The following is a 227,326-nucleotide window of genomic DNA, read 5'->3' as shown; positions in this document are numbered from 1 at the left end:
GAGCCCCAACTTCCCTGGATGGGAGAACGCTCAGGAACAGGGCAGCATGTTTGGGACGTGAGGCGTTGCTAGGCACGACGCGGCCCAGAAACATCCAAGGAGTTGAGTTGGCATGCCAGCTCAGCAATGTTCGAGATGACACGTTATCGCAAGAAACCTCCGTAACTTGGAAACAGGGTTTCGCTTCATTCAAGCGGATTGCGTAGAGCGGGCTACGCGCAAGCTAGATTCGTACCTGTTTCACTAGGCCTCGCGAACCACAGCGCAGCATCAGCTAGCGGGTGTGACTGAGGCAGTCCGTCTCTAGTAAAAGCAACATCGACGATGGCTATGAGAAGATTAGCTGTATGAATCGTTTCGTCCACCGCCATGTCGAAACGAGATGTTGAAACCTCGAGATTGCGGGCATGGACATGTTTTGACTCGATGTTTGGTACCGAGTCTGATATGAGATTTGATCATCTCTCGCTCCATGGTAGCGTTTCGAGACGAGCATCGTGGAGGGTCAGTGCCGGTATCGCCGCGACAGCAGTGGAGCGTGGGGAAAAGGAGAGATCGACGCTGTAACTTCCGTCTTCAACTTCTGACAGTGTGGAGACGGGAGACCTTGCTCAGATCAAAGCTTTCGCGGTCCAGAAGCCCTCGACGAGTGGGTTTCGCAACAGATTGCCATAGACCGCTCATCCTACAGCTGTCAAGTGCATCAAGATGCGAGTGCGAATAGAGGATGCACATCTGCGTGCGACGGATAATCTGCTTCCAGCTGATCCGCTCGAGTCTGGCTCATGTGTCCGCGTTTCGCCCGAGCGGAACGAAACGTGACCGTCGTACGCGAGCTCCTGTTGTGTCCGATCGGATACATTCAAACCCCGAGCAGCCTGTCTGCCTGCGCACACTTTTCGGACGTGGGCAGAACCAAACGCCGAGTTGACCCGGCTGCTTGCGGCTGCATGCCTTGCATACACACCAGATCTTCCCAGGCAGACGCAGATGGTCACTCGGCGGTGCGTGGGGCGGTGCGATCGGTGTACGCAATCAAGCTCGCAACGCCTGCTCTGTGTATGCGGGGACACGAAGGTGATTGACCGGAAGTGCACTTTCACCAGGCAAGCGTTGCGACGACAGATCGCTCAGCCATGCAAGGCGCGCTCGGCGAAAAGCAGCCGCGTCCGCGATGCGAAGTGCCCGCCCTATGCGGGATGCATGCGAGGGGCCAGGGTCTGACGCACTGGCCAAAAGTCGGTCAACCCTAGGAATTTCCCAGCACCAAATGTGTGACTGGGCATGTTGACAGGAAACTGTAATGCGTGGGGTCTGTTGCTGTGTCGTGTGCTGTTGACAGTTCATCAGTCATGCATGGGGAGTGTACCTGTGACCTGCCAAGGGTCGATTAGCATGCAGCCTGTAGCGATAGCAGCGCATCACCTGAGAAAAGCGTGGAGATTGTTTTGTGGGTGTAATGATCATCATTGAAATTTCTAGCTATGGCGGGAGTCTCGACCACTGCCTTCGGGAGACGTCGAACCGCTCGAGACCAATATCCCAAATCCTCCTATCCCGTATCCATCCAATAATTTCTGAGTAGAGTTGTTCGTGAGATCCTGCGTGAAGATCCCGACCGCCCTGCGGTATATGCCAATAAAAGAAAACAGAGGATATAATGCTCGAAAATGCTACGCTATGCTGTAAAGGACTCGCTCGCTGAAAACGCTGGATCAAAAATCAAAAGGTCGGAACATGGTGGTGTGCTGGCCTAATAACTTGAGATGAGCGGAGCGGTGGTGTCCATGAATAGCGGATGGTCTTCGATGTTTTCTGATTGTGGTTTGGCGTCGTAGAAAGTTGTTGTGAGCATGGCTTCCTTCTCGGTGAAGTTGAAGGACGCTTGCGGGGGCGATGTGGGTGGAGACTCGTCGTCGGACTCTTCCTCGTAGGTGAGCTCGGGTGGTGATTGTAATTGCGATGGTACCCGGGTAAGAGCCAGTTCTGAGTCGTCCTCCATGTCGTCGTAGAACTCCTCCTCGTCGTCTTCATCCTCGTCCACCTCCATTGTGCTGATCTGAACCGGTGATTGAGCGATGCGGCGAGGGAGTGCGATCATGTCGAAGTCGTCCTCGTTCTCGGACTCGGAATCTGATTCGGAGTCGTCGTCCTCTTCCTCCTCAGCGATGCTGTCGGCCCATTGGATGTGGCGGGACTCTTCAGTCTTGGAGGCCTTGGCCATGGTCTGGTTGAACCATTGCTCTTGCTGGCGTTCGGCGTCTTGGAGTTCGACCATGAGGCTGTCGAGGAGGTTTGCGTGTCCAACGAGAAGGCGGAGGTTGTGGTCGGCCCTGCATGCCTCCTTGCCGAGCTTGGAGCGGGCAGAGGCAGCAATGTAGTAGGTTTGGGTGAGAGACATCTTCTGCTTCTTTTGCGGTGGTGATGAGATGAAGTGGGAGCGGGTAGTCTCAGCCGTAAAGGGCTCGAAGGAAGTTTGAATGCGGAGGTGTGATGAAGAAGGCATGTTTGGTGTGTATAAGGCAGTAGTATATGAGAGCCTAAAAATTGTGAGTCAGGTTGGTTTTATGACTGTCGAGAACGAGGGTACAAACCTTAAAGCAGCAGCCAATGGAGGGAAGGTGATCCGAGCGTAGTTAGATTCCGAGATGTGTGATGTAATGTTGATCGACTCTGATTGTCGAGTGATGTTATAATTCGCCGAGGAGTGGTGGACTGGTGTGTGAGCTGATGATGATGGAATCTGAAGCGAGGACAGGCGTGTTTCTTATGTTTCGCTGGCGCATGGAGGATGGATAACGGGTGCTCGGAATTATTGGCATGTTTCCACCGCTCTTGGCCGAGCAAGGACGGATGCGGTGAGCTAACACACTATGATTCACACCTGGGCACGACTGCAGGGGTGCTAGCGCGGCTTACGATACAGCCCGGTCGGTCGTAGAGACTTTCGCCCGCATGCACATACGGGCGTTACGAAGCGGACGCCGGACGTTGCGCGGATATACAGTCTGCCCATGCTCACATGCCACGGCGCTGGGTAATCGGGGTCTCGCTCTTGTCGGCGTTTACTAACCCACGATGCATTGCATCACTCATCGTCCGCCCACATCGCGCCGTCAGGGTTTTTTCTTTTTGGGCTCTTCGCTTTTCGCGTTTCCCCTGCTAATATCCTCGCGGTGCGTTGTTCGAGCTAGAGGGTGCTTGGGCGAACCTGCGCTGCCTGGCTGCCTGCGGTTCCAGGATGCGCTGTCGTCAGGGCTAAGCCACGGACCTCTGTACAGGCAGAGCGGTCAGCCCTGAATCTGTGCCTGTCAAACGTGTCCACCGTCTCGCCTAAGGGGTCACCAATCCCTCCATTGCGCGAGGTTGGTTTGGCTCACGACAGCAGTTCAGCCACAGGCTGACGTCCGGCACCCTTCGTACCGTCGTATAGAGTCGTCGCTTCGGCCGACGCCTTGGGACCTTGGTTTTCCGGCTGCCTAGCACATCGGCTTTTCGCTCCCTCACAGCTTTCGTCCGCGTCGTCACAAGCGACCCGTGGATGTCTAACTGGGCGGGCCACGCGGACCTGTCGCTCAGTCTGACCCCCGCGCCCAAGCAAACCATCGTGAAATGACCCAGGGTACCAATCACACCTGGGCATCAATTGCGCCATTGGTAGATCAAGCTGGCTTTGTCAGAGATGCTGAAAAATACTCTCTGACAAACCCGCTAACGACCCTGCATGAACCAGTATAATTTGATGACACGATCATGCGCTTCTCTGGAGCGTCGCTATTGCGTGCTCCGAGGCAGTCAATCTGCGACCAGCAACTTTGCACCGTCGTCATGCCTGATGGCTGAACAGTTTGATTACTTTTGCGCTCCTACAGCCCGACTGTCCAAGGTATTGAGTTTATGGCATCTGTGCGTTTATTGTCAGGCACAAACAAAAAACGGTGAACAGTGCGTTCAGAGCATCCGTCTCCGCTCCGCCCTTTTCCACTACTCCGGCTCCGGTGAGGGCGTGCTTCCAGGACGAACGATCCCAAAAGAGGAAAGTGCATCTCGTGGCGCTTTCAGCCGTCGCTACGCATACCGAATTGCGTTTACCGTCTACCTTCATCTACATACGCACAGCCCTTTGCTGCCCTTGAGTCGTCCGGTTTACATGGGCCCAATCAAGGTACGACTCGGTTCGACACGTTTCCGTCGGGTCGACTTCACCGCTGAAGCTGTACGAGGCTGATCAGGAGACCGCCAACGCCGCGAATCTGGCGGTGGCATATATGCATGCTGCGGTGCCATAGCAACGCAATGCTGCAATGCGACTCCGCGTCGACTGAGAGAGTATGAGTCGACTACGTACTAAGCCCAGCGTGCGCTATCAACAGCCTCAGCCACCACACGTCTACAATCACTATAACCCCGCGTAAGTAGCTCACTTCGCGACGCGTTGCAAACGTGTACGCCTCACGCAGACCAAAGCTTGCTCAGCCACGCTTTGTCCTCCACAATGTTTAGCTTAACGTCGACGCGGGTCTTCGCTACAACGTTACCGCTTTGGGTATACCTTCGAATGAGGCATATTCATTTAGACTCAATTGCGGCATATACCATTACACTTGCGGGAATATCGACTTCACCATCCTCTCCCCTAGCAGAATTCCGGTCCGCAAGACTTCGGAAAAGCACTCACTAAACGACGACCGCGCTGGCTCGCATGTATCAGCGCCTGCCTCGCAAGTCCGAGCCAATTCCGAGAACATCATGTCTAACTTTGCACGATATCTTTTCATATTCCCGTCATGATTCTAAGCAAATAGCCGAGTAGCTTCATGCATCAGTAAGCAGCGATGCCGCTGCTGCTGATGACCGATGTTTGCGTCTTTCTCAACATCTCTCTATGACGCGACATTCGCATGAGGAGTGCATGACAGCGCTTAGTAAGATCGAGACCAACGCTTTGATATCAACAAGACTACTTTTAAACAGATACGTAGCAATTGGTGTTATTTTCATTAGAGCATGAAGGATATATAACAAAGTGCCTCGGTTTTGATCGTTCGCTGCCATACGGCAGGCCTCTATGTAAGAAGAGATGGAAAACGACAACCCATAGATACTTTGTTAAAACTATATAGTGGTTCAACACATACAACACCAGCACCCTCGGCCTACCCTGTCACCCTGGCAGCTGCCATGAGCCTTTCCTTTCTTCCCTCTTTCCAAGCCTTATCCAGTGCCTCCAATTTTCCGCCTAGCACTTGCACATTGCCGGGCTCAAGCATGATGACGCCTCTCCTGACGTCAAAGTTCTTCAGGAGGAGTTTGACACCCATAGCCATGTTGGTATTGAGCCCGTCTATGCCTCTCAGCTCCATTGCGTAGATCTTGAGGCCTTTGGCATCTTGCAGTAGCAGCTTGAATGGCCCTTTGCTCAGCACAGGAGCCGCAGCTTCAGCAGTGCCCTCATTCTCCTGCTCTACAACGCGCACAATCTCCCTTCCTTTTGTCATCTCGCCCCGCTCCTGCGCTTCGATAGATTCGACCTGCGACCAGCGCGAGTGGCCTATATCTTCGACGTCGAGCACTTGGCAGACGACTGGACCAGGGAGGATGCGGGATTTTGTAGTACCCTTTAGCACATCGTCGGGAAATATGGAGCCTGCAGGCTGGCTTAGCGACGTGGTTATGTCGGTAGCTAGTAGGCGGAAGTGGGCTGTCTGCTTGACGGCGGGCAACGGCGTATTGGGTCGGGTTGTGGAGAGGAAGCCCTGCAGCCAGGCGGCGGTAGGGTATAGATGGCGGGCATGTAGGTGCTGCGTTAGCTCGGCTGCGAGATTAGCTGCCATGTTGGTGATCAACTGCACCCTTCTTGGGGATGCGCGGTTTTGCTTGTTCGCGAATAAGGCGGCGCGATGTGGGAGACGCGACGCGCCGAATGACGTGGGGCGCTCTTTCGCCAACGGTGGCCTCGGCCCTTCACATGAAGCTCAAGCTCCAGCACTCCAACCACCAAACCTCACAACATAGCAGATAACAGCATAGCGAACGATACCACGGCATGTCGACGATAGCCTCACCCCGCGCCAGTTCCTCGGTCCGCAGCCCCTCCTTGACTCGTACCTCAATCGACAGCAGCTCATCGCATCGCCCACCCCCAGCTGCACGCCGAAACCGCGCGGCCCTTCGCGAGTTCTATGGCCTCAAGAACGCGCCCCGCGATGCCACGCCAGATGCCAGAATATCCGAAGAATCTTCGAGAACACAGTTAGGGCCAGAAGAAGACGAGACGCTCACAGAACTCGATGCTGCCGACTTCAATGCAGAAGCCTTTGTAGAGGCATTGCTTGCCAAAGAGGGACTGAAAGGCGTATTGAAGGTCGAAGCAGATTTGGTGTCTCGTAAGCAGTCACTCGACGCATATAAGCGGACATCTTGAGTGCTGACATAGAAACAGAGATCAGAAATCTAGACAGCGACCGCAAGTCCCTCGTCTACGACAACTACTCCAAACTCCTCTCCGCAACAAGCACCATCCGACGCATGCGCGGAAACATGGACCCCCTCGCCCCCACAACCCACACCCTCGGTCCTGCCATCTCCCACATCGCCGAGACAGCTGCGTCCTTGTCATCCTCGCTACAGGACAGCCACCAGTCCAAAGAACAGGGACTGGGCATAAGCATACGGGTCGAGCAGGACGACGAAGATAAATCAGATGCGGATAAGAAGCGGAGACAGCAGGATACTGTAAGATGGGTTCTGGACACACCACGACGGCTGCAGGACATGGTAGACCAGGAACAAGACGAGAAGGCGGAGAAGGAGTGGGAAGAGGTTAGCAGGATATTGGATAAATGGAAGGGCGTTGCTGGCGTGCAGGAGCTTAGGGAGCAGTGCGAAGCTATTATGCAAGAGGAAGAGGAGGACGACTCAGAGTGAACTCGAATTCGACTCACGGAAGTTCGGACTTCTGCCTGACTGCGCCGCGTACCCTTGCCCACGAGATTGGCTGGTTAGCTGGCTGGCCCAACTTATACCGGAGACCAAGGCGCAGAAGGAATAGTATGCTGGTGTCGCCCATGGTCGCGCTTCAATGTCGAGCTTGATGCCTGCAACCATCTGGCTGTCTTGTACCTGGCCATACTGGACGAAGTAAACCCGAAGGTTGGATGAGAAGGCCACCACCTGCACACCAAGAGACGCATGTTTGTTGCGACTCCGTTGCCTAAAAGCTTGTCGACGTTACAGCAGCTCTCAAAGCCTCACAACACAGATATACGTAATATCTGTCCCACTCCTACAAAAGGATATCAGGACACTTGGGTAGACCGAGGACATTGAAGTGTAACCGTTCGAGCATCTTGGGTCATGAAATGCATGATGGAATCAGCTGTATAATTTACGATACTACTACATGCCATGAATGCAAAGCAAGCTTGATCGAGCTCAAGCCCCCGAGTCGCTGACCACACTCTCCCAAATACCCTGCCAGTCCGCTTCTCCACCCCCATACCTAGCCTCAAATGCGTTCATTGCCAGATTGCCCAAGAACGGCCTCACCAACCGATTCACCAGCTCTCCCCTGGTCATCTCCAACACCGCAGCACCTTCTTCCTTTTCAAGAGCCTCGATAAGCGGGTCTAAGAATAACGTCCTCTTGGGCTCATCCGTGTCTGACCCGTTCAGTGCAGTTACAGGAGCCGGAGGTGCTATCGATGATCTTGTGAGGACCTCGTTGATCTCATCGGTAAGAGATATGAGTGTTGGCGGGGTATCGGGCTTGTATACCGCGTCAATGGTGTCGGAGATGAAGAGCCACTCCATGAGCTGGAAGTCGTCAGGGTCTAGTACGACGAGTTCGTCTAACAGCTTGCACGTCTGAATGATGCCGGCGTTGTTGTAGTGCTCCTTGTTTGGAGCGTCTGGTAGGAGTGCAGAGAGTCCGGATGTCAACTCGCCATTGACGACGGGCCAAAGCGACGCCAGGTGGACGGGCGACGTCTTCAAGATGATGGCACGCAGTAGTACGATGACGTCTGTGCGGGTGACTGAAGACGGAGACGACGCTGGCGTGGCGGTAAGCAATTCGACGACCTTCTCCAGAACTTGTGGTATGTTTGGTGTGAAAGCATCTTCTGGACTCGCAAGGATGAGAAGGGCAATGCGACGTAAAGTAAGCTGAGTTTTGCGGTCGGCTTCCTGCCGCGCAGATGTTGCACCAACTCCGAACATGATGCCAGCCGTTGTTGGCGCGGACAGTCGTGCAAGTAGCTCGGGCAGTCGCTCCTTGTCTGATTGCGTCCATTGCGCAAGTATAGGCAGCCAAGCTTCTCTTAACAGTTGAAGCGGTGTGTTGAAGAATTTGGGGTCATTGAAAGCATCGAAGATGTCTTTCTTGAGAAGTTTATTGCCTGGCGAGATCTTGGTCAGGCCTTGGAGTAGATCCAACGTATTTCTCGATACGTTTTCAGGGAATGCTTTGGCGCGGAAGGTTGGTCCGATGACGGATGCTGATATGTCTGAGACGACCTTCGCAACACGGTCATTCTCGACGAGGATGATCGATAGTTTCGGTACGATGGTAGTCAGAATGGAAACGACATCGGTTGCTCGCTTCTGTGCGCGATTGCCATTTGTCACAGCAGCCGGCTTTTCGTTTACCGCTTGGTTCGTGTCTTGCAGATAGCCCATCGAACGTGTTGTGAAAATGGCAGTCAAGATCCTGGCAAAGATATCCTGTTCATAGTTAGTACAATTCAGTTGAACAAGCATTGCCACTCACAGCAAGCTCCCTTCTCATCTTCCGTTGCTCCCCAAAGTTGGTATTATCAACCTTCTGCCCTATGACGGCGGTAAACTCCAGCAATGTAGGCAATATCTGTCGATGAGGAAGAGGATTTGCGAGCACATCTCGCAGGAACAAAGTACAGTCTTGCCAGATCTCGTCCATGGCGTCATCTTCCAGAGAGTTCGTATACTCGACGAGGAAGGCGACCAGTTCAGCGTCAGTAAGATCAGATGTCAATGTTGATAGTCGGTTAGTGTCCAACGCCCCAGGATCCGTCCGGCTGTATACAGCGTTGAATATTGCTGGGATGGTATGCTTTGGCTTCGAGCCATTGAGGACGTTTAGAAGCCCTGTAATTGCTGCTCCTCGCACATCGTCAACTTCTGCATGCGCCCATAGAACTACTAACGTCTCCAAACACTCCAAAGCTTCCGCAGCGAAGAGGTGCTCCAACGTACGGCGAGCCCGATTGCGCATGCGTAAAGAGGTGTAAGCGAATGATGACGCTGACGTGTGATCCTGTAGTTCGAGCATATTCCCGTAGCCACCCCAAGACCATATCGCGAAGCATATGCGAACAGTGTCTTGGAAGCAAAGCAAAACCGTAAGTCTACTATTCGCAGTCGGGGTGCGAGCCTGGTTCGTATCAGAGGAAATCAGCCCAGATACCACATTGCTGAAGAAACCTTGGGGTTGTTCTGGAGACTTGTTGGCAGACACTTTTGTCTCCTGCGTAGTCAAACGCTCGTGCGCCTTGGCCAAGATCTGCTCTAATCCGTTCATGAGCGAGATCAGAGTCGACTCGGGAGAGACAGTAGGTACTGGTTGTGTCTTTGCGAACGTAACCTTGAGCTGCTCGAATGTAAGATTGATCTGCTTGCAAAGACACTCTACAAGTGGCAGGAGGTTTTGGAATATCGTATCAGGAAACATTGGTAGAACTTCAACAAGGAACTGAATCCAGTCGTCAAGGACTAGGCGACTGGTAGAGGAGGAGAATCCGAACTTCAAGCACTCAACAAGTTGTGGAGGTGGAGGAATCGGCGTAGGTGTCTGATCTTCCGAGTCTCTGTTGATCGCTAGTGAAAGGCGCGACCGATTGGCAGGATGATTCGAAGATTTTGGCTCTGCTGTTGGTTCTGGTGGACGAGTAAGGCGGAGTTTCAGTGCCGCCAACTCTGCACTTAATAAGAGACTCTGCAAGGGCGGACTCGCTGATCTTAACCTTGCCATTAGAGGTACTTCAAGCTCCAACTCTCGAAGTGGTGCAGCAAATGGACTTCGATAAATTTGCGATATCATAGAGACCGACAACCGGTGTAGCTCATGTATGTGAGGCCCTATAACTGTATCTGACGAGCCGATTTGAAGTGACAGTGTCGTCAAACATGTACGTGTGAGCCACTCCTGGATGGAGATACGCGGTGAGGAGGGTTCTGGCCAGGACAGAGTGACCTCAGCAAGAGTTACCCACGTGAAATGTGATGGCCGCTTGATGACATTAAAGACATGCCTGAGGTAGTACAGGCATTCCTTTGTGTCGTCTCTTCTGGAACGTGCTGGTGGTCCCTGGGATGTCGTATTAGGTGCCAAATTGCTTAAAGCTGCCAAACAGTTGAGTGATTGGATGTGAACTGCAAGGATCTCAAAGACTCTGTTCAAGCTTGGCGTATCTGGTAGCCAATTTTGCAAGAACGTAGAGGTTTCCGACCCTTCTTCTGCGAGAGTGTCAAGGAGCAAGAGCAGCGGCCTTGTCAAGACAGAGTGGAAGTCGCTTGCTGTTGATGAGGCTTGTAGAATGTTACCACTTGGTCGGCGAGTAATATTAACACGCTTTTCTGACTGCAGATTCAGTTCGTGCATAACATGCGTCCATAGTGTCGCAAAACGTCGGGCACAATCTGATGAGCTCCTCGAAACGGAATCTTGGCCGGTCTGCTCTACGATGATCGAAGCGATGGCACTTTCGACCATCCGACTGGCAGGTGCAATGGCGTGTAATTGTAACAGGGAACGCGCTGTTTCTACATGGTATTTGGGTGATGTTGGCGAAAGGTACCGCCAGAAGTATCGAACCAAGGGGTGGATGAGCTCAGGTAATTGGCTTGAGGCGATGTGAGGTCTTGATGGGAGTGCAGTCTGGAGTGCGAGTAAGACGGCTGTTATAGCGCCCAGGTGCGGAAATGAAGGATCTGTGTCTGTCTTGTCCGATGTCTGAAGGACATTTGCAAGCATAGTGACTAGGTCAATGTCTTCAACGGCCTTAAGACACTGTGTTTTGAAGACCAAATTGGATAGAATTTTGGAAGGCATCTCGGCAGTGATACCGGAACCGTTCGACTGCATAGATGCGGTGAACATGCAAGAGGCCTCACGAAGCGCAATCTGACCAAGCAGTGGCGGATCGAAAGGCGGGTCAGCTGCATCCAAGCTTCCTTGAGATTCTTCATAGAATGCACGTATCTTCCTGGACACTGTGGCTCGCGATGTTTTGAGAGTTGCCAACAGCTGCTGCTCCGTTGCTTGATCACGTTGAAATGACCGATCTGGGACTATCTGAACAAGCGAGTCTGTGATCTCGAGGGCAAGGCTCACAACTTGTGTGTCTTTTGATGAGCTGTCGGTCTTGCCAGAGGTCTCATTCAAAGCAACAAGTGTCGATAGTACCATTAGAGGCATGTGATGCAATAGCATGTCTTCCTCTTTGAGATTGAATCGGGCCAGAATAAATTTGGCCAGCTTCATCTTTTGTAATGCTTCGTCATCATCCGTCTGCAGGGAAGACGTTATGAGATGAATGAGCTTGCCCCAGATGAGGCCGCTATCGACGCCATCGAAGAATGCACTCGCACTTCTCATGACTTCGTCGACTTGTTCCTTGGATGCAGTTTCGCTGTACGCATATACGCTCTGTAACGCTGGCAAGAATATCTCGGGTACAATCAAACCACCTACTTCCCAACGGTCCATGAGAGATAGACAGACTCTGAAAGGACGTGCTCGCTCGGAAGGTAATGTGCTACGACGGTTGATCATCTTGAGGACGCTGTTGGTAAGCGCTTCAAGACCGTACCGCGAAAAGAAAGCAGCTTGATGTGCCGACGGATCTGCAGACACGTTGTGTCTGTCTGCTGTTGGGGATGTGGTGCTGTCGTTTACTTCAGACGCAGTGGGCTCTGGACCTAGGAACCATGCCCAGAGCCGGCGATTCAAGCTCATGTCTCTTCGCGACACAACGCCTGCAGCTGCAGCTACCAGTCGCTCCAAATCCCCCTTTCCAACGCGCTCCTGCAAGACGGGTGAGTCGAGAGGCAGATGACTGACCAAAAGATCGAGAAATCCTCGCTGGATGAGTATCTGAGGGTCCGACAGGCCTGATTCAAAGCAGCGAATGAGGAGACCTGGCTCTGGGGAAGTCGCTGCCTCGGCCTCGCCCGATAGCGCGTCAGAAGGTCTGGAGACATCTGGAGGAGAGCTGCGCCTCTCTGGCCGTCCGAATTTAGGCAATCGTCGTACGAGGAAAGCAAGTGCACCTTGCCTCCTGGATGGGTTGGTGATGGTCGCCAGGAAGAAGCACTGCCAAAAGTGAGATGAAGCACCCGCAGTCTTGGCCTCGACTATGTCGTCCGAGTTGTCCTGCACTGCGCTCCGCAACTTCTCCGTTGCCGAGACCATGCGCTCAAAATCCTCGCTTGTCTCATCTTCCAGACCAGGCAGGATTGACAGTATGATGGCCTTCAAGGCCGGGCGAAGTGCGGCTCCGTCGAGCTTTAGTATATGCTTCTCGAAGACGGAGAGGTAGAGTGGGCGGACCGAGAGCGAGGCGAAGGAAAGCACAGAGGCAAGGCCGGGGAAGTAGAGGTTGAGGTCACGAGCGAGGGCATCTTTCTGGACATGGGTCAGCTTGGCATAAGCTGGCTTGGGGGAGACGGGCATACACCGATGGTGGAGAAGATGTAGTCATAGACGTCGAGGGCTTTCTGGTGAACGCCCGAGGGCAATGTTGGATTCAAGCACTGCGCTAATCGCAGTGCGACAGTATCGCTATGTGGTATGACGGGTATCTCTGGAGGGTGCGCTTGCAGGGCCTGGAGGGTAACTTGTATAAGCGCATTGTCTCATAGTCGCGGTAGCATGGCGGGATTGACCTTCAGCAGCCGGCCCAGGAAAGATATGTAGTCGGCCCATTCCTGCTGTGCAGTGTCCCAGAGGGCGAGGGCGCGTTCGACACCGGCGGCATAGCGACGGAAGTTTTTATCTTTTTTATACAGTGCTGTTCTCCGAGTCAGTAACCTGGGATTGCATGCACAATGCGACAACATACGCTCTTGTACAGCAGTGCGCGCGGACCGTGGTACGGGACTGGAGCGGCCAGAAGCCGTTGGGGAGAAGACCTGCGGGTTAGCAGTGGGATCAGCGGACATGCTGTGGCTTGCAGAGAATAATGTGTCCGTGTATCAATGACAGCGCGCTGGACATGCTGCTCTTGGTGGTGCCCAGGTGGTGGTGTTGGGCGCTTCATTTGTTGCCTACGTTTACGAGACATGGCATTCCGACACGGAGCACTGACGGCCCGTTTCACATGCTCGCTCCGACGTGATGACGCGCGCCGCACGCGACCTCAAGTGCCCGACTGCAACACCATGAAGCCTCTACAGTTGCCCTAGATACCGCCGGGGCCAGCGCAATATGCACGACGCAGGATCGGTAAGCCATGCGTGATTGTCATGTTCTGCCTATCATGACTGACTGTGGCAGGCCTCACATGATGCGCCATCTGCCCCACCAGCCGACACGTTCGCATCTGATCTCCATCACCACCACCACCCTCACCATGATCCACGCATCCATGTGCCGCCTCCCGAACATCCCCCATATGATGAGCCTCCACCTTCCTACGACGACGCAGTTGGCCTAACGGGTGCACCCCCGGGTTATGGCACGTTCCGACCGTATAGCGATGATTCCTCGATAGCGAGCAGCGAAGTCGAATCCACCCATCGCGCACTACCAGAATGGTTCGGACAGGTATTGGTCGTGTTTGTCTTCCTATGCCTCATGTACGGATTTTGGGAATTCATCAACGCGCCTGATGTACCTTCTGAGCCGTGGCCAGGCCATGGGCGGTTCAGACCGTCAGGCACTTGACCTGAAGTCACGCAGATGAATAACAAACCTACAACCTCGTCCTCCACGATGACAACAGACTGCCGCTTTGCAGGCGTCGGTTATCCGAAGATACACATACCCATCATGCGCAACAGCTATCACGCCCTAGCACGGCCATCCAAGGAAGGAGCGAACAGGTCGTCGGGGCATATCTAAAGATACAAGGAGCCAGCGAGGTAGCAATCACTTAGGCGAAGCAGCTGTTGACCAGGCGGATGCTGGGCCGCGTATCAGGACCAGTACTCATACATGGTCCATGTAGGAGAAGGGTGCCAGTTCGAGGCCTAGTTCCTTGAAGTTGTTTCTGTCCATGGTCCTGGGAGACTCCATGTGACAGACATACCATTACATGCAGGAAATTGTTAGCTCCGTTCACATGCAATTGTAACTGCACACCCCGCAGTTACATTCCGTTGGCCTGCTTCGTCTGGCTCACCACGGACTGAAGATAGGGAGTTTAACGAGCTGAACTAGACATGCGAGGATGCATGTGAAGTGGAATCTACTCTCATGAGGGCATGAATATAGCGATTGCGAACCCGATCGTCAATCTTTTGCAAACTCGCCAACTACTCCCTTGAACCTTATCACAGACCTGCGTTCCAACCCCTCCTTTCAACACTGCGCTCGTCATGTTAGCACAGATCAAGCATACAACCTAAAGGCCATCGTTCGCGTCTGTTCACACTACTGCAATGTCGATTTCGCGATTCATCACGCATGGCTTTCTGCATCGGGCCTATATGCTTCCTAAATGCTGTTCTACAGAACCAGTGTACCAATCCCTGCGACGCTCGCTAGAAGATATAGTATATCGAAGTGAAACTTAAATCTGGCGTCGTAGTTCAAGCTACGCGTCTAGCGGGCGAGTGCGGGCGAGTTTGAGCCACACGGTCGTGATCCGAAGAAGCGAATGCCAGTGGCTCAGTCGTATATTAGCTCTACACCATAGCGGAGCGTGGCCGAGGATAGCGGCGCTCATCGCACGCCCGCCTGGTAGGTGGTTCCTGATAGTGTGGCGCCGGGAATAGTGTTGGCGTTGATGTCGCAGTTGGGTATGCCCAAGTGGTGCTGTCTGTCCGACAGAGTTATGGTTCTTGTTAGACTACATGTGTAGCGAAGAAGGTGCATGATGTTCTAGTGTGTTTTCGAGTCGATGTGGCAGATCTTGGATGACGGATTCCCATTTTGGGACCGATCCGCCGTCGAAAAGGCTACTCGTTGTCGGAGATGGTCATGTTGGACGAACTCTGAGTATCGGCGAGGTACCTAGGTACGTCTGTTGTTGAAGATATGCGTTGTGCGAATATGCGAGAGCCACTACCTGACTACGCCGTATCTCAAGGCGCCGTTCTCCGAACAGTGGACACAGCAAAGTGTGTCTCTGCTATCCACACACTGCACCAACGCAATCACAGTAAGAAGTATCCCACATGCACAAAGCAAAGCTAAATTCCTCCTGCGCAAGCAAGTCCAAGCGATACGCGACAAGCGACCCGACAACGCTCCCTCCGCCTGTGCCCGAGAAAAATCCCGACCACTTCAATCTCGCTCACACAAACCTAACTCCGGTCCCAGCCCAGTCCTGTCCATCCCGACAAAGACGATCCAAGGCGGCAACAAGCATGCGCTTCAGGATCGGAACTCACGACACGCGGGCTCCGCTTACCCCTGTACCCAGTGCAGTTCCCCATCGAGTGCGCAGGCATTATCCACTCGAGTCTAGCCTGCTCGTCAAAACCCACATGTGCACCTGGCTCGCAGCATCATACCCGTTGCGGCATTCTTCGCGGCCAGGGCACGCCAGCAGGGGTTAGCACGCCGCACGGCTCAGCTGGATTTTCTTCCAAGCAGGAAAGCTTCGGAGGCGCGTGCTGGCGCAGCTTTTGGACCCCACGCCGCGCTACACTAACCGCTAGTTCGGTGCGTGATCCGGGATCCCGACCGTTGGGTTTAACCGTAGTGTGACTTTGCTTGTGGGTATCGTGTGTATGATTCTGGAGGTGGAGGGGTTCAGCCATCTTGTGCAAACGGAGAAGACTGGATTGTGTCTAGACATCTTTGGAAAGCACCGCATGGCACACCTCGCGTGTGGTAAGTGCCGTTGCCCCTGGCGGCACATTCGCTCCAAGACCAGGTGTTCGTGAGGGTGACGAACAGGTAGTAGCTCTACTATCGCAAAGGCCTTCTTTTGTCCGTGGAACGCAGATTCGTCCACTCTAGATAGTGGTATCATACCTGATCTTGTACTGTGTCGTTCTTTTCCCCGGCTGATGAAATGGCATACTATGATCTTATGTTGCAATCGAGTGATTCCTCGATGTCGAAATATGCAAAGACGCTAACGAAGTCGTCGAGCTTGAATCCAACTTTAATCTCATCAACACGGTGACAGTGGGAAACCGCAACTTCTAGATACTGTCAAAGATCTGGATCTTATCCAAGACCAATATCGCTTCTTTGCAGACGCCCCGAGAACTTTCTCTCTTGTAAGTGCTTCGTCATGTACCACGGAATGGTTTTGAAGGGCTCATTTTCAATGACATTCAGAGAAAAGATTGTTGTACTTGGTATAGAATCTTAGGTCATTGCCATATTTGCTATGTATCAGCCATTTGAACTTTTCATGAGTTTTAGATTCAAAGCTCCATGATAAAGCCGTATCGTACATTGTACTGCAAAAACATGCTTATACCTCTCGAAGTACATGCAGAGAGGCTTCCAGATTTTACCTTCAATTGCCTCGTAGCTTCCGTCAAGGGACACACGTAGAAGCAGAAGGTACAGCTCAGGCGCCGAGACATAGTTCTCCATAGTATACGCGTTCGCAATATCACAATGGGGGCTGTCGAATTTTGCGTTTCTCCGTCGTGTTAGGGAAGCATGCTGACTCCGGCAAGATGGCATTGTTCAAAATGCCGTTGGTTGATTGGACAGAGCATGAGATGTTCATTTTGAATCGTCTTTACTTTTTTCTTTCCAATAGCATGTGAAGACACATCCAAAGGGCGTACTTGTCAGGTTGACGATCGGAAAACGCACGGCGAATTTTTGCCGTTCGATGTTGCAAGGTCCTGGCTCGTTTCGGTCCGAACAATGTACAGGGCTGATGCACGCGGCTGCATGCACCTTCGGAGGACCATTCAGAGCACTGCCTATAGCGCCCTCAAGTCGGCGACGTTGGGTTGTCATGATCGCGCGATATGCACCATTTGAGACATACGTTGCCGGGCGGAGTTGGGTGTTCCAGATCACGACTTCCTCCCCTTGCACCTTCCTTTGTAGACAAGATGCAGATGTCCGTGCCATTGTGCATCACCAAAGCGTTAGCTCGCATGTCTGCAGGCGCAGGAGACTTTCGAGGTTAGCATCCAGGAACGAGTGCGGCTATTCCGCGCTTTGCTTGCGTATGCCGCCCCTTTCCGCTTCAGACCAGCGCCACAACTTCACTACGGCCTGGTAGCGTGCGAGCGCGGAATTGCGATACTTGGGGCCGTCTGGCTGGTGCACGAGTCAATCGGGTTGTTGGATAATTCGGGTCGGCTCCTGACTCGTCTCCATTATATCCGATGGTAATAGGTGCTTTGTGATTTGAAAGATATCTGTCAGCCTGTAAAATGTGGATTCTGGTGGGTATTAGCAGTATCGACGGGGCCCTCTATTTCTCTTCTTGAGTTCCGACGTTCGATGTAGGAGGAGTACAGAAACAAAGGCAGACGGATACGTCATGAAGCATGGTGGTGTCTTACTAGGAAGCAGTGAGATTAACGCGGTTCGTCAAGTGCTGGAAGATCGCACGGTGCAACCATCGCAATGCCTTCCCAAAGCCGTTGATCATCGGCAGGGTCCGAGAGGATGCTGGGAACCCCATATTCATGCACGGTCGGTTGACTGGCCAGGCCACTCAACATGCAGATGGCCCGCGAAGGATTTGGAGCACTCGGACAATAACCTGTTGACTGGAAAGGAGCAGGCCATCAGAGAGCTGTTCAAAACAACGGTATCGCAGGCATGTGGTGTGCGCCTTGCAATTGTGACGGGACCTTGATGAAACGCGCACTAGAAAGCAAAGGTCCAGGGCTATGTGCGCGTAACGAGGAGGTTAGAACGGATCGTGGGGGCCGTGTAAGGGCGCAGAGGGAAGAAATGAGGGTTCGTTGTAGCGCGACCCAGATCGACCCTTCCCAGCAGAAAGATAAGCTACTGGAGAAGAGTGGAGCACGCTAAGCCACTGGTGGTCCACGTCCCTGTCCACAATTTTGACCGGTGGAACAGGGGAAAGCATCCAACCCGATCACCTTGAGTTGGACACCTTGACAAGGAGACAAGTACGGTAAGCTCCATGTCGAGATGGGACAGCCACCTCGTGGCGGCACAGCTAAACCCCTGGCAACAGCACCATGTCGAGCAGATCCAACTTCACGGGTCGCAATTTGTCCGAGCAACGACAGAGTGCTTGTGACTTGGACCCTTGTCTCCCATGCCGTCGCCATGCCGCGGCCATGGAAATCGCGTGGTTGGTTGCTGAACGGCCGCATCAAACGGCGCCATGTCAGGGCCGCAGGATTGCCGCTCGGAACATATGCCGTAAGCTCGCATATGTTCAGACAATAACAGGATATGCAAGCGTTACCGTAACGTCGAATCTATTGGACTTAGTCGCTCCATCGTGTTGTTTGTGCACTAGCGCGGCACGAGAAGCAGCAAAGCGTGACGCACCTTTTGTCACGAGCAACCACCATGAGTTTTTGATCGATGGATGCTCGGCGTCCGCGATGGGGTCGACCTCATCGTGCATGTGGTCCTCTGCCGTATGTAAGCTCGCGGGATGGAACCGCTTGGGCGTCCTGCCTTCCAATGCATGTGATGAAATGTGATTGGAAGCTATAGCAACAGCCTTCATCTAACGTAATGCGTCTTATTGATCCATTGACGTGCAGGTCTGACTGGAAGCATGCATGTACCAGACTCTTGAAACAGCTTGGCTTGGTGCTGAATCATGACGATAGCCACCATCGCGAATATAGGGTGCAGCCGCATAGCACCGCCATGTCATCGGGTGACATCTTCCTCGAAACTGGCTGCGAAACAGGAATGCTTGCGGCATGCCGTCGTTTGGTCCGATGTGGGGCGACCATCGCTCTCGATCGCTGAACATGCCATATTCGCATTTCGATCCTATGCTGGACGGAGCAGAACGCCCGCCAATCATCCCTGCGTACCTAAGTAGTGTGCACAGAGGTGATTCGCAGAGACATTCCAGCCACCTTGTCACAGGGTCCCGGCCCACATGAGTGGACGGCACCGCAAGTCAGCCTTGTTAAGGCCGTAAGGCCTCCCACTAGCAGGCCGGAGTCGCAGACCATTAACCCCCGACCATGTCGACATCTGGCGTGACAACCTGTGGTAGACTCGATCGCGCCAGCCATGTTGTCGAGAATGGGGGTTGGCTTTATGTATGACGTCGTGTTTAGAGAGACAATCGAAAAATTGAAGAGTTGCAAAGAATCGTATGAGCCAAATGTTGAAATCATTGTCGCTATTGACCGACACTCATTCCAAGCTAGTGTAGGCAACAGCGGCGCCATCTGCATCTATGCACACCAATTCCCAACAAGCGTTCCAACCGTACTGTATCCTCCTTGGATGAGCCAATTGACTCTGCTCAAACTTCTCTAGTTTTGAGAAACGCCATAGCAATGCGACGACGCAGGAAATGCTGCAGTGATAGATGAATAGGAACGGGAACGCAAATGCAAATGCAAAATAAGGGTATCATGAACGAAAGTGAAGGGTTTGTGGTCTTAACGGTCTGTGACCTTTTCTTGGCGAGTAAATCTCCTGTCTTTCGCCGTAGACGCTCCTAGCGAAGGTTTAAGGCGATGACTCGAACCGAAGTAAGAGGTATGGACGACGTAGGCGATGAAACAATGGTTTTGTGGGACGTGACAGTCGGTAGTCGTATCAGAAGCGCAACAACTAGGAGGACGTTGTCGAAGATTTCCTGGACGCTTTAAGATGAATCCGCTTGACATGATCTCTCTGCAAATTGTCAGTAATACTCTGCGCATGTGAAGCATGTCAAATTTACCATATTGTCCACGCGACTGAAGACCCTGTCGCATCCGTCCCAGTCACACAACACGCCCGGGTTGTGCTTGGCCTCATGTCTCGCAAGATCCTTTTTACTCGAAAAGCCTCCTCCTGTAGACTGTGGGCAGTCGCCATGGCGGCAGAAGAAGGACTTTGTATGCCTCTTATAGTGCTTCCTGAGATCGCAGCCGCGGGTGAAAACTGCTCTTGAAGTGCATCCTGGGAAAGCACAGCTCCATGTACCATTCTTGTTCGGGATACCATAGGATCGAAGATCCGGCGAGGAAGGAGAGAGCGACCGTGACAGTGCGGGTGGTGATCTTTCAGAGGGGACGTTGGACGGCATGCCATGACCTACGGACGACGATGTGGAGTGCGATCTTGACGGTCGAGACGCACCGAAAGATTGTGAGAGCAACGTCGAGTCATGCGCAAGCATCGGGGGAGATGCCATCTCGGAGAAAGATGGGTAGGAATACGACGTTACTTGAGGTAGCGGTATTGATGATGGTTGTGTCGACCAGAGTGCGTGAGGTGGGTATGGGGACTCCATGACCGGTCTGTAATCTTGAGGTGGAGTGTACATTCCTGCGTGTGCGGACATGGTCGTTTGGGGTCGATGAGCCATGTGGTGTAGTGGTGGTGAGTACATGATGCTGGGGGGTGATTGACATGTGCTAGAGGGGTAGAGGTGACCCATGCCGTCAACCGGCGCCATGAGTGCTAGTTCTGCTTCGGACGAAAAGAAAGTCATCGTGGGTGACGCCAGGTGTCGTGTTGTTCTGGAGTGGTTCGCAGGATGGTGGTGATATAACAGGAAGGGGTATCTGGTGGTCGTCAAGTGGCCGCAAGTCGAAGCCAACACGGGTTGTATATCATGCAGAGAGAAGGCCAGTGCGTCTTAAGCGGGAAGTGCAACAGATGGGTGAGAATGACCAGTCTTAAGGCACAGACCCAAACTCTAGGGATTAGGGTATGGTAAGGCTGCTAGTCCGGGGTGTACAGGATTAGCCCGGGAGCGCACTAGGGACCACTCCACAACGGTAAGGCTGGGGCGTCAGATTTGTCGAGAAAGCGTAGCGGGCAGTGGCGGTGTTGTCATATCTTGCAGTGCCTGAAACTCCACCGGGCCCTGGAGGACGGCCTGAAAGGGACCAAGTTAGAAATTGCGAACGCTGAGCGGTGGACCATGTGGCATCGACTGGTCAATGTAGATCCGGGGCGCAGACGAAGTTTGCAATGCCCAAGAGGATAGGTAGCTACGTCGGGTCAGACATCCGATAGAGGAGTAGTCGCTGCTGCTGGTCATAATGGGACGTGGGTAATTTGACTAACGCTTGCTGCGCTCGTCCCAATGAGATACCGTCCGTAGTTCATGGTCCCAGTTCAGACCGGGTGCATAATCCATTCACAATTGCGGTGGAGAGCGAGTGAGCCTCGCGGGCCGGCTAGCTAATCCTTGTGGGTGAAGGTACCGCCAACATGGCGACCGCACCGCTCTAGCGCTGGTCTGAGGAGTGGCCTACTAGGGTTAGTCCCAGGAAAGCTTCTGCCATTTCGCTCTCGCCTGTGAACGATCCTTCGAGCGATTAATGCGATACCTTGCAAACGGCCAGCAGCGCTTCGGCTACCGAGTTCTCTGCAACCTCCAGCGATGTCTCGTCTGGGCTGAGATGGTACGTACAGAGCGACCGGGCGATGTGTGCAGGGCGCAACCACAACGACAGCCACCCTTCAGACTAGTCCCACGGGCTGCGGACCAACATCAGAGGCGGTAACAGATGAGGGGCAAATGAGCGCTCCCCATGGCGTTGGAGATGATGGGCTGCCGATCGCAGCATGGTAGCAAAGCGACGAGAAGCGGCCTTGGGTGGTCGCTTACGCCGGCAAAAATTTTGGGCGTAGCGCATGGGGATTATACGCCCCGCGCTACTCTTGGGCCGGGTGCCGTGAGATATTTTTAACCCCTGCCGCCTGGAGCACAGCAACCTACATACAATCAGGAATCATAGGGCAGGGTCTGAGTAAGCGACGTTTCAAGCGGTCTGTCTGCCAGCAATTCTACAGCTTTCACCAGCATTGTCCCTCCAATAACACCAACGTCGCGCTCTAGACAAGCGAGCCGTGTTTGCCAAGACAGCTCCTGACAGCAACGGTTTGATTGCGTTTCTCGACCTGGACACCTAGCTCCACTGCGTAGCATGCAGTGAGCCTGTTGTCTTTGACGTGGCTAAAGAGCGAAGGACGAAACATGACCAACGAGCGTGATAGATGGAAAAACGGATCCACATGCTGGCCAAAGCCAACGACAGTCTTCGAAGCGCCCGTTGTTCCAAAGCGGTTAAACTTGCTTTGCAAAGACTAGTACATGGTTCTTCTTGATCGGGTTTTGCGACCATGAAGTATCTACACCGCGTTGCCTTCGGACCGCCGGACATAGACTGTTTCGTCCGAGATCTGCATCAAGACTCTTGGGCAACACGTCGAGGAGCAGGATCGGAGAAGCTTTTCCCAGATGATCAAGGAGGTCTGGATGTCAAACATCAGACGGCCCCATCACAGCACGGAAAACGCCCGTGTAATAACGGATACCCAGGCAGTACCCGGGCTGCATCGCGAGCAGCAGTCAGCATGCGCTGTCCGGCGCTTCAGACACTGCGCTATATGGACCGTATGTTCAAGCCAACACACCTGTGTATGGAGAGCGACGATTTAGAGGCTGTATATTCCTACGCACTGCCTTCTTCAAACACTGTGAAGGCCCAGGATGGCTGACAATCACCTCCGCTTCCTTACCAGTCGGAAGAACGGTCGAGTGCCAGACAACACTTGCGGTAGGTAGCGTTGACCATGTACTCGATCGGTGACTGCCAGGCGAGCAACCACTGCAAATTGACTGACAGTCAAGAATCGGGGCTTGCGTCACACTGCACACTCTCGTCACCTTCATCTTCGCTCAATTCCGTCGTTGCCTCCATAGCTCCACTGTCCAGTGACATATCCAACACGGGAGCTACCATCCGCACTGCCTGTATGGACCAACAACAGCTCACACGCTAGTTCATCCGCAGTCGCTCAGAAATAGACAGCGTCCACTAACGCACTTGATCTCAAGCTAAACAAAGCCAGTGTGTCGCAGTGATGGGGCCATGGACAATCAATCGAACGATGCTGTTAATGACAGTGCGAATGGTGGTCATCAGGCACTAAGGCAAGGCTGATTCCGCTCTGCAAAGGACAGAATGTCATCGCAAATCTAACATACAGCCGACAAAAGCCTGCACCGTGTCGACAGACAAACACTAGTCTCTATTCATCATCTGTTTCGAGGAGCCCGGCACAAGCTGTCCTTCGATGTGAAGACTAGCTGGCAATAGTCACCGTGACAGGCGATGATCTGCATACACGCAAACGAAGGATTTGAACCGCGCTCAGGCTTTCCATGACAACTTTCTTTTAAGAGTCATGCAACAGTCATATCAACATTTCTAGAACTCATGTTCAAGCATTGTAAGACTCGGCCCGAAGCCGATCATGCAATGAGACTAACCATACTGAGGATGTCATACGATTGGATGAATAAAGTGTCAGGGGTGTTTGTTGATGCCGCACCGGTATGGACCGTCTAGGCGACCACCAAGACTACCGGCTATCCCAGTATGTCAAGCATCAAGACCTAACGTCCCGTCCGAATGGCGTGTAACGGCCCTAGGAACCTTCATCCCATACTCGACAGCGGCATAAGCCGAATGTACTTACCAGGAAGCATATTCGGCCCCAACATCGCAGCTCTGGATCTGTATACTGCATCAGTCCATTTCTAGCCAGAACCCAAGACATTGTACGATGTGTGGTTAGTGGGGCCTCCAGTCTTCATCTAACTGTCGAAGAGGGCCGGCTTCTCTCATTCACACCAACCTGTTAACTTCATTCCTACCAAATCTATTATTAGGTATCGCGACTTTACAGCAAACACTTCTTTCGAAAGGCGTTGGAAATCGGAAGGAATGTCGAGGGGTGAAACGTGGCAGTGCTTGTTAACACAGCCTCAAATCGCCGACATAATCTTCAATCGCCGACCTGCAGATCCATAATCGCCGACCTACAAAATCCCCAGCATCCAGCATCGGACCCCACAGTGGCTACGACGCTAGGAATGTTTCCCACGTGGGAACGCATGTCAATGCTGGGAGTCGCAGTTGAGCCGTAGCGGTGGGTACACCGTGATAACTACCGATGATGGGACGGGATGCCTAAGATGCGAGCGGCGAAATTCTACCGCAGGATGCCTGAAACCTTCAGCCTCACATCTGTAATTAAACTTCACACAATGACGTTTAGAGGCTATGTTGATGATTCCATCCAGCACCGAGTTGACCAATTTCCCAGCATCGGCTTGATAGGCAACATCCATGACAGCAATGTGAAATATGCATAATCACAGTAGGAATCTCTATTTTTGGGCGCCAATTCCCCCCGAGACGGTCTGATGGACACCCACCGGTGCACGAGAGGCTTGGTCGAGCAAGCAGTTTTTACCCCAGATCAAAGTGCGTAGTTCTCGTGCCCTCCACCGCCATTCTCTTGATTATACACCAGCATCAGTGATGACAAGAAGCCTATGATAGAGAAACCCAGGTCTAGAAAAAAACTACTTGAGCAGCTGAGACGTGCAAAGGCCTGCTGGACTCACATCGTTGTCCACTCTGTTACCTGTCGGATATCCATAACCTTGCCTTCAGCACCATATCTCCCTTGCGCATCCCACAAATCCCTCTCGGCGCAAATCTCTGGTCGCCAACGCATCGCTTCCCTCATCTTCCCTTCACTATTGTTCTCTACTATGTCTGCAACCAGAGAGCCGATTGCAGGGCATGCCATGAAGCCGTTTCCAGATCCTCCTACCGCTACAATCAAGCCTTGGACATTAGGGTGCTTGTCGATGAGAAAGATGCGATCCACAGTATCTACGTCCCAGCATAAACGCGCGAAGCTCAAGTCTCGGGTTGCAAACTGTGGCATTGTGTCAGAGAGAAGAAGTCGCATACGTGCTTCTGCTTCTCTCGGAATCTGTTGTCGCGCAAACGGAACGGAGCGCATCTTGCCACTGTCGTTGATGACTGGATTGATGTATCCCGGGTGTTCATCGCAGAGCTTTATTTCGTGTGTCTCGGTGTCGGGTTCGATGAAGAAACCGCGATCCACGCCATACAGCACAGGTATGTTCCGGTACCGCTTCGCTTCTTCGGCTGAGAGGGGTAGATGTGCAAGTGTCCAGGCTGTGGGTCGAAGCTGACTCTCGAAGTCTAAGAGTAGGTCACTGTTCGCACCAGCGGATACAATGATGTGCTGAGCCTTGTGCTCAGAGCCGTTCCTCGTCCTCACCCCCGATACTGCGCTATTGTCCGAATTATACAGTAGCTCTTCGACACCGCCCTCTATGCTGTCGGTCAAGAATTCCACACCCAATCTCACGGCTTCTTGATGCATAGCTCTTAGAGCTCCACTAGCGAACACCCACCCTGCGCCTTTCTTTTTCCAGAAGCCCCTCCAACCTGGAAAGTCGCCCTGTAGCAACCCTCCTGGCATTGTTTGCTGGAAATCATGTTTCGTATTCAGGGCTGCTGGGAATACTTTCTCGCCTTTGGCATACTCTAGACAACGCTGGTAGGCTTCATCGCCAACAGCGGCCATGATAAAACCGGTGTCGTGGTAAAAGGGCGAGAACAGTGGATCGAATTTCCATGCATGCATTGCAAGCTGGGTCAGTCGATTCCAGAAGAAGTCTTGGAGAGAGTCAGACTCGGAGGGGTCGTTACTCCCTTCCGCGATCTTATTAAGGTCATTTCCTGCGGAGATGGGCGAGGGGAAGGAGCTGCCGTCGAGGACTTTGATGGAGGTGTAACCGCGACGAGCGAGCTCGAGGGCAATGGAGCAGCCCCATGTTCCAGCACCTACGATGAGGATATTGCTGCTCGTCGGCAACATGGTGGACGCCCAGCTTTGCGTCATCGAGAATGACATTAGCCGACGATGAAGCTTGCCAAGCCAGGACGCGTGAGCACGTGGAGATAAGCACGCTATCTCGAAGCGGCTGGGATCCCCGCGGCGAAACTTGCGCGATGGTACTTTGATGGCTGAGCGACAACCTCGCACCCCCTGATGATGCGCATACGCCCTATAATACCGCGCAATGTCTGGCGAGGAAACATATCTGTTCGCCAATGGAACCAGGCGCGCTCCGTCGCCACTGCACCTGGCGGTAAGCGGGCGCGCTCAAAGGAGCAGCACCACTACTGGACCGATGAGAAACTATCTACACCTGCCGAGTATCCCTTGAGTGCGGCCATGGCGGAAAGGATACATCCCAACAAGGAAGAAGCAGCGCCGAAGAAGAGGAGAACACGGAACGAAGGCGCGGCGATAGTAAAAGGCGGCGTTCACGTCAGAACACAGATCGTAAGTCCCGACCTATGCGGTACGTCAAGTCCCGGAACACCCATCTTCGCTGAGCGGGACTAACGCCAGATACCCTTAGATGACGTCCTCAAATACGCCGGCCATACGTTAGATAAGCACAAAGGCTGCGATATCCTCGACATCAACCCTGGCGCCGGGCTCTGGTCACAGAAGCTGCACGAATACCTCCAACCGCGCAGCCACGTGCTCCTCGAACCGCGACACGAAAAGTTTAAAGACTTTCTTGACCCTCTGATCACTGCACCCGGCTCCAGGTACTCACTCGTCGAACAAGACCCGACCGTACTCCAGACATACCGGGACATGGTTGCAAACGGTGTGTTCCCACACCAGACTGTGCTGGACGCTGAAGACCCCAAAGCACAGGAACCAAACAACACCCTGTTAGTGACTGGCTCTCTGGCATGGGATCCAAGACTTCCCGGCCTTGGTTTTGACTCAATGGCGAAACAGCTCGCCTACCACTTTGCCTCCGCTGCTTGGACAAACGATCTATTTCATGCCTATGGCATGGTTCGCACCTTACTGTGGGTACAGCACGACGACTTTAGCGGCATGATTGCCCAATCTATCAACGAAATGACCAAAACAAACCGCCTCATGCAAATGTTACAAGACACAACCCTCTTCATCCAACCAGAGCGCGCCTCGCGCAGCACGGGCCGAGCCTCTTCGGGCCGTGAACCACAGTACGAGATCGAGGCCATTGTCCGCGCTCTGAAGAAAGGGAAAGAGAATGGGATGGAGCTACCATCACATCGGCGCGACCACATCCACGACTTTGCTGAAGAAGTCGACCAGATTTCCAATGGCACAGGCGTAACCAGTTTTCAAACAATTCAAGATTACCTTCGCACGCAACAGTTGGCGGGTAGAAACCCCATTGGCCTGCTTTCACCTGGTCTCATCGAATACTACGATTTCATGAGACGTGTAATCAACGTCTTTCCACAAGTCGATCTTAACGATCCGACAGATGCAAAAGGCAAAAGAACCAAACGGCCGGTACCCCCTGACCACCCTTACAAGGACGACATACGGAAATTCTACAGAGAAAGTACTGGTATGGCGCTGACTCAGAGAAAGAAACTGTTGGCAGCATCCATAGCAGACATTGGCGAGGCTATATACAAACTCGAATGCAAGATTGTTGACATGCCAGACGGCCCTGAAAAAGCTGCTGCAATGGCCGAGCTAAGCGAGCTTGAAACCCAGTGGAAGCAGGGCCTCGACAGTCAAAATGCCAACTATGCCAAGGTACCTGCAACAGAGATCGATGACCGCCTCGCCATACGCTCGCCGCCCTCACCTCGTCTCCAATCCGACTCCCGTCCTTTCGAGCCCCTCGTCATGCGTAAAAATGAGGCTTGGCCCCAGAGCCGTCTGGCCCTCGTCTCCGCTGAGCCCTTTCCCAGGCCCGTCGGCGGATCCCCCGACTTCTACGAGTGGGCGCGAGATTTCATCTTCGGACTCTTCGCGCACCCCTCCGATGGTATCAATCATGCTCTCGACAAGCTGCAACATGGCCTCAGCGACATTATAAAAGATTGTCCCAGTTTGAAAGATCCGAAGAAAGGTGGTAGACTGCAAATGGAGCATCTCAGGGTTAGGATGCTAACATCCGAGATGATTCTAGAGCTTGTGGAAGCGTACAGGACCTGGCCGTTCAAAGAGCCAGGCAGTGATAGCAATCAGTACTTCAAGTACAAGCATGCTGGACAAACGTGGATTGGACAGTCTGCGGATCGATGAGGGATATTGAATACACATCATGTTGTCACTGCTTCTTTGAGACACAAGTACAACACGATATCGTATCGATCCTTCTGAAGTTCAGCATCACGCTACGTGTGTAACAGTGTCTCCGACAACATGGTGTGCATATTGGCAACCGATTGCAATGACAAGAGCGAGCTTACGCCTTGTTACCTCGCCCTCTCGGGTGAGCATATCTCGAGCAGCGTTGATTCCATAGAGTGAGCTTTCATACTTTCCAACTTGGAAAACTTTTGTACAAACCTTCTCCGAGTATCCTCCTATTAAAGCTCTTGTGGTCTGGAGCTTTCTCGCCAAAGCGGTGCAGCTGGGTTGCCGTTCTTGCACAAAGCCGAGGGTGCTAGCTGTCGTGTCTCTGTATGAGATCGAAGGTGTCAGAATGTTGAAGACTGTTGAAATTCCCTAGAACTAGTAGTGAGCTCCAATAGAGGCATGTCGTACTTGTTCGCATAGTCCCTTTACTTCTCGGCGGTCAGTTAGGTCGTTGGGAATCCTCCTTCGTGCTGTGCAAAGACAGCCAGAGATGGCGCAGGATCCCTATCTAGTCATCTCTGAGATCGATCCTCATTCCTATTGATAGCTCATCTCTCCAATGTAACGGAACACCCCCATATCGTACTGTCTACACGGCGGTTGAGAAGCGCAGAATAAATTGAACGTTTGGCGCAAGCCGTCGACGAGCACCCTTGAATTCGTGGACCATATAATCAGCAGGCTTGCATCTGACAGCATCTGCGATTTGAGTGGACAGGATCTGGCTTTCGTCTGACACAAGAACGACGGGATGATCAGCGATAACATGGTAGGTCGCATTGCTGCGGCAATCGATGGACAGGGTGAAGGCTTAATTAGAGGCGTCATTGAACCGCCAGACGTGCAAGGTCGCCGACATGCATCCCGGAAAGTAAAATTAGAATTGACGCCACCCGTCGAGTGTGTCTCTAGAAGACATTAGAGGGTAGACCGCGCGAGGCTGCATGCGCTGGTGAGAGCGAGGCACTTTGCAAGGTGGGTGGAGATGTCCCTTGGTACCTAGGTACCTAGGTAGCCAACGCGGGAGTAGGCGCGCTAGTGGACGAAACAAGCCTAGCCTCTTTTTTCTTCCCGTGCATCCAGATGTCGGGTGCAGGTGGCTTCGATCGAGCCTTCCAATTACCATCACATCACGCCCACCCTACAGCTTCACCCGTATAATTTGAAATGTCCGGAGCGGAGAGTAACCCGAGGAAGCGGAAAGCCGAGCCCCGCGAGCGGCACGACGGCGGCGACAAACGAGCTAAGGTGAGTTCTTTTCTTCGTACCACTGTCAAAACTCCTCCCGTACTTGCATTCTTGGCTTCCCAGTTCCATTTTCGTCATGCAGCTGCAGTGAGATTCATCAGGCTGATCCGAGACATCAGAGTAAAAGAAACTGGGATATGCCCCGCAGGGACGGCAGTCAGTCTCGAGCTATCAAACCCGGTGATGCGGGCATATGGGCAACATGCGCTATGAAGAAGGAAGCAAAATCTGTCTCTGATCTGCGGGATCTATTTCAAGAGGTTAGCGATATCTTGATGCTGCACCATCCGCGAGCGACAGTGCTGGTGATGCTGATTCATGATAGTACGCTACTACCCTGCACGGCGCCGCCGGTTCCAATGGGACGGCTGCAGAAGACAGCTCTGACTCGGAAGGAGGTGATATCGAAGCTGAGATCCAGAAAGAGCTCGCCGATATTCGTAAGCCGACTACGAAACCCTTGTTCACGTCTCTCAAACTCGACACCCAGTGCTGTGAGGATAGCCAATCACACTTCCGACCGCTCGGGCTGACCCAAGAAAGTGATATTTTTTAGGACACGCTCACCTCTAGAACCTGTCTCCTTCGTACATAAGATCTGTCAAGATATTGCAGATGGCGCTCAGCCGAAAAACTTACGCTATGTCAAGCGACTAACACCAATTACTGCGACCGACAAAGCCACGCCACAGGGTCTTGAGGCTGTTGCGAAACAAGTCCTTGCGCCTCACTTCCATGGATCAGATCAAGCGGGGAAGAAAGTGAGCATTAGCTTCTTCTATCAGATGATGTAGTGTCGTCGTGCAAAGATCTCCGCTAACGTGTGGTTACCCAAGTTTGCGATACGCCCATCGATCCGCAACAATAAGGAGTTTTTGAGAGATGGCGTCATCAATACAATCGCAGCTGCAGTTGGTCCTGGGCACAAGGTCGATCTGAAAAACTACGATCTTCTCATTCTCGTGGAAATTTACAAGGTATAGTCATACCCCACGTGGTGATCACACGTCTCACATGCACCGCATGATGAGATCTTGACAGCTGCTTACATCCGACAGAATGTCTTAGGTATGAGTGTGGTCGGTCCTGACTTCGAGCAGCTCAAACGTTTCAACATCGAGGAGCTTCGTCAGCCGTTGCCCTCCGTCAAACCTCAGGTCGATGATCAGTCAGGGAACATCGAGAATGGACGTGTCTGAGAAGGAGACGAGTGGAATCGGTGCGTGGGGCAGCCGTCGTGGTGCTAGAACGCCTCGCGCAGCAATTTCCACAAACTGAAAAAATCTCCGATCGGGACCACCGTGGCTTGCATACGTTTGCTCTTGGGATGAGGCAAACGTCTAGCGGATCATCAGAGTGAGCACAGTAGCCACCTACTCATCGACCTGACATCCGGCGTGTTGCTACTACTCGTCTCCGAACTGCCGGGTGCATACTGCGTGCGGGCTTACATAGCCGCCACAGCAATAGCCCACAGGCGTGGGATGTGTGGAGGTAGTTGACTAGCTACGTAAAACAATGGGCCGGGCGAGTTGAGGGCCCGTACAGACATAACACTGCGTTAATCACAGCGTTATTTTTTGCACTGTCAAACCTACATCCAATCGTCTCTCAGATTCCTAAGGATATGCTATCGAAACATGTCGGTCAATGGTATCCTTCAGCCGTCTGTCGGCAGAACCAATCATAATTCGCGATACGCGATATCCTCATCGGGTGCCTAGCCACTTGTGGGTATCCTTGACGAACGCTGAGAGCGCCAATCTGAACGCCTCACGCGTCCTTCTCCGCCTCTACATCCGCCTTCGCTAAACAATTCGCTTAGAATACGCCGCTTACTTACCAGTTCCGTACGCGCATGATAGACTTTTGCTTTTCGGCTGAGCAGTGCATCGGCGAGAGGATAGTCGATATGGCTCGGGGACTGGTTGGGACTTTCAGATGTGCTACTAAGTGTCGACTGTCATGCGATTCGGTATGGCCGAACCAAGGAGATGGCTTCATCAATTGAGATCTATCAAAGTCGGTCTTGCTCGGGCTGGCGTTACTATGCTTTTGTTTCCGACATTCGTCGGGACATTTTTGCGTTCAGATCGAGCATCCATGATTCTATGAGAAAAGAGCTGGCATTGACTTTGTTTGCGCAATCGTCAAAACATTCTTAATGCATAGCGATGTCCTCGACATGCAGCATTCAGTCAGCTCCAGGCCTCCACTATCGAATCACGCTAAGCTCCCCGCCGGAATCTAGGACGTCGCTGCTCGGCCCTTCATAATGCATCTTCCCCCACTGGATGTTGCAATCTTTCCCCTCACCAGTATGAGCCGTGGAACGTACGCTCTAAAGCCCGTTCGGCCCTCTTCGACCACTTCGTCTTCATCTTCGTCTTCATCAGCATCTTCGCGGACTGCTATCACAACAGTCGACTTTCCCAGCATACAAAGAGTCATCAGAGCAGTCTTTCGGTCCTCAAGAATCAATGTTCAGCAAATTGAAGTCCAGCAAGGGTGCATACACCAGGTTTATCTCGCAAGACTTCAAGATGGCAGTTGTTTGATACTCAAATGCCCACCAGCTTATAACATCCGACTCCTCCGGCATGAGAAGCACTTCCTGGAGACAGAACGCAAAGCACTCGAGACACTGCACGAGTATACACAAGTACCTGTGCCTCAAATCATCAAGTATGATAGCCATGGTGGACCGCTTGGTGCACCATTTCTTATGATGAGCCACATGCCTGGTCGCAAGCTCTCGGAAATCGCGCCATACATCTCGACCAGCGAGAGAAACTCCATCGATCACACACTAGGCACACATGTCCGCGCTCTGACTGCACTATCTGCCACCCAATTTGGTATGACACACCGTGTCTTCGTCAAAAAGGGCAGCAACTCCTGGCGCGAGGCTTTCTTTGCTCTCCTCGAAGCCGCACTACGCGATGCTGAGGATATGCTTGTTAACGCACACTCCGAAAGTATACGTTTCTGGGTTGGCAAACACGCGCACTGCCTGGAAGAAGTTACCGAACCGCGCCTTGTAGCGCTCAATCTCTGCGACCCGGAGAACGTGCTCATCGACGAACGTACCAAGCAGGTCATAGGTCTTGTCGGATTTTCGAACGTCATCTGGGGCGACCCTCTCATGAGCGGCGGTATCGCGGATGGCAATGAAGCGTTCTTCGCCGGCTTGGGAGATTACCCTGTGAAGACTGGGGGCGCGAGGGTCAGGATGCTGATGTAAGTACCAAGTGCGGGTAATTAGAAGGCCGCAATGCTGACCGTAATAGGTACAAGACTTACCGGGCCACGGTGCGGATCGTCGCACACCATTACCGGCCGCATGACGGCATTGATGAGCTCGGTGCGAGACGAGAGCTGAGCTGTGCACTCAACGACCTCGCAGCTATCTGAATCGTACTAGCGAGGCAGCTAGATTCTACGAGCGAGCTCTCGTAGCGCCTTGCTACAAGCGAATCGAGTGCCGAGCAACACATTGTGCTATAAGAATGGAGTTCCGAGCGGAAGGGTATCGTGTTTTTGGGTCTCAAGTATTGGAATTCAAGGCGTAAGGCGTTCGGGTTCTGTACTATGAAACATTGAGTATAGTGAGAAAAACGCTCGCTGTTCACGCATGACCATCGGTTAATTGCGTGCGGCTAAGTGTAGCGGGCGGTGTAACGATGTTGCTGTACCGCTTAGATCGGATGCGAAAGGGCGCGCAAAACTGAGTTCCACGGCATAGAGTCGAGCATGGCGTAAGCTTACATTATCTGATATTCCCCTCTCCCGTTTGCAATCTTCAGGACACTGTCGTCCAAGTAGTTGAGTACATGTATTTTCAGTCGTCAAAGAAGCTAGTGGCCAAAACGAGTGATAGAAATTTGAAAGAAAGCGGATGCAAATACCGTCTTGACTTCATCGTACACTTTGGCAAATGATGCGAATGTGCAGCAACCAGGGTAAGCGAACGTTGCGATCCGAAGCAACATCCTGGCGCTGTAAGTCGCCCAATCTTGAAGACACATGGATACACGAGGAATATACCATTCGCACATCAAACCCACAAATTTCGACGCGGACGTGGCTGATGTTCCGCCCTCTACGTTGATTTGTCTTTGTCGACACGTTAGCCACGTATCCAAGTACCTACGTACCTAAGGTTCTGCACATGCTATGAATCGGCTACCCTTGCGAGGGCGCCTGAGCCCACCACATGCCCGAATGCTCCTTCTCGCTCACCCCTGTTTCTGATAACGTACCTAGGTATAATGGGTAGACTGTAGAAAGGCACCCACCAATCATTCGCGTGCAGACTCGCTTGATGGCGCTGCATTGGGAGTAGCGTTCGAGAGGGGTAGGCGAAGATAGACGACGCGTTGCGGACCGATGTTCTTCGGAGTCGTAAGTTGCTGGAATCTCGCTACGCATGTAAGTGACGGGCGGCAGCGGCCTGGCGTAGACAACGGGGTAGGGGAAAGGCTGTAGGCAAGGCAGGGGTACCGAGGTATTTGTGTCGACAGGTAGTCGCACGCGGTGCACCTTGAACAGTGACTCTTGAGATATAAAAACACCTTCGACAGCCGGCTAGAAATTGGACTGAATGAAACGACATCGGTCTTTTCCATCTTGAAGATGCGCCTCTACGAATGTTCTTGGACTATAACTCTTGCTCACATCCCTGGAAGAGAGAACTTTGGAAGGTACTTAGGCATGCCTGCCTAAGCAGACACTGCTCAACCCATCTATTGAGACTTCATTATATCAGATATACAACATGCTTGTCTACACCGCGTCCTTCTCCCTCTCGGCTTTAGCGAGAGTCTAGCTTACCTAGGTAGTAGGCATTGGATCTTGTCCAGGTGGCCAAACCTCAAGCTACAATGTGTCTGGCTTCAACACCAGAACTTAATTTTTTTTCCGCATATGTAGACAAGATAAACGGGGTAATTGTTTCATGTTACAGCGCCTTCAGATTGATCACGTATGATTGGATCGATTTTGTCCCTATCACAATCGCGACGCTACGCCCGATACAGTTAGTTAGCCCCCACGTGAAGAACGGGAGCTCCCACCCGTGAGGGGAACGGAAGACGCGACGGAAGGTTCGGGGCAGGCTTTCACTTCATATGACAATCGCGCGTCTACCTGCATTCTTTTACCTGGCGTTTCGACCGGTTCTCTGTCATGCGCAACGGGGATCCCAGATCCTGCCGCCCATTCGAAGGTTTTACTGAAGATCCCTCCACCGCGGCGCGTGCTTAACGCTGAAGTATTGGCGCGAACCGCTGCAACAATCCCAATGTCCACCCGGGCGCTTAGCCAACTATGTTATTGCACGATAGCCTCAAGAACTCTGCGCATCCGCTATGTCGGTACCGGATTAAGTATGAAAGTGGAATCAGCGGTGCTGTGCCGCAATCTATCTGCGCGGACGATCGATGCAGGTACAGCTTGAACAGCAGACGAAGATGGCTTAAGTAGCCTCTATGTATGCGCTTCTCTGTGCGATAACCTTGGATACAGCCACCGAGTCGCTGTAAGTTTCCTTTCAGGCCAATCCCGTTTGAGCGCACTTGGAGCATCTGTCGTTATGGATCGAACATTAGGAGGTCATGCGCCTTCAGTCCCAGCGGACTCGTCTGCTCAGTCTACAACAGATACCATGCCTTTGGGCACAGGTTAGTAATCAATTACCTCTGAAGATCTAGGCGGCTAACAAACTTGCCAACACAAGCTCCAACGGATCGGAAAGGGAGCTGGCTGCCATTTACCTTTAGATGGTATTCTCTATTGATCCCGATAAGTGCCACCGCCATCCTGGGCATAACAATATCGCTACTTATTTGGTACTCGCAACACCACTACGGACTCGGTGCCGATGACGGATCTTCTGCAGTACTGTTTGGATGGCGCTTCACACCAACTCTGCTAGCAGTGCTGTACACACAATCCACGGTTATCCTATTTGAAGATGCCAAGAGAACGGAGCCGTTCGCTCGATTAGCTCGAGCACCTTCAGAAGGCGCCAGTGCCTACGGTACATTACTCCAGACGCCCAGGGCCTGGTGGGCTATCTTACTGGATATCGTCCTCAAGCGCAAGTCGGTCGGTAAAACCAGTTGGTGTCTCATCTGCACGGCTGTAATCAATGTGGTGGCCCTTCTCGCTATATCTCCTTTGTCATCCGCCCTTCTTACATCCGAAGAGATTGTAATCACCAAAGCGCTTGACATCAGCAGAAGCGTTCCTAGGATTGGTCTCCAACTGCCCATTGTCGCCAGTAGAGAAACCTATTTCAGAACTACGTCTGCGCTGATGAGGAATCTCTCTACTTCAGCATGGATAAAAGATACTTCTATCACCTTTCCGAATTGGCCGTCTACAGATACAGCACAACTCGGCCCCGATCTGATATCAAGCTTCAACTCCTGGACGGCAGAGACAACGACAATACATGCGAACCTAGGTTGTCGGGACATGACGCTAGAAAGCGCTGATCTTGTGCCGATGGAATACAAAGAGTACGATATCATGGGCCACGGGCCATACAAGGGCGTAGAACCCATGGTAGTCTTTGCTTTAGCATCGGACGACGGTTGCAGACACGAAATAACCGTCCACCCTGCGGTTAATCTGGCAATGCGTGGAGGCCTGACATGGTCAAACACTTCTACTTTCTACATTGAGGATGAGCTGCTGCCCCTCGGTAGAATGCCGTTTCCCAGTAACGTCTCCTCGACCAGTCCGTATGCGCGCCACTATGCCTCTCCAGAATGTGCAGACCGGGATATCATCATTCTCAACACCCCGTGGACCAAGCCCGTCAGGTTGGAGCTGAGTGAAGCGGCAGGGACAGGACTTGAGCTCAACAGGACCTATGAACGCTCGCCTGACTTTCGCATGAAGGCATTGCTTTGCAAATCTCAGTATTCTATGGAAACACACAACACTTCTACTTCAATAGGCCAAGGCAAAGAGCCGAACATTACGTCCATGGAGTCGGACCATATTCAGCCCGTGTCAATCACGAAAGATATGATAGACATCCCTAAGTTTGAAGAGATGGCACTACAAGACACTTGGAAATACTATTTTAACGCCGAAAGCATAGCGACTGATGCGGACCGTGCTCTGGGCGGCCAGCTTGGCCCTTACTCCGATCCGAACATGACGACCAACGCTCCAGAGTTCTTTGGGCTTGGTCCGCTGCTTGGCGCTCTCTATGCATTCAACGTTACCGAAATGTTGAACGACAGGGAGTTTATTTCCCGCGCAGAAAGAGTCAAAGGAAGATTCTTCACGGAGTGTCTTCGCGAGGCCTTGAACGACCCCGACGTAACACGCGTCGAAGTTACAAAAGGGAAGGCAACAGTGGTCGAAAATAGAATCATGGTACTCCAAGAGATCGGAATCGCTTTGGCTACCCTCTTCTTGGTCTCCTTCTTGCTACTCATCATGGTATTTTGGGTCTCACGACTATCATTTCGGCCGCTCGACCTCAGCATGGACCCCGGCAGTACCCTTGGACATGCTATGTTAGTTCAATCGCATCCGACACAATCATCAACATTTCGAGAAGGTCATCGTATAGCGCATCACGATTTCCGCCAAAGAATAAGGAATGACACATTTTACATGCGGGATGGTGCTATACATACTGCAAGCAGTGATTGCCTCGCAAGCACATGTAAGTCAGCAATGCCATGTAATCGAAGCTGTGAGCTGATAAATGCCTTCAATAGCTCCCACAACCACTAAATCTTCAAGCTTTTGGCAGCCGTTGGTCATCCGACTTCGTATGCTGTTTGCTCTTTCAAGCTTCCTTATCCTGATCCTGGTTGCGGTGTTAGTACTGAACGCTTTCTCTGCGAGATCTCGACTTTCTCAGCTTGCATTCGTTTACGAAGCCGATGTTTCTAAGTTGGGCTTGAGCTTCTCCACCTTTGCTCCTATCTCTATCGGACCCACAGTTGTCAGTATTGTGATCGGCTTGTGGTGGGATCAATTGGATTCAACATTCAGAATCCTCCAACCCTATTTTGCGATGTCGCAACGGCCAACACCCATCACCAATGGAGCGGGTCTTACGTACCGTTCCAAAACCTGGGCTGGTGCGGCTATCAAGGCCGCCCGCAACAAGCATTGGATGCTGTTCCTGGTCGCTACTGGAAGCGTTCTCTGCCAAATTCGTAAGATTATCATGATCGATGGTCTTCTAGCTTGCTGACTTCAATTTGCCAGTCACCGTTTCGATGTCCGCGCTCTTCGAACGACAAGCTGCGAACGTATCTCATCGAGCGATTCTTGAGAGGACGCTGGAACCTCGAGAGATACCCATTATAACTACGGTGAAGACCTACGAACAACGAATGGGTGCAGCTATTCCGGGTCTGCCTCCATTTGAAGTACTCAACGATCTTCTGCTGAATCCGCCTAAAAATTGGCTTCCCGGCGCTGCCATTCAGCTATCACTCAATGGCACTAAGCCTTCTTGGACTCAAGATGATTGGAGTTTCATACCCTTCAATCTTACCAGTATTTCCCAAGTGGATGCCAAAGAGACGATAACGTTTCCGAATAACGTAACAATCACAACATCTGCTCTACGAGCTCGGCTAGAATGCGAGCAAGTACCCGAAGTAGCGAACACATCGACATGGCTCATTCATCCCGATGAAATTGATTCCCAGGTCACACCGACGGATCTGGAGGGCCTGGAAAATTACTACTCCTTCAATCATACGATGTTTGGCGGCAGCCCGTCAAACACTTCAGCATTTGGCACCAGCGCTATGCTGTCGTGTTGCTCAAACGGAACCAAGGACGATCTGAATTCAGCAGTGATAGGATACTGGTCCCCAGTAAATGTCGAAGCGTTCCCAAACGCAGACAGTCAGTGGCCGATTCCATTCGTTACGAAATGGATCGTTGGTAAGCCTGTAACAGTTCCAGGCAGAGACGAGAACCAAGGACCAATGCTGCTTTTCAAAGATGTACCCGATTTACAAGCCGCTCGTTGCATGCCGATAGTGGAGACGTCAGATGCCAAAGTGGTCGTGGACGTGGAAACGGGCATGGTCCAATCCTATGAGATCATCAGCCCTGTCGGCCCTGCAAAATCAGCATGGTCCGAAGTGTTTGTCCGACACGCACCGACCCATGGCAACGCAACGCAGCAATACGACAAAAAATACCGAGGACCGTTGAACGTCACCACGAGTTATGGGGTCTTATTCATGGGATCCATGTTCAAGGCCGCTGACCCGAATCTCGGGCCAAAAGGGACATTATTCATGGAATCTCTTCGCGACAATGCCTTCATCATGCGCGACGCTGAAACCGGCATGAACATGGACCTGATGACATACAGCATGTATAGCCTCGCCAACAAGGATCCGCAGGCTTTGCTCGACTACGCAACACTTGTCACACACGCAAACCATACCTTCCAAACTTTCTTCCAGCACTTCATCAGCAATGGTCTATCTTTAGAGCAAGGCGGTTGGGCGTACCAAAAGATCGGCGACAACAGTACACATGCGTTAGGAGAGCCAGTGACATTGGATGGCAGGGTTCTTCCGCGACGCAAGTACGCAAGTCTCCACACCAATCGAACAGTTGAGGCACTGGTATCCCACCGAACCCAGGTTCTTCATATGAATGCAATCGCTACGTATCTGTCGGTGGCAATAATCATCTGGCTTATAGGCACTACAGCCGTAGTCAGTTCTCTACAGAGAAGATGCACGAGTCCCTTGCTTCGAGACGTGCAACTCATCGCCGACGTACTTGTACTTGTCGCAGGGAGCGATCATCTTTCGCGATTGGTAGAAGAACGAGGTGTAGCACTAAAGAACGCGAATGACGTCAAAACCATGCTAGGGTGGTTCAAAGACAGAAACGGAGAGGTGCGTTGGGGTATTGAGGTTGTTGGGGGCAGAGATGCAGCAGAGTGGGTAGACGCCCCAAAGACCGGTTGGCATGCGCAGGATGGTTCGAGGCGGGGTTGGATTCCATGGAGAAAAGCGCAATCGTAGTATTAGAGAGGAATCGTTTTTTTTTTCAACTAAGCTATGGTAGAGGCAACAAACGTGGACACCGAGCCCTAGGGAAGGTAGCGCTAGATAGTCAAGAGGTATGTATCTGCCGAGATGCCGTCTCTACGTCGACCGTGAAAGCCAGAAATAGCGAGAAGGTAGGCAACCCTAATAACTCTACAACAACATCTTTTAAGAGAATTATAAAAAGATAGAATTACTCGCAGTAGCTTACTCTATATATTAGATTTTTTAGATTTTTTATGTGTTGCGTTATTGTGCAGAGAAAAAAGATAAGGTTATATTATTCTAAATCTTACTTCTAGCTTTTATAGTTAACCTAGAGTGTTAGTTAGAATTCTATTACGTAATTTACTTACACTAGTACTAGCGTTACTCTAGTATTATTTATATAAAGCTTTCTCTCTCTTTTATAAAATAATTATATTTTTTCTTATTCTATAGGTTATAAGTCTCTACGCTACTATATATAATTTAGCTACTACTCTACTTTATATTATAGTTATATAATAAGAATTTCTTTAGCGTTACTATTATATAACTAAGTTATTACACTTTTTAGCGTACTAACTACTATAAATTTATACTTACTTCTCTCTATATTTTATATTTACTTATCTACTATAATATTTACTATTAATAGCGTTACTACTATCTTAAGTAAGAATTTTAAGAAGCTTACTAGCTCTAATAACTATTATAAGTAGACTAAGGCTTTTATTAATATTTGCTTTATTTATAAATATATAGCGTACTATAATAGTACTATTAATAACTCTAAAAAGCTTAATTTTCTTTTCTATATTACTTTTTAAGTTATATACTCTAGGTCTAATATTAACTTACGCGCTACTATACTAGTTTCTATCTTAACTAACACTATAAATAAGCTAGCTATCTATAACTATACTTTCTAGAAGTAAAAAAAGTATAATAAAACTATATACTCTACTATTATCTTTTTTTATATCTCTATTAAGCTATAGATTTAGCGTAAACTTAATAAGAAGAATACTTTTAACTCTTACTTTATATATAGTACTATTTAGCTTAATAATAAAACTTCTAAGAATATCTTAGTAGACTACACTCTAACTAAGCTTAATAATATTACTATAACTAACTTTATAGCTATTAGGCCTTTTCTTACCTAGTATAAAAGTCTATACTATAACCTTAATAATACTAGTAAAACTATATTATATAACTAGCTTATTAATAAAATTAATAGAGTTCTTTTTTACTAGTATAATTCTTTTCTAAACTATTAGAAGCTTAACTACTATAGTACTTTTATTACTACTAATATTTTTAGAACTTATAAGACTTTTCTCTTTAACTACTATAATAATAATAAGAATAAGTAGACTATTCTAAAGAATAAGCACTCTTATAAAGATTCTACTACTAACTAGCGTAATATTTACTCTATTAATAATAGCTTTAATAAGTCTAACTTACTTATATACTTATACTATAGTAATATTAGTTACTTTATTAATATCTACTATTATATAAGTAAATATAATATACCTATATATATCTTCTATAAGAAGCTAAGTTATATTAAAGCTACTTATTATAAGAAGGCTTATAAGAATACTTTATTTACCTCTACTTCTAACGTAGATCTTACTCTTATTAATAATAATAATAATATATTTTTCTCTAACTACTTTAACTATATAATTACCTCTACGTATAATCTTTTCTTACTCTAGAATACTTTTAATTTTAATTATCTTAATATTAACTATCTAAACCTTAACTATATATATACCTACTCTATACTTATAACTAGCGCTAATTTCTCTTAGAACTATAAATATCTTACTTATATAAGAGAGGCTAACTATAAAGTTAATAAATATATATTAGATTTAGATATAGTTAATAGTTCTAATATATATACGTTTATAGCTACTACTTCTCTTACTATTTCTATATTTAATTTCTAGATTCTTAATAGTAGTACTTTCTACTATATTATAAATAATTTCTTTTTATTTTCTTATTTTAAGTACTACACTAAGCATATTAGAGCCTATAAGTAAGGCTTATAACTTAAAATTACTAGAAAAGGTAATATTAAGTTTATTATTACTAATTATAATAGCTTCTATCTTATTCTTTAGCTAAGTAATATCTATTATATACCTAATATCTACTATAACTTACTTTCTATATTTTCTTTTATTAATACTAATTCTAAGTACTATATACTTACTAATTAAAAGAATAGTATACTATTATACTATAAATATAATAATAAGAAAATTACTTAGACTCTACTATACGCTAACACTAATATCTATATTCTAAGTATAACTTATTTCTCTAATCTTATTATAGCTACTACTATTAACTTTAATAATCTAGTATAGTTAGAGTATTATTACCTAGAGTATCTTTCTCTTTTATATATACGCTATTTTACTAAGATTAGTAATAGTATAGCTATTACTAATAAGTAAATTTAAGCTAAGCTTAAAGATTAGTGTCTAGTCTATACTACTACGCGCGCTCTTTATAAAATTTCTAAAAACTTTATAAACTAGTATTATAAATATATTAGTAAACTAGTTACTATTAATATCTAGAGACTATATTCTATTTTTAGTTTTAAAGGTAAACGCTATATACTTTTTCTTATTAATAACGCTACTTATTTTATATAAATTAGTTTCTTTAAAGTTAAAAGTAAGATTACTTAGCTTTTTCTAAATATCTTTTAACGCCTCTCTAATAAATATAGTTATTCTATTATATATCTTTATATAATAATAAGTTTATATAATAAGTAATTACTAACTACTATACTACTTATAGTATTACTATTAAAGCTAGTATACTCTATACTTATTATTAAGCTAGTGCTACTAAATGCTTACACTATATAGTATAGAAGCGTACTACTATAATAATTTAGAATTTTATACTTATCTTTTCTATAGTCTAGAGAATTATAAACTAAAATAAAAAGACTTTTTATAATACTATACTACCTAAAGACCTCTAGATATTTACTATAGTTAAGTTAGTTAATAAGAAGAATTAAGCTTTTTCTAAAGCTTTCTATTTTCTAAAAATACTATATAAAGTACTTTATAGTAAAAGACCTAACCTAGCTAGAGATAATACCTAGAGTACTTATATATACGTTACTTTTTTTCTAGAGCTTATAGTACTATAAACTATTACTAAGCTCTATTATCTCTATAGTTATCTTACTTACTTTTTATATACTCTAAGTAACTAGATCTATTTTATATAGTAGTCTAACACTTATAAAGTAAAGCGTATTACTATTACCTAAATTAATAACTCTACTAGCTTTAATAATATATAGTTTTATAAGCTTTATATTAATAATTATATACCTTTTATACTATCTTCTATTCTAGATATAGTCTATAACTTTAATAGTTCTTTCTACTCTAAATTATATAACGCTAATATTGTCTTTATATCTTTTAATAGTATAACTAATATATTTAGTATAGAAATTAATTAGTTAGAGTTACCTAAACTACTATAGGTATATAAGCCTATTAATAAGAATAGAGTATATAGTCTATATCTATATTCTAACTATAAGTACGTATAATTCTTTAATACTAATAATAATTTATATAAATAGTGTATTAAAAGAAATAGAAATTATAACTACTAGATCTAGTCTAACTATAACTATCTATAGCGTTAGTAGTAGAAGAATATATAATATAAAAAAAAGTAATAGTAACTTAAAGTGTCTTCGCTTAGGTAACTAGAGGTATTACCTTACTTTACTAGCGCTTTTACTTCTACTTTACTCTCTAGAAACACTTTATCTATTATACCTAGTACTTCTACTACTAGTAATAATATTATTATTCTCTTTACCTTTATTTACGCAACTAGTAATAATACTATTATTATTCTCTTTACCTCTATCTATATAACTAGTAATAAGAATATTATTATTTCTAGTACTATAATATATAGTGTAGATATTATAATTCTATTAACTTCTAATCTAGTAAACCTCTTTCTATTTATAGAATAGATACTTAGTTAGACTCTAGAGCTAGACTAGTATAGCGCTACCTAACTAGTTCTATATACTACTTATTTAACTAAGAAAGTAGTCTACTCTTTTAGTAATCTAAGTAGTAAGTATTACTTATATACTAAAACCTACTAATACTACGTCTCTAGTATAGTAGAGAAATAGTAATATATAATTACTATCTACTACTCTTATACTCTTATAGGCGTATATCTTAAATATATTTACTAGTTACTAAACGCTCTCTATAATATTTATATCTCTACTTATAGCTAACTTAACTATATTTTAGTTATTTCTATTACTATTCTAATACTTTCTTATAAGAACTAGTATATTATATACTAGAAGTTTTAATACTTCTATAGAAAGGTAAATAGTAGCTTATCTATAGTTTAGTATAATAGCGCTTACTTATATAATATATATATTAACTACTACTAAGCGTACGTCTACACTAAGAATAAGAATAATCTACTCTATATAGTGTACGTGTATAAGAGTAGAAGGTATAATCTTACTATATCTTATAGAAGATATATAAAGAACGCTTTTATTAGCGTATTTCTAAATAAATATACTAATCTATATACTTGTTTTAGTAATAATAATATAACGTAGATAGCTAAATACTTTAATAGTAACTTAAATATAATTTCTATAAATATTTATTTTCTATATAGCTATACTAGGTAGAACTATAGTAGTTTTTAGAGTTAATACCTCTATATATAGTATCTTCTAGTAAATATATAGAAATACTTCTAACGTAAGATTTACTATATATAAACTAGCTCTACTACCTACGTTATAAAGAAACTTACTATATACTTAATTAATAAAGATAATATAGATTTTATTATAACTTATAACCTAGAGTATAAAAGCTTCTATCTATCTAGAAAAACTTAATTATAGATCTCTAATAAGTTTAATAAAGGCTTATATAATAAGAATATATATAATCTTAATAGCTTTATAATATCTTCTTTATATCTACTCTAAGACTACTTTAATATTTATATTAAAAAGCGCTCTAATAATAACTATACCTATACTATTCTCTAGTATAAAAACCTACTATTAGATAATAACCTACCTACGCTATATACTTTTATCTCTACGCCTATCTTATAAAAGCTACATTTCTATAAGAAAGCTATAGCTATACTTTAAGTAAAGAATTAGTATAAAGCTACTAATACTAAGCTAGATTCTCTTCTTACTAAGAATGTCTATAAGGTTATTCTACTACCTTATAGTACTAAAGCTATTTTATCTAAATTTATTTATAAGGCTAAACTTACTTTTACTAGTAATATTATAAAGTTTAAGACTTATATAGTTACCTAAGGTTTCTAATAGTAGCTTAGTATTAATTATAATAAAAAGTTCTCTCTAATAGCTAAGTCTATATCTATTTAGATATTACTTACTTTATATATACTTCTTAAGTAGAAGATATTATAAGTAGATATTTACGTAGTATTTCTAAATACTAAGCTTAAGAAGTAAGTATACTATATACTACTTTCTTCTATAGTACTTTCTAAAAAGTATATCTAGTTACTAAGAAAGTCTCTGTATAGACTTATTTAGTCTCTCTAGATATAGTATTAGATACTTACTAAAAAGCTAATAGATATTAGTTTTTAGACTTTACTTTATAATTCTTATATCTACGTATATATTATAAATATAATTATTATTTCTATATATATTAATAATATCTATATCTATACTCTATATAATAATATTATTAATCTATTTAAGGCCTAACTTACTATAGTATTTATTATTACTTCTAAGAATTCTAACGCGCTATACTTAGAAATATATATTAAGTATACTTATAGTACTATAAAGATTTACTAAGCAAAGTATATTTATTATATACTAGATATTAAATAATAGAATTAGTTAAATACTAGATATATAATATTAGACTATAATTAGGTATATTATTCTAAAAAGACTAGAAATAAATTACTACTAAGCTATAATAGTAATTCTAAAGTATTTATACTTATAGCTAAGTTAGCTTAGGCCTTTATAAGCTAAGGCCTAATATTATTCTTTCTCTTAGAGTAGATTACTCTTAATTTAACTCTAAGTATATATAATAAGCTAAAAGAAGTAAGTAAGGCTTAGAATAGACTAGAATAGTCTATAATAGTCTATACTAGATATTTATAGGTAGAAGGCACTTATAAAAAGTAGAAATCTTAGTAGAAAAATCTAGTAATCTAAAAGATTGTAAAATTACGTATAAATACGTTTTTCTATACTAGTAGCGCTAGCGTAGAGCTATATACTTAGACTATTTTTAGCTAGTTAGATTTCTCTTTTTTATTTTCTACTTTTTAATTACTTTATAATAGTAAGTATTAGCTTTTTTTACTTATTATTTCTAGAATTTTAAAAAAGTCTAAAGTAATTTATTATAGCCTATTTTAGAGTATAATAAAGTAGTTTAGTCTAAATTAGAGGTTTTTAGTATAAATTATACTAAATTACTACTAACTAGTCTTTAGTACTCTAACTAAAACTATTAATACGCACTTTATACTAATTTACTTTTTTTCTACTTATATTTACTTATTATACTTTATATTACTTTATTCTAAGCTTTAATAGCTCTTTTTACTTTAACTTAACTATAGTTAGTAATAATTAAATTACTATAAGCTACTTCTATATATTTAGACTTTTTAAAATTAGTTATATACTATATACTAGTTACTTATAGTTATAAAAGCTTAATAAGCCTTATATATTTAACTACTATAGCTATACTTTTTTAGTTCTTACTAATAAGAAAGAGCGCGCTATTTTTACTAGTATAATTAGAAAGATTACTAGCGTACTATCTAGAGATCTTATTACTTAAACTATCTTATATAGCTAGTATTAGGTTATAAATAAGTAGTACTTTACTATAAGTACTTATTTTACTCTTTTTTAGCTACTATTACTCTCTATTAGCTTTTATAAGACTAATAAGTAGTAAATAGCTCTAAAATAAATAGTTTTAGTCTATTTTAGCTTATTTTAGGCTCTTTTATACTAATACTAACTAATATAGTCTTTAGAGAATTTTATTAACTTAGAAGCTATATTTAAAATTATTTACTAATTATTAGCTAACTATAAGCTCTTTAGTAAGAAGCCTATTATTTTATATTTTTAAGCCTTTAATAATATCTTAACGCCTACTTTACTAGCTATAGAGAACTTTAAGTATAGTAACTTACGCTATCTAAAAATAGACTTAGTAGAGAAGTATAAAAGAGTTTATAATAATATTATTAAGTAAGTTCTAATCTATATTAGCTTATTTTAGTCTAATCTAGTATTTTATAAGTCTTTCTATTTTCTCTAGAGTTAGTAGAGTTTTTATAGAATTTAAAAGAGCTAGATTAGTTTATAATAGTTTATTTTAAACTCTTTTAACTAACTTTAGTAGTAACTACTTCTTTAATTAAAAGTACTTATAATTTTATTCTAGCGTACTTTATAGTTATATTACTACTTAGTTTAGCGCGTGTTTTAATAATAAGATAAAGACTAAGGCTATAGTTACTAGCTTTACTAATAGTACTACTTATATATTTAAAAAGTAGGCTACTAAGATTACTAGTATACTTAATACTAGATTACTATTTAAGTAATTAGTAAGTTCTAAAATACTCTTTTCTAAGCTTTTATAACCTAAATTAGCTTTTTATAAGTTACTAGTAGCTACTTTACTTTCTTTTACTTTCTTTTAGCCTTTTCTAGCCTATTTTAGTCTATACTAATTTTTTTTATAGTATTTAGCCTTAAAGCCTACTAAGTAGGCTATTATTTCTAATATTAATACTTTATAAAATACTATTTAAAACCTTTAAGTAAAGCTTACTTTCTAGCCTAAAAGTAATAAAGCTACTACTAAGAAAAGCTAGCTTAAAAAGTAGATTAAAACTAAGAAAGATAAAATTAAGCGCTTTAGAGCTAGTATTATTTAAGTTACTTTTAACTAATCTTTAATAGTTCTTTATAGCTTATTTTAGCCTATTCTAGAGTAGTATAAGCTCTTCTAGTATATTTAAGTAGAGTTTAATAAAGTTTACATAGAATTAACTAGAGTTAAAAGATATTAACTAAAACTAGCTTCTTTTAGCTTTATATAGGCTATTATAGCTTAGTTTAGTCTAGATTAATATTTATAAGTAGATCTATTCTTATAAATATAAAAAGGTTTATATTTATAATTAAAGTTATTTATCTATATAAATTTATCTAAAGTATAATATTTAAATTTTTTAAAACTAATTATAAGGTCTAAAAAACTATTAATTCTTACGCTAGAAAGTAAGTTAAAGTTAGATAGTTATAAGCTATTTTAGTCTAAGATACTATTAAATACTCTAAAAAACTCTATATAAAGAAAAAAAGTAAAAGTATACTTTAGTTTATACTAGAATAGCTTATTATAGCTTAATATAACTTATTCTCTTATTACTATCTATATCTATAGTAAATATTAGAGAGAGAGTTTTATTAATTTCTATAGTTATATATAGCAAATACAAGGTATTTAGAAAATATACCTATATTAAAATTACTATATAGAGTTACTAACTACGTTTTGTTACTCTACTCTACATTAACACTTTACTATAATAACTTATTCTCTCTTTTTATAAAGCTATTTATAGTATTACTTTATAAGCTATACTTTTAAAAACTTTCTACGCTACTAGATATTTTTTTTATTCTAAAACTTTTATAGCGTATTAGCTAAAATATTTAGACTTAGTTTCTATAAGTTTTCTTTCTTTAAGTACTTAATCTATTTAATTAGATACTTCTATTAGTTATTTTTATTACGCTATCTTTTAATAATATATTCTACTTTATATATATTATTACTAAATTCTTTTAAAGTATTTTATTTAGATATCTTAGAGTATAGAATAGTACTTTTTAGATTAAAAGGCTCTAAAAGTAATATATAAAATACTAAATAAATACTATTAAGTTTTAGAAGATTAACTTAAAAAGCTAAGAGGCTAATCTAGTTTATAATCTTTCTAAGTTTAAGAAACTTTTAATCTAGCTTTTTTTTTAAGTAAGTACTTCTAATATATTAGTTAGAGACTAGAACTTAGTCTTTTACTTTAAAAAGTATTAGTAAGTAGTACTTATTAGCGTACTTTTTCTAGTAAGTATTTACTACTTTAATCTTTCTATAGTACTTTTACTATAGTTTAATTACTTATTTAGTAAAACTAGCCTTTATAAAGCTTTTTTTCTTACTAAGAGCTAAATTAAGCTAATTTACTTTATAAAAGTATTTTCTATAGTAGACTTAGAAAAGAGTAATTCTAGTAGTAAAGTATATACTATTATTATATATAAACTTTCTAATAGATATTTAGCGCGCTTAATTATTTTATTCTAAAAAGTAATAGTAGTAAAAGTACTACTCTAAAGTCTAGTTCTACTTTTTAGTCTAGCTATTAGTTTAAGAATAGAAAGCTAAAGTAAAAACTCTTTTAGTATTAAAGTAGTAAAGAAAAGTATTTTAATACTTAGAGTTTATTAAAGAGCTTTAATCTAAGATAATATACTTTAGTATACTATAAAGTTAGATAACTTTATATATCTAAGCCTATACTAGATTAGTACTATTCTAGTTAGCTTATACTAGTATATAATAAGCTATTTTAGTTAATCTATCTATAATAACTAATATAGTATTATACTTTATACTAGAAACTATACTAGGTAGTAGTTCTATAATAAAGTTTATTATTATCTTTTTCTAAAAGTAGTTAGATATTAGAAGAAGCTATAGTAGGCTATAAAGCTTATATCTTATAAAAGTAAACTTTCTATATATAAAGTAATTCTTATAGTATTACTTTATATTCTTATATATACTTTTCTAAAAGTAGCACTTTTATAGCTTTTTTAAAGTATATTTTACTTTAAAATAGTTTACTAGAGAGTTATTATAATATTTTTAGAAAGCTTATAACTTTTTTTTAGTAGTTACTAGCGTTTTTACTATATAATAGCGCGTTTTAGCTCTATTTAAGCTAGACTAGTTAGCTTTAGACTTAAACTTATTTAAAGTACTTAAAAAAGTATAATCTATTTTATTATACTTCTCTAAAGTCTAGAGCTTTAGTATAGTATATCTACTAGCCTAGTTAAAGCTCTCTAAACTCTTAGTAAAGTTTTATTATTTCTTAGTATACTTAGTAAAGCACGTTTATACTATAGCTACTAAAAGAGAAGTTCTATTACTATTAGTTATAAGATCTTTTATAGACTAGATAAAAGCTTTATTATACTTTTAGATAAATTTCTAAACTTCTACTATATAGTTAAAGTAGTAAAAAGGTTTATTTATAAAGTTAGTAGACTCTATTTTATAGTAGATATTAAAATTAAACCTAAATAGTATAATATAAAACTTAACTTATTAATAGTTAAGAGTCTTAGTCTTTATAAACTATTTTAAGTTTTAATAGTTAGTCTAGAGATTAAAGTATATACTTTTTAGATATTAGTACTAATACTCTAGGCTCTTAACTATTATAAGTAGCTTCTAGTTATATATATTATAATTATACTCTACTATAATAAGCTTATATAAAAAGAAGTTAACTAGATACTATTAGTACTTTTTAGCTCTATTTAGTATATATTAGCTTAATATACTTATAATTATACTATCTAAAGTATCTACTTTAGTCTTAGTCTTTCTATCTTACTTAAAGTAAGTTAAAATAAAAATACTTAAAAAAAAGTCTTTTAGCTTTTAAAAGACCTCTTTAGCTTTTTTATTAAGGTTAAGAGCCTAACTTTTTTTTCTTTACTAGGTATAGCTACTTTTAGCTACTTTTAGCTTCTTTTAAATTAGTTTAGTTAATAGTAGAGTAAGCTAAGAGAATTTAGTAATAAACTATCTATAGTAGTTTATAAAGCTAATAAATACCTAAATCTTATGCACTATACGTAGCTTAGACTATTTTTAGATTATCTTAATTCTATTCTTATTAATTTATATTCTTTTAGAGAAAACTATATACTTAAGATACTTAGTATACTAAGTATACTACTTATACTTTAGAAGCTTTAAAAATAGCTTTATATTATATAATCTACGTAAGACTTTTTTAATATAGTTTTTATACTTCTCTTCTATATTAAAGAAGATAAAAATATTATTTAAGTATATAATATAGGTTATATTAATTAATTCTATAAAAACTTAATAAATATAAGTCTAGAACTATATAAAAGCGTTTATAAAGCTAAAAAGTATTATAGTATACTTAAAACTACTATATCTTATATAAAAAGTAGTTTTCTACTTATTACTCTTTTTAATATATACTTTATAGTAAGCCTCTTTTATATTAAGTTTAGTATAAAATTTAGCGCTAGCTAATCTCTTTAGAGACTCTATAATAAGTAGTAAAAAGTACTAATTCTTAATAGTAACTTTATTAAGGCCTCTATAGTTAATATATAAGTATATACTACTATTTTTTTTTTTAGTAAAGAGTATAGGCGCCTCTACTAAAGACTTACTATACTTAATTTACTTTTACGCTAAGTACTTATCTAAATACTTATATAAAAGCTCTAACTTTATTTTAAAAAAGTTATATAATAGCTAATAAAGTACTATAGTTCTAGATAGTAAGTTAATAGCTAAATCTTATAGACTATAGTTAGTAAGAACTTTTAAGTTATCTTCTAACTTAAAGTATATAAACTTAGTATATTATAAAGATAAACTACTCTCTTTAGCTTCTTCTAGGCTAGACTAAAGTATTAAAGTAATAAGATAGCTATATATATTTACTATAAAATTATATATAGTTTTCTTAAACTTTTTAGCTTTTTTTAGTATAATCTTTTTATAGATAGTTTTATTCTTAGACTTAGTACTTTAAAAGAGTAGCCTTTATATAAAGTAGCTAATTTTTAGATAATATATATTTATCTAGAGTAGATTTAAGTATACCTAATACTTATAGACTTCTATAATAATATATAGAATATTCTAGATCTTTTATTTTTTATAAGAATTTACTACTTTTATAGCTACTATAGTAGTACTATAAATCTTTAATTCTTTACTATTTACTCTATTTACTAATAGCTTAAATAGAAAGTAAACTAGTAAGCTTTACTTTATAGTAAGTAACGCTAAAAAAAGGTTTAACTAAGAACTTTTATTTACTAAAGCCTTAATAGGCTCTAATTAGCTAAGTAATACCTTTACTATTAGTAGCTTTACTAGCTTTAGATAAAGCGTATTATAAAAAAGTTCTAAGTTTTAAAATACTAGGTCTAAAGTAATATAAGTAGCTAAGAAGAACTCTAGCTTTTCTATTTACTATCTTTTTCTAATTTTTAGCTAGATAAACTTTTAAAGTTTTTTTTAGACTTTAAATAGTCTTTTTAAAAGTATTTAGTTTTATTATACTTTTAATAAGTTATATTAGAGTTTTTTAGACTATTTTAGTTTAATTTAGCTAGTTATAAGTTAGATTTTACTAAATTTACTTTTTTAGCTTTTTTCTAAGTTTAAAAAGGCTTTAAAAAAGAGTTCTAGGTCTAATAGCTATAAGACTTCTTCTTATAAGCTAGATACTTAGAAAGTATAGTAGTATACTTTATCTTACTCTAATAGTAGTAAGCTAAGGTATTAAGCTTAAAGACTATATTATAGTTTTTTTAGTTTTAAAGTAAAAGTTCTTTTTAAATATTAGAAAGAAAAGTACTTATAAAGTCTATATAGTACTACTCTTTTAAGTAATTACTTAGTTTACTCTAAAGTATATTAAAATAGGCTAAAAGAGAGTTAGAATTCTAATCTAGCTTCTATTTAGTTTACTTAAGTCTATTATAAGCTATAAAGTACTATAATAACTTAGAACTAAGTATATTAAGTATAACTATTTTAAGTTTCTTCTAAATAAGTATTTAAGATATTTTAAGCTTTATATAGTTTTAGAAGTAAGTATTTTAAGTAGAGTAAGTAGTTTTATTAAGAAATTTTATAGTAAAGTTTATTTTTTAGATACTTATTAAAAAAGTAAAAAGTACTTTTTTAAAAATAGTCTTATAATTATGTACTTAGTAGTTATACTATAAGTAATTATATATAGTAAATATTTTTAGATTCTTAGAGTATAGAGCTTTTAAGTTTAACTAGAACTTACTTCTTAAAGCTAAAGTATAGTAGATAATATTTTTTTTAAAGACTAAGTAGTTATCTATAAGTACTTTATACTTTAATTTTCTAAAATAAGCTATATCTTAATAAGTATACTTTAATTATTTCTACTTATATAACTTCTTAAGTTTATAGATTAAGATAGCTTATTTATTTTTACTTTTAGTAGTAGTAGTTTATAAAAGCTTAGTTAGCTCTAAAATAAGTCTTAATAGTATATTACTATTCTTAATAATTAAGGCTAAGTTAGTAATATCTAAAGAGGCTTCTAATAAGTTTATAAGTTTCTTAGTAAGTAGTATTACTACTTTTAGAGATATAGAAGCTAATTTCTTCTAGTTATTATTTATTACGCGTAATAATAGTATAGCTTACTTACTACTATATTATATTACGCTAAAGAGATCTACTTTAGAGCTTATTATATCTAAATAGCGTATATAAAAGTATTATAAAGTAAAGTAATTTAAATATTAAATAATAGAATTAGTTAAATACTAGATATATAATATTAGACTATAATTAGATATATTATTTTAAAAAGACTAGAGATAAATTACTACTAAGCTATAATAGTAATTCTAAGGTATTTATATCTATAGCTAAGTTAGTCTAAGCTTTTATAAGCTAGAGCCTAACACTAGATTAGTATAATCTTAGTAATCTCTCTATTACTAATACTTCTTATAACTATTAGTTAAAGCTTATATACACTTCTAATAGTAATAGAGATATAGCTCTATTATTTAAGAAGCGTTATCTCTAGATATTTAGTTTACTTAACTATATACCTACTATAACTTATATTAATCTTACCTATACTACTTCTCTTTATAGACGTTATAACGTAAACTCTTTCTAGAAGTATCTTAATAGTATTACTTATACCTACTTCTATATTAAGAGAATATAAGATATTAGTATAATATATTTTAGATAGAAACTACGCCTTATTAGATATATAGATATAGACTAGATAGAATATAAAAACTTATATTACTCTACTACTAGCTATATATTTACGCTAGCTAATAGCTCTATTTTCTAAGTCTTTACTAAATAAAAAGTTATTACGTAATCTACTTATAAAGCTAAATATATTACTTTAGATAAAGCTATTAAGAAAGCTATCTAGCTTAAAAGCTTTATTAATAACCTAGGTCTTAGTATTTACTTCTTTACTATTCTAATCTATATTAATAATTAGTTTATAATTAAGCTTTCTAAGAATTCTAAGTTTTACTACTATAGTAAATATATTAATATATGCTACTACTTTCTCTAAGACTATATCTAAGATAGTACTATATTAATTAAGTAGATTAGTAGTAAGAATAATTCTACTAATATACTTATAAAGCTACTTAATATAATAAAGTTTAAAACTATTTACTAGACTTTTAGCTTTATTCTATAGTATTTTATCTAGCTTACTCTTAGTACGTTTATATATTTACTATAAACCTATATATCTAATAAGAGTAGAGATATTACTTTATAGACTATCTTTCTCTAAGACTTTTATAAGAATACTAACTATATAGATACTCTTATCTATATATAACTACTTCTACTCTATATATTTAATATTAATAAGAATATTACGTTATAGTGTTACTTTCTCTAGAATTTATATAAAGACGCTAACTATATAAAAGCTCTTATCTCTAAGTAGCTTACTATTAACTCTAGTATAACTTTAGAGTATAAGAAGGTATAGAATAAGTATATAAACTTCTATTTATACTAGATATACTAGAAGAAGCTTAAGAATTATAAAAAGAAAAAGCTTATTACTTTATTTAGTAGTATCTAGACTAACTTATATTTTAAGTATACTATATTATATAAAAGTAAAAATAGCTATATATAGTAGCTCTACTATAGTAAGTAGCTAAGTAATACTTATAACTTTAATATAAACTACTTTTACTATAGTATAATACTTTAAAGTAGTTCTATTCTTAGTAACTAGTTCTTTTTTTTTTTTTTCTCTTTTTTTTTTTATATATTTACTTTATAATAAGTTTTAGAGAGGCTATTAGTTAGAATTTTATTACGTAATTTACTTACGCTAGCACTAGTGTTACTCTAGTATTATTTATATAGGGCTTCCTCTCTCTTCTATAGAATAATTACATCTCTTCTTGTTCTACATAGAGGCCGTGTACTTCGCATGTCTGTAGGCCTGTCCCAGTCTTCGAAAGAACTGTGCAATCAGGACCAAGCGGGTGCCTTAAAGGCACCGATGGCGACCGTGGAAAGCCGTGTCGACAATCCAGAATGCTCTGGTCCACTAAGCCGGAGTTTTCTTGTACTCCAGCAACTTTGCCATTAGTCCAACCGCAGGAATAGCGAACTAGGACGGTCAAGGTGGCCCGATGGCGTCTGCGCGAGTCGTATCGAGTTGCATCTCATCGATGTGGACCATGGCATGACTACACAGCGGGGACTTTGCGTTCATGTGGACAGAGGAGTGGAGAAGCGTGACGCTGTGGAGCAGAGTAATCAACATGGAATTGTTCTAGAAGGTCGACTACTGCATAACGATGCAAAAACCTGGTGCAAATTCTGCTGAGCTTGTGCGCGATGACAGAGGAGTGAGCATGTTGAATGGCTGGACATAAGGTGGCGCGAGCATGGCTATCCAGAAGTCGGTTCGCACTTGACGCGGGGCAGTGGTTAGCCCACAATGAGATCCAAACGCTGGGATGATTGACGGCTCTCCAACGGTCGTCTTGGTGCTGCATGCTGCAAGGCACCAACAGTGTTGGGCGAACTAAAAGTTGTTCCAATGGCCAAGGAGTGACGCAATAAACATCGACTCACAGTTCGCGGACAGCGCACCTGAACGCCTAGATGCCGAAAGCCTTGGAAGTGGTAAGAGTGCTGATAGCACGTAGAATGCAACCATGGCTCGAAACGAGGCTAGGGCTGTGTGGAATGACCGGCTTTAGTCGCGCCGCTGTCAGTCACGGCAATGATCAAGGTGCGAGACAAGCGCCACGTTGTGGGAGCGCTGCACGGTGGTTCTTAAGACGAGGATTGGTTTTGCGAACACGTTTGCTCGGCACCGATGACCACAAGATCCTTCGATACAAAAGCTCGATGGACATAACGCCCAGAACAGGCTCTAGCCTGCGTGATACTACAGCGGGACGTAAGGTGATCGCATGGTCAAAACGCGCCAGGAGGCGGCGCAGTCGAATAAGCATGCAACAATGTTTCAAGACTTTGACTTCACATCACGACTCAGCTTGAAACTGGTCTTGCTCGGCTGCTGCGACACCAAAAGTAAACAACTCCACCGAGCAATCTGCGCCAATGCTTGTGGGCATGCTGTGCCAAGTTCAAGGTAATGATTAGTTTCACGCAATTTAGATACGCGTGTAGACAGATCACATGCGATAAAGCTGAATCGATCAGAGAGCAAGTACAAGATGATAGCGAATTAATCTATTATCAGGCTAGGAACAGGATCGGCAAGCCAGGACGTCTGCGCATACAACCCCACGCCCGTGTTAAACAGAAAAGGAAACAAATGTCCTTGACGAAGCGAATGACTGAAACAAGTATAGCCCGCCAAGGGGCATGGATTCCCGAATGGTATCCGATGTCGTGACTTCGTAAGAAAGAACGTGCAACCAAAAAGCACAGGCGCCAACGTCCAAAATAGCCAAGTACCGCACCCATGGTGTCGTTTAGGAAGTTTGGAAGGTGAGAGGCGAGAGCAAAGATGGCGAGATCAAGCAGACAGGTGCGCGTCGAGAACGTAGTGAAGAAATGAATAGATTGGGCCTGCGACGCTGTCTACCTCTGGCATTACTCGAGTGATATCAACTCTGATCTCCTCTTCCTGATCTCCCCTGGGTATAATGCGAGATTGGTATCCTGAATTATTGACTGGTAGAATGTAGAACCAAGTAATCCTTAGGCACCAATGCCACAGTAAACAAGTATTCGAGTGGCTTATGCGTGGAAAGGCTGGTGACGACGGGCATGGTCGTGAGCGTGAGCGTGCCTCTTTGCGTTGACATACTCGACCGCGGTGACGTAGACAGTCTTGGTAAGCTTGTGGTAAGGCTTGGGGTCCTGCTTCTCGGGCGCAGGTGTGACAGCGGCAGCAGCCACTTCGATGTCGGCAGTGTAGGAGTCTTCGTAGGAAGCAGAGGAGGAAGTAGGCTTGGCAGCGGAGTACTCTGCCAGCTTGCTGGAGCTGGTGGAAGGCTCTGCAGAAGACTCAGGCTCGCTAGGAGACGAGCCGTAGTCGCCAGAGGGCGCCTCTCCACCGCACATGTAGAAGTCCACGCTTTGGTCGAGGTGGCAGGTCTTGGTCTGAACGTCGTCGGGAAGGACGTAAGAAACCTGGTCGCAAGAAGCCTCATCGTGGCAAGCCAGGATAGGACAGAAGGTGTTGGAAGAAGAGGCGATGTTTATTCCGTCCTGGCTACCGGCCTTGAGGTAGTATCCGTCCTTCCTTGCAGGGCAGTCGCCACCAAGACAATCAACATATGAAACATCGAGGAAGTTGTATTGGAAGTTGGGCTTAGAAGTTTCCAGATAGTACTCCAACTGGGTAATGTCGACGCCTTTGCATTCTTTCGTCTTCGAGATCTTAATGGACACACCAACGTCGTCCTTGGGAGGAGTGTAGTTCTCATTGTAGATCTCGCCAGTCTTCAACGTGACCATGCCATCTTCGGGGCAGCCATCACCCTTGTAAACAGACCAAAGGTGAACGTCGTAGTCGCAACGGTTGATGACGCGTGCGTAGGGCTTGGCGGTGTCGCATTCCTTGTTCAGATTAACAGCGCTTCTGAGGTTGGTCGCGGAAGTGGTCGCAACCATGGCCGAGGCCGCCGAAAGGAGGGTAATGAGCTGCATTATCGTCGAGTTGGACCGGTATAGTACTTGGCGCAAAGGTGAAGACTCGAAAGAAGCGATCGAAAGAATGTCGGCTGAACACCTAAAAGAGTGAAGTTATTCAGCGAATGAACGTGGGTGACGAAGTCTTTCCTGAGCGGTAGAGAAGGAGTTTGGGACCTGGGGGATGCGCAAGTAAATAAGATGGCTGCATCCTAGTCCACGCAGCCCAGGCCCACTTCGAAGCCCGTCCGCCATGGAACTAATCGTCGCCACGGCGTGGACTTGTTTGGGACGGAGCCAAACGTCGTGGCTAGTCCGGAGAACAGGCACGGGCAGCATGCTAGCCGCGATCAGATAGGTTCTTGACAAGAAGGGCAAGGGGCGATCCAATCGGACGAGTGCGGTGCCTGATCGTCAGGGCAATGGTCGTAACTTTGGCCATCTCATGTCGGGTAAAGTACGAAAGCAGAGTAAATAACAACAGGGATGTCGCCGATCGGCATTGTCTTCCTTCTGGCCAGCATTGGTTGCAGAGATTTCCGACTGGGAATGAAGCAACTTCCTGGGCGCGTGCTACTCTGCTTACAACAAAGATGCGAAGTTGTTATTTGACTGCACCAATGAAGCTGGACGCCTCTCCTTCATCGCAGCATAGAACTTGTGAGCCTCAGGTTGGTGGTGCAGAAACCCGAGATGAGTCCGCTTGGCGAGCCTGGCCATTGTCTTAAGCGATCCCCTTCACAAGGCTCGAATAGGGGCTGTGTCCAGGCCTCGTCACCTCTTCCAGAGCACGATCACCTGCGACGAGCTGTTGGATCGTTGGTTCACAGTCAGACATGCTGCGAGGACAAGTCGTAAGACAGCTGTCACGATTCCGTTGGGCCCGTCCATTTGCGCCATCCTTGTGATGATGACCGGTCGAGCATGTGTAGCAGGAACATGCATCGACAAGTGCGAGGTCCAGGCCGGTGCGCTGTCGCAATGTTGCAGAAAGCCGGTAGTTCGAACCATTTAGCAAGGGCTCCTTTCCACATTTAATTTCCCACACTCGCCAACCGGAAATCTCCCATGACGGCCAGCGTAGGATGAGATCAATTCCGCCACAAGTGTCAGCTCTCTGTTCTTTGTTGCGCTTGTTTGCGGTCACCCCAAGCAAATACAGTCGCTGACTTGGCTGGCTTGGAGGTGCAGCGTAGCGCAGTGAAGCGTGCGGCGGATGTCGTGGCACCATAACTGGACCATCTCAGCGACGCGATTCATGTGCAGAGCAATCTGCCAGCGAGTCGTCCCTGGTTGTGCGCCAGTTGTGCATCTTGTCGAGAAGCGTTCCAGATCACAGACACTTTGGTTGAGCGGAATCTGGGCACGAGCGAATCTTTAGTGGGGCTCTCCTGGCCACCACGTGACACAAACACCTGTCAAACGCCGCTCTTCGGTCATGAGATGTCTCTACTTACCAGACAAACTGAAGACCTCGAAAGGCTGATAGAGTTATTATTGGAGGCTGGCGCATACTTCCTGGGTGGATTCTGCAACAAGCCATCCGACCTGCATCGTCTCTCGGCTTTGCATCCACTCGAAAGTCTCTACAGTACAGTCTCAGTCATGGTGGTTCACACGGACGCGCAGCAAGTCACATCGTCCTCTCGTTTCTCGATTTTATGCCGCGCAACCCAAGGTGAACCGCTCGCATGCTGAAAACTATGCGGGCGATGTCTTAGCGACTGCCATGTGAAGCACGACCTATATCACGACGTCGGAATAAGAACCAGACCTGTGCTATACGACTTGCACCTACACGGGTTGGCACACGTGGAGCTAAATACCTTCTTTGGTCTCGACGCGTGTCTTGCCCGACCATGCCTGATGCGAGGAGTAACGTTCCGCAGCCTACTCGAGCCGCTGTGCAACACCACTACTAAGCTTGCCGGATTGACAATGCATAGAGCCCTCGCAGTACGTCTTCTCTGGCGGCGGGCATCTTCGCATCTGCATGATGTGAGGTGCACGCAGGATTCACTCTTCGTGATGTAGCCGTCTACGCTTTTCTCGGCACGTTTGATACTACATCTTCTCGGGAAGACAGACGTACTACAATAGTGTATTAGTAGCAATACTAATACGCAAATCGGAGCACAAAATCCGCGCAAGTGTGGTTGATCTGGAGAGGGCTAGCTTTCTGGCATTAAGTCGAAGGCTTTCGATACGGGAGTTGCTTTCCCGTGAGCCTGGTCACTGACACTCATCCTCGATCCGTCACTCGGCCCAGATCTAATGCCACGGGATCGCAGTAATGCGGGCGCTGTATCCGCTCATGCTCAGCTGTTCAAGTAACGATGTCTCCAACATTCCGTGGCACTACATCGACCGGTCTGCTGACATGCTTCCGGGTCCGTTCAGCGACGCCAACCAGATCTCACCAGCTGTCAGATATCGACTGCACTAAACGTACGTTGCGTTGTTGCCTGACAGGCTGGTGTTATCTCCTGGCGTCAGTCGAGATTGATGATTGCAAGATCTCACTGTAAGATATCGGTTTCATCCCCATTCAGGGAGGCTTTGGCTAATTATCTTGGTCACAACAAAGGCTCTTCAGACGCAAAGAGTCTGGGCCACTTTGCATCACCATAAGAAGCTGACGCATGTCCAGGTTGTGTAAAGGACATGACTGCAGATGTTTAAGCAGACCATATGCTCACCCATTTTGAAACAAGAGAAGTAAGTACTTATCGTCCGAAGGCAGGTCGTTTTCTCTTCGTTGTCTGGATCCTTATCTTGTTCTTATATCTCCGCGGAACGGGTGGAAAGGGCGGCAGTATGCCAGCGCAATCTCATAACTCTACTTTCAAGGGGTGGTGTATTTGATCACTAGTAGAGGTTCCTACCCTTCAACTCTTGCTGGGTGGAGATGTGATGCTCGAGCAAGAGCGGTAGTCTCTACCGCCATTGATGATGGGAGGCGGCCTTGATAGCATTCTGCAACTTCTGCGCTTGGCTCCAGACACGTATATGTGGTTCTCATCCTCACGTATTACTTTGCGTATCGCGACCCAGCGGTGCGGCTCAAGAACTCACTTGGTGCGTCGAACGGTGAGCTGCATACACCTGGAGGTACGCGCCAGCTTCTTACTGGATGGAATAACCGGTAACAATGGCAAATCAGCCGGCGCTGCCAGCCGTGATATCCAATTGGAAAGCGAGTTGGGCCGCAATAACCAGCGTACAGATTCGCGGCAGTTTGAAGGACCACACTACTATAACGATAGGTACGCCCGAAGCGCATGGTCGAGAACCCGATTGTAGTGAAAGAGATCTTCCGGAGACAACGCACGTATACAAACCTTGCGCTGTGCATGGTGTTGGATTGGAGCAGCCTGGATTTCACATCTTCAACCGATCTTGGAACTGATCACAACAGCCGCGACCCAGTTCTGTCTGTTCATCCACCGGCCATCGCTGATATAACCCAATGATTTCGGCTGCTGGCGGAGCAAGGATAAGACGAGCTCTTTCTATGGTACCCTATGCATGTTTCCTCCATGCACGCAATTGCACATCCCATTGCATCACTCCGCTCTATCTGCAGCGGTTCTGGGATCGATGATGATCCTAGGTATGCGTTGTGTCCAGGCTTTTTTGCATTCCATGGTCGTTGATCGCATAGAGTTGCTTTCAAGAACTGGGTATGATGGCTTCCAGCATCCTGGAGCAGTAAGTACGTGATGAACTCACGTGCAAGCTTAACTTGCTGACACGCTTCCAAGGTTGCGTGCGTTGACCCTGTCACAGCCCGCACCATAACCGTGCCACGCACGTGAACGAACGTTTGATGCAGGCTCATGCCTGACGCAGCTGCACGGGACCGACGCCACATGCATACGACACATCCCACGTGCAGTCGTCTTGCTCACGACCGTTGGCCTGGCCGAAAATCTTGTTTACGGGTATGTCTAGTGTAGGGGGGCGTACCGGCATTCGGTGCGCACGGGAGCGTCCAAGGGTGGGTCGAACGGCCACGGCCCGTAATCGGTAGGCTTTAGGTACGGTCTTCGAGGTTTTGCCATGAAATACAAGGCTTTTGAGGAAAGTTGACATTTGCTTCCTGATCCGTTGTTGCGTGCGCCGGCTGTATGCGATGCAACATGGTTGGTGACTTGTCGATAACCCATGTCATCACGGAATTTAGGAAATACGAATCGAGATTAGAAGACAAGCTCTAGATCCTAAGCATGTACAAGGCCCGTTGCGGGTAGAGATTCAGTCCCTTGAGGCAAATGCGTTATCTCAGTAGGCCAAACAGGAGGCGCCCTCCGTGGGATGTCTTTCGGTTAGAAATAATGTGGCAGCTTTCCCCCACTTGTGGCGGGCAACGGTAGAGTTTGAGGGTGTGTGGTTCCCGCGATAGTCGAGTCCGACACTGAAGTGTCAAGGTTCCGGTAACACCATACCATATCTGCCGGATTAAGCGTAAGCCGCCACTGCCGCCAGCCAACGAGAGAATTGCCATCTGAGTCATGCTGCTGATTTTCGGCATACCGAAAGATGACCCTTTCTAGAATCGGCATTGCTACCCAGTGAGGTTGAAGGAAGGCATATCGGTGTGCGGCTTAAATACCAGCTCGTGCCGTGTGGGTGTACAGCCGACCATTATCCCGCGTCGAGGCGAACCACTGGTTTGGGCCACTACATGACTATCAACCACTCGGTACGATTACTTCGGTAGGATACTGGAAGTTCATTTGGAGACGATGATTGGAGATCGGAAGATTTCTACCATGAGAGAGGAAGCTCGCTTTTGATTAACGGGTATATGGATCGAACCAACATGCAAGATTACCACGAGTCGCTTCCTGCACCGGAAGAGGTTACCAGAAGCAATGAGCGGTGTGACTCGCAGTATCAGAAAAGAAATGCGAAATTCTGGGAGCTGCAGCAAGGTAACGCGCGTGGAAGGGCATAGTACATTAGACACGAAACTTGAGCGTCTTTCGACTCCTCCACCCGAACAGCTGTGATTGAAATGAGTCTGCTGTTCCCTTATACCTCTACCAAGCGCCAAACTCCAAAGGATCAAATAAAACAAAAGCTCCTGCGTGGACTCCTACAGTAAGGATGGTCGATGAAAGGGCGTAAACCACGCAACAAGCGCTAATGTTGAGTCCAAATGAGACGTTTCCTGTTCTCGTATGTGCTGGCCTCGATCACGAATCTACTAGCGCGACGAATGGCTGGATGGACAGGTGGTCGGGTAGTAACGGGGTATATGTCGACCAACGTGGCCAGCGGGTGGCGCGATGATGTGTGCCGAATTTCAGGCGTCCTCTGCTTTCTTCCCATTGATGGCTTTGAGCTCGACATCGCTGCCATCGCGTTAGCATTCCGCTTTGCAGCCTGTGCACTGATCCCGCGATAACAAGGTGAAAGGAACAGCATGTGAGCTGTGCGCTGTGTGGAGGAACAACACACACACTTGTAACACATAAATGAGGCGTCGCAAGCGCGCTGTAGTGTCCCAAATGACGAAGAAAATGAAGTTGGGCACCTACAAGATCAATTTGGCATTGGCCGGGATGTGTCCAGGAAAGCCACTGTTGTCCACATGGTCAGCACTTGCACCTCATGGTCTGATCAGATCGTCGAAGTGCAAAGATGCGGCGATGCCAATAGGCTGCAGACATTCGTGTTGTACAAGATTGGCGGTTGCTGCGGCATGGACGTCCAGGAGCGCGGGAGATTCGAAGAAGCATGGCTCAAACGATCTTCGGAACGTCGTCAGCCGTACTAAGTCTTGGCTCCGTCGGGCGTTCGTGTTCACGGTGGCGTGTGTACTTCCAAGGTTCGGTAACGTCCCGTCTTACTTGTTCCCGTCCCGACCATGGAATGTGCAAATTGTAAAGTCGAACTTACCGAGTGCCATATGCATAATCACTGCATCGCACGTATCATTAGTATAGTACACTCACGCGGAAGGATACGTCGTGGGGATTACGTACGATGTTATGATTAAAGTCGCCTTCTCTCCCAGCGTCATTGGAGAAGCCTCTGCGGAGCCTAAAATGCCCTCATCCCAGCCTGTGCATGAGCTTTAGCCAAATGCGCGTTCAGAATCGTAGAATGCATATGCACCAAGCACAGAGCGGGTTGGGTTGGGCATACCTTTGATGACCCGGCCGGCACCGATGGGGGTGATCAGGTCACCGCGACCTACGGAAGTATCGAATCTGAAGAACGATCAATACAGCGCTCTATTCGATGTCCAAGGCATGAACGCTGCCGGTTCGCTTACTGTCCGCCCTTGTGGTCCGGGGCATCATCGTCAAATAGCCATCCTGTTGTCGTTGTTAGATGTTGATCTCCGGTGAGGAATCAAGTAACTAATCTCACCAGTGTATTCCATAGATACCTCGTCATGCTTCTTCGGGAAGTCTATGCCATTGCCAGGTCTGATCACGAGCTTTTCAACGCCCATATTGAAGGGAACGAGCATGGATAGCGTCTAGGGCGGGTTTGGGAAAGGTGAAGCTTGAAGCAGGTGGCAGGTAGTGTATATAGAGTATCCACTTCCTTTGGTACTGATTAAAGATAGCGTGTCGTTTTGAAAATCCGAAATCTGCAAAGATGGGGAAGTACGTTAGAAAGTGGGTGGACCCTAGAGTTTAATAGTGGTGCCGATGTGTAGGACCAGGAGTAGGAAACTCCGTAGATGCTCTGACTGGAGCTCAGACTTTCATGGCTTTTACTTTGACCAAAAGCATACCAGGGTTTTGCCGCGAAGCTGTGCAACAGATTGGTCTGTTCAGATGCGTCAAGCATACTTTTTAGCCTCTTCGCATACGCACACGTTCCACCTCTTTGGCTCCAAGGTAATTGCGGGCTACGTATGGTACGACCCACAGCCGTCAGAACGTGTCTCCCGGGGAATCCTGCCCGAAGCTCAGGCCGTTTTGAAATGTCAGAAGTAAGGTTGGTCTAGCCCTTCCAAACCATTCTTCATCTGCAGCATCCCAGCTGACACGCGATGGGGGATCCACAATTGACATGGTGGAAGGTTGTACCCGTACTACAGTTTCCCGCGACTACCGAGCGGCCTGCCAACTTCGATGCGGATCTTTGTTTTGTGATAACACGGGTATAATCATGTCCGATAGTGGCTTAGCTCTCTTATCGACGGTAATAGGATGACACAAGGGTTGATTTGTAGCCGCTTTAATTGAAAGGAAGCAGGGCGGTGGCGCGCAAGAGAGTGCGGTCAAGCTTGAAGTGCGGTGACGGTCACCACGATCATGAGCCATCTAGCACCAATGTGCGCATGGCGCTGGCGCCAGAACCTTAACCTCATCCAAGGAAGCGGAAGGCGCAAATGAGCCGGCCGTGGCCCCTACCTCATTTGGAGTCGCACGATGGAAGCAAAAAGGAAAAGCGCCTCTGACGCAGCAATGTTCGGTCTTGTCGAATAACACACGGCCGCCGCATTCCTCCATGACAAAGGGCGATGCGTAAACTTTGGTACCGCAATGCATAAGGACCTGCATGACCTAGCTTTTACGCTGCTTGTGTAGGGCGCAAAAGGATCTCCTTGTAGGATACTCTTCCAGCTCCGTGGAGGCAGGTGGCGGTCATACAGATTTGAATATGGATATGGACAGGGGTGACGTGCATACGCAACACCGTTCTCGAAAAGCAATGTTCGGTCCTTCATGGTAGATGTACCCCGCGGTTTCAAATTTCCAATCACTAATCGGCATTCTGCTCTTCCACACCTAATCGTCTCCTTCATGCTACCGCTATATCCGCATCCCTAATATACGACCAGGAGACTATCGTACCTCGTAGTCTTCACTTCCCCTGCGTCTCACGCCGGCCCAAGAACCTAGCTGTGTTTCTGCTTTCGAGTCTGTTATAGTTTGCCAATCACACACGCGTCGGATACACACCCGGCTGCCGTACGGAGCTAGACCCACCCGAAGAACAACCGTATTTCGAGCGGTTCGTCGAGATAACCATATGCGGAACTGCTGGCTATCGTGCTTCTCGCGGCAAACGAATAATTCATTTGAACTAGAGGGACAAAGCACAAGCACAAGGGGTGCGGGGCTAAAGAGTAAATCCGATGGCCATTACACGTGGTCTTTCAACCGTGCTCCAGCCATCCCTTCTCAGATCGCGAGCCCTGTGCGCTGAGTCGGGAGCCCAACAGCGTGGTCTGGGAGCATCGTACGCTTTGCATTGGCTAGATAGAGTGCGCTTGCAGCGGCAGCTGAGTCGTGGAGAAGAGGAGCCCCCACGCATCTGGAGTGCAGTATCGTGATAGACAGCATGAGCCACAGTCGACTAGTGATGTCGACTCGCAAGTTGCATGTCACCGAACCGTCGGATGCGTTCGCTTCTATTAAATATCCGAAGGCCATGGGCACTGCATGTAGGCACCCTACCAACCGTTGACAGAAGGTGCTTGATAGTGTGGCCCCGGCATTCGGGCCCGAAACTCTCCTTGCTGAGAGTTTCAGTGGCGCTTCTAACTACCGAAGGGCTATCCATCGCGACGAGTATATCACCCTATCTTGGCCCAGAAGGGTAATTGCGCCAGGTCGGTTACAGCAATGCTAGAGAAGCCCGCGTTGGGGAAGCGGCTGTCTTTGCGCTCACCGGCCCGGTCAGCAAAATGTATCCGGTCTATCCCTGCCTTCTGTACGAAAGCCAATAGTCGCGCATAGTTTGTACCTATCTGGTCAATCCCATGACTGTCATCAGACATGACGAAACCACCTCCCATGCTTAAGAACATCTATGACATAGGTTAGTAAGTTGACGCCGAGACCGGGCACATGGCGGTGTGACTGACCTGACATATGGGCAAGCACGGATACGGCTCGGCCAAACCTTTCCGCAACCCTGATGAGTTCAGCTCCAGTAGAGCGCCATAAGAGGCTACGTATTCCAGATTGCGTTTGATCTTTTCCCAAACACCAGTCATGCCCTTGAAATCAACATCGCGATGATCGCTAAGTAGGCGAATGAGATCGAAGTGCCCGACCACTGGTGGCCGCAGCTCTTGAAGCATTTCGTACTGAGAGTCGAAGTAATCTTCAAAGAGCCGCTCGTCCGTCCCGCCTGCCTTTTCCCGAGCTTGTTCGTACATGGCACGGTCGTAGTCGATGGGTATGGTGTGCGTATGGTGGACAGAGCCCATGAAGAAGTCGAAAGTATACTTGTCGAAGATGCTTCGGATGAGTTGCAGTGTCGATGGACGAATCCATTCCGTCTCGAAACCGATGAGGATCTGCATCTGGTCTGAGTACGCGTCTCTAAGTCTGTGGGCTTCGACGATAAAGGCGTCGAACAGTTTCGCGAGGCTCTCTGCGGTGTGCGATTCGGATTCTTCGGGGTAGAAGTCTTCGAGAGGTCTAGGTATATGCTCCGTCAGCGCAAAGGTATGGAAACCTTTGGCTATCGCTGCCTGGGTAACTTCCTCGAGTGTGTTTTGCGCATGTCCGCAGAACTGGCCAGAGTGGCTGTGATGCGAGTACGGCATTTTCGAGTAGCCGGCACACGTTCGATCTGGTACAGTGTATATGGGTAGCGTTGTGCAGTAGATAGGCAGTACAGGCTGCGAAAGTCTGTAGTGAATTAGCGACGAGGTGCAATACCCCGTCAACTGGTGAAGTCGCGAAACTGTGAACTGTGAACTGTGTAATGACTGTAAGAGTCAGCTGTACGTTTAAGAAAATGGTCGCGCAGAGGATTCTGCGAGCTTTGTATCGGTTCTTTCCAAAATTTGGGTCATGTCATCCATCCATGGTTCCATCCGTTGAGCCTCGGAACTGTGCCTAAGCGGGCCTAGTTCACCACCGTTCTGAACCAACCGTAGACGCACACCTCAGCCTTGAAGGCCAATTGAACCCAACGCGAAGTAAGCTATCATTTTTCCAACACTCGATACAAGGGCAGTTTTGGATAGCTCAAGTCTGCCGCACAGTATATCCCACACATCATCCAAATCTATAGCCATCAAGAACGATCCCACTACCATCAACGACCCTAAAGGCCATCAATATAGCTCAACATGGCGAACACCCAGCTCCCCATCACATCACAAACCTCACCCACAATCTACTTCGGCTACGGTTCCAACCTCTGGCTCCACCAAATGAGCACCCGCTGCCCAACATCCAAATACCTAGGCGTCGCCCGCCTGCCCAACTACCATTGGATCATCAACGACCGCGGCTACGCGAACGTCGTCGAATCCTCCAAGCAAAACTCGTCCTCCAATTCGTACTCTGATGTAGTATTCGGCCTCGTCTATTCGCTCTTACCAGAAGACGAAAAGAGACTGGATAAAAACGAGGGCGTACCGGTCGCATACACAAAAGAGATGCTCACGTGCGATTTCTGGCCTTCAGACACAGAGCACAAGGTTGATACTAGCAAGCATCCGGAGAAAAAAGAGTCAATGCTCGTTTATATTGATCGGAATCGTGTTACGCCGGATAAGCCGCGGGACGAGTATGTTTACAGGATGAATCAAGGGATCGCTGATGCAGTCAAGTTGGGGGTACCAGAGGGCTATGTGAGAGACGTGATGAGGCAGTACATTCCGGCTGAAGAGGATGAGGAGGGGAAGGAGGGGGAAAGGGAGAGGATGGCGGAGTTTGCCAGAGGGCAGGCGGCAGAGTTTAGGGATGAGAGTGGTGTGATGCAATAACATGTCGGTTTGGTCATCACGTCGCACGCCAGGTATAGAATAGAGAAGGTATTGAATGAGTTAACAGACTAGACCACCCGGATATGAAGCAAGACATGCATCACGCGACGATACACAATGCAACGAAGCTCATGGCAGTCCACGTCCAAGCAATGAAGCGGCACCAAGCTAATCACTGCCTTGGACCTCTTCTGTCGCTCGGGCTTGTGCGTCAGAGTCGTCCTACAACTCCTCACGGGCCCTGCGGTAGCTGGCCTATGAATGCAATGCATCAGTTGGGTCCTCTGCAAAGAAGTCTAGTAGTCGGAAGACTGATGTCTACGCACCTCCTGTTCCACCTGCAGCTGCTCGACGACGGGAGCCAGCTCGGACAAGATGTCGTAGGCCTTCTTGTGGTATTCGAGTTGGGCGGCGATGAGTTCGGCGAGGTTGCGGAGAGGCTCGGGGGTGTCGAGGACCTAGTCGGAGGTTAGCGGGGGTGCCAGCACATGGTGGTGTAGGGTGAGGGGTATAGTCGTACATTCTTCATGACGCCGACAGCCTCCTCAGTCTGACCGACGAACTCGTCCTCGGCCTGCTCGATCTTGGCTCTGGCGTCTTCGCTGATGTCGTCGTCCATGACGTCTTTCTTGGGAGCCTGGCCCGGCAGGGAGAAGGCAGGGCCCTTGGCATTGGCCTTGGTGGCATCGAGGCTCAACCTGGAGTTCTCGACGGCCTTGCGCGCACGTGTGGCGAACTGGATGTTGGTGTTGAGCGTGGTGCTCCAGCCGGCCAGGAAGCGGCTCTGGATCTGGGCGTCCTGCGCCAATCGCGCCTCGCCGACCTTCTCGCTGGCGATGGCGTACTTCTCGAGCGCCGTGGCCAGGGGGTCCTCGCTCGAGCTTGTTTGCTCCGACGTGAGCATGTGCGAGGCGTTGAGGGCGGCGCGGGCAACGGCATGGCTGAACGTCTTGGGCTGGGGCTTCGCAGAGGGAGGGGCAGTGAGGGCTGCCTGGGCCTCGGCGGGCGACGTGGCGCTGGAGAGCAGGTTGACCTTCTCCGAGACGGTGCGGCCCAGGTCGTTGAAGGACTCGCGGATGTTGGCTGGGTAGTCGTAGGCTTCGTTGGCGTATTGCGAGCTAGACAGTCAGACCAGGCACAGCGACGGGGATCGGGTGTCGTACGTGACCTGCAGCATCGTCGTGTGCACCTTCTTCAGCGCATCCACGCGCTTCTCCAGCTCGATGTAGTCCGGGGGGAGTTGGGTCTGCCATGTCCGTGTCAGCACTGCGCCGGCGACGCTCACAGGGCCGGCCGTACCTTGTCCTCGACATTGCCGACCTGCTCCTTGACATACTGCTGCGTCCTGGCAGCCCACGGTGTGAAGGAGGCGCTGCAAAAGCAATGTCAGCATATCGCGGGCTTCCACCTAGCAGTCGCTGCGGGACCAGGCATACGAGATGTTCTTTCCAAACGCCGAGATCTTGCCGAGGTTATCCATGGTGGGTGGTTCGTGTGGTAGCTGTCACGGGCTTGTCTGTGTCTCGTGGCGGGGCGTCGTGGTAGTGGTCGAGGTGCGCTCTCCTCTGCCGACTTTCATGTGTTCCGCTGCCCGCTGTCAGGGTCGCGCCTTATCCCTGCAACGCTAGCTAGGCCCGTTTCGATCATCTCCAACGCTCCACATGCACACTCCACAGCGCTTCAACAGGCATCTCATCGCCTTCGCTCATCCATTCTAGAGCGGTTCTAGGATTTGCAACCTCTTCAAAAATTCAATCCTTTGCAGGCACGCCGAAATCGCACCAACGAGGCACGTGCGGAGCAACTCGATATTTGCATCGCATTCACAGCCATCACATGCCAATTTGTCAGACCTGCCCAGGTGATCTCCAACCACATCAGTGGTATCCTATCCTTTGATTCTAGTATCACAAAAGTCGCATAGAACCGCCACGCGCTATCGTGACCGCATGTGTGCCTGCTTTGTCTCCATCCACGTGCCTCACATCGAGTCCACATAACAGTTGCGTCCCCTCATCTCTCGTGAACAAGCTTTCCATCAAGTGCATCTTGTCAAACTCCACTCCCCTGAATATCCATCGATAGGGCTATGGAAACCCAATCTATATGCGACGTCACATCTGACATACGGTCCAGCAGCTGACAGACGTCACACCACATGACATGCCGTGTCTGTTCTGTCGCTCATTTCTTCCTCTTTGGCTACAGCCCACTTCGCTCTCTGTGGCCCAAGATGCAATGTTGTGTGTCACGGCAGCACTGCCTTCAGGCAAGCCAAACCTCTTCTGTCCTCAACCTAGCACTAAACCGCCTCTCGGAAGGCCATCTCGGCGATCGACGCTCGTCCTACAGGGCTGATAGAGCGTTTCCGACAGACACACTCTATTGCAATGCATCCAGCCGTCATCTAGGGCAACGTGGGCGTAGGCACTACCGACGTGGCATTGCATCTGACCGACACAACAATTTACGTCTTATCGCAGCCGTGCTGAGGGATTCGAATACTTCTTGCGCCCAAAACATTCTACTGCACAGCGTACTGTTGATGTGACCCCGGTGGACAAGCCTCTGCGTTTGACGACTTGCGGTCGCTTCCGTAGCCCGGAGATTGCCAATCTGGAGAATTGTACGTTGAAGCCACGCCGTCGGCGCTCGTCACCGTCATGTTGTCCGAGGGCGGCGAATCGGAAATTGTCAGGGAGCTGAAGATGCCTCGCATCTCTCGTAAATCGTCCGAGACCTGGTCCTTGGGTGCCTGTGTGCGGTCTTTGATAAAGTCTTTGATGGACCGGATGATAGGCGGGCAGCTTTCGTCGTTGGGAAGCCACCAGTCCGATGGGCCAACCCCCATGCCTTCGAGCATACGATTGCGAAGAATGTCAGAATAAATGTATCTGCCCCTCGTGTTAGTCGACTTGTCGAAAACTTCTCATGTACCTGGTCTGCATAGAGGAAAGCATATTGCACTCATCCAGCTTCGTACAAGCAAGAGATTCCACTTACCCTGATGCTTCAATCCTGGCAAATGTCTGTCGAACCCACTGCACAGTCTTCTGATCTTTCGGCAGGAACAGAGTCGCGATGGCGAAACTGACTTGTGCCTCCAGTACCGCGCCCGGCGGAGCTTCCGGATATGCGCATATAGCCTCGAAGACTTGTATCGCTTTGTATGCTTCTTTAGTGACTTCTGGATCAAGAGGCTGCTTCAACGCCATAGAAGACGAGATCGTAAACATGAACATGATACCCCACGTGTCCAGCTGCAGGAAGTTCGATGTCCAAAGCGGTCCGCCCCATAGGACATCCGGCTCGTAAGGGTTGACAATGTCCTCTGGCTTTGGCGTTCCCAGGATCTGGTGGACCTTGTGATTGGGATCCGTCAAGTCTGTACCCATGTTCCTTTGTAGCGATTCCACTCTCTCCCTGAGTATCGGTAACTGGGCCATGAAATCTTGGGGACTGACAAGACCTTTGGCTGTTCTCGCAAACAGATCGTTCGAGTCTTTCGCCACCAGTCTTGAATGCGCAAAACGCTCTTCGTATTTCATTCCAATGTCTCCTGGCATGTCGCGTACTTTCTGCACGTAGCATCCATGTACAGCCTCGTACCACTCCCGACCCAGCACTGCTTCGCCGCCAGACTGAAAGCCAACAAACAGATCAAACCGGACATACCACAGTAGTACTTTGCAGAGAAAATCTGACTTGGTGATAGTCTCCGGCGTGAACAGGCGGGTGAGCATTTCGAACGCAGCTTTCTGATGACCCATGAGGTTGACCCAGTCACCAAGCATCTCCTGCAGTAGACGTCAGCATAGGAATCGTGGGCTACAGCAAGGCTACATACCTCGATACTGGCAAGCTGTAGTATAGTCAGAAACGTTGCGAGCCCCTGTTTCTTATTTTTGGTGATGGCTATCCTCAGCCGCGAAACAGACTCGTTGTAGAACTGAAGAAAGCTGTTCATGCGGCCATCTGGCTGCTCAAGTGTGTGGAAGTACGCCGCGTACCCGGCTACAGCGTACTTCAAAGGCTCAAATTTCATCGCCCAACTCAAGAAGTCGCCTTTGAGGAAGCCGTGCGTGTCGCGTTTCAGCGAGTAGTGATGCACACTCATATGGTCCCGGAAGTAGTTCAGATAAAACTGAAGATCTCGGGCCATAGCGGAGGTGCCCTTGGTCACAGGACCCGGTTTGGTGGTTTGCGCACTGCCTTTCCGAGACAGGGACGGTCGTATCGTAGGCGGGGCGGTTGATGACGCTTCGGTAGATGGCGACGTACTTTGATCGAGGAGCGACCCGGGTGTATGTGACGAATCTCGGGCATCTTGACTCTTTGACATATCGTCGTCGTCGTCGTCATACTCGATGTAGTCGTCATCCTCGTCTTCATCCATGATCGCGGGAAGACGCTCCTTGTTCTCCCCATCATGGGTTTCGGGCGAGGAATGATCATCCGCGAACGCCGACTTGCCCGACTTGGACCCATTCCGGGTCGCCTTTTGACTGGACTGTGAGTCTGGATAGATGCACTCGCGGCTCCCCTTGCGACAACCTAACAAACTTCGTCAGACTTTACGAACTTCAGACTTGTCAAGCAAGTGCAGGTACTCACGTTCGCAGACGGGATGATTTTCGTCGCACTGTTACCAATCAGCCAAGCCTGACACCTGAAAGTTGATGCGCATACCTTGACTCTTCGTTGCCTGCATGTGAAACAACCGCTCCGAGTTCTGCGGTGCTTGACCTGCTCGCCAGGTGCTGGCCTTCTTCGCGCGCGACCATTCCCACCATGCGCTGAGCCCATGGGGCCGGACATATCCTCATACTGATCAACGTAACTTGGTTGACCAATGTTCTCGTATTGTACAAAAGGTCCCGTCACGCCAGGCTGAAATGGGTTGTCTGGCAGGGTGGGTGCATACGAGCCATGTGAGATGATGGTTGGTGGGGCATGTTGAATGTTGGAATTGGGTATCGCATTAGAATCGAGGTTGTAGTATTGAGGCGGAATGTTGTGCCCTGGGGGAGGATAGTATCCAGACATGCCTGAGAGAGATGGGAAAGACTGGAGAGCGATGGAGTGTAGGTTGTTTGTATTGGTAAATGTTGGTGAGCCGTGGACGGTAAGCTTGCCGTAAAAGGATCAACGTCATTCAGTTGCAAGGGTCCGAGGTCGATCGCCGTGTCCACGGGTGTGACAATGGCTCGGGCGCCAGGTACGGGATTTTGAAGGGATATACTTGTAGAATCACGCTTGCAGGATCGAAGCCGTGATTTAGTCCAATGCACGCTGATTTGGGCGCGCGGGTGTTGGCCCCAGCAAGCACTAGGACCAAGCCGTCTTAAATAGACCAGAATTTTGTCCGCAAAGGAACAAGCCGATCTAATGCAACACAATCGCTGACGATGGAAGCATGTGCAGTACCAGTCTGAGACTGAAACTGGACAACGTCGAGGAGGAGAGCACAGCAGGCGCAGGCAGAGGTCGTGTGAGAGCCGGGCCGTGACAGGAGGCTTGTGTTTAGTTCGGCCAAAGAAGCAATGTCCAATACCAGGAACGGATAGTTTCAATGTTCATCAAACGTCTGCATCTAAAGCCGGGGTGCAGCGAAGGGGAAAAAGCAAGCCGCAAGCCGCTGAGTTGTCTCCCAGGCCGCTGTGCTATGGCCGTGCACCTAAACGCTTCCGCCTTCCGCGCACCCATGGATTAGCTCGGTGCAAGATGCGCTCTGCGATCCCAGGTTTGATCGCTCTTGATCCCCGTGCGAACTGGTCCACTCGCCAGCATCCACATTGGATGGATTCTGGGGAGAGCAGAAGGGTCTGCCCGGAACAATCGCTCCAAAATGCCGTATAAGGCGATATTTGACACATCCCCGCCGTTGATCCCGCCTGTCAACTACTGTTAGGCGTGCTGCCACAGCGATTATAGACTCGAGTACGCTACGGCTTGAGCGAGGTCGCGGATCGCCTTTGCAGCAGACGGACCAAGCCTAGCAGAAGGCGAGCACAAAGCCGGACATGATATGCATCGGCCCCGATTTCACCAAGGTGGTGAGGCATGTGGGGCGTTCAACGAAGCCATGGGCTAGGTCAATCGTCAGCGAATGGCGCCTGGACTTGAAGCTGCGCTGGAAGCGGCTGTCAAAGTTAGTGCACACACATACTCGAGTGCCCTTACTCGGGACTGCGTGATGGGCGTCGTTGAGTATAGGGCAGGGCCGGTATATCCATGGACTTTTCCGTGAACTCCACTCTCCTGAAGTGGCGAGTGCGCCGATGCAATGCAGTGCAATTGCCCGGTGGCAGCCTTTAGACTTTCAAGCCTCATCAATGTGCCTGTTAGGAAGAATATCAATTTGATATTTCATCTCACAAACGCGGCTAGCGACGTCGGGCTCAAATTAGCCAGCCGTGCAACGCCACCGGCTCCTTCGCACTGAGTCAACGAGGCCGTTGACGGGAGAATAAAGCCTGCTTCGAGAAGATGGCGGCACTGCCTGCTAACCAGTACAAGCACCGTCGAGCTCAGCCCCGGGTCCCTGTCCCGTGACAATGGTAGCTCTTGGATGCCTGCGTCTCCCCAGGGCATGGAGGCGCCACGGCTGTCTGCATGTTGACGATGCTGCTGGCATGCCGCGGGAAGATTGGCGCCAAAGTGCGAGCTAAGTGGCATGAGCAGGATCGCCTCATCTGCACACCGTCGCCCCAGCGGCGCAAGGCGGCAGCGGCACTTGGATCAAACGGTACAGAGACAGCGGACATGGCCTTTGCGGTCAGACTGGCTCCTTTGGAGGCACTATGAGGTAACTGTCTCTGTGTCGTGCCATGCAGGAGTGGCCAACGGGACTGGAGCGGGGCAGGACTGATATCGTCATGGGCCCTGACAGATAGTGAGACCGACCTTACAGAGGTTGATGTCGTGTTCTGCCCTATACCAGCATGGTAGATGGCGGATGCTGTAATCGCGAATCCGGCTGCAGCTGACTGGTGGAGCTTTGAGCGAGCGAAAGAGCGGGACGCGACCGCGACCGCGACCGTGCAGTTGCTGTGCGTCATGCACGCGGCGCGTCTTTTGGGTGGATCTCTAGATGATTGACGCCGCGTCTCATTTGCCTTGCAGCGACGGAGGCCCATATGCTGACGAGGTCTAGATACGCTGTGCAACAACGCCTGGCGGAACCCAACCTTGGAACTTCGTTCTCGCAAGCCTGGCCGCAGCTCAGCGCAGTCCAGGTGCATGCCAAACGCGGCCTGCGTGTGCCGGTGGCTTGCGTGTTGCATGCCGCGAATGACGGGCTGGATGCTACGGCAGAAGATGAGGTAGTGTGTGGGGTGACGGTCGAGCTTTTTCTGCCGTCGTCGAGAGGAAGGTCAGATTCAGATTGGACGACTCATCACGCAGGCAGGTGCGAGTCCGAGGTACGCTATTCCACGGCAATGGACCCACGTGTAGCAGGCAGGGTTACGCCCGTTTCTACCACGGCGACCCACAGCCAGATATTCAGCTTGAAACAATTAGACCGACTGCAAGACGCTCCGCAACCTCTCGCCCGCAGAGCGCGACGTCAATCTTACGCTTTCTGGCACGCTGACGACATTGCCAATGGCTGGCGACTGCCTTCCTGCGAAGCAACGACTACTGCTGACACGAAGCAAGGCCTGAATCCACTCTCACACGCGACTGCAGTGGAGTCCCTGCGAGATCCTAGAGTGCCATGTTCTCTGTCTCAACGTCATTCCCATCTCCCATGGGCACTATTGAATCATCTCCACATCTCTCTGTCATGTGAAGCGCGACCTAGGCTACGGAATATCCCATTCGTAGTCATGGGCGGCAGTCCGCGAGATTCAGAGAAATCATGGGCTACCATAAATCCTTCCGTATTGACCGGAAGACACTGTTCCTGCCCGAAACGGTAACCTCATCTCCGAGTCGAACGAGTGGACCAGTAACCCTGGACTTGCAACTGGTCGAGGGTTGGCAACCAGATCGCACTTACTGGGATGCGAGCCTGCGAACATTCTACATGACCGGTAGCTGAGATGGATCGGGAGTTGAAGTGGGATCTGGACACGACATCACGCAACGGTCCGCCTTTCTTTCGTATTGGCTAGGATCTGGATTTGCTGTAGGAACAAGCCGGTACCCTGGCTCCTGAGACTCCATCCCAGATTGCGCGGTGGTCTTGAATCATCAAACACAATCTTGCATGATCCTTACGGCTGCACAAGAATCCTTCTTGAACAGCTCATCGGATTGTGTCAATTAATCTATCGTGGTCAGCTACAGCAACCAAGCAACTTGTGTGAGAGAGTTCATATGACATCACGCACGCGAAAGCTAGACGTCTATGTTCCTGATGGAACGCAACGGTCGTCTGATAGATCGCCCGCCCAGCTTGTATACAACCATACTCCACGATATGCAGGGTCTGTGACTCCGCGCGACCAATAACAAATCCATACACACGTTCGTCCGCATTCCGAGTTGTAGCCTATTTATCCAGTATGATCAGCAACGTGTCCCTCCGTCCCGAAAGCAGGCGCACGCCATTCCGGTATCTGCACTTATCCCGTCCTCACGCAGGCTATATCAAGCTACAGCAGACCAAGCCGTTCATCCATCAGCAACTCCTTCTGCGCTCCGCGGAAGCATCAACAAGGGGACTATCACCAGTCTACGCCCCATTCAGAAATACCCGGACGCTATTGATCGAGGGTTCGGCGGCTGGCTGTGAAAATGTCAAAAGGTGTGTGTGCACTGATATGCGCGTGTGTGGACCTGGTTCTGGTCCATCCACAAGCATCGTATGATAACTACGGTTGTGGCGGCCGCCCGCCCCGGCAATGATTACTCCTACGACGCTATCGGGTCAGCACTACAAGTTCCAGAACGGAAAACTCGCCCTGTGCGTCTTCGCCGTTTACCAAAGTCGTTCCACCGTATAGCTATACGCTGCCTAGTACACTTCCTCTCCTGTTCGACCGCAAGGAGAAAAGGTTCGGGCATTTCGGGGTACTAAGACCGAATAATGGCCGGCACGACACGTCCCGTAACATGTGGGTGACTCGTCGCACTTGGGCGGATGACGAGCATCTATATCAGCTCTGCTAATCCGCCATGGTACGTGATGCATGACATGAAGCAGGCTTATGTGAGCAGATATGCATCCCCTCTCTCCATGTATCACTCCTTCAATGCGATCCCGAGAAGTTACATGCCGAAAGAACGCTCCTTGTCATTATTACTGCTGGCAGGCAGGCCTTCAGCACAAGCGTAGCAGTTGGTCATGTCTGCTTAATAATGTAGCTTTAGAGCTAAATCACTTCTCCTGTCTTATCCTACCGCCTGTACAAAGAGAGATTCGTAGCAAGTCGTTGAGATGCTGCCCGCCGAAAAACAGTCCAACCCCCATCCCTTTTCCCTGGGATGCCGTGATGCCAAATATGCCAAGATTCAAGTGGTAGATTGTGGACGCCATGAACGCTCCAGTTTGCAAGAAATACAGAAAACAGCCTGATACGATAATCCTTCGTATCCAATAAACCGGGTGGAGCAGCCAATCATATAAGAAAGGGGTATATGTGAAGAACGAGCGGAGCCGGAAGAGCAGAGCCTGGTCTGCTGCAGATGAGAATCGTTCAAGCGGCTGCTTGCGGCGCGGCAGGCGCAGCGGCATCGGGAGTGGCATCGGCTTCTTTGACCGTTTCGTGCACGCCCTCACCTCTACAGAGCGGACACGAGTTGCGTCCTGTTGTCAGCCACTAGAATAGGTTAGCATATGCAACTCCTCGAACACAAGAGACCAACTCACCTGATCAATGCAAATCTTGTGGAACATGTGTTCGCACCTGACCAGCTTCCGCGCCTCCTCATCCACCTCGAAGTCGCATAGGCAGACGAGGCAGCGCGCACCCGGAACGAGACTGATGGTCTCCTCGCCCTCAACAGCCTCGGCCACAAGAGTACCAACACGATCTTGTATCCTGAAGAGACCCGGAGCCGAAGCCACATCCTCTTCGCTCGCAACTGGCGGTTTGGCGGGCCCGAGTATAGAAGAAAGCAACATCATGTCTTCGTAAGTTGGTGAATCAGTGAAGAGACTTGGGGTAGTAAGAATAGGGTGGTTCTCTGGGTAGCTCCCTCCCAGGACGTATATGATCCAGCTCCTCGAACCCTCCCCAGGATTGTTGTCGGGCTCCACGACACCTCTTCTACGGGGTGCACCCGACCCATACCTTGTGAAATCCGACTCGCTCAAGCGTCGTGGGCGAGCATTGCGGGTGTGCGTTTGTGGCTCTTCTGCAGTGGGCTCGAGAGTCGAGCCGGCAGCTCTACGGACGAAGCTGTTCCGCCGTGAAGGTGCCGAGGACTGTATGGTCGGCGAGGGAGGAGAGGTGGAAGTCGCTGGTGTAGTGGCGCCTGATGGGCCGGCTGAGAAGTTGAGCGTCGTCGCGGGCGTGGAGGGTGGGGGGAGAGGCCCCGGGGGAGAGTCAGTAACGGATGACCATGGCCGAGGGTGCTCTTGTGGCGTGCCGCGGTGATGCCTTTGACTGTCGTAATTGGAAGGAAAGTTGAAGCCGCCCATCGAGGCTCGCCGCCTATGGCTGAAGCGTGTCCCGTTCTGTGGTGGTTGTAGGATGTTTGCATTGGCATCGCCTGGTGACGTCGGTGGTGTGGGGAAGCTCGAGAGGGCATCAAGGAAGGGCGGTATGCTGGCATCCTCCTGTCCAGTGCCACTTCCGGGTTGTATGGATCTGATGCCCACAATGATTATCGGCACCATCCTGCCCTCCCCATCCTCGTCGCCTTCTGCTCCGCTATTCCCTGATGCACTGCCACCGCGCCCACTACTATCGTTCCGCCCGTTGTCGGTGCCGGTGCCAAATCTGAACATTCTGAAGAAATTGAGGGGCGCCTGGGCGGCTCCCGGAGTGTCGCCACCTTGTCCGTCCTCGTTGCCTCGGAGCGCCGATGCTATGCTGCCATTCTGCAGCGACTGCAAGAAGGTATCGAATGTGCCGTCTCGGGTTGCTGCTTGGTTGTCGTCGCCCACCAGTGAGGCTGCCGTGGCTGCGGCGGCCAGCGATAGCAGTCTCGACAGCACGTCGGCCTGGTCCTCGCCCTGCCGCAGCTGCTGCACGTTGTCCATGTTCTCTCCTTCCTGCCATAGTGACCGTCTCCTCCGCGGGTGTCCTATCATGTTGCGAAGTCGCCGCTGAGACGGAATAATGCCGAGCGCCCGCCCATCCCGGCGCAGCGGGCTCAGAGGAACCAGCGGGCGCGGTCGATGTGCGTCCGGCCGCTCGCCCTGCGAGTTGCTCCGCAGCAGCTGGTCAAAGTCGAGCCCCAGCTCCGGCACCTGCACACGGGGAAGGAAGGGCCCTCGGTCGCTTGCTGCGTGTCTCAGAGCGGAGCGGCTTGGCGTGCTGGTACTGGGTATGCTGGCTGCAGCGACGCCGGGCGTGGGTTCCGTGTTGCGGGAAGCCATGGGCGGCCGCCTGGACAGCAGGCCCGTCATGGAGCTGAGCGAAGAGCGCGCCCGGTTCAGCCGCGATCGCGAGCGACTGGGCAGCGGAGCATCTCCGGGCGCTGACGGGCCAGCATCGTGGCGCCCGAAATGAGAAGAGAGGCGGTTGGAGAGTCTGGTGGTGCTCGTTCGCGGTCGTGAGGGCGTGTCCGGCGCTCTCTGCAGCAGCTCTGGCACCGTGTCGCTGTCGGGCTGGGACGAGGCCAGCAAGCCAGGCGCCCATGACTGCGGCCGCGAGCGCCGCCGTGTTTGCGCGTCCGCAGCGCCCGTGGAATTTGCCTGGCCCATGTTGTGAGGCCGTCCGGCGAGGAAGGCGCGCCTCGAGAATAGAAACGGTCGGAGAGGGTGTCGTCGGTCGATGTGTCTTGGGTCAGAGCGACGAGGTCCAGCGGCGGCAGGCGGTGATGTATGGCGCAGCCGAGCCTTCCCAATTCGTCACGCCGCTAACGCCATGGGGCTACCGCCGTCGATTGCTCTTGCCCAGGTGCCTCGAGTCTATTACTGAAACCACTCGCCGCACCTTTATTCTACAGACTCAATTTCCCTTCCCTCCCCTCAGTGTGTGTGCGTGGCCGCTATCCTGCATAGCCTCACCGCCGCACCCCGGCCTTCTGAGCAGGGGCCGTTGCAGCGCAGAAGCCGCATGAGCCTGCAGTCCTGCCTCATCAGCAGCCATGCAGCACTTCACCACGCAGCTGCGCCATGAACAGAACAGGACACGCTCGTTGCGCGCGAGTCAGTACCACAGGGCAAGAAGAAATAAAGATAAAAGGAAGGAAGATGAATCACTTGCGGATCTAGAGGCCGACGACGAAACGCAGCCAGACGCCATAGCCCAATCGTACGCCTCGTCCACTGCGCCTGGAATAGCTCAGCTGCGTGTCGCAGGCCTATTGCCCAGTCAAGAGGACAAAGTCCCTCCACCACCCTTCCCCCATGCATCTGCGAGCGTGTCCAAACAACACAATGGCCCCGCTAAAGTCCAAGAGGAAATGGCCAGACCGCCTTCACGCCTCTACGCCGTCCACGCCTCTTCAAAAGGTGGTGCCGTCCAAGGCCATCCAGAGGCTCAGAAGAGGGCTCATCTCGATTCTCTGTCGACGCTGATGCATTGCTGTCTGCTCAAGGGAGATTACGAGCGTGCGGGGAGAGCGTGGGGCATGATTTTACGGACGCAGGTTGCTGGTGGGCGCCCTGTAGATCCCCGTAACCACGGACGCTGGGGCATCGGTGCTGAAATAGCGCTGCGTCGAACGCCACAGACGCTGATGGAGCACAGATTCTCTCCAGAAGGCTTTGAGCTTGCTCGTGAATATTATAATCGTCTCATTATCCAACACCCAACCCGGAAATTGCAACCCCATGCTGTTGACGAGAGGACATTTTACCCACCCATGTTCTCGTTGTGGATCTACGAAGTCCGCGAAAAGAGCAAGCGTGCAAGACAGCAGCTGCACGACGACGTTGCAAACCAATCGCGCTCCTCTCGAAGCACGTCAGTCGACAGTAACATCAGTGAGACTCCGGACAACTCTTCCGCAAAAGAGGCGACAATTCAAGCGGAGGAACTTAATCAGGCTCTGGAGATTGCAGAGCGCCTCGACCAAGTCATATCATCTCCGCCATTTGATAAGCAGGCAAGTCTCCTGGAACTCCGTGGCCACATTTCTTTATGGGTTAGTGATCTCACAATGGGAGATATGGACACCCATGCGGACTGGGCTATGGATCCATCTACGCACTCAAGTCCAGCTCCAGAACAGCTCAAACGACTTGCAAAAGCTCATCATGAAGTGCTAGCAGCGCAGGCGTTTCTCGAAAGAGCTGTTGCGAATGGGGCTGAGAGCCAGGCAGCAACTTTGTCAAGTATCAACATCAAGCGTCGGAGTCTGGTCAAAACTATGGAGCAGTTGCGTACTGCCAGGTGAGGCAAGCACCTCACGGATGAACAAACTTTGATTTCCGCGTTATACCCAACCTCTTCTTACAAGACTATTACAATTTGAGACCATGCACCAAGGTCCCGATACGTGAGTATCCGCTTCTCACATCTCTCTTCTCGTATATGTCAACCCGCCTCCAGCAGTATCTGACTGAGGTCCGACCCCTGCAAGCAGCGCAAGTCTAGGCGTAGGAGGCGGCGAGGACAAGACAAAAAGCAAAGTCAGCCACCTCCCAATCATACACAATCCCGCACAACAGCCTCGTATGTGGAACGATAAATATGGCTCCGAGCTCAAACCTAGAAGGCGGCGCAATTTGCGATCGAGCGTGTCGAGTCGCATTAACATGACCAACGATGTCACATGAGCTTGACATAACATAATCGCACGCCAACAAGAGGAGAGGCAACGTTGAACTCGAATCTTCATTTGGGCAGTAGAGTCTTCGCCCGGGTATCCTAATGACTGAGAAAGAAAAGCTAGTAAGAAAGCCAGACCCGTTTAAACGCCAAAACACCCCCGTGAGAAGCCAAAGTCATCCATACCCTTCCCGCCAACACTACATCAATCAAAGGAAGCCACCAAAGACAATCCCACGGGTTTGACATGCTAGCTCAAGCCATCTAGCACTGAGGCGAGTTGCAGATCTTACGCACGTTCTGGGGTACGAAGGTCTGGGGTCCACCAGTGCAGACGCGCTTGTCGCCTTCAGTGTGGCAATTAAGCGGGTCGATCTTGACTGCGGTACCTGAGATCCACTGGTTGCTGGTCTACTGTTAGTGGTCGTATGTGAAGGAATGTAGTAGTGGACTCACCCTGAGCAGGTCCAGGAGTGGCTGATCTGGTAGTAGGCCTGATCTTGAGGTCCACGGAGATCGAAGAGAAGACGGCGGTCAGCGACCTGGCACTCGTTGTTGTTGGGGACAGATGCACCGGAACCGCCGCAGTGAACGCCGTTCTGGACGGGGTCGTCGTTGCCGCCTCCGGAGAAGGAAGACTTGAAGGTGAAGTCAACGCTACCGGAGGTAGCAGAGGTGACGAGCTTGTAGTCGGAGATGGTGTAAGAGACCGGGATACAGCCTTCATCGCCGCGGACAGCAAGGCTGGCGGGAGCAGCTACGGCAACAGCGGCAAAGGCCATCGCGAGGGTGTAGGAGGAGCGCATCTTGAGGGGATGTAGCTTTGGTAAGAGATGGAAACTTGGTAGCAGAGTGAGTTGAGGGGCTGCGTGAGTTGAAGAGTTGATACTTTTGTGAGTGCGATGATGAGAAGGAAACTATGTTGGAGGAGATTTTTGGAGTTATTATACTGGCAGGAGCGTTCGCTATGGCGCAATTCGGGGCCGCTACCGGCAGGGGCGACGGGCCAGATGCGTACGAGAAAGTGACTGGAAGGCGAAAAATCGGGTTTGGGTCCGTTCGTAGGTCGCAAGACGAGCAAGATGAGCAAGTTATTTGGGGCTGTACGAAGAAGAGCTAGCGGGTTCTCGAGGTTCAGCAAGGAGATCTTGCGGCTGAAGGTGCAATTGGGCAGGTCTCAGTATAAGCTTACGCGCAGCTGTTGGGTTGTACTACCAGCAGCTGAGCTACATACTAAGGTAACTACCAATAGCTGAGCCATATGATGGGGGACTAGATTAAGGACAAAGCGACGTTTGCGAAACGAGCGTTGGAGGTTCCTAAGGGTAGCACGCCATATGGAAACCGACAAAGGCAAAGACGAGTGGCAGATGATCATGGTCAGACATATCCGTAAGAGATGTGGAAGTAGGACATCCTTGCCCGTCAGTCAACAGTAGGACACACTATGGTGAATGCAAGACCCAGAAGTAGGAACTAGAACAACAGCAATTTTTGCCACCACTTCACTCTGTAATGTAGTAATGAGAAAACTCAAAGGAAAGAGAAGTAATATATCACTAGAAACAAGCGTTGTTCTTTCATTTCTTAACCAAGGGCATTGTTGTGTTGTTGTAACATTCGAAGATTCACCTGTTCTAACTTCCGCGTTCTTGCGAGAGGATGTATGTAGCTTTGCAGGTGCTCAGAAAACAAAGAGCAAGCCCGGTGTAGTGGAGGAGACAGTACCTTGTAGGGCGATGGTGCGTCATTGGCCCAGAAGCGAAAGACCAGCATGGCACTCCCGCGGGGAGCATCGTCATTTCACATGAGCAAGTTGGCTGCCCAGACGCACTCCAACACAATGGACATCACACCAGTATTCAACCAGATACTCGCCAAACACGATGCGCGCCCGATCGAGCCTCATGTATTCCGTGTCGAGGCCCTAGATGATTTTGTGAAGGAGGCATACCGCATTGTAGGCCACGTTGCGCGCCTGGACTTGAGGGGAGGTGAAAGCTAACTGTCGCAGCGAGGTCACATTGCGAAGCTCCACACGGACCTGAAGTCGATACGGCAAAGTTATCTCTCGACGGCGCATCCTTCCCGCCGGAAGCAGTACACGCGAACCAACGGCTCCGCGACGTCGGCAGACAAAGATGCAAAGTACCTCAGCGACACGCAGCGCAACGAGATTGACGCCCAAGCGAAAGAATCGATACACGGGCTGAACGATGCTATCAAAAGGCTGGGCATTGCTGAGCAGACACGGCAGGAAACGCAGACGCAGGTTGCTTTGAAGAAGCGCGCAAAGCAGGGCCTAGGTGCGCTTGGACGATGGGCAGCAGGCGGGGCAATCACAGCAAAGAGCGTCGAGGAGGAGATCCAGGAGGCGAAGGCAAATACGATCAAGGCGCATCGAGAGGGCATAATATGGTCGCTGCAGAAGCAGCTGGAGCAGTGCGGCCAATTCCAGAGCGACATGATGGAGATACGGCTCATGCGCGAGGTGGAGAAGAGCAAGAGCGTGCTGTACAAGACGAGGACCACGGGACCAACGAGCAGCGACTACAGCGGCATGAATGGCAGCAGTGCAGGCAACGAGTCTGCAGGCTATCGCGCGAAGCCGACGTACAACCCCGACGAGTCGAGCGCGGTGATCGAGAATCAGCTCGACCCCGAGCAGCTCCAGCTATTTGCGCAGGAGAATCAGGACATGCTCAAGCAGTATGAGGACCAACTCGACAAAGTTCGGTACGTACTCGAACGTGCGCATGATGAACAACCACTGACACAGCCAGCGCAACCGAAAAGTCCCTCACCGAGATCTCGGAACTACAGTCGACGCTCGCGTCCAACCTCAGCATGCAGGCGGCGCACATTGACCAGCTCATTGAAGACTCGTTCAACACGACGGAGAATGTAGGGAGCGGGAACAAGGAGCTCAAGCGTGCGACGGAGCGGGGCAGCACGGCGCAGAAGCTGTTCTGGGCGACAAGTATCTTCTGCACGACACTTGTCTTGTGGGACTTGTTCATCTGAAGCGTGCAGGAAGACAGGCTGGTGTTGTTAGTAAACAGTCTACATGTGAATCAATCGCGACCTCGCCGTTAGTATCCGCTGCGCTCTGAGTGGACCAGATTCCCAGAAGCAGGAAAATCAGCCCATGTGGGGTGGGCAGACATGAACCAAGTGCAACGCAGACCCACAACGGTTCATGGCAAGAAATGGTCGTGGTGATGCCCTGCATGTGAGACGGCCTGTCTGGCTGACATGATGGCGCGGCAACTTGTGCCTCGGCTTGCCTGCTCACACGACGCTGCGGCAGACCTTCCGAGCGTCAACTCTATATAACGAGCTGGCCGAGAGCCGTCGCCATGTCTGCATCTCTTGCTCATCGTCTCGCGCCGGCCCTCCCGGTTCTCCGCATCTCGTCTCCAAAAGCAAACTGCGGGGTTTAGCGTGGGCGGACGCGGCTTCCCTTTCCTAGGCAGCGGCAGCGGCAGCGGTGAAACGTAAACGTGGGAGCGCTCCTACGCCGTAATCATGCCAGACTCACATACCTCCTCCTCCTCCTCCTCCACCCCTCCCCAGACCTCGTCCAAGACACGCCTCTCCCAGATCTCCTCCCACATCGAACCCATGGCTGCCACCGCTTTCGACGCGAATGTCGTCCCCCAGGCGCCCGAAGACCCGCTCTTCGGCCTCATGGCTGCCTTCCGTCGCGACGAGGACCCCAACAAGGTCGACCTGGGCATTGGCGCTTACCGCGACGACAATGCAAAGCCCTGGATTCTGCCCGTCGTCAAGAAGGTACGCCATCGCGCCTTCCTCATGTCCACACCACACAGGCTAACAGTACACGTCCCCAGGCCGACGACAGACTGCGCGACGACCCCGACCTCAACCACGAGTACCTCCCCATCGCCGGTCTTGCCGAGTTCACAACCGCCTCCCAGAAGCTCGTGCTCGGTGGTGACAGCCCCGCCATCAAGGAGAAGCGGGTGCGGACACCCCTCCATCACGTCATGACTTGAGCTCACACCACACAGGTCACCAGCTTGCAGACCATCTCTGGCACCGGCGCCGTCCACTTGGGCGCCCTCTTCCTCGCCAAGTTCTACAAGACCCAGAGCCAGCGGACCGCCTACTTCTCCGACCCGACATGGGCCAACCACTTCCAGATCTTCTCCAACGTCGGCCTCGAATACAAGACATACCCCTACTTCTCCAAGAAGACCAAGGGCCTCGACTTCGATGGCATGATCAGTGCCCTGCAAGATGCGGCAGAGGGCAGCATCATCGTACTGCACGCGTGTGCTCACAACCCCACCGGCGTCGACGCTACACAGGAGCAGTGGAAGAAGATTGCCGAGGTGATCAAGTCAAAGAAGCACTTCCCTTTCTTCGACACCGCATACCAGGGCTTTGCTTCCGGTGACCTTGCAACTGACGGCTGGGCGATCCGCTACTTTGTCGAGCAGGGCTTCGAGCTCTGCATTGCCCAGTCCTACGCAAAGAACTTTGGTCTGTACGGCGAGCGAGCAGGCTGCTTCCACTTCGTCACCTCGCCCTCATCCGATGCCGAGTCCACCATCAAGCGCATCGCCTCACAGCTCGCCATCCTCCAGCGCTCCGAGATCTCAAATCCTCCTGCCTACGGTGCCCGCATCGCCTCGACCGTCCTCAACGACCCCCAGCTCTTCGCTGAATGGGAAGACAACCTCCGCACAATGTCTGGTCGTATAAAGGAGATGCGCAAGGCGCTTCGTAGCAAGCTCGAGGACATGGGCACACCCGGCACATGGAACCACATCACAGAGCAGATCGGCATGTTCAGCTTCACCGGCTTGACAGAGCAGCAGGTTCTGAAAATCCGGGAAGACTCCCATGTGTACATGACCAAGAACGGTCGTATCTCCATGGCTGGCCTGAACACACACAACGTCGACTACTTTGCGAAGGCTGTCGACAAGGTTGTGAGGGAGACCCAGTAGGGTGGAGGCATAGCACCTTGTAGAGGTTTTCAGGAGTCTTGCTAGCCACGACTGGCCGAAGCTGGAATGTGTTACGATTATACGAGACGGCGACCAAGCCGTACTGTTGGGATGGAGAATCTATCATAGACCAGTCCTCCCCTCATCTAGACTATTAAAGTCCGCTATTGAACATCCGGATGTGATGCCATTTCCCCCCTCTGGTCTAACACTTAAAAGACTGTACAAATACATCGCTTCGGCAGACACAACGAATAAAGGGTCTCTGGACAGTCACATTCATGAGACTCGGTGTGGCATACATGATAGCAGACAAAAGAATGATATGTTCAAATCAACACATAGGGTATACAGCTCCAGCGGTCCACCTGACGACAAAGGAATAAACACCCATACAAGCAGTGAGACGAACAGTAGCCGTCCGGCACATCTTCAACTTCCTCATCATACGCACCATATTCATCATTATCGCAAACTAATGCGTCTACTTAACCCCTTTGCTATGCGTAAACCTCGCAATACTGCCAATACTCCAGCTTTTGCCCTTTCTCTCCTTTTCCCGATGCTTCTTCTCCTCACGTTCCCGTACCTCGTCACTCGATTCCAGGAGACTGTCTCCACTGAGCCGCTTCAACATGTCGAGAGTCGAAGATGTTTTACGCAGACGGCTCTTCTTCGGGGGCGGTGGCGGGACAAGATCGTCGAACGTTGGTGTGCGCCATCGTAGGACGTTCGTGTCTACGGGTAGAGGCGGGAGAGGGGCATTGTTTCGCTGTATCGTAACGAACCTATCCTCCATGGGTGGGAGAAGCATGGAAGATGCGACGGGCGATAGTATGTGTTCTTCTATGTCATCGCTGTTGTTGCTACCGTAGCTCCATGACGACTCATTCGTTCCTTGGATGGGCAAGCTTATCGCGCTACTGCTGTTTGACGAGTAAGCCGAGTACTGGTATGGGTGCGGTAGTGGTGCTGAATGAGGTGGTTCATAGTCGTCGGGTCTAGGCTCAGGTCTACTCGCGTCCACAAGGAGGGAATCTGATTGCGCACGCTCTTTGGGTAGAAAGGGATTGTCTCGGAAAGCCGGATGGTCAGACAGTGCTGGTGGCGGATATGTTGGTGCTCTCCACACTGACATTGGTGGCCTGGGTTGTCGCTGAACGTGTTGGGATGACCTGGCTGATGTGTCTGCGGAGTGTGGACGCGTCGTCATGGTTGGTACAGTCAGACTTGTTTGCGACACGGTTCTGGACAGTGGAGACAGGAGCCGTGGTGAAGCGGATCGCGCGCGCGACTCGGAGGCGGTCTTTCGTAGAGTATGTGACTCAGTAGGGGCCGGTGGCTCTGCTATCGGAAGTGGCTTGGAGAATGCCTTCTCTTGTGCCTTCAACCAATCCGGGGTTGCGCATGCTGATATCGCTGACGCATCGTAATTCAGACTGGAAGGATCCGCTTCGCCCGTGGTGAGTAGTTTCTCGATTGCTTCACGCAGGTCCTGCGGATCGACGTTGTCAGAAGCTCGCGTAACGGCCCACTGCGGGTGGTTGACTTTTATGGATAGCTGCCTTGAACGAGACCCTTCCGACGATACGGTGGAGGTGTCTGAGAGACCAGGTGGGTCGCCATGGGAGTGACTTCCGTTATCCGTACGGCACTCCTCTGACACCGGTTGCACCTGAAATACCTGAGAGGACTTCGTCGCTAGTGGGCGGATACATGGCCACGAAAGTGACTCTTGCATGAGGTCGTGGATGTCCGGTTCTGTTGACAGTGTGTCCAACTCCTCCAACTTCTTCGCTACCCCCGGGTTCTGCGTACATCGCAGCTTAGAGAGGTACGCGCTGCATGCTTGTGTGTTGGAGAGTGGATGACCGTAGTCGATCAGATCTTCCAGTACCGTCGTGAATTCAGTGTTGAAGTCCTGGATGCTTGCGTACTGGTCGATGTGTAGGTTTAGGAAGTGGCAGAATGCGTGGTGGTATCCAGAAAAGCTGAAGACACCGAAACTATCGTCCAATGCTTGCAGCATTTCTTGCGAAGTGTGGTTGATGGGAGGTAGGGGTGGCCCGACTTCGAAGACTTCCTGCATCACTTCCTCTGCCACGGAAAGAAACATGTCCAGCTTGACCTCGCGATCTTGTCGAACCCATGCTCTTCGCTCCTCGAGCAGACTCGGCTCTACGTCTTTCGTTTCCTCTGAGGAGATGTCTGGAAATGGCCGTGCCTTTGGCATAGGCATGGGTAGAGCGCCATTGCAGTATTTCCAAGTATCTTTCGATTCCAGCGCGAACTGGAGACTGCGTCGCCAGCGAGAGTACTCCGGCCCGCTGGAGTCTAGTTTTAGGATGGGGACGCCGGGTAGGCGTGGAGAGGTTTGTGGCTGCATTGGTCCTGGTTCCGCAGGCGTAGCTGCACTTCTGAACGGTGCAGTTGATGGAAGGAGCTCGTAGGAGAATAATCACCGAGGAGACCAAGCACATTTGAACATCACCGCATAACACCACAGCCCATCAGCATCGTCTCACCAGAATATGGCCGCATGCACATCAGCCCTGGCACCCTAGCTCTTTGTTCCAAGGCCGGACTTCCACAAAGGCGAGCCAACCGTAGCTTGAAGCATACAGCCATGCACAACCACCATGATCCCAGATTAGGTCTCGCACGCACCAGGACCCCTTACCTACACAATCATTGAATTGGGTTTGGGCCGTTTTCATCGAGTACCAAGACTGACGTGTAGCAGACTTCTGGCCGTTGACCGTACTCCGCGTCGGGTAGTAATGGGTGCGCAAGCGAATCAAAGCTATGGAACGCGTGGCGGTATGAGGATTATTGGTCGTCGGAATCCGGTGGCTGCGGGGAGTTTCTCTGTTCCCGCCTCATCTTCATGTCCGAAACGCAACGTTGCGGCTCTTCGCGGGATCAGGCGAACAATCGAAACTTTTTGACATCGGCCCTTTTGCCGCCCATGACGGTGTCAACGTCAACTATGATGACTTGGCTCGAGCAGGATTGAGCTCTCGGTCTGCGAAGAACGGTAAGCGGGCGGGGTCGTTCGGGATTACGAGTGTCTGGGTGGAGGTGTGGAGGCACCAGGCTCCTAGATGCCACCCCACCACATCGACGCACCGTCCCAATCTTCATCAACTGATATATAATGATATTGAATTCGCATTCTTTCATCGAAGCAGCAATAGCAGCAAAAACGGGGGCGTTGTGGCGGAGTGGTTATCGCGCAAGACTAGAAATCTTGTTCCTTCGGGAGCGTCAGTTCGAATCTGGCCAACGTCGATCTTTTTGCGCATGCAGGGCAGTAGGTCTCTCTGGCTGAAGCCCTACTTTTTGCGCTATTCTACGTGACAACGTTGTGTTGACTGACAAGCCCATCTTGGCGTGTACACACTCCCCAGTCCGGACAGCTGCTATCTAACTTCCCATGCCACCGCGACCCTTTCCGTTTCCCTTCCGCGTGGGCACCGATATTTGCAATGTCCCAAGAGTGCGATCCATCATCACGCCCCGTGCCGGCAGCGAAGGCGAGCCTCTGCGCCCTCTGCGTCACTACCTGAAGCGAGTGTTTACCGAGCACGAGCGCCAGTATTTCTGGAATCGCTTTGGGCCCGAAGAATCCGTATTGGAGAAGGCAGATGTAATCTCTAACTTTCTCGCTGGCAGGTGAGTATTCGCATAAGCTTAATCTCTCAACTACCAGCTTACGTGATACAAGGTTCGCAGCGAAAGAAGCTTGCCGCAAAGCAATTCAACACCTCGACATTGTTCAAAGAGGGTTCAAGCATATCATGATCCTCCCTGTTACCGCGGTTGATCGCAGTAAGCACCAATCGCTACGGCCCCAGGGCTTGATTTTGGATATGGTCTACGAAGATTTCGAGCCAACATGGGTGAAGCCCGACGGCAAAATCGGAGTGATCGATATGAGCGAGCTCGATGGGCAGCTGTGCGAAATTAGCATCAGCCATGATGGAGACTATGCGACCGCTGTGGCTATAGTGCCGATGGCGGAGAAGTGGGAACATTGATTCGGATGGTTCTGGTGCGGAAGCTCTCGTTTGTCATGTTTTGCTGAACCAATCCATGGATGCTGGTACCAAAGATCTTTGTCAATCATGAAATCTCCATCCCCAATTCGACATAACCACGACCATCACATATGGCTTTATCCATTCTGTTGCTGCCCAGAAAATGCGTCTAGCTGCTTACACGAACGAACTTCCGTAGCGACTTGAACTACACATTACATCACAACATGACAACCACATATACAAGGTCTACGTTTGGCAAGTCCAACATGTTCGCGCCCGCGCTGCCATCAGCATGGCAGCGTATACAGCAGGATCCAATACTCTTCATCGCACAGTGGTTATATGCTCACCGACCGCTTTCGACAATATCACAGCCCGCGTCCACAACATCGAAGTCCGCTTCTACGATCCGTGTTAGGGTTATCTGCATCTCCGATACGCACAATGAGCAGCCGCATGTACCGAACGGCGACATCTTGATCCACGCCGGCGATCTGACAGTCAACGGCACATTTGAAGAGCTGCAGTTACAGCTCGACTGGTTGAACAGTCTGCCACACCAACACAAGATCGTCATAGCAGGGAATCACGATTTGCTTCTCGATCAGTCCTTCTTTCGCCGCAACCCACGACTTGCAAGCCGAGAGAATGATGAACGCAGACTGCGAGATCTCAGATGGGGAAGTGTAGTATACCTCGAGAACGAGCTGAGGGTGCTCAACGTTCGGGACAGGGACGTCAAGGTCTATGGAAGTCCCATGACGCCGAAATACGGCAACTGGGCGTTCCAATACCAAGCAAAAGACATGTGGTCAAACACTGTCCCGGAGGCGACGGACATACTCGTCACGCATGGCCCTGCCAAAGGCCACCTCGACTCGTCATCCGCGAACCCATCTTACTTGCAGGGCTGTGCTCATCTTCAGCGGGAACTTTGGCGCGTGAAGCCGCGACTCCATGTCTGCGGGCATATTCACTCAGGAAGGGGCGTCGAGTGTAGTGACTGGGGATGGCTACAGTGGGACTATGACGCTGTATGTTGTGGCGAAGAAGGACGCGTCGTCGTCCTGAGGATGCTGGCTTGCTGGGTCTGGCTGTGGGTACTCTGCATGTTGGGAAGAGCAGCGAATGGACGGACTATGACGAGTGTTAATGCAGCAGTTGTTGGTGAAGGGCTCGCAGAAGGCGAGCAAACTCTTCTCGTAGATCTTCGGTAACTTGCAACGATTGCCACGTCATGAGACACCTCTCCTCGTTGTACACGTAACATGTACTGTTTGTATGCCTCAACACGATGTCAAGGTTTACGTGCTGTCTCTTCATCCCCAGTGGCACTCCACAAACAGCAGACGGAGACACATATCGTGCAAACCATATACAGAAGTCCAATGGGTGGCTTCTGGAAGTCGGTAATGCCCAGTTTACAAGAGTGCTTGGCCACCAAAGTGGAGATGAAGATTCTAGGTTCATGCGTGCCGTCATGCCCCACCGATCCTCGTGGAAGCGACACAGAACGCGTTTCGGGAGACAAGATCCATAAACAACGACCCTGCGAGAGGCTGCGGCATGTGGATCTGACAGGAAACAACAGTGGAAGCCGAACATAAGGTGAAATGCAGCCTCAGCCTCAGCCTTGTGTACTCCGGAGCAGTTGAAGCCTGCATAGAGTATAGGACCAGAAATATAGCATGAAAATGACGATCGCAACCGTGCCCAATGCAGAGGCGGGGCCTGGGGCTATATGTTCAGATCGTTAAGCAATGTTCTTCTTCTAGTCGGCAGGAATGGTTTCGAAACGTTCAAGCGCATGCCGGCAAGGGTGGTCTCACGGTGTTGGAATGTCACCCAGCACAGCACAGCACAGCAAAGCGCGTGCATGCTGTTCAGGTCTAAAAGATCAGCTTCAATCGCCATGTTTAACCGTGGCGGCGGAAGTCTCCTTGCGATGCTTTGAATTACGGGTATGTTGGCCTCGACCAAATGGTAAAGCCAAGCGACAGAAAGGGGAATCCCAGGAAACGAGGAGACAGCCCGATGCCGCGGTGCATTGGCTGGACCATTGGATCGGCTCAGACCTGTGGGTTGGATTCGCACCTTCCTCGTACAGTGCTACGCAGGAGCTTGAAACGAGTCACAGTACCCGATGACAAGGCGAGCCTCGGCACCCGCCAGGTGGAATGTTTGTAGAACGTCGACAGACAACCAAATATAGCTGTGGCAGGCGTTCATAGTCGCAGACCGAGAGATATGAAACGTTAGAGCACGGAATGCGCATCTGAGGCGCTGATGGAATGGCGTCAGTCAAGGCCATGCTGACTTGAGAGATGAAGGACAGTCCAGTCAGAAAGTACCGGTACCAGGAGCCGACGTCGAGGCTGCAGTCCAGGTGAAGGCTAGCCACGGACAGGGGCTGCCTCGAACCTAGGGCGCTGTAAAGTTCATGTCGTTCGCTGGGGCGCAGGCGTGGAGGCGGCGAGCAGAAGTCGAAACCAGCCGTCTGCCCTAGGACGAACTTTGGCGAGTCGTCGAGAGGACAGTCCTGGACGATGCAGGCAAAGCGCACATGGCTGTCAAAAAACGATAGCGTGGTACGGTAGTAGTTGGTCGCACTTCGGAATGACTGTGGACACAGGCCGGCAAAATGGCTTGCTCAGCGAAGGAATTGGGTGGCTGCAGGCGATACGCAGCCCTGCAGTTTCCTACAGTCAGCCGGTAGAGACGTTGGAATAACAGTGTGCAGGGCCCAGGAAGGTGCCGCGATATTGCTTCTGAGCGAACAATCAAAGCATGTCCACGGGGTTGGGTGCAGCATGAGGCGGCGTGGTGAGCGATCATCATCATTCGCATGCGAGCGGGACCCGTGTCATGCCGAAATGAAGGGCTCGGCAAGGGCAAGGGCAAGGGCTGCGCCTTCTCTTATTGGCCGCCTGATGGCCGTTCCTTCCTCAGCAGCGTGCGCATCGAACGGTGGGGAGCAAGGCGCTGGAGATGGACATCAACACTGCGCAGGCGGCCGCCTCCAAATTCCTCGAAATTGAGGGTTCAGTCGCCGTGTCGTAGGCAAGGGATACTCCATGTCTTGGGCTATACGGTAGCACAGCCGGGGTATATATGTATTACCCTTGGCTAGTGCGGTTTGAGCTCACAGCCGTCTGCACGACCAGGGCCTCGCGGCCAGATGCAAATTAATCCACAGGCGCACCGTGGCGGCATGCGCAATCTGCTGCTGATGGAGACACAATGTCCGCTTCGCCTTTTCGTCGTCGCAGCCTCTGAAGTCTTGCTGTCTCCTGTCACATAACCTTCCCATCGTATCCACCCGCGACGTCAACAGCGAACTACTCCCCTCTGCAGCAAGCGCCGTTCTATTTTGCGACTATCGAATGCAGAGGCCCGCCGCGCGAAACCCTGGCTTTCCCCGTCCTGGACACTGGCACTAGTGGTGGGCAGTTGGTTCTCCTGCAGGGAGCAGCAGCCCACGGCGCTTTCCCTCTTCCGCCCCTCGCCCCTGCCTGCCGCCGTTTTGGCCTGGACACCTGGGCGACTGCTGCTGCTGCTGACCGGCGCCCTGTCTCTTCTTCTTCTTCACTACCCGTCGCCCACGCCCCAAGCCGACCTCTTCTCCACCACCCGCCGACAACCCCCAAACGGGCGCATTCATATATCGACTCTGCGCATCTCCCGCCCGTGGCTCCCCGTGGCTCTCTCCTCCGACCGTCAAGCACCGCTCTCCACGTCGCCCAGGCCTCACGCTCCCTTGCACGATTCTCCGAATCACGACCACTCCTTCAAAAGCAATTCCGCTCCGTCGCCGCAATTACTAGTAATCTGACCGTTGCCTATCAACGTCGTCGCCGCTCGTTTTAGCACCGCACCGTCCACGAAAACGCGTCCCAGCCCCGCTGACCACTTACGACACGCACGGCCACCCGCTGCTCAGGAACAAAGAAAACGCAATCGCTGCGAATCGTGCTTAGAGTGCCTCGACCACTCCTACGATTCTTTGTCGCCTGCCTGCCCGCTCGCTGTCATCCACGTGCGTACCAGTCTCTGATCGGCCCTGGTTCGGTACCGCGTGCTTCTAGACCCACGCGACGACTATTCTCCGGTACCTGTCAGTGTCAAACATGACAGCATAGTCCCGCAACCAACCCGAGAACATCGCGACGACGCAGCAATCGCTTCGCCTGTGCAACCATCTATTCCTAGCTGCATCGACAGTCTAGTGAGTCACCCAGTTCAGCGACGCGCTTTCTCCATGGAGACTAACATGCGACAGGTCCATTCTTTACCATCATTGACATTCGTCAAGTACACTCGTTTACCATAGCCCTGACAGTATGTTGTGCTACTGACACTGCAAACGCCATGGCTAATAACAGCAGGCTTCCACGTACATTGCCTTCGAGACTCTCGAGATATCTAATTCTACATAACAAGGCATCATAATCGTAACAATGCCTCGCTCAACGACAGTATGGGCAGCCGCCCTGGTTCTGGCCAGTCTCTCTGGCTCTGGCCCGCTCCTTACGACAGCAGAGGCCATGCCTGCACCGGGACCACAACAAACCCAAGGCCGTCCCCGATACTACTTCGCTAGGCACGTAAAGCGACAAATCGTTACCAATGCGACGACCCCTGCGGCTACCCCAGAGCCATCAACCAGCTACTCGTCCAGCAGCACTACTGAGCAACTCTCGTCCCGCCAGATGGACTTCCCGTCCTTCATTGAATCGCTGTTCCGCGGTAGTTCCGATTCATCGGCTCTTGCCTCATCCTCAGATGTGCTTGTCAGCACCAGCGACGTAGACACCACTGGCACCTTGTCCTCCGCTTTGGCAGAGAGCTCCTCTACCGCACCTCTCTCAGAAAGCAGTGTCTTTTCACCGCCACCACCTGCGGCATCGAGCTCTGCAGTCGAATCGTCGAGCCCCATCGTTAGCTCATCAAGCCAAATTCAGGAATCAGTCACTGCGCCATCGTCTACAGCTGCTCCTACGTCCACTTCCGAAGCAGCGCAAAGCGAGAAGCCTGTTGAGACCACCACATCCGAGCCTATCACCGAACCTCAGCCCACAACCGCTGTTTCTCCAACGGCCGAGATTGGCACTACCAGTGGTCTCCCCGAGACTATTGTGCAGCCTACATCAACCGCCCAAAGCAGCGCCGCATCTTCTTCTACCAAGGCTGACAGCCCTATTCTCGGTCCTATCCTCGGCTCCACTGGCCTCCTACCTGAGATCATCGTTCCACCAACTTCCACTGTCCAAAGCTCAGCTGCGGCCTCTTCGACCGCCGTTGAAGACACCCCAGCTTCTTCGATCGCCCAGAGCTCAGCGGCCGCCCCAACCGGAGGACTGCCTGACGTGATTGTACAACCGTCATCCTCCGCTGTCGACAGCAAGCCAGCGCCTTCTACCGGTAGCATTCCCGAGACCATCGTGCAGCCCACTTCAGCTATCGCACAGCCAACCTCGACGCCTCCTGGTGTTGAGAACACCCCTGCCTCGACAGGTGGACTACCGGATGTTATTGTGCAGCCATCGTCGTCAGCCGTTGACACACCTACTGCAACAACGACTTCTGCTGGTCTCGTTGGTGGACTTCTCTCAACGCTTCTTAACCCAATCATTGGATCTACTGGCGGTGTACCCACATCTGTTGTCCAACCTACCCAGGTAGTCTCATCGACTGCTCCCCAGTCATCTCAGCAAGCTGTCGGCTCCACTGGAGGCATCCCAGAGACTATCGTGACACCCACTGCGTCTCTTGTTTCTTCTGCACCAAGCTCTCCTGCCGCATCCAGCTTCCAGGGACCTTTCATCGTCCCTGGATCCACAGGTGGTGTTCCTGAGTCGATTGTGCAGCCTACCTCATCCGGCGGCTTGGTTGGTGGTCTGCTTTCAACGCTACTCGGACCCACCCCTACTTCTGAGGTCGGCTCCACTGGTGGTATTCCTGAGACAATTGTTCAGCCTACCTCTTCCGGTGGCCTTCTTGGTGGTATCTTGTCGTCAATCCTTCCACCCGTGCCTACTTCTGAAGTTGGCTCGACTGGAGGCATTCCTGAGACCATCGTTCAGCCCACTTCGTCTGGGGACCTTCTTGGCGGGCTACTGTCGTCGATTCTGCCACCTGCCGCCACTTCCGAGGTTGGCACCACAGGAGGTATTCCTGAGACTGTTGTGCAGCCAACCTCATCCGGTGGCCTAGTCGGTGGACTGTTGTCTTCGCTCCTCCCATCAGAAGTCCCGACAGCCACCTCTCAGGTTGCTTCAACTGGCGCACCCCTCTTGCCATCATCCGGCATTGTCATCGGCATCACTACGGCTTTGGGCACTGGTGATTCTGCTGCTTCGACTGCGACACCGACTTCTCTCTTGAGCTCTGGAGCCATTCCTACTTCGGAAACCGTAGCTACCAGCTCACCGATCCTCGACCTACCGGGACTTGTATCTTCGGTCATATCTGGTGTCCTGCCTACCGGTAGCGGCGTTGCATCTACTGCACCCACCTCAGTAGCTTCTGCTAGCGCGTCCGGCATTCTTCCTCCGGCACTCTCCTCGCTGTTGTCTTCAGCTGTCTCGGATCTCCCTGTCTCAGTGGTGCCCAGTGCTATATCAAGCATCCTGTCTGATCTGAACTCGGCCCTGCCCACCGGCACTGGTCCTATTATCATCCCGACTGTCTTGCCCTCAAGCTTGCTGTCTTCCGGAGTTCTCCCGTCGTCTGGCTTGCCAATCTCGTCAGGTATCCTACCATCGTCTGGCGTCCTTCCTTCTTCAGGACTCTTGCCATCCGGCGCTGTGCCTACCCCTACCTCTGAAGCTGTGTCTTCGTCTGGCGTGCCTGCCTCTGAGGCTCTCTCCTCTAGCGTTGGGCCTACAGCCTCCGAGACTGCAAGCATCACACCTTCAGCATCTTCAGGAACTGCCCTGCCCTCAGGCTCCGCAAGCTTGGGTATCACTCCTTCTGGTACAGGTTCTATCGGCACATCTGCATCACCGGTTCCAACTTCGTCGGGTAGCCAATCTCTCACTGTCCCGGCTTCAGAAGGACCTTCGTCAGCTTCTTCGACTGCCGCCACTACTCTGAACCCTTCAAGTGCTGGTAACGCCACCCTCAGCGATGCTCCCACTTCGTTCTTCAGCACCGGCTCTGTTGCTCCGTCATCCGTCGTTGTGTCCACCCCACCACCCACTTCAGAGACGCCCAAGCCTACATCCACGAAGGGCTCTGCTTCAATCACTATTCCAGCCCTGCCGACCACCACTAGCAAGGCACCGCCGGTCTTTTCCCTTACGCCAACCGCTACCGATAGCGCAACTTCGCTCATTGTTGGTACTAGCATCATCGTTGAGGCTTCGACTATGCCAACCCCCAGCCCCACCGTCAGCAGCATCCCCTCGAGTCTACCACAGATGATTGCGCCGCCTGGAGGAGTTCCTCCTGAGAGGCCGGACAACAGCTTCATGGGCCAAGTGTGTTTCAAGTGGCCGCTGAACTACCCGTTCGTGTCTGCAAACGATGGTGGGCAGCAAATTTTCCACTACCTGCCAATTGCTATCGCAGACGGTTTGAACATCTCAACCTCCGAGGTCAAGAACTTCGGTCTGAAGCCTCTTAACACCATGGAGTACCAGGGTTTCATCACCACTCTTGCCTTGTTCACCATTCCGCAGGATCTGCAGACGAAGCTCGCAGCGCAGCTCCGCAACCCCGCCGATGCTTTCTGGCATAACAAGAACTCCACAGTGAACGACCTCACGACCTTGATCAACACCGCGTGCCCTCTCCCCGCAGGCAAGCTTCCGGGTGACAACAGCCCTGCCAATGCGGCTGCCGAACCAGGTGCTGAGTCCACAGGTGGTTCCGGCGATGGCGGTGCTATGGGAGGCGACATCGGCGCCAGCCGCACTGTCAACAAGACTAGCGCCATCGTCGCTAGCAGTGCCATTGTCGGTGCTATCGCCTACGGTGCAGCCATGTTCTTTGTTGCTCGCCGATACAGGAACAAGCGCATGGCCCACCAGCGCTCGAGCTCTGTCCCCAGCACCAGCCGCATGACCTACGGTTCAATTCCAGGTGGCGCTGCTGCTTGGATGCATGGCGCTCGGAATGGTCGAATGACGCCTGGTAGTCGCGGCAGCCAAGGCAGCAGTACCACTCAGGGTCGCAGTGTCCGAACACAGCAGATCTCGGCTCCGGTCATGGCTGAGAACTCTCTTGGCTGGAACTAAAGCATCACTGCCCTTTCCCTCCCCTACAAAGTCTGCGCCGTTGTACCACAGACCGGATGTGGATGGCTTCGCCTCGTGACTACCAATACACCTCCGCCCCAGCGACCGGCTTTGTCCCATATCAACAACAAGTTGTCGCACCGACCTCATCCAAGCTGGTGTTCAGGATCCAGCCGCGAAGCAAATCTCTCATCACTACCGTTCGGACACGTTCGCTTAACCCAACATAAACTTACACTCTATACTTTAACATATATTCTCCTTTCACTGTATTTCACTTCTAAGATACCAGTCTACGCTTGGTCAAGCTAGACCGTTTTTTCCTCTCGTCATTTTGTTGATATATGAAATGGCCATTTCATGCCATGGGTGGAGGGTTTGGGGTTGCTGTCGATATATTCGTTATGCGTTGTACATGCATGAGCGGCAGCGCGCAGGGGCTACTTGTGGGGAGGCTGTCGTTCCGAGTACATAGTTGTAGGGTCGGAATTGAAGAAGAATTCACTTACTTGTTGAGCACAATAAATGCACTTGCGTGATTTGGGGTACGCAGGCGCAAAGCCACAAGGTCCCACATGAGCAGCCACAATGTCCAAAGACTGCTCGCATCGTGCATAGATGAGATGATGTGTTGAACGTAATTCCCTTGTGGACACGGCGTAGGATCTACAGCCCCGTGCAGCTAGCGGAGGCGGTAATGTTGCGCATTTCGTCTGCTATCGACGGTTTTTCGAACCTGCCGCAGTGGGAAATAGCTGCGTGAACCCTGTCGCTGTCTTGGCGCAGCTCCGCCGAACATCGAACACATTGCGGAGGACACCAAGCAGTAACACCCCAGCGAATCCCGTGACTGGCTTTCTCCCTCTCTGGACTTCCATACCATCGATACCCGTTCACGTTTCCTTGCCTCTCTCCGCGACTGCCTGCGCACCTGTGGACTGGCTACTAAAGCCACGTTCCCATAATCCACCCCTCCGCAATACACAGTTGAGCTATAACAATGCGTCTCGACGTCAAGGTACGCGACAATGCGCCGCTGCATACGTGAGTAGCAAAGAGCAATTCTAACCCGGCTATGAATATAGAGGCAGCTTTTCGCGCGGTCGGAGCGTGTCAAAGGTGAGTAGCCTCAATGGACACTTATCAAGACGTACACTAACATGTTACAGGCATTGGTAAGAACAGCAGCTCTGCTAGACATGCTCGCCGCTAAACATCCCCAAAGACTTTCACCCGACCGAGCCATGGATCCTTACGACGTTATACAGCGGTATGCACCGCTGGTCCTCCCGCCACAGGCAAAGTGCTGACAGAGGCAGGACACGTCCACATCTGGTCGTATATATCACAATCGATTGTCAAAACCTTCGAGCTTACCGACGTACCCGTACGCGCTGGTCGCTTCATTGCGAGGAAGAACTGGATAGTCGCTGGTAAAGCCCAAGCAAACCGAAACTATTGGAAAAGAAGTTGACATGCACATTCAGGTTCCGATGACTTCCAGTTGCGCGTCTACAACTACAACACCTCCGAGAAGGTCACATCTTTCGAGGCACACCCCGATTACATCCGCGCAATCGCTGTCCACCCAACACAACCTTTCGTCCTTACCGCCAGTGTGGGTAACAAATCTGAACAACGCAGAAGCGAAGCTGATGTGGCTTTAGGATGACATGACTATAAAGCTTTGGGACTGGGACAAGTCGTGGAAGTGTATGTGGAGTGGTCATACCAAAAGACATGGCATATGCTGACAGATAGCAGGCGTACAAGAGTTCGCTGGCCACCAACACTACGTTATGGGCATCGCGATAAATCCCAAAGACCCCAACACATTCGCCTCCGCGTGTCTCGACCGTACCGTCAAGATATGGTCCCTCGGCAGCTCTACACCCAACTTTACGCTCGAGGCGCACGAGACCAAGGGTGTCAACTTCATCGACTACTACCCCCAGTCGGACAAGCCATATCTCCTTACAACCTCCGATGATCGGACAGTCAAGGTTTGGGACTACACAACAAAAGCGCTGATTGCGACACTCGAAGGTCATACTTCTAACGTCAGTTTCGCCGTATACCACCCCGAGCTCCCCGTCATCATCTCTGGATCGGAAGACGGCACAATCAAAATCTGGCACTCGTCGACCTACCGGTTGGAACAATCCTTGAACTATGGGTTGGAGCGCGCATGGTGTGTATCGTACCAAAAGGGAAGAAATGGCGTGGCACTGGGATTCGACGACGGAGCTGTTGTCATCACCATGGGACGTGAAGAGCCAGCTGTCAGCATGGACGGTAGCGGAAAGTTACTCTGGGCGAAGAACAACGACATTCTCACTTCGGTGATCAAAGGCAGCGACCAGCTCAAGGATGCAGAGAGACTCTCGCTCCCTAGTAAGGATCTTGGTTCAACCGAGCTGTACCCACAGTCATTGCTGCACTCGCCCAACGGACGTTTCGTAGCAGTTTGTGGTGATGGTGAATACATCATCTACACTGCGCTTGCTCTTCGTAACCAAGCTTTCGGCAGCGCTCTCGACTTCTGCTGGGCCTCGAAAGAACACGACAAGGACTACGCCATCCGGGAATCCTCTACCAGCGTCAAGATCTTCCGCAACTTCAAGGAGCGGAGTGTACTGAATGTTGGCTTCTCGGCTGACGGCTTGAGTGGCGGCGTGCTTCTGGGAGTGAAGGGTCAAGGCGGTATCGGCCTATTCGACTGGGACTCTGGCGCCTTGGTTCGACGGATAGAGGTCGAGCCCAAGAGCGTCTACTGGTCTGAGAGCGGGGAACTCGTGACGCTTGCCACGGAAGACACATTCTATGTCCTTCGCTACTCTAGGGAGAACTACCTGGAAGCCGTGCAAAACGGTGAAGTGGACGAGGACGGTGCCGAGTCTGCATTCGAAGTTGTGTGCGACATCAACGAGAGGTACGTTGTAAGAAGCCATTACTGAATCCACAAGCTAATGACAAACAGCGTTCGTACCGGTACCTGGGTTGGAGATTGCTTCATCTACACAAACAGCACAAATCGCCTGAACTACCTTGTCGGCGATCAAACGTACACCATTTCCCACTTCGACTCGCCTCACTACGTCCTTGGATATCTACCTCGTGATTCCAGAATCTATGTCGCTGATAAGGATGTCAATGTGGTCTCCTTCGCGCTGTCTCTGGCTGTCGTTGAGTACCAGACACTTATCCTCCGAGGTGATTTTGAAGCCGCCGAGGAGACCCTTCCCTCTGTGCCCAAGGATCAGAATAACAAGATTGCTCGATTCTTGGAAGGTCAGGGCCAGAAGGAAATGGCGCTCAAGGTTGCCACCGATCCCGAACACCGATTCGATCTCGCTTTGTCCCTTGGAGATCTGGAACAGGCTGTTACAATTGCTCGTGAGCAGGACACGGAGCATAAGTGGAAGACTGTCGGTGATGCTGCTCTCACAAACTGGGATGTCAAGCTCGCGCAAGAATGCTTCGTCAAGGCCAAGGACCTTGGTTCCCTTCTCCTCCTCTACAGCGCAACTTCGGATGCCGCTGGCCTCCGGGAACTCGCTTCCCTAGCCGAGAATGCCACCGCAAACAATGTGGCCTTCTCTGCGCTCTGGCAAATCGGTGATGTCCAGGCGTGTATCGACCTGCTCGTCAAGACCAACCGCCTCGCCGAGGCTGTTCTCTTCTCACAAACGTACAAGCCAAGCGCTACCGCTGGACTTGTCAAGCAATGGAAGGAGTCCCTGGAGAAGGAGAACAAGACCAAGGTTGCTAGACTCCTTGGCACGCCGCCTCAGGACGGTGAGGGAGATGCAGAGATGTTCCCCGAATGGGATGAGTACCTGCGGTTGGAGAAAGAAGGCGGAACGGTGGAGGACCTTTTGATCCAGGAAGACGAAGTAGAGGCGGATGATGCCGATGAGGAGATTGCAGCCGATGCTGAAGAAGATGACGAGGAAGAAGACGAAGACGAGGAAGAGAGCGAGGAAAGTGAGGAGGAGAAGTAGGCGTCTGCATCAAGCGTTGTTTTGCTTGGCGGATCCGTTGTAGCTGCAGTTTGACTTTGGATGTGTGGCTGCTCCACGTAGCGTAGGTACGGTAACGGAAAACGATACAATGATACAGATGTTTCAAATATGTGTTATCCAAAGTTGTGATTTGATATATTGTAGCATGATGTGACGTTATATCACGTCCCTTCGTTAAATCTATGCCTAGCCCACAGAAACGCCACCCATATGTACGTTTGTCTTGTCTTCGTGATATTCCAACATATACAAACATTTTACAAGGCCATACTGATATTCAATGGCAGCGTTGTCATTACTGTACGACAGCCTCGTTGGTCGCGCCCTGGTATGCCGAGTCGCGGAATCTCTCCTCACCACTAGCTGTGCTGTCGCTGCTGCTCGCTTCCTCCGACTCTTCGGAAGTGGTGTGAACTCGACTTCGTACGCGCGCATTCATCTCCTCACGTGTATCGTCCACCGTCTCCATCTCGCGCAGCCCCTTTCCCCGACCGAAGAAGTCTTCTGTCCTCAGTCCACGGACATCGCCCTGTGCCATCCCTTTACTGCTCCTCAGCGTGCCGTCTGCCTTCTTTCTCCTGATGTACTCCCGCACTGGCCCCATGGCCGCATCTCTACACGCCTCCTTGATGTCCGAACCGCTCATGCCAGCCGAGACGCGGACTAGGTAGTTTAGATCAAAGTTCTGGTGGTCGATTTTGGTGCCGCGTAGGATTAGAGAGAAGATGTTGTGACGCTGTGTGGCTGAAGGGAGTGCGACGGGGAACTTCTTGGGCATGCGGCGGAGAATGGCTTCGTCGATATCTTGGATGCGGTTCGTGGCGCCGAGGATGCATATTCTCTGGGGGGTCGATGTGCCGGAGGAGGTGCTGGATGCGAGGCCGTCCCAGTGGGTCATAAACCTAGGAATTATTAGTCCTAATTTCGTCGCAAGTGAGGTGAGATGGTATTGTGACGTACTCAGCTTTCACCATTCCGCTGGCCTCGTGTTCTCCGCTTCTTCTCTGTCCCAAGACTGCGTCAATCTCGTCGATGAAGACGATACTTGGTTGTAGCTTCCTCGCCAGACTGAAGACGGCGTTGACGAGCTTGTTGCTGTCGCCGTACCATTTCTCCGTTAACGTCGAGATGTGTAGGTTGATGAAGCAGGCGCCGGATTCGTGTGCGAGGGCTTTTGCGAGCATAGTCTTTCCGCAGCCAGGAGGGCCATAGAGGAGGACACCGCTGGGTGCGCTGAGGAGCGAGGAAGAGTGCGAATAGAGGTGGGGCATGGTCAGAGGATAGATGACGGATTCTTTGAGCTCCTCAATAATAGAGTCAAGGCCGCCAATGTCTGGAATATGTCAGCTTTACATTGCGACGCAGGTTTCCAGTAGGCCAATTCGCGCGCACTCATGCGCATAATTCCACAGCCCACGGCTCAAGCCCGGACGAGTTTATGACGTACCCTCGAAGCTCACGGGAATCTCCTCGGGCGCAACCACCTCCATGGCAATCGTCTGCTCGTAGGTATTCAAATTGAGATCCTGTATCCTGGGCCGTCTGTGCCTCGATTCTGTGTCTTCCTCATCTTCACTGTCGTATTCGCCGTAGCTTTTCCGCCGCTTGCTTGTAAGGATGGCGTCGAGTTTACGTGTGGCGGCTGAGGCTTTGGCGCGGGCCTCTTCTTTCTGTTGAGCTTCCGGGTCGAGGCGTGTGAGGAGGTTGCGAATTACGAAGTAGGCTATTAGTGGCTACGGGGATATGAGCATGTAGTCGGCAAGGCAGTGAGGGGCACAGTGGGTGTGGGGAGACTGTGGCGCGTTCGTGGGTATAGACGTACTGCTGCAGCTGCCATGAGGATATCTGGGAGATAGCCCGTAAGGCTGCTCTTCTTATTTGCGCTCATGCTCGCTGGGCTGCACTTTCACCAGTGCGCTCGTGTCTGCAGATAGCGTGGGCTTGTGCTCAAAGAGCGAGTGCTGGGTCGGGAGGTTGATAGAGCGTGCGGTGTCGATGCCAAAAGTAGGGACCGATGCAGGAACCGGGCCGCGGCTGCGTCGACCTCAAGCCCGGCGTCACACGAGCTCCGCTCCGCATCCTTGGATCGCATCACATCGCATGCCTTCAACGTCACTCTTCACTCGCACGCAAAGTCACAATGGCCGCCGCATACAAGCCTACTGAAGCGATCGCGCTCATTCGACCAACCTTCGTCTTACCGCGCATCCGGGCCTCAAATCGCAGAGCGCACATCGGGCGCATCGCCTTCTCCACCACCCACCATGCACAAGCCACACATACGTCGACGAGCAGTCCGACGCCAAAACCGCAAAGGAAGTCGATTTCTTTGACCGGCGACACTGGCCAAGTCCGATGGTCTGATCTGTCACCGGGCGAAAAGGCAGTGCGGACCACGCAGCAGAGCTTCAACTTTGTAGTGGTCCTGGTGGGCATAGTAGCAACTGTACAGCTTCCCCTCACCAGTCTACTTTTGGAAGCGGCGACTAACATCTGTATTAGGGCGGTGTCGGCTACTTCCTCTTCTCCGATGTCTTCAGTCCCTCCTCCAAGACTGCCTACTTCAACCGCGCAACGACACTTATACGTCAGGACCCCCGATGTCAAAAACTACTGGGTCCAGGCGCCGAAATCGCTGCTTTTGGTGAAGGCTCTTGGTCGCGATGGGCGCGCAATCGCTACCTCAGCAGTACCGAAGAGACTGACAAGTGGGGCACTGAGCATCTGCGCTTCAGATTCTTTGTCGAGGGGCCGTTGGGACAGGGCGTGGTACATGTACATTTGACCAAGAGACCAAGTCAAAATGACTACGACTACGAGACGCTTGCTGTGGATGTAAAGGGTCATCAGAGGATTGATCTGATTTCCGAGAACAAGAAGGACAAGGTTGCGCCCAAGATTTTTGGCGCGCGGTGGTGGTGAAGACAAATCTCACAGCTCTTCGCAATGGGCTCTGGTGGTCGAGTAGCCATACATCCCTCCAATCAAACCTTTAAATTCTCGCTGCTGAACAGGCAGTTCGTGTCAGCCAACATGCAATTTGTTTTTCCATCCTCAAACGGGCCTTCCCGATGCGCACAGATATGAGAACAGAGCAGGGGCAAGGTAGAAACCTGTATGCTAGCGCACCACGGACTACACACGACTCTCTTCCCCTGCCCGGGCAAACTTGGTCAGCAAGATTGGGCCAAACCACTGCATTTTGTTTGTGCTTGCTCTAATTGTTTTGCTTCTAGATCCATCAAAATACGTCACACGAGGCTGACAAAAACCATGTGACCCCTCCAGCCTCAGCCATCAAATCCAACTTGACCACGTTCACATATGCACGCTACGACCTTGTGCATCGCCCCCCCTAAACCCTGACCTAGAAGCATCGTTTCTTGAGCCCAAACATCAACCACAATGCCCGTGTCCATATCCCCAGCCCAGCCCAAAGATGCAGTCGACATCGCCGCCCTACATGTCCAAGCGTTCAGCTCCAACGCCCTCATGCGAGCCATCTACCCCACCCCTGCTATATGGGCAGCACTTCAGGGCTGCGTCGAAGAAAAAATCTTAGCTGACATGAAGGAGCCCAAAATTACAGTCCTAGTCGCCAAACACACGGACGAGGCTGAAGTGAGGGAAGAGCAAGGTAAGACTGTAGGCTATGCCGTGTGGTGCCATCCGATCAAGGCCGAAGAGCAGGACTGGAAACTACCAACTTGGAAGTTGCCGGAGGGCACTGATTGGAATGTGTTGAAGCCTTGGTTAGCGGCCGCTGGAAAGACTGTGGAGGAAGTCATTGGGCATACGCCGCATTATGGTAGGTGGTGTTACGTGCTTCTGCATGACCTGAGATGCGGACTAATTGGAGGTCTAGATCTTATGTGGCTCGCTGTATCACCTGATTATTCTCGAATGGGTATTGGTACCTTGCTACTGCGCTGGGGCATGGACTTGTGCGAGAAGGAAGGGGTGCCTGTGTACTTGGACAGTACCGTTGAAGCTGCGCAGACGTTTTATCAGAAAGCGGGCTTCATAGAGAGGGGTAGAATCAGGTTGGTAGTTAATGGGGAGATGTACGAGGAGGTCGCTTTTGTGTACGAGCCCAAGCGATAGACGATACCAGAAATAATAATCGCCGAATTGCTATGAAGATGAATGGTCCTACCCGCTTGTTTCCAGCCTACGTCCAGGTCTCGTGTGCTCAGGCCGCATTTCCAGACCGTTCAAAATGAGTGACCCAGTTCCCTTCTCGCAAGCATACTCACGATCTCTTTGGTTAGCATCGTCGTCATGGCCAGGTCAGGATCATGATCTGGATTGGCCTCTGCGATGGACAGTCCAACGACATTGGTGCTAGCCATGAGTACTGTCAGGGCTTGCATCATCGTCTGAAATGCCACACCTGTAAAGTTTGGGACATTTGCCAGCGGGAATTCGCCTGGATCAATGGAGTCAATATCAAGGTGGACCCAGATAGCCTCAACCTTGTTCTGCTCAAGGTGCTCCAATGCTTCGTTTGCACGTCCTTCCGGATGGTTTGCCACCGCTTCTGACGAGATAACTTTGAAGTGCTCGTCGTTCAGATATGCTAGGTGCTTCGGCTTGTTCCCCGAGTGGGGAAGGTTTGTGCCAAAGAAAACTGTATTGTTACTGTCGCAGAGCTTCTCACGAGCGAGTACAGGGTCCAGTGTGCCTTCCGATTCGTCACTAATTGCTCCGGGCCGCGCCATGAGCTGCGTCATCGTCTGCAGATGAAGTGTACGAAGTCAGTGTTTGGCTCACGTTCCTCTTGCGTCTGAAGTTTGCTCACCATGCTTGCAAAGTAGCCCTTCCAATCGTCGTCCAAAGGTGAGTGCAGATCAGTGTCCGCGTCGATATAGATGAGACCGATAGTAGAGTCTTGGTACTCTTGCTTGACAGAGGAAAGAATGGCTGGCAGCATGCAGCACTCGCCCCCAAGAACTAGCTGGAATGATCTGGGCTCCGCCTGGAAGTTCACGGTCATCTTCTTTCGCACTCTGCGAAGGAGCTCCAGATTACCCGTCCTGTTGCGGATATTGCCTGGTACGAAGGGGCTGGGCTTGTAGGTCACCTCTCCGTCGAGCACGTCCGGTCCTGGGGCCGGGCCATCGCTGTCGGGGAATTGACTTGGGTCGATGTCAATAACGTTTACGCCCGCTTCGACCAGTCTGCGGTAGATGTCGACCGTTTTGAAAGCCGCAGCCGCCCTGGACTTCCCTGGTATGATGGAGCCGCAGTCGGCAGCCACGTACGTTACGCATGTCTTTCGCGACTGGTCCATTGTCGTGCTTTGTTATGCAACTGAGATCGAAAAAGCGTGATTGGAGTATTTACACAAATGTAATGACTGGTCTTCACTGTAGGCGGGGAAGGATGAATCTACACTGACATGTTGCTCATAGGGCGTGCATGCTGGAGTCTGACTACTCTGGCAGCGACATGACCGCAACCAGCTCAGCTATTCTCACATTCCACTGTGAGTTGATTCGTTCCCTCAGTCAACATGTCACCTAGGCCTTGGCGTAAGCTGGCGTGAGTTTGCTTCCAATGATGCCTGGCGACGCCGGTGCCACCTTGCAAAGGCGCGGTGACTGTATGCTACAAGCAAGCTTCTTGCGTCGGCTCAGCGGGAGAGCGAGTGACGATGTTAATGTATCCCTGGAAGGTACAAAGGAAGTGTCATGGATGGTCGCGGCTGATGAACCCGACACGCGTCATGGTGGGAACTTGATGAGAGACAGCGGGTACTTGCTTGTGAAGATTGCAAACGAGGAGTATGCCAGCACATGAAGGTGTATACCGGATGGTGCTGCTAGCTCAAACATGGGCTGAAGCCAATGTCGCATTCGCACAACCTCGCATTCGTCAAACGACGATAAATTTTCAGCCACCATGACTCGACGCAGCACCAAAGAACAGAGGAATTGAGTGCACGCTTATGCGCACGCCCCATGGGGATTGACATGTTGAGTCGGGGATGCGCGCCATGCTTTAGCAGCTGATGCAAAGATCCATATTTCAAAGATGGCACGGATAGAGCGGGCGTGGTCTGGTCGGGCAACGGACCAATGGCAGCGATTCCTTGACACATTCGCAGCTCTCGCACGTTGGCGTTGCATCATGGCTCACACAGTCACGACGCGTTTGGGCTCCAGTTTGCAACTTTGCTTCCCGTTTCGGCGACCCCTTTGATCGCTTCTACCCGCCGGCCTTGTGTTTCGGATCCACAGCCAGGTCGCGACCGAACGCAAATGTATTTTGGGTTGCGGTCCGAGGACCATTACGCACAGCAAAGTGCCGGACCATCGTAGCCGGAGTACTCAAAGTCTCATGGCGCCTCCAACGTGGCGGTCGTCCTCATCTCTTCTTCTTCTTTTTCCATAAGCACAGCAACCGCACAGCGCTTCCCTCTCCTACGCAGCACCCGCCGCAATGGAGCCCTCGACCACCAACTCGTCGGAGCACACGCACGTCGACTCGCACGAGATGCAGCAGATGCCGCCCACGTACCCCTCGCCCTCGATGCAGCCCGAGCAAGCAACCGGCAAGACGCGGGTCAGGTTCAACAGCTCGGCCAACGTCGAAGTCCCTGCGCCCCTAGAACACGTCCAGAGCTACACCCGCATCAGCGAATCCGGGTCGAATGAAATCACCACCAACGAGCACACCACCGACGCCGAAGAGCTCTGGAATGCATACCACACCGGCCAACAAAGCCACAACGCGCCGCCGGTGAGCGAAGTGGATCCCGAGGGCGCCTACACTGTCACCGGCAACACCAACGGCGGCATCTTCTACCAGCTCCTGCAAGCCTACAAGCAACCGGTGCGCGGTTATACCGATACATCCTCCGAAGCCAGCGAGACATCACCCACACAGAGGTCGCGACCTGGGTCTTCTTCAGGACCCAGCACCCCCTCGAAGAAGAAATGGTACAACGCAAACAAGCCAATGCAGTCAACAGAGACGCTGGCGACTCTCGTTGGCGCTTCAGCCAAGCTGGCAAACCCCAAGGATGACAAGAAAGACGCCGCCATGCGCCCGCGCCATCACAAGCGCAGTAGCAGTGGAGGAATCATTGCCAAGGTGTTGAAGCCAAAGGAAGATCAGGATGCCAGAATCAAGATACACGTTGCAAACATCCTCAAGCGACAGCAGTACATCATCCGCATGTGCCGCGCTCTCATGCTCTTTGGCGCACCCACACATCGCCTCGAAGAGTACCTTGCGACAACGGCCAAGGTCCTTGAGATCAACTCCCAATTCCTCTACATCCCCGGGTGTATGATCATCTCCTTCGATGACAGCATGACCCACACCGCTGAAGTCAAGATCGTTCGCACCGACCAAGGCGTCAACCTCGGCAAGCTGAAGGACACTCACGACATCTACAAGGAGGTTTTGCACGACGTCATCAGCTTGGACGAGGCTCTTGCCCGCTTGGACGACGTCATCAACGCAAAGGATCGCCATCCACGTTGGCTGACTGTCCTCATGTACGGTCTTGCTAGTGCGGCAGTCTCTTGCTTCTTCAAGGCCCGCCCCATCGACATGCCCGTCATCTTCGTACTCGGCATTGTCCTCGGGCTGCTCCAGCTTGTCATCGCTCCGCTGTCCAAGACATACAGCACTGTCTTCGAAATCACTGCAACTATCCTCATGAGCTTCCTTGCGCGGGCGTTTGGTAGCATCAACAACGGGAACCTCTTCTGTTTCTCGGCCATTGCACAGAGCGCCATCGCTCTAATCCTTCCCGGATGGTTGGTGCTCAGCTCGGCCCTGGAGCTCCAGTCTCGTGCTATCGTACCGGGATCTATCCGCCTTGTCTTCGCCATCATCTACTCGCTCTTTCTCGGATACGGCATCACTGTCGGCACAGCTATATACGGTGCGATAGACTCCAACGCCACCAATTCGACCCAGTGCCAGGATCCAATGAACCCATACTGGAACTTCCTCATGGTCCCACTCTACGTCTTCTTCACGACCTTCACGGTACAGGCCAAGTACAAGCAGATGCCGGCTATGATAACCATCGCGTTTGCTGGCTACATTGTCAACTTCTACGCTGGCCTGAAGTTTTCCTCATCTGCCCCCATCGCCTATACATTTGGCGCCTTCACTATCGGCGTGTTGGCAAACTTGTACAGCCGATTACGTCATGGAGTTGCAGCTGCCGTCCTCCTACCTGCAGTATACGTCCAAGTTCCGGGCTCTCTTGCGTCGAGTGGCAGTATCAACTCTGCCCTACGAACAGCATCAGCTCTGATCAAGGGCGCAGAGACATCGACCGACGTTAGCAATCCTTCATCTCGCTACGAAAACATTACTGACGTAGCGCAGACCACCACCGACAGCCTCAATGCCATCGTCTTCAATGTCGCTGCGTCCATGATCCAGATTGCTATCGGCATCACTGTCGGGTTGTTCATGGCTGCCCTTCTGGTCTACCCCATGGGCAAACGACGCAGCGGTCTTTGGACACTCTAAAGTATACATTCTAATATTTTCTGTCATGCATAGCGATATGGCGTTATAGCGACCCAAAATGGGAGGAGTTTGGGACATCTACCTGCTAATGATCTATAGTACTCGAACACCAAGATGTTCAACTTCAATGACCCACATGGAGATGAGTGGTGTCGAGGTGAAATGTGAAGGTAAGCCCCATTGCAACACGAGCGACTCTATCCGAAGCAGTTGTCGACTCGCCTTGCGACAACCAGTTCCAAGCAGCAAGCCGTTGCGACCACTCCACATTGGTTTCCATGCGACATCCGGACCACGCAGCCCTCGCCGGATTTGGACTTCCACAGCGACCAACCTACGCAGCATTGGCCCTAGCAAAACATCCCAAAGAACACCATCATCCGCCTGGTTCCACTGCAACCCATCGCCGGATTTAGACCTTGCGCCCAAGCCTCCCATCGGTTAACTTCTGCTCCATGCACCTACTCCCTTTCACGGCACACGATATCTCACCTATACCTCCGCGCCCACTCGTCCTGTTGTGATGCTTCGCTTATGATTGCGAGGCTCGCACAGGTTGATGGCACCATGCACTGCGTAAACGCCCTGATGTTGATACCCCATCCATAGCCATCTTTTGCTAACCGAAGCTATTTCGTGCAACGTGTCGTGACGTGTCCTATCCCTTCTTATGTGTTTTAGGAGGAACAGTACATACAACGGAAGAGCTGTTCCAAGAGCAAAGCGTTTAGATATAGCATCTAGACATGAAAATATACCCTTGTTTTCCAAGACCTTGCTTTCCACACCTGAAATATACTTGAATCTTCTGAAACAGCAACATGCTCGTCGTTGCATGCTAAGATGAATGTCAAGCGTGGGCACGAAGTCACAAAGTAGTCAGTCAGACTCTTGCTAGTTATTAAGGAGTAAAAAGATGAATGAAGAGTGGCGAGGTGTATATCACGTAGCCAGTGTATCTAGCGCTGCCTCATAGCAGTGACGTAGCATGAAGGTCTGCGCTCGGTGACATCACCTCCGATCCAGGAACAGATGAGGTATTAGGTAGGTGTACAAGCTTTGTAGTCATCGAGCGATCACGGCGACTTCGTTAATCGGAATCACTGCTAGCGAAGCATCACCAAGCTTCTCGTACCAACACTTCGTATCTGCAGCCCTCCATCGAATCGCAATGAAGCCCCGGTGCACAGACTTCTCCCAAGACTTGCGCAACGTCGAAGCTGAGGTACAGTCACCTTCTAGAAGGCCCGTAGAAGACGCACTGACTCATGTGAGACCATGTCCGTTGAGCTCTGGAAAGGGAACGGTCTTGGATCGGGTCCGAAGCGTGCAGGCTGTGATGTGATTGGTGCTGGACGGCTTACGCGATACGGGTATGCAGTCAGCATTGTGGCAGTGGTGTCATCGGTGGTAGTTCGGACCCGCTTTGACTCAAGACTGTAGGTATCAAGATGGATAGTAAGAGGAGTCGTTAGTATGCGTAATGTCGCATAAAGCTAACCATTTAATTTGTGCTTGTGTTGAGTAAAGAGCATCTCTGATAACCGGCCCTTGTCAAACGACGAGATAAAACGTATGCATGTTTCCAGACTGTTGCAGGTATCAACGTACATGATGCTACTGGTACATTATCAAAAGCTCTTTCTAGATGATAGATGGGCAGACGTGCTGCAGGCGGCGATCATCTATCTTCCCCGTCACTTGTTGAGCATTGCATGATAATGGCTATAAATCGTACGATAGATCTGAACGGTGGGGTCTGGTAAGGCGGCGGATCTAAAGCAGCGATAGTTGTCGTAGGGCTGTTAGTGTCCGCCAGGATCTACAAGCGCTGGACCCTGACGTGCGTTCTGCGCTACTACGCTTTGGGACCGTGATAGATGGCTCGAATGTGAGAAGGTGAGTTGAACTGGGTTAGCTGATCCAAATCCATAGCATTGGAACGGGGATGTGGTACAGAGGCCGTGTAATTGTATGTCACACGTCCTATGGTGTTTGGAATGAGCGAAACATGGCAAACCAACGTTGCTACTGGACAGCCTCATCTATCCTGTGTAGATAATGCAGAGTATTTGCATTAACATTCGACACTTCGGTCTAGCGTTTTGTATGTTTCTTGGTGCGCTGTGCCCCGATGCGGATGCAGTGAAGCGGCCTGTAACTCGCCTATGTCCGCCAACTCGCAGGTTAATCTCATCTCCCGCTACTGACCGTTTAGCCGGTGAGATAGCCTCGAAGTTTCATGGGTTTAGGGTGTAAGCTGGGGATTCATGTTGCGGAGAATGAGGTGTGTCAGCAGCGGGGCAGAGAGGTTGTGTTGCCGGTTAGGGATGGCACACTAATGACTTGCAGCGCCGAGACCAAATCGGCGCAGGCTTTAACGAGTATGCTTGACGGCAGCGAATGTGGCGGGAGAAGGACCATCAGATAAGATACACGATTCGCTTGAGAATGTATCGGCTGGCAATCCTACTACAAGGTTAGACCAAATAGCCCCATGCGGACCCGGTGGATGCGTAAGACGGCGGGCGGTGGTTCTTCAGCCTACAGGCTCGTTTCGCGAAAGCAGCTCCAGACCGGCAGCCCGAGCCGGTGCGTCCCTCTTGCGAACGTCACTAGTGCGCCGCCACGCTGGAAGTGCAGAATTACTGGTTTCGGTAAGTAGTCCAGCGTAGTCACAGCAGAACGCCGTAGGGCTGTCTCTTTCCACGTGGGTCGTGCAATGTAAGAATCACACCATACCGGCCAGGTGAGACTCTCCACAGCCTGGCGCAAGGCATCGATAACGTTTCGAGCACCAGACATAGGTATTCTGCATCCTGTAGCCTGCTCGGATGCATACGGTGAGTATATATCACCTTACGTCGCCGAGCATTTCCCTGATGTAAGATGGTGGTCGCTTGGGAATGTTCATGGACAAGGCTACTGATAAGTCATGGCAAGCGCGCTTACGTAGGTAGACTTTCAGCTCAGTTAGCGTTCCACGTGCTGCCACCATAGGGTTCCTTTTCGGCCACCCCCAGGCAGCTGTACCCGACGCTCACCGATCGCCTGCCGACCCTGCGAATACCTGCTTTCCTTCAAATGCACGACAAGACATGTGAAGGAGCGCATTCTACGCTCTGCTCTTTTGTATCAAGCTAGCGAAGCATACGATAGCTGCCTTTTTTCCGTAGTCGTCGCACCCGGAAGTCGTAACGCATCCGAATGCGCTAAGGCCTGACATGGTTGTTCTCGCCAGAAGGGCGCAATACACATGGTAGCGGGTTATAGCGGTGGTAGCCAATATAGCCCCTGTGTCGGTATTCTCGCAGCGAGCGAGGAAGAGCGGTGACAGAATTGCATGCACTTTACATCGTTCCCAGTTAGCGCGAACGACACTTCACTACGACCGAACTTCGGCCCAAGGCTCGCAGTGGAAGCGAAGGCTCAACAGCCCAGCTGAACGTAGTTTTGGGTCAGTGCATCGCTCTGACGTCGTCATGTAGACAAGTTCCTTAGACTCAGCGCAATACAGAGCGTCTGCGTTGAGGTATGTGAGCCCCTCACTACGAATGTTGTTCGATCGATCGTTCAAGATACCTCATCACAGCCAAGGACTGCCGAACTTCTGGAGATCCAGCCCTACCATGCATCTTGTGCGGGACGATAACCCTCAAGTGGGGTGGTTTTCTATGAAGACAAGACCAGGCACCTCTCTGACTGTCACCAAATGCGACAGCGAACTACTTTGATACCGTGGTTTTGGTTGGCTGCAAATTGTTGCAGCTAGTTCAGCATGCGTACTAATCTTTTTATCAAAGACTTGAAAGAGTAAAGCGCACGCCTCCATGCAGACCCCTGTCTCGCGGCCATGGCTGGTGTAACTCTGGGAACCACTCGAAGACGAGAATAACAACAACTGGTGTGCTTGCTGCACTGGTGGGCCGTGCTTCGGACGCGTGTGCCGGTAGCAGCTGTATGAGCATGCGATTCAAGCTATCTTCTGCACGTATTCCGCTGAAAGCCACATCTTCAGGGTCCACCATGGCCGTTGGGGGTGTTCGCGGGCATAATTGCATGGTCAGATATCCCTGCTCAAGCCACTGGCCGCCATCTCATGTGACTCGACGCGGTTCCGAGGGAGACATGCGCGACGTCCGCACAGTGTATAAGATCTCAGCTTGCCCACCGTTGTGTAAGCCATCTCCACGACACACGTATCTCAACTTGAACTGACACAACACTTGCACATTATCTCAGCAGCGGCTTCCAACACACGTCTTAATCACAAGAAGAACAATCGCTCATTCCTATACACCATTCTGCCTTGCGCAAAGACTTACCAACTTTCTCGTCATCACTTATCTGCAATCGCAAATCACACACAATGGATTCTCACTCATTCGATTACTGGATGGCACAGGGAAACTACATCGCCCCAACACATCAGCCAGCCGTATTTGAAATGCCTCCAGATCTTTCCAAGGTTCCGAGTCTAAGCGGGTCGCCTGTGAGTCTTATGTTGAACTCCCCTAGTCTACAAAACTGACTTGCTCAAGGTCTCATCTACATACGACCAATTTCCTGCACCTATTCACCAAGCTTACTACCCTCACATCGTCGATGAGCCTATGCAGTTTGGATCATACCCCATGCCAATGACACCCTCCGATTTCGGATCCGATCACGACAGTCCATACTGCAGTCCTCGACCACTGCAGCACGCTGAATCTACGTTCGGGACTATGCCTACGCCCGCGCCAACCGAACGAACACACACTACCTCAGGGGTATGTATCCTATATCGCACAAACAAAACCTAAGGCTAACATTTGTACAGCGACGAAGGGCTCAAAATCGTGCCGCTCAACGTGCGTTTCGAGAGCGGAAAGAGAAGCACGCCCGAGACCTTGAAGCGCAGCTTGCGGTCTTGAACGAGAGATACACTAAGCTCGAAGTATCGCATACGGAGCTTAACGCGGCCTACGAAAAGCTTCGAAAGACCATCGAGCTTCTTACACAGGACGACGACGCGGAGGGTGAGGATGATGAGGGTACAGTCACGCGCAGGCGAGGGAGCAATTCGGATACCCTCCGCAAGCTCCTGGATATACTACATGGGGAATTCAAGGGTACGGTACCCGTGAAGACAGAGATATCCTAGCATTTCGTTGGCTAATGATGCTCGGGCATTGCGTTTCCTTCTTTTCAACTTCGCTTCTTGTCTATACCCATTTTGCTTTTGCTTTCAAGCCAGCGTTCATTGGGCACTAGCCTGCAGGTGTCTTTCAGCTACATTTACTTTTTCGTCTGCAAAACCCTGTTCACCAAGAATTTCTGAACTACTTTCCAACGCGTGGTGTGACGATCACCACTGGTTGATACCAGCCTTCACTACATGGTCAAGACCCACGAAGCTACGGCCAATCTATCGTAGATAGTACCTAATACGGAATTGTACCCACCATACTGTAAGATGGACTTCGCCTACGCGCTTTTAGCCCCTCGAGGACCTGCGTGATGCCCATTCTTGGCCATGGACGAGCGTACATGAATACGACCATGCGGATACTTGCTTCCTGTGATTGACAACAGCCCCAAATCGCTCTCCATATTTCCGAATTGAAGAACTGCAGTGCCGATATAGGAAGCCGGCCCGTCAGCATCAGCCAAATTACCTATACATCTCCGCAATGCCGCCAATGAACGTCGCAGAAACTCCGATCGGAGTATGCTCATCTCTTACCAGCCCCAAAATCTTACTGTGGCACGCCGGGGTTGATCGTGGGAAAGTCAGCTGTGGCAGATAGCCCGAAGGATGGAAAGCTAGGGCCCGACCGTATCCAGTGGTCTCACTTCGCGGCCGCAGTGAAGTGGCCGTCTGCTAGATTTGGGCATGCTACGTATTTGACGGCATTGAGAGTTTTGTCCTATTTGCGGGTTAAGAACTTCCTGATATGGCCATCAGATGTGCATCTTGAAGTTTGAGGTTGAAGAAGAGGTCTCTCGTTTATAGTATTATGGGGCTAGATCAGGCGTGGCGGAAAGGGTACCCGGGTGTTGGACCTCGGTGAACGCCTACGCACGTGTATCGCAGTCGCCCGCGGAACCGCAATCTTCTTACAGTCTGGTCTCCAGAGCGATAAGATGTTGCAGTAAGTCTTTGCACCATCAGTCTATCATTGTAGAGAACCCAAGGGCGTTTCTTGACTGTCACCCACCAAGCAAATGTTGCCGGCAAGGATATCGCCCCATAAACTTTGACCACCGACTACCATAATCCTGGGACGTCGCTGTACTTTACCATGCCAAGTCCAGCTCGCGACTTCAACGATATGCGCTTCCAGCGTATGACACAGAGCAAATGTCAAGCGATGCACCCAAAGCGCGACGCGAGCGTGACCTCGTAAATGCAAGCCCTCACACGCGACAGATGGAGGCGCATCACGCCAAACCCAAAGTCGCCGCCGCTCGCCCTCCCACATAGCTCTTGCCCCACCCACAATTGCGCCTTGCATCTTGCCATGTCCAGGCAGCACGGTAATAGCGAAAAGGTAAGAATAGACGAGGCAACCGTGGACCAGCAGCTCGTATCTATCGAGTCCTTAGTTTGTACTGAACAATCCCGCAGCCTTGCGACCTGACAAAACTTGATTGTTGCCGCACTCGATTTCCTGCACGACGGGAAATCGCGCCGCACTCTTACCACCCAAAAATAGCTGTTTTGCCGCACGATACCACCTCGCTAATTTGAGGGTGGGAATGACGACATCGGCAAACTTGATGTCCAGAACAGCTTCCGGTGTTGAGGGTCTGCTAGTATTGGTGTACTAGCTTTGGCCCATACGCGGATGCTGTCAACAGATGTTAGCTCGGAAGCGTTCTTTCCCAAAGCGACCACATCGATGAGCTACTTCATGGTTTCGCCGAAAGAGGAAGCGACCAGTGGGTAATCGTATCCAGAGACTAACCACATAGGTCAAGTTGTCAACGAACCATACTGAATCTTTCCTCTGTAGTACTTAATCTCTAGTAGTCGGTGAACGTTAGGAACCACGGAGTGACATCACAGCCTTGGGGGGTATCTTGATGTGAGCGAACAGTGTGAGGATTATTACGTAGTAGTCTAAGATCATTAATTAGTTGCTCTCCCTAGTAGAAATGTGAAACCGTCTCCGCATCGATGTCCTCATGTTTATCCCGTGACGTAACGCCAATCCCCAAATGTCATGTTTCAGATCGTTTCTCATTAATCGACAGGCCTTGGTGGAAACAAACTTCCGTCGTCATAGGTGATGCTTTCAGCAAGCAATGTTACCGGCCGTCGCGCCGGTACCTTGGCCTTCTGGCGCAGCGACGAAGTCGTCGCTGGTCAAGGCTCTGCTGAACATCAAACAGGCCGTCTCTAGTTGTCCGCCAGCTGTGCCATAGTACCCTGCCGGTACTACCACGTTCTCTGCCCAGTATGATGTCTTGCACTCTGTGTGGTATCCGTAGCCGTAACATTGTTGAAGGCACTGCTGTGCCATGGCGGTTGTATTCGACGAGTAGGAAGGGTAGTAGGAGCTGTAGAGGATGTCGTCGTGGGCAGCCGGCGACGGTATGTAAGATGCATTTGACCCAGTGGGCAGAGGGTCGGTGACGGTACAGGTTGCGGGGATAGGTACAATCGCAGGGCCGCCCGCCCGAGCAACTGTATTCGACGTAGGTAGCGCGGACGCCAGCGAGCAGAAGGCCGTAGCGAGGATTGTGGTTGAAGTGAACAACATGTTTACTGAAGAAGTCGATAACTAGACAACGACTGTTGGAAGGATATTTATGTAGATTGAATATGCAGGATTAAGATGCAGTTGCCGGTGGATGGCTCCACGATAATTGACGCGTTGGAAGCTGTATAAGTATTCCTGCGCCTCGCTGCATGATGCCTGTTGGTGTGATGTCAATGTGGGTAGGTGGTAGGGCCAACTCGCTCGTCAGTGTTCAGCCGCAGCGCTGTGCGTCCAACAGCATTTAGCCTGGTAACGATCGCCGCTCAAAGCCACTTTTAGTGCAACTATACCTCGCAACCTTTATCCCTCCCTCGTACGTATGCCCTCTAACAAGGGGCGATGTAACGGGCATGACCATTTACGAAGAGTTTGCTGATGCCGCATTGTCCGAGATGATGTCAAGGGCACTTTTGCTGTGACACCGGCCCATAACGGTTGGGAGCAACGCAGGGTAATCCTGGAATAGGCCGTCTTCGTCATATTTGTTCGCTGGTGAGATGTCTCAGACCCGATGGCGCGCGCTTTATTGTGTTGGTGGTGATATTGTCGTGCGAGAGGGATGACCAGAGCCGCGGAAAGAAGCTTTACTAGAAGCGGAGGCGGTTATCTCCGCATGGGGGAAGGAAGTGCAACTCGACACGCCACCAATATACCAACGTACTGGGATCCACACCTCTCAATTGCAACGGTCTTCCGTAGAAACGAATCTGCACAGCAGACATGTCGACACGCAACAAACAAGATGAGTAGTCTATGAAGAGACTGAATCTAGGCAATGCAGGTGGTGACGACACCATCCCACACCATAATGGCGCGTTGCATCATCTTCCGAAGTCGACCATCTCACTGCGATGAGAAACATCTCAAAACCCATCATCCATCTTGAGTATTACACACCATGGCTGCGCCCCCAAACAAATCTCTACAATCCCTTTCCGGCAAATGGCAACTAAACAAAGCCTGCTCCGATGACTTTGCCTTAGTCCTCGCACTGCAAGGCGTCAACGTCCTAGTCCGCAAGACAGCCACCGCAGCATCCATCCATCTGAACATAAGCCAGCCCGACAACCAACACATCAAGATGGCGCAGTCAATCACAAGCGGAAAAATCCCCGGTACAACCGAAGAGTACACGTTGGACTACGAGTGGCGTACCAATAAGGACGGTTTCTTTGGTGAGGTAGCCGGAAGGAGTCAATGGGTCAGTGTTGAAGAGGGGAGGCAGACGGGCGTAGTTGATGAGGGCGAGGGTGACTGGATCGAAGGAGATAGCGACGGGAAATTGATCCACGCAGAAGGAAAAAAAGAGGGCGAGTGGGAGGCTAGTCATCTTTGGGGTTTCGAGGTTGTTGATGGAGAGAGGAGACATACGAGACGCGTGAAGATCAGCAACAACAAAGGCGAGGAGCTGAGGGTGAGAATGGTGTATGACTTTGTGGGTGAATAGCTTGTCAAGCTGCAACACGCGGTGAAGGCACAGTAGCACACGCAAAAGAGCTAAGTATACCCAGAGCATTGATTGCGAGACTTCGTCTCAGTGTGGAATTATGCCAAAAGCTGATTGCGCATGTCTGATGTTTCCAACTATCTACACCTGCCTTGGCAATACACAATTGTTATCCACTGTCCGCTATTCAGAAGACCTTGCCGAATGAACTGAACCTGTAAACTAACTCCAACTCTGCGCAGCGAGACTGTCAAACAATCGAAAATGACCTGCGCCAAGACAAGGTTCTCTCTCGCTTTACATGTTCCTTATTTCCAGCCACTTAACCCTGCCCATGGGTCATTGCCATTCTGTCCTTGCGCTGGCCTCTGCTGGTTCGCATATCCGCCAGGTCCATTCGGATACCCTCCTTGGCTAAAGTGACTGTAATCTTGCTGATTGTGACTCGGTGGCGGTCCCGGGGGAGGTGGCGGTGGAACATAACCCTGTGGTAGATTGTTCTGAGGTGTACCACCCCATTGTTGTTGCTGGTTTGGAGGGGGTTGACCCCATGGCTGATGCTGCTGATGCTGTGCAGGTGGCGGGGAGAAGAATTGTTGATGTGCCGGTGGGGAGACCGGGTTGTATTGGTTGTGAACCGCGGGATTGTAAGCCGAGGAGCCCTGAGAGTTCTGGGACTGATGTGTAGGGTATTGTTGTTGGTAGCTCTCTCGACGCGGAGGTGGTTGCTGGTTGTAGCCGTTCGAGGGTTGACCATAGGACTGCTGTGGCGACATGTATTGTTGCCCTGGGCCTGTGGTCATCGGGTAGCGCGGTGTGACGGGTGGTGAAGCCGCGGGGTTATAAGCAGGATGGCCAGCCCCCGAACTTGATGGGTAGCCCGGTGTAGAAGACAGTGGTGGTGGTATGCTCTTCTTGCGACCTCCACCTTGTGATACCGGCGAACCCGAAGGCTCCAAGGACATTCTCTCCATAAGGTCTTTCATCCGTTGTTGTTCCTGGTCTGCACCCTGTGCCTTGTTTCGCTCTTCAATCTTCGACAGTAGCTGTCCGCCTTCACTCCGCCTGTTGTTAACGAACGTCTCAACATTCTTCTGCAGACTTAGCACGGTGTCTTTCATCTCCGTGTAGAAGCTTTGGGCGCGCATCAAGCCAGCGACGAGGTCATTGAAACTTTGATACACTCTGCGATACTTCGTCATAACTGTGTTTCGCTGCCGCGAGAAGGCTTCGTATTTGCTCTGCTCAGATCGCACACGCTTGTCTTTCAGCAGATCGGAGTAAGTCCGGGTCAGCTCTTTCAGGAACGAAGCTTGTTTATGATTGGCTTGCAGTATACGATTTTGATGTGGTCTGAACTTCTCCAGCTCAGCTTTGAACAATTGCGACTCCTGATTCGCAATGGCTTTCTTGTTGAGGATGAGTACGTTAGAGATATCGTCAGAGTGAACCTGTTTCAGTCAGTATACGTTATGAGGGGAAGTCGACGGACATGTACCTTGTCTTTGAGATCCTTCAGTATCTGCGTCCTCTCCTTCTTTACAAGATTCAGCTTCCGTAGGATATCCTCGACGGCTGCTATTTGATCGGTGACTGACGGACCCTCGTCAATGTCATCATCGATAAGGTTGCCTTCCATTGGCCTAGGGCTTTTGCCCTTGCTTGCGCCTGCCTTGACCATAGCCCGGGAATATAACACATCGGCTTCATCTGTCTCACCAGCTGAACGCATCTCGTCAAAGTCGGCCTCACATTGCCTAAACGTGTTGTATAGCTGTGCGTCGCTGGTGCTCGCCTCTTGAACTGCCCCTCGATAGTTTCTGATATCGTTTCGTAATGTCGAGGTTAACCGCGAGCTAGGTTGCTGTGTCCACTCGGATCCGTACTTGGACCTCATCTTCTCGCAGACACTCTCTTCCATGTCTAATTGCTTCATACTGGCATCGAGAGAGTTCATTATCTCGGTCTTGTCCCTTTCCAGTTGTTCGAACGCAGGGCCAAATGATTGATGCCCAGCGAGCTCTTCGCACCACTTTCGAAAGTCGTTATCCACCATCATATCTTGGTCCATGCCTCCTCGCAGCACATTGAGACTGTCAGGTAGCTTGAGATAGTCGAGACTAGCGGCCATCTCGTCGTTGGCGACCTCGACACGCTCGCTCTCAGCCCGTATAAGCTTGGCCTTCTCTTCGTCGTACAGACTAGCCGATTCAGTGACGGCTAGAGGTACAATCTTTTGAAAGATATCTGGCCCGATGATTCTCTGAATGTCCTGACCCTGGTATAACTCGCTGACGGGTATCGCCTTGGCCGCAGGCATCTTGGGCACTGGTGTCAAGGCCGCTTCATTCGGAATGCCTTGGTGATAGATGAAGTCGTTGTCTTTGCCAAACTCTAGCAGCTTTTCCTGAACGTTGGTTAGGTGTTTCTTCGTCATCTCCGCGAGTATGCCTCCAGTCTCTGAAGTTAGGTTCGAGTTGGCTGGCGCGTTGTTGGGGAAGCTGTGGGCTGCTCGATTGGCGTCTTTGGCATGCGCTTCGGCGACCTGTAGCCTGCAGATGGCTGCGCCGTGAATGTTGGCGTCATCGTCAGCCAGAGCTTGATAGTACTGGGCTAGCGAAGCCATGTGGTGCGATTTGATCTGCGCGACCGTTAGTTTTGATAGCAAGTAATGCTGTGATATTCTCACCTGGCAAACCAATAGCCAGACCTTTTCGAACACAGCGTTCGTAACGTTTTCCTGCGCCCCTTCCGTTGCCTGTGTGTACAGAAAAGCGGCCTGACTGGCAAGTTTTGCCAGCAAGCCGACCTTCTTGCCGTCCGCAATCTGCTTCTCCAGAAAGACTTCTTGCGCCTGTGCCAGCATGATGGCGATCAAAGTCTTGACAGTCTCGCGACTGAGATCGGTCGAGGGGGCGTGCAGGAAGTTCTCGTTGATGTAGGTGAACATGCCGGCGGAGGCCTGGAACGAATGGTACGAGGTCTTGAGCCCAACATCTTCGTGGCGGTTCTGGTGGGCGGCGTGGCAAGATAGGACGGCTGAGATGTTGAAGATGATGCTGGCCTTTTCGTATGCGAGGGAGTACTGAGAGGTTGGTTTGTGTGTAAAGGCGTCGAACCTGACGCTGGTTAGTCTTGGGCGTACTCTTGCCTAATCCGTCTGCTTCTCAGGTGCTCCTTCCCGTTTGCCAACGTACCATGTGAAACTTATTTTGATGTGGTTCTCATCCACCGGAAACCTCAGGTCGAGCAGTTCCAGCTGCCCGTAGTATCTGTAGAGCAAATCCCGGCCTGCTGCACTGTCCTTGCCAGCGCCTCTCATATCCTGACGCAAGCGATTCAGCGTGCCACACTCCTCCGAGTAGCGCTCTGGGTCGTCGCCATACGTGGCGCGTATGTACTGCTTCAGCGGGGCTATCCAGTCGATCTCGCTGGTCTGCTTCATGGGCACCGAGATCATGGGTATTTGCGTCGTCATGGTGGGCGAAGGGTGCGCTGGGGAGGCCGCCGCTGGGCGCGCTTTCTGTAGAGGTATCGCCGCGAGGGGAGGCTCTTGGGCTCGCGGGTGTGGTGATCGGCGACAATGGCGTAGGCGACAACGTGGGAAGTGGGCTGTCGTGGGCCTCGGATGGCGCGCTAGAACAGTAGCTGCAAATGCGCGTGCCTAGTACTCTGGGATGGATATGTCGATGCTTTGCTCGCGATGTAGCAGAGCATTCACGCAGCGGATGACGTCGCGAGAGTGTACATGCACAGCGGGACGATGCGTTGGTCGGGTAGCTCGTTCACGTAGTCAATCGTTGGCGGGTGAGCAGCCGCATGGGGCACGATCTAGTCAATCCGAGTCCTGGGAACGATTGTGATGCGGCACAGCGAAAGCTTAAATGCCCGGGTGGTAACAATGCAGACGATGTTTGGTGTCGTCGGTGAGCTCGGAGGGTGCGAGTGATGTTGGTGGGGAAGACGCAGGCACATGCATAAGCAACACCAGAGCCGCGACTTCCTCATCCACGCTCGCCTATCACACCTCCAGCACGCCACGCGAGCCAGGCCGCTATCGATATGTGACTCTTCAAGCTCGTCACACCGTCGCGGAAATTCAGCGAGACGTTCAAGCCGACCCCAGCTGTGCGGCTCGCGCCGGCCAATGACCATGCAAGGAGACCGAGAGTCTCGCCTTGGTTACGCGCCCGCGATATTGGGTAGGAGAAGCTAGCGAGTGCCTCAATTCGCAAACACCTTGGGCTTCTTTTCGTGCGTCATAAACAGCGTGATATTCTACAAGCCTGAGTCGAGAGGCCAAATACTAATACTTCTATACATCATGCTCAACCAGTCTCCATATGCGCCTTGAATGCTCTCAATCGTCTTGCTGCAAACATGATAACATGAGTCGCATGGGTCGTCCCGTACGCCCGCCTTATTATACAACGTGTCCTCATATCATGAACGTAGGCTCAGCCAGATCCTCGCTTCTTCTCGTCTTCTTCCGCCTTACGCCTTTCCTCTGGGTCCAGGTGCTTATGTTGCCCAGTCAGGTTATGCCATGCGCTCTTCAAAAAGCCCTCATTCGAGTGATCGTTCCCAACACTGTTGCCATGTTGGTCCTTCATCTTTCCAGGGTTGATGACGCGTTGCGCGTTGTTGTCTCCCATCTCGTCTGCCAGCATCTCGAGAATGGTCCGCTGGTTGACGCTGAGATACTTCGGCATGTTGACCTTGAACTCAACGCGCAAATCGCCCTTGGCGCCTCGTCGGCCGGAGAGTACTTTCATGCCCATGCCAGACAATGTGACGCGGTCACCTGTTCCAGATCCAGTGGGGACCTTGACCTTGACTTCACCTTCGAGGGTAGGTACCCTGATCTCTCCTCCCAGTACAGCAGTCGTGAAGGGGATGGTGGCTGTATGAAGAATGTCCGAACCATTGCGCTTGAACTTCGAGTCAGCTGCTACGCGAATGAGGACGTAAAGATCTCCTCTCTGGCCGCGGATGGTGCCAGAAGACATGGCATGGCCCGTGAGTGGTGCGTCTCCCTCGCCGTTAACGCGCAACCGCATACCGTCTTCTACACCACCAGGGATGTCAATGGTGATGGTCTTGCGCTCCTTGACTGCTCCATCGCCGCCACAAGTGCCACAAGACGAGCCCCGGGGTATCGCAAACCCGGATCCACCGCAGGATGAGCAAGTTGCGCTCATATGGAAGCCGCCCATGCTCGTTACCCTCTGTCCAGTACCCCCACAGCTCTTACACTCTGCTCTCTTGGCACCCTGCTTCAAGCCACTGCCACTACATGTCCCGCACTCTGCCATGGGGGTAATGTGTATGTCCTTCTTGACACCCTTGGCCGCGTCCAAGAACGAGATGTTTGTCTGTACTTCGATGTTGTCGCCAACCATGATCTCTTCTTCAAACGGATTCCTTCTCCCGCCTCCGCCTCTTCCTCGTCGTCCACCTGTGAAAGCTCCGAACAGATCTTCGAAATTGATGTCCTGGAATCCGCCCGCACCCTGGGCGCCACCGAAGCCGCCAAACCCACCGAAGCCTCCTCCTCCGAACGGGTTTCCTCCCGGGCCTCCAGCGCTAGCCCCAGGGTTGAAGCCGCCATTCGCATCGAAAGCACCGGCGCCATAGGAGTCAAAAGCCTTCTTCTTTTCGGCGTCTGAGAGGATTTCGTATGCGGATTGTGCGGCGGCAAACTTCTCTTTCGCACCGGCGTCTTTGTTCGTGTCGGGGTGGTACTTCTTGGCCATACCATAGTAGGCCTTCTTTATGTCCGCGGCGGATGCGTTCTTACCGACTCCGAGGGTTTGATACGGGTCGGCCATGGCGAAGGACGGGGGAGAGGCGTGGAAGAACTGCGCATGCTGTGTTAGTAACTCAACTCGGAACAGCGGGAAACCAGATGCTACGTACTCGTATTGACTGCGCATTGTGCGGTTGTTGCCTCTGTGCGATTGACGGTCTCCGCGATTGTGTTTGCGAGGCCTGCGTCGCTATACATCGTCGTTGACATTTGGCGAAGGACCTCGAGCCGGCGATGCGCACGGGAGCCACCGCCTTGAGCGGCATGGGACCAGCGAAGCTCATCCTGAAACGGTGCGGAGGTGAGTAATGACTGTCTTGATACTGCTTTTCGCTATGGGCTTCGACCTGTGGTGTATAATCCGACAATCGACAACTTTTTGCGGGCACGGGCCGGTGACGCAAGTTCATTGGCTGCCCTCGGCAAAGAGCGCGTCGAAGCTTCGAGAGTTTACTATGACGCGACTACGGTTCAGCAAAGCGCCCGCATAGATAAACGAACGGGTGTATTTATTCTGGCTGATGCTTGCATATCCTGACACTAGCTCTGCCATTTGCCCTTGTTCGCCATGCGGAACGCACATGGCAGGCAGACATGCTATGGACTCGACGCACCGAGGCGCATCCGCTACACCCAGTCCGATTCCTGGTATTATCAAATGCTCATTGCCGATCATCCTTTATCTCTGTATGTTCCATGCTCGGGGTCGTTTGTGGACATCAGACCGACCTACGCGGTCAAACCAAGCCGTGATGCGTAACCCTTCCCTGTTCATTAATGCCCAGTATCCCAAACTCCTGTTCAATGCTTGCATGTCGTGTGTAAAAAAAAGTGGTGGCTATTGTGCCAAAGAGGGGTATCGTCGAAGAAAGTCGAAAATGCAGCGATGTATAGGCGCGAGTGACCCAGTCACTTCCTTTGGGGTGCGAAGCGCACGCGGAACTCGTTATCTGTGTTATGAATTAGCCTAGTCACGGTATCGGAGTATGCTCGCAATGCGTACCCTGGTGTTTCGACTTGTAGAGCCAGTCGACAATCACGTCGCTCTCTGTCACAGCCTGGGAGTTGAAGCTTTTCTTGACCGCCATACCCAGCTGGTCCTTCTGAACACGTCGTTTGCCCTTTGGTCGCGCCATGGTGGGAGACATGCGCCCAATGCCCTGGCTCAGTACGACGTGGCTGAGCGGGTTCTTGAAGCTTGACGGGCAATCGAGTCGGTAGGCTCTACGGTAGCCCTGGAGAACGGGGGGGTCTTGCGATGACCATTTGATCTGTTGCGACGAGGGCGTGTTAGCAATGGAAGGCGCAGGCGTGTGAGGGGGAAAGAGTGAGGGCGCGACGAACGTTTCCTGACGAACTGAGATCGGTCGACGTCTGGCCACTGTTGGTAGAGGCATTGTCCACTTCCTTCAGGCTGCTGCCGTTTAGGGCGCCGGCACCACCGTTGCGACGACCGCCCCGCGCGTTCGAGCCCTGGAGGTTCTGTAGTTTGTCCTTGAGCGACGTGTGCGCCTCGTCGTGGGCTTGGGTGCGTTTGGGCGGCATGCTGGAGGACCAATGGCGGGTTTTGACAGAGAAGGAACGATGCTGGCGCTTGCTCTGAAGGTAGATGGGCCTGTCCGTGTTTGGCCAAAGTCAGCATGCAGTGGTCGAGTGCTGGTCGCCAGCGAGATGGAGAGCAAAATGACGGCCAAGGCCCAAGCGCGCAATGACGTTGGCGCGCTTCTCGGTCAGGGTCCTCCTTTCCCTTCCCCTGCATTAGGCCATCTACCGCGAGCTCCTCCCAATCTCGACGAGATGTTCGTCCCATGATACATGGTCGTTGAACAAGACTGTCGCTCTATCCCCCCAACGGAATTGACGAGCATGCCTGGTGCCGTCGCCTGCTTCACGCTGTGTCGCGTATGTCGCGTGTCGCTCCGCGGCTTCCCCTCACCATCCCGGTCACGCGCGTAGTGCACCCCGAGTCGGAACCAGCTACTTGTCCATGTGCGCCGACCCACGACTCGCAGATACAACTCGATGCTGCAAATAGGCCTATTGATGCCTGAGTCTGCGCCTGATATGAAGAGAGCGGACTTCGGGCGGTGATCCCACAGTTGACCTCGCAGCTGCGCGTTTCTGACGCGCCCCATCGACTTCAACATCTAGCAGCACTTCGGCGGAAAGTAAGACTTGTATTCATTGGCCTCTGGACGCGCATCTCTGCAGCGTAGTCGTCGACCTCGTGAGCGCGGGGTACCAAGAGCCAGACTGGAACCACGATAAGCGAAGGGCCACAGAACCAGGGAATTTTGCCGACGTCGTCGCGAGTGGATGCCAGAGCATGGGGAAAAGAGAAGTTGTTGATGGAGTCGGGAAGAGCTCGGGAGCCAAGTGCCCGCCTCTCGCGATTAGCTCAATTCAATACTCAACAGGAATCGATGCATAGGTATCAGACTTAAGACGAATCCGTGTTAACCTTGAGCACAGTCGGGGCGCGAAGCTAGTGCTATAGTCTGACTGTAGGGGTAGGTAGGTGATACGTGCTTGACAAGCAGAGTAAGAGCAAGCATCAAACTCTTAGAGAGCCCAGTAACGCCCACATCGACCCTGGGCCTGGGTAGAACCTGCGATAAACTTTCACTTGAGTGCAAAGCAGCAACCACATTCTCGGTAAGGCGTGACATGTCTAGTGCCCAGCGACATCCCACCAGCGCCGTGAGGAATGTGTATAGTGCCAAACACTTCCCAAGATCTTGCGTAATCAACGCAATGGCACAAAGCTTGAATGTCCTACCGGTATCTTCGATGGAATGAACTTCACCTCATTCTCGTCTGCAGACACCACCACCCCGGCATCACCGCAACCTCATCTCTTTTACCTGAGATAGCATAGAGCTGCCGCTATGCCACCGCCTCTGTTTCCCAGATCCACGACTCTCATCTGTGGCCTATATAAAGAAGTCTTCTGAGGTTTCCAACCGTCCCTCCTCCATTCCTTTCTATATTATATGTCCCCAGCATATAACTTCCAGCACGTCTCACTTGATCACACCATCTCACAACGATAGCACATCGGTTTACGGTAAGACTTTGAGCCTCTTACTCTTAGATCCACCTCAAGCTGACAATTTCCTGCAGTCTCAACAACTCCGAGTACCCAAGAGCTACAAGTCATCCTGGTTGGAGAAGTCTAGTACTCTCGTGGTACAATGTCTAATCGCGATCCAGTCCTTCACGGCCAACACTCGCAGCGATTCCACAACATCAGCTACACGATGAACCCCGCGGCCAACAACTTCGCTCCAACCGGTTCTCGGCACGGCGCGCCCAGCCAGGTGAGCACCCCTTCCTCTCCATACTTGGAGGCAAGGACTCTCAACCTGGAAGAGGGGCATGCAAAGATACGCGCAGACATCGACACTCTCCAAGAGATGTACCATGGCCTCTCATTGTCCGTCGACAAGCTCAAGAAGGGCGGTTGGCCGGTACATGTTGGCCCATTCCAAGAGGTGGATGTACAGAAATCACACCAAAGCGCCGTAGAGTTCGGGATCGAGCTGGAGAAACTTAAGGAAGAGGTTCAGGGATCTGTAAACGGTGGCGCTGACGTACAAAAGGTGAACAGCAGTACACCTCCCCATCTCAGGACTTCCAGCGACACCAGCAGCGGTACAGTCAAGACATCTCTGCCTCCGCATTTGCGAGGTAAAAAGCTCGAGTCTACCAATGGCCAAGTGTGAGTGTATCCTTAGATGCATGGACGAGTTTTGGAGTTACTTGAAGCTGACGAGGACAAAGTACCCGCACCACCAACACCCATCAAGTCGATGTCGTCTCCAAGCAGATCCCCACACCTGCTTTAAGCCCACCTGCTTCACCACTAATTGCCGTCCAAGATCCCGCCCTGTCCATCGAAGGCGTTTCTCTGGATGCAGCGTGGAAGCCTTACCATCTTACAACCCTGCCCGCGTTCTCCGGTCAACTTTCCACAGGCAACGCCACCGTCACGTTCCATCCTGACTTCCTCGCCAACACTTTGGGTGGAGCTTCCTGGTCACCTGGCCTGCGTTTCGTCTCAGGCAAGGGTCCATGCATGCTGAAGAATCGTACATACTACCAGCTCGATCCGAAGAATGAACCTTACCTGCCCAAGGCGCCTGGCGACCACGGTGCAAAGCTCACTGCCTTCTTCAACAAGGCCCCAGAAGAAGAATACGGCGATCTACTTGACGAAGACTCCAACTCGTACGAGGATGTGCCCATGTTCGTTCTCGTCGGAAAGCGCTATATGTACTACGGCAATTATTCGCAGACACGTTGGTCAGATAAGCTGGACTATGACACAATGACGGCTAGAGTACCTCAATACGTCAAGGAGTACTGGGCTGAAGAGCTCACCTCATCGACGCGCGAGAAGTGGGTTACCGAAGAACTCAAGAAGCATTTCTTTCGCAAGCCGGAGTACAGCGGCCGTCTCTTCGCTGCACCGGATCACGAAACCACTGTTGACTCTGAGGAGGAGGTTGTGCTCACAAAGCAACTGACCAAAGACGTGCGCAAGTACGTTGAAGAGCTTCGTGAGTGGGAGCGTGAGGCCAACATGAAGACCGCTATGATCAAGAAGCAGTCTATCCTTGAGGCGTTTGACGCGGTAAGTCATGTTGAATTGTATGAGTAGTTCAAAGCTGATCGATTGCAGTCTGATATGGATGAGGCGCCTGCACTTCGCCTCTGGTGGGAGTACCTTGAGTGCGTTGACTGGAGGAAGGACTTCTACGAGCTCCTTGTCACGCTCCAAGAGCGCAACGCTAATTGCTACTTACAGTAGTTCGATCTGGCGCATGCCTGATACAAAAGACGAGGTGACTGTCTATGGGAAATGAGCATCTGGTTGGAAACTTGCGATCTACAGCAGCTTCGAATCTGGCCGATGATGTCACACATCTTTTCGACATCTCACCAAAAGGTATATATGGTGCGATGCATCTACTGGCTACTGAGGAAGTGGGAAAGGCAGGGTCTGCGTACCTCTCGGCTTGAGCTCTCGTGCCCTTTGTCGTTCTGGTTTTTGTCTTGCAATTTTGGCTATTGAGCACATATGAATGGCTCGAAACACACTATTACGGGTGAAGGAACTAGGTATTGCGTAAAAGTGTTCTCTCTATTATCAATTTCTTCTCGCACATTGATTCACGACTTTGTTAATACATGGACAGCGACAGACAGTCCAGCTTCAGCACACCCGGGGCAACAGCTGCGATACATCTAGGCGCTTGTCATGTGCTTGAGCAACTCTTTCCGGACCTGGCGCTCGGATCAGATTTCATCTATCCATCCTGACTTTATGTTCAGTATAGCGTCCCGCGGGATGTGAATGCTTATCAGACGGTGGGCATCAATGCATCACGCTATTGAACACTCTGTCGTCTTGTCAGGCGACCAGATTAGCACCACAATCATTCCCTCACTCCAATCTGGCCTTTCGTCTGCTTCTACCAGCGAAGAAGACGATACATGCTGTTACGAAATCATGCCCACTGTTCACAGTTCCTGTTGCGTCAAACAAGCAGGTCCAGCCTGGAGCTGACACGCTATACGTATGGCTAAGGTCCTCGACCAGGTTTCGTTCGGCTCAGCGTATTCGATGGGTCTATATTGACCGGGCGCTCCGTACATCTCACGATTCATTTGAATGACCACATATAGCAGACCCTACCGTAACGTGGTGTGTTCTGACCACCCATGCATAAGCGAGGTATGGTCTTCTCTCCAGCTAGCAGCTCTTCAAATCAGTACCGTATACTAATATCTTCACACTTAGGTCTTTGCTACACTTTGCGCGTGCAGAAGCTGTTCAACGCCAATTTTCACAGCCCTTGTGACGTTGTCACTAACGAACCCGCTGAGATACTCAAGCTCTGAGCTTCATATCTTATGGTCGAACAAGCAGCGGCCATGTGTGATCAAGATCATCCTAAATTATAGATGACCCACACCTCATATACCAAGCATTCAAGTCATGGGTACAGGCTACCGATTTCCCCGCGAAATGTGACCTCCGGCTATTTACACCCCTGCGCACTTCATCTATGTATCCCCCCAACGGCTGTTTGCTCCGTTGAGGCTACCACAAAAGTCGAACGTGCTTCTTCGCACCATTGGCCCATTGATCGGATTATGCAGTATTCCCCATATCTGGCCCGATCGCACAAACTCCTCCAGAGGTCGAGATGCCATGCGGCTGTAACGGACCAAGCATATGGACTAGTATCACACATCAATCTACGGTACGCGTGGAGATTTGCGTCGTAGAGGCAACACAATACCCGGTTCTCTCACGCGATACGCGCTGGTGTGGCTTACGGGGGCAAACGGAAAGTATATGAGAAGGTGCACTCTCTGCTTGTACCACCGCCCATCTTTGCGCATCGACTTGCTTTCTAACATCGGTCCCTCTAGTTTGCTCTACAACATCATAATGAAGTTCTACACGGCATTGACGGCGGTTGCTTCCTTGGTTGCAACTGCGACCGCTCATGGAGGAGTCGATCAGTATATTGTAGGAGACACAACCTACCAAGGGTACATCACCTTCTCACACGCACTCTTCCCATGTACTGACAATTCCAAGATGGTCACCGTACAACTCAGCTTCAGGTCAAAAGTCCATTCAGCGACAGTACTCGACTTACGACCCCATGTACATCAAAGATCTCTCAGTACGACCCTACAAAAGCGTACATCAACCAAAAGCTCACTTATTCTAGACAGTCAACATCCGCTGCAACAATAACGGCGCTCTCGGTACAGGCATGACTGGCACCATTGCCGCTGGTGCCAAATTGAAGACACACTGGAAGCAATGGACTCACAGGCCGACTTCTCTTCTTGTATACATGGCCAAATGTCCGGGATCTTGTGACAGCTTCGATGGAGCTGGTAAAGTGTGGTGTAAGTACACATCCCTTAGGTGGACTACATCTCTAACAGGACCGCGACGTAGTTAAGATATATGAGCAAGGCCTCATATCTGGGACTGAAAACTCCGGCATTTGGGTAAAATCTTCCATGTACGAACTGCGTGTGAGACATAGACTGACTTCGTACACCGTTATTTTAGGCCGGCGATGCCATCCTCGACACTCTCTATGCCACAGTCACTATCCCGGCTACACTTGCAGCAGGTGACTACTTGATCCGTCATGAGCTCATCGCTGTACATCAGGCGAACAACCCGCAATGTGAGCCAATTTTCCACATTGGCATACCGATGCTCAAGCTGATACTCTCCAGTCTATCCCGAGTGCGCTCAATTCACCGTGACAGGATCGGGTACAGCCTCTCCTCCCGCATCAGCGCTCGTTGCTTTCCCGGGCGCCTACACTGGAACAGAGCCTGGCATTGCTTTCAACATTGACTCCCCTGAAGCCAAGCAAGCAACCACTTATCCTGTCCCTGGCCCTGCTGTTTGGGATGGAAGCGGTTCTGCGCCCGCGCCGTCTGCTGCACCCACCGCTGCACCCACAGCCACAGCCTCCCCCACTACCATGATGACCAGCGCATCTGCTACGCCCACAGTACCGGCTGCGCCCATATGCGAAGTAGCGAAGTATGGGCAGTGTGGCGGGAAAACCTATAGTGGATGTACAGGCTGTGCGAGTGGGTCGACGTGCAAAGCCAACGGCGATTACTACAGTCAGTGTGTTTAGACTCAGATAGTGCGTTACGGTCACGTCAAATAGTAGTTGATGCCTAAGCATAAACACAGCAGACCTCGGGAATAAGTGATTTCGGGTTTGGCCAGCATGAAATCATTAGTGACAATCTAACCCGAAGGGGTATAGCAGTCACAATCTTGGCAGGGGTTCGTCCCCCCTTCCAGCTTATGGTTCTCCGATCGTTCAACTCACATCATCCATGTTAAACCCGTTTTCAATACTTCAGAATTTGCTCGTTGATTCAGTCGGATGTCTAGCTCCCCAGCGCCAAGACCTTCGCCAGGACATCATCGTCGCTTAATCCGTCTCCCTTGATGGTCGCATATGCTGGCGCAAGCACAGCCTTCTCGATCTCTGTGTATTTTCCGTCGCAGGCAAAGATGAGGTCTCCGTGACGAGACTTGTCTACCATCAAGTAGGCCGCTGCTCGGGCAACGACTGAAGTAGGCTGGCAGTTGTACGAAACCGCATCTAGCAAGCCTTTCAAATCGGGCAAGACCTGAGTTGCCGTCCATGAAGGGGCGAGAGTGTTGACGCGAATAGGCAGACCGGCAGCCTTCACCAACAGCGCGAAACTCCTACCAAAGCCTAGAACACCCGCTTTGGCCGTCGCTGAGTCGTGCTGTTAGTCGGAGATTCAAACGTGATCGACGAACTGTTACTCACAATAATCAACTGCTCGGACGGGATGCAAGCCGGTGCTGGACCCCATGATGACAATGGACCCCCCCTCGGCCTGGCCCTTCAGATAATGGGTAGCGAGTGTCACGGTCCTGACAACACTGTCCAGGTTGATGTCCAAGGTGTCATCGTTTGGTTCCTTGGGGTCACCGTTCTCATCGACTTCGAGAGCCAAGTAATTTGCGCGTGGCCCAATTCCAGCATTCGCAAACACAAAGTCAACACGACCGTGCTTTTCTTTCGCGGCCTTGAATAGTTTCGTTAGATCGCTCCAGCGCCTGACGTCGATTTGGACGAAGTGACAGTCAGCCACAGATGCCGGTGGTGCCTGAATATCACCAGTCACAACTAGTGCGCCTAGAGAGAGCAGTAGCTCTGCTGTGGCGAGGCCAATACCAGACGACCCACCTACGGCATTGTCAGTGTTCTGGAACCTGAAAGTTGATTGGGCTGAATCAAGGTACCTGTTATGACGGCAACTTTGCCCTGAAAGCCCGTCAGGTCAGAGTCTTGGATTTGGAACGATGTCATGGCGGAGCTAGGTATGGTGAGAGTAAACAGATGGAAGTTTCAGCAAAATACAGAAAGGAAGAGGATAATATGCAGACATAATCGGGGCCCCGGCGCATCAGCTCGAGCTCATGCAAGAGCGCACTGATTTGGAACAGTCATGGGCTGGCATTGTGAGGCTACCCGTGTTCTGGGCCCAGAAACATCATCTCAAACGAAATCTGAGGAGCTGCCGGAGATTTACAAGGAACACAGCGAGCTCGGGAGGGACTTCGTACGGGGCCCGTTTTTTTCATCCGCAGGGAAGGATTCCGCTCGTAGCAAGCCAACCGCGACCTTGAAGCTGCTCAATCAACATCGAAACACACTCGCGCGACTACGCATCTATCAGTCAAGATCCGAGGCGTGATGGTAATCGCCTGAACCAGGTGACCACCCAACTTTACTGCCGTCTTGGGACGAACATTTTCTAATCAGGCAGTCTGAGCGTGGCGCCGGCCAGTGTTGGAACCGAGCCCATGGGCGGACCAGCTGTGAGACCCACTTGAGCTAGCAACGGCCCGACAGGGGAAGAAAATCACGACACCTGCCACCCATGTACCGGTCACTAGGGGTCACCAACGCCTCGCGGGTACTTCGACGATTTAGATGGATAGCAAGTCTGGTATACATAAGGCTTCTTTGATGCGGGTAGCTCCTCTTCACGACGCCGCAGCCCATAGTGGGACCATGCTCCATTGATGCTCGCTTCCACAAAGCAAGGTGTCAGAGAAAACGTAAACAATTCGGACCACGCGGCAGTCCTATACACTAAGCTATTCCCGAGGGCATCCTCCGCGGACAGTTGACACATTAGATCCGATCTAGACGAAGCCCTTTACGTCTAGCGCCCGCGACCTTAGGACGTAACACGAGGGCCCTGTTTGCACGGCTCACGATCCACGACATGAGTCGACAGAAAATTGGGGTTCTCCTGTGGTACAGTGGTAGAGATGAAACGTCCAATATATGTCATCTGGCGAGCTGCCACCGGTCTCATGTTCGTCATCTGCTTGCTTCATTTCTCGGTCTCTGATACGTTTGTCAACATTGCGCAAGGAACATGACGACTGTCGAAGTGGCCAGAGATGGAGTGGCGTTGTTGTACTGCGCAATCATATTGCTCGTGTTGAGTTGGATCGTCTTCTCCATGAGAGTCGGGGTACGGATGTGGAGGAAAGCGTGGGGCATGGATGACTACTTCATGCTCGTCGGAACTGTAAGTGCCCAGCACCACCAGCATGGGATAAGCCAACTGATAGTTCGCTGCAGATTCTCTTTTCAGTAACAGCTGCTCTTTGCATCGTCTGTTGTCACTATGGCTCTGGACAGTTCGCACGAGAGCTGCCCACGGTGACGATATCCAAAGGAACAAAGGTACATACTCCCTATCAACGAAATGCTACTTTAGCCCATACTCACTGTGTTCAGCTCTTTTACATCGCAGAGTACTTCTACGCAGTCAGCGCCATGTTCGTCAAGATCAGTGTTGCAGTAGCGCTTCTGCGCATCGCTGTTGGTCGTCGCTTCTTCACGTGGGCTTTATGGGCGCTGATCGGTGCTACCATGGTTGCCGCTCTAGTGTTCTGCATAGGAATTGCAAACATCTGTGAGTTGATTTGCTTTACAAGTAGGAAATGTCGTCGCTAACGTTTTGCCGGCCATCCGATCAACACGCTATGGGGTGAATCTAATGGCACCTGCAACCTTCAACTCAATACCAACGTCAGTCTGTTCTACTCGGCCATCGAGATCACTGCGGACTTTAGTCTCTCGATCATGCCGGCTATTCTGCTTTGGAATGTCCAGATGAAGGGAGCTGTGAAAGCTTCAGTTGCTGTCATGCTTGCGCTCGCTTCTTTGTAAGGCCTTGACGATCCCTCATGCTATGGTATCAAGAACTAATCCTGACTCAGTGCCTCATGTGCTACCATCGTCCGCCTCAAGTACCTCACACTCTACAGTGACCCTGGCGAGTTCATGTACAGTACGGGCAAAATCGGCTTCTGGTCCTTGACCGAAGTCGGCATTGGCCTCATCGCCGGTTCGCTACCTCCTCTTCGCCCTCTCCTATCCCTGCGCATTAGGGTATCCGCCGGCTCCAACACTCCTGCTGCATCTGGCGGACAAGCAGACCAATCTGGAATAAACAATCGGCAGCCCACCTCGCGCTCCCGCGTGATAGCCATGGACACGTTCCAGACCTTGGGCGACAACGACGAGGCCGATAATAGTGATGGAGACTCTCAGAAGAATATCATAAAGGAGACGAAGTTCACAGTAACTTCGGTCATTGCTGGAGGTCCTCGAGACCCGGGGCCTATGGCTTGGGATCGTAAGGAGGGAAGCAACGTCTGAGACTGTTTGCTTATGATGAGAACATAGTGACATGAGCGCGAGTCTTAGGTAGTGATAGCGAACGCGGTAGACTCATGATGTACTTTGTACACTTATCAGAGCCGGCGTGGAAAAGTGCAGGATAGACGTGTGACGGCTGCGGAGAAGGTTCATATCTGAACCACCGGCTAGACCAGAGAGATCTCGGTGTCTTCCAAGCTCATAGGTTGTGTTGATCGTACGTTCTACGTTCGAACGGGAACCGTAGACCTATGTAGTCCGCCCAGATAGTGCACCTCGGCGTAGTTGCTATGTGTGGTTGTGTATTTGCCGCTGGCTCGATAGAGGCATCAGTACTATCCTAGCAACAGGAAAGTTCTGCTCAAACAACAGCTGCAGGCCGATTACCAGACAATATCTCAGGCGTGTGGGGCGTGTAGATAATTTGTCGTTGAGTAAGAAGTCTTGGCAGACGGTCTCTTGTATTACCTAAAGAAGTTAGTAGAAGCGAAGTGAGTGAGTTGTTGGCTGTCGCAAATGATCGTGAAGGTCATAAGAACGCGTGTAGGGCGTCTAGTTTCGGCGATAAGCGTGCTAGCTACGTCAGGCCGCCTCAACCCGAACCCCACCACTTTGACCTACACGGCAGTCGAAAGCAGCAGCACAATCCCCACGATACATAATGAAGGCCGCCACGGTATCCAGACGCTGCTTGTCAGCTCCACGCAATCTCGTACCCACTCTTCCGCGACACGTCCCAACACCTCGACGACCGTTCTCTACTACACGACCAGCGTCTTCCGAGATGGATACAGCAGCATTTGGCGAACAGCACATTGCAAAGGGCATTGGCCGCCTCACCAAGCATGTATTTGAAGATGGAAAGGGCACATTCATCACCACGGACAAGGGCGTCAAGCTGCTTGACATGACAGCCGGCATTGGTGTTGTGAACCTTGGTCACTGCCACCCCAAAGTCAGCGCTGCCGCAGCGGCACAATGCAACAAGATCACACACGCCCAAGTCAACATTGGCTTCAGCTCCGCACAGATCGCTCTTCTCAAAGAGCTGATTCCGATACTTCCCCACGAATCGCTCGATACCGTCTTCTTCTGGAACTCGGGTGCAGAGGCCGTTGAAGCAGCCGTCAAACTTGCCCGTGCCGCGACGAAGAAGCCGAACATCATCGTCATGCAGGGCTCATACCACGGCCGCACGAACGCGACAGCCTCGATGACGCGATCCAAGACTATTTACGGCGAAGGCCATGGACCTTTGATGGGTGGCGTCTTTGCGTCCGCATTCCCATACTACAGCCAATTCGGCATGTCTCCAGACACACCGAAGGAGCAACTCGTGAACCAGGCACTGCTTCAATTGAAGCTCACCCTACAGCAGCAGACGTCTCCCGCAGATACCGCAGCTGTCATTCTGGAGCCCGTTCTTGGCGAGGGAGGCTACGTCCCGGCACCACCCGAGTTCCTTCACGGCGTCAGGCAGATTTGCGACGAGCACAACGTCCTTTTCATCGCTGACGAGGTCCAGTCTGGTATGGGCCGCACGGGACACATGTGGTTCGTGCAGGAGTCTCGCGTACGACCAGACATCCTCATCTTCGCAAAGGGCATTGCGAACGGGTTCCCTCTATCCGGTATTGCGAGCAGTAAGAAGCTCATGGACCTCCAAAAACCAGGATCCATGGGTGGCACATATGCGGGTAATGCGGTCGCATGCGCCGCCGCGACAGCAACAGTCAAAGCATTCCACGAGGAAAAGATTCTTGACAACGTCGCCGCGCGCTCCAAGCAGATCTTCTCGTTCCTCCGCGATCTCAAAGCTTCTGGCACCAAGGCCGGTAACTTGATCGAAGATGTTCGCGGATCGGGTCTCATGGTCGGTGTCCAGTTTGCAAACCCAGAACTGCAACGCGACTCATCGAATACTGCTGCACAACATGCTCAGAGCCAGCCACAAATTGCACCCAAGATTGTGCAGGAATGCGTCAAGCGAGACATGCTTCTCCTCAGCACTTCGGTGTTCGACGTGCTGAGATTCATTCCGCCACTTACGATCAGCGAGGAGGAGTTGAGCCAGGCTTGTAACATCTTTAAGGAGTCCCTGGAGGCTGTCGCGAAGGAAATGTAAATTTATTGGGCTTGTTGATATGATGCACGCCATGTTGGGAAGTTAAGATCGATTTTTTCTGGCAGATATATACCCTTTTTCGCGCTTCAATGTGCGGCCAGTCACAGAACTGTCACTCAGTTATTGATGCATCCTTTGCTTGAACGATGCGACGGAGCTGCGACCGGATAGAAGTTGGGCAGATCGATCCCGTAAGCCGCCTCGCGTTCGCTGTTCGGAAGGCCGAACACCAATCAGCGGCGTTCGTCGCAGCTGCTGCCAGAAGCGGGCGAACAACCCGCCGGCTCGCACGGTCGCGGTGCGCAACACCATGTGTACGCGCAATGCTCAGCAGAGCTGGATTTCGCATATGCCAACAGACATGGCAGAACATTTGTCTATAAAAGATGCAAGAACTACTTAAATCTCAATCGAACGAAGGCGCAACCTTCTTCCTTTTCTCCTGATCATACTATATAATATCCGATTAGCCCTCAATGGCTCTCAGAGCAGTCCTCATCACAGGTGCGACTGGTAAACAAGGTGGTTCAGTCGTTGATGCCCTGCTCAAATCGGACGCACCATACGAAATCCTAGCAGTCACCCGGGACGCCCAGTCGTCATCTTCCAAGAAGCTCGAAAAGAAGTCGTCGAGGATCAAACTCGTCACTGGAAATCTCGATGCAGCCGACGAGATGTTCAAGGCAGCGAGAAAGTCCACCAAGATGCCCATTTGGGGAGTCTTTAGTGTTCAGGTGAGCATGTTTCCTGCAACGATAGTCGAGCTTTGCTGAATCCTCGTACAGGCACTCGGAAAGAATGAGGAGAAGCAAGGAAAGGACCTTGTAGATGCGTCTATCAAGAACGGTGTATCGCACTTCGTCTTCTCTTCTGCGGATCGAGGCGGTGCAAAATCAGACTCGGATCCGACAACCGTCCCCCACTTCATCACGAAACATAATATCGAGCAACACCTCTTCTCCGAATCCAAGAAAGGCAACATGACATATACCGTCCTACGACCTGTGGCATTCTATGAGAATCTGACTCCGGATTTCTTTGGGAAGGTGTTTACAACGAGTTGGGCGATCAAGCTGCCAAAGGAGAAATCTTTACAACTTATCAGTACTAGTGACATTGGGTTCTTCGCCGCCCAAGCGTTCCTCAAGCACGATACTCCGGTATACCAAAACAAGGGTATGTCGCTAGCAGGGGATACACTTTCGTTTGAACGATTCAAGCAGACTTTTGGAAAGAGCACGGGTGAAAAGCTTCCGATGACGTACCGGTCTGTCGCGGGGGCGCTGTGCTGGATGTCGAAAGAGCTTGGATACATGTTCGATTGGTTTCGCGAGAAGGGGTTTGGTGCAGATATTGAGGAGTGTAAGAGGATGCATCCGGAGATGAAGGGGTTTGAGACTTGGCTTGAGACGGAGAGTTCGTGGAAGAAAGGCTAAAGGACAATGAATGTAGACGTGGGATGACAAACCTGACTTATCCAAATACATAATATTTCCCCTAATATGAATTGTAGTATATTTCGATCAGTCGTAAACATTATCGTAATAATTCGGACAGCCAGCTTAAGAAGCAAGACATCCTACTCGGTCGACGTTCGCGGTACTAGAGTCTGGACGCTTCTCTTCCGGCTAACCTCATCCCTTCCTCTCCGTCAACAAGTACGCACCACCCTTCTCCTCCTCTACCACCATTGCCGCCAATCGCCGCTTTGAAGTTAGCTTTCGCGTACTCTAGGACTTCGGCATCATAACTTCCAGGCTGAAGCCATACAGCAGGGATTCCAGCCTCCTTGGCCTCTTTGAGCAACTGCTTCGTCACTGTAGGCGGCGTAATGACTGACAGAGAATAGCTGGATGCTGGTGGGTCCTGAAGAGCTGTCGGCGACGGCACGGTTGTGTGGGCACGGTTCAAGATGGTGACACTCGGACTCCGTGGGTTCAAAGGCGTTGCGGGGAGGGAGTGCTGGAGGTACCAGGCGAATACTGCGATATCGCATTAGACATGACGGGAATGGGGTAAGACTGGAAGAGGATATCTTAGCGTACTCTTATGTCCGTATTTGTGTGGGTCGGAAGACGCGCCAGCGACAGCAAAGCGCGGGCTCGAGAAGAAAAGTTTCAGGGCTGCCTCCATTTCTGCGTCGCGCTTTTGGCCTCGCGTGGTCGGCATTTGGATGGTTTATATTTTGGAGGGTATGCGTTTTATTTATAAAGAGTTGCATTGTAATGGTGAAGGGTACTAGGCTAGAGGGTGCCTTATCGATAACGCTCTATAGCCGAGGCACGCGTCACGTCATCTTCTGCGCTTGCATTGGTGGCATCTTTGCTACGCGCACCGTTTTGCTCCTGCGTTTATCAGCATGCTCACACTATGTGATTCCGTGGTGCTCTCTGACAATGCGCGTCATTTCTGGGTTTGCATGATTCCCACATCTATCGAATTCTTAAAGGACACTAACAGATTTCAGCGGCAAAGCGATGTGACAGCTCCAAGGACACGCGCGGAATCTCGACACTCATCAAAGACTCGTGGATTGAGTCATTCCTCTGCCACTCGGCCTTTCTTTCCCCTCTTGGACCTGCCATATTGAGGCCCTCACTCCGCTCTTCGACGCTTCCTTCGCTTCTTTGCTCCTCCATGCCTTGTTCCTCGTCCTGAGATTCCTCGGCTTGCTCTGCTTCCTTCACCATCTCGGCCGCTGCGGGAGCTCGGAGCACAGGGTGTTCCTTGTTGGATATATCGATTACTGCCAGAAGATCTCCCTTTCGCGTTCGCGGATAATCATCGCACGCGCCCTGCCACTGTCCGGCTCCGACGGCCTCGTGTGCAAGCCGCTGTAGCTGCAGTGTATCGTTTGTGACCCACTCAATACTGGAAAATGGCTTTTTCCGCTGCAGACGCGCAGCAACGGACGGTAGACAGGCAGCGATAAGCATGATGAGGCTTCCGATGGAAAACATCAATATAAGGCCGAGCACGTTGAACGAAGTATAGGAGTCGCTTCTGATCTTCTGACTACCACAGAGCGCTCGTGCTTCCGGAGACGTGGGCGCTGAAAAGAATGGCACAGCCTCTGGGACAACTGGACCAGTCGCTTGCTCGAGTATGGCTCGTTGTAAGTCAGCCATCGTGAATTTGAACCAATGCTCCAGCTCCAGCTCCCACTGATTGTCTGGTAAACCACCCTGCCCACTATTTGAGACATAATCACTCGCGAGAAGCGATCCGCCCTTGAGCTGTTTGACGAGTTCATGGAAGCCACCGGCCATATCCCTGATGGCGCGTAAGGACCAAAGGAATCTCTCAGAATCTTTGGGCTGTGGAAAGAGTGTTGAGGAGGCTATTCTTGTGGCCTCAAATATGCCATTCAGCGGCGTACAGTTTTCGACTTCTTCTAAGGATGGCCGGCAAAATTGGTATTGCTGAACACATGCTAGTGCTCTAATTGGCAGCTCGGTAGCGTAAGAAGTCAGGTTCCCAAACTTCTGACCGCGGTTGACCACCTTGTCCAGAGCTTCAAACCATAAGTCGGTGACGGGTTCGAGATACCTGATATCCTTCATCTGAAGGAAGTACACACCGAGGTCTGCGTCAGGAACTTCCAGTTCCTGGATTGGCCGCCAGGCATCGTTTGAAAAGACTTCGTCGTTGTTGATAACGTTGTAGCGTGTGACGGCACTTGTACGCATGTTTAGTTGTAGAAGTATTTGATCGACGAGAAGGACTTACGAAACCGAGTACTCGCTTCCTAAAGGTCCTCGATGAGTGTCCGCATCAGCAAACTGAAGAGTGCACTCAAGGTCGTTGCTTTCACAGAAACCTTCATTATAGTGTCCATACAGGAACTGAACACTCCACTGGGGTTGCGTTGAATTTCTGTATGTGTACCCCTCGCCGCGTATTGGGGCACATTCGTTAACGGTTCGATAGAGAAATCTTGAGGAAGGTGGCGAATTGATACCTAGATCAGAGTGACTATTCAGGAATCCAGAATCCAAACGGAGGGCCGCTGTCGGAGAATGACATATCTTGCTTTTGCCCGGGAAGGGGCAGGAAATGCCAGTCGTGACCGTCACAGGGAGGGTATCTCGGACAAATTTGCGGCAGCTATCTGCTGACCCCGACTTCCTATAGCAAACTGACTCATAGTTGGCGCTTGCTCTGGTCCTACTGGCAATATACGATTGAGCTACGCGGTAGTTTTGTCCGGTGAACAGGGAACTGTTCAACGTAGCACACCTGTCACCAACGAGAAGAACCTCGCCACCCCTCGTAGTGGCTACTCGCGAAGAGAATACTCCGGCTGTGCTGAAAGCGCAAAAGGTCGCTAAGCTGAGGACTAGTGGTAATGACACCGATCTGAGTAAAGCGGGCGGAACCACCACCTTCCGCCAGGCCCAAGACATTCTTGATAGTCTCCAAAAAGCCGCTGTACTGGTCTCGGAGTTGCGAAGTATTGCTTGCTTTTGGTGGTATAATGCACTTTGTGGTATCTTTCGGCTTATGTTCTGATGGATGGCGAATGAGACGATGGTCCAGAAACAGGTTCCAGTAAACGTAGTGAACAGCGCAAGGAAAGCGATGAGCAGACCGCCATTTTGAAGAGTAGTCGTGAGTGTGAGGCCGGCTATCGAGCCATGAGACCAATTTGTCCAGACTCCAAGGTAAACTGACTCGTATTCGGATGCCATGGTATCTAGGTGACGTTTTAGGGTGACAAATATTATCTTGGAGATGTACAATAGATATACAGGGTCTTGTTAACGATTGGAAGTAGGTTATTGGTAATAGTATACAGTGTTTTTGTGGAAGGTATGTGTCTAGCTATCGAAGCAGATTGTAAAGAGTTGTGCATCGCCAGAACACGATAAAGTACGCAATGCAGCTCATAACTCTGCTACCTGCTGTCTCTTCTATATTTAACGGACGAGATAGCGTCTGATAGAGCGGTTGCGCGAACATACTTGTCGTTAAGATGCTTCCACGGTGTAGAACGAACCATTGGAAAGGTAGAAGCGACTTGCAGCGAGGCGCAGTTTGTTGCGATGATAGCATTAGCCGTATTGGGTAGTAGGCCAGAGCTAAGATCATAGGTTTGTGCTCTTCGAAGTGGGGGCGGGGAACGCGGAGAGATAAGAGGACGAAGGCACAAGGCTGAGCAGCGAAAGTCTCACTGCTTTTCCCACACGAAGATACAGACTTCAACTGTATGGGCTACATATTCCACATTACCCGCGATTTAATGCAGTGGTAAATGTTGGGAGGTTTCTTCACCGCACAATTCCATCGAGTTTCAGCTCATGAGGTTCAAAGGCCTTGGACACCGTGGCAATGGCGCCTGCGGATGGGTCAGCCTTCCCTGGATACACAGCATCATGCATATTATTATAAGCTATGCTGTAACACGAAGACGGAGGAGGAGTCGACACATGCACGAAAGGTTGATTTAAAATAGCCCCAGAGAATGAAAGGGTGCTCCCATGAAAACAATACTGGCATAGGGACCGTCTTCATTTGGGGGCTGAAAATTAGCAAACCATGGACTGATACCGAGAATAGTAGATCTGCGAATGTTGTGCGACAGCCGACGGCCTATCATACCGCAGATAGCGCAGCTACCAAGGCTGCACACCATCCTTGTTGATAACTTTGCCGCTATCTTCGTCTCTGTTCCCTTCCACAACATCCTTGATGAACACGCCCCCAATACTTGGGTCGCCCGCACCCCATTTCTTCAACATTTCCGGCCCCATGCCTCCCAATCCCGTAGCCAGAAATCCGGGGCTGATGCCAAAGACTTTGACTCCATCGACGCTAAGACTTTGTGTCCAGTCTAGCATCATCATGTTCATCCCAGCCTTACTCGAGCGATAAGCTGTTTGGGCCATGGATGGTGGCTTGGGCCAACCCTTTGGCGGCGGTGCGTTCATGAGCTTGGAATTGAAGCTACTGGAAGAGTTTTCGAGGGAAGACAGACCAGAAGTCACGAAGAGAAGCCTAGGGTGTTTGGAGGCTATCAATAGGGGCGCGAAAAGATGGGTCACTACTTGGGTGGAAGTGACGTTAAGGGAGTAGCTTCTGTTCCAAGCTGCGCGAATGCCTTTGGGGCTAGGGTCCTTGCGCATGATGCCATCAAAAGATCCGCCTACCACACATCAGTCTGCCGCATTGGAGAGACAGAGAACAGCACATACCGGCATTGTTGATTAGCGAGTCAATGTGACCATAATTGCTCTCGATGTTCTTGAATGCGTTTTCGACCGACGCATCGTCCTCAATGTCTATTTGGACAGGGACGATATCTGACTTGGACTCCAAGACTTCCTCCTTGAGCTTGGAGATGGCATCGTTGGCTTTTTCGAGAGAGCGGCTGCCCATCAGGATGGTGTGCGGTTGTGGTGAAGAATACAGAGCCTTTACGGTCTCGTACCCAATGCCAGTGTTGCCGCCCGTGATGAAAACGATTGAAGAGTCTGCCATTTCGTTTGGTGTGTTGCGATACAAATCTGTATACTAGTACAATCCGAAATATCTATGAACAAAGTGTCACGGTTTTTTCGTTGTCTCGTTGGCTCGGGGCTCGTTAGCTCTGTCCCCCTCTTTATACTTAGGCCCGAGAAGAACTTCGTGGGCTTCCTCGCCCGGAGTTAGGAAGATGTCGCCCGGAGTTAAAGCTACCCGCATCGCGCGCAATCGCACCTTGTGCCAGCTTGACACCTACCCGTAGACATTGAAATGATATTTGACATACAAGTTGTGACTAAGAAATTCGAAGGATCGAAACGACATACGAGGACGAGACTAGAGAATTTCTTCTAGCTAAGTTGCACCGCGACCACAACGTAAGGTGATGACGTCAGGCCAGGGCGTGTTTCTGCATCATGTAGGTAAGCGATTCTCAATTCCGGATTTAAGGTGCTGATGTTTGCCGAATATTGTCGTTGGTGTACATTCGCGTTGAACGATTCTTTGTGGACGCGCTGATAACGAGCACTGTGCAGACGAAGAAGACAATTCACTCAATGATCATTATGGAAGATGCGTTACTACCTCATGCTACGAAATCTTAGAGACTGTCATCTTCATAACAACGGCAAGTAGGATCTGTCTGTACATATGAAGAAAAGACCATGGCAGTGGAAGAGACGAAGAGACCGTTGACTGCTCAAGTGCTTCCACGATGAACCAGATTAGCGACTTCCATCATTGTTGAAGTTGCTGATGAACACGACGAGTACAGCGCAATATGCCGCACTGGCACCAAACAGCTCGTGCCGCTTTGCCTTCGTCACAAGTGACATGGCCGCCGAGAACAGAAGCGTGAAAACAACCAGGATACCGACGGCGTCGAAGGTTGAGTTGCGGTCACCAACTGAAGTCAGCTTATACATAGCCACGACTGGTAAAACCAGCAATACGAAAATTATGAGCGTGATTATCAGCCCGACTAGCTTTTCGATGCGTGAATGCGAGTAGTAGAAGATACACTTGTCGCTTGTCTTCTTGCGAAGCTCTTCAGTTGCGAATAGTTTCTGGGAGGATTAGACTTGAAATATACGCCGATAGACAGTAGCGGCTTACTTGAGTGAGCCCACAATGTACTCTCTGTAAACATGACTCGATGAGACCATCGAAACCTGACCACTCGCGGCCATGTCGAAGTGAGACGAGATCTTCTTTCCGCTTTATGAACTGCTCCTCCACTTCATAATTTAGTGGTTTCACGTTGAAGAACCATGTTCGAAAGCTTCGATAATCGCGCTTTGATGGACGCTGGAAAGCGTTGAGGTCACGAGCTCTTGAGAGTATTTCGTCTATAGTACCGTAAGTTATCGGGTGCTACACATGCTGTTTTGATACATACCATAGTCGACAAGCTTGGATCTGATATTATTGATCAATCCGGCACGCACACTGTTAGTCTTCTCCCGCTTGGCCTGCATCAGGTCGCTGTTTCTTGACATCAGTCGTTTCCCGTCACCATTGTGGAAATCAATCTCGTCCATGTCGGAAAGTTCTTTCTCCATACATCGGAGCTCGTCTTGGAGTTCCAGGATAACTCGGGAGTGTAGGTAGTTGAACCCACGGTATATGGACCAGCTGGACTCGCTGGATTGGAACGCTGCTTGTTGCGGGTAACCCTTCCTATACTCCTCCACTGCCGTAACTTTAGCATCTTTGTCAACAAAAGACACGTTGTCTGAACATACGGGGTATCGTTATAGTTTCTCTGATGCTGTTGTGTTTGATTTGAGCAGCTGAAAATTTGGCCGCTTTGGTGTTGGTGTCGTGAGGATCTAGCGACTTCTTTCCTGTGTCATTCACCGTGAAAGTTGTTGCACGACTATCGCGTTCCATCGCCGTATCATTTGAGTCTTTTGGAATCGAGATTATACCCTTTTCCAAATCAGGCATGTCGAAAAGAAGAGTGCTGGGCGAATGCATCGTGGATTGGTGTCTACAACGACCGAAGCAGCAATGTGAGTATGTCAGTGAAGCGCGGGATACAAATAGATGGGAGGAGGCTAGTGTTCTGAGGAACTGCAATACTTTTGTAGTGGCATGATTGGGAAGGCTGAGAATACCCGCAGATCACAACAGCTTCGAGCTGGGACCATCTTGCGGGACGTTACCCAATGGTAACCCTGAAACGTGCCCAGGTGGCAATACCGTGAGCGCCTCAACCACTCTCCAAAAGACTTTCTTTAAACCATTTGCCTTCTTCCCAGGATGTATTCGTGAGGGCATCGGTCAGCTGATATTCGTAGTGATCAGATACGAGACGCGACGCAGCGACGTCCAAGGTCTTGTGACTCTTCCTGGTACTTCCATCGATCTTTGTTTGAGTGATCAACATCGTGACGCTATCGCCTTTGCTGAACTGCGCATCACGCTACCCGTAGTTATCACCCATTAACATTGTTCACATCTCAAGATTCATTGCTTACCATCGTAGGGTTGCTACTAATGCGCACGCCCGATTTGAGTCGCTCGTTCCCAGAGGAGGTTTCCTAGAGTCAGCGAAACAGAACCGGTCAGCAATAGACCCAGTCAATGATGCCTACGTGGCGGAGCCCACGAGGTCTCACCTGGTCCGACATTTGGAGCAGTATCGTTGGTAGATCAGCAGATGATAGATGAGCACTCCGGTCGCCTCGCCGTAATGATAATGCCTAAGGCAATAAGGTAGTTCATAGGCGTACTGGCGCCCTCCAAGTCTCAGGCTTCCTGGGTTGTAAGGCATACCCCAGGCGACACTGTCCGTCCTTATAGCCCCGAAGCACGCCAGTCTGGGCCGTTTTGGGAGCTTGAGCCTCAGGTTCTCTGATCGTTCGGACGGCTGACTTGATTGCTACCGTGGTGGTGGGTCGGCTACGATTGTGGTTGGAAGAATGCTGATTGCGGCGCGATCCGCAGGACGAACGTCGGGGTCTGACATCCAATAAAAACGAAGGCAAAGTGGGCAGAATACAAGGCAAACCTTGCCTTATCGTTTTTCGATTGCTCGGGGCTAAAACGCCTATGCTGTGTACTCAGGTAGGTATGTCAGCAATGCCACAGGACACAGGTGAACGTACCGGAAGAAACACAGCCCATTGTGGTGCTACAAAAAGAGGACCGATCCCTCAATGGCCGCCCTAAATTTTGAGAGTTGCACGGGAATCCGCCATGACGACACAACAGATGCTGTCCGACGTGACACGAGAGCGAAGCGAACAATTGGCCGGCTACAGTCCTCCGCCGATGAAGATCTCGCGTAAGAACTCCGCCAATGTATCGGATGACGCAGCCACGCGAAAACAAGAAGAGAGCCGAGACGCTCTGAGGCAGGCTATATTCCAAAAGACCGCCAATGAGGCTTTGCAAATACCAAATGGCTATCTCAAAGTTGCAGTGAAAATCATTCGCTGGAATGAGAACATTGACGATTTCAAGGGCCACGCTGAAGAAGTTAGTCCTGCCGAATTGGCTAACGCCAATACCACGACTACTTACTGACCTAGATGCATAGATCGCGCGACTGGAACGCATTTTCCGAGACAGGTTCGGCTATCAGTGTTCCGTACATTCCATCGACGACAACAAAAAGCCCCAGCTCGACATCAATAAGGCTATTCTGGATCATGTGTTTGAGCACGATGACCCACATAGCCTGCTGATATTCTACTACACCGGACATGGAGCAGAAGATGCCGAGAAACTACTCGAGCTGTCAGCGTGAGTTTGACCCATCGATGTCTCGTGTCAATGCAAACTAAAGAGTCAGCTCCGAGACCATCAGGCTTACTGGGCGGCACGAGGCAACAGCGAGCTGGCCCAAAGCGGAAATTCCGATTCTGAAGGAAATGCAAGGTGACGCTCTTGTTGTACTTGATTGTTGTATGGCAAGCCTTGCTGCCAAAGGCAGAAACCTAGGAACGCGGACCTATCAGCTGTTGGCAGCAGTATCGGAAGATATGAAAACTTTTGGTCCAGGCCCAAGATCGTTCACGACAGCATTCTGCAACTCTCTCGAAGAATTGTTAGATGAAAGAGATGGAAAACCCTTTCTGATGACACAACTCGTCGAGAAAATCAACAAGCAGCGAAAAAGACAGGCATGTCTGATGTGGGATCGACTCAGCAGCTATAAACGTACTCTCCAGCTGGTACCCTTGCATCAGCATCAGACACAGGAGCGCGAGGCGGCCTTTCAAACGAGTGACTTGGAGAAAGCGTCCTTAGGTCTCCGATTCTCCTTGAAAGAAAACGACTTAAGCGACGAGCTCGTCCAAAAGTTTGCAGAGCATCTACCTCGCATCTGCCATGACATCGGACTTCCCCTTCGACGTATCTACTGGGAGGGCATGGCGACGAGAAAGCCAGCTATGAACAGGATTATCGAGCCTCTGAACGACGAAGATTATGACTGTCCAAGTGACAGCGTACGCGATGCTACAATCAGGACATTTTTCGGTGCCGCTACACATCTGAATACCCGCGTCAGGGTGTTGAAGGCGCTGAAAAAGAGGCGCGAAAGTCGTTTACTGAGTCCTGAGGAAACAGGTGGAAGCCTCGTGCTCTTCGCTAAAACAATGATGCTTGTCTCCATAGGCTTGGCAGGTGCATTGCTCTTTACGGAGCGTAAGGAGAGATACATCTTATTCGGGACTGCGGGGATCGTGGCGTTGGCTTGCAAGGCGTAGTGTTTGAAGTAGGAGCTAAGAACGCATGGAAAGAGGTGACAAGACGTGAACACACCGGTAACTTTGAAGTAGGGGAGCTTGGTGTTATGACAGCTCGGTCCAGACATCAACAGACTCGGTAAATCGCCGTAGTCAATTTGCAGCAGCTAGTTGCTTAATCTTGCGCGTGACCTCGTGACGGATGATCTACGCGCTTGGCTGAAACAGGACAGCTCCGCCGCCTATCTCCGCATCATCGCGTCAACCCAGCCACCGTGCCAGCTGCCATAGACGTTATCACAGTTCTTGCTAGCATCTACACTCCAGCAAACATGAAGTCAACGACTATCTTACTACCTCTGTACACTGCAGCCCTTGCAGCTGCAGTTTCGCATCCCAAGGACCCCCAGGCGGTCCTGCAGGAGCCTCAGCTTACTATCATCGAGCCAGACGAGTATCTTATCGAGCTGTCTCCGGGCGAGACAAGATGGGTTACCGAAGATGAGAAGTGGGAGCTGCGTAAGGTATGACATCCCAGCACCGACAGCAGATAACGTGGAGCCTACCGCTGACACGATGCAGCAAAACATCAACTTCTTCGACATCACGCACAATGAAGAGCTCGGCACGCTCGACCGCCGGTTCAAAGCCGAAAGCGTCAAGTTCCCCGAAAAGCCTGTACACAACGAGACCATCGTTCCCCTGCTCAAGAAGCTGGAGAAGAACAACATGCGCGAGCATCTCGAGACCTTCACCTCGTTCCACACGCGATACTATAAGTCCAAATACGGAGTCGAGAGCTCGGCATGGCTTCTTGGCCAGGTCAACAAGACTCTCGCGGATGCAGGCGCTGTCAAAGCCTCCGTGAAGGCGTTCCCTCACCCATGGGGCCAGTCCTCCATCATCGCCACCATTCCTGGCAAGAGCGACAAGACAATTGTCATCGGCGCTCACCAGGACAGCATCAACCTCTTCTTCCCAGCTCTCCTGGCCGCCCCAGGCGCCGACGACGACGGCAGCGGTACCGTAACTATCCTCGAAGCGCTGCGCGTACTCCTCAAGTCGGAAGAGATCCTCAAGGGCGAAGCAGACAACACAATTGAGTTCCACTGGTACTCTGCTGAGGAAGGAGGCCTCTTGGGATCGCAGGCCATCTTCCAGTCCTACGAGAAGGAGGCTCGCAAGGTCAAGGCTATGCTTCAGCAGGACATGACCGGCTACGTCCAGAAGACGCTGGACGCGGGCGAGCCTGAGTCTGTTGGTGTCATTACTGACTTCGTTGACCCCGGTCTCACCGAGTTCATCAAGAAGATCATCACTGTCTACTGTGGTATTCCGTATGTTCTGACCAAGTGCGGTTACGCCTGCTCAGATCACGCCAGCGCGTCCAAGGCCGGCTACCCGTCAGCCTTCGTCATTGAGTCCGATTTCAAGTATAGCGACAACAAGATACACACGACCGAAGATAAGATTGAGTATCTGAGCTTCGACCATATGCTTCAGCACGCGCGTATGACGCTTGCTCTGGCGTATGAACTTGCTTTTGCGAAATTCGACTAGCGGCGATGAAGTAGGATAAGGTTTACTTCCCGCCGTCGACATGGAAATTTCGTAGTTATTGCACGAACAGCCAGCGGTTTTGCAGTCATGAATCGACGTATTGTTAATGATCCTCCAAAACATCGAGCACTCCATATGGTGTATATGCATGCGTCTGTCGCTGCATATGTGATTCGGTGTAGAGCGTACGCGCTAACACAATGCCCTAGTGGTGACCTGTTTACCCTCGTCCCGGAGCCGCGTCCGCATGGCTAGCTGAGATTCCCGAACGAACGTTGCTTTCCCACTTTCTGATCTTTCTCGGTCTGGTCAAACACATCCCCAGTTCCTAGATACTATTCACACGTTGTCGTGGTCACTACTTCAGATGAGCAAGATGAGTGCATGCAGGTGCAAGCAGAATCGTCAGAAGGAAGATGTATGGCGAACGTACCAACAATTACAAGAGTACGCTCTTCCCTTCACCTTTGCGAGTACATGAACTGATCCACAAGTAGGGCTATGCAACAGACAAGTTCCATCAACAACAAGCTTCAAGAATTGAAAAAGGAAAGGATGCGGCTTCTGGTCGAAAAGCGTGCTCTATACGCGAAGTATGTGGAAGAACTTGTTCTTTTCGCGCTCAAACGTACAACACACTAACAGATTCTTCCAAGGACGTCGCGAGCCACTGTAAGATCTCACAGTCGAGCTTGGAATATGGCCTTCTGCGATGAGATGCAACGTCTCTTGCCTCGTGAGATACGCGAAATGATCTATGAAGAGCTCTGGAGCGCGAATGGCGGCGCAACCGCTCCTGTGAACAAGTCCTGGAGCCACCTGTGCGACCTTGTAAAGGAAGACTGCTATTGTAAATTCGGAACTTTGGAGGAATGTATGGGACACAAAGCAGCTCCACACTTCATCAAACAGTCCTACGTTGGAATTGAGACCGCGCGCGAGGCGCTGGAGATGTGGTACAAGATGGTACCTGGAGGATCGAATTACCGCCACCTCTTCGCAACGACGCTTTCTGAGGCAAACCGGCTACTCACTGCAGATGCTTTCAAAGTTGGTCTCAAGCCTACAGCGGTACTGAGAGGACTGATTGTTGAGGTCCCCGTTAAGGACCTTGTTGCTAGCCCGGCCGAAGCGCAGGCCATGGTTGACCAATTACTTCGCATCGTTCATAAACGCAACTTCCACCTTTACATCCGACTGCCCCAGAGGAATATCCGACTCAACCTCTGGACCCCCATTTTTGAACTATTGCGACCCGTATTGACAGCTTTCAAGGAACACAGTCGGAACATACGCGTTCAATGGTTCTACCAACCAGACAGGACTTCGACTATAAAGTATGACCTCAACTCACATATCCGGGATCCCGGTGCGGAGTGGAAGGAATATTTGATAGAAAGTTTTTTCAAACCGCGACAACAGTGCCTCCAGGTCAGACACAGGGACTATCTGGTGGAAGACAATCCGGATTACGACCCTCAACATCACGAAGATACAACCAACAGAATGAACAACTGCTTCGGCAACGATCCAGAGACGGATTCAGAGGACGGATCTGACACTGGCTCAGATGATGGGTCTACTACTGGCCCTGACGAGGAAAGCCCGTATTGTAGTTCGGATGAGTCGTATGATTCAGATTGAGATGTAGAGACGCGGAAAGAGAGCGCGATAGCGGGGCTTAGTTTGGTACCTAGCACTATGATCTAATCTATGCTAGAGAGAAGGAAATGTTCGTTTCCGTAGGCCACAGGAAACCCAGAAGCAAAGTACGGCTGATTTTAGTCTCATTGTTACTGTAGAACTACTTTGGGGCCCTATCCTGACATGTGCCTCCAACAGGCTTACGTTTGATGAGAAGCACCTGACTGTTGTCCGCCCTGAGCATTTTCCATCTCATCGTCGCTCCTGGTATCATCATAGCTTCCATTATCATCACTTTCCTCATCGTCCTCCTCGTCATCATAGTCGGCGTGGCCACCGTTCTCATCATCCTCGTCACTCGAGTAACGCATTCTGTTCCGCCCCCGCAGGAGATCGCCGAGGCTCGAGTCACAATCGGGGCACCGACAAATCCCTGCCTCATGCTTCAGAGTTCCAGTTTCCATGTACTCACGCACATGATTATGGGGCGGAGGTGCGTTGTATGTGTCAAAATGCATCATATAATCATGGTCGGATTCTTCGCGGTCGGCGATCTCTTCTTGGGTGAGATACGCATCGCTCTTTGGATCAAAATCTGGGCGATTCTCGTCCCTGTATAGACGGTGTATGTCGGGAATCTCGGGTTGCTGACGCGTGTGGTCAGCTGGATGCAAAGTGCGACAGCAAAGTAAAACAAACCGCATCAAAGAAGGCTACTGCGTTCGCTTTCCATTCCTCCTCGGGTTGCGCCATAGCATCCACGATATCGTACGTTACTGTGATTTCGTTCTCATAATCATCCCTCCCTTTGTAATCAAAGGTGGCTTTCACGATCGCCCCTTCGTCCTTCATCACCCTCACCGGCTCTCTCAACGCGTCAAAAACCTCTTTCCAGAGGTTAAGCCTGATGTGCTTCTGGCGGACTTCAATGATGAACCGGAATCCCGATTTGTTTTGGATCTTCAAAAGAGGCTCGGTGATGAGTTCTCGGCGATGTTCTGCACTCCTGATATCGCCCCAACCCTCTTTTCCTGGTTCCAATGGCACCGGTGGTGGAACGAAATCGTCAACACTCATGCTGATTTTCAGCTTTCTTATGAACTGGGCTGGTTCGCGTCCAATGTTGAAAGCGTCCTTGCAAATGATCTCCTGTACACCCTTGGCGGTCCACGCGTAGAGTAGCTCGTGGTGCTTGGTCGCTGCAATGTTGTACCATGACTCCACTAGTTCTGTCGCCATCTCTGGTCCAACCAGCTCCGGGCGCACAAAGAATGGGAGACATAGATGATATGGACAGTTTAGGTTCTTAGTGTTGAGGCACAGACGGCAGGTGCTGTTGATGGTATTGCGCATGTAAACGAGGCTTTCCTCAACGGTATGTTCGTCCCAGACCTGGGCCCAAATCATGTCCCGAACTTCACGAGGCAGATAGTGTTTTATCAGCATGTAGTTCGTTGTTGCGTAGGCCAAGAAGATAGGACCGCCTTCGCGGTGTAAAAGTCTGGTAGCAGAATTAGTGATTGCGCGAACGTGGAAGGGAAGCAGCTGCATGTACATTGGTTCTATTTGATTGCCGTGCAAGAACCACCATGGATGCTTCCAGTATAATTGATGAAGTTGAGTGTTGTAAAGCGTAAGCAATTTCTTGAAGAGAGGAAACTGGTGTTCATCATTCAGACACCTAAGACACTAGTAAGCTTTTCTGTAAGTCGTTGCCACATGACTATAATGCTTGCTCGGAGATTTTGGGGGCGTACACCTCGGGCGTTTGCATCTCAGTCGCCATGTTGGTACTTTTATGAGGACGATTGATGGTAGCAACGCATTCGAAGTTTGGCGCGATCAAGGGTTATATCCGTTCGCTCCAACGCCAAGACCACCCCTCACGACTATCATTTGGAAGGATGTTCAATCTGATTCCGATAGGAACACCCTTGTCTTGTGGATTGTAGCCACCTGCAAAAGCGGGACGTTGTCCAGGTATGGGGGTGCGCGACAAGGACATTCGATGCGATGACGAACGAATTACATCGGAAGGATCGTTCCTGCAGACGATCTTCTTATGCGAAGTAACGCACAAACGCCACTGACAACATTGTGTGATCCTAGAAGAACAAGTCTATGAGAGAGTCAGGGCACGTAGCATGGTCCTAACGCTCGCGACTCATGTGTGCATGCACAGCACAAAGCCGAGCTAAGAGGTTGGCCCTGCTTTGTGCTACGCGACCGAGCTTTGGGTCAGCCTTACTTCCAATTGAGCATAGCATCAGCAACACGATTAATTGTTCAGTCAAGCTTCCTAGAAGGACATGATGTGTGATTCAAAGAGTTACGGCCCATCCATCTATATGCAGATGTAGATGCAGATGCGAATCGCAGCGGCGACAAAAATCATGAAAAGGTGTGAGTCCGAGATACAGAATCATGTACATGCCGTGTACATGAGTGAAGCAGACCAAATGAACAGACATGGAGTGCGCGACAGATCTTGAAGGAGCTCAAGAGGCCATGAGCAAGCTATACCAAGCCATAGAGCGGTCGAGGCAAGGTGCCACAGACCTGGCTGCCAGTGTTGCCAGCCTGGAGCTTCGCACCCTTTAGGCCAACATAGGCTTCGCGCCTGGCTGGATTGCCAACAGTGACACTCCAGGTCTTCAAGCCATAGTAGACCCCAATGTGGTGTACGAGCCAACGTCCGAAGCTGCCTCCAACGTCTTCCTCGGGTGTCTCAAAGAGCATGAGCTCCTTCTTGATAGCCTCAGCCTCTGTAGGCGAGCGGAGATCGTTCATCTGCCCGTTCCTTCCAACGAAGACGATCTCGTCGTCCTCGCTGTCCGGATCGGCAGGTAGGCCGTCTTGCTCTGCCTTGCGCTCCTTTTCTTCCCAGCCCTCTACGAACTTGCGCACTTCGCCTTCAAGGTCCATGAGCAGACCCTTGGCACCGCGCGATCGCTTCAGCTTCTCGCGCAGCTCCTTGGGCACGACACCGGGAGTCGTGGGCTTGTTGGCTACAGTCTTGGTCGCGGACTTTTGGGCGACGGCGGCGGTCTTGCGTTCGTTGGACTGGCGCTTGAGGCCGGCGTCCCAGAGCGGAGCGAGATAGTAGGGTACATTCTTGGACGTGTAGGTAGGATGGACCTCCCAGTCCTTCGGCAGCGGAGGCTCAGCGTAGGGGTTGTTTAGGAGGCGATCTGGCTAGAAATCAATTGACGCGTACTTTGAACGATGAATTACTCGCAGTGCATGGGAAGATCGGGAGATGGTGTCGCGATGCGCAAAGCGTCTCCAGCGGAAGGGGGAGGGGCAGACCCTCAACGTACCATTCTCCCAACGCTGCCTACGCCTTGACCCCTCTTTGCCTCTAAGCAGGGCTTCACGCCTCTTCAAGCTGTCGCGACGGAGTGGTTCCTTGCGATGATAGTAGCCACCCTCCTTTGCAGCTGCCGAGGCACCTACGGGGTGGGCGGCAGCGGCAGGCGCATCATGGTCGAGCGGTATCGCAAGCGTAACCGAGGTACCCTGAAGCGCATCACCAGGGGCGGATATAGCCACCGAGCTGAGCGCAACTGTTGCTTGCTCGGTCCACGCTTCGATGTCGATGGGCTGAGGCGGAGCAGCTGCCTGCTGAGGGCTTGAGGGAATATCGCCGACGGCCATTATGGTGGCGTTGAGGGTGCGAACTACGGGAGGCGTGGTAGGGATGGGCTTCAACAAAGGGAGATGCTACGAGATCGTAGTAGATAGATATCTGAACAGAGGACAAGGAGACAGAAGCTCTATTAGCCACTGAGCATGTGTTTAGGGACAGATGGCGATAAAGGTCGCTGCGCGATAGGAGTCATTAGGTCATGGTCGTAGTTCGCGTCATGCTCGCCAGCCAATCAAGCCGCAAACGTGGGGCAAGCCACATATCTGTAGGTACCATTCATGGATGGAGTAAGACAGCAAGAGTCACACGTCTACACGCAGTCATCTCTGCATTCAAGCAGGCCAAAAAGCGGTGGAATAGCTGTTGAAAGACGTGGTCTCTTCAGGTATTACTCATGCCAGCTACGAAGCCGATGCAGCAGCTGTGTCACATGTGAATCGTCATCCGCAGAGCTTCCTCCCTCAAATGCTTCCAACTACTGTTAACTCCATCATTACATTGAAGCTGAATCGACCAATACTGTCACTTGTCTGGATTATCATCACCGAAACTTGTGAATACATGGCCTAACGAGGCTGTACGATCATATATGACCAGGAGCGCAACGAGCTGCTTCATCTTCCTGCTGATACACCCACGCGTCTTGAGCATGTCTGTGTCAATGTATCGCATGATTCAGACTCCGCTGTTACAGGAGCTTAGTGTACATAGCCTCGTTGTTTGAGTAAGATAAGCATGCACACCAGCCAAGTCTACGCCTCGTCTGCCCAGAACTTGTCAATGTCAGCTGGGGTTGTGATGTCATTACGTTCAGCAAACTCCTTCCAATCCAGCGTTGGCTGATGCCATTTGCGAATCGAGACGAACAACTTCTTCGACGACCTGCGCTTCCCATTCGCACGACGTTTGACTTCCACGAGCGGCCAGTCCGTCTCTTGAATGTCTCCTCCCTTGCCCTGTATAGCTAGCTGTAGGCATTTCGTGTACCACTCCGGTAGTCCGTTGATCTCGACGTCTCTGATACCCCGAAGGGATGCCAGGCTTTCAAGACCGAACATGAACTTCCCAGTGTCTTCAGGAATACTAGGCTTTACGACCTGCTGCCAGGTAGGACGATCGCGCAGCATCCTCTTCATCTTGTCTCGTGAGACGAGCTGGAAATCAACTTTCAGATCTTGCAAAAGAGACTTTTGGTCGGTGTCATCTGCATGCTCTTTCAGGATTTCGACAAGATACTCAAGTCTTGACCGCTGACGCTTAACCGCCCAGTGGCTATCGACATCGGGTATTACGTCGATATGGATGCTTCGCAGGTTACGTAGTAGAGGGAGTCGATCGGGATGACCGAGAGGTCCAAAGACGAACGGGCTCCGTAGTGACTTTGGCCACATGGAATTTCCATGTACAGTAAAGTTGTAGGTATTCGACCCATACATAACCGCTGGAAGCGTTAGTACAAAATGATACGAGTCAACGGGATGACTTACACTTGGTCTCATTGGAGACGAATTTACTCACTCGGAATAATTGTGTCTCGACCGTAAAATGGTTATAGCGGCGCACTTTTGTGTTTTTGTAATATGGATTGCTTCCTATCTTGTATGAGACGTCTTCGTCCTTTCGGAAGGCATTTGTGGTCCAGTCGGGTTCGTTGCTACTCGACCATCCATACCGCTCGAATGTAATTTCCATGTTGTGTGGGATCAGAAACGAGTATACGTGGATTCGCAGTTCCGCGGGAAGATCGAGCAGGCGGAAGCCTATCATAGATGGTGATGAGTAGTTGCGAGACGTCTGATCAGTGTCGTTGGCATGCTCGAATTCGTCCTGGAGAGTAATGACTTCCTTTCCCTTGTATGTCTCGTGTAGGAATTCGACTTCATCAGAGTCTGAGTCGGTATTAGAGGACGTCATTGTTTTGCTGTAACGACGACCTGTGGATGTTGAAATCGTGAGCGATGGTTTGAAATATTCGCAGGAGGCCGACAATTTGAAGTTGATCAGCTTATCGACTGAGCGGTACCTTGGTACTACACAGCAAAGGCTACCTACGCCAAGACCCAGCGTTCTAACGAACCCGCGACCTGGAGCGAAGTGATCTGGGGCGACTGCTGAAGGATTATTTCTTGAAGACACGAGGAACGAGGAGAATGTTACCAGTGGTAGCGTGATATACACGACGGTAGAAGGCGCGGTGTTGGGGCGGCAATCCAGGCTGCAGGCTGCAGCGCCAAGATTTCCTGCATAACGGAAGCAAACGCGACTGCGCCGCAGGCAAAGGTACAGATGTTGACGCGAATCCCGGTATGCTTGTTACCGTGCAGAATAGGCCATTTTGCATTGTGCGTTCGAAGGCTATGCAGGGTTTCTCGACAACGAGGAAGCGTCGAAAGTACAATGGCGCTCAAGCGAGCGGACGGGAAGAGACGGGAGGAGATGACTGCGTGACGACAAATCCAGGATTTATCAGTGTTGGATTTATGAAGGGCACTCATTTATTGCAAGCACACTGTTCTGAACTGCAAGCGTCTGCATATGCACCATCCATCATCTGCAAGTATGAGGCAAGGCTTGAGTCCAATGTGGACGCCATTGCTTGCAGTAGCTGCGATGCATATAGTCTCCGAGTATAGTATGACGGTCCAAAAAGAAACCACCTAGACAGCGCGTTGGCCATCTTATGCAGTCCCTGCGGTTTGTTCGTCGCGGGCCATCTCCTCTGCCAGCCATTCGGCCTCTTTCTGCATCTCGTCGTCGCTCCTGGGCTTGCGGCTATCATTGTCCACAGCAGGAAAGCGACTCTTTCTCTCTTCTTCAGCGAGACCTGCCCCGGCTGCCCTCTCCTTGTTGGCTAGCTGCTTACTGAGGTCTGCGTCCTCGCTCTCCATCATAGCGTATATAGCATCGGTGCCACCCTTCTCTTCTAGGTCATCCTTCTTGCGAGGGATGATGTGTGCATGAACGTGAGGCACGCTCTGGCCTGCATCGACGCCATCCTGTATGGCGATGTTGAGAGACGAGGCACTGAAGACCCGCTCCACCATGCGGGATACGCGTTGTACAGTCAGGAAGAGGTCTTGCACTTCGGCAGCGGATAGATCGTTGAAACGTGGCACGACCCGACGCGGCGAAACCAAGACATGGCCGGGCAGCAGTGGCTTGAGGTTGACTATGGCAAAGGACAGGCGTGTTAGGTGGAAGACCTACATGGAGTTAGCTTCAGCTGCGACTACGGCAGCAGCTGCACAGGCGCAACGCACCTGGTTGGTGACGACAAAGGAGCCAAACTTGACGACGTCCTTGGTGAGCGGCATCCTCCCCGTGTGTCGCCTCAGATGGCGTCTAAGCGTCGTCGCAAGCACTGAGGCGCCAAGCAGTCTCAACTCAGCGCCAGCGGGCGACGGCGCACGGAACATTCCTCGTGCGCTTCCATGCACCATGCACGCCATACCTCTTCACCCCACCACCGCCGTAGCGCCCACGCTACACCGGAATCTCGAGGCGAGGCGACCAAAGGGCCCCGTTCTCGGCCCAATCTCATATCGTGTCACATGCTGAGTTGCAGGCGGCGCAATCCGCGTCGAACTGATGCGACGCGTGCTGAGGTGCTACACATCGATTCGCACACCCAGGCGCACGTCCAGCACCGTGGGGACGCCGACGCCGCATCGTGGGGTTGGCCGCTGTCCGCGCAATCTGCAATGACGCCGCCGACGCCCTCTGCCCTTACTCCTCCTCCGCCGGCCGCCTATGTATGGCGCTATAAATCTCACATCCTCTGCCTGAAGCCCATGCCCACCTGCACTGCTTGCTCTTATCAATTCCCGTTACTACTGTGGAGCGCCTAGTGGACCCTTTTCACTCAGACCTTTCTGCTAGCACCCTCTGACTCCAAGCTTAGCTTACTTGGACCGCTTACTCCACCAACAGGACACGCCAAGAGGGTCTCATAACTGAGCTTGGCTGGAGCATAGGGTTTCGAGCCCGGCCCGGCTTTCAAACAAATTACCCTCCAGCGCAAACACGCCTCCGCCTCCGCCTCACCCGCTTCTGCCTTTGCACAGACAAGCTACTATTGATTGACTTGGCACTCTGCACTGGCGGCGATCCTACATTGTGCACGACGAGACAGGAAGGATCCCCACAGTCCCACCACGTACGCTTGTTTCTCAAGCGTAGGAACCAGCATCAGGGTTCGTTGTCGACCTTCCTTCGCTCCAGCTATAAGAGGGTCGGACCTCCGATTTTCTGCCCGTCTCAACTCCAATCGGACATAGCATATTCCACCACGTTCCACTTCGATTACATAGCGCGACTACCACATACGCCAGCCCGCGTTCTCGCTGTATCCATCCAACCACGGTTCCGTTGATCGGTACCGCGCATCATTTCTAGGCGACTATATAAAGGGTCTCGGCATCGCTTCTTGCTCACAAGCATAAATTCCCCGACACGCCTGTTCCAGGACCGTCCACTACACCTTCCTCTCATACACCCACTCACACAACCTCTACGATGGATATCGCCACTACTTCCCGCGCCTACTTCGCCATGCCTTCTCCCACTCCTGAGGAGAAGATTTCCCTCCAGGCCAGCAATACAGTCTACACATACCACTGCCTGTGCAACCATCTGTTACTCGCAACCACCACACCACTGCCCTCCTTACCCAAACGCCAACACACGCGCGATGCCGCACACATCATGCCGCTGCCTCCAGCGCCCACTTCCGGTCGCAACAAGAACGCGGCTTCGCAAGACCACTACGGCCTCCTCTTGTCCACCCGACAAGATCGCCAAGCTGAAATCATAACCAGCGATGAGGGCTTCGAGAAGCGTTATCTACAGCGCTGCGGACGGTGCAACCTGGTCGTGGGCTACCAGCTAGACTGGCAACAGTTCTCCGTCGATCGGTCCGGCAGGCGCGAAGACTACGTCTTCCTTCTCCCGGGTGGCTTCGTCAAGACGAGCGACATGATCATGGGGAAGACGGCTACCGCACCCGCATCTGCATCCGCAGTGGGCGGCGCAGGGATGGGCACTGTCAATGTCACTCAGGTCAAGGCATAGGGCGGATCCGTCAGCCGTTGAGTCCTGGGGCTCCCCACCTTCCGCTACTCTTCCCCCTGGGGATTACGCACAGTGCTTCTCAACAGAATTTATGGAATCACGATTACGATTACCCTGACGAATCTGGGTCTCGGCGTTTATTGATTTCGGTTGCTTTTTCCATGTCGCTCGGAGTTTGGCCGCGTGGATCAGCGGGACGTTTTTATTTCCTCACCCTTCTCACATCTAGATACCCCATTGGTGAACGCGCAAGGCTTCTCATGCTACAGGAGGAAAGAAGCCTACATGTCTATAAGCACACAGCGTCCCTTATGGATCCAAAAACAGAGTTGCATTCCCTGTTTACAACAGCTTCTCACTTGCACATGCGTGACTTGCATTACTCGACTTATTATCATATTGTCTGTGCATCTTGATTCGCTGCTCGCAGCTATCCGACTCCCATGCCCTGCAGCCCTACTGTGCAGATATCAAAGAAGTGTATATATATCATGTTAAGACAGTTCCAACGCCGACGTAATCCGCATGCAAAAAACCGTGACCCGTTTCAGACATGCTCGCGTAAAATCCTAATGTAGGAGAAGAAGATGGTGCCGAAGAAACGAAACAAGGACGGCAGGAACCGTAGCCTAGTTCTCCGCAATCGTCTTGACGAACTCTGTAGCAAGGAGTTAGCCAATGTCACTCTCAGTGTATGTGGACACGTAGAGACTCACCCCTGTAGTCCACCTCGTTATTGCTAGCATCGATGGTGCTCTTGAACAGCTCATCGACCTCCTCCTCGCTCATCTTCTCGCCCAAGTTGGTCAGAATGTACTTGATCTGACCCTTGCCGACGAAGCCACTCCTATCCTTGTCGAATACCTGGAAGCCACGGATGTACTCTTCGATGTCAAAGGGTTCGCGGAAGCCGCCGGGGCGGTTGAGGATCTTGGAGAAGGTGTCGAAGTCGACTGTACACAAGTCGTTAGCCCTGCAATACGGATGCAGCGGGAGTGAGACGCCTCGAAAGGCGCATCAGAGTATGTGGAGATACGTACAGTCTGCACCAACACCACGCTCGAGGTCGGCGATTTCAGCCAGTGTAGGGTTTTGGCCACATGCGCGGAGGAGGTCGCCCAGTGCACCGCGGTCGACACGGCCGTTGCCGCGCTTGTCGAAGAGCTGGAAAGCTTCGCGGTAGTTTGTGGAGGCCTGGTTACTGTTATCCATTGCTCTTCGATTCGTGTGTTGTCAAGTTGCTAGTAGCGGGGTTGTTGTTGTAGGTTGAAGCGTTCGGTCGATGTGTTGCTGCTGCCGGAGTGAAGGGGCTCTGTTGACACCATGTGCGACAAAGTGAAGCACGCGCGTTGTGCTGTTGCGGCCACTCGCCGCTGCCCATTTTCCGCTGGTCAGGGCAGGGACGACCTGGCCGCGGCCAACCAACGATAGCGTGGAAGCCACGAGTGATGCGGGGTCCGAGTTTCGGGGGGAAGGAACATCTTTTACATACCATTGTGTATATAGGTGTATGTGCGGGTTATTTGGTGACAAGAAGGATATCTAGCAAGTCCAAAAACGGTGGTATAGGCGGTGTGAGGGTTCAATCTGATGTTGAAGGGGCTGTTTGATGTAGCCTGCGCGGGGGCCGCAGGGTGCGTCGAGCGCAAAATACTGCCCGCCGCCAAGGGCGAAGCGTCGTCGTCTAAGCAACGAGCGGTGTACTAGGTATCGATTCGATGTCCATGTTCGGCACAACAACAGACTATAAGGTTTAGAGGATGACGAAAGTTCATCAGCAGAACTCTCTTTACTTGGATCCGACACGATCTGTATCCGGCCGTACCTGCGATGAGCAAGATTACATTTACATTGGCATTGGCAGATAACATACCTCATGCAGGCACTTTACCATCCTCATGCAAGATGTTCGCACGACGAACAGCAATACTGTTCGCAATTCACGGGAGAAGACAGTTGCTTGTTGCATATCCAATCTTTTCGCATAGTCAAATCTATCGAATACCTCTAAAACTTCTCCATCAAGTTCTTCCTGACAGTCCACATGCGTGCCCTCTTTCCGTAGATGTACATGGGGATGCTGAACAACATGCATCCTAACTGAATGCCGCCAATCGCCAAAAATGTATCCTTGCTACCACTCGATTCAAGCCAATGCGGGAAGAAGAGGGAAAAAATGAAGCCGTGTAGAACGTCTGTTAAGTTGCGTTAGCATGTGTATGCTCAAAGTGGTTTCGAGGAGCGACTTACTCTTCGAGAAATTGAGCGTGACAAGTGCCTCGCCTGCGTACATGCGGTAACTGTCCACGACGAAAGTAATCGATGTTGTACTAGCCAACGAGCAACCAAAACTGATGACGCCAAAGAAGACGGTAGGGACAATCCAATTGTCCTTCTCTTCTGCACTCCAGCCGAAGCCCATAAGTCCAATAACAGTGCTAATTGCGATTGGCAACGCCATAAGAAGACGGAATTCCGGCTCATATACACCATCGTTCTTGCGCGCCATGTAGCGTACTACAAGGTCGGAAACTCGACCTGCCACTGCCGTACCAAGAACGCCACCTATGAAAGGCGAGATGTAAACGAGACCCACTTGAAGCGGGGTGAAGTTATACGAGGTATCGCGGTAGATGTGGGCAACCGACTCAGAAAGCACGATCAGCCAACCAACAGCGAGAGCGTAGACGAGCGACGACCAAAGGACTGCGGGATAGGCGAAAAGAATGAAGGGGCGGACCGCGACGCGAAGCCATTTGTCCTTGACAAGACGTCCGTTCCACGGTCTGAGCGACTGCCGGTACGACTTTGGTGGGGCATCACGATAGTAGTCGGTGTAGTGGATGCTCAGCTGCTCCGAGATGTGATCGGCTGCAGCAGGATCAGACGGCGGGTGTCCGCTGTCAGCTCGAATGTCTTGCTTCTCAGGGTCGGACCCCAAATTTGCCGGGAGCTGGCCAAAGTAGTCGTGTCTTGGGTCCTCCCCGGGGGTAGAATGAATACTCATCGGGGAGCGAGGAGTTGGCGGAACACTTGCATGGCGTACAGTCTCGTCAGCCATATCTACGTGGCCAGTCTTTTCATCGGGATCCGGCTCTGCAAATCCAACATGGGCGTTCTTGTGGCGTTTGGCAGGCTGCTCGTGAGGTCCCGCCAGAGGCGATGCTGGCAAGGGCGTCGCTGGCATTGACGATACGTGCTGCGCTTGTCCGTCTGTGGCCTTCTTATGATGAAGATTTGGCAGGTGGAAATGTCCATGGTGTTTTCCTGGACTCTTACTGCGGGCGCGAGTGTGTCGCTTGGCTGGTTTAGGTGCTCGGTCCCAGAATGTTTCGGGCACGAAGAAGAAGATGAGGAAGAAGCAGAAGCCGACCACAATGGCGGTAATCCAGAACACCCATCGCCATCCGAGCGTTTGCACGATAACGGCGCTGACCAAGGGAATCAGGTTCTTGCCGCCGAGCAAAAGTAGTGTGTAGATACCCAGGCGATACGCTCTTTCGTGGAGGAAGAAAATCTCGGCAATGGTAGCACTGGGCAAACACTCGACCGGAGAAACGGCAAAGCCTTGGACAATACGAGCCACCACCAGTGAAGCGTAGTTCGGCGACACGGCGCACCATATCGAGGAAATGGTGAACAGTATGATTGCGCCCAGGTAGACGGGTCGCTTGCCAAACAAGATGGCAGTAGGTGATGCAACGACGCTGCCGAGACCAAGTCCCAACATGTACAGGCCTGTAGTCAAGGCCACCTGGGGAATCGTCACGTCGTATGTATCAGCCACGTCGTTGAAGCCAGCAGCCAACAGCGGCGTCATGCCTCCTCCGACCATACAGTAGAAGCCGAGCGATATGAGAGCGAGGTCGCGTCGCACCTGAGCCCAGTTGAGCGGGTCATTTGCTGAATCCTCGGGCTGAGGGTCCAGAATGAAGCGGCCGTCCTTTGTACGCTTCTTCTCGGGCCGCCGCGAACGGGACGACTGGCGGGAGCCATGCGAGGCAGTTCGCAGGGGCTGGGGGCGCTGTGTGGTGGGTAGCGACGAGGCGGATGTGCGTGCGTGGGCGTGCTGCAGTCCTAGCGGCTCGTTGCGGTTGTGCGTCTTGGACAGAAGGATAACGGAGCCTGTGAAGAGGGTATTAATTGTTTGTTCGTGTATCGATCATAGTGCAGGAACGTCCTTACCAGGCACTTCGTCCGTCTGTGGGTCGCTCAGGATCCCCAGATTCCACTTGGGCCGTGGGGTATCCTTCTCTTGTGTGGTGGATGTGGCAGTCGAACTCTCAGCACCCGCCTCCGCTGGTTGCGGCTTCCGCCAGGGAGTGAAGTTGACCATGCCGTCTGCCCTTGGAAAGGATACTCACAAACAGAGCAAGAGGGGTGTTGGAGAGGCAGCAAGGTCTATATCACACGCCGCAGCCTGTAATCGATACCAAGCCTCTGATGACTAGTCTGTTCAGCGCAAGACTCACGAGGACCCTCTCTCCACACCAACACCCTGAGTCTCCACGACGCTGCAGATGCACGATAAGGACAGGTGACGGGATGTGGAGTCTCCATATCCACGTTGGGGAGGCAGCACAAACATGTGCTTACTACGAACAATGCGCGTGCTCAAGAAGGAGGGTTATCGCTGGCCCGCGGTCGTGCATATCGCGGCTACCTATGCTAGCGTCGCGGCCATGACGTACAGCCAAGGTCCATGTGACTTGGGACGCTTCCAGCAGCCCGCGTTATTGGCTGCCTTGACCTTCACCGCCAACATCGTTAGACGTGCTCAGACGTGCTCAGACATGCTCCAGACATGGTTCTCGTTGCAACACCTCAGCCACAGCCAAACTGCACGCGATACTTGCCGCCTCCGCCGTTTCCGCCACGCTACTTTTAGGAAACGCGTGGTTGCAACATGTGCTTCGTTAGCCTCTGCAGCCTTTGTCTAGGAAATGAAATCTGACCGCAAACGTTGCCGCCCGACAATCGCATTGAAAACTAGCAATATTGGCGAACACGAGGCGATCACGTCTGTGTGCCAGCGAGCAGCATGTCGGCCGGCCATACCGCGGCTCCGCAGGTTTCGGCCAAATGAACCGGGTCGATCAAAAATGCCTGACTGCTCACCACCACGGCATCTCGATATTTCCATCCACTGGTACGATGATGACGATTCGTGGCCTGACACGTACAGATGCCCAACGTCCGACATAAGCACCGCATCGCACATCGCAGTATTATCGGACAAGGAGACGCGTCGATCACGACTATCTTGACATGTTTTGGAATCAAGATCGAAAAACTGTCCTCTGATCGTTCTTCTGATCTCTCCGGCCCAGCAATGAAGTCTCAAAGACAAGAGCACATCGACCGCTTCCGGCGGCTCTCAGATTAGGATACTAAGGGTCTACAGTGACTTGTTGTCGACGACACCCACTTGTGTATAGGTTTCAGGTTTCGCTCAAAGGCGTACTCTAGCTCTATGCATGTCCCCGCAGAAAAGTCCATCACAAACGCTGGGCGCCAAATATTTACCAGCTTTCGCCTGGGAGCTTTGATAAAGATTGTCATGTTCAGATCAATGGAATGATGGTAGCTTCAAAGCATGGCAGAATATGTCATGTTGCAAGCATTCACGCCTACATGCTATCCTCTCTCCACCTACTCCTAACCTTCTGCCAGCCCTCCATCTCTCCCTTTCCACCCCTCTTTTCAAGGCCCAGTCCGCGTTCAACCCATTCTTGACTCCCCATCTCACTTAATCTCGACAACGCTCTCGCGAATGCAAACCTTTCTTCATCGCCAGAGAAGATACTGCTGTTCTTCAACATATCCATGTTCATACCAAGGTCGTCCATGAGATTGCGCATTACGTCCGAGATGGCTTCGTGGTCGTCCGCTTGCGCAGACTTGGCAGGCGGCTTTGATGAAGAAGAGGCTGTGGTAGGAAGTTTCCCAGCCTTTTGTGTAGCGGTTACCGCGTCGTTGAGTTCGGCTTGGTCAAGGAAGAGGGACGTTAGTGGAACGGCTGTAGTCATTACTAGCTTGGCCTAGGTTTACGTTAGCATGGTATACTCCAATCACAAGCCTTTTGCTATAGGGTCTTGTGCTACCAGCATCTCGCTTACCCTTGATTCGTACACGGCATCTATAAAGGTGATGAATCTCCGCGCCAAGTCTCTTGACCTGTGGTTCATTCCAGGCACCCCTGTAATGATAAACGCCTCATATTGTCTCGTGAGTTCGAGGTAATCGGCTGCTCCCGTAGCGCGTCCGATGATGTCGTCAAAACTAAATACGGCGCACTTCCCACTGGCCTTCGGCACGCGGACCTCTCTTCCCCATACTTCATGGATTGCGGGGTGTGGGGGGTCGTTTTCGAAATCGCCGAGGAAGCGGAACCATCTCTCTACATGTGTTTGTGCAGATGCATCTAGAGGATGGTGGTATACACCGCTTGGTGGCCGTGGAATCTTCCTGTAATCTGTCGAAGAATCCAGGTTCAGGACTGTAAGCCTCGTTTTGAGAAGGTTTATGCAGGGCACGAAACTCTCCCTTTGTATTCCGTTCTTGTAGAGGTCGTTCGGGTGTCTGTTACTTGTCGTGACAATGACGGTTCCGTGGGCCATCAAGCTCTCGATCAATCGCCTCAGGATCATAGCGTCGGCAACGTCCGTACACTGGAACTCGTCGAAGCAGAGGACGGAGGAGCGCTCCGCTATACCGGCTGCTACAAAGGGTATACTGTCAATATCATTCCCATGCTGCATCTTCATCTTGTGCAAATCCTTGTGTACGCTCTGCATAAACGCGTGGAAATGTATCCTTGTCTTCCTCTTGATGTTCGGCGGCAAAGTGTCGTAAAACAAATCCATCATCATTGTCTTCCCACTGCCCACATCGCCAAACATGTACATGCCCTTTGGCAGCGAATCGGGTATAGGTGGTAGGGCCGAGCCCGCGGGATTGGACGATGTCAGGAAGGAGAAGAACGACTTCTTGGGCGGCTGTAGGGACTCGATGGTAGGTTGTTGAACGGGCGGTTGCGTGTAGGATTTCAGCATGTCGTGGAGATCTTGCAGGTTCTTGATGATGTTGCGTTGGTGCTCGTCGTCTCGCAGTCGTCCGGACTCAACACGCGCATCGTACTCGGCCATGGGCCCATGGGTCTGCTCAGACTGGTCCGGTGCATCTAGCAAGGTCAGCACTCGGTCCATGCAGCCGCTCTACTAATGGCCGAACGTACACTCTTGCGCAACCTGTGCGTATCCTCTGCGGCCCACTGGCGCAAACGAAACTCTGTTCGGAGCATGCGCCAGCTTATTCGTGCGTGCCAGAACAAGCCCTCGCGCATTGCTCGTCGCTCTCGAATTCCTTGCGCAGTCCGTACATAGCGCTCTTCTGCTGTCGACAGCCAAATTCTGTCCGGCCGTGATGCTCCTCGGCGCCGGGCCAGCGCACCGCGAAAGGGTCCTCAACCCTCTCAGGGCCTCGGATGATGTCATTTTCGACATCTGGCGCACAGCCTAAAAGCTCGCGACGATGACAGTAAGGAAAGAAACAGTCGGGATCTATGGCATTGCGGAGAAGAAAGCTCAGCAAAAACGCCAGGCGACGGAGCTGAGCAGGGCTGTGGAGCGTCGAGCATGTGCGCGACCCACGACGGGTTGTTTAGGGTGGCGCGGGGAGTTTCTTCGCTGCACCCTCGGCTTCTGGCTTCCGGTATGGCTGAAGCTGCAGGGGTTTCGGCAACACTTTAGTAGCCGATATGGAGGCAGCGAAAGTGCATCGAAGGTACTCGCACGTGTCTATACGCAGATACTCTTTCACACTCTTCATCATCATTAATATTACTACCGTCTGCATCATCATCATGACTCCTCTTCCGCAGCTACGCTCTCGTATCTCCCTCCCTCACCTCCTCCGCCCCGCTGATACCTCATCTTTGGCACCTCATACAACCTCGTATAATCTACTCGCTCACCACCAAGCCTCGCATAACCACTTTCCTTCGTGCCAAACATTGGACTGGCATCGCACCAAAAATCCTTGCAATTTGTAACGATGCCACGTGAAAAGGGGTTCCCTCTCCTTTGCCGCCGTATTTGCTCTCCTTGACTTCCGTGAAGGGCAATGGTAAGGAATGTGTCGATTCCCAGGAGACGCTTCCACTGGTCCCAGATGGAGGCTTTCGGTTGAGGACGCCGGGGGATGTCGCCCGTATCTTGACCGGAGCCAAACCCGTTCGTTGGTGCGCTGCCGGCACCGCCAGATACATCTTGACTGGTGTCGCCGGTCGTAACAAAGGAGTTGAGTGCATCTGCGGGTGTAGCGCCATGAAGATGACCGCGCATGCTCTCGTAGGTTGTGAGGTTCCGCGCAATCTGAAGCAGCTGGACACAGAGAAGCATGGTTACCCAAGTCAACTGGAAAGCTGCCCATATTGAGAGCACAATCGTGAAAGGATCTTTGTTGAGGACTTTGCAAAGTTCCGGTGAGATGACGGCGCATTTGGGGTAATCCGTGGGTGCGTCACGTATCTCCAAGTCTGCTTCAGTTAGCTTCATGGTGCAAAATCAAGGTGTGATGACCTACAAGCAAGTGCCAACCTGATGAACATGACAATGCCCAGCTCCAAAGACAGTACGTATAAAACAAAGTGTCTGTGGTTGTTGTTCGCCACACAGTTGTTAACCCACGGGCAATGACTGTCATAGTTAGTACCACCCTCACTGCCTACGTGGAACACTTACTGATCACTCTTCGCGACGCAGCGCTCGCAGCGCTTGCAATGCTTACTGCGCAGAGGTTTCCGCACCATGCAGTTCACACAGAAATGGTGTTCATCAAATTGTCGTAGCTCCATGAGTTCATCAATAACCGCTTTGGATGCACTTCTGCTCGCCGACTTGGGCACGAAGCCGGGATCAGTGGTCATAGTGAAGAAGTAAAAATAGGCCGTAGATGCGTAAAACGCCGCAAATAGGAAGTTAAGAAGAAAGTTCGTTCGTATCGTCCCTCGTTTGTGTTAGCGAGATATCTGTGTGTAAGATAAGATGGCTTACATGGTAATACAGTCGTTGCCCACCGTGCACCGACCCAGAAAAGCGTGCCAGCGAAGATACCGGCTAGGAAAGGCTGGAAGCTCGTCAGCGACTAGGCGCAAGTGTTTGAGCACTCGACTCACAGTATGATGTATACTCCGCATGTTCGACGGACCCCAGCGCAACAACCTTTGCGCTCCCCATTGCATAACGTACGCAAAAATCACGGCCAATGGTATACCAAGAAACGCTGGCAGATGGCTGACAAGAGAAAGCGCAACGAACAGAATGGCAAAGGGCCAGAAGAAGATGAATCGGCTCAGGAACCACCTCGTGTCTTTCACTCCCGGGATGGGGAACTGCCGCGCGTTTCCATTCTTGTCGAAGCCAGCTTCCATGAGAGCGCGACGCCATTGCCGGGTGGTATTCATCTCCTGCGCCGTGACCTCTGGCGTCTTGCCGTCGTTGTTCTTAGCGAACCGGTCCGCTCCGTACTCGAGCAGCTTCTGTATCGATCCCTGACTGCCCTTGACAAGCGCCCAATGCAATGCCGTGAAGCCTTGGTCGTCCGTCGCATATACGTTGGCACCCCATCGGAGAAACAGGTCCACGCAAGACGGATAGCCCTTGTATGCCGCCCACATGAGCGGGGTGTGACTCTGCGGATCTGCGATATCCACGGGTATGTCTTGGTGTAGTAGCAGGACAATCTGGTACACATTGCCATCGAGGGTTGCGCTGTGCAGGAGATTGAAGCCCTGGTCGTCGGTGAGGAGCGGATCGGCGCCGTGGTCGAGGAGGAGATTGACGATGTAGTAGTTGCAGCGCTTTGCGGCCCAGAGCACGGGTGTCGCGACAGCATCGCCGCCCTTTGCGTTGATGGGCGCGCCGGCCTGGATGAGGAAGTGGCAGAGCGCGTAGTGGTTGTTGATAGCCGCCCACTACTCATAGTCAGCCCCGGAACATGCTCCAATGCTCTTTGATACCCACATGTAGCGGCGTTATGCCCTGCTCGTCCTTGAATGTCGCATCGAACTTGCCGCCGTCGAAGAGTTTCTGTATAGCCGCAATTTCACCCAGTCGCGCCAGCTGCATGATGTCCTCCTCCACCGGGAGGCTGGGCTTATTGTCCGCCATGACCTCGAGTTCGTGGTCGCCTGGAGAGGTTGCATTGCTGTCTGACTGCGTGTTGGCAGCCATCTCGGGGGTCCGCGTGATGCTGTATGGTTGCGGAGCTTACGACACCTCCGGATCGTGGTAGGGCGGCTTCAGAGGCGCAGTAGCGATTCAAGATGGTTCGGAAGTCTGGAGGGGCTCTTCGGGTGTCACCGCATGCTGAATAATGGCGAGTATGAAAGCCAACTGAGGTTTGCGAGGCTTTGCAGGCGCGGAACATGCGGCGTCTGCGATTTCCCAAATGCGACCAATGCGCTCACCCCACATCCCTGCCGACTAACGCAAATCGTGGCGGTGCCACGCAAGCCTCATGCCTGGACCCGGAATCCGGCTTCAGGAGCGACATTGATTTTTTGAACGTCCGCAATCAATGGTGCTTGCATGAGAGAGTACCGTGACATAAAAAGAATACAACGCTTGACCCATGCTATACACTCGATGTGCTTCTGACAGGTCGTGATATACACAAAAAGTCCTCGTTGCGACATGGCATCAGTAAGCAGCACAAGCAGCGTTGAAGACTGTCGGGCATCGTCAAGGACAGTCACGTTGCCGCAATCCACGCTTGGTCTGGAAGCTTCCTATTTGGGAACATCCGCAATTGGGCAGCTAGACCTGCAAACGGTCGTACGTTCACCTTCACCTCCATACTTGCATGAGTGATCACGCTAACCATATAGAGCGGGAGACCTCGGCCTAGATTTGCTGTCATCGACGGTATGTAATCACAGCTGCCTAACGTAGTAACGTCGTAAAGAAGACGGAACGATAAGAAAGTCGTTGAATTGAAAAACAGCGATACGATACAAGTAGTCTATGTCAATAACTTTTCCTCTAGTCGAGATTAGAACGCCAACCATAAACCGAACCTGATTGTAACAATCTCTGCAAGCCGGATTCATCTTCCCCTATACCTCTACGCCAACATACCCTGGAACTCGCCGCCTTCCCTAAGCATGTCCTCGGCTTTGCCAGCCTTGACCAACTTGCCCTTTCCAAGCACGATACAATAGTCAGCCTCCTTGACTGCTTCCAGTCGATGCGCGATGATGACTACTGTACTGCTCTTCATCTCCTCCCTAAGAACGCTCTGTATTCTTTGCGCGGTTTCGAAATCAATGCTGGCCGTCGCCTCGTCCATGATCAGTATTGGGCTTCTCCGCAACATGGCTCTGGCCAGACCAACAAGCTGCCGTTGGCCCTGTGAGAGACCCTTGCCACCACCTTCTATCGAGGTTGTGAGCGTCCAATTATATTGATCACCGCCAATCTTCTGCAGTACAGATAGACAAGACGCATCGGAGTAAACAGATAACGGGTCCAGGTTCTTGCGCATGGTGCCGGGGAAGAGAACTGGTTCCTGCGCGAGGAAAGTGACGCGACTGCGAAGCGCCTGTTTGTCCACGGTGGAGATATCGATTCCATCGATCAAAATCTTGCCGTTCTCTGCAGCAATGGTGGCAAGGAGGGAGAGCGCCAAGGTAGACTTGCCAGAACCCGTTCGCCCAATGACTGCAGTGTTGGATCCCGCTGGAATCTTGAGAGTGATATTCTGCAGCGCAGGCTCGAGGTTCTCTGCGTATCGGATGGTCACATCATCAAACTCGATGTCGCCACTATAAGTAGGCCAGTGTGCGGGTGGCTGAACAACACCTGGTGCTTCCGTCTCGATGTCAAGGAGCTCCACCACTCGCTCGACGCTGGTAAAGTCCATCTCCAGCGTTCCGTAGATCCTGCACATGTACTCCGTATGTATGACAAATTTGCCAGCGGTAATCAGCACAAACGCAGTGAGTCCGGGACTGATGTGGGTGTAGACAGCGATGAGGGTCATAACGAGCGTAGCGCTAGCCGACATGACGCTGAAGCGAAGCGCAAGCCATGCTTGAAGTGACCAGTAGAAGTGATCATTCTTCTGAAAGTTGTCGACCACCTCGATGACACGGGTCTGGAATCGTTGTTGCGCGCTGAAAGCTCTCACAGTTGTGAGGCCTTCCAAAAGTGCGCCAAAATTGCTCATGAGTGGCGAGAGTGATACCATCTGTTTCCAGTCAGTAATGAGATGTTGATTGAGGCCGAGTGACTTACTTCGAGCCGTCTCAGGCTTTGCGACGTTGGCAGAAAACGGAAGAAGTAGTAGACGAATCCGCAGCTAAGCACCAAACCGAAAGCTAAGAAAGCTGGTGTCGAAGATAAGATGATAATGACAGCACTTGTCCAGCCTATGATCTGCCATGCGAAGACGATGAAGGCAGTGCTCAGATCGCCATCGATGGTGTTCATGTCACTTGTCAATCGGTTCATCAGTCGTCCCACTGGCGTTACGTCGTAAAATCGGAATGTCGCATGTGCAACGCGTTCAATGGTCTCTCTGAAGATGGTCTTGGCGGCATGGTAGCCTACGCCAAACATGATGAGGTTCGTGAACCAGAAAAGTATGGCAGTTGCGGAGACAAATCCGAAGAAAGTCCAGAGCCATGGAACCACGTCGTCTGCGGCTGGAGGCAGGAAGTCGAAGATACCCTTGTGATCATCCTCGTTGTAACTTTCTGCCCACGACTTAATGAACCATGTCTGCGCAACATCCAGCACACGGAAGAGGGCCATGACGATAATGGCAACAGACCACCATCGCAGCGTACCTGCTCTAATGTAGCGCCAGTATACACTCCACTTGACGCCACCTTTCTCACGATGTTCATCTTCGATAAACTTGTCGGGTACAGCCGCTGCTTGCTCTTCTTCTCGCTTCTTGGCGTCTTCCTCTGACTCAGTATCATTGGTCTGGGTGCGCTTTAGGGCATTCGCGTCTTCAACTTGGCTTGGCTCGTGAAGAGTCGCTCTGCCCTGTTCTAAATGGACCCATTGCTTCGCGATACCGTGGCAAAGTTCTGTTCGATGTGTGACAAGAACAGTCGTTCTGCCATCGAGTAATGGCCCAGCTAGTAGTTTGCCAACGATGAATTCGGCTGTCTGGTGGTCAAGGGCGGATAGCGGATCGTCAAGAAGAAGTACCTTCGCGCGACTGTATACAGCTCGCGCCAATGCTACACGAGCCTTCTGACCACCAGACAAGCCAATGCCGTTTTCGCCAATGTTCGACAGATCTCCGTGCTTGAGCTCTGCCATATCAGGTAATAAGGCACACGCTTCCAGAGTCTGCTTGTAGCGACCCTCTTCGTAAGGGTAGGAGAAAAGTATGTTATCGCGAATACTCATGCTCTGGAGCCATGGCGTTTGTGCGCAATATGCTACTACCTGATCAGGCCGCACCAGCTCACCAGCTGTGATGTCAAGCTCGCCAAGTAAGGCTTGTAGCAACGCCGTCTTACCGGCAGCGACTTCTCCGTATATCACGGTCAGTCCTGGGGGGAAAGATAACGTGATATCCTGGAGGACATCGTGGTCAACCCCAGGCCACGCGAAAGATGCATTGTGAAGGCCGAGGTCAGCAGACCCTTCTGGTACTACATCCGTCTCTTCTTTGTCTGGCTCGGCCATGAACTCTTCAATGCGACCCATCGCAACGTATGCATTGAGCACGGTAGTGACGAGTTGCGGAAGCGCCCTGAGGTACGACTCTAATAGATTGAATAGATCGAAAGCAGGGAAGATCAAATCAACGCGTAACTGCTGACCGGCTAATTTAGTAAAAGCGTAGAAGGCAACCGCAGGGAATAGTCCCGATCCGAAGCGGAGAATGAAGGAGAGCGATGTCGAGAAGATGATGTTGACCACACGAAGATGCAGCTCTTTTTGACGAGACTCAAGGATTCCCTCCAACCATGCGCCTTGCCAGCCGTACCAGCGCAGATGGCGGATGGACTCTATGAACTGACTTGTACGTTGCAGTTTCTCGTCGGTCGCAATTCTGCGCTTTTTCTCGAAATAGACCTGAAAGCGGGCGATCACGATGTTAAGGAGCTGAGAAGCACCCAGTGCCAAAACACCAAGTAGGCACGCCCAACCTAACATTCGCCATATTAGTATGGTTGCGAATATGGCACCTGCAGGCTTAGTGATGATATCAGAAAACTCCCAGAAGCGCTGTGCTACCTCATAAGCGTCGTTTCGCATCAAATTGAGGATCTTGCCCATCGATGCAGCCTGGTTTTCGTCTTTGACCTGTGTCTTGATGTTCTTTGTGAACATAGATCGGACGGAAGTGACCACACGTTGTAGCCAGCTTCCGCTTGCTGCCTTGCTCGTGCTGTCAAGACTGCTACCCGCCTCGTCTGCTTCAGAGTTACTGTGGCCATTCGTCTGATCTTCCTTGACGTCTTGTTTGGCCCCCAAAATTTTACGATGCAGAGTCTTCTCGTAAAGCATGGTGATGAGCTCGCCTCTGCATCGCTCGTATGACCGCCTCTGATGCCACAGATTGAAGATGTTAAGCTGGGCAGATGCTAGTCTCAAGACGAGAATGATACAGGCGTAGGTGATCGTAGCACTGCTGTTCTTATCTTCCATGGATGCGAGGACCCGCTGCAAAAGCACAGGGGTGAGTAGAGCTGCCGGTGTTAGATTCGTCTCAAGCAATAAGGGGAACGTCACTTACTTGCGCACATACGAACAACGTTGAGGACAGTCGTAAAAACCAAGTCCATGCCGTTTGCAATGAAGACTCGTTTTGTCACCGAACCCTGTAGTTTTCGAAATGCTTCGTGCAGCCGCGCGTGCTTGAATTCCCAGCCAAGATCCCATATATCCTCGTCTTCCATCTGACGTGTCACGCCTTTTTTGATCAATGGTTCCATCCATGACACTGTCATGTACTGCCAAGGAGTCAAGTTATCCTCGGGAGTCCTAAGTTGCACCGTGGGAGTGGCAAAAGCTGGGCTAATATCTTTCCTAGGTAGCCTTGGGTCTCGGAGAGGCATATTGAGAACCAGAACGATGCCTAGTGCAGCCGCTACGGGTGCGACGGTCCAAGGAACATCTTTAGCTAGGAGTGGGCTCTCCTTGTGGATTAGTGTGACCAGCTGTTCGAGTAGAAGACTCGTGAAGAGAAGCAACAACGACAATGAAGCTTTTCTTGGACGCTTCACGATGACAATCGCTGCCACGATGGCCTGCAATACTTGTTAATCGACAATCGCAATCTCGTCACATTGTACGTACCCATGCGATGGCGGGATAAAACGCGGTCGATTGTCGGATGGGAAAGAAAGCACTCAGGATCTGGAATGTAAGTCCAACGGTAGCTAGGACTAGCAGGCCAAATGTGCTGCCCAGAGGCTGCGGTGTAGAGGATGTCTCCAATTCATCCGACTTGTCCTTTTCCTCGCGTACGAACGGCTTTGTCCATCCCGGCCAGTAGCCGTCCGCAACTTGCAGCGAGTATTTCAGCAGTACCAATGCTGCCAGTATGGCTGGTATTGTTGCTACGAATGGCAGAGCACATGGCGTGAATCGGGCTGCTTCCGTATTCTGGTGAGATCAGCAATATCCAGAAGAGGCGTAAGTGACCGTACTGACCCAAATGCGATGGCAGTGCGATATTGGTGGTGTGTCAGAAAATGTTGGAGCCGATGATAGTGGAATCTGGAAGGACGCCATGACATGCACCGTTTTCAGATGCCCGTCAGCACCTACTTGGACAACACTTCCTTCCACTTTAGCCCCAGCTGATGTAAACTTGGGTGAGCAGAGAATAGCATGTAGACGAGATCTTACGCAACTCCGCTAGGCATCAGTGAAAGGAAAGGGCCAGCATGCGAGTGTCGGTGAACATGTTCAAAGCCCTGAGGCGACATCTCGGAACGCGGACTAACGCCGGGAATACTAGCGCGCCCCACATTCCTTGTTCCCCAAGCCGGAGGAGCCATTGAGGTATCTGCACGCATCATAGTATCGCAGCACCACCTCCCTCTCCAGTCAGTGAGACCAGAGCTACACCTCATATGCAGTTCGCCAACCGACTGATGCATGCCGATCAAAGCATTGCGCCGTTGGCAGCTGCGCGAAGAGTATCAACGCGTCATCGCGCCAGAAAACAGTTGAGAACGCGGACATCGTCACCGGTCAAACTATAGTGGATGTACAACTTGATGACATCGCGCTGCTTGCCCGTACCCGACGCGTCTGCGCTAAGATGCCACAAAAGGGTACAAATTTCGGAAGTACCCAGAGATAGATGCGGTATGCGGCACGACTGCTTCCCAACGACCTTGGTGCTATTACCTTGCGTTTGTTGTTCCGGCTCGGCTTTGTGATCCCTCGCCAAAGAGCGCGTGATGACGCGCGAAACGTCGCTGCCTCCTGTCGCCCTCACAGCAAATTGCTTCTTCGTAGAAACCACCGCCACAGCCACAACACCGTAAACGTCTCGGGCGCATCCAGCCTCGAAAAATAGCGAATCATGGCCGTCGACTGCTGCTTCGCGGAAACATCGCTCCTTTGGCAGCAAGGCTACGAGCTTCCGACACCCGCAGCTTTGCGTACAGCAGGAGCAATTCTGATACCGCAGGCAGCCGCACTAGCTGTTCGTAGTAACTGTGGGATGGGCACAGCCGCTGTATCTGCACGTGGAATGCAGCGCGTGGGTAACAAGTGTCCCTGGGTCCGTACCAACGCGCCCATCACTGGTCTGCTGCACACAGCGATTCTTCGCGAGTCTTGCTATCGATGCTAACAAAAAGACCGAGATAGTGCTAGGAGCTAAGAGTGCTCATCGTGTTATTCTGCTCGGCCGCCGATGCAAGGCTGCTATGAAGCCTACGAAACAATCCAAGCATTCGGCACAGCAGTGACATTCAGCACCGCCACACGTATCTTCATGCGAACTCTGCAGTTGCTGGGGAAGTGATCCTACAACGCGTTGATAAATTCAGCGCATAGGTTTAGATGGCATCCAGCCCAGATTCCTCCCTCTGTACACATCGATCATCTACTCCGTCTTTCATCTATCAACCCTGCTTACAGACATGGTTCTCGATACCTCTTTCAGCAATTCTTCGGGTTACAAGCTACATGGCCTTGGGAAAGACTCGCAGCTAGAAACAAGACACATACCTACCAGTTCAAAAGTCAAGTCAATTCAACCTCCCACACCCAGACCGCGCTTCATGGATACCCAAAGCGACCCCACCCTGACCTCTACTGGTTCACCAATTCGCAAAGCCATCGCCGGATCGCAACGCCTGGCTGCGTCAACTACTCGGGACAAATCTTCCAGTCAGCCATCCCGAACAGTCTCTGACTCCATCGGACGCCCAAAACAAATCATCGATGACGCCGCACGAATTCATCATGACTGCATCCCACGTAAGCGTCCACGGCGTGATGGTAGTCAAGGTCTTGAAGTGAATGGGCTATCCACATCGGAAGTGCGGTATTCCTCATCACCCTCTCACGCCGAAGCGAATCAGCAACCTCATCAAGAGCACGATGGCTTCTCGCCGGTCCTGACCCCAAAGACCGCCAGATCTACCCATGACAGCTTGTATGGAGAGCTGCTCAAGAATCCGACTCCTGGCGATCGGAAAGGGGTCATCTATGTTCTATGTGACCCAAACAACAAATCCAGAGGTTACAAGATCGGAAAGACGAAACGAGCCTATAGAGACCGCATCATTGAGCACGAAAGAGCCTGTGGCTTCCTGCCTAGTGTGATCCACGTGTCAGATCACGAGATTGAACATTGTGGTCGCCTAGAGAAGCTTGTGCATATCGACCTGGAGAACTGCTGTGTTCCATTCCATTGCGAACATCACGGGCGTGTCGACGCGAACAAGGAGACCAAAGCACATAAGGAATGGTTTCAGGTCACCGAAGAGATGGCAGTCAATACTGTAAAGAAATGGGAGAGATTCATGCAACAGGAGGAGCCTTATAGCTGGGATAGGCAGCTGAAGATTATATGGAGATATCTTCTCGAGACTAGGGCCGCCGGACCTCTTGGCGTGCGTACATGGACACACGAGGCGCGACGAGAACACTGGGAGAGAATACTTGCGCCTCCAACGACAACCGAGTACCTCCACGCCTATCGAGCACGCGTTCAAATGTCTTTGAACAGTCTTCGTCGCTTCGCGGTTTACGTATGGACATACGTATCGGAATTCTTCTGGCCGTTGTGTACATTGATCTATGGCGTGACAACGTTGGCCGTATTTCAGAATCTGCTGACGTTCTATGCGTTCGTCTTCATCCTGGGATGCGCCAGCGCCAGGGTTCTGTCTTACGTACCACTGAGTCCTCCGAAGCGACGAACCAGAACGCCCAACAAGGTACATACGGCAGCTGCTTTGATGCAACATTAGCTTGTGGGTAGACGCGGGATATCCCACGCAGGCATGGTATTTTAGCCGTAATCCGATAACCTCCCTTTCTTTTTGGAAGAACTGCCTAAACTAAATCCTTCAACCCAGAGATGATCTGAGTATTGTTTGTATGCGTTGTATGCACGGTGTCCCTATGCGGAAGGTACCAACCCTTCATGCCGTTCTTCCCTTAGCCTACAGGAGCGAGGTAAACAACACCAAAACCTCCAACGCCTGTAAAGACGGCAAACGTCAGAATCGGGTATCTTGCCCCGACACCGTTCGCTACACATCATCTGGGGGCCTTAGCGCGCTCCCGTAGTGGATGTGCGGGGTATATTCCCGCGAAAGAGAGCTCCAGTGTATGTACCCCACATCACGAGCTTCCATCCCACTCAGGCCAGGACTTCATCGCATCCATGTAGATTCAACCGTGCCTCGGCTTCGATTCGCGAGCTTGACCTGAAAGTCCAATAGCGTCCGATGAACCTAGCAGCAAATCCTCGTCCGACTACCACGCGACCAGTTCATCCCACCATCAGCTCTATCCATGTCTCCCGGACATGCATGCCCAGGATAACATCCCAGGCACCATCTCCTGGGCCGAGGAAGCTCAGATCCAAACATGATGCCTACTGGTCAGATGCTCGAAGGTCAACGCCAAATACCAGATCTCGATCTCGGAGACAAAGGACTACCAGGTGTCACAATACTTCGGACCACTGTTACCGTTTCTGCTCTATTACCTCAAAGGCTCTGCATCTGCTCACTAGATCTCTTCAAGTCAAGGTCTTGCCTATGGGGGTAAGAGCAGAAACGCCAAGGGTATCTCGGATTGTTGTGACACCTGGTAGAACGGTCACAGCGCTCTTTTGGGGAGTCAACGTCCGTCAACCACTATTCGAGATGCATTACAAGATTCCAGGCAGCCTCAATACCGAGGTAGGCGCGAAGGATGTGGATTTGCAACCAGTATCTTGGGTATGTTGAGAGGAACATAAAGGGAAGGAGGGAACCCGTAGGGGAGGGACCACAGCACAGTCAAACAGCCAACTTCCAGCTTCCTTCTACTACTTCTCTCTTCAGAGCCACCAGGCACTACCCATCGTTACTACAATCGTCAATATGAAATCTATCACCATTCTTTCTCTTTTTGCTTCCCTCGTTCTTTCTTCCCCAATCGCTGTACCCGCCTCTGCGCCGGCGGATGCACCCCAGCCCATTACACTCGAAGCTCGCCAGTCAAGCGCTACTCGCAATGAGCTGGAGAGCGGCAGTAGCGCTGCTTGCCCAAGAACCATCTTCATCTTTGCAAGAGGCAGCACTGAAGCTGGCAACATGGGCGCCTTAGTTGGTCCTTTCACAGCCAGCGCTCTCGAAAGCGCATATGGAGCATCCACTACCTGGATTCAGGGTGTAGGCGGCCCATACACTGCTGGTATCGCAGAGAACACGCTTCCAGCCGGTACTTCTCAAGCCGCCATCCGCGAAGCCCAGCGTCTCTTCAACCTTGCTGCGAGCAAGTGTCCCAACACGCCCATCACTGCAGGTGGCTACTCTCAAGGCGCTGCCGTCATGTCGAACGCTATTACCGGTCTGAGTGCTGCTGTACAGAACCAGATCAAGGGCGTAGTGCTGTTTGGCTACACCAAGAATCTTCAAAGTAAGCTCTTTCCTTCTCTTAACATCCTATACAACAGTCTCTAACAACGTTCCAGATGGCGGAAGAATCCCCGGCTTCCCAACCAGCAAGACTAGGGTCTACTGCGAGACTGGCGACTTGGTCTGCACTGGAACACTCATCATCACCCCTGCGCATCTCCTATACTCGGATGAGGCTGCTGTACAGGCACCCATCTTCTTGAGGGCTCAAATTGCTTCCGCATAGGTGGCTACGAGAGAGGCTTTGGTGCGAAGATGAAACTTTGTATCTTATCAGCCAGGATGCGTTTTCGGTATTGGCATATGCTTAGTCACTCCACTTCAAGTGCACATTCTTTACAGTAAATAAATGATTAATCAACCTAACTATTTTGAAAGAAAGCGAGTTAGTATTTTGCGATACGCGCTGCCAAATGCGATTTGCTATCTAGTAACCACTTGGTACTAAACTATTAGCCCACTCTTCCACATCCGAAAACTGATCCTCGACGTCGTCAGGTATGCCACTTCCATTCGCATCAGCCCACTGTTCTCCACCGTCGATAGTTCCAGGCCCAGCCATGGGGCTAGCATTCTCGTCACTGATCAGCTCACCCGTCTTCCCGTAGCTCTTCAATTCCTCAATGAGTCGTGTGTCAACAACATCGCGCACTTTACTCGCACCGACAGAAATCTCGGCAAGCTTCAGCGCATCTTCCGCCGATAGAGTCTTTTCGGGCGCTGGGAAGGGAAACTTGGTTGTCTGGATAGCCATCCCTCCATAGTTGCTGGAGGACACACCTAGCTCCGTTCCATCCAACGTACCATCGCGGTTAGAGTCATAGAAGTTGCCTTCAACGTAGCCCTTGAAGTTCTCATTCCCGCGCGTAAACGCCGTGACGCTGGTACTGGGGCCGCTGATGAAATAATTCCCAACGATATTCGCCTCGCTTGCTGCACTCGAATCTCCAGCGATGTATCCTCCACCCCCGCCCCAGTTGTAGATCACGTTATTGGTGAAGTCATTGGTACCCTTGACCTTCGGGTTTCTCGTCTTGTTGTCAATGTATAAGTTGCGAAACAGACTGATACCATTCCCGAGATTCGTTTGCATCAACCCGCCACACGAGTGTGTTTGCAGACCTTGCCCGATGATACTGTTTTGAATGGTGATGTTGCCGACGTCGTTGCCGGAGATCGAAAAAGTCTCGTCGCGACCCCAGGAGACGGAGACGTGGTCGAAAATCATGTTGCTCCCCTCTGCGATCGTTATACCGTCCTTTCCGCTAGCTCCTCCTTTTCCCATTCTGATGCGCAAATACCGGACGATTGCATCGTCGGCGTTGCTGAAACTCCACCCATTTCCGTAAACTGTGATACCATCGCCTGGTGCTGTTTGCCCAAAGATAGACACGCGTTTGGCCACGACCATGCGCTCTTTAATCTTGATCAAACCACCTAGCGAGAACACGACTATGCGGTCGCTCTGGGAAACGCCCTCGCGGAGAGACCCTTCACCGCTATCATTGAGGTTTGTGACAACATAGACAGTGCCACCACGACCGCCGACAGCGTTTCGCCCAAAGCCTTCTGCGCCCGGAAAAGCGAGGGCGGCGACGGAGGATATTAGCAGGGGCAGAACAGTGCAGAAGATCATCTTCAAGGCGAAGAACACGGGGTAGGAAGAATGTCGGAGACTGAAGGAAAAGATATGTAATATGAAAGTTCCACGCGGCATGCGCAGAGGCGGCGAGATCAGCTAGTTCGTAGCGCGCTGCTGGTGAATGGCACCTTGGATTACTCTCTTCATTTACCCCAGACGTTGTGATCGACAGGGTACCTAAAAGATAGTCCGCCAATCAGAGCGGGGATGTGTTCGGACGGTAGGAAAGCATGGCACACAGCAAAACCAATGAGTGCAGGTCTTAAGATGTGGAATTGTTGAATGCGCAGCTCGTACGGGCACGCCCTTCGGGTTCTCGGTGTATTAAGCCCCATGGGTATATTTCTGCTTTCCCTAGTACATGCTAGACCCGGTTTTGACACTTTCGGTAATTATTCCAACTTCGGCAAGTTCAGCAACCAAATCCATGAGCATGTGGTCGCAACCTGCCGCAGCTACCATACCAATGGTAACGGGGAGCGTTTCGTTTCTCTCAGTAACCCTGCTGACATACGTCCTGCAATGGTAGAGGTACGAAGTCAGTATATGTCTTAAATGCACTTCGTACAGTCAAGCTTACCTTGCGCCAATCGGTATTGTGTAGTCGGGTAGCGCTGCCAGAACTGACATCTGGTTGCCGGGTAGTCCAGCAGCAAATATACCACCTGGAGCGGCTGTATAGATGTCGCGGTAGTCTTCCGTACCGGCACCCATAGGATACAGCACCAACGTTGACTCGCATGATGGCGTCAACGTCTCTCGAAACCATGTCTGGAATGTGTGCGTGCGCTCAATAGCAGTGGTATAGCTAGAGGTCGGCAAAGTTGCGGCCCGATTCCATCGCGCTCGTGTTTGCGGGTTCCAGTAGGGCGCTTTGCCAAACTTGGCAATATACTGCTCCCTAAAAGGTAGACCAAGGTCGCGGTACTGATCCACGTTGGTAATGTTGGAGTATGTAGAGCCGAGATAGGATGCTATGCCTTCAGAGATGTTCGCGTATGCATTGAAACTGGCGTTGGCGTTGAACGTTGTCAAATTGGCGTTAAGAAAAGCAGCTAGCTGTGAGATGAACGAATCAAAAATAGGCATACTCGTGCTGTTGACTGTAGGCCAAAACAGATCAGGCAAGATGATGCGCTTAGGGTAGGATGTGTATTCCTTGGCTGGGTACCATTTCCTATGCACTGCTTGGAGGAGCTTCGCCGACCTAGCTAGTACGCCTGGCGTATCAAAGATTGCTGAGATGGGCAAGATTCCCTTGAGTGGCAGTGAGGCGTTGGTGATGCGCATGCCGAACAGGCCGTTTGCCATGGCCGGTAAGCGAACAGAGCCTCCAGTATCGGAGGCAGTTGCGATATCCATCCAGTTGTACGATGCAAGTCCAGCCCCAGAGCCGGCTGATGAACCCTGGGGATGCTGGTAGCCGTCTCCTCTAGGGTTGAAGGGTGCCAGCTGATCCACGTAGTCGGCTGTTGGTCGTTCCCCAAGCGCAAACTGGGTAGTCTTTGTCTTTCCAATCACCACCGCACCCATGTCAATAAGCTTTTGTAAGGCTGCCGCGCTCTTGGGAGCCGGATCCACAAGGTCGCGGTAGCCTCTGTTTCCACCACTCGTACGGATACCCTTCAGGTCGTAGATATCCTTCACGCCCAGGCGTTTGCCCGATAACGGTTTATCTTCTGTGGGTGCTGGATAGTATAATCGTGACGGCACTGCGATACTAAGAGCTCCGTAGGCATCCGTCAACGCCAGACCTGTGACAGGAAGGAAAGTCCCATTCTGACCTTCAGTGACCGACTCCGCAAAAGCGAAGTTGTGATCCCAATACAATCGGTAGACTCTGGTGATAGCCTTTGATGGGTGAAGTAGATATGGGCCGGATGCTACGCCGGCGTCCAACGCAGTGTAGATCATGCTGCACCCGATTGAGCCAAGATATGCATGTGCATTGTCTGAAAGACTGCTTGAACCGCCAAGCACTAGTGTATGGAGGAAAGATTCCGAGTATACATCGTCGTGCGATAGAAATGAGGATATCGTGAACTCCAGTAGCTCCGCGGTGACATTAGGGTCCGAAAAACTCAGATAAGTGATTGGCAAAGGCTCTACGTTGGCCCATGACGGGTCGCTAAAGCTAAGCGTCGCTGCGGTAAGACCTGGGGAATAATACGACGTAGAGTTGAGTTGAAAAACCGTACTCGCTTTGACAAGAGCTGCAAGCGATAGGAACAGCGCGGCCTTCATGATGTGCGGCGCGCAGACTTCGTGGGGCAATGCTCATGAGGCAACCTGCCAGCTTTATACCCATGCATCTTCGGCTCGGTATCGTGTTTTCTGGAACGCAAAGTGCGTATGTCCGTTACATGTCTATCGCGTCCTGACGGCGGGTGCAGAAGTGGGAGAGATGGAGGTTAGCGCGTCGATGATAATGCAGGCAAGACACTTGGCATGACGTCACGCGTGAGGAACGAGTCAGAATAGGCATCGTAGAGATAACGGTCAAGCAACATCCGCTAATTCACTGACAAATTGCCCGCCTGTAATGATAACACTTGCAGAATACTAAGGGTCGTTGTCTAGCTCACAGCGAGTTCAGAACGAAGACTATTGGAGACGTGTCTACGGATGAACCATTGGCATAAAGGACCATCAGTTCGCAGTATCCTCTTAGCCTCTTGAGCGCTCCACGTCGGCTTAGGAAAAAGATAAACACCCTAGAGTCTACATTAAGGTTAGGTTACCTACTTTGCACATTTTAATCTTGATCTAATTTGCAGACCTGGTCGGTTTGTTTCTTGCATGCAGTGACTCAACAGAAATAGTGGCCGTCGCGTCATAAGCATCAGATTAGGGATTGGAAGAGATGTGTATGGGTTTCAGAACAACGGTGAGGCACAGTCTCCTGAAGCGTAGACCTGCACCGGAACACGAGAAGCGACGGGAGTAATCGCTGTCCATGATGGGAAGGTGAACAGTTTGGGGCCCTAGAGACAATGGTGGAGTTTTCGAGGCCAGATTCGTGAAAATCAGGAAGGGCAACGCAGGCTTAGTAATGCACATGCTCATCAAGAACGGACACAAGTCTTTGTAATGCAGCTGCCTGAGATTTCCGCAGCCATATCGATGCTGCCTAGTAACTAAACGCCTACGCTATGCTTCTAGCAATGAACTAATGACGTGCGAAGTGTCTTCCGAAGACGACTGGAACTGAAGAACAAAAAGAACGATCGCAGAAGAGGACCCATTGCGTGGATCTATTGCGTCCCGCTGTAAGCAAAGAGCGACCAACTGCCTGGCAAACCCCTAGCAGTTTCGCTAGAATGCTCTGGGTCTCTTTTGTGTGGCACGACTTGGAACCGGAGACGCACTTGGTCGTTTCCTTTGTACCAACGCGTCTTCTTCGAGCTCTTCTTCAGTCGTATGTTGCCCGTTGAACTCGCAACCGGGATCGTCCATGTCTGCCTGACAGCAGTCCCATTTTATTGACCCGCCCGGTGGCCTGTACCTCTTCCCAGAATGAGAAACGCAGGGCGCATTCACGTCCACTATCTGTTCGTGACACACTGTGCAGGTCTTTATCAAGGGCGCAGGCTGTTTGTTGATGCTCGCTGACCGTGGCGTGTCTCTGGCCAACAGCCTTGGAGTTTGGTTGACAGAGGATGATTGGCCTGAGGGTTTCCGGACTGGCGTGCGTAACGTGGTTGAGCGTGGATAGGCTCCAGGAAGGTGCATGTCGCCGTCTGAACTTGACTGTGAGCGCTCACGTGGCTCCCGCTTCACTCGTGATGCGAACTCAGAACCATGAGGCCGTGATGTAGCTCGACTTCCGCTGATCTCGCGGGATTGTGCAGGCAAGCTGTTGTGACTTGGGGTCGGAACTGTAGGCTTCACGAGGTTTCTTTTCGCCGCCTCATAGAGTTCGTCGCTATCATCCTCATCTTGAATCTTGACCTTGGGCTGATGCGACTGCATCCGTTGCTGGCTGATCAGGCTCTGGGCGGATGCAGAGTGAGGCGCAAGTCCACGGACGAGGGCGCCGGAAAAGGCCGGTGACATTTGGCAAAGGTCGAGCAGCACCTTTTGCACAGCGCGCGGGTCGGCTGTCTCGATGATCTGTTTGATATGCTCAGGGTGGATAGGGCGCGCCTGCTGTGGCCCTACAGGGTTTCGCGCGGAAGCCATCGGATGCCTAGCTTCCATCCCGACATTTGCCATACCGTAGGGGCGTGGCTCGGGCTTGAGGTACATTTGAACTAGTCTTTGGGGCGGCCTTGGCTGTGGCCGCTGTTGTGGTCGTTGCTGGGGCATGTCTTCCGGCTCTGGTGAGGAACCTGTGAGGTCGATTGTTTGGCAGCTATTGCCAGTTGTGTGTGATGGAGCCATTGCGAGGGAAAGAATGACCAGATACTGATAACCAAGAGCACCCAAAGTGAATAACTGATGTCAAAGCGCGGTCTGCGGAAGATTGGTCTCAGCGTCGCACAATGAATGAATTGCTGGGCTTGGAACGTGTGGATCCCGGGCCTCTTAGCGCGACACCAGCTCACGTGATCAACGCACGGCCCAGCGCAGGATCCTTCCCCACAAACCTCGACCTGCAAGAAGGAGGCGCGTCCGTCGTGCCCAACAACGCGTCAGCTTCAACACCATCAGTAATGCGATGCGCACGCGGCATCACTTCGGACCTCAATACTGCCTCCGTCAGCCCTCTGTAACACGCTACAATCAACCCAAATCAACGCACGGACGGCAACAAGATTCCCACCAACCGGCGCAATGCACATGCGCAGTCGTTGCGCGATGAGAGATTCACCGTCTGGGGTGCATACATCAATTTTCCGATGGCTTGCTTCGCCCGTTTCGACAGCTTTCATAGCGGGGAAACGACCCCGTAGCTCACTAAGCGGTTGTTCGGAGGTCTAGGTCAGACCCGGGGAGTCCGCCAATATAGTTTGCTTAGCCGGCATGCTGAAGTTATTATATGTATATGCATACTGCGCGCCTTCAGGCTAAGTTCTACATTCACTCACTCTTATACTTTCATTTTCAACTGTCCTACTTTGTCCACAATGCTCCCATCAATCGCTTTCGTGCTCACGCTCGCGGCATCCGCTGTCGCAGCTCCAACGACGCTGGCGCCTCGGGCTGGACGTACAAGTCCTCCTTCTGGATGTCTGGCTGTGGGTGGTAGCGGAAAGTACAAAACTGTTCAGTCCGCCGTTGATGCTTTGAGCGCTTCCAGTACGGCTGCACAATGCATTTTCATCGCGAAGGGTTAGTTCTAGCTGTACCAACTCCATGTGAGACATGTACTGACTTGGTGCTCCCGGTTCTGCAGGCACATACAAGGAGCAAGTCTACATCAAGCCGCTCAAGTCGGCTCTGACGGTTTACGGCGAAACGACAGACACTAGCAGTTACACCGGCAACACCGTGACCATCACCCAGGGCAAAAGTCAAGATGACGCCCCCAACAACGACGAAACTGCTACTCTCCGCGCCTGGACACCAAACCTAAAGGTCTACAACATCAACCTGGTCAACACACGCGGACAGGGCTCGCAAGCTCTCGCCCTTAGTGCTTATGCTGATAAGCAAGGCTACTACGGATGCCAGTTCAAGGGTTACCAAGACACTATCCTCGCCCAGCAGGGTAGCCAGGTCTATGCCAAATCCTACATCGAAGGAGCGACTGATTTCATCTTCGGCCAGAAGGCCATAGCATGGTTTGATGGTTGCTCTCTGGGCGTTCTCACAGCGTCGGTGGGTTACATTACTGCCAACGGTCGCGATTCAGATTCCAATCCCTCATACTATGTCATCAACAACTCGAAGATCGCCGCTGCTCCTGGTAACACGGTGAGCGCGGGTGCTTACTACCTCGGCCGTCCTTGGAGGAATTTCTCTCGTGTTGTGTTCCAGAAGACTAGCATGACTAATGTCATCAATGCCGCGGGATGGAAAGTTTGGAATACCGATGACCCCAGGACTGACAAGGTCACATATGCCGAGTACGCAAACACCGGTGATGGATCCAAGGGTACCAGGGCGTCCTTCTCAAAGAAGCTCTCGGCTGCCGTTAGCCCTTCCACTGTTCTGGGCAGCGACTACAAGAGCTGGGTTGATGCAGCTTACCTTTCCTAGGCCAACATCTTGTAGAAAGATGCGGGCTAGGTTCGGTAGTACGTGAGAGTTGGTTTTCTTGTACATATATTGGGAACACTAAGTGTCTTCATTTCTATTCATACATTTACTTGCAACTGCACTTGCTTCTCAAAATCTTAAAGACGTGTCGGCAATATTGTGATCGGTATTACATTCGCAGTCTTGTGGCATGCGTGAGAAGATTCTAGCTGAAGTAAGCAAGGCTAGACACGGGCTACCACCGAATGAGAGACCCACTAGTGGGTCACCGGACCATGGGTTTTTGCTCCGCATTGCTACGGCTTCTGCCCTTCCACTTCAACTTTGCAATCGCGAACATTTCGACAAAAGGTTCGGGATGTCTTATGGCACCATAGCCGACCCACCGCCGTCCGCAGGGCGCTCAAGGGTAAACTTCTTGCCACGCCTGCCATCTGCAGCTTCAGGCTCTGCGCAAGATACGGACGAGGAAGCCAATCCGCCAGGAATATGGAGCAAAATATCGCAGAGTCTGAAGTCATTCTACGGGCGGAATTTCGGTTTATTCTTAGTTTTCTTGGCACAGACATGCGGTTCTGTCGTAAGTTTTATTTCTTGTGTGCAATGACTGCATGCCGCAGACCATGCCACTTACAAATGAGCACTAGATGAACACAGCAGCCAAACTGCTCGCGAATGACCCATCCATCGAGTTTCACGCTTTGCAAATCATCTTCATCCGCATGCTGTGCACGACGATCATCTGCTCGATTTACTCTTGGTACCATGCGGTGCCTGACTTTCCTTTCGGCCAGAAAGGCATCAAAGGGCTGCTCATACTGAGAGGTACTGCAGGATTCGTCGGTCTATTTGGACTGTATTGTAAGTTTAACTCCCTCTGCAATTCTTCACGGCTCACGCCATATAAGATTGTGACCTGCAGGGGTGGGTCACGATAGTGAACTGGAATACAGCTAACAATACCGCCTAGACTCTCTGTCATGGCTTGAATTCTCCGACGCGACAGTAATAACTTTCCTAATCCCAACCATGACAGCCATAGTGTGCTTCCTATGGTTACGCGAGCCATTCACCTGGAAAGAAGCGCTTTGCAGCTTCGTCGCATTCTGCGGCGTTCTCTTCGTCGCGAGACCACCATGGCTATTTCCCGCTTCGCACTCAAGGCCAATAGCCGATGACTCGGACGGGCATGCACCGTTACCATCAACTACCACCGAACAACGCGCTCTGGCAATCCTCATCGCGATTCTAGGCACGCTTGGTGCTTCGACAGCCTACGCAACTATCCGAGTGATCGGCAAGCGCGCCCACTCGCTCATCTCGGTGAATTACTTTTCTCTCATCGCAACAATCGCCTCGTTCGTGCTCATCCTGGTTCACCCTTCGTTACATTTCGTCATGCCCAAAACGCTCGGTCAGTGGGGGTTGATCGCCATTATTGGGCTCTTCGGGTTTCTGTTGCAATTTCTCTTGACGGAAGGTCTGCAGAGGGAGAAAGGTGGAAGAGCAACAAACTTGACGTATCTGCAACTTGTCTTCGCGCTTGTTGTCGAGAAGGTGATCTGGGGAACTACGCCGCCTGCTGAGAGCTTGGTGGGAGCCGTGCTTATCATCGGAGCGGCGATTGCGGTCAGTCTGCAGAGGTCGAGTGGGAAGGATGATAAGAAAGCTGAAGTTGTCGAAGAAGAGAGGATGCTGTTGGAGGATGAGAATTGAGCTAGAGCATATTGGGTACGCGCGAGTGTATTATTATCATGTACATGCATTTGCATGACATGACCTAAATTCTACCTCCATGCTTCACAACACTAGAACTGGCCTGCTATTGGGTATTCATCACCCGACTGTATTGGGCTTCATCGTCGACCGACGCTGGAAAGTAGTCTTGCGGCTGATGCGGCACCTGTTCTCACACCGATGATGATGATCAGGGCAGAACCACTCGCATGGTGCGTTATGTTGCAGTAGATATGATCTGATGATAGACCACTCTACTGGCATCACTGGTGCCACGACAGAGACAGATCCGCAGCAGCCTGATCAGCGTCGCCGCTGTACCTATACCATGCGTCAGCTTCTACTGACAGGCTCATGACTCATTGCGCTAGATCATGCTTTGCACGCAATGCCGAGTTTAAACCGCATCACCCTCATCTCTCGAATTGACATCACTGCTCGCTCTTTCTTCGTCTGTTCCTTGTCTCACAATGTGCTCTTCGCTTCCATTCATGCTCATGTCTATGTTGTCGATCTCATGCACAGTCCTCCTTTTGCCCTTCCTCTCAACATGCGACAAACGAAGGCTGTCTGGCAAATTCTGGCCCGAATTGTCGTTTGATGGCTTGATCGATGACATAGCTTTCCTGGCTTTACTGAGAAAGGGCTTGAGGATAGGTGCGTTGACAGCTAAGATTCCGACAAACTATGGCAAACATTAGCAAGGTCCTAGTGGCCTTAAAATTTGAGAGGCTCACTGTTTCGCGGATTGACCAAATGGTGCCAACGTTGATCTGGGAAACGTCTTGAAGACACAGGATGCAGCGGAGCAATGTTGCTGTCATCATGAAAACACCGGTGCATAACCAGACTCCGTACAAAAGCTTCCTTCTTAAAGGTAGTCGGACGTTCCAGAGTAGAGGTAGCGGGATATACAAGATCATGAGATCGGTGCTGGGTGATCGTAAGTATGGTACAGAAGCGGACAGGCTCATTTCTAGGGCTACCCACGTTACATTTGTAACGACCAACGCCAGATATTTGGATATGTTGAGCGCGCAGTCATCACCTGGATATGGATATATTTGCCAGAGTCGATAGATAGGGTGACAGTGTGTGAGGAACACGATGATAGTAGCGATGTAAGCTACCAGGCAGACTGCCCCAGTAATCTTAACGAGATTATGTTGCTGGAGATTGAGCCTATTGCTATCAGCGGGGATCAATCTAAATTTGTAAATTATACATACGTGAGCCTCCTGTAAAAGAACAGCATACAAGCTTTTACTGTGGTAACAGCCTATTAGTATGACCACATGGCCTCGAGTGCTCCGTTACCAAAGCATTTACGTACAGCACCATATCAGGGTTGTATATAGTATCCACCCTGCGAGAAGGTATTTACTACCCACAGTAACACGGTGACTTTCCTCAGGTGTAAGTTGCAACGCGAGTTCGTTGCTCATTCCAGTGATGGAGCCATTCTGGCCGATGAGCTCCAGCATGACAAGTTCAGCGGTGAAGAAGAAGGCGCAGAGTACGGCGAAGTAATCATCTCCATCCCAGCGTAGTTGGATCTGCCAGCAGCGCGCTGTAATTCGAAGTGTTATAACGACAATACCAATTGCGTATTCGGTCCATGCTTCAGTCGTGAAGGGATTAGACATGCTGGCGAGACAAGCATCGACAGTTGAGGGCCCTCTCGTGCGAGATCAGGGTACGTCGAGCAGCAAGGCCCTTAACATTGAGTATCATTGTAAAAAGGAATGCCCGAAAAACGAAAGCTATACGATACACGACGAGAGTGGAGGCTTTCAATCGGGCGCAGGTGACCCATGACGGTGCAAAGCGATTGGTGTGGGTGCCTTTTCGGATGAGAAACCCGCCGGGCGCAATAAGTTGCCGCAGTTCCTCGAATGACCATCCTTGTGATAGTTTGGTGATCTCGGGGTGCTGGCTACCAAGATCGCTGTGAAGATCTAACGGCCCGATTTCTATCGCAACGTCGCACAATTGGTTGTTGGATTGCTTTTTGACATTTTTCGATCTTGTCCGAAGGTAAGAAGACGTAGCTAGACACGAGACTGGAAAAGAGCCTGGCTGACATACAGCCTTCAGCCGTACCTGGCAGTTCATGCCTTAGCGGCGCGCGGCACACGCAGATAGGTTGTGTCAAATGTGGATCTTGAAGTCGTACCCAGCTTCGCAGATTCCCAGATGAGAGTGCTGCAGAAGCGCAGATGCGCGAATACTACGTCACTGTCAGTACAGTGGCTTCTCTAGGCACAAAAGAAAATTGATGCCGGGAGCACATCCAGACTCCAGGTCTAAGGCCTAGCGCGAGGTCCGACCCTTGTTCAGTGCCCCACCTAGACACATGTGAACCGAGGCCCTTGCTGCACAGCGTCCCGTGCCGTTGTACAGCGTTGTACGGGACTGCGAGGAGCGGGCAGCAAGACTTGCATTTAGCTGAGACACAATAGGCGGTGCACTGTGACTTCCCCTCTCATAACACAGCGCCCAGGCACAAGGAGTGCGACGCAACAGATCTGCTATAACATCGAAGAAGTCTTAAGATGTCAGAGGACGCAATTCCAGAGCACCATCGCAGGGAGAGAACATGCCCTGTCAGCACGCCGTCCAACTACATTCCGCCGTTCCCTGGATATTGCTCCAGATTCGAGGCAACAATGAATGATCTCGTTATGGCCATGATGGGAGCGCAGTACGACTCTGTTACCGGGCACGATGGCATAGCCGTTAGCAAACTTCAGGAGTTCTTGATTAGAGGGCCAGAGTCAAAGCGCCCGTCGTTTTGGGAAACAACCTCCGTAATCGACAAGAGAGGTGCCTATAGCATCGCCGTGATCGCATATTGGCGCAGCGCAGACTTGCACAGAAGCTGGCAGCAGGAATCTGGGTTCGGTACTTGGTGGCAGAGTTCAGACAGGGAAAGAGATGGGCATGGGTGGTTCCAGGAGATTCTGTGTCCAACGATGGATCGTTTTGAAACAGTGTTTTCAAACCCTGAGAATCCAGAAGGGGCGGCCAACATGCAAGAGAGGATCTCGGGCGAGTTGGAACAACACGCGTATTGGGGTAGCATGCGGGATCGCTTGGCAGCTGCTCAAGACAACAAACTCGAGGGCGATAGATGGTGGTCTAAGGATGGCAGCGCAAATGGCTCGAGTGACGCCTCAAAACGTGTCCGTGTATCTGGCAGGCCCAATCTGTGCGTGATTCGATCGGGCCAGGATTGGTCCGCCACGCTACCAGGAGAGCGCAAACTCTACCTCGATACAATGCATCCGGTGCTCGTCGAGGGCATGGAGTTTCTACGTGATGAAGGGCGCGAGGTTGGCTGTTATGCGATGAATTTGTGGGATGTTGTGGATTCAAAGTCGTTCGAGGCGAACAGTGAGAGAACGTTCGGTTTGGGCTATTTCGATGACCTGGCGTCGCTCGAATACTGGAGTAAAAGCCACCAGACGCATATCAACATCTTCGGAGGCTTCCTGATGTATGCGAAAAAGCTGAACAATGTATTGTCTCTGCGGTTATTCCATGAGGTTTACGTACTGGAGCCGGACCAGCAATTCTTTGAGTACATTGGGTGCCACGCCGAGACGGGGATGATGAATTCGCGCCGATCTTGAAACCTGTAGACAGATTGTTCGGAACGATGCTATCATTGATAACCTGTGGTCAGCATTGTAATTGAGAATCGTGAGCATTGGATGAAAGTTGCCATCGCGATTTTGGTACTGAGAGTGAAAGGTTCCCCAGAGATGAAATCCAATAGGGCGTAGGGCTGTTGCCTTATCGTCTTATCGGCGTCGTGACGCGACTTGGTACGCGTCAAGCCTCACTGACATCCATCAACCGAAGGCTATGCACAACGACCCTATCAGCAAAAAGGAAAAGCGTCTCATGTGGCGTGGGCAGTCCTGAACGACCGGGACCAGTGAAATGGTGACGCGAACAAGCGATCACGCGGGACCGTACCCCGCGAAACATGATAAGCGGCACGGAGCTTACGCGGGGATATGGCGACGCCATCACTCCCTGGAGGCTGCCTGGCCTTCCATCGCCCTTTAGCTGTTCTCGATCTTCTCTTCAATCCACACGCTCTTCACAGCATTGCTCTCGTCCCTTGAGTGCGCCACTACTCCCAGCGCCATTTGTCCGGCTATTGATGTAACCACTATCCGTCCACCTAGGCTCAGCTCCCAGGAGCTGTCGGTGCCTTGGACAGCAGACCTGCGATAGGTATCACGGTATGTTGTACTTGCAATCATGTAATCCTCCATCTCTGACAAGCCACAGAGCTAAGACTCTCAGTCTACCTCCTGCATCCCTTCTCCCTCCGATCCCCCTGACGGCTTCCATCATGACTTGGTGGCGCCGGGACCCGACACTCGCTCCTTTCCAACGCTATGCGCAACGCATCCTCCGCTCCGACGACGCGGCCCTTCGCACGCGGTGCTTCTCGCGCACGCCCTCCAAGTCAGCACAACACGAAGACAACAATGGCAACAAACGTCCATCCGGCATGTCCAACCTGGAATGGTTGCAGCTCGAGCAGTACCAGCAATGGCGAAGGAAACTCATCAATGATCCATACGAGGCCATCTTCGGGGCCAGCAACGAGAGGTTGATTGGCAAGGGCAACAAAGACTGGGAATGGCTTGCCAATAGCATTCCTAAGTGGATGTTGAGAGAGATGGAGAGCCACGACGACAACGCTTCGCCGCCGAAGCAAGGCAAGAGTGGCGGTATCGATCCGAACAACCCGCGACGGGTCAAGATCGATAGTGAAGAGCGCGATATCCGTAGGGAAAGAGAATCACACTTCCCCCAACCGTCATCCAGGGCAAGACTGCTCCCTGACGACCCGACTGGCATTGAGTCACCCTCTGATCTCAGGAGGCCGCGAGAGCAATCTCATGTCAAGAACGTTGGCCACTATTCAGGATTATCGACCGAATCTACAACAAGCGCACCTAGTGCCACAGCGCAGGACTACGAACACGAGCAGCCGACGCGACCGAAGAGCACGGCGTCGTTTGAAGAATACATTGCGAAAACGAAAACGGATGCGGCTAAGAAGATCGAACAATCCAGCACGGCCGCACCCAGTAGAGAACCTTCCTTTATGGACCGCTTCCTGACAGAGAAGCCCGAACACGAAGACGCGCAACGATACGGCACGGCGGAGACAGGCAGCTGGAGAGAGACCGCACTGCAAAGGAGGATACCAAAGGACGTCGTAGCAAAGCCTGATGCCGACTCTGCGCCCATGGCAAAGGCTGGTGACGAGTCGTCAATGTCAGCATCCTCAACTGACGGGACCCACGAGCTCTCCTCAGAATCACATATGCAGGAAACCCTCCCGTCGCTTCCTCCAAGCTCAGGTCCTCTACGCACGAAGCAACCTTCCACGCAAGAACACATCCCATCACAGGAGACACCCAGTACACAAGGCAGCGTCACATCTGTGAGGTCAACGTCAAAAATCTTGAGCCAGTTGCCCAAAGACGACTTGGACTTCTTGAGTGCGGACGAGATTCGTGCGAACATGGCCGCAAGAAGGAGCAAGGTCCTGGACGAAGAACGTAGAAAAGCGGATCCGGCTAGATTGGAGAGCACTTTCGAGAGCACCCCCAAGGCAAAGACCGGTATGGATCCGATGCTTGAGTCCAAGATCATCAATGACCAATACGTTCGTCGAATCGAACGGCAAATGCAGCGGCCAGAGATCTCGTTTGATTCACAAGAATCCAGTGAGCCCAGGACAACTACAAAGATGGACGAAACCCCATACAAAGCAGACGAAAGCCAGTTGGAGTCGAGCGTCGAACGGATGAAGTCTTGGCTTGAAGAAAGCGGTGCAAGATTCTCTAGTCTTTTCTGGCAAGACCCGACCGAAGAAGCGGATGCGAAGAAAACCCGCTTGTTCTTCGACAAGATCCTGGCACGTATTCGCAAGGGTCGCACGACGATGAAGCAAGTGGTCGAAGACCTAGAGGCAGACATTCCAGCATCTAAACCTCTCTTGAGGCGTATGAAAGCGGATGAGGACCTCCTGGACTCTGCTATCAACACTCTACGACAACGCTCAGAAATCGGAAAGCTTCGTTCATTGACGCCGAAGAAAGTAAGGGCAATCCAAGAATTGCGTCTCCGGTACCAGAGCACAGACAACGACCTTAATAAGGCATACGCCTTGCTCCAAGATCTCGGCGACTCGGACGCAACAAAGAACGTCTCACCAGCGTTCAAAAGGCGCCTGAGCATTGCGTCGAAAATTACCCAGAAGAACGCTCACCTTACGCGTTATCTCATCTGGAGTCTACAGGCCCGGCTCGAGGACCCGGAAATTGATCAGAGCATGCTCGCAAACTACAAAGCTGTTGCGAACAGTTTGCTAACTCTTAGAGATACACAGATGGCCCTATCTCGATTGCTGGAACGTGCCATGCTCGTTTACGGTGTGGCTCCACATCTCTGGGAGGACATTAAAATCTTTCCCGACACCCCAGCTCTGGAAGTTCCGCAGGACCGTGAGCAGTCATCTCAGACCAAGACGTCTTCCGCTATGAGTGATGCCGACAAAGCCCAGCTTCGTGCCAAGGTAGCTGCTGAAGAACGTCTCGCCCATGAGGTCGATGCACAGAAGTCAGCTATGCGTGGACTCTCAGATGATGGGTACGCGCGTATGCCGAAGGCAACACCGAGCAAATCGTTTGAAGAGCGAGGACCCCTTGCACACAGCCTATTTAGACCATTCGGACCCGTTTTGGAGAGCTTAGAGAGTGAAACGCCATCTAAGATAGGCGCAACAGAGGCCGACGTGAAGGTGACCCACGAACGTGACGACTACGAACTGGCTGATAACATGCAAAACTCAAACGAGGATAGGTCTGGTCCTGTCGCCACTGATCACGAGCAGCCGGCCTGTCCGGTCAAGGAAAGCAGATTGACTGAAGATCATGACGTGAAGAAGTTTGACATGCTGAAGGAGGATCCTACAATGGACGACGCCTCATATCACGCCAGTGGCACAACTACCGCAGATACCGTGCGCGGAGAAGAAGTCACAGCAATCGATGCAGCCCCAAAAGCTACACAAGAAATCTTTACCGCTGACCACACTACTCCAACGACCGAACATGCCACTGTAGACCCGAAACCGAGCATTGACGATGCTGTTGGTGAAATGCCTCAGTCAGGCGCATCATCGCATTCGCCAGAACCGGGCTCACCAACGATCTATACAATCCTTTTGCACGATCCGCACAGCGGCAAGCTTTCGCTAACCACCTCTACAACAACGGAACCCCACAAGGCCCCTCCTATGATACCACTACACGAAGCGCTATCAACTCTCGAAGAGCCCGCCAAGTTCATTCCGTACATTGAGAATGGTCTTGAGATCGTCAAAGCGAACAAGTATTTGCTCGTCTTGCGCGGCGGTCTCAATTCCACAGCGTCTACCAGACCCTTCCAAACGGCCGACCCATCAACCGCAATGGAACACAACAAGGACGTTGGTACCACAGGAGAAAGAACTTACATTAACCCGATAGATGGAACGGCACGCCTTTCGCCTACCGGCTACGTTGGGCCAGAAGAGAGCGAAGAGCAACTTGAGAAGGATTTCACTGAGCGCAGGCGGGCTGCCGAGCGAGCAGTTAGTAATCAAGAGAGCAGCACAGAACAAGACCGGAGCGGACGAACGACCAAAGATAAGAAGAAGGGCGGTAAAGCAGCGGGTATAGTCAAAACGGCCATCTGGGCCTCGGCACTATGCTACGTGGCCGGTGTGATTGGGGAACTTGCTAGTTAAGACGCTTTTCACGGCGTGGCATTCATATCACGAGTCGCTCACCTAACGGCGTCTATTCTGTGTTGCTAACATCACTTTTCGTATCAGCGTTGGGTTGGCGTTGGCGTTGGCAGGTCACCGCTCCGGTTCAGACCATACATATATGTATATCACCTTTCTCAACACTCTATTCCTCAATCTTACATACTCTGAAGGGCCGAATACTCGCTCAAAATGCCTTGATACATCAGAGAAACCGTCCACAGACCGGCAAACCACTAGTACCGCTCTAGAGGGCCATACCCTTGAAAGCCCTCACGATAAATGTCACGGCGCCCTCAATGTATTCGGGACGGATGTAGGTCAAGTGATAGAACTGACAAGACCCAGAGTCACAGACCTAAATTCCATGATCAGCTTCGTTTGTTTCCCACCCTTGGATAGCAGGGTTGATATACTTACAGGATCGCCCTTTGCACAAATCTGCAGCACTTTTGCCTTCAGGCCATTGGGGAACTTATCTCCAACTACGCCCAGTCTCAAATTTGGGTCTCCAAACATGACAACCGACCTGATCTTGGGGAACAGAGAAGTAGGCAGTCTATCTGCAGCTCGGTGCATGATGCTAGCGCCTTGCGAGTAGCCGACCAGAGAAAAGGTCTGATTGGGGCAGGCGGAAGACTGCGCGGTCAAGCGCTGAACGATGTCATCGACACCTTGCCGTCCACCAGAAATAATTTGCGAGCTGGCTGGGTACTGAGAGAACTTCAGTTAGCGATGCTATGTTCGAAGCAATACTTGGATATCGTACCTGGACCGGATACCCCTGTACTCCAGACAGTTCCGCTGAAACGTTGCTCACAACAGGGTCACCAACGATGACGCCGTATTTTGGGAAGCTAGGCTCGCTGGTTCCGCGAGCTAACAACATGGTCAATGTTGCGGTAGACATTTGCGGTCATTGAACTGCAGCTTACCAACGAGTATCTCGTAGTCGGAACATCCTCTGGGGACATCGCCAGGAACGATTGGAACCGGCTCCCCGATTTCCACACCGCTATTAGGCAGCTCGGGACATTCCTCTTGGGCAGAAGAGGTGGCAAAGAATGCAAAGGCCAAAAGAGGAGCAATAGAAGTGTAGCGCATCTTCGTGGGCAGTGAACTTGATCTGCTTGTGTAGAGCTTGCTGTTACGCATATGTTGGCAGGAGACAACAGTGCCTTATAAGTTCGCCCATCTCGAACACAACTTTCATCCCTATCAAACGTCACAGGAAGATACGACAAGGTTGAGTGGCATTGTGTCGTTGAAAGATTGGATGACTGTGGTGGCTGAAATGGGACCTCGGCAACTGTGACATGTTTGACAAGGGTGTCGATGGTGTTGCGATCATCTGCACAAAACATCTTCTTGGCTTTGTGAACCTTTAATCTATTCGATTTTTGTACCGAGGCATGATTGCAGCCAGTTGAAGACCAGGAATGAAGTAGTATGGGGAGTTGTGTACGTTTGACAGTAATGTGTGGTAGTATCCTCCGCGTTACACCAATTACGTTCTTTTGAGTTGCTCACGGCTACAGATCATCAATCTTGAACACAGTCGTCTTTTGTCTGAGTCGAAAGCAATGACCGTCAGTACGAGGTGAGTGCATGCCTGAGGTATCGATATGGCTGTGGTTGTAACCGCGAAGATTACAGTAAGCAACAGTTCATCGCCGTGGCGGGACGCCTAATCCCGTGGTCCCACGTCTTTCTGCATGGACGGGTGCAAACGAAGACAATCCCAACCTAGCTTTCAATCACGGCAAGCCAAGCCCGATCAGACGCAAGGACCTGCGACACAATACGATGAATCCAACCTTGAAAAGATCTCGTTCGCGTCGAATTGCCGATGCACCCCAGACGATCTAAGAGTCATGCAATCATACACAATAAGTTGCCGAGGTGCATCGAATGCTCTACGAGCAGCTATTGGTGTTTCCAAAGTCTTCCAAGGTCAGTCCAGAACCATCAGGAGTGAGGTTTAGGACAGGCCCTGTATCTTATCTGCTATCTCACACACCAACTTCTAATCTTAGGCTTTACTTTTCCTCCCCGTGTCTTGGTATAATACTGTGTTCTTGGCCACTTGAAGAGAACCTCCTCAGGCTCTAGCTAATTGGGTGGTGGAGAGGAGTAAGAGCTGCCTCGGCTCAGGCATCAACGTCGGCGAACTGCTCTTGGGATACACCAAGATCTTGATGGTGAGACGGGATCGTTCACGTAGAGGAGAGCGTGGAATGAGAAGGAGGGTTGGGCAAATCGTGTGTATAAGTATGAGGCATCTTCACCTCACAACCATCCGGCAAGCTTCAACAACGAGCTCCTTCTGCCTTTCACTCACTCTCGCTCTCTCTTCGCCTTCGCTTTTCTACGCCGTAGTCTCTTTACCAAACACATCTTTCGCTCTTACTTTCATCATGATGAACACCATCATCTCCATCCTGGCTCTGGCCATCACCTCTTCTGCCACGCCTATCGCGCTCCCCAACTCGGGGTCTGCCGTGGTTGCGACACGCCAAATCTTCTTTGACCGCACCAGCTTGACCGAGAATGAGTTCTCCAGCCGGTTGGGTGGCGGATGTAGAGACGTCATCTTTGTTTGGGCTCGAGGATCTACCGAAGCTGGCAATATGGTAAGTCATCCGAGGGCTGCATAGTTGTGTTTTGGTTTAACTTGAGAGAACAGGGCTCTATCATCGGCCAGCCACTTGGCGATGAGCTGCGCCGCGAATACGGTGACGACCTGGCTATTGAGGGCGTCGACTATGCAGCGCTGCTTTCCACCAACTATCTGCCCGGTGGCACCGATCTCGTCTCTGAGCGCGAGATGCGCGGCATTCTTGAAGACATCAACAGTCAATGCCCTTCGGCTATCATCGTCTGCGGTGGTTACTCGTACGTACCGGCCTTTGTCCAACTCATTCAGAGACTAATCATGACCACAGTCAAGGTGCAGCAGTCAACCACCGTGCTATCGAGGATCTTTCCACCAGTGTCAAGAACCAGATCGCGGGTGTTGTCACCTTTGGCGACACCCAGAACCGCCGTGACAACCAGCAAATCCCCAACTTCCCCCGCGACAAGCTCCGAATCTTTTGCGGTGGGCTCGTTCGCGACACGGTTTGTGACGGTAACCTCGCAGGGGCTGTTCTACTTCCTCATCTCAGCTATGGCGATGACGCGGAGGAGGCTGGCGAGTTCTTGATTGGAAAGATCAATGCGGTTCGTGCCGCTAAGGCTTAGATTATTTTGTGTGGATATCAAGGCCTTCTCTAAAGCTTTTGATTTCCAGTAGGACATTTTAGGCATAGGGGTTTAGAATAGGAGAGAGGAGGAAGTGAATGCAAAATGTATTGATGCGCATGCATTGAGCGCTTATTGGATGGAAAACCGGGGAAGCTTCAGCCCTGCACAGCCACGAAGGCAGTGACATGGATTTCAGGGCGCGTCGTGTACCCCGCATTTGTCGCTCATCTACCGCTCATCTTCCTTCCTACAGCCGAACTAAATCGTATGATTGTCCTTGATCTAGCGCGTTGTTTATCTCCACCCGTGATGCGCTGCAAGTGCGGTCATAGACATGGCGTCAGATTCTATGTGCAGCCTTGCTGTGGACAGTATTGATACATCTGCATCAACCATACCTGAGTCAACGAGCGACTCGGCGCTGGAGAGTCCTTACAGACCTCTGGGGCCTACTCAGATACGCATCGTGGAGATACTACCCGGCGACTTCGAACAACCCATAGAGATAGTCCTCAAAACTGTCGATCTGGAAGACAAGCCAACATACGATGCTCTGTCGTACGTTTGGAATCCGACTGATGGCACCATTGATGTCAGCAAAGCACTGCAACCAGCTGTTATAAAGGGGACCAAAGACTTCGTGATACAAATCACCAGGAACCTCGATGTTGCTATCCGATACTTACGACAAGACAAGTTCTCCACATCTGCGTTATGGATTGATGCGCTATGTATCAATCAGGATCTCGCACTGGAGCGGAACCACCAAGTCGGGCTTATGAGCAGGATTTATTCCTCAGCAAACGACGTCCTGATATGGCTTGGACCGCCTTGTCAAGACAGCGAATTTGCATTCGAAACTTTGTCAAGCGGGAAATTGGTCGAACATGACATAGACCGATTTATTGATGCTCTAGAGCTTCTAATACGCCGAGACTGGTTTGGTAGACTATGGATAGCACAAGAGTTGACACTATCTCAACAAGAACCTATCATTTTTCATGGCTCCCAAATCATGGACTGGAAGGCCTTCGTGCTTTCCATCGAAGTAATAAAGGATCGGATTGAGGGTAAAGAGAATCTACTTCAGTCTCAATACCTACCGATCCTCACGACTGTCAACATCGAAGGGATATCTCCGTGGATGAGCTCATACCTTCCAGGAGTGGTGGCTCGAGCTGAAACTGTTCTGCAGCTTGGAAACATGAGAGATGCTGGATCTAAAGCGAGCTTTGCCGATCGAATATTGCATACTACGTATCTACAAGCTACAGATCCACGGGATCGAGTATATGGATTGCTCGGATTCTCTAATCTCTACATACGATCGATTACACCAGATTACACCAAGTCCATCACGCAGCTCCATGCGGAAGCTGCCATGGTAGTTATTCTTGAGTCTTTTACAGACTATCTCTACTTCTAGGATCGATTCGATACGAATGCCTCCAAAGACGCCAATGTCTCTTGGTTTCCTGACCTGGAAATGTTGGTTTTGACTAAACGATCTGGTCCTAGCTTCTCACCACCTCTTAGCGTTTTCCAGAAAGCGCTCGATACTACAGGTATCTCACGTCCCACGATAGCATTTTCGGATGATTGTCAAAGTTTTCACACCTGCGGTAGAGTCCTGGGAAATATCAAGTTCTTTGGTACAACCCGTTTGATGGGATCGCACTCAACCGAACTGGGGTTCTGGCAGTTCATATCAGAGCTTGGGGATGAGATAGGTGCCAAGAATATTGTGTCTGCGTTGCTAGGATATTCCATGCTTCCGGAATCCGACAGAATGGAATTGACAGATTGTTTAGCATTGTTCGTCGCGCAAAACAAGCAGCACATTGGCGACCACCCGCAGGCGGACGAGACACTTGTGAAGCTGGTGGCATCCTATAGCCGGGAGCTTACGATTTTCCTTACGGACACCGGATTCGTGGGTGTGATGCCCCGGCGATGTTCAGAAGGCTTAGAAAGCTGTGTCGTAGCTGGTTTGTTTGGTATCAATATGCCCTTCATCCTGGAGGAGACATCTGATGGGAACTACAAAATGTTCAGCATGGTATTTCTGGCAGATCATGCGCTAGGAGATGTAGATTTTAAAGAACTGTATAATCAGGATGAATGGAGCAACGGGCCACTCCAAGAATTCACGATCATTTAGTTTATAGAATAGCACTGTTATAATTGTGAACTACATCGTCTCATTACATCCCTCCTCTAAACTACTCAAGCAAACAACCCCTTAACCAGCCCCTCAACAGCTTCATAAACCTGACCTTCCTTCTGCCCGCCAGTAGCTCTCTCCGTGATGACGGGAATCTGATCCTTACCCACCTTGTAATTTCTCAAATCGCTATCCAGCTCCAGATCCTTCACCAACTTCAGCACCCTATCACCTACCTTCTCCGCATCAGCCTTGGCATCACCAGACGCCGATTCGCCGATAAAAGGAAGCAAACGAGCAACTTGCTCCGCTGCAGCGGGGTCTTGAGCTTTGAGCTTAACCACATGTCCGAGAGTGAGACAGGAAGTAATGCCATGCGGGATACTATAAGGAGAACCTAGTGCGTACCCCAGAGCGTGTGAGAGGCCTAGACCGCCCTTGATGTTGTAACCCAAAAAGCCCAGGGAAGCGAAAGCAGCGAGTTGAAGCTTCGTGATCACATCTTCGTCTTTGGGGTTTTGCTTGTACTTTGGCAGGGCTTCGAAGAGGGTGGCCGCGGACTGTAGCGTTAACCATCTGGCAGGCATCTCGGTGGCGGTGGGATGGTATAATAGCTCGATAGCATGATCCATGGCACGGAGACCTGTTGACATCCACAGGCGCTGGGGGGTATGCAGCGCGAACTTTGCATCGTAGATTACGCAATGAGGAACGAGTTCTTTGGCTCGCACACCCGTCTTGACACCATCGGATTGCGTGTAGCCAGCCATCAGGGTGCATTCACTTGCGCTGAGCGTGGTGGGGATGGCGATATGGTGTAGATACTTTCCGGTCTTCTCGTTCAGACGATAGCTGATGGCTTTAGAGCTGTCGATCGGGCTTCCACCGCCAATGGAGATGACAGTATCGATGCTTTCGTCTTTCTTGACTAGGTCGGTAGCTTCGTCGAGTTGGGCGACAGGTGCGTGTTCGCCAATCTTGGAGAAGGTGCCTGCGTGCTTGTTTCCCAATAGCTCTTCGACTTGCTTTACCAAGGGCGTTTTGCTAGCAAGTGAGTTTCCGGTGATGATGAAGGCTTTGCTTGACTCTTTTGGGAGGCATGAGAGGAGATGCTGTTTGACTGAGTCGGCGCCGTAGTGTAGTTTCTGAAGTTGCGTCGGTTGCCAGAGACCGGAGAGGGGGTGGTTCGTTGCGTCTGTCATCTTGGGCTTGGTTTTAGTCGAGCTGAGTCGAATGCTCAAAGGGCGTCGGTATTGAGTACCAGATGGGCCGATCCCGGTGGGTGTACAAAGCGGAGAGTACTTCAATGAACAGTGTATGGATTTGGTGACGATTGATCTAGTGATGATGGTCCCACGCGCGATGAGGAAACCTTGTTTGACTGCAATGTGAGATGGAGTCATAGGAAGAGGCTGTTCAATCTGAGGTTAACTTTGCGCATAGTCAAAGGCCGGAAGCCAACGGTTGTGAGGTCGGCTATGACGTAAGACTTTAGCGGGTCGACATTATGAGGTTATCCCGAGGTTCAGATAGCGGGGCACAGAAGATCATGTAAGCCTATAGTGTGGTTCATTGATCACGATATTAGCGCAAATGTGAGGACAGTAGCATGAACATTTCAAATCGTAGATTGTAGAGCGGAGAAGTAAGCGGAGTGCTACCATCTCGCATCTCTAGACTATGGTACATTCATGACTCCACCATTATATCGTCCCTTCCACATCGTGTCCTGACCACCAGAGGATATCACTGTTTCGTTAATTCCGACGTGTACCAAGGATCCGTAAGGGTAATAAAACAAACGCTAATGTGAGAAGAGAAACCGTCGGAAAGTATGATACAGAGATGCTCAAACATGTGCAGGGACATGTACACGTCTAGACGTGACCTAAACCAGACCAATCATGACAGGATGCAAGACGCCTACTTTTGGACGTAACGAAGCGATCAACAAGAAAGACAAAAACCAGTGCTGAACGATCAAAGCATTTACTGCTTCTTCTCGCCCTCACCCTCAGGCTGCTGAGGCTGCTCGCTCTGGTTTTGGCTCTCGGAGCGGGCCTTGTGCATCTGGTCGAACAGGCTCAGGGAGGCGTTCTGGAGTTCGTCGGTCTTCTCCTTGATCTCAGCGGCGGTGGCAGAGCCCTCGCCAGACTGGCTCTGGGAGATGAACTCGCGCATGGAAGCGATCTTCTCCTTGATCTTCTCGGCCTCAGCCTTGTCGAGGCGGTCCTCGAACTCCTTGAGAGCCTTCTCAGTGTCGTTTACAACACTGTCAGCGCGGTTGGCAGCCTCGATGGAGTTCTTGCGCTCCTTGTCTTGCTCAGCGTACTGCTCAGAGTCCTTGACCATGTTCTCGATCTCAGCGTCTGAGAGACCAGATCCGGAAGCGATGGTGATGGACTGGTCCTTGTTGGTGGACTTGTCCTTGGCGTGAACGTGGACAATGGAGTCAGCGTCGATATCGAAGGTGACCTCAATTTGGGGTACACCACGGTGGGCCGGGGGAATGCCAACGAGCTGGAAGTTGCCGAGGAGCTTGTTGTCGCGGACAAGCTCACGCTCACCCTGGTAGACCTTGATCTCGACAGCGCTCTGGAAGTCGGCAGCGGTGGAGAAGACCTGGGACTTCTTGGTGGGGATAGTGGTGTTACGGTTGATCAAACGGGTGAAGACACCACCGAGGGTCTCAATACCGAGGGAGAGAGGAGTAACATCGAGCAGGAGGAGGTCAGTGACCTCACCAGCAAGGACAGCACCCTGGATAGCAGCACCAATGGCAACAGCCTCGTCGGGGTTGACCGACTTAGCGGGGTCACGGCCGAAGATGCTCTTGACAGACTCGGTAACCTTGGGCATACGGGTCATACCACCAACGAGGATAACCTCGGAAATGTCGGTAGCCTTCAAGTTGGCGTCCTTGAGGGCCTTGCGGACGGGCTCGACGGTGCGGGTGATGAGAGGGTCCATCATCTTCTCAAGCTGGGAGCGGGTGAGCTTGGTGTTGATGTGCTTGGGACCGGAAGCGTCGGCAGTGATGAAGGGCAGGTTGATGTCGGTCTGAGAGGAGGAAGACAGCTCGATCTTGGCCTTCTCAGCGGCCTCACGGATACGCTGGATGGCCATGCGGTCGCTGTTCAGGTCGATACCCTGCTCCCTCTTGAACTGGTCAACGAGGTGGCGGACGAGAGTGATGTCGAAGTCTTCACCTCCAAGGTGAGTGTCACCGTTGGTGGACTTGACCTCGAAGACACCAGCCTGGATCTCAAGAATGGAGATATCGAATGTTCCACCACCCAAGTCGTAGACAGCTACGACGTTGTCGGTGGCCTTGTCAAGACCGTAGGCGAGGGCGGCAGCGGTGGGTTCGTTGACGACACGGAGGACGTTGAGACCAGCGATTTGACCGGCGTCCTTGGTGGCTTGACGCTGGGAATCGTTGAAGTAGGCGGGGACGGTGACGACGGCGTTCTTGACGTTCTTGCCCATGTAGGACTCGGCGGTCTCCTTCATCTTTCCAAGGACGAAACCTCCAACCTGGGAAGGCGAGTACTTCTGTCCTTGGGCCTCGAGCCAGGCATCACCGTTGGTGTGCTGGACGATCTTGTATGGGACCTGCTGGATATCGCGCTGGACCTCAGCATCGGTGAACTTTCGGCCGATGAGACGCTTGGTAGCGAAAAGAGTGTTCTCGGGGTTGACGACAGCCTGGCGCTTGGCGGCGATACCGACGAGACGCTCGCCCTCCTTTGTGAAACCGACGACGGATGGGGTTGTGCGGCCACCTGTGGATTGGGTCAGCGGGATGGCCAATTTTGGTGAAAAACCAGATGAACGTACCCTCGGAGTTCTCAATGATGCGAGGGACCTTGCCCTCCATGACAGCGACGGCGGAGTTGGTGGTACCCAAGTCAATACCAATGACCGAGCCCTTGACCTTCTCCTCGCCGCCCTCAGCGTACCCGCGCGTGAACATGGCGGGGGCCCTGAAGGCGGGTGTGCGTCGCGCCGCCGAGGCCGCACGCGGTAAAAACTATGATGAGGTCAGAGAATGTCAAGTATATTTGGATGCATGCAATTGCTTACGGTCCGTGATAATCTCGAGGACAGCATTGTGGATGTGAGAGACGCTGCGGGAGGGGATGCAAGCGACAGAAGATTGGGTGCAGAGGTGGATGGTGGGAGGGCGATGGTATATATGATGTAGTGATGGAAGCTTTGACGATGGACAAAATTCTCGGAGAAGATTCTAGCTCGTTTTGGTGTAAAATCGCCGCCCGAGGTTCCGCTGTTAATGTCTGTGCTTCCGAGTTGCTACGAACAATTGCGCATGCGACCTACCTCCGGAAGATGGGGCGAAATGCACTTTTTGCCAGTGGGCGACGCTGGTGGATGACGCGATGACGGCCTCTGCACTCTGTGTCATGGCCCTCGCCGTGCGTCGCGGTGCTCAGGGCTTGGCGCATCTCGCTCGCGTGTGGGGAAGATGCTTGACCATGGTGACGCCTGGAGCACCGCGAGACACGGCGACTCTGCCAGCCCGCCCTACGACATATCCAACGCACGCCCACATACACCTAGAACCTACGCACCCGCTGCATCTCGCCCTCGAACCTGTCTGCAGCCCCTCCTGTCAAACCCTCTAGCCTTCTGCGCTTAGACAACTGTGACGTAGAGTGCCTGCTGCCGCTGAGCCTCACCGGCTCCACCCAGCATCGCAGAGACATGCGGCCTTCTCCTGCCTGACCGCAAACTATGGCCGTCGATGACTTCCTGAGCAGAGACACCGAGACCTTTGTCTTGGCTCACAAGGCGTACTACCCGACCAAGATCCCCATCGCGTGAGCGCCAGCCAGACACTGCAATACCATGGGTCGACGCTGACGGGTGCAGACACTATCAATTGCGCCACTTCATCTCGTGCCCCGAACCAGATCTCGTCTACTATGCGAGTGGCGCCGCCGTCTACTGCCTCAATGCGGCTACACGAACACAGGCCCACGTTACTACACTGCCCTGGGAAGCGCGCTGCACGGCTTCGGGCTACGGCTACGTCTGCGTGGGGGGAGAAGAACACGGCAACTTCGCCGCCATCAAGGTGACCGGCTTCCCCCCAACGGATCCCTCCGACGTCGACGCCTCGTTGCCCTTGGACTTCCAGCACCGCCTGCCTCGCCCGCCCATACTAGGTGCAGCTTCGCGCGTACGCCTCGAGAAGATTGGAACCGATATCGTCAACTCCATATCCATACACAAGCTGCCAGCGGAAGGCAACGGTCAGGATGATGTCGTCGCAGTCCTCACCAACAACGACAAGACGGTGCGCATATACTCTCTTACACAGAATCTGGAGCTGGCAGTCATCGACCTGGAGTTCGCAATGAACCATGCTTCCATTTCCCCCGATGGCCAAATGCTCGTGGCTGTCGGTGACGCCCCCATTGGTTTCTTCTTCGAACGTACAGACTCGCGGAAGCCTAGCAATAAGATACGCGAGGGGCTGATGCAGTCAACGCCTCCCGTGTGGACGGAGCTACACAGAGTAAACCTCTATAGGCCCGCTCATTCCCATGCAGACGGCTACTTTACTACAGCTTGGTCCCCCTCAGGACGTCTCTGTGCAGTGGGATCAGAATGCGGCTACATCACAGTCTTTGATATCGAACTGTTAAAACTCGTCGAATACGGTGAAGACGCGATCCTACAGTTGATAAGTTCTACTAGGCCGGACAGTCGAACTGGGCCTGGCGCAGTGCGGACGATGCATTTCTCGCCAGCACCATGGGACTTCCTCATCTGGAGCGAAGACCAAGGCAGGGTGTGCATTGCCGACTTGCGAGCTGGCCTCAAGCTTAAGCAAACCCTCACGTTGGATCCGAAAGAGGAAGGTCTCGAGACAGTTGAGATAGCTGATTTTGACCTCAACCTCAGTCCTGAAATGCATGAGCTTCGCAGAGAAGCGGATCTGATCAGGAGATATCGACGCGCGTTAGACGGGGAAGGCAACACGACGACCGCCAATGTCGCGAATGAATACCTCGAAACTGACACTGAGCGACAGAGGCTACATCGACGGCTGGGTGTAGTAGAGTCTGACAACGATCCACTTGGCTTAACCGTGCGCGAAAGGCAAGTGCTTAGTGCTCTGCGGACAAGGCATAGGCAGCCTGAAGAGGCTCGGGATGAGCAGGAAGTAACGCCCCGAAGTATCAACTACACAACTTCTGAGCGACTCAACACTGTACCGTATGTGACCCATAAACTACTGCGGCAGTGTGAGACTGATGAGATGCAGGGAGCCTACAGCTCGAGAGGTAGCCGACGCGATGGCTCGCTTCATGGCAGCAGAAAGGACTGGGCAGACTCACTCACGCAACTGGCTCCAAGAGCGCACAACACCTCACCGTCGGGCTTCCGTCATCGTCTCCATAAACGAAGGCACAGTCAATGCCCCAGCTGCCCTCACCAATATCACTGACTCTGTCCTAACCCGCTCGCCAAACGCGGTGCCGGCACACGCGCGTCGCGTGACCAACGAGCTAGTTGCTTCGACAGATGAAGCGTGGCGCACTGTTCAAGATGCACTGGCTGCTGAACAGGACCGCGCTACAACCCGCGCTACTAACGCACATGCGCCTGGAGCCGACAGCCATGCTACTGCGCCTGAACTTCGCAGCGAGCTTCGTCGAATCCGTCAACTGACGCAGGCACGTGAACGTCTTCGCATCACCCGTGCTGGCCAGCCTATTCTTGAATCCTACGAGTTCAGCCTGGGTCTCCGAGGCGCAAGCCGAACGACACATGATGCGAGACTGGGCGTACGGACGGCAGGACTCGCCATGAGCCAGGATGGGCGGACTCTGTATTGTGGCACAGAAGAGGGCATCTTCGAGTTCAAGATGAACCTTCACGTGAGGAAGGCGTTCCCTGCAATTACTCCCCGATGATCGAGTTTTTTTTCGAACTTATGGCTGCTTCGGACTGGATTTCCTTTTGTCGTTGGATTCAACGCTGTCGCGGTTTTTGAGCTCTTGTGGGACGGTCAGGCATTTGGTACGGCGAACAGGTTTTGGCGCACAGCGAGCTAGGTGGGGAGGATGGTAATTGTGTTGTAAAGCCAGCTTTGTCACATTAGGTATACCCGCATAATCAGATAGTCAAAAGCATCCAGGTAATTTCGACAGGCGTATTGTTGTGGGTTCTTTGTCTGAATCCGGGGTAAGGGCCCACGACGCCCGTAGTTCGGAGGCGAGATAGCGCGGGCGATGTTCGGAGCGAGGGAAAACTGCCGATTTGTTGTCGATGGCGCAATTCCAGCGGTGACTCCCCACACGACGGGCTAACGCAGCCGTGCACATGTCTTTGATGCCGTGTTGTGACACTCTTGACCTCTGCACTCGTACACCCGTAACCTGAAGCCCTCTGACATTTAGACTGCTTCGCTTCTGGTCTTGCTTTGCCCTACATCGAACGGTTTCGTCATCGCCTCAACGCGACGCCTGGAACTCGTGCAGCCCCGCCACTCGGCTTCAATCAAGCCGGTACCGCGGACGCAGAACAACCGCAATGGCTGGAGAGAGCTCCAAGAAGGCCAATGCCGCTGGCAAGGCGGCCGTCCCGCTCGACCTCGACGGCCACAACCTCCCGCCATCGCCCGCGCCCAGCTCGCCCCGCAATGGCCGCAAGTATGCCCTCATGACGGAGCTGGTCTACACGGAGAGCAGCGACCAGTACAACGCCAGCTCTGTGCCCATCTACCAGGTATGCGACACTCGAATCTCGCTCGGGTAGCAGGTGGCGGCCAAAAGGCTAACATGCGCAGTCCGCGACATTCAAGCAGGAATCCGCGACCGGAGGCGGCGGCGAGTACGACTACACACGCTCCGGCAACCCTACGCGAACACATCTCGAGCGTCACCTTGCCAAGATCATGAACGCCAACCGCGCGCTTGTCGTCTCGTCTGGCATGGGCGCTCTCGACGTCATCACCCGCCTGCTACGACCGGGCGACGAAGTCGTGACCGGCGACGATCTGTACGGCGGAACAAACAGACTGCTCAAGTACCTCTCGACACATGGCGGCATCATCGTGCACCACGTCGACACCACAAACCCAGAGAAAGTACGCGAAGTAGTGAGCAACAAGACGGCCATGGTGCTCCTCGAGACGCCCACGAACCCTCTGATAAAGATTTGCGATATTCCCGCCATTGCTAGCATCGCCCACGCCGCGAACCCTACCGCCGTGGTCGCTGTCGACAATACGATGATGTCGCCCATGTTGCTCAACCCGCTCGATCTCGGTTCCGATATCGTCTACGAGTCTGGCACAAAGTACTTGTCCGGTCACCACGATCTCATGGCAGGCGTCATTGCCATCAACGACTCCGCGCTCGGAGATCGCCTCTTTTTCACAATCAATGCCTCAGGATGTGGTCTCTCGCCATTCGATTCCTGGCTGCTGCTGCGTGGGATCAAGACCCTTGGTGTCCGCATGGAGAAGCAACAAGCAAATGCCATGCGTGTTGCCACATTCCTTGAGTCCCACGGCTTCAAGGTCCGCTATCCTGGTCTCAAGTCGCACCCACAGTACGATTTGCACTGGAGCATGGCACGCGGCGCTGGCGCTGTGTTGTCCTTCGAAACTGGCGATGTCAACATTAGTGAGCGCATTGTAGAGAGCGCAAGGCTCTGGGGCATCAGTGTCAGCTTTGGCTGCGTCAACTCCCTCATCAGCATGCCTTGCCGCATGAGTCACGCCAGCATTGACGAAAAGACCAGAAAGGAAAGGAACATGCCTGAAGACATCATCCGATTGTGCGTTGGCATTGAGGATCCTGAGGATCTTCTTGATGATTTGAGCCGCGCTGTAAGTCCTGTCCTTCTAAAGAATGGCTTCCGTTTAGTTGCTAACATGTCTACAGCTTGTACAAGCTGGTGCTGTAAACATCACAACCGATGGCTTCCGCGCTCTGGCAACAGAGGCTCCTGCCACGGCCCAGCCTACAGACTCTGTCCCTGCTACAGCAGAGTCGTAAATACCCGTCTCTTTAGTCACCGCTGTCCTGCATGCCATAGCAGGATAACGTGATACCTTTGATCCCCATGTTGAAAGACACATGTCGGTTTTACTTCACAACTTTCTCTGACCCAGTCACCTCTGTCATTGCCTCAATACAAGGCAGTGTTAACGTGATATTCGTCCAATTACATTAGATCAGCATAGCACATGCGTTGCTAGCGGGAGTTCTTGCGGAATAAAAAGATCTCTTTGTCGTTCAATGAACATGTACATCGATTGGTGCGCCTGTGATCTCTGTGACTTGGTGCGGCTCCGAATTAACCCGGCGTGTGCTTACTCGACTGACTCAAGTCGACAAGTTGATGTGTCGGCATGTTGCTGACATCGAACTCTACTGTACGGTCCGACGGTAATCCGACGATTTGTGCCAAGCATGACGCCACGTATCTATGGAAGATCCGGAGCCCCGTGCCTTCATAGCTCAGCGCACGCCAGCCATCCTATCAATTGGTACTTGAGCATCACAACCATTAGTCTATCCAATCATTCAAGTCCCATCAATTTCTTGCATTACAGCTGCCGATCCTACGACTTCCTTGCGCTCATCCAAAACGCGCCTCAGACATAGTCTCTCGTGCTACCGCAAGGTGTACCTGCACTTCTGAAACAGCCTCAGGCACGCCATCAGACTCGCCGTCCCAGAAGAAAGGAAACGATCACACAACCCTGGTATTACCCCAGACTTCGGATTCGGTTCAATTTTTGGCCTGGGGTGACAAAGCGAGGCTTCATCTCATTGGAGATAATGTCGCATCACCTTCTCTACATCTCCAGCAGCTTCATAATCTTTGAGACTTTGTGGTAGTAACTGCAAGCCTTGGTTCATGATGGTACAGCTCTTAGACTTGCCCCGCGAATTGCGCGATGCTATATACACAGAGCTGCTTCTATCATGCCGACCGCGTCCATCGTTAGAGGATACCAGATCAGACACCGGATGGTGCCGCATACAGGAGCCTGAATCGCCTTTCTCACTTGGCTGTCTAATCGCATCACAGAGGAGACCGCCTACATGTGCTAGCTTCCTGGCGTGCAACCGCCAAGTGAATGAGGAGATGATGCAAATTATCCAGAGAACGAAGCGGAAAGGGCTGCTCGCTGCATGCATGGATTGTTTTGAAGTTTCCGGCACATATCATTTTAAATGGCTTTCTGCGCCGCTCGTCACAACAAAAAGAAACGATCTTCGGAGGGAGCAAGACGACGGGAACGCGTCATTTACTAATGTCTTGTCGAGCTGGGCATCATTCCTTCTTGCTCCCATCACAAGTCACCTTACAGGCCTGGGTAGCAGAGTACCCGTATCCAAGGCATACACGACGACCATCGAGCGGCTGTGGGTGGACATCAGAATATCTGAGCCGAATGTAACAGCTGAGCTTGCTCCTTACAACCGCACAGCTTGGGAAGTGTGTGCAGCGCTCAGGCACATATTCGAGCACGGCCCGGACCCCATCTCTAGAAATCGAAAGATCGCTTCTATTGACGAGGTCGTCCTCAACGTGCTACCTCAAGGGACTCCACATGGTACACCTCTCATGTACAGATCAAGATCACTGTCGACGACATTGATACAAGAATTCCCTAAGAACTGGACAGATGTAATACGTGACCAGTTGGTCAATATCTGGGCCAAACTCTGGGCTGCAAATGACTTCAACACGGTGGATTACCAGGCACGATACTATCGCATGCTGCTAGAGAAGATCAACAAAGTGCGCGTCTGCGTTGATGGAAAGACATTCAAGACAAGAGAATTGGCCATCGAGTTGGAAAGAGGGAGAGCGGAAATGAGGCGGATTGCGAGGAGGTAGCCAGCCATCGAAATAGTCAAGGGCTTTCCTTCCTTTCCTGGTCAAAGTGACTCGAAGCGGTGAGAACGAGCGGCCGGAGATGAAGCGACTGGGTGAAGGCTCTGTGCGCTTTCGATGTGTCTAGAAGTACAATCCATGAAGCAAAACCCGTTCTGTGGATTTGTGTAAATGCACATACATCGTACCTGACATACCTGACACATGCTTTGGGCGGGTTCATCAGCGCATGGGTCTCTAAGAGGCAAAAAGCAAGCTACCTAGGTATGCTCGCGGTTCCGCGTCGCTACGGGTGCGGCGTAATGGCTAGCTTGCCACGGCCTCGTCGCATGCCAATGTGCCAAATTGCACGCCCGAGCAGTGTTCCCGATGCTCTAGAAATTGCTGACGAGGCTTTTTCACGTTGAATCGTTCGCGAGCACGCCCATTGGTGCGATGCTGTCAGGGGTAATCTTAGCCTCGGTTCGGCACGCCCTAGTCTAGACCTGTCAGCCGGGCTTCGACGTGAACATTTCCTGACACAAAGGTCTTGTCGATCGAACACGAAGAGCCCGCACCAGCATGCCCTCTTTATGCGAGAACCTTCACGCCAGCAATGGCCTATGGAGATCGCTATCGATAGCGCCCCGCACACGCGCGACTACAGTCGGACAATAGGTACCCAAGTAAGGCATACCATCGCTGACTACACGACGTTCAATACGCCCAGTGGCGTGCTTGGCACGGCGAGATACGTTTCGTGAAACAGGGCTCCGCGTGTCGCCCCTTGCTGCTTCAAGCTGCGCCCCTGCCGTCATTCGTCGCCATCCTCAACTTTACGAAGAGACTCCACTGCACCCCACACTCGGATTGGCCAGACCGTCGCCCATCTGGCTCAGGGGCACAATGTGCCAGACGGCCCCTGCATGCCAACGTGTGTCGCGGATCGCATGTTAGACCATGATGGCGCTGCCAAAGGTGCGGGAGCGAATCCCCGTGGGCGCCATGGGTTTGCGAGGATTTTTTTGTGCGAAGGTGCAGATACGCGTGTTTTATATTTAAACATTGGGTGGGAGATCTTTACTCCTGGCGGGAGTGGTTTGTCTTCGCTTGCCTTCATTACTCACATTACCTCACCTACCTCTTGCTTTTGTCACACTCTTTCCTCATCGTCTTTAGCATTTCTTGCTTTCAGTCTTTACAAAAGCTACACCAGCTCTCCATCTACATCACTCGCTCACTCGCATTGACCATATCCTGTCCTTTGAATAGCATTACTGCTTAACGCCACTTCAACTGCTGGACGGTTGCTACGCTGATTCCGATACTTACGGACAAGATGGCGGCGTCTAATGCTTCGACTACGAAGACGCTTCGCCCGGATAATATTGAGATACCACCACCTTCATCGAGTGGTACGAACAAGCCAGCAGAGGAGTTTGAGGGACCCATATCACCGCGGTCATGGCGACACCGTACTGTTACGTACCAGGTTCCCTCAAGAAGGGTAACCAACGGCAGCTTAGATGCTGAAGATTACTTTGTAGGTTTCTCTTCAATATGATAGCCTTGCATCTTACTAACAATCAACAGATCGGTCCTCGTGACATGTCCAAGCACAGCAAATGGCCATACTTCATGCGAATGCACGGCTCGGTCTTTCCCAAGATGATTTTACCACTCACAGTAGTAACTCTCTGGTCGACTCTCATCACATGCGTCTCTGAATTCATATTTGAGCTCAAAGTCAGCACTCTTCTTCTGACCGTTCTTGGTTTCGTCGTTGGTCTTGCCATTTCTTTCCGAACAAGCACCGCATACGAGCGTTACACCGAGGGCCGAAAGTACTGGAGTCAGTTGATCTTTGTTAGCCAAAACTTGGCAAGGACCATTTGGTACCACACTTCCGAACGCGAAGGCGACCTCGGAAAGGAGGATCTTCTCAACAAGCTCTCTGCGCTCAACCTTCTCAACGCGTTTGCCTGCTCTGTCAAGCACAGGCTCCGGTTTGAGCCTGGTATCGACTACCCCGATCTTCGCGACCGTATTGAGTACCTGGATACTTTCGCCCGCGCTGCTGAGCTCGACATCCCCAAGCCAGGAGACAAGAAGAAGATCAAGGCTGTTGGTGAATACCTCGGTGTCACATTCGCCGAGTCGAACCCCCGCAAGAGGATCAAGCGCTCCAAGAAGCCTCTCGGCAACCTGTCTCTCGAAATCCTGAACCATCTTTCCTGCTACGTCCACAGCATCATCGACAATGAAACGCTCAAGGTCGGTCTCTACCAGAACCAAGCCATTACCGGTGTTGTTCAGCTCAACGAGGCCCTCACTGGTATGGATCGTGTTCTCCAGACTCCTTTGCCTATCGCCTACTCCATCGCTATCTCGCAAATCACTTGGGTCTACGTCATGATGTTGCCTTTCCAACTGTGGGATGACCTCCGCTGGATCACCATCCCCGGTTGCATCTTCGCCGCCTACATTATGTAAGTTTCACTCAATCCACTTCCTATAATCAACGCTGACAACCTCTAGCATCGGTCTCTCAGCCATCGGTCGCGAAATCGAGAACCCCTTCGGTCACGACGTCAACGATCTTCCCCTTGAAGCCTACTGCGAAGAACTCGAAATGGACATCGACACCATCACCGCGCAACCACCTCCCGCCGCCGCCGAATTCATGCGCCGCCCAGGCAACATGCCCATCTGGCCGCTCAGCCAGAAGAACTTCGAGTCCTGGGCCGGAAGGAGCAAGCAGGATATCCGCGATGCGCTGATGACAAAGACAAAGGCGGATATGGCGGTCCGCAAGAGCTTTGCTGTTGCGAGGGAGAGTGAGAGCGAGGAGAAGGAACATCATGGGTTGCAGCAGCAGCATGATGCGTAGTTGGGAACGTAGTGGAGTTGTGCATTCGCATTTTAGAAGCGTTGGGCGCTGGACAGGTGTTTATGGGTGTGTTCTTTCATCTTCCACCCAGGTTGTGCTTTCGATCTTACAAAAAGGGTTTCCATATCCCGCACAGCGTGGATTTTATACGTGGCAATACTAGCCTTTATTACACTGTGTTGCTGTTTTCTCAAGTCGAGTGCCTAACTGAATGGTGATCTTTGCTTTCGAGGTGCGGACCACCGAGCCATGAACCCGTATATTTTCCTTGCTCCAAATTTCTGACTATCGTCGTCGGACAACCTCAGTTGGTCAGCTATTAGTAACCTAGATATGGTGTTGAATGAGCGCTGTTGACTGTGGACAGACTGATGGACTATTGCAAGGTGCATGGAGACCATTTCTCCGCCGATGTGGACATTTGAGCTGGTTGCAACAAAGCGATCATACAGTTGGCATCAGATGAGTATGCGCCTGCAACCTATGTGTGCTTCTTGTGGTGTTCGTCGTATAAGCGACGACGACGGAACTCACAAAGCATCGTTCCTGCCCTAGGCTAGCGCGTGATGGCGCTTGGGCGTATGACGTCGCACCTACCCTACGCTTCACATCTGACGCTTGGGACGACTGCTCACATGCGGCCCAGGCCATCATTCATCCAAACGGCCCGTCTGCGTCAGGCGTGAACTAATGCACCCCTCTTACTTTGCGGGTCTGATATGCCTAGACCTGCTAGCATCTGGCATTTCTTTCATACTTTACAGCTGAGCTGAACTTGGCCAAACCTCACCCAGGCAACATCTTCAATGTCTGCAAACACAATGCCGGACCCACCGGCTACTTCGGTCATCGTACAGACAACCGCGACAGGAATCCCAACCATCATCGAACCAGAAGCAGACGCAGAAGAGCGTGGCCGGCTCAAGCGACGTAGGCAGTCGTCACAGCATTCTCCACGCCGTGCATCCTCACCATCTCGCGGCCACGATCGCAACAGTGGTTCCCGATATCGAGAGCATCACCGCAAACATCATCGCCCTTCGTCTCCGACGTCTTCCGTCTCTCCGCCCACATCCGACCAGAAGAAGACCAGGCGGCGTAGTGATGCCGAGCCTGATCATACATTCAGAGGACGAGCACGCAACAGGAGTGGCAGCAGGGGAAGGACTAGGAGCCCCATCTTGGAAGCCGACGATGCATGTGCCGAGAGCGAAGATGATGGAAAGAGATTCAGGAAGAGAAGTGCGCCGCCCAGCCGGCACAGGATCGACGATTCGGACGAGGGGGGAGAGGTTCGGCGGCAGAGAAGCTACCCCAATCTATACAAAGAGGACAGGAGAGATTCGAAGGGCGAGGCTGGAGGGAAGACACAAGGAGTGGGTTTTGTGAACTCGACAGGAGAAACCGAAGCGGTGCCCCACTAGATGGACTAGCGTTCTGATTTGTTCTGGCCTGTGTACTCAGGACATATTCCTACAGAAGAGGTTCACTATGATACTCTGATGCATGTTGATTATGTACGAATAGCACTCTGTGGTTGCGTTTGCCTGGCTCCAGCTGTCTTGTTACTGACCACAGCACGCGACAACTGTTCCAGGGTCTCGATTGCATGATCGCAGCGTGGCTGTGCACGCGACTCAAACGTGGCGCCTACAACGCGCCTGCATCGTGCTACCGTGTTCGATGCTTGCTGCCCCTACGATGACTGCCGAGATCTTTTCTGCAGGTACAGCATAGATCGCATCCGAAGACTCCGGACTGCTCACCTCAGCATCGTATCCATCGTCTCGAAGGTTCCATCGCGAGGCGCAACAAAAAGCGCCCCACCCCCGCGGCCCTACCAATCATTGAAGCTTAACTCCGCCCTCACTCCCGTCGATTAAACTTCAGCCTCAGCCCCTCCGTCGCTCGCTCACTTACCCCGTTATGCCTCCGCCAGGCAACGAATATGCCGCCGAGCAACTGAAGAACTCGGGCAACAAGTGCTTCAAGAATGGCGACTACGAAGGAGCTGAGGGGCTGTACTCGCAGGCGATTCAGAAGAACTCCGCCAACCCTCTGTTGTTCACGAACCGCGCAAATGCGAGGCTAAAGTTGGAGAAATGGGAAGGAGTCATAGATGATTGTATACGGAGTATCGAGCTCCTGAAGGACAATATGAAGGCATTCTTTTACTTGGGTATGCTCTCATTCCCTACAGAGGGGCGTCAATCGTGACAGTCGCCTTACCACCATTGCGCGAGCTCTGCATGTCAAATCCCAGGCTGATGATAGTATAGCGCAAGCTCAACTCGCGATTAATCATCCCAACGAAGCCCTATCTTCAGCCCTCATGGCCTATGAACTATGCACCACCTCCGCGCAACAAACCTCCAACGCAGCCACTATATCCGCTCTCGTTTTGAAATGCAAGAAAGCCAAATGGGACATCCGCGAGCGAGAAAGGATACGGCGGCGTGGCGATCTGCTCTCCGACCTTGAAATGATGCTGGAAACAGAGTTCAAGAAGGACATGGATGAGATAGAAGCACGTATGGAGGCTGGGGAAACCAGTCGCTCAGACGGGCAGGAAGAGAAAGCAGAGCGAAAGACAGAGTTCGAGAAGAAGCGCGACGACCTCAGAACCGCATTCGCGATTTCTGACCCGGAGCATCAGCAGAAACGCGAGGTCCCGGATTACCTCGTCGATGGCATAACGTTTGAAATTATGCACGACCCGGTCGTAACCAAGAATGGAAGATCGTACGAGCGCGCTACGCTGATTGAGCACCTCAAGCGCAGTCCAACGGACCCGCTGACGAGAGAGACTCTTACCATTAACGAACTGAGACCAAACATTGCCCTCAAGGAGGCATGTGAAGAGTTCATGACTGCAAACTCTGGGTGGGTCTATGATTGGTAGGTTTGCGAGACTTCATTGGTCCGCTTTATATTATGGCAGGTACGTAGAGGGGAGGAATAACGAGAGTCTCGGAGCGTGGAGGATGTGCGCTGACAGTATTATAGTGAGGAGGGTGAGGTAGATTCGGATGCGCGCTGGGCGCACTTATCTTCAGCTTGAGGTCGACCCCACAATCAATGTGCGCGGACGATTATCATATTTGCATCGGCTGGCGTTTGTTCTTGGAGATGTCGTCTTCTGTGCCTGTACACTCATCATCAGCGAGTATTGAGCGTTGTTGAAGCAGCCGTAGTTCGATACCCACAGCTACATGTATTCCTCCATTTCTCTTCTGGCATCTTGACGACACATTCCCGAAACTACATTTTTGGAACCACATTCTTGAAACCCACATTCCTGATGCCACATTCCTGATGGGACACTTGCTGTGGAAAAGGAATGGTACGCGTTCTATTAAGACCCTCAGCACACCAATTCCGCGAAAGCGCTGACGCCCAGAATTTCAGGGCGCCCCTTTTCCAACACTGATGTTCAGTTGGACTTGCAGCGCTCAAGCGTCTAGCTCGGATGGTCGATCTCGAAGACGGGCCTCGCTTACGTGGGCCCAACGTTGGCCTGCTAAGCTCCACACTACTTTGTAGCAACCTCGGCAGCTTGCAGCCTGTGATCGCTGGCTGCCTTGACTACACTAATTTGGCTTCTAACCCAAACTGTGAAGCCGTAGTCGCATGAAATACGCTAGGAAAGCTTCAATGGGGCGTAGAGTACATGTGGCAACCGGTCAGGATCTCGTATTTCGACTAGTCTCGGGCGCACGATGATGGGATACACCGATGTAAGGTAAAAGACGGGCTACCTAGGTAAGGTGGGGAGGTGAGATACTCCGCAGCTTGTGATTTAATGACTGAACAGCTCGATCATAAACACCTATTCTTTCGCCTTGCTTGTACCTATCACGACACATGATGGATACAACACGCCCCGCTCCCTGGCCACAGGCCACTAACGAACTTCTTCCAAACACACTGTTCAAACTTGCAGCTCAATATCCTTCCGCGACGTACGCAGAGTTTCCGGTAAATCCGCACAAGATCGAGGATGGCTATCGTCAAATTACGTTTGCTGAAGTAGCAAATGCCGTCTCTGCCTTCGCGTGGTGGCTCGAAGAGAACATCGGGAAGCTGCAAGAAGAGGAAAAGGACGGAACACGAACTTTGGTGTACATGGGACCGAACGACATACGATATGCGATATTATGTCTGGGAAGTGTGATTGCGGGATACAAGGTAAGTCGTCCTCCGACATGAGCGTCTTGATGGTGGTTCAAATGGCTAAGGACGAAGATAGATGCTCTTTCCATCGCCAAGATACGGAGCTGAAGCACTGGTCAAATTGATTGAGAGTGTGGACGCAAAGGCCATGCTAAAGTCTGAGATTCCGATACCAGTTGTCAAAGACGTTCTGTCAATGAAGGATATGAAGACCCTCCAGATACCGAGTGTTGAGCAACTGCTCACCTCAAAAGCGGAGCCGTATCCTTACAACAAGACCTATCAACAAAATTCTCGCGAACCTTTCGTTTGTCTCCGTACGTACGCTCGCTCTCGTCTGTCCCTATTACCTCTAACCAAACACAGATACATCCGGCACGACAGGCTTTCCCAAGCCCATTCTCTGGACGCACGAGTGGACGAACAGTGTAGCCCAAACCATGTATCTCACCGCACCACCAGGTTACGAACTAGAGCAAGAGCTTCTCTATGGATCAGCGAACGGGCGAGGCATGCGCGCAATGTTTCTCTTCCCGCCTTTCCACGCCAGCGGTATGATCGGTATGATCCTCTTTCCACTGCAGCTTGGTGTAACACCAATTTACCCGCCGACATGGATGACACCAGCTGCGGGTGTGGACAGCGCACTAGCCGCTTTGGACATCATCGCCGCAAGGGATGGAGGCGTCGGTGTCGATTGCTTGACACTCGTACCACCCTGTGTCGAGTATCTAAGCAAGAGCCCAGAAGTCCTACAGAGACTCAGCCAGAGAACGCAACAAATCGGCTGGGGTGGCGGCAGTGTGAGTAGTCATGCGAGTGAGTTCGTCGCAGCGCAGGTGTCTGTGTTGAATGTTATGGCATCGACCGAACTCGGCGTCTGGCCCAGTATTCGTCGCAAAGATGCAAACTCAGTGCAATCTGCGTACTGGGAGTATACGACACTTCACCCCGCTCTCAATATCCGCTTCGACCCAGTTTCTGCTTCCACGGACGGTGTCACTCTATATGAAGCTGTCATGCACCGCAACGACGGGAACGAGCACGGCGGCTATGTACAACCCATCTTCTCCATCTTCCCAGGCGCAAAAGAAAGGCGGCTTGGCGATTTGTTTACAAAGCATCCCGAAGATCCTGAGCGATGGAAACACTACGGCCGGGCTGATGATCTTCTCGTCTTTCTGACGAACGAGAAGTTCTTCCCTACGGCGGCAGAACAGAGGATAGCAAGTCATACTTCGGTTGCGGAGGTAGCAATGGTAGGGACGAGAAGACCTAAAGCCTCGTTGATTGTTAGGTTGGAAGATGGGAAGGATTTGCATGAGATCTGGAATACGGTAGAGGAAGTGAACAAGAGCTCGCCGGTTTATGCGCGCGTGGGAAAGGACATGATACTGGCTGTAAAAGAGCCGTTCCCAAAGACGGCGAAGGGAACAGTGCAGAAAAAAGCTTTGCTAGATTTGTATGAGAAGGAGCTGGACGTCTTGTACGGAGGTGTTAGTGCCTAGGCGCATGCGGCCTGCACATAGAACTAACATCCAAAGTTTAAGCATTGCCGCTTAGCTGCTGTTTCCATCCTGCCGGGCAGGTACCAGTGCATGCTAACCCACTGTCGCTGTTCATATTAGAACAAAGTATCTTCGCCGTACCACTATTTTTCGGCCTAATATTAATATTTTTTAACTTCAAGCCTGTGCAAGGTATTAGTTAGAATTCTATTACGTAATTTACCTACACTAGCACTAGCGTTGCTCTAGTATTATTTATATATAAAGCTTTTTCTCTTTTCTATAAAATAATTATATCTTTTTTTATTTTATAAATTATAAGCCTTTATACTACTACGCGTAATTTAGCTACTACTTTACTTTATATTATAGTTATATAATAAGAATTTCTTTAGTATTACTATTATATAACTAAGTTATTAAACTTTTTAGTATACTAACTACTATAAATTTAAACTTTTTTTTTTTCTTCTATATTTTATACTTACTTATCTACTATAATATTTACTATTAATAGTATTACTACTACTTTAAGTAAGAATTTTAAGAAGCTTACTAGCTTTAATAACTATTATTATACTAGTGCACAAAGTGTTTTTATATAAATTAAATCTTTAATAATCTAAGAATTACTTAGAAAGAGAATATCTTTTAATAAGAGCTCTTTAGAATTATCTTATTATCTATAATCTTATCTTTTACTTATACTTTTTAGTATTAAACTTTTATATAATACTTTAGATAATAGAATCTCTTTATAATAGAACTCTTTTCTACTAAACTAATGTCTATATACTTTCTTATCTATACTAACTACTTTATATTCTTATAGTAATATATTTTTATACTTTTTAATACTTATATAAATAGTAAAGCCTATAGAGATATATTTTACTATATAGTATAAGAAGTAGTTAGTATATATTAATATAACGTATATAGTAATAATAACTATAATAAATATAATAAGTATAGACTTAGCTTTTTTCTTTAGGTTAGCTAAAACTATAATAGTAGTTATATTTAAGCTAACTACGTTCTTACTACTAAGTAATATTAGATAAAATAATTACATAAATAAAGTAACTACTTAGAAATACTAGAAAATAGTAATTTAACTAATACCTAAAATAGTAATATTAAAAGTATAATAAAATACTAGACTAACTAGGTTAATATAATACTATAATAGTATATTTAGAATATATACTAGTGTAGAACTATAGTTTAATAAAACTAATAACTTAATAGAGTATTATAGTAAGTAAAACGCTAAGCTATACTAACTATAAAAGTATTTAGAAAGTATTCTTTACTATTA

General features: G+C 50.7%; 76 protein-coding genes and 1 non-coding gene across 77 annotated transcripts; 39 read left to right on the top strand and 38 right to left on the bottom strand.

The window, feature by feature from the left end:
• Positions 1-1,753: 1,753 nt before the first annotated feature.
• J4E85_004822 (uncharacterized protein) lies at positions 1,754-2,506 on the bottom strand (the record flags this gene model as incomplete). The annotated part of the gene is made up of 1 exon (XM_051469074.1): positions 1,754-2,506. The coding sequence occupies one exon, from the start codon at positions 2,504-2,506 to the stop codon at positions 1,754-1,756; it is 753 nt and encodes a 250-aa protein (XP_051327289.1).
• A 2,650-nt stretch (positions 2,507-5,156) lies between these two features.
• Positions 5,157-5,834, bottom strand: J4E85_004821 (uncharacterized protein; the record flags this gene model as incomplete). Its single annotated transcript, XM_051469073.1, has 1 exon — positions 5,157-5,834. The coding sequence occupies one exon, from the start codon at positions 5,832-5,834 to the stop codon at positions 5,157-5,159; it is 678 nt and encodes a 225-aa protein (XP_051327288.1).
• A 212-nt stretch (positions 5,835-6,046) lies between these two features.
• On the top strand, positions 6,047-6,927 carry J4E85_004820 (uncharacterized protein; the record flags this gene model as incomplete). Its single annotated transcript, XM_051469072.1, has 2 exons — positions 6,047-6,386; positions 6,443-6,927. The coding sequence occupies 2 exons, from the start codon at positions 6,047-6,049 to the stop codon at positions 6,925-6,927; spliced, it is 825 nt and encodes a 274-aa protein (XP_051327287.1).
• A 507-nt stretch (positions 6,928-7,434) lies between these two features.
• Positions 7,435-13,200, bottom strand: J4E85_004819 (uncharacterized protein; the record flags this gene model as incomplete). Its single annotated transcript, XM_051469071.1, has 5 exons — positions 7,435-8,724; positions 8,771-12,664; positions 12,715-12,864; positions 12,925-13,049; positions 13,101-13,200. 5 exons carry the CDS (start codon positions 13,198-13,200, stop codon positions 7,435-7,437), a joined length of 5,559 nt encoding a protein of 1,852 aa, XP_051327286.1.
• Positions 13,201-24,727: 11,527 nt separating this feature from the next.
• On the bottom strand, positions 24,728-26,026 carry J4E85_004818 (uncharacterized protein; the record flags this gene model as incomplete). Its single annotated transcript, XM_051469070.1, has 1 exon — positions 24,728-26,026. The coding sequence occupies one exon, from the start codon at positions 26,024-26,026 to the stop codon at positions 24,728-24,730; it is 1,299 nt and encodes a 432-aa protein (XP_051327285.1).
• Positions 26,027-26,200: 174 nt separating this feature from the next.
• Positions 26,201-28,270, top strand: J4E85_004817 (uncharacterized protein; the record flags this gene model as incomplete). The annotated part of the gene is made up of 2 exons (XM_051469069.1): positions 26,201-26,516; positions 26,577-28,270. The coding sequence occupies 2 exons, from the start codon at positions 26,201-26,203 to the stop codon at positions 28,268-28,270; spliced, it is 2,010 nt and encodes a 669-aa protein (XP_051327284.1).
• A 1,224-nt stretch (positions 28,271-29,494) lies between these two features.
• On the top strand, positions 29,495-30,774 carry J4E85_004816 (uncharacterized protein; the record flags this gene model as incomplete). The annotated part of the gene is made up of 6 exons (XM_051469068.1): positions 29,495-29,575; positions 29,695-29,835; positions 29,901-30,069; positions 30,119-30,336; positions 30,412-30,552; positions 30,634-30,774. The coding sequence occupies 6 exons, from the start codon at positions 29,495-29,497 to the stop codon at positions 30,772-30,774; spliced, it is 891 nt and encodes a 296-aa protein (XP_051327283.1).
• A 1,121-nt stretch (positions 30,775-31,895) lies between these two features.
• Positions 31,896-32,819, top strand: J4E85_004815 (uncharacterized protein; the record flags this gene model as incomplete). The annotated part of the gene is made up of 1 exon (XM_051469067.1): positions 31,896-32,819. The coding sequence occupies one exon, from the start codon at positions 31,896-31,898 to the stop codon at positions 32,817-32,819; it is 924 nt and encodes a 307-aa protein (XP_051327282.1).
• Positions 32,820-36,217: 3,398 nt separating this feature from the next.
• On the top strand, positions 36,218-39,238 carry J4E85_004814 (uncharacterized protein; the record flags this gene model as incomplete). The annotated part of the gene is made up of 4 exons (XM_051469066.1): positions 36,218-37,113; positions 37,601-37,767; positions 37,820-39,167; positions 39,226-39,238. 4 exons carry the CDS (start codon positions 36,218-36,220, stop codon positions 39,236-39,238), a joined length of 2,424 nt encoding a protein of 807 aa, XP_051327281.1.
• A 17,665-nt stretch (positions 39,239-56,903) lies between these two features.
• J4E85_004813 (uncharacterized protein) lies at positions 56,904-57,782 on the bottom strand (the record flags this gene model as incomplete). The annotated part of the gene is made up of 1 exon (XM_051469065.1): positions 56,904-57,782. The coding sequence occupies one exon, from the start codon at positions 57,780-57,782 to the stop codon at positions 56,904-56,906; it is 879 nt and encodes a 292-aa protein (XP_051327280.1).
• A 5,635-nt stretch (positions 57,783-63,417) lies between these two features.
• Positions 63,418-64,269, bottom strand: J4E85_004812 (uncharacterized protein; the record flags this gene model as incomplete). The annotated part of the gene is made up of 5 exons (XM_051469064.1): positions 63,418-63,559; positions 63,794-63,872; positions 63,957-64,021; positions 64,087-64,129; positions 64,185-64,269. The coding sequence occupies 5 exons, from the start codon at positions 64,267-64,269 to the stop codon at positions 63,418-63,420; spliced, it is 414 nt and encodes a 137-aa protein (XP_051327279.1).
• A 2,082-nt stretch (positions 64,270-66,351) lies between these two features.
• Positions 66,352-67,332, bottom strand: J4E85_004811 (uncharacterized protein; the record flags this gene model as incomplete). The annotated part of the gene is made up of 2 exons (XM_051469063.1): positions 66,352-66,585; positions 66,643-67,332. The coding sequence occupies 2 exons, from the start codon at positions 67,330-67,332 to the stop codon at positions 66,352-66,354; spliced, it is 924 nt and encodes a 307-aa protein (XP_051327278.1).
• A 531-nt stretch (positions 67,333-67,863) lies between these two features.
• Positions 67,864-68,505, top strand: J4E85_004810 (uncharacterized protein; the record flags this gene model as incomplete). Its single annotated transcript, XM_051469062.1, has 1 exon — positions 67,864-68,505. The coding sequence occupies one exon, from the start codon at positions 67,864-67,866 to the stop codon at positions 68,503-68,505; it is 642 nt and encodes a 213-aa protein (XP_051327277.1).
• Positions 68,506-68,727: 222 nt separating this feature from the next.
• On the bottom strand, positions 68,728-69,985 carry J4E85_004809 (uncharacterized protein; the record flags this gene model as incomplete). The annotated part of the gene is made up of 6 exons (XM_051469061.1): positions 68,728-68,760; positions 68,832-68,963; positions 69,026-69,623; positions 69,669-69,751; positions 69,805-69,877; positions 69,942-69,985. The coding sequence occupies 6 exons, from the start codon at positions 69,983-69,985 to the stop codon at positions 68,728-68,730; spliced, it is 963 nt and encodes a 320-aa protein (XP_051327276.1).
• Positions 69,986-71,029: 1,044 nt separating this feature from the next.
• Positions 71,030-73,216, bottom strand: J4E85_004808 (uncharacterized protein; the record flags this gene model as incomplete). The annotated part of the gene is made up of 5 exons (XM_051469060.1): positions 71,030-71,399; positions 71,509-72,302; positions 72,353-73,010; positions 73,120-73,147; positions 73,195-73,216. 5 exons carry the CDS (start codon positions 73,214-73,216, stop codon positions 71,030-71,032), a joined length of 1,872 nt encoding a protein of 623 aa, XP_051327275.1.
• Positions 73,217-78,152: 4,936 nt separating this feature from the next.
• Positions 78,153-80,329, bottom strand: J4E85_004807 (uncharacterized protein; the record flags this gene model as incomplete). The annotated part of the gene is made up of 2 exons (XM_051469059.1): positions 78,153-78,275; positions 78,326-80,329. The coding sequence occupies 2 exons, from the start codon at positions 80,327-80,329 to the stop codon at positions 78,153-78,155; spliced, it is 2,127 nt and encodes a 708-aa protein (XP_051327274.1).
• A 386-nt stretch (positions 80,330-80,715) lies between these two features.
• On the top strand, positions 80,716-81,969 carry J4E85_004806 (uncharacterized protein; the record flags this gene model as incomplete). Its single annotated transcript, XM_051469058.1, has 1 exon — positions 80,716-81,969. One exon carries the CDS (start codon positions 80,716-80,718, stop codon positions 81,967-81,969), a length of 1,254 nt encoding a protein of 417 aa, XP_051327273.1.
• A 638-nt stretch (positions 81,970-82,607) lies between these two features.
• Positions 82,608-83,125, bottom strand: J4E85_004805 (uncharacterized protein; the record flags this gene model as incomplete). The annotated part of the gene is made up of 2 exons (XM_051469057.1): positions 82,608-82,749; positions 82,800-83,125. The coding sequence occupies 2 exons, from the start codon at positions 83,123-83,125 to the stop codon at positions 82,608-82,610; spliced, it is 468 nt and encodes a 155-aa protein (XP_051327272.1).
• Positions 83,126-84,186: 1,061 nt separating this feature from the next.
• On the top strand, positions 84,187-85,367 carry J4E85_004804 (uncharacterized protein; the record flags this gene model as incomplete). The annotated part of the gene is made up of 3 exons (XM_051469056.1): positions 84,187-84,303; positions 84,358-85,079; positions 85,127-85,367. 3 exons carry the CDS (start codon positions 84,187-84,189, stop codon positions 85,365-85,367), a joined length of 1,080 nt encoding a protein of 359 aa, XP_051327271.1.
• Positions 85,368-85,871: 504 nt separating this feature from the next.
• J4E85_004803 (uncharacterized protein) lies at positions 85,872-87,322 on the top strand (the record flags this gene model as incomplete). Its single annotated transcript, XM_051469055.1, has 3 exons — positions 85,872-86,138; positions 86,198-86,329; positions 86,378-87,322. 3 exons carry the CDS (start codon positions 85,872-85,874, stop codon positions 87,320-87,322), a joined length of 1,344 nt encoding a protein of 447 aa, XP_051327270.1.
• Positions 87,323-87,806: 484 nt separating this feature from the next.
• Positions 87,807-89,708, bottom strand: J4E85_004802 (uncharacterized protein; the record flags this gene model as incomplete). Its single annotated transcript, XM_051469054.1, has 1 exon — positions 87,807-89,708. The coding sequence occupies one exon, from the start codon at positions 89,706-89,708 to the stop codon at positions 87,807-87,809; it is 1,902 nt and encodes a 633-aa protein (XP_051327269.1).
• An 824-nt stretch (positions 89,709-90,532) lies between these two features.
• On the top strand, positions 90,533-90,613 carry J4E85_004801. Its single transcript has one exon. It is a non-coding gene; the product is annotated as a tRNA-Ser (tRNA).
• A 145-nt stretch (positions 90,614-90,758) lies between these two features.
• On the top strand, positions 90,759-91,362 carry J4E85_004800 (uncharacterized protein; the record flags this gene model as incomplete). Its single annotated transcript, XM_051469053.1, has 2 exons — positions 90,759-90,997; positions 91,035-91,362. The coding sequence occupies 2 exons, from the start codon at positions 90,759-90,761 to the stop codon at positions 91,360-91,362; spliced, it is 567 nt and encodes a 188-aa protein (XP_051327268.1).
• Positions 91,363-91,631: 269 nt separating this feature from the next.
• Positions 91,632-92,310, top strand: J4E85_004799 (uncharacterized protein; the record flags this gene model as incomplete). The annotated part of the gene is made up of 2 exons (XM_051469052.1): positions 91,632-92,245; positions 92,274-92,310. 2 exons carry the CDS (start codon positions 91,632-91,634, stop codon positions 92,308-92,310), a joined length of 651 nt encoding a protein of 216 aa, XP_051327267.1.
• Positions 92,311-95,822: 3,512 nt separating this feature from the next.
• On the top strand, positions 95,823-99,605 carry J4E85_004798 (uncharacterized protein; the record flags this gene model as incomplete). Its single annotated transcript, XM_051469051.1, has 1 exon — positions 95,823-99,605. The coding sequence occupies one exon, from the start codon at positions 95,823-95,825 to the stop codon at positions 99,603-99,605; it is 3,783 nt and encodes a 1,260-aa protein (XP_051327266.1).
• A 1,000-nt stretch (positions 99,606-100,605) lies between these two features.
• On the top strand, positions 100,606-103,609 carry J4E85_004797 (uncharacterized protein; the record flags this gene model as incomplete). Its single annotated transcript, XM_051469050.1, has 9 exons — positions 100,606-100,623; positions 100,691-100,724; positions 100,775-100,780; positions 100,831-100,875; positions 100,925-101,038; positions 101,093-101,223; positions 101,273-101,318; positions 101,370-102,537; positions 102,586-103,609. 9 exons carry the CDS (start codon positions 100,606-100,608, stop codon positions 103,607-103,609), a joined length of 2,586 nt encoding a protein of 861 aa, XP_051327265.1.
• A 316-nt stretch (positions 103,610-103,925) lies between these two features.
• Positions 103,926-105,518, bottom strand: J4E85_004796 (uncharacterized protein; the record flags this gene model as incomplete). The annotated part of the gene is made up of 4 exons (XM_051469049.1): positions 103,926-104,532; positions 104,591-104,963; positions 105,078-105,363; positions 105,453-105,518. 4 exons carry the CDS (start codon positions 105,516-105,518, stop codon positions 103,926-103,928), a joined length of 1,332 nt encoding a protein of 443 aa, XP_051327264.1.
• A 252-nt stretch (positions 105,519-105,770) lies between these two features.
• J4E85_004795 (uncharacterized protein) lies at positions 105,771-106,552 on the top strand (the record flags this gene model as incomplete). The annotated part of the gene is made up of 2 exons (XM_051469048.1): positions 105,771-106,076; positions 106,133-106,552. The coding sequence occupies 2 exons, from the start codon at positions 105,771-105,773 to the stop codon at positions 106,550-106,552; spliced, it is 726 nt and encodes a 241-aa protein (XP_051327263.1).
• Positions 106,553-107,035: 483 nt separating this feature from the next.
• J4E85_004794 (uncharacterized protein) lies at positions 107,036-107,734 on the top strand (the record flags this gene model as incomplete). Its single annotated transcript, XM_051469047.1, has 2 exons — positions 107,036-107,438; positions 107,496-107,734. The coding sequence occupies 2 exons, from the start codon at positions 107,036-107,038 to the stop codon at positions 107,732-107,734; spliced, it is 642 nt and encodes a 213-aa protein (XP_051327262.1).
• Positions 107,735-107,844: 110 nt separating this feature from the next.
• J4E85_004793 (uncharacterized protein) lies at positions 107,845-108,923 on the bottom strand (the record flags this gene model as incomplete). The annotated part of the gene is made up of 2 exons (XM_051469046.1): positions 107,845-108,366; positions 108,432-108,923. The coding sequence occupies 2 exons, from the start codon at positions 108,921-108,923 to the stop codon at positions 107,845-107,847; spliced, it is 1,014 nt and encodes a 337-aa protein (XP_051327261.1).
• A 1,151-nt stretch (positions 108,924-110,074) lies between these two features.
• On the top strand, positions 110,075-112,132 carry J4E85_004792 (uncharacterized protein; the record flags this gene model as incomplete). The annotated part of the gene is made up of 2 exons (XM_051469045.1): positions 110,075-111,937; positions 111,986-112,132. The coding sequence occupies 2 exons, from the start codon at positions 110,075-110,077 to the stop codon at positions 112,130-112,132; spliced, it is 2,010 nt and encodes a 669-aa protein (XP_051327260.1).
• Positions 112,133-116,501: 4,369 nt separating this feature from the next.
• Positions 116,502-117,278, top strand: J4E85_004791 (uncharacterized protein; the record flags this gene model as incomplete). Its single annotated transcript, XM_051469044.1, has 3 exons — positions 116,502-116,624; positions 116,674-116,904; positions 116,955-117,278. 3 exons carry the CDS (start codon positions 116,502-116,504, stop codon positions 117,276-117,278), a joined length of 678 nt encoding a protein of 225 aa, XP_051327259.1.
• Positions 117,279-119,160: 1,882 nt separating this feature from the next.
• On the bottom strand, positions 119,161-119,883 carry J4E85_004790 (uncharacterized protein; the record flags this gene model as incomplete). Its single annotated transcript, XM_051469043.1, has 2 exons — positions 119,161-119,240; positions 119,451-119,883. The coding sequence occupies 2 exons, from the start codon at positions 119,881-119,883 to the stop codon at positions 119,161-119,163; spliced, it is 513 nt and encodes a 170-aa protein (XP_051327258.1).
• An 898-nt stretch (positions 119,884-120,781) lies between these two features.
• On the top strand, positions 120,782-121,330 carry J4E85_004789 (uncharacterized protein; the record flags this gene model as incomplete). The annotated part of the gene is made up of 1 exon (XM_051469042.1): positions 120,782-121,330. The coding sequence occupies one exon, from the start codon at positions 120,782-120,784 to the stop codon at positions 121,328-121,330; it is 549 nt and encodes a 182-aa protein (XP_051327257.1).
• Positions 121,331-121,638: 308 nt separating this feature from the next.
• Positions 121,639-124,808, bottom strand: J4E85_004788 (uncharacterized protein; the record flags this gene model as incomplete). The annotated part of the gene is made up of 4 exons (XM_051469041.1): positions 121,639-122,781; positions 122,829-123,971; positions 124,020-124,449; positions 124,528-124,808. 4 exons carry the CDS (start codon positions 124,806-124,808, stop codon positions 121,639-121,641), a joined length of 2,997 nt encoding a protein of 998 aa, XP_051327256.1.
• A 979-nt stretch (positions 124,809-125,787) lies between these two features.
• Positions 125,788-127,423, bottom strand: J4E85_004787 (uncharacterized protein; the record flags this gene model as incomplete). The annotated part of the gene is made up of 2 exons (XM_051469040.1): positions 125,788-127,191; positions 127,250-127,423. 2 exons carry the CDS (start codon positions 127,421-127,423, stop codon positions 125,788-125,790), a joined length of 1,578 nt encoding a protein of 525 aa, XP_051327255.1.
• A 625-nt stretch (positions 127,424-128,048) lies between these two features.
• On the bottom strand, positions 128,049-128,684 carry J4E85_004786 (uncharacterized protein; the record flags this gene model as incomplete). Its single annotated transcript, XM_051469039.1, has 3 exons — positions 128,049-128,089; positions 128,143-128,410; positions 128,484-128,684. The coding sequence occupies 3 exons, from the start codon at positions 128,682-128,684 to the stop codon at positions 128,049-128,051; spliced, it is 510 nt and encodes a 169-aa protein (XP_051327254.1).
• Positions 128,685-130,399: 1,715 nt separating this feature from the next.
• J4E85_004785 (uncharacterized protein) lies at positions 130,400-131,952 on the top strand (the record flags this gene model as incomplete). The annotated part of the gene is made up of 3 exons (XM_051469038.1): positions 130,400-130,860; positions 130,923-131,775; positions 131,824-131,952. 3 exons carry the CDS (start codon positions 130,400-130,402, stop codon positions 131,950-131,952), a joined length of 1,443 nt encoding a protein of 480 aa, XP_051327253.1.
• Positions 131,953-135,095: 3,143 nt separating this feature from the next.
• On the bottom strand, positions 135,096-136,054 carry J4E85_004784 (uncharacterized protein; the record flags this gene model as incomplete). Its single annotated transcript, XM_051469037.1, has 3 exons — positions 135,096-135,454; positions 135,509-135,931; positions 135,988-136,054. 3 exons carry the CDS (start codon positions 136,052-136,054, stop codon positions 135,096-135,098), a joined length of 849 nt encoding a protein of 282 aa, XP_051327252.1.
• Positions 136,055-137,135: 1,081 nt separating this feature from the next.
• On the top strand, positions 137,136-138,430 carry J4E85_004783 (uncharacterized protein; the record flags this gene model as incomplete). The annotated part of the gene is made up of 5 exons (XM_051469036.1): positions 137,136-137,291; positions 137,345-137,449; positions 137,504-137,685; positions 137,803-137,934; positions 137,989-138,430. The coding sequence occupies 5 exons, from the start codon at positions 137,136-137,138 to the stop codon at positions 138,428-138,430; spliced, it is 1,017 nt and encodes a 338-aa protein (XP_051327251.1).
• Positions 138,431-139,214: 784 nt separating this feature from the next.
• On the top strand, positions 139,215-140,555 carry J4E85_004782 (uncharacterized protein; the record flags this gene model as incomplete). The annotated part of the gene is made up of 1 exon (XM_051469035.1): positions 139,215-140,555. The coding sequence occupies one exon, from the start codon at positions 139,215-139,217 to the stop codon at positions 140,553-140,555; it is 1,341 nt and encodes a 446-aa protein (XP_051327250.1).
• A 476-nt stretch (positions 140,556-141,031) lies between these two features.
• Positions 141,032-141,991, top strand: J4E85_004781 (uncharacterized protein; the record flags this gene model as incomplete). The annotated part of the gene is made up of 2 exons (XM_051469034.1): positions 141,032-141,289; positions 141,341-141,991. The coding sequence occupies 2 exons, from the start codon at positions 141,032-141,034 to the stop codon at positions 141,989-141,991; spliced, it is 909 nt and encodes a 302-aa protein (XP_051327249.1).
• Positions 141,992-142,157: 166 nt separating this feature from the next.
• J4E85_004780 (uncharacterized protein) lies at positions 142,158-142,724 on the bottom strand (the record flags this gene model as incomplete). Its single annotated transcript, XM_051469033.1, has 2 exons — positions 142,158-142,537; positions 142,601-142,724. The coding sequence occupies 2 exons, from the start codon at positions 142,722-142,724 to the stop codon at positions 142,158-142,160; spliced, it is 504 nt and encodes a 167-aa protein (XP_051327248.1).
• A 284-nt stretch (positions 142,725-143,008) lies between these two features.
• On the bottom strand, positions 143,009-144,244 carry J4E85_004779 (uncharacterized protein; the record flags this gene model as incomplete). Its single annotated transcript, XM_051469032.1, has 1 exon — positions 143,009-144,244. One exon carries the CDS (start codon positions 144,242-144,244, stop codon positions 143,009-143,011), a length of 1,236 nt encoding a protein of 411 aa, XP_051327247.1.
• Positions 144,245-146,170: 1,926 nt separating this feature from the next.
• J4E85_004778 (uncharacterized protein) lies at positions 146,171-147,035 on the bottom strand (the record flags this gene model as incomplete). The annotated part of the gene is made up of 2 exons (XM_051469031.1): positions 146,171-146,700; positions 146,750-147,035. 2 exons carry the CDS (start codon positions 147,033-147,035, stop codon positions 146,171-146,173), a joined length of 816 nt encoding a protein of 271 aa, XP_051327246.1.
• A 710-nt stretch (positions 147,036-147,745) lies between these two features.
• J4E85_004777 (uncharacterized protein) lies at positions 147,746-148,561 on the bottom strand (the record flags this gene model as incomplete). The annotated part of the gene is made up of 3 exons (XM_051469030.1): positions 147,746-148,087; positions 148,158-148,369; positions 148,420-148,561. The coding sequence occupies 3 exons, from the start codon at positions 148,559-148,561 to the stop codon at positions 147,746-147,748; spliced, it is 696 nt and encodes a 231-aa protein (XP_051327245.1).
• Positions 148,562-150,224: 1,663 nt separating this feature from the next.
• On the top strand, positions 150,225-150,777 carry J4E85_004776 (uncharacterized protein; the record flags this gene model as incomplete). The annotated part of the gene is made up of 2 exons (XM_051469029.1): positions 150,225-150,506; positions 150,568-150,777. The coding sequence occupies 2 exons, from the start codon at positions 150,225-150,227 to the stop codon at positions 150,775-150,777; spliced, it is 492 nt and encodes a 163-aa protein (XP_051327244.1).
• Positions 150,778-152,052: 1,275 nt separating this feature from the next.
• On the top strand, positions 152,053-153,280 carry LAP1 (Leucine aminopeptidase 1; the record flags this gene model as incomplete). Its single annotated transcript, XM_051469028.1, has 2 exons — positions 152,053-152,244; positions 152,303-153,280. The coding sequence occupies 2 exons, from the start codon at positions 152,053-152,055 to the stop codon at positions 153,278-153,280; spliced, it is 1,170 nt and encodes a 389-aa protein (XP_051327243.1).
• Positions 153,281-153,979: 699 nt separating this feature from the next.
• J4E85_004774 (uncharacterized protein) lies at positions 153,980-154,924 on the top strand (the record flags this gene model as incomplete). Its single annotated transcript, XM_051469027.1, has 1 exon — positions 153,980-154,924. The coding sequence occupies one exon, from the start codon at positions 153,980-153,982 to the stop codon at positions 154,922-154,924; it is 945 nt and encodes a 314-aa protein (XP_051327242.1).
• Positions 154,925-155,124: 200 nt separating this feature from the next.
• On the bottom strand, positions 155,125-156,370 carry J4E85_004773 (uncharacterized protein; the record flags this gene model as incomplete). The annotated part of the gene is made up of 2 exons (XM_051469026.1): positions 155,125-155,571; positions 155,624-156,370. 2 exons carry the CDS (start codon positions 156,368-156,370, stop codon positions 155,125-155,127), a joined length of 1,194 nt encoding a protein of 397 aa, XP_051327241.1.
• Positions 156,371-157,441: 1,071 nt separating this feature from the next.
• On the bottom strand, positions 157,442-158,581 carry J4E85_004772 (uncharacterized protein; the record flags this gene model as incomplete). Its single annotated transcript, XM_051469025.1, has 2 exons — positions 157,442-158,115; positions 158,245-158,581. The coding sequence occupies 2 exons, from the start codon at positions 158,579-158,581 to the stop codon at positions 157,442-157,444; spliced, it is 1,011 nt and encodes a 336-aa protein (XP_051327240.1).
• Positions 158,582-159,325: 744 nt separating this feature from the next.
• On the bottom strand, positions 159,326-160,487 carry J4E85_004771 (uncharacterized protein; the record flags this gene model as incomplete). Its single annotated transcript, XM_051469024.1, has 2 exons — positions 159,326-160,014; positions 160,061-160,487. 2 exons carry the CDS (start codon positions 160,485-160,487, stop codon positions 159,326-159,328), a joined length of 1,116 nt encoding a protein of 371 aa, XP_051327239.1.
• Positions 160,488-161,251: 764 nt separating this feature from the next.
• On the bottom strand, positions 161,252-161,887 carry J4E85_004770 (uncharacterized protein; the record flags this gene model as incomplete). Its single annotated transcript, XM_051469023.1, has 2 exons — positions 161,252-161,776; positions 161,834-161,887. The coding sequence occupies 2 exons, from the start codon at positions 161,885-161,887 to the stop codon at positions 161,252-161,254; spliced, it is 579 nt and encodes a 192-aa protein (XP_051327238.1).
• A 1,201-nt stretch (positions 161,888-163,088) lies between these two features.
• Positions 163,089-163,643, top strand: J4E85_004769 (uncharacterized protein; the record flags this gene model as incomplete). The annotated part of the gene is made up of 1 exon (XM_051469022.1): positions 163,089-163,643. The coding sequence occupies one exon, from the start codon at positions 163,089-163,091 to the stop codon at positions 163,641-163,643; it is 555 nt and encodes a 184-aa protein (XP_051327237.1).
• A 629-nt stretch (positions 163,644-164,272) lies between these two features.
• J4E85_004768 (uncharacterized protein) lies at positions 164,273-164,855 on the bottom strand (the record flags this gene model as incomplete). The annotated part of the gene is made up of 3 exons (XM_051469021.1): positions 164,273-164,301; positions 164,360-164,596; positions 164,684-164,855. 3 exons carry the CDS (start codon positions 164,853-164,855, stop codon positions 164,273-164,275), a joined length of 438 nt encoding a protein of 145 aa, XP_051327236.1.
• Positions 164,856-165,650: 795 nt separating this feature from the next.
• On the bottom strand, positions 165,651-167,979 carry J4E85_004767 (uncharacterized protein; the record flags this gene model as incomplete). Its single annotated transcript, XM_051469020.1, has 3 exons — positions 165,651-165,838; positions 165,894-167,768; positions 167,829-167,979. The coding sequence occupies 3 exons, from the start codon at positions 167,977-167,979 to the stop codon at positions 165,651-165,653; spliced, it is 2,214 nt and encodes a 737-aa protein (XP_051327235.1).
• A 1,294-nt stretch (positions 167,980-169,273) lies between these two features.
• Positions 169,274-170,851, bottom strand: J4E85_004766 (uncharacterized protein; the record flags this gene model as incomplete). Its single annotated transcript, XM_051469019.1, has 2 exons — positions 169,274-169,684; positions 169,763-170,851. The coding sequence occupies 2 exons, from the start codon at positions 170,849-170,851 to the stop codon at positions 169,274-169,276; spliced, it is 1,500 nt and encodes a 499-aa protein (XP_051327234.1).
• Positions 170,852-171,505: 654 nt separating this feature from the next.
• On the bottom strand, positions 171,506-173,878 carry J4E85_004765 (uncharacterized protein; the record flags this gene model as incomplete). The annotated part of the gene is made up of 6 exons (XM_051469018.1): positions 171,506-172,182; positions 172,230-172,342; positions 172,388-172,652; positions 172,700-172,772; positions 172,822-173,619; positions 173,669-173,878. 6 exons carry the CDS (start codon positions 173,876-173,878, stop codon positions 171,506-171,508), a joined length of 2,136 nt encoding a protein of 711 aa, XP_051327233.1.
• An 892-nt stretch (positions 173,879-174,770) lies between these two features.
• On the bottom strand, positions 174,771-179,413 carry J4E85_004764 (uncharacterized protein; the record flags this gene model as incomplete). Its single annotated transcript, XM_051469017.1, has 5 exons — positions 174,771-175,895; positions 175,943-178,365; positions 178,413-178,926; positions 178,976-179,284; positions 179,333-179,413. The coding sequence occupies 5 exons, from the start codon at positions 179,411-179,413 to the stop codon at positions 174,771-174,773; spliced, it is 4,452 nt and encodes a 1,483-aa protein (XP_051327232.1).
• A 3,830-nt stretch (positions 179,414-183,243) lies between these two features.
• On the top strand, positions 183,244-184,006 carry CUTAB1 (Cutinase; the record flags this gene model as incomplete). The annotated part of the gene is made up of 2 exons (XM_051469016.1): positions 183,244-183,781; positions 183,837-184,006. The coding sequence occupies 2 exons, from the start codon at positions 183,244-183,246 to the stop codon at positions 184,004-184,006; spliced, it is 708 nt and encodes a 235-aa protein (XP_051327231.1).
• A 201-nt stretch (positions 184,007-184,207) lies between these two features.
• On the bottom strand, positions 184,208-185,416 carry J4E85_004762 (uncharacterized protein; the record flags this gene model as incomplete). The annotated part of the gene is made up of 1 exon (XM_051469015.1): positions 184,208-185,416. One exon carries the CDS (start codon positions 185,414-185,416, stop codon positions 184,208-184,210), a length of 1,209 nt encoding a protein of 402 aa, XP_051327230.1.
• Positions 185,417-185,776: 360 nt separating this feature from the next.
• J4E85_004761 (uncharacterized protein) lies at positions 185,777-187,666 on the bottom strand (the record flags this gene model as incomplete). The annotated part of the gene is made up of 2 exons (XM_051469014.1): positions 185,777-185,939; positions 186,003-187,666. The coding sequence occupies 2 exons, from the start codon at positions 187,664-187,666 to the stop codon at positions 185,777-185,779; spliced, it is 1,827 nt and encodes a 608-aa protein (XP_051327229.1).
• Positions 187,667-188,967: 1,301 nt separating this feature from the next.
• J4E85_004760 (uncharacterized protein) lies at positions 188,968-189,805 on the bottom strand (the record flags this gene model as incomplete). The annotated part of the gene is given in 3 exon segments (XM_051469013.1): positions 188,968-188,985; positions 189,036-189,172; positions 189,187-189,805. 3 exon segments carry the CDS (start codon positions 189,803-189,805, stop codon positions 188,968-188,970), a joined length of 774 nt encoding a protein of 257 aa, XP_051327228.1.
• Positions 189,806-190,491: 686 nt separating this feature from the next.
• Positions 190,492-191,566, top strand: J4E85_004759 (uncharacterized protein; the record flags this gene model as incomplete). Its single annotated transcript, XM_051469012.1, has 2 exons — positions 190,492-190,696; positions 190,761-191,566. 2 exons carry the CDS (start codon positions 190,492-190,494, stop codon positions 191,564-191,566), a joined length of 1,011 nt encoding a protein of 336 aa, XP_051327227.1.
• Positions 191,567-192,133: 567 nt separating this feature from the next.
• J4E85_004758 (uncharacterized protein) lies at positions 192,134-193,282 on the top strand (the record flags this gene model as incomplete). The annotated part of the gene is made up of 3 exons (XM_051469011.1): positions 192,134-192,146; positions 192,224-192,427; positions 192,537-193,282. 3 exons carry the CDS (start codon positions 192,134-192,136, stop codon positions 193,280-193,282), a joined length of 963 nt encoding a protein of 320 aa, XP_051327226.1.
• A 2,576-nt stretch (positions 193,283-195,858) lies between these two features.
• J4E85_004757 (uncharacterized protein) lies at positions 195,859-196,938 on the top strand (the record flags this gene model as incomplete). The annotated part of the gene is made up of 1 exon (XM_051469010.1): positions 195,859-196,938. One exon carries the CDS (start codon positions 195,859-195,861, stop codon positions 196,936-196,938), a length of 1,080 nt encoding a protein of 359 aa, XP_051327225.1.
• A 734-nt stretch (positions 196,939-197,672) lies between these two features.
• J4E85_004756 (uncharacterized protein) lies at positions 197,673-201,131 on the top strand (the record flags this gene model as incomplete). Its single annotated transcript, XM_051469009.1, has 1 exon — positions 197,673-201,131. One exon carries the CDS (start codon positions 197,673-197,675, stop codon positions 201,129-201,131), a length of 3,459 nt encoding a protein of 1,152 aa, XP_051327224.1.
• A 268-nt stretch (positions 201,132-201,399) lies between these two features.
• J4E85_004755 (uncharacterized protein) lies at positions 201,400-202,041 on the bottom strand (the record flags this gene model as incomplete). The annotated part of the gene is made up of 3 exons (XM_051469008.1): positions 201,400-201,510; positions 201,573-201,866; positions 201,922-202,041. The coding sequence occupies 3 exons, from the start codon at positions 202,039-202,041 to the stop codon at positions 201,400-201,402; spliced, it is 525 nt and encodes a 174-aa protein (XP_051327223.1).
• Positions 202,042-203,569: 1,528 nt separating this feature from the next.
• J4E85_004754 (uncharacterized protein) lies at positions 203,570-204,395 on the top strand (the record flags this gene model as incomplete). The annotated part of the gene is made up of 3 exons (XM_051469007.1): positions 203,570-203,785; positions 203,839-204,047; positions 204,098-204,395. 3 exons carry the CDS (start codon positions 203,570-203,572, stop codon positions 204,393-204,395), a joined length of 723 nt encoding a protein of 240 aa, XP_051327222.1.
• Positions 204,396-206,624: 2,229 nt separating this feature from the next.
• J4E85_004753 (uncharacterized protein) lies at positions 206,625-207,764 on the bottom strand (the record flags this gene model as incomplete). The annotated part of the gene is made up of 1 exon (XM_051469006.1): positions 206,625-207,764. One exon carries the CDS (start codon positions 207,762-207,764, stop codon positions 206,625-206,627), a length of 1,140 nt encoding a protein of 379 aa, XP_051327221.1.
• Positions 207,765-208,551: 787 nt separating this feature from the next.
• J4E85_004752 (uncharacterized protein) lies at positions 208,552-210,538 on the bottom strand (the record flags this gene model as incomplete). Its single annotated transcript, XM_051469005.1, has 2 exons — positions 208,552-210,347; positions 210,403-210,538. 2 exons carry the CDS (start codon positions 210,536-210,538, stop codon positions 208,552-208,554), a joined length of 1,932 nt encoding a protein of 643 aa, XP_051327220.1.
• A 779-nt stretch (positions 210,539-211,317) lies between these two features.
• On the top strand, positions 211,318-213,509 carry J4E85_004751 (uncharacterized protein; the record flags this gene model as incomplete). The annotated part of the gene is made up of 3 exons (XM_051469004.1): positions 211,318-211,403; positions 211,456-212,808; positions 212,858-213,509. The coding sequence occupies 3 exons, from the start codon at positions 211,318-211,320 to the stop codon at positions 213,507-213,509; spliced, it is 2,091 nt and encodes a 696-aa protein (XP_051327219.1).
• Positions 213,510-214,128: 619 nt separating this feature from the next.
• Positions 214,129-215,600, top strand: MET2 (homoserine O- acetyltransferase; the record flags this gene model as incomplete). The annotated part of the gene is made up of 3 exons (XM_051469003.1): positions 214,129-214,323; positions 214,385-215,431; positions 215,487-215,600. The coding sequence occupies 3 exons, from the start codon at positions 214,129-214,131 to the stop codon at positions 215,598-215,600; spliced, it is 1,356 nt and encodes a 451-aa protein (XP_051327218.1).
• Positions 215,601-218,773: 3,173 nt separating this feature from the next.
• On the top strand, positions 218,774-220,324 carry J4E85_004749 (uncharacterized protein; the record flags this gene model as incomplete). The annotated part of the gene is made up of 3 exons (XM_051469002.1): positions 218,774-218,977; positions 219,028-219,923; positions 219,973-220,324. The coding sequence occupies 3 exons, from the start codon at positions 218,774-218,776 to the stop codon at positions 220,322-220,324; spliced, it is 1,452 nt and encodes a 483-aa protein (XP_051327217.1).
• An 821-nt stretch (positions 220,325-221,145) lies between these two features.
• J4E85_004748 (uncharacterized protein) lies at positions 221,146-221,426 on the top strand (the record flags this gene model as incomplete). The annotated part of the gene is given in 2 exon segments (XM_051469001.1): positions 221,146-221,254; positions 221,272-221,426. 2 exon segments carry the CDS (start codon positions 221,146-221,148, stop codon positions 221,424-221,426), a joined length of 264 nt encoding a protein of 87 aa, XP_051327216.1.
• Positions 221,427-222,250: 824 nt separating this feature from the next.
• J4E85_004747 (uncharacterized protein) lies at positions 222,251-223,385 on the top strand (the record flags this gene model as incomplete). Its single annotated transcript, XM_051469000.1, has 3 exons — positions 222,251-222,503; positions 222,604-223,222; positions 223,331-223,385. 3 exons carry the CDS (start codon positions 222,251-222,253, stop codon positions 223,383-223,385), a joined length of 927 nt encoding a protein of 308 aa, XP_051327215.1.
• An 806-nt stretch (positions 223,386-224,191) lies between these two features.
• Positions 224,192-226,005, top strand: J4E85_004746 (uncharacterized protein; the record flags this gene model as incomplete). Its single annotated transcript, XM_051468999.1, has 3 exons — positions 224,192-224,512; positions 224,574-224,814; positions 224,864-226,005. The coding sequence occupies 3 exons, from the start codon at positions 224,192-224,194 to the stop codon at positions 226,003-226,005; spliced, it is 1,704 nt and encodes a 567-aa protein (XP_051327214.1).
• Positions 226,006-227,326: the final 1,321 nt, after the last annotated feature.

The sequence above is a fragment of the Alternaria conjuncta genome (genome assembly GCF_024043145.1).
Source record: "Alternaria conjuncta strain BMP 0040 chromosome Unknown scaffold_6, whole genome shotgun sequence".
In the NCBI taxonomy this organism is placed as follows: domain Eukaryota; kingdom Fungi; phylum Ascomycota; class Dothideomycetes; order Pleosporales; family Pleosporaceae; genus Alternaria; species Alternaria conjuncta.
The sequence above is the reverse complement of the archived record's forward strand: the minus strand, read 5'-3'. Positions and strand labels throughout refer to the sequence as shown.